Source organism: Ascaphus truei, chromosome 5 (genome assembly GCF_040206685.1).
Source record: "Ascaphus truei isolate aAscTru1 chromosome 5, aAscTru1.hap1, whole genome shotgun sequence".
NCBI classification, from domain to species: Eukaryota; Metazoa; Chordata; class Amphibia; order Anura; family Ascaphidae; genus Ascaphus; species Ascaphus truei.
In genome coordinates this window covers 169,664,510-169,952,867 of record NC_134487.1, presented here as the reverse complement: position 1 = coordinate 169,952,867, position 288,358 = coordinate 169,664,510, and the positions used below count along the sequence as shown (strand labels likewise).

The window sequence follows — 288,358 nt, the reverse complement described above, 5'->3', positions numbered from 1 at the left end:
TTTATGTCAGTTGTGGATAACATTTTTCCAATAAATACATTTTATAAACTCTTGTGTTCTTGTCGGGCGAGTTGATCCCTGGTGTGATAGTCCTGGTCTCCCGTGACAGTGATTAACACAGAAACTCAATGTAGCAAAACGTGTTTGAAAAGACGGTTAATCTTTTCACAAAGGTACAATTTAATTAGAGCCCAAAGACAGGACTTATTACATTTTACATTTAATATAACAGAAACTACACAGTACTTACAGAAAAGGAATGGTATGAAAATATACAATTACACTATATGGTCTTTCCTGTTTAAGTTCCTGTGTATACAATAAATGTGTATGCACAATAAATTTATATATGAGCGTATGTGTGTATATATATATATATATATATATATATATATATATATGTATATATATATATATATATATATATATATACACACACAGTGGTCGACAAATCACCAAAAAATCTACTCGCCGAACAAAAAAATCTACTCGCCACCTAGTACCACACGTGTGCTGCTTGTGCCAATAGGAGCTCGCCACGATGTTAAATCTATTCGCCCGGGGCGAGCAAATGTATAGGTTTGTCGAACACTGTATGTATATATATATATATATATATATATATATATATATATATATATATATATATATATATATATATATACAGGTAAACCCCGTTATAACGCGGTCCTCGGGGTCCACCCCGAGACCACCGCGTTAGTAACGGGGTCGCGCAAAAACAAAATGGCCACCGCAAAAAAAATTAGTTAGAACAGTGTTTCCCAAAGGCCTGAGTTCCTTTCCCCCCCGGCCAAAACCGCCACCCCCCCGGCAGCATCGGCGCATCATCACCCTCCCCCCCCCCCCCGCAGCACCCTTCACCACGCGGGGCAGGAGATGGGAGCGGGGATGTCCCTCGGGTTCCCGCTTACCTCTGATCCCCCCCACGTGCCCGGTGCTCCCGCTGCCTGCATGGAGGTGGTAGCGGGGGGTTTCTTCTCCCCACCGCTGTCCCCGGCGCTCCCGCTGCCTGCACGGGAGGAGGGGGGGAGCGGGTGGTGGGGCTGGTCGCTGCCTTTCTTCTGTTCTGACCCCCCCCCCGTCTGTGTAGAGTGAGAGAGTGTGTGTGTGTATGTATATATGGGAGAGAAACTGTGTGTTTGTACATGGGTGTGTGTGTGTGTGTGTGTGTATATGGGGGGGGGGTGTATATGGGTGTGTGTGTGTATATGTATGTGTATATATGTGTGTGTGTGTGTATATATGGGTGTGGGTGTGTGTGTGTGTGTATATATGGATGTGTGTGTGTGTGTGTGTATATGGATGTGTGTGTGTGTGTGTGTGTGTATATGGATGTGTGTGTGTTTGTGTATATGGATGTGTGTGTGTATATGGATGTGTGTGTGTGTGTGTATATGGATGTGTGTGTGTGTGTAAATGGATGTGTGTGTGTGTGTGTGTGTATAGGTGTGTGTGTGTGTGTGTGTGTGTATATAGATGTGTGTGTGTGTATGTGTATATGTGTGTGTGTATATATATATGTGTGTGTATATGGATGTGTGTGTGTATATGGATGTGTGTGTGTGTGTGTGTGTGTATATGGATGTGTGTGTGTATATGGATGTGTATGTGTGTGTGTGTGTGTATATGGATGTGTGTGTGTATATGGATGCGTATGTGAGTGAGAGTGTGTGAGCAGTGAGAGTGTGTGATGAATTTTATTATCACAGAAAAAAATAAAAATATATAAAACAACACCAACCGCTAAACTCCTAATTAGAAAAGCTGCAAAGTATAAACAAATATATAAACCCAAAATAAACAAATTAAATTAATTTATGATACTCCCGGAAGAAGCCTCGCGGTGAAACGGCCGTCGGAGTCTCTGCACGCAACCGCATCTCCGTTGTGTGTGTATGTGTGTGTATATATATATATATAAATATATATATATATATGTGTGTGTGTATATATATGTGTATGTGTGTGTGTGTATATATGTATATATAAACAATTCTTTGTCTTATTATAGTTAGAAATATAGATATTGATTAACTTGTGATAATTCCTTTGCACTTTCTGATTTTTCTTTAGGAGTTGCTGTTAATAGAGAGACACGTGACAAGATGTCTCCTCACATGATTCCTCTCCTGTTTCTCTCCCTCCTTGGTTTGGTCCTGCCTCGTGCATTTATTATTAACGAGAGGCCCATCATAGGTGAGAAACCAGGCTGCCAGCAACGTCATGGGTTATTAAGATGACAATATTCAGTAGCTTTTTTTTACAGTGTCCTAGATTACATAATGTTATGTCTAATTCATACATGTGGGTGCTGGTTTTGGATTCAAGGCTAAAAGGCATGTTACATTAGAACTGTGTTTGTAGCTCCGTGATCCCAGCTCTGCGCATGCGTGCCCTAACCACTCACTACTCTCCGCGCTCCCCTCCATGGCCTTTCAAGAGGCACTCCAGAGATGGTCTGTCCCGTGCTCTGCGTTTGTACATATACCAGGGGTAGGTTTCCCCTCTGATTTCTTGATTAAGGTTCCAGTTTAACTGAAACATTGAATTATTTAATAAAATCACAAGGCTGTTTGGATATAACATGCGCATGAACTTCTTATTAGCTAACATTTTAGTGAATCTGGGCACATAGCTATCGTTATCTGGTTATTTAGCCTTAGCCTAAACAAGCCTTATTTCAACATCAAACACAGTGCCACCCAGTGGGGAAAGTGTCAGTAAAAAGAACATCAGTTAATGAGATGCAGACAATGGGATGGCCGTGAGAGAACACATATTGTAAAGGGCAGCTCAAAAAGTCCCAATAACAAATAACATTACACTGCAACATAAACAGTCCACAATTACACAGAGTAATCATTCAAGGGTATGAATACATAGTAAACGGTGTCCTGCAATCGGATTGTATTGTATATCTTTATTTATATAGCGCCAAAAGTGTACTCAGCGCTTCACAAAGAATACAGTACAGGGAATTATAATAATATGATAAGTGAAGCAAAATCACACAATAGGAAAGGAAATCCCTGCCCTGAAGAGCCTACAATCTAAGAGGTTTGATGGGGAACTTACAGAGACAGCAGGTGAGGGAATAAGTGCTGTACTGTAGATGGCAGTGCTTGGCCACAATGGGTGGTAGGAGTGACTGTGGGTGTGGGACAGTAATAATGAGTGCAGGCTGTTGGGATGCTTGATTTGTGGGGCGAGTTTTAAGGTGTCAGTATTAAATCAGAAGGTCCACACCATTTACAGGGGAAGAGATGGCAGGGAGGTATGGGTGAGATCAGGTGTGTATGTCTGGGTTTAGGCTTAGGGGAGATCCCCAGCAGCAGGAAGGAGTAGATAGAGGGTGTGAGGATTTGTGAGTGTTTTTTTATTGAGGGGTAAATAAGTTGTTGAGCGAGAGGTGTATAAATAATGGTGGAGTGGGGAAGTTGGAGAGAACAGAGACTTTCACAAAGGAGTGAGGAAAGAGTAAACAGAAAAAGCAATAGGGAGGGCATAGTGAGATGTAGGAGGAGAGACTTTCCAGGTACTGGAGGATAGCAAGAGTACAAAGAATCACAGCTTTTCGAAGTTAAGTTCTCACAGTTGCAAAGTTGTTGTGCAGATTCCAGATCTTCCTCAAATCTTCATCTCCAATTTCAACTCCAAAATGAACTCTGCCACACACTTTAAATGTGACACTTTTGATGTTACACAGGATATGGCTTCACAGCCTAGATTGTCTGTCTTAAATACTCTGCACACATGAATAACAATTAAGGGAGGGGTCTGCCTATCAACTCACATAAACATACCCCAATAGTTAATTCAATCTTAATTTCTCTAGCAATTGTTGGTCATAGAATTCAGCTCAGGTTTGATGTCGTCATAAAATAAATTCCGAGTACCAAGAAAGCCTGCAACGTAGATCCAGGTTATATCCAAGTGTGCTACCCCATGGGCAGGATACAGCACAAAAGGAAAGCCATTGCCGAAAATAGTGACACCTTTTAACCCCAACAAACACACACACTGGATAATATTATAAGCATTTATTTCCAAGGGGAGTGAAGAACAGCAATAAAATGTGCTGGAAGAATTAGATATAACTTGCATACTCCTTTCTCACCCTCTACTCCTTTCCCCCGTCTCTCTCTCCCTCCCTCTCTCTCTCTCTCTCTGCTTTTGTGTTTGTCTCTTTCGGTCTCTTTCTGTCCCCAGGGATCGTAGCCCAGGAGGTAACTGATGAGTCGCTGCTCTCCTTTGGTAAAACCTATATCGCAGACTCGTATGTGAAATTCTTGGAGTCAGCCGGCTGTAGGGTTGTACCGATCCGGTGAGAAGGGTCAGAAGTCACTACCGCAAAAACAATGGCTCATTGAGGACTTGTGAGAACGCTTGTGTGTGTGTGTTTCAAGGTGGGGTGTATTGTGTTAGATCTCAACTAACTTAAGTGAGTGATCATATAGAATTCTATGGGGGGTAACTGATGCATGTTAGATTTAGTATGTGCTGTGCAGGTGTCGTGTACCTGTGCTGCTTTGTGATCATGTGCCTATACAGTACAGTATATACAGTGGTGAAGCCAAGGTAGGGACTAAGGAAGGCCCATAACTAACAAATCCTTCAGCAAGGCAGTAAGACAGGGCACATATTTTGTAAGAACAATTTTTAATGGTGCTCTCTGGCACTTTTAGCTGCTGACCCTCAATACTCTAATCCACACAAATTCACTGGTGCACGCACACTTTAACCCACTGATACAAAGACACACAGACACACACTTTAACCCACTGATACAAAGACACACAGACACACACACACTAACCCACCGATACAAAGACATACCACATTAACCCACCGATACAAAGACACACACATTAACCCACAGATAGGAAGATACACACATTAACCCACTGATACAAAGACACACTCATTAACTCACTGATACAAAGACACACACATGAACCCACAGATAGGAAGACACGCACATTAACCCACTGATGCAAAGACACGTACATGAACCCACTGATACAAAGACACACACATTAACCCACTGATGCAAAGATACAGATACATATGCTCCCATGTTTATATACTGTTGTATCCTGCTGACAGCCTGTATTTATTAATATTTTTTTGCTTACTGTATATGGATTTTACATCCCTTCTCTTCTTGCCACAGTCCAGCAATCACAGGATGTCTCAATCAATTTTGAGACTTTCCTGGACTTGCCTCTGGTTGACAGCCAAGTCGTGGCTGTAAGGCCGCACTTATAGTCCTTGCGACCGCGACATTGCGGTCGCTGAAAAATCAAATGTAATTGACTTCCAGCATTTGCGACCAAGCCATTGCGCCGTCGTGTCGCTCCTACTATAAGTGCACGCGACGGATTCAATACATTTGTTTTGCCGCGACATCGTGTCTCAGGGACTATAAGCGTGGCCTAATTCATCATGGCAGCCAACCGTGGCAGTTCAGCCAGTGACATTAGGATGTCACACATGGCTCCTTTACTTCCTTCTTGCCCCTTGGTAAGTGATCCCGAGTGAAGATGGAGAGAGACTAACCCAATTGTTGGGTGTCTCGCTGGCCCTACTGGCTTCACTAAGTGCCCAACCAGAGGGCACGTAACCTGTGTAGATATATGTTCTGTGTGAGCTCTGTGATTGATTTTTGCACTTATGTCTACATTCCTGTATAACCTGTTCCTTCTTTCAGATTAAATTTGCCTGAAATTGAATATCTAAAGATGTTCAATTCCATCAATGGGTAAGTTGTGGGCTGCTGTTTTGTTAGAGTATCTCACTTCTGTCTCTTTATAATGTCTCAGGGTTTTCTTTTGATTTTGAGGTGTCTAATTTAAGAAATTGAATTCAAATTCTTTCTGATTTGACAAATTTTCTGATTTCAAATAGTTTTTAGTTTTTGAGTGGGAGTATGTGGTTTATTCAATTTCTGTTTGTGTTTTCATGTCTGAGTGTGGGCTGTTTTGGCGTTCATGGTCTCCTTATGATTTTAGGCTGTGAATTTGGGGTGTCACTAATTTTATTTCTCAAAACACCCAGCTCGCCTCTGCTGTGATTCTGTAATGGTGACAGTTTGTTGTCACTGTCTCTCAGCTCAGAGGGTGCAGCTGTTCTGGGGGAGTTTCTCTCTACTTCTAGTTTGTGAAATCAGTGGCTCTAAGATTCGTTGGGTGTCTCTGATTTTGGAGTGCTATTTAATAATGCCTCAGGCTCTCTCTGATGTTGACTGATTTCAGAGCAGCCCTGATTTCAGGGTGATATTTCTGGGTGTCTTTTTGATTTCGTGATCTCTCTTCTCTTCTAGAGTCCTGTTCCCTGGGGGAGATGCTGATATCCAGAAATCCAGCTTTGCCCATACAGCTACAATATTTTACCAGCTGGCTGTTGAGGTGAGGAGAGTGGTGGATGGAAAGTCATTTAATGTGTTGACATATTGCCTTGCATGTTGATGCTTCATCTTCACTCTCTGCCTACCATTCAGATGTCTCTTATGAATACTTTCTTTCTGGCTGTCTCTCCTTTTTCTATTCTTCCCATTCCAATTTCTGCTCATCCGTTACTTTGTTCTTCTGTCTTTCTTTCCCCTCCCCGACGTCCCTTTCCCCATCTCCTCTGCTCCCTTATTCCTCTTCTTATTTCTCAGGCTGCTTCCTCCGGTCGTTATTTCCCAGTCTGGGGGACGTGTTTAGGATTCCAGCTTCTCACCGCCTTCACATCTGGAGAGAATCTTCTAAGCCCGACCCCTGCAAATAACATCTCACTGCCGCTCAACCTGACCGATGGTAAATGGCTTGGGGACCAGTCAAAAGCCTATGTCACCCTGCTGGGGGAGGAACAGACTCCATGAGCCCCACATCCCTTTTCAGTGTCATCCTTTGGTTGGAGGAGCAGATTCTATGCATTATAGACGATCCCTACTATCTGGGCCATTCTGTCTGGTGGGGAGGGACAGACTCCATGGGCCATAAATAAGTCCTTTCTGTCAGTGTGTGGCAAATTTCATTAGCTGTAAGTCCCTTCTGTCTGTATCATTGTCACACTTTGGAGGGAGATACACATGAGTCAAAGGTTTCATTACCACAACGTGTCTCTCTTGTCTGTCATGTCTTAGAGGCCTTTTCTAGCAAGATGTTCAAAAATGCTTCCCAGGAGATGCTGAAGTCTTTGAGCAGAGAGAAAGTGACTGCAAACTTCCACCATTATGGGATCACAGCAGAGGTGAGCTGGTTGGTTGTTGAGACAGCCTTCACATTTGTGTCTTTCTGTCCTATCTGCCTCTTCTCTATCTCTTGGTAATCTCCTGTATTTCTATTAGACCTTTCCAAGTGTCTGACTGTTCTATCTGGCCCAGTCTCCAACTCTCTCCTGTCTGTCTCTATTTCTAACACACTCTTTTCCCTCTCTCTCCATTTAATGTCTCTGGCTGCTCTCTGCTCTTCTTTGATTAATTATCATAGCTATATGTGCCTGAGCTTTTTCACAACGAAGGGTGAAGAGCATGGTGGGGACATTTTGACAGCCCTTTCCTGACTGTCTATGTTCTAATTATGTTTTTTTTATTTGTGGAACGACTGTTCCTGTCTTTGTTTCCTTCCTGGCTGTTAATTTCCTCTGTCCCTCTGCAGGCTCTTAATATTGACTGACTCTTTGTGAATTATTTTTGCTCGCACTGTACTGCCTGAATTTCAGTTTTCTTTCACCCATTTTCCAAGGGCCACTGGCTGCTTTCCCATGGATTCCTCAGCACTAGAGTTTCCATCAGTCGCGCCCCCCTGATTGGGGGCGCTGTAAGCCCATCTCTTTCTCTTATACCCCTCTGCCTTCCTCTTCTCCTCTGTCCTTTCCTCTTCCCCCTTTCTCCCTTCCGGCCCCTCTCTCTTCCTGTGCCCTTCTCCTCATTTTCTGTCCCCCTTTTCCTCTCTTTTCCTGTCCCCCTTTCCTCTCTCTCCCCCTCACCCCCTCCTATGCTTAGGGTTGCCAGGTGTTCGGTATTGAACCGGACTGTTCTGTATTTGGATACACTGTCCAGTAAAAAAATGAGGTACTGTAATACTGGACATGACGCACCTTTCACCATTGAGTCCCGAATTTTTGGAGAAGCCACCTGGCAACCATACCTATGCTCCCCCCCCCCTCCTCTCGACTATGGGGCAAGCAAAGCTTTCTGTGCTTAGCATTTTGTGCACAGAAAGTAATAAACTTTATAGATTATCATTTGATGATATCATCAATACATTTGCTTTACAAAAATCAAGAACATTTTGTAAAGTTTTACATTTCGAAATCATTTTTTTTACTAAGTTTATAATCAAATAATTTTCTGTCATGGAAGTCTGCCCAAGAAATTATTCAAGTAAAAATCTTTAATTTGTATTAATCATTCTTTCTACAATATTTTTAATTTGAAAAAAAATTTGTTATGCATTATCATGGCTTAGGGCAGGGGTGCGTAAACTGGGGGCGTGAGATTCTTCTAGGGGGGGCGTGGCGGTTGCAGATGCCCCACGCTCTTCCCCAAGGCATTTAAATTAAATGCTGGGGGATTCGTGTGAGGCCTCTGCAACTCTCTACTTACCATGATTCAGACGCTTTGTGACGCGTCGCCATGGCAACGCGGCATCAAATGATGCCGCGGGGTCATGTGACGTGACATCACACGCACCAAATGACACCGCGGGTCACATGCCGTGATGTCACATGACCCCGCAGCGCCATTTGACGCAGCTCCAAGACAGAGGGGGGCGCGAGCACCCAGGCAGCCAAGACAGGTGGGCGCAGCAGCAAAATTTTGCGCTCCCTGAGCTTAGTACCTCGCAAAGTCTTTTTATTTATTGGTAGGCTTCAATAAATAACAATATCTATTTTCACATTTAACATAATTGACATTTTAGCATATGCATATTTGACAGAACAATGCAAATTAACCAGATACAGTGAATCACATAATCAGAAGTGTTTAGGTTAAAACGTGTGTTCAAATGGGTGAGGTTTTAAGACGATTCATTTACAAACAGAATTTCTCACGGTTACCAAGTATTGAGCGCAATGGGTTTCCTGGTCCAAGACAAAGGAACTCGTGTAGTACATTGTTCTGTGTAACTGGACTTCAGGGTTCTCTTAATACAGGGGTGCGCAAACTTTTAAGTTCGCCCCCCCCCTGTCTCCGTTCCCCCTTGCCTACACCCCCCCCCTCTTTACCTGCTCTCGGGCTCCACGTGTCATATGACGTCACAACGTCATGTGAAGTGTTGCCATTTGACCCGCGCGGTGCAATTTGACGCTGGGTTGTCATGGCGACGCGTCAGGGAAGAGCAGATAAGTGAAGTTGCAGAGGCCTCGCGCAACCCCAGGCATTTAATTTCCATGCCTGGGGGAAAAGTGCGCGAGCTCTGCAACAGCGTGCCCCCCTTAGAAAATCCCCCCCCCCCCCCCAGTTTGCGCACCGCTGTCTTAATATACTGTATAATAACAGTAATTGTGAGCGGAGTTGCTGCATGACATCTTTTTCTGAAGCAATACTAAGATGAGGCGATTCCCATCTAACACTAGGGGGCCTATTCACTAAACATCGATAAGTGACAACGCTTATTAAGGGCACTATACAAGCGATTTTGCATGTGTAACTGTGATACTGTATGTCAAAATTGCTTGAAAATGGCTTTTTCACAAGCGTTATAACTCTTGTATTGACAAGCTGTGTGATAGCTCAAAAGAGCCTGAAAATCAATTTTTTTCAAAAAAATATAGCTATGTCTCTGGGTCAGACATCATGGTGGGGTTTTCTTGGGTCACAGGGATCATTCCTTGTCGTAGATTACTTAGGAGATACACTAGTTCTTTAGCAAGTGCAAGTTCCTGGGGAGGGGGGAGAAAGTTCCCACAAATCGGCTCTGGCCTGTTCAAAAGGTCAGTCTGCTGCTAACAGGGTCAGCAGCAAAGGCACCTCAGGCAGGACACTCCAGAGAAGGTTACAACCCACTGAATTCATCAGCTGTCCCTGCAGACAAACACCAGGAACAAACAGGCCTGCAGCTCTGCAGCAGAGGCTGCCTTCTATGGTGCCATGAGGTAGGCCAAATGTTTTTTTAATCCTGGACTTTCAGGAAAATTACCAAACCGATCAATAATAGTTTAAGTAGAGCAGGCAGGAGGTACACTCCCTAGCGACACCTTTTAATTTGCACTTTTTATGCTTTTAAACATCAATGTTTGCAGATTATTGTTAGGCTGAATGGGAGCTCCTACAAGTTGCAGCCATCTTGGATCTTTACCTCCCTGTACCCTCGCAAAGTCTTAATCTGATCCTGTCCCACCCTCTCTCACTCACCGTTCCCTCTCTCATTCTTCCCCCCCACCCCCTCTCGCTCTACCCTCCTCCCCACCCCTCTCGCTCTAAACTCTCCCCCACCCCCTCTCGCTCTAACCCCTCACCGCCTCTTGCTATTCCCCCCTTTCTTGCTCTTGCCCCCCCTCTTGCTCTCCCCATTAGCTCTTCCCACCACCCTCGCTCTTCCCACTCCCCCTTGCTCTTCCCACTCCCCCTCGCTCTTCCCACCCCCCTCGCTCTTCCCACCCCCTCGCTCTTCCCACCCCCCTCGCTCTTCCCACCACCCCTCGCTCTTCCCACCACCCCTCGCTCTTCCCACCACCCCTCGCTCTTCCCACTCGCTTTCTCTTCCCTACCTTGCTCCCCCTCTCGCTCCACTCTCCCCCTTTCTCTTTCCCCATACCCCTCCTCGCGTTTCCCCCCTTGATCTTTCACCTCCCCCTTCTCACCCTTCTCTTCTCTTGCGCTTCCCCATCCCCAACCCATCTCACTCTTCCCCCCCTCTCGCTCTTCCCCCTCCCCTCTCTCGCTCTTCCCCCTCCCCTCTCTCGCTCTTCCCCCTACCATCTCTCGCTCTTCCCCCTACCCTCTCTCGCTCTTCCCCCTACCATCTCTCGCTCTTCCCCCTACCATCTCTCGCTCTTCCCCCTCCCCTCTCTCGCTCTTCCCCCTCCCCTCTCTCGCTCTTCCCCCTCCCCTCTCTCGCTCTTCCCCCTACCCTCTCTCGCTCTTCCCACTACCCCCTCTTGCTCTTCCCCCTCTCGCTCTTCCCCCTCCCCCTCTTGTTCCTCCCTCTCTCGCTCTTCCCCCTCCCCTCTCTCGCTCTTCCCCCTCCCCTCTCTCGCTATTCCCCCTCCCCTCTCTCGCTATTCCCCTCCCCTCTCTCGCTATTCCCCTCCCCTCTCTCGCTATTCCCCTCCCCTCTCTCGCTATTCCCCTCCCCTCTCTCGCTCTTCCCCTCCCCTCTCTCGCTCTTCCCCCTCTCACTCTTCCCCTTCCCCTCTCTCGCTCTTCCCCCTCTCCTCTCTCCCTCTTTCCCTCTGGCTCCTCCTCCTCGCCCCTCTCGTTCATCTTTCTTGCCCCTATTGCTCTTCTTTTCCCACTCACTCTTCCTCTTCCTCCCTTTTGCTCTTCCCCCCTCCCCTTCTGGCTCTCCCCCCCATTCACTCTTTCCCACACTTTCGCTCTCCTCCCCCTACCCCCTCTTGCTCTTTCCCCACTCAACAATCTTCCCCTTCCCTTCTCTCTCTTCCCCCTCTTCCCCTTCCCCCTCTCGCTCTACCCCCCTCGCTCTTCTCCCCCTCTTGTTCTTCTCCCACACTAGCTCATTTTCCCCCTTTCGATCTTCTTCCCCCTCTTCCCTTTCGGTCTCCTTTTCCTCCTCCCTTTCGGTCTTCCTCCCCCTCCTCCCTTTCGGTCTCCTTTTCCTCCTCCCTTTCGGTCTTCCTCCCCCTCCTCCCTTTCGGTCTTCCTCCCCCTTAACGGCCCGATGTGGAAGTTGGGCCCAACTTTTGGTCAGGCTGAATTACCATTGGGGCCCCTCCCAGAGCCACAGGGCTGGCACACTTGTCTCGACTCTCCCCCCTGACGATGGCCTGTCTCTTCTTGATGTCTCTCCTCTCTTTTGACGACTTTAAAGGGGCAATCTGCATTCTGCCTTTTCTCTCTTCTGTATGTCTCTCTCACTCTCTCTCAACTGTCTACTTTTTCAGGTTTTCCGAGCCAACAAGAAGCTGTCAGATTTCTACCGTGTCCTCTCCACCAACAGAGACCAGCATGGGGGGGAATTTATATCCACTATGGAAGGTGAAGTGGCTGCAGATAACCAGTAGGGCGGGTGGATGTAAGAGGAATACATATTACACGCTGCTTTCATGAGGGGCTAGCTAATGGTAGACTGCACATAATTTGAAAGAAAGTTCAATCAATATGATTTAATGTGAGGAAAGAACTGTATTTACTGTTTGAAATAACTGGATACAAAATACTTGATAAGCAATGATTCATTCAGCTAATAAGACTTCACAAAATATACAGTATTCTGCCGTGTGCGCGCACACCAGCAAAAATGTGTGACATAGATCCTATACTGTATGACACACAGAATACATATTTCTTACAATATTCCAAGACTTAAAATCAATACAATAATCATGTTAAATCATCCCAAATAATAGACTTCTTGGTTTCCCCTGTGTGCTGCCATGTTCAGTGTTCTGCATCTCTCTGCTGTCCAGCTGTCGCCTCCTGTGATGTCAGTTATGGCTCTGCCTGTGACAGGGACCATTAGATGACAGTGAAGGGGGTGTTTTAAAAAGAGGATTTTAATATGAAGCCATCACTTCAGACTGAGTTTCTTTAGCAGTGATCCCCAGTGCGAGCTGTATTCCTGCTGCTAGATCATTTAATTGCATTGTGTTTTCCTGTCATCTATGGATGGCTCAAGTCCTGTGACATCCCATTGATGTCTATGGCACCTGGAACATTATTTACCATAAATTACAAAAGGACATCACACACGGCAGCCTCCTGCTATACCTTTTTAATAAATTCATAACTTCTATAGGCTTTTTTAGTGTATATATGTTTGTTTTTTAAAAAGGAGTACTGCACATTTTAGGGTGTAGATGTTTAAGAGATCAGACCTGATTGAGGTACAGTGAGGATGTTGCAGTGATTCCAAAGCTGGGCTGCGTTCTATGGCATTTTTTAGGGGACTCCTAACAGTAACTGTATGTCACAGGCCCTGCAAAAATGATTCCCTGTGGATATTAATTTGCAATTAGAGACCACTAAAGTAAAACTTGGAGTTTGTAATGGGGAACATTTTCTTGGACAGTGGTATTTGGAAACTAAAAATAGTGTAGTTTTCACTATAAAATAATTACATTTTGTGCATTATATGTCTCATATTTAGGAGGTCTCCCAAAGAAAATCTTTTGTAATTGGTGCTTCTCTTGGACTAGACATCATTGGAGAATTTGTTAATGCACTGTGGGATTAGGAAACCAAATGAAAATCAATAGGGAATTTAAAGGGGCAAATTATCCGAGTGGGATTCAGGTTCATATAAAACACACAGTTTTGCTGTCCCGTTATAAGATGTGCAAGAAAATAATCTGGTTTTAATAGAATTACATTTTCCAATTGCATGTGGACGACAAAGCTATATGACACCAATATTACTCTGATGGTGTTTATAGTATTTCTCTTCTCCCCTCAGCTCGCAGATATCCCATATATGGTGTGCAGTGGCATCCAGAGGTGAATCGATTCCAATGGCGCAGTGATCTGGCGTACCCACACTCTGTCAGTGCAGTCCGAATATCACAGTATATAGCTGACTTCTTTGTCAATGAAGGTAAAAGGGGCAGCCCTGGAGTGGAAAAAGGTTTTAATCCTAAATCTATTGCAGGGGCCTATTGTGTTTTATTTCTCTCTTTGTCTTTCCCCCATAGCTCTCCTTTGTTTTTGTATTTCTCTCTATCGCTTCCTACCTCTTATTTCCTCACATGCCCATTCCTTCCCATTTTCTTCTTTTGCTCCTACTTTCCATCACTACTACCTTTCTCTGCTGTCTGAGGTTGTTCCCACTTGTCATTGGGATTTCCTATTCCTTATTCTGTATCTCTAAATCAGGTGTCATTTTTGCCATACCCTCAGTGCGTGCCATTGTTTGCACACCCTTGGTGGTCCTTGTGAATTGGAGATGGGAGGACTTTCTAGCAGAGGGTAATGGTGAAACCTAAAAGCATACCATGAAAATAGTGAGATATACAGTAGGAAACTGTGAGGTATGCTGGACATTAGTAGATATGGTATAGTATATACTGTAGGTGATAGTGAGACACAACTCTAATTTGTAGATAATGAGTGTGACGGGAAAGGGTAACCAGGCTTCATAATACAGGTTAAGCCCTCTGATTGCTCCCTGGCAGCTACCTAGCACTATAAGTCAGGGGCAGTGTCCCTGCTTTTCCACTTTCCATGTTCCCTTTACCCCAGACTCATGAAACTTGCCGTGTGTAAGTTTTAGGTGGGGTATTTGGGTAAGAATGCAATTCTTTTTGTTTGCAGGAGTTCGGGGTCCGGAGCTACCTTCATTCTACCCGGCGTGCAGGCACTATTTGCCGGTACGCGAGTAGAATTATGATGGGGCTGTCCAGCGTCCCCCAGACTCCTGAGTTTCGAGCCCCGATATCCCAGTCCTAAGTCCCTTACAGTCATGAGTCTCCCCAATGTCCCCCATCTATATATATTTTTGAAAATCTTGGATGTGAGTGTCTGGTGATCATTTGATTGGTCCGTCGGTCCGTCCGCCCTCCCACGGCTCTCATTTGCCGGTGTGTCTGCCCCTCCCTCTGTCCCGCCCCCCCACGGCTCTCATTGGCCCCCCAGAGCACACTCTCCTGCTCTCTCCTCCCACAGGCCGCTCCCTTCCCACGGCTCTCATCCTTCCCCGACTCTCACCTACCCCCGGCTCTCACCCTCCCCCCGGCTCTCACCCTCCCCCCGCTCTCACCCTCCCCCCGGCTCTCACCCTTCCCCGGCTCTTACCCTTCCCCGGCTCTCACCCTTCCCTGGCTCTCACCTCCCCCCGGCTCTCACTTCCCACAGGCCGCTCCCTTCCCCCAGCTCTCACCCTTCCCTGGCTCTCACCTCCCACAGGCCGCTCCCTCCCCCTAGCTCTCACCCTTCCCCGGCTCTCACCCTCACCCTGGCTCTAACCCTTCCCTGGCTCTCACCTCCCACAGGCCGCTCCCTCCCCCCTAGCTCTCACCCTTCCCCGGCTCTCACCCTCACCCTGGCTCTAACCCTTCCCTGGCTCTCACCCTCCCCTTGGCACACCTCCCCCCGGCTATTTCCCGGCTCTCACCTCCCCCCGGCTCTCACCTCCCACAGGCCACTCCCTTCCCCCGGCTCTCACCCTCCCCCCGGCTCTCACCCTTCCCCGGCGCTCTCCCTCACACATACCGCTCCCACTCCAAATCCCACCCCCATACAGAGCATGCTCTCTGCGGCTCTCACCTCACACAGGCCGCTCCCCCAGCTCCCCATCCCCAAGAGCGCTCCTCCGGCTCTCTCCGCCTCTCCCGTGAAGGGCATGTTCAACTGCGGGGCACAAAACCTCCTCACCGGAGCGTCTCAGCCTCGCCGGCGGTCACGGACACCGCTGAGGAGCCCGAGGTGGAGGAGGAGGGCGGCCGGTACTCGAAGGGAGAGGAGGAGCGTGGTCGGGTGCAAGGTTAGGAAACGCAGGGAATGGGTTCTTTCACGCATCCCTGACTCCCCCCCTGGCCTTTGCCCCCCCTCCCTGCCCTTTGCCCCCCTCCTTGCCTTTTGCCCCCCCTCCTTGCCCTTTGCCCCCCTCCCTGCCCTTTGCCCCCCCTCCCCTTTGCCCCCCCTCCCCTTTGCCCCCCCCATCCCTGCTCTTTGCCACCCCTCCCTGCCCTTTGACCCCCCCAACTCCCGACCCTTTGCCCCCCTTTGCCTGCCCTTTGCCCCCCCGCCCTCCCTGCCCTTTGCCCCCCGCCCTCCCTGCCCTTTGCCCCCCCTGCCCTTTGCCCCCACCCTGCCCTTTGCCCCCCCCCGCCCTTTGCCCCCCTCCCTGCCCTTTGCCCCCCCCTCCCTGTCCTTTGCCCCCCCCTCCCTGTCCTTTGCCCCCCCTGCCCTTTGCCCCCCCCTCCCTGCCCTTTCCCGCCCCCTCTCCCTGCCCTTTCCCGCCCCCTCTCCCTGCCCCTTGCCCCCTCTCCCTGCCCTTTGCCCCCTCTCCCTGCCCTTTGCCCCCCCCTGCCCTTTGCCCCCCCTGCCCTTTGCCCCCCTGCCCTTTGCCCCCCCTGCCCTTTGCCCCCCTCCCTGCCCTTTGCCCCCCTCCCTGCCCTTTGCCCCCCTCCCTGCCCTTTGTCCCCCCTCCCTGCCCTTTGCCCCCCCTCCCTGCCCTTTGCCCCCCCCCTGCACTTTGTCCCTCCTCCCTGCCCTTTGTCCCTCCTCCCTGCCCTTTGCCCCCCATCCCTGCAATTTCCCCCCCTGCCCTTTGCCCCCACACTGCCCTTTGCCCCCCCTGCCCTTTGCCCCCTTTCCCTGCCCTTTGCCCCCCCTCACTGCACTTTGCCCCCCCTCCCTGTCCTTTGCCCCCCTGCCCTTTGCCCCCCCTCCCTGCCCTTTGCCCCCCTCCCTGCCCTTTGCCCCTCTCCCTTCCCTTTGCCCCCCCTGCCCTTTGTCCCTCCTCCCTACTCTTTGTCCCTCCTCCCTGCCCTTTGCCCCCCCCTCCCTGCCCTTCCCCCCATCTCCCTGCCCTTTGCTCCCCCTCCCTGCCCTTTGCCCCTCCCCTCCCTGCCCTTTGCCCCCCCTCCCTGCCCTTTGCCCCCCCTCCTTTGCCCCCCTCCCTGCCCTTTGCCCCCCTCCCTGCCTTTCCCCCCCTCCCTGCCATTTGCCCCCCCTCCCTGCCCTTTGCCCCCCCTCCCTGCCCTTTGCCCCGCCCCTCCCTGCCCTTTGCCCCCACCCCTCCCTGCCCTTTGCCCCTCCCTGCCCTTTGCCCCCCCTGCCCCTCCCTGCCCTTTCCCCCCCCACCACTCCCTGCCCTTTGCCCCCCCCACCCCTCCCTGCCCTTTTTCCCCCCGCCCCTCCCTGCCCTTTGCCCCCCCCCGCCCCTCCCTGCCCTTTGCCCCCCCGCCCCTCCCTGCCCTTTGCCCCCTTGCCCCTCCCTGCCCTTTGCCCCCCGCCCCTCCCTGCCCTTTGCCCCCCCACCCCTCCCTGCCCTTTGCCCCCCCCACCCCTCCCTGCCCTTTGCCAGCCACCCCTCCCTGCCCTTTGCCCCCCCACCCCTCCCTGCCCTTTGCCTCCCCACCCCTCCCTGCCTTTTGCCCCCCCACCCCCTCCCTGCCCTTTGCCCCCCCCACCCCCCTCCCTGCCCTTTGCCCACCCAACCCCCTCCCTGCCCTTTGACCCCCCACCCCCCCTCCCTGCTCCTTTGCCCCCCGTCCCTCCCTGCCCTTTGCCCCCCCGCCCCACTCCCTGCCCTTTTCCGCCCCACCCTGCCCTTTGCCCCCTGCCCCTCCCTGCCCTTTGCCCCCCGCCCCTCCCTGCCCTTTGCCCCCCCACCCCTCCCTGCCCTTTGCCTCCCCCTGCCCCTCCCTGCCCTTTGCCCCCCCTGCCCCTCCCTGCCCTTTGCCCCCCCTGCCCCTCCCTGCCCTTTGCCCCCCACCCCTCCATGGCCTTTGCCCCCCCGCCCCTTCATGCCCTTTGCCACCGCCCTTTCCTGCCCTTTTCCCACCCGCCCCTCCCTGCCCTTTGCCCCCTGCCCCCTCCCTGACCTTTGCCCCCCAGCCCCTCCCTGCCCTTTGCCCCCCGGCCCCTCCCTGCCCTTTGCCCCCCCCACCCCTCCCTGCCCTTTGCCCCCCCCACCCCTCCCTGCCCCTTGTCTCCCCCGCCCCTCCCTGCCCTTTGTCCCCCTCTCCCTGCCCTTTGCCCCACCTCCTTCCCTTTGCCCCCCTCCCTTCCCTTTGCCCCCCTACCCTGCTCTTTGCCCCCCCCCTCCCAGCCCTTTGACCCCCCACTCACGGCCCTTTGCTCCCACTTCCCTGCCCTTTGCCCCCCCCTCCCTGCCCTTTGCCCCCCCCCTCCCTGCCCTTTGCCCCCCCTCCCTGCCCTATGCCCACCCCTCCCTGCCCTTTGGCCCTCTCCCTGCCCTTTGCCCCCCCTCCTGCTCTTTGCCCCCCCTGCCCTTTGCCCCCCTGCCCTTTGCCCCCCCTGCCCTTGCCCCCCTCCCTGCCCTTTGCCCCCCCTCCCTGCCCTTTGCCCCCCTCCCTGCCCTTTGCCCCTCCTCCCTGCCCTTTGCCTCCCTGCCCTTTGCACCCCTGCCCTTTGCCCCCCTGCCCCTCCCTGCCCTTTGCCCCCCTGCCCCTCCCTGCCCTTTGCCCCCCCTGCCCCTCCCTGCCCTTTGCCCCCCCTGCCCCTCCCTGCCCTTTGCCCCCCTGCCCCTCCCTGCCCTTTGCCCCCCGCCCCTCCCTGGCCTTTGCCCCCCCCGCCCCTCCCTGGCTTTTGCCCCCACGCCCCTCCATGCCCTTTGCCCACCGCCCCTCCCTGCCCTTTTCCCACCCGCCCCTCCCCTGCCCTTTGCCCCCTGCCCCTCCCTGACCTTTGCCCCCCCAGCCCCTCCTGCCCTTTGCCCCCCAGCCCCTCCCTGCCCTTTGCCCCCCCACCCCTCCCTGCCCCTTGTCCCCCCCGCCCCTCCCGGCCCTTTGTCCCCCCTCTCCCTGCCCTTTGCCCCCCTCCCTTCCCTTTGCCCCCCCTCCCTTCCCTTTGCCCCCCCTACCCTGCTCTTTGCCCCCCCCCTCCCAGCCCTTTGACCCCCCCTCACGGCCCTTTGCTCCCACTTCCCTGCCCTTTGCCCCCCCTCCTGCCCTTTGCCCCCCTTCCTGCCTTCTTTGCCCCCCCCTCCCTGCCTTTGCCCCCCCTCCCTGCCCTTTGGCCCTCTCCTGCCCTTGCCCCCCCTCCCTGCTCTTTGCCCCCCTGCCCTTTGCCCCCTGCCCTTTGCCCCCCCCTGCCCTTTGCCCCCACTCCTGCCCTTTGCCCCCCCTCCCTGCCCTTTGCCCCTCCTCCCTGCTTTTTGCCTCCCTGCCCTTTGCAACCCCTGCCCTTTGCCCTCCTGCCCTTTGTCCTCCCCTGCCCTTTGTCCCGCCCTTCCCTTTGTCCCTCCTCCCTGCCTTTTGCCCCTCCTCCCTGCCCTTTGCCCCTCCCCTCCCTGCCCTTTGCCCCCCTCCCTGCCTTTGCACCCCTCCCTGCTTTGCCCCCCACCCCTCCCTTGCCCCTTTTGCCCCCTACCCCTCCCTGCCCTTTGCCCCCCCGCCCTCCCTGCCTTTTGCCCCCCGCCCCTCCCTGCCTTTTGCCCCCCGCCCCGTTCTACCTTTTGCGCCCTTTGCCCCCCTGCCCCTCCCTGCCCCTTGCCCCCCTGCCCCCTCCCTGCCCCTCCCTGCACTTTGCCCCCCTGCCACTCCCTGCCCTTTGCCCCCCCTGCCCCCTCCCTGCCCTTTGCCCCCCCCTCCCTGCCCTTTGCCTCCCTGCCCTTTGCCTCCCTGCCCTTTGCACCCCTGCCCTTTGGCCCTTTGCCCCCCCTGCCCTTTGTCCTCCCCTGCACTTTGTCCCGCCCTTCCCTTTGTCCCTCCTCCCTGCCTTTTGCCCCTCCTCCCTGCCCTTTGCCCCTCCCCTCCCTGCCCTTTGCCCCCCCTCCCTGCCTTTGCCCCTCCTCCCTGCCTTTTCCCCCCTCCCTGCCTTTGCCCCCCCTCCCTGCACTTGCTCCCCTTCCCTGCCCTTTGCCCCCCCACCACTCCCTGCCCTTTGCCCCCCCCCACCCCTCCCTGCCTTTGCCCCCCCGCCCCTCCCTGCCTTTTGCCCCCCGCCCCTCCCTGCCTTTTCCCCCCCACCCCTCCCTGCCTTTTGCCCCCCGCCCCTCCCTACCTTTTGCCCCCTCGCCCCTCCCTGCCCTTTGCCCCCCTGCCCCTCCCTGCCTTTTGCCCCCTGCCCCTCCCTGCCCTTTGCCCCCCTGCCCCTCCCTGCCCTTTGCCCCCCATCCCTGCCCTTTGCCTCCCCTCCCTGCCCTTTGCACCCCTGCCCTTTGCCCCCCCTGCCCTTTGTCCTTCCCTGCCCTTTGTCCCGCCTTTCCCTTTGTCCCTCCTCCCTGCCTTTTGCCCTCCTCCCCTCCCCTGCCCTTTGCCCCTCCCTCCCTGCCCTTTGCCCCCCCTCCCTGCCTTTGCCCCCCTCCCTGCCCTTGCTCCCCTCCCTGCCATTTGCCCCCCACCCCTCCCTGCCCTTTGCCCCCCCACCCCTCCCTGCCCTTTGCCCCCCCCGCCCCTCTCTGCCTTTTGCCCCCCGCCCCTCCCTGCCTTTTCCCCCCCACCCCTCCCTGCCTTTTGCCCCCCGCCCCTTCCTACCTTTTGCCCCCCCGCCCCTCCCTGCCCTTTGCCCCCCTGCCCCTCCCTGCCCTTTGCCCCCCTGCCCCTCCCTGCCCTTTGCCCCCTGCCCCTCCCTGCCCTTTGCCCCCCTGCCCCTCCCTGCCCTTTGCCCCCTGCCACTCCCTGTCCTTTGCCCCCCTGCCCCTCCCTGCCCTTTGCCCCCCCTCCCTGCCCTTTGCCTCCCTGCCCTTTGCACCCCTGCCTTTGCCCCCCCTGCCCTTTGTCCTCCCCTGCACTTTGTCCCGCCCTTCCCTTTGTCCCTCCTCCCTGCCTTTTGCCCCTCCTCCCTGCCCTTTGCCCCTCCCCTCCCTGCCCTTTGCCCCCCCTCCCTGCCTTTTCCCCTCCCTGCCTTTGCCCCCCCTCCCTGCCATTGCTCCCTCTCCCTGCCCTTTGCCCCCCCACCACTCCCTGCCCTTTGCCCCCCCCACCCCTCCCTGCCCTTTGCCCCCCCGCCCCTCCCTGCCTTTTGCCCCCGCCCCTCCCTGCCTTTCCCCCCCACCCCTCCCTGCCTTTTGCCCCCCGCCCCTCCCTACCTTTTGCCCCCCGCCCCTCCCTGCCCTTTGCCCCCCTGCCCCTCCCTGCCCTTTGCCCCCCTGCCCCTCCCTGCCCTTTGCCCCCCTGCCCCTCTCTGCCCTTTGCCCCCTGCCCCTCCCTGCCCTTTGCCCCCCTTCCCCTCCGTGCACTTTGCCCCCTTGCCCCTCCCTGCCCTTTGCCCCCTGCCCCTCCCTGCCCTTTGCCCCCTTGCCCCTCCATGCCTTTGCCCCCTTGCCCCTCTCTGCCCTTTGCCCCCTGCCCCTCCCTGCCCTTTGCCCCCCCACCCCCCTCCCTGCCCTTTGCCCCCCCACCCCCCTCCCTGCCCTTTGCCCACTGCCCCTCCCTTCCCTTTGCCCCCCCTACCCTGCCCTTTGCCCCTCCCTGCCCTTTGCCCTCCCTGCCCTTTGCCCCCCCCTTGCCCCTTCCTGCCCTTTCCCCCACCCCCTCCCTGCCCTTTCCTACCCCCACCCCTCCCTGCCCTTTTCCCCCCACCCCTCCCTGCCCTTTTCCCCCCACCCCTCCCTGCCCTTTGCCCCCCCCGCCCCTCCCTGCCCTTTGCCCCCTTGCCCCTCCATGCCCTTTGCCCCCCAGCCCCTCCATGCCCTTTGCCCCCCCACCCCTCCCTGCCCTTTGCCCCCCCACCCCTCCCTGCCCTTTGCCCCCCCACCCCTCCCTGCCCTTTGCCCCCCCACCCCTCCCTTCCTTTTGCCCCCCACCCCTCCCTACCTTTTGCCCCCCGCCCCTCCCTGCCCTTTGCCCCCTGCCCCTCCCTGCCCTTTGCCCCCCTGCCCCTCCCTGCCCTTTGCCCCCTGCCCTTTGCCCCCCTGCTCCTCCCTGCCCTTTGCCCCCCTTCCCCTCCATGCCCTTTGCCCCCTTGCCCCTCCCTGCCCTTTGCCCCCCTGCCCCTCCCTGCCCTTTGCCCCCCTGCCCCTCCCTGCCCTTTGCCCCCCTGCCCCTCCCTGCCCTTTGCCCCCTGCCCCTCCCTGCCCTTTGCCCCCCTGCCCCTCCCTGCCCTTTGCCCCCCTGCCACTCCCTGTCCTTTGCCCCCCTGCCCCTCCCTGCCCTTTGCCCCCCCTCCCTGCCCTTTGCCTCCCTGCCCTTTGCACCCCTGCCCTTTGCCCCCCCTGCCCTTTGTCCTCCCTGCACTTTGTCCCACCCTTCCCTTTGTCCCTCCTCCCTGCCTTTTGCCCCTCCTCCCTGCCCTTTGCCCCTCCCTGCCCTTTGCCCCCCCTCCCTGCCTTTGCCCCCCCTCCCTGCCTTTACCCCCCCTCCCTGCCCTTGCTCCCCCTCCCTGCCCTTTGCCCCCCACCACTCCCTGCCCTTTGCCCCCCCCACCCCTCCCTGCCCTTTGCCCCCCCCACCCCTCCCTGCCTTTTGCCCCCCGCCCCTCCCTGCCTTTTCCCCCCCACCCCTCCCTGCCTTTTGCCCCCCGCCCCTCCCTACCTTTTGCCCCCTGCCCCTCCCTGCCCTTTGCCCCCCTGCCCCTCCCTGCCCTTTGCCCCCCTGCCCCTCCCTGCCCTTTGCCCCCTGCCCCTCCCTGCCCTTTGCCCCCCTTCCCCTCCCTGCCCTTTGCCCCCTTGCCCCTCCATGCCCTTTGCCCCTTGCCCCTCCCTGCCCTTTGCCCCCTGCCCCTCCCTGCCCTTTGCCCCCCCACCCCCCTCCCTGCCCTTTGCCCCCCCACCCCCCTCCCTGCCCTTTGCCCACTGCCCCTCCCTTCCCTTTGCCCCCCCCTCCCTGCCCTTTGCCCCCCCCCTTGCCCCTCCCTGCCCTTTCCCCCACCCCTCCCTGCCCTTTCCCGCCCCCACCCATCCCTGCCCTTTGCCCCCCCACCCCTCCCTACCCTTTTTCCCCCGCCCCTCCCTGCCCTTTGCCCCCCCACCCCTTCTTGCCCTTTGCCCCCCCACCCCTCCCTGCCCTTTGCCTCCCCACCCCTCCCTTCCCTTTGCCCCCCCTACCCTGCCCTTTGACCCTCCCTGCCCTTTGCCCCCCCCCTTGCCTCTCCCTGTCCTTTCCCCAACCCCTCCCTGCCCTTTCCTTCCCCCACCCCTCCCTGCCCTTTCCCCCCCACCCCTCCCTGCCTTTTGCCCCCCCCCCGCCCCTCCCTGCCCTTTGCCCCCTTGCCCCTCCCTGCCCTTTGCCCCCCCAGCCCCTCCATGCCCTTTGCCCCCCCACCCCTCCCTGCCCTTTGCCCCCCCACCCCTCCCTGCCCTTTGCCCCCCCACCCCTCCCTGCCCATTGCCCCCCCACCCCTCCCTGCCCTTTGCCCCCCCACCCCTCCCTACCTTTTGCCCCCCCATCCCTCCCTAACTTTTGCCCCCCCACCCCTCCCTACCTTTTGCCCCCCCATCCCTCCCTAACTTTTGCCCCCCCACCCCTCCCTACCTTTTGCCCCCCCACCCCTCCCTAACTTTTGCCCCCCCACCCCTCCCTACCTTTTGCCCCCCGCCCCTCCCTGCCCTTTGCCCCCCTGCCCCTCCCTGCCCTTTGCCCCCCTGCCCCTCCCTGCCCTTTCCCCCCCACCCCTCCCTGCCTTTTGCCCCCCCGCCCCTCCCTGCCCTTTGCCCCCTTGCCCCTCCCTGCCCTTTGCCCCCCAGCCCCTCCATGCCCTTTGCCCCCCCCACCCCTCCCTGCCCTTTGCCCCCCCACCCCTCCCTGCCCTTTGCCCCCCCACCCCCCTCCCTGCCCTTTGCCCACTGCCCCTCCCTTCCCTTTGCCCCCCCCTCCCTGCCCTTTGCCCCCCCCTTGCCCCTCCCTGCCCTTTCCCCCACCCCTCCCTGCCCTTTCCCGCCCCCACCCATCCCTGCCCTTTGCCCCCCCACCCCTCCCTACCCTTTTTCCCCCGCCCCTCCCTGCCCTTTGCCCCCCCACCCCTTCTTGCCCTTTGCCCCCCCACCCCTCCCTGCCCTTTGCCTCCCCACCCCTCCCTTCCCTTTGCCCCCCCTACCCTGCCCTTTGCCCCTCCCTGCCCTTTGCCCCCCCCTTGCCTCTCCCTGTCCTTTCCCCAACCCCTCCCTGCCCTTTCCTTCCCCCACCCCTCCCTGCCCTTTGCCCCCCCCCCACCCCTCCCTGCCCTTTCCCCCCCACCCCTCCCTGCCTTTTGCCCCCCCCCGCCCCTCCCTGCCCTTTGCCCCCTTGCCCCTCCCTGCCCTTTGCCCCCCCAGCCCCTCCATGCCCTTTGCCCCCCCACCCCTCCCTGCCCTTTGCCCCCCCACCCCTCCCTGCCCTTTGCCCCCCCACCCCTCCCTGCCCATTGCCCCCCCACCCCTCCCTGCCCTTTGCCCCCCCACCCCTCCCTACCTTTTGCCCCCCCATCCCTCCCTAACTTTTGCCCCCCCACCCCTCCCTACCTTTTGCCCCCCCATCCCTCCCTAACTTTTGCCCCCCCACCCCTCCCTACCTTTTGCCCCCCCACCCCTCCCTAACTTTTGCCCCCCCACCCCTCCCTACCTTTTGCCCCCCGCCCCTCCCTGCCCTTTGCCCCCCTGCCCCTCCCTGCCCTTTGCCCCCCTGCCCCTCCCTGCCCTTTCCCCCCCACCCCTCCCTGCCTTTTGCCCCCCCGCCCCTCCCTGCCCTTTGCCCCCTTGCCCCTCCCTGCCCTTTGCCCCCCAGCCCCTCCATGCCCTTTGCCCCCCCCACCCCTCCCTGCCCTTTGCCCCCCCACCCCTCCCTGCCCTTTGCCCCCCCACCCCTCCCTGCCCATTGCCCCCCCACCCCTCCCTGCCCTTTGCCCCCCCACCCCTCCCTACCTTTTGCCCCCCCATCCCTCCCTAACTTTTGCCCCCCCACCCCTCCCTACCTTTTGCCCCCCGCCCCTCCCTGCCCTTTGCCCCCCTGCCCCTACCTGCCCTTTGCCCCCCTGCCCCTCCCTGCCCTTTGCCCCCCTGCCCCTCCCTGCCCTTTGCCCCCCTGCCCCTCCCTGCGCTTTGCCCCCCTGCCCCTCCGTGCCCTTTGCCCCCTTCCCCTCCGTGCCCTTTGCCCCCTTGCCCCTCCCTGCCCTTTGCCCCCTGCCCCTCCCTGCCCTTTGCCCCCCTGCCCCTCCCTGCCCTTTGCCCCCTTGCCTCTCCCTGCCCTTTGCCCCCCTGCCCCTCCCTGCCCTTTGCCCCGCCAATCCCTCCCTGCCTTTTGCCCCTTCACCCCCCTCCCTACCCTTTGCCCCCTGCCCCTCCCTGCCCTTTGCCCCCCACCCCTCCCTGCCCTTTGCCCCTCCCTGCCCTTTGCCCCCCCTTGCCCCTCCCTGCCCTTTGCCCCTCCCTGCCCTTTGCCCCCCCGCCCCTCCCTGCCCTTTGCCCCCCCACTCCTCCCTGCCCTTTGCCCCCCCACCCCTCTGTGCCCTTTGCCCCCCACCCGTCCCTGCCCTTCCCCCCCCCTACCTGCCCTTTGCCCCCCCACCCCCCTACCTGCCCTTTGCCCCCCCACCCCCCTACCTGCCCTTTGCCCCCCCACCCCCCTCCCTGCCCTTTGCCCCCCGCCCCTCCCTGCCCTTTGCCCCCCGCCCCTCCCTGCCCTTTGCCCCCTGCCCCTCCCTGCCCTTTGCCCCCTGCCCCTCCCTGCCCTTTGCCCCCCACCCCTCCCTGCCCTTTGCCCCCCCTGCCCCTCCCTGCCCTTTGCCCCCCTGCCCCTCCCTGCCCTTTGCCCCCCCTGCCCCTCCCTGCCCTTTGCTCCCCCTGCCCCTCCCTGCCCTTTGCCCCCCCGCCCCTCCATGCCCTTTGCCCCCCCCGCCCCTCCCTGGCCTTTGCCCCCCGCCCCTCTATGCCCTTTGCCCCCTGCCCCTCCCTGCCCTTTGCCCCCCCCACCCCTCCCTGCCCTTTGCCCCCCCGCCCCTCCCTGCCCTTTGCCCCCCAGCCCCTTTCTGCCCTTTGCCCCCCGCCCCTCCCTGCCCTTTGCCCCCCCACCCCTCCCTGCCCTTTGTCCCCCCCTCCCTGCCCTTTGCCCCCCTCCCTTCCCTTTGCCCCCCCCTTCCCTGCTCTTTGCCCCCCCCCTCCAGCCCTTTGACCCCCCCCTCACGGCCCTTTGCCCCCACTTCCCTGCCCTCTGCCCCCCCCCTCCCTGCCCTTTTGCCCCCCCCTCCCTGCCCTTTGCCCCCCCACCTCCCTGCCCTTTGCCCCCCTCCCTGCCCTTTGCCCCCCTCCCTGCCCTTTGCCCCCCCTCCCTGCCCTTTGCCCCCCCTCCCTGCTCTTTGCCCCCCCTGCCCTTTGCCCCCCTGCCCTTTGCCCCCCTGCCCTTTGCCCCCCTGCCCTTTGCCCCCCTGCCCTTTGCCCCCCTGCCCTTTGCCCCACCTGCCCTTTGCCCCCCTGCCCTTAGCCACCCTGCCCTTTGCCCCCTCTCCCTGCCCTTTGCCCCCTCCCTGCCCTTTGCCCCCCCTCCCTGCCCTTTTCCCCCCCTCCCTGCCCTTTGCCCCCCCTCCCTGCCCTTTGCCCCCCCTCCCTGCCCTTTGCCTTTCTGCCCTTTGCCCGCCTGCCCTTTGCCCCTCTGCCGTTTGTCCTCCCCTGCCGTTTGTCCCACCCTTCCCTTTGTCCCTCCTCCCTTCCCTTTGCCCCTCCTCCCTGCCCTTTGCCCCTCCCCTCCCTGCCTTTGCCCCCCCTCCCTGCCTTTGCCCCCCCTCCCTGCCCTTGCTCCCCCTCCCTGCCCTTGCTCCCCCTCCCTGCCCTTGCTCCCCCTCCCTGCCCTTTGCCCCCCCCACCCCTCCCAGCCCTTTTCCCCCCCGCCACTCCCTGCCTTTTGCCCCCCCCGCCCCCCCTGCCTTTTCCCCCCCACCCCTCCCTGCCTTTTCCCCCCGCCCCTCCCTACCTTTTCCCCCCCCCGCCCCTGCCTGCCCTTTGCCCCTGCCCCTCCCTGCCCTTTGCCCCCCTGCCCCTCCCTGCCCTTTGCCCCCTTGCCCCTCCCTGCCCTTTGCCCCCTTGCCCCTCCCTGCCCTTTGCCCCCCTGCCCCTCCCTGCCCTTTGCCCCCTGCCCCTCCCTGCCCTTTGCCCCCCCTCCCTGCCCTTTGCCCCCCCTCCCTGCCCTTTGCCCCCCGCCCCTCCCTGCCCTTTGCCCCCCCCACCCCTCCCTCCCCTTTGCCCCCCCCACCCCTCCCTGCCCTTTGCCCCCCGTCCCTCCCTGCCCTTTGCCCCCCCCGCCCCTCCCTGCCCTTTGCCCCCCCGCCCCTCCCTGCCCTTTGCCCCCGCCCCTCCCTGCCCTTTGCCCCCGCCCCTCGCTGCCCTTTGCCCCCGCCCCTCCCTGCCCTTTGCCCCCCCCGCCTCTCCCTGCCCTTTGTCCCCCCCGCCCTGCCCCTTGTCCCCCCCCCCTGCCCTTTGTCCCCCCCCCGCCCCTCCCTGCCCTTTGCCCCGCCCCTCCCTGCCCTTTGCCCCCCCCGCCCCTCCCTGCCCTTTGCCCCCCCCGCCCCTCCCTGCCCTTTGCCCCCCCCGCCCCTCCCTGTCCTTTGCCCCCCCCGCCTCTCCCTTTTCGAGCCTGCTGGGCATGCCTACTCTTACATCAGCTGGGGTCAAGCCCCTCTTTCTATTGGCTGATGGGGAGGAATTCCCATGCTCCGTTTGGCTGCTCCTTCCCCCTACTTTCTGGGCTTAGCCATCTAAGCAAATCCATCTAAGCCAACCAATGAGGTGAGTTGATGAAGCTACAAGCTGGCTTTTCAAAGTTGCTCTGTTCGAAATAACTGAGCGACCGGCTTAGTTTGGAAGCCTGAAAAGTTTGCCTCGCAGAGACTAAGCCCCGTCTTTTGCGCCCAAGTTCTCAGAATCGAACGAAGAGAGGACCAGGAGAAACAGGGGTATATCCCAGTCAGCGTAAACTCATTCAAGCGGGTGCCCTGCACCTAGGAAAGCTTAGATTTTTACCCCTAGTAAGTCTATTTTTAACTGTTCCTTACAACAAAAACAATACAAACCGTAATCTATCAGACTGATTTTGGACATTTTTAGGCGCCGGTTTGTATTGTTTTTGTTCTATTTCCTTTTGACTTTGTTTTGGGTCATTTATTCCTGGCAGCCTTGCCTAGTAAATGCTGGGTATATTTAAGTGTTTATTACTAGTTTGCACTTCATATATATTGTTTAGCTTGTAGCGCTATTTGCACCATTCTTTTTTTCCAGTAACTGTTCCTTGTGTATTTCTTCTTGTTGTACGTGGGTTTACCAAAATAAACGCAATTTGTTTTTACTATCTTGTTCTGCCTAATGAATGATCCCGGTAATCTATAAATGGTGTAAAAAGTACCTGGTCTCCTGTGACAAAGAGAAGTGATACAGTAATGAGATACAGTATGACTGATGTTATATGGGATGGAGAGTTTCTACATGGTTTTACACCTTATAATCTTTCTCTTTCAGCCCGGAGGAGTCAGAATCACTTCCCTAATGCAGAGGAAGAGGAGGCATCTCTGATATATCACTGGACTCCTATATACACCGCTAATATCAGCGGTTATGAGCAAGTTTACTTTTTCTAGACTGTACCAGCCATGGGGAAGGTTCTCTCAATGGGCAGACACTTTCTCTCATTGGAATGGCATTCTCTAAAGTCTAACACACTGAAATCAACAATATTGCACAAAAATATATTTTTTTCTGTTTAATCCCCAATACCTCATACACTAAGGTCAATAAATGTTTGTGTATATGGTAAACACAATACAAATGAAGTTATATATGCAGAAACATGAGTATCTTTTAATAATATTAATTTGTCTAATACTCTTTGAAGAAAAGGGCATTATATTTGATCTTTTGCTACAGTAGTCCAATGTTCATTTAGGCAAAACCAAGGCATTTTGGTTTCTAAGTGTCCTAAGGTTTTAGACTATCATACCAGGTAACTCCCCCTCAACTCACCGTTTTTCTCAACATAACTATCCCTATAACGTTTCACTTAACTCCTCATATTGATCTATATTAGGGATCCTTATAATTCAGCCTGTTGCTCCTTAGAAATGCTTGCCTATAGCTCTCCTATTGCCCCATATAACTCCCCCTATTGCCCCATACAGTATAACCGCTGACTATAACTCCACCTTTTGCTCCCAATAGCGTGTTTCCTATTACTCCGCCCTCCCCAAGCACGCCTATTTCTTCCTATAATGTTATTACTTCTTTTTCTGATAAGTGGTAGAGGTATAAAACTTTCTTAACTGTCAATGCATTCTCTCTGCATAGATTCAGCACCATGCGTGTGAGGGCTTTTAAAATACATTTGTGAAGTAGTCATGTTCCGTTATGAATTTAGTTCTAACCAGGGTTTTTTGTTTGTTTTTTGTAACTCCTATTTTATTGATTTTTTTCAACATTCATACAAAAAATGGGGATAAGGGATGTAATGTTTAGTAAGTTGTACAGAAAAGATAGGAGGGGGGAGGGATGTGATCAAAGGATTCCAGGACAGGTTTGGTGAAACGTTTCATGTGGTAATAATATTACAAATCAGGAATAACAAGATTAAACAAGGTCAACCCAAGATTGGAGTAAACTGAGGTTGCGCCTAACAAGACACCAATTCAGTAAGACGACAACCCAGTCAGGGGTCCCAGAGTGATATAAGAGTAAAGTTAGTCAGTCATTCCCAGTGCGTTTCAGGAGTGTCAGAGTAGGACAGATGAGCTGTCCAAGGACTGGACTGCCGAGCCTTGAATGCCATGGTATATCAACTGTAGGAAGGTCTCGTGATTCAGGAATTCATTTGGTTTTACCAGCTTCTACAGTATTATGTCTATGTTGTATAAAATGTCGTCATTACTATTAGGAGTTTTGAGTTGTGCTGAAATTCTACATAGCAGACCTCATGAGTCTGGAATGTGAGAGGAGTTAAGCCAGTTAAATCAGTATGACAAGAGCATCTTTAGAAAGTAGTCATATTGGTAATAAAGATCGGCTTTAGACATTAGGGCATTGTTAATCCTATACTGTAGGTTGGAGAACAGTTACATCAGTTTGTAATGAGGGAGGTTTGTCAGAACAGAGATTGATAGTAAGAGTAGACATCTCACAAGGATGTCTGGAGACAAAAATATAGCAACTGTTCTACCATGAATGCCTAAAAGATAACAGTTTAAGACAAAAATATGTTTTTTGCTCTTTTAATATTAATTACTATGTATAATCTGGCTGATCGTGAGAAAGAGGAGAAACTGCCACATATAGCTGGTTATAGGAAAAAGGGTATAAAGGTTTTGCCTAGACATACAGATGCAGTCAGTTAGATATCTGTACCCAGATGCTTCACACGCACTCTGCTGTCACTCAGTGTGGCAAGAAGTGCGGTGCTGCGGTATGCTGTTCTTGTGCCGTCTGAATTTTGTTTATGGTTAGACAGATGTATTATTTGTGTTGTTGCAGTTCAGTGCGTGTTCAGCAGGTGGCACACTGATTATTTTTGCCTATGGGACTCTGAATGTTACAGTGCAGTTCAATGTCTGAATCAGGTGCCGTACAAGACAGTAGTTAGAGATAAAATGTATGTATGTATCTTTGTTTAATGACCTTGTAATAATGAATGTAATGTCGGCGTTTCACATTTTATTAAAAATCAGTATGTATTTAATGGAATCTTTGTCAGACACTAACTTAATTTCTGTGTGTTGCATGGGACATGATGGCAACTCCTTGCAACAAAAGACCAGCTTGTAGCTATGGATATATTATGTATTCTACAATTGAAGTTGGGACAGGTAAGAGAGCAACTCGATCTGAGTATATTATTGACAAGTACGAATACTACAAAAATTCACCAAACCAGGAAGGAAGGAATTATTCTATAGGACACAACTTAAGTCCCAGCAAGAAGGCAGGTTGTTGGTCGCTGCACCCATCTTTGGTGGGTATGTTCGATCATGGCAATTTTGAAGGATAAAGATATTGATCGGGACCAAGTGATTGAATAATAGACCTTCCTGTGCCGGTCTCACCAATCTCTCACCACTTGGTTATCAGCTCCAGCCTGTCTCAATACCATTACCAGTATGTCCCGACCAACACTGAAAACCAGATCAACCTACACCCCAGCTATCTGCCCCAGCCAGGGTACCAACCTCAACCTGAGTATCTGTCTCCATCTGGCTACCTGTCCCTATATCATTGCCAGCATGGACCAACCAACTCCACCAACGAGATGATCCTGTATCCCAATTACATGATCGACTCGATAATCTATGCACAGCATACCTCTGGCATCAACAGTGGGCCACTGCCACCCAGTTGTCAAGGTTCATAATCAAGGTAAAGGGAACTGTCATTTGCAATGACACGCATATGCGTGCCATAGATATATTTACGCATGCACACATTAGTGTACATTCATGCATGTGCACACATTCACGCATGCGCACTGTACTTACACCAGTTCATTATTGTTTATTCATTATGTACAGTACATTACATTTTTTCACAATGATTTTACATAAATCAAGGTGTCAAATCGACAGCTAGACGATGATGTCGATGGAAGCCTTAAACCATTATTATGAGGACACTTTTATACTATATTTGTTACTTTACTTGTATCCTTTTACTTTTTTACTTTTATACTAGTGGCACATTGGCTATCAAAAAAAGCATTGTAAATGCTATGCAGATTGACTCCATGTAATACATGGGTCTCGGATGTGTTTTAAAAAAATATTTCTATATGTTTGTATTTTAAGTGTGGTGAGCACATAGCGATAGATATATTGTATACAGTGCACTGTTAAACTTTGCAAAAATGCGGTGTAAAATTAAACAATTGATTCAAAAATATATAGATAATCATTCATAAATAATACGAAGCATATATATTATTTAGAACTTCAAAAATCCAGGGAGAATGGGAGAATACAAAAAGAAACACAACTAAGTGCAGGTGCAAGATGACTTTATATTAGGTCTTGGCTCTTATGATATTCCTACTCACGACGTGGCAGGTAATAAAAGTCACGTCACAACCTCATGCAAGCTTGTTTTTTTGAGTCAGGAAGTTGGAACCTTAGTGTGTAGAAGAAAAAGAAAAAGGGGCCATAGTGCAGATCAAAAAATATTTAACTTTATATGTTTAAAAGACAAAAAACGCACTCACATTGTGTGCAGTATAAAACAGCATGTGACAATATTGTGTGTAAAACAATTCATCATAGTCTCACCACCACCGCTACGTCTTGTCTCTTTGGTAGTGCTGGAACAGGGTTACTGCTTTACTGTGTGCTTCCCCAAGATGCTGGCGTCTCCTCCATGCCCTCACGGCTTATCCTGGAGTTTCTGCATGCAATGGGTCTGTTCTGCACTCCTGACGAAGCTCTTTGATAGTGAATCGTGTAGATTGTAATCCCCTGAGACACTCTGCTCTATCTGATTCGTTATTCAGCCAGTGTAGCCGCAACCGGAGGTGACGCGGACAGACCGGAAGTGACGTATCTGAACACAGAGAAGCCTGAAGTACAGACCCATGAAGTACAACTTCATATTTGATATATTATGTATATATATATATATATATATATATATATATATATATATATATATATATCTTAATACATATATAATTGTAGATATCTATGTACTGTGTAAGTACAAACATCGTATTAGATATATTCTTATATAATTTTATTCTGTGTATTAAATCTTGTTCAAATACTTTATAATAAATCTGAGACTACTGTACTGCTGTAAACTTCTGTACACACAACAGTAGGGTGTGAAGTGCGCTGAACATTCAATTAAATATGATAATCCCACCTTTTGTTAGGCAACCTAAAAAATGGAAAAAGGATCTTGTTAACCGTGATACTATCCCCTATGATTTATTTGTAACGGTGTTTCCCCCACCCAATCGCAGTTAGGGGCCATTACAGGGTGTATGGTGCATATACCTGCTGGCAATAGGAGGGCTGAGTCGTCTGCCGATGGTAGTGGGGACACAGGAACAGGCTTCTGGGGTTCATACCCCACATATCTCCTTAGCAGTGCAGCGCCTCCATCTGCCATGGACTCCAGGAACTGAAGGTGATCTCCCACGGTAGAACTTCTTACCTCTCCCCCTAAGAATTACACAAAAACACCTTGTGCTCACCAACTACAAAAGAATAAAATCAACGGTGCATAGGGAAAAGTCGTTAAAAAACACTGATAAGTGTCAAGAAGTTGTCACTAAAAGTCCCTATAACTTGCACTCATTGTAAACAGAATATACATAAAGCACCAGTTAAATAACTAGTACCACTAATATGAAATTAATACAGATCAAATGGGAAATATCCACATAACCCTAACTATGACACAACTAAAACATATACAATTTTATTACATGCTAAAAAATGACGAAATGCATAAAATGACAACTAATAAACCATTAATAAAAAAGTCCCCATGTGAACGAAACGGAAAATATAAGGTAAATAAGAATGCTAGTGTGAACACAAGTGTAAAGCCCTGTCAGAACATGAGGGGCCAGTGTCCATAATATACTAACATCACTAATTAGTTTCACCATAAAACACTGCAGAATAGCAGTATATCACTATAATAATTGGTTCCCAAAAAGGCTCAAAATAAAGCATATCCAAAAGTAACAGTTGATATGTCACTTATACATTAGTAACCACCATAATGATGGTGCAGAGTGGATATAAGGGGTTAATTGTAAAGTGGACTGAACAAATACCCACACAGAGACAGCAGTGAATGAGACTAATGTTAGGAACTAAATCGCCTCTAATAAGGCAGAAAGCATACAACCTGATGTGAAATGCTGCAAAGACACCATTGAGATAAACGTTCTAGGTAGCTCACAGATCTTCAATATGGATCAAAATCAGAGGCTGCAAGTGTTATCCGTCGCGTTCCCACGTGACCGTTACCGCAGTGACGTCACTAATGCCCGACGATCGTTTTGCACGATCAACGCGCTTCTTCTCTGGGGAAGGGGGTGTATACCCCACATATCTCCTTAGCAGTGCAGCGCCTCCATCTGCCATGGACTCCAGGAACTGAAGGTGATCTTCCATGGTAGAACTTATTACCTCTCCCCCCAGTAAGGTCACGCACCAGGCAGGAGGTATATTGCAAAACAGGAACGGGTTTATTACTACACTCTGCAGTAACAGTTACACTGCAGTCTTCTGCCGGATACAGTCTATCAGGTCAGCTATCACTGAAGATGGTCCCTGGACCGTCACTACAGGTCAAGGGCACCCACAGCCATCCTAGATCTTCCCCACCTCTATAGCGTAGGCAGAGGTATGGTCCACACTCACTCTCCCCTGGAGGGAAGAGCACATGGGAAGGCCCCAATCTCAGGCTCCCAGAGTTGTGACCTGCCTTCCTGAGACGGAAGGAACAACTATTAACTTTAGGGCGGTCCTGTTCTTACATACAGCCAGGAGGTGGGCACCCCGTTGTCCCAGCTACAACAGGATGTACCACCCTCTGCTGTCACTCAAGTGCAGTACCAAAGTGGAAAGGGGGAAAACCCCATACCATCTACTGGCAAGGCCTGCTTACACCAGGACTTCCAGGAGGGAAGCAAACTACTAGCCACAGATGGCATGACTACACTCTCCCTCTGGTGGATTCCCAAAGAACCCGCTTGGGTCCTACATTTTCGGGTACCATCGTTAAATGAAACCTGAACAAAAACAAGATAACATTTCACATAATGATTATCACATTCGCTATACATGATAACATTTCAATGAATACAGTACATACAGTTTTATTGGCATGTATCACCCAACGTGTCTGTATGTGCATACAAAAAGTCCCTCCCAACATGGATAAGTCTTTATATAATAGTGCTCAGGTTCTGTGTTTCTTACTAGTGCTCCAGTACTGTCGGGCACTGTTACTGAAAATACCCTCTTATGGTGGTCTGCGCACGGCATGATCCACCTGGCTCAAAGCAAGAGTATAACGATATTTGTGGTAGCATACTTAACACTCACAACCAGGCAATACTTTAGGCATGGATGCTATGGGTCTGGGAGTGTTATGCCAGGACAATTATTTAAAGCATTCCACTGGGCTGTCATCCCCTCTTTCTGCACTATACCAATTCTCGTCGGAGACCTCAGAAACCCAGTTATCTCTAGAACTATCCGACCACACCGAAGAACTATCTGTCTCAGGGGCCAAGGCCGAATCGGCCATGGCAGCGGCCGCTTGTTTAGGGACCAAATGTTAATTCATAGATTGGATAAAGGCAACAGTTCCTTTCACTAGAGCTATAGTGGTACTCACCGGAGCGGCAATTGAAGGCTTCTCATACGAAGATTGGGACAACTCTGGCAGTTTCCCAGGTCTTGGGGATATGGCCTGCAGACAGAATAGAGTTGACTAGGGAAGCAATTAGTTTGGCAATATCTGGGGCAACAAGTCTTTGAAAATTAGATTGCAGTAAGTCAGGTCCACATTGATTGCTAAGTTTTACATTGAGGAGCACTCAATCTAATCTTCAGCTACTTGGACCAATTAAAAATTGTGGTCTGTGTTGGGAGTGGGCGGGGCTCTAGGAGTACTACAGAATGAGGTTCATGTTTTGCTCAAAACAGATACAATACTTACTCTCGTGACGTTCGGACCCAGTTGATTCCGCTTTCCTGGATAAAGGCAGCAGAGTCATTGTGCTTTGAGTCGTTATGCTTGAAGAACCGGTGACCAGATGAGAATTAATCTCTAATGTATGGCAATATAGGGAAGCTAAAGTACTCCTGGAAAATCACTTTATCCATGATTCCTGGACAAAAAAACCAAATGCAACACTGTTATACGGGTAACATTCATACAGTATTGTTACGCTTGTGCTCGCCACAAATTGGGACTGGACCGCGGGGCTGAGGTGGGGTTATATAATCACCGACCTTAGTCCACGCAGACTGATCCGGAGTGCGCAGTTCGTAGTCATACATAGGAGGGTCAGGATTGGAGAAGGCAGAATTGTCGTTATTCAAGCAGGAGTTCGGCAACAAGTAGACAGGAGTTCCCTGCTTCAGCATAGGAGCGTGAGCGCAGGGTTGGCCTCTGCGCGAGGAGCTGCCTCAGCCCATGACGCCGGTTTCAGCAGGGGGAGACAGCAGGGTGGCCGAAGTACAGTCCAAAGCAGGCCTCTGCGTGGAGAATAGCAGAAGGCCTCAGGAAACGACTGGTACCAGGAACCAGTGCTGGCAAACCAAGGCTTCAGCACAGGAGTCAGGAACAGGCCTCTGCGTGGAGAATAGCAGCAGGCCTCAGGATACACGGGATCACAGGCCTCCACGTGGAGAGTAGTAGCAGGCCTCAGGATACTCAGGAAACATAGGCCTTTGCATGGAGATTAGCAGCAGGCCTCAGGATACTCAGGCCTTTGCATGGAGAGTAGCAGCAGGCCTCAGGAACTACTAACGAGAATTAGAGAGGTTAGTACACAAGGAGACGAGCCTGGCGGCTTGTGGCAGAGACAGGAAAGTCCAGAGAAGGATTATGCTCGGCTCTGATTCAGTGCCAAAGCCCAGCATATAAAGAGCAGAGATCCAATCACAGGGGGAGGATGTGTGAGCATTCCTCCAATGATCGAGCACAGGCAGAAGCTGCAATGAGAGGCAGCACATGTGCCATTGATTGCCAGAGGAAGCCTTTGTAACTGCAGAGGTCTGCAAGGCTATAATCAATGCCAGGAGCGGATTCCTTACAAGTATATATTTACTTTCCTGGTTAACACTGTTATACTGTACGGAGAAAGGGCAACACTAATATACTGTACATTTACTGTTCTGTCTAATTACTACAGTATTTACAGCACTGTTATACATGAAAAATTCAGATACCTTAGATCCCAGACCTCTGGATGGTACTGCCTTCAAGCCTTGTGCCCAATTCAGATCTTGGGGATGCAATCAACCTCAAGAGGGGCTGGAGGCCTGTCTCTCTCTCCCAGCTGGGAGAGACTCAGAGCTCCACTCCACTACCCCATGAGGGGGAGAGTTGGACTAACTATAATTTGGATTGCCTCCTCCTTAGTGCAGAAGGGGAGAGGACCTGGGCTGCACTGGATTGGTAAATCGCAGACCACGCCTCATCCCCACTCCTGACACTCAAGGAGGTTGCATGAATGGGGGTAAACCCACAGGATAGCCTGACACTGCCTGTAGCTACTAGCACTTATGTGATAGGAGGCCGAAAGTATAGTCTGGACCAGCCATGGCTACATATATGTAGATATATTTATATACACACACACACAACACAAACAAATAGTAGCGGTGACCTGACGTGTCCAAGTGATACTTGTGGGATGTACAAATTGTAAACAAATGTATATGTGTGTGACCAAGTGATATGATGAGTAATTAAACTCAATGTGTGATGTCAAAAACAAACAATAAAAATAATGATCAAACCAATCACTTGAGAAAGTCACCAAGCGTGACGAAACACGTTGGGACATCGTAATGCAATTACGTGGAGATGCACAGCGCGGAGACGATTAGCCAGGAAGTGCAGGGAAGTGTCGAATAGTTGCCCTGTTCCATCTGTGTTCCGATGCTGGTTGAGCAGGATCATCATTGATTACCATCGGCGATACCAGGGAGGTGTGAGAGCCCCGTGGAGCTGCCCTGTTCACCGGATATATCGGAGCCTATCAGGAGCCCTGCTGAGTCCTGTAATCTCACAGATGAGTACTTCATGCTAACCCATCATCCATCTCCGATGGACCTACACTAGATGTGTCTTCCTGCGGTTTGATGTCAAACACAGAAATGACTGTGTTTTTACCTATTATGTGAGTGCAGGTCCTTGTGACTACTTTCTGTTTTAATAATAAATCTTCTATGCAGTATTATGCTATGGAGCTGGCAATTCTTTTCTTTTCTGTTTTGTGTATGTATGTGTGTGTATGTATGTATGTATATATATTATTGGCTGAAGGTGTGGCTCAATGGCAATGTCACTGCCTTGAAGTGAATTAACGGGTTAAAATACCAGTGTTTGCTCTCCCGGGATCTTTGGCATACCACAACCTATACCTACTGTATGTTGGGTACAAAAAACAACTCTGTACCACGTGCATACATTGGCAGTACTATATAAGAAACATATATTATTTAGATATGCATAAAATGTTTAGTGCTATATAAATAAAGATGAAGCATCACTGTGTACCATATTTTTTTTGTATTATGTTTTATTTACAGTAGGTCTACAAACAAGGAAATGCAATAGATACATCAGGAGCTTTGAAATGTCATCCTTCTCAGTCAGAGAGTGTTTAGTAGCAAACTTTTTGATGTGCTTATCGATGACAAAATGTGAATCATGAATACATCTGAAAAGTTCAGTGTTCTCTTTGAGAACAGCAAACAAGTTGGTAGCACCTGATTTCATGAATACACTTCACATGCAGATGTAGCGAGACTTGATGTTCTCAATGTCACAGCACACTGCATGAACTATGTCCAGACAGCAGGGTCGGCTTGGAAATTTGCGTGACTCAGTGCGTGGTGCTTTTGCTGGGCCTTTTACTTTGTCCGGTGTGGCAGCTCCTAACCAACTCGGCGCCACGCGATGTTGCCATGCAGCGTCATGCTGTCATGGCAACGCAACGCCATGTGACGTCATGATGTCATTTAACGTTGCGGTTCCATGATAACGGGACGCTGTTGGAAGAGATGCCGCTGCACAAGCTAAGAGACACAGAGGCCCCATCAAGCTGGCACCTGCCCAACAGAACGGTTATGCCGGTGTACACTGAGAATGCGTGTGCAACACATATGAGTGAAATATCTGCAACTCTCATAAATGACCACCAGATGGTGCATTGTAATCCTTTTTAGTTTATTTGGTGTATAGACAGTACTGTACAGTATATACAACACTGTAGATTTAAATAGTACTGTATATAGGTAACAGTATATATTAATACACAAAAAGGTCAGATGCTGAAAGGTATTGGTATTGACATAAAAACAAATAGTTATAGCAAGGGATATTGCACTAGAGTGGAATATTCTGTTCTTTTTCATTATCACTGCATTTAAATCCTGTGGAACACTATGATATTCGACTTTATTAATAGGTAACATAAAGCTGGCTATATCTATAATATTGAATAAATCCCTACATACTTATCAGTCGATGACTTCATAAATATATATGTTCATAATATATGATAATTCAACAGCTATAACACCTTGCTGAAGCTTGTTTGATGTTCTTTGTAAGTATTTTATCTAAAAAAACTGCTTCTACTGTAGCTATGGCTCCCTCAGTGACGTGTGAGTAGACAAATGGAACATGCTGGGAAAAGTTGAAATGTAAACCTGTTAGAAGAACAAGAACATTAATATGTGCAATAAACTATGTACATGCAAAACGTGAACTGCACACCACAAACCCATAAACAAAGCATAATAAAAAAAAAGTTGCATTCAAAATATAGGCAATCATTGGAAAGAAAAAATAACGAGGCGGGAGTAGATATGTTAGGTTACACTTATAATGGTAATAATTTGGATGTTCGAGTTCCCCTTGGTGCAAATGGTTGCAATGTCTGAATGAGGAAATTCGAATCCATGTGGTTGAAGTCAGATTTTCATCCGGCTAGTTCCTTACATATAATACAGTGGCAGCCCGCCTTTATCCTAATGCGGCCGTAGCGGTGTAACTCTGATAACCACGGGCAGATGCAGTATTTTTTTTCCCCCGGAATAGGTTCTGGTATTTTAGCGCTCGTAATATTAGCATTTTATTAGCGCTGTCTGCAATACTGCAATACCGTCTAAAAACTCAGGGGGCGTTCGCGAGCTGTTGTCTTCAAAGTCTTATACTTTAGCAGTTCAACCTACAGTACGTCAGTACACTGTCTGCGTGTGCGCGCGCAGTAATTGTAAATTTGCATATTTATACATGCATGTGCAGTGCTGTATGTCTCATTTGAACATTGTTGAAACGCATAGGCGTGTACTGTAACAGTATCACATTTCGGCATATACAGTGCTCTCCCCTCGCTCGCCCCCGCACACAGGCTAATTTACTGCACTGCAGTATTTCAACTTCTTCTCTTATCTACAGTACAGTACACCTCTCCCACACCATTTCTTTGAATGTGTGTCTTTCTGGTTTCAATCACATTCCTGCTTGCCAGCTGATGATTACTGCGTATGCGTCTATAACTTCATTACTGCTTGCTTGCAAAGTTCAATAGTGAGTGACCAAAAAAATATATATTTTTTTTTCTCGTCATTTTTTATTTTTATTTTCTCCACAAGCCTGCCTAAACCATCTTGATATTACGATATTCAATTTGTGCTGTAGCTTTTGACTGCGACACTGTGCGTTTGACTGCACATGGTTGATTTGTGTGTTTTTTATGTATTTGGGGGTGTGGTGATCAAATTATTATGATGACCTGCCTGTTGAAAATATGTAATGTCTTGGAACTACAATACAGCTAATCCTTCATGCAGCTTTAGCCCCCTCCCCCCCGCAGACACACACAGGGCTCACTCAAGGATTACAACCTCTTATCGACACCTCTCCAGAACCATTCCGTTTCTAAAGCTTGTCATGGTGCTTTTAATCGTCCCTAGCCGAGCATCACCTCTCTGCGCCTGCGTGTAATCCTCTTTGGGAAGGGAGCTATATAGCTGATGATTACTGTGCATGCGTCTATAACTTCACCACTGCTTGCTTGCGAAGTTCGAGTGAGTGACCAAAATAAAACCTCTTATCGAAACCTCTCCAGAACCATTCTGTTTCTAAAGCTTGTCATTGTGCTTTTCAACCTCTCTCACACCATTCGTTAATTTTCCTATTGTTGGCTTTCCCTTATGTTAATCTGATTATGTAACCAATTATTAAAAAGGTAACCAATTATTACAACTGTATGTCTTGAAGAATCCCCCCCCCCCCCCCACACACACACACATTCACAGTGAATTTAAAGTTCAAAGAAATAAAATCTTAATGTAATTAAATATGTATTTTATTTTATCAGGAAAGAAAAATACAAATAATCATTGAGAGAGTGGAGGGATGAAAATTGAGGGCCGGTGGATAATCATGAATAATGCACATTGATAATAATAAAAACAGTAATACAATTTTTCCGTCTTTATCTTCTTCCTCATTCTGTGTAGTTCATTGAGAGAGGGGAGGTTTTGTGTAAATCATGACTGCCGTTTAGATACACTTAACTGTACACACAGTTCACAAACTTTACACATGATACCCCCCCTCTCCCCAGTCCATCCTTTTTTTTCTGAAAAGACAAGAAAAGAAAAAATTAGTGCAGTTATGTGCATACTGTATTATGGCATTGTGTACTGTATAGCTACTCCATATTGGACTACAGTATGCAGATAGTACTGTCTAAACTAGTCTATACTGTGGTAGGACGCCATCATGTTTAATGTGTTTGCGCATGTGCGGAGGCTTGCGCGTAAGCAGAGCAGTCGCGGAGGCTTGCGCGTAAGCAGAGCAGTCGCGGCGGCCATGTTGAGGTTGGCGCGGGAGTTCGCGCCTGTGCAGTGCAATGCACAGAGGTTGGCAAGCATAGAGGTGGCCATTACACAGTGCGCACGCGGCCCCAATGTTAAAGAGAGCCACCAAGGACTACAATTCCCAGCAGCCTCTGGGGACTGCACTTTCCCCCTGGTCACAGGCAGCCAGACAGCCAATAAGGCTGACAGATTTGCATGCTGCAAAGGTGCAACAATGTTGTGTGAAGACAGGGATTGTCAGGAGCTGGGACACAGAGAGGGGAGGGTGTGTTTGTGCAGGGAGGAAAGTAGCCTCATGCACTAGGCCAGAAGTCTCCCTTTAGGCCCCAGCTAGGCCCTACTCACCTCAGCTTGTGGTTACTACAGGGACTCCCCTTAAACTAGGAACAGGGTCCTGTAGAACCTAGACAACTGAGGGTCCAGCAAGGAAACGTAACTATCCTGGCAATTGTTGTGAAGGTGAATTGCTGTGAAGGTGAATTGCGTGAAGGTATAACATCCTCTGCGTTAGCAAGGATAAGAGACATTATAAAGGTGGATCACTCCATGCGGGAGCCACCCACCGTTGAGGCGGAGGCATCTTGGATCATCTCCTAGAGCAAGGGATTCCAAGTAAAGGTCATCTGCACACCTGGTAGCAGGAGCACCGGGCAGGTATTATCCAAGTCACCAAGTGCTCCACCTATACACTTCATCTTAGTGGGCAGCGCTGTCCCACACGTGGGTGGGGTTGTGGGACTCTTGGGACTTTGGGTACAAGGACTTTGGGAATACTGTGTGGGGTTAAGGCCCTGCGAGGTGTGTGGATAGTTGTGTTTAGTAGTGTTACAGGGTGACACTGAAGTTATGTACTGTTGATGTCATATTGTTGATGCATGTGTATTGTGGTTTATCTGCCCATATAGTAAACCTGTGTTATATATACCTTGGTGTATGTGGTTCATATATGTGGGTCCTGTGTAGGGGCATTCTACACACCTAGAATCCTGCACAGGTGGAGGCGCTGTAATTAGAAGATCGTTCCAGAGGATTCACCCCAGGCTCTCACTAGCGGAGGCTCAGACCTTCTGTGAGCCTGACAGGTATACTGCACCACACCTGGTAACATATAGGTTCCCCTTACATACGCCATTTATGCGATTGGTGGGGGGGAATACACGTTACACATATAATAGTATATCACATAGAGCTAGTTTAAACCTACTGTAGTGTTATACTGTACATAGATGTCACGGGAGACCAGGTATTTACACCTTTTTACCGGGATCATTCCCCGAGCAAAACTAAGTTAGTAAAACAAATTGTCATTTTTTTCCATTTAAACAGACGTACACACAATGGATTACAAAATACAGAAGAAAAACACACTTACTGGGGGTCTGAGCTACAAATCTAGACTTTCCTAGGTGAGATAAGAGGTAAAACAAAGTCTTTATGTTGACCGGGACTTGTCCCAAAATGTCTTGGAACTAAAATCGGTTCCTGACGCCACCACTGTATCTGCTCCGGAGCTGCCAAATCCCTTGACCAGGATATAGTACCAAACGTCCTGGTACTCTTTTTGGCTTGCAATCCCAGCCACAACCGCTAGGTTCTATTTTCAGAACTTGGCCCCGAAAAGTGGGACTTAGAAAATTTCTCGCCTTGAAATTTCTGAAGCCGGCTGGTATTTCACTCAGAGCATTTTTTTGTGATTTAGAATTTGCTTCTGCTGTCTTGACGCTTAGAATCTGAGTGAATCTATTGACCAGATTGGCTCTCGGAAACATGGACCTGGAAGTCCCCAGCTCTTAATACCGTACACAAGCACAAGTACTATTAAACATTATGAAACCAAATATTTTTTCTCATATTTTTTAAGTCCCAAGGTAGAATTAAAAAATGCTTAGGTTCATTCTCAGGGCTGTATCTCCTTTCCTTTGGAAACTGGACTTATGTTTCATAAAAACCCTTACAATGTTATATACTGTTGGAGTACCTCTCCAGAACCTCTATACTGGTTCTGGGTAACCGGGCATTGAACTGGGGATCCCTCTATTACTGGGGGGACCCTGGTACCGTTCTGGGAATACCATAAACACATATGACCCCGCTTACCTTTCTGGTCCGTGCTGAAGCAGGGAGTCCTATTGGTGAGTCGCGCAAGCGTTTTCAAGGGGAGATTTTGCCAGTGCATCCGCGTTGATGTCACGTGTGTGCCCCCTAGTATTGTGTTTTAATGTTTATTGTGGGTAGTTGCTGTGGGCGAAGGTGGAATTTTTCCCGTGGTGGGTGTTTATGCCTATTGGGTTGGTAGCAGGAAGTTTTGTCACGGTGGACCAGTACTTTTAACACTTTTACCTTCCGGGATCAATTAGCTAGGCAGAACAAGGTAGTGGAATAAAATGAGGTTTATTCTGGTGAGACAAGCAGACATACAAATACAGGCATACCCCGGTTTAAGGACATTCACTTTAAGTACACTCGCGAGTAAGGACATATCACCCAATAGGCAAACGGCAGCTCGCGCATGCGCCTGTCAGCACGTCCTGAACAGCAATACCGGCTCCCTGCCTGTACCGAAGCTGTGCGCAAGTGGGGAGACTATAGAGCCTGTTACAAATGTGTTATTTACATCAGTTATACACATATATGACGATTGCAGTACAGTACATGCATCAATAAGTGGAAAAAAGGGAGTGCTTCCCTTTAAGTACATTTTCGCTTTACATACATGCTCCGGTCCCATTGCGTACGTTAATGCGGGGTATGCCTGTAATACTCAAAAACGTAATTTTTTTTATCTGTGATAAGCTCGCTTTTTCAGAGCCACGATGAGATTCTTAAGGTTACTAGAATACCGTGATCTTATCGGAATGGCGCTATTTAGATTTTTGAATCTTGGTGTGTTTGGCCAGGAGAGAGACCGCTCAGGAAAATGCACTCCCTGTACGAGTTTGGCAAGTCATCGAAGCTTTCTGAATAGCAAATCTGCCAAATCATCCGGGAAGTGCCAATAAAGCTTGATGAGTTAGTTATCGAAGCTACAAGAATAGGCCCCAAAGACTGACGCCAATGATTAAATGAGCATTTATTTTTATTTCTCCAACTACAGTAAGATACCATGCAACCAGCTTGCTATCAAGACACCCACTTATGTTACACCAGAATCCTCTTGAAACAATTCTCAGGGCCTCTCTCATGGCAAGTCAACATTCTGAATTTACCTGATCTAGGGGATCGTCATGAAGGGATACAGAAAAGTGTGCTATTACTTTAGACGCCAGTTTAGATTAAGATTATTAATGAATCTCACATTTCTAGCTGTGGCACAGCTAAATGCATTTCATCCGATTTCTTTGGTAACGTGTCAAAATTGTGGAGTGCGGGTGCAAACATTTCACATTATCTACGTTTCTGTAGGAAGATCACAAATGTTTGGATTAAATCATTAAGGTATTTAAACAGTCCACTGAGACTTAAACTCTACAAATGCTATTTGGGTATATTTGGGAACATGGGAGGTAGAGGCGCCTGACTTGCCATTATTGGTGGGGGTGATACCATTGGCAACATGAAAACTAATTTTTAAAGTGGCTGAGTTTATCCCCTCCAGTTGGAGTCTCTGCTGTTTTACTTGATGAACAATGAAAGATGTGATTCGGAAAGAATTTTAGGATACCTTGCCGTCTGACACCTTTAGAAAATGACTCCCCCCTTCAAATACTCTGAATGGGTCTCCATTGTTTTACTGAAAGTTACCTGGTACAAAAATAAAATCCTGTATATACCCCATACTGTATGTTGAATTATAAACGTGTCTGCCAAAGAAGATCCACATTCCTCTGATTTCTTTTCTCCCCTCCTCCCTTCTTTCCGTTCCCCAACTTCTCCTTTATGGTTTTGGAGTAAATACTTTTGTTTCTTTTGTATGTTGAATAACAATGGTAAAATCTGTGCACCATTCAAAGGACAAAGCGAGATCTAGAAATGCAAGTTTCATTAATACCGATTCAAACTCAGAATTAGTATTTGTTTTTTATTGGGACTCATTTTTTATATACGGGATTTGGCTTTGTACATGTATTTGATTGTAAAACTGAATGCATGCAGGCAAAAAAAGAAATATGTATATGTAACGGGTATACCGCCCCCCCCCCAACCGCAGATTCTACTGTGTGGGTGCAGGAACATATATTGTTACTCGGTGTGGTGCATACCTGTTGGCTCACAGGAGGGCTGAGCTTCCGCCACGGGGAAACCTGGGGCAATTACACTAGGGATAATACTTACAATAACGAACGATGCAGCGCCTCCACCTGCGATGGCTCCCACCAGAGGGGGAGTGGTTCCTCGCAGGACAATCTCAATAAACACATACACAGTGATTATACTAACGAATACTTTACTAACATGTAATACCATACACATGCATAACATAACCTGTGTCCCTCTCTAGAGGAGACACCTACTGCATCACGCAGGACGCTTCCCCAACACTAAGTGAGCCCACCCAGTGTCCAGAGAAACCCCACCCAATGTCCCGCACTCTTGCAGAGAGTCAATGGGTGACTGCACAGTCACAGTTAAACTAAGGGCCCGGTGGTGCACATATGATTGTAGATAATACCTGCCGAGCACTCCGATGCTCGGGTCAGCAATACTTCGCAAAGGATCAGTCGGGCGATGCCTCCTTCTGATCCTCCTTGCACGTGGACCGCTCGAGCGGTCCCACTCCGTAACAGTCTCTGTGGACCCCAACGTGGGTCCAACCGCTTCACGGAACAGCAACCTTCACTGTGTCCCTACATTCCTAAGGGGCACGTGCTACACTATAGGCCGTCCCTATAGTGCAGCAACCTGTGGTGGCTTGGGAGACTCCTATGGGCCTAAAGGGGTAAGGACCTGTCCCACTCCCCTAACTACCCACGTCCCTACAGCCTCACTAATGCTGACAGCCAACGTGCTGTCAACTAGGTGCCTGCCTGCCAGACCTCAAAGCACTGACCGCTGTGACTCTGACAAGGCAGCACTCTAAACTAAGGGCAGCATCCCTATCTTGGGCCTCCCTCAGCAATTATCCCACTACTAACTGACTTGAGTGACAGGGTCCCTCTCACTAGAGCAGTCCCTGGCAACACTCTCTCTCTCTGAGAGTCTAAGCTACCTCAGTCCCAGGGGGTGCTGGCCTAGTACAGCGAGTCCTGAACTCCTGTACCCTACCTCCTTCCTTGGGCTGCTCCAGTCTCTCACTTCCCTGACTCCTCTGACTGCCAGCTACCGTGTTCTGCCTGTCAGCCCGCCAGATGTATCTATTTTCCTCAGGCTCCCTAAGCCCTATTGGCTCCCTGGGGTCACATGGGGCATACAGAGGCTCATGGGATATGTAGTCCCGGCTCAGAGCCTTCCCTGGTTGGCTAGGGGTTCCCGGGCTTTTCCTACCCAGCCCTGCGCTTGCGCAAGCTTTCCCGGGCTCTCTGTACCTTCCCTGAACTGTCCCTACTCTCGCGCGAGCTATCCCTGTCTCTGGGGCTTTCCTTGCGCCTATGCGTCCACTGCGCATGCGCGAGATGGTCCTCAATGGCGACGCCCTGCTCGCCGGCCACCGGGACCTCAGAGACGCGATCGCGGCCCTAGCAACGGCCCGATCGTGTCCCCGGCAACCAGCCGCAGGCAGGAGAACCCGCGCTGCTCCCGGCTCCAGCCCCCACCCTTGGAAGTAGCCGTCGGGGTTTTCGGCACCCGCGATCGAGTCCACCAAGGGGAGGGGGGTCTCCAGGAGCCACGGGAGCTCCAGGCTATATTCTCCCCCTGGTGGGACTCCAACGTCCTCGCTTGGATGGCAGACATAATTATGCACAAACATTACATAACGAAAATGCAGTACACAGAACATACAACTCAGGTTACAGGACAGATTACACACTATACCCGAGGCTAGCTGAGACCATTCGTGGGGTGCCCCTAACAGATCATGTGGGGGTACCTCACTTTTGCGCCCGTGAAACTCCCCCAGAAAAATTTCCTGAAGAGCACACCGGAGGGCAACAGTCACTGGTTCCTCGCTACTTCCTCCCCCTGGTGGATGGAGTAGCACAATGTCCTTTACACAGGCCTTTACCCGGTCATCCGCAGTTTGGATGCGGTAGACCAGGAGGCCAGGACCTTTCCCACGGTCCACTACCTGGTGGGTGGAGCGTTCCTCTTTGGGCTCCAAGGAGAAAATTTTTACTGTACAGTCCTTGTCCCTATGGACCGGTGAGGTTTCCACTGAGAAGCGAAAACTGAACAATGTCTCTGTCATCAAAGTCTCGGGTTCACCCGGCAGGGGGTAAAGGGTTGATACCTTACCACTGCGGTGATTCCCGGTGGCCAACAGGTCCTCGGGGACGCTGTCAGTTCCCACCTTGGATGTATCAGGACCTGTCCACAACACTTCTGGGACAGTCCCCTCACTGGCTCGGAACTCGGGAGCGTTGGATCCCAGTCCTGGGACCATTTGGGTTGGAGCGCACGGGCTCACACTCTGCTCAGGAGCCGTGACTCTGGCCCTTTTCGCGGCCACCTCCATCGGAGCCTGTGGGGAGCAAGGGGGTTCCTTACCACTCGGCTGGCTGACGATGGGCTTCTCTTCTTCCGGAATGATCGGCGGTAGACACTGATCCACTCTCACCACTGGACAGCTACCTTCTAATGAGGACACCTCCGCCAGGACGCAATGCAGAGGGGAACCCTTTGCCCGGGCGACCAGACTTAAGGAGCCATCGTGCTCCGCGGTCACCTGGAGGCTCACCCCCGATACCCCTGGGGCAGTCGACTCACCCTTGTCGTCGGTTGGTACTGGTCCTTTGTCTAGGACCGATGGTACTAGTGTAGTAGGTCGGACTGGCCAGGGTAGGGCCCACGGGCCCACAGTAGGGTCCGCAACATCGGGGTACATTTCCTCTAGGGCACACGGGCCCACAGCAGGCTCTACATCCGCCGAGATAGTGTGTTTGTTGGTTTCACTATAGTGGTCCGCCGGCAGGCGCATCACCACAAGTGCTAGGTCACTGGATTCACTAGAAGAAGGTGGGGGTATACACACCTTACCCTGTGATTCCTCTGTATCATCGCTGGGGTGGTTCGCCGGTAGGCGCATCGCCACCGATGGGACTTCAACCTCGTCCCGCTCAGGAACCGGACAAGTTTCTACAACTTCATATTTCTCTATCTCTGCCACTAGCCTCCTCCAGGAAAGGGGGTCACCCCGCATCCTGACCGCCACAGGATGGTCAGGTATTGCTCCTCTCAGGAATTGGTCACAACAGTACACCTCCACATCGGTGGCCTTAATACAATCCCTTCTTCGCATCTCCTGTAAAACTACTAAAATCCGCATGAGGAACTCGGATGGTTCCTCTCCGTCTGTCTGACAAAGACCGTAGTAACACTTCATTAATTGTCCCTTGTCTGGTGTAAAATCACAGTGCTTGCTCCCCCTGGTGGAATCTGAAGGAGGGGCACTTTCTACACGGGAGTGGGTCTGACTCTGCACTGACTCACTCGCATTGCAGGGGCGGGGCTTAGGGTTTCCCGCCAGTCCCGGACAGGTTGTTGCAATATTTTCCTGTGCCGGCGTGCAGTCAGCGGCACGTGCACTCTCCTGTCTTGGCAGCTCAGGGTACACTATAGGACAGTCTGAACCGACCGAATCTTCCAACCACAAGCTGGACGGACCCAGGCCTTCAGTTATTTCTTGCCCGCAACTCACTAGCACGGAACAATACTTCCCGTCCTCTAAGTGTAAATCTACCACTGCTATGGGGGCAGCCCCCCGGAGATGAGGGTTTTGCCCCAGAGCCACTCGTATCTCTAGGGACCGAACGTCTATAGGGACACGGCACACCGCAAGCGTGTGGAGCGGTGGCACTGCCAACTTCATGGCCCAGTCGCAGACCTCGTGTCCGGACTTCACAACCATGATGACAAAAATAGGACTTGAACAGTTTGGAAAAAAAACACAGGGCACCCCAGGTCTAAGTCTCTCAGCAGCGCCTCCAAATGTAACGGGTATATCCCCCCCCCCAACCGCAGATTCTACTGTGTGGGTGCAGGAACATATATTGTTACTCGGTGTGGTGCATACCTGTTGGCTCACAGGAGGGCTGAGCTTCCGCCACGGGGAAACCTGGGGCAATTACACTAGGGATAATACTTACAATAACGAACGATGCAGCGCCTCCACCTGCGATGGCTCCCACCAGAGGGGGAGTGGTTCCTCGCAGGACAATCTCAATAAACACATACACAGTGATTATACTAACGAATACTTTACTAACATGTAATACCATACACATGCATAACATAACCTGTGTCCCTCTCTAGAGGAGACACCTACTGCGTCACGCAGGACGCTTCCCCAACACTAAGTGAGCCCACCCAGTGTCCAGAGAAACCCCACCCAATGTCCCGCACTCTTGCAGAGAGTCAATGGGTGACTGCGCAGTCACAGTTAAACTAAGGGCCCGGTGGTGCACATATGATTGTAGATAATACCTGCCGAGCACTCCGATGCTCGGGTCAGCAATACTTCGCAAAGGATCAGTCGGGCGATGCCTCCTTCTGATCCTCCTTGCACGTGGACCGCTCGAGCGGTCCCACTCCGTAACAGTCTCTGTGGACCCCAACGTGGGTCCAACCGCTTCACGGAACAGCAACCTTCACTGTGTCCCTACCTTCCTAAGGGGCACGTGCTACACTATAGGCCGTCCCTATAGTGCAGCAACCTATGGTAGCTTTGGAGACTCCTATGGGCCTAAAGGGGTAAGGACCTGTCCCACTCCCCTAACTACCCATGTCCCTACAGCCTCACTAATGCTGACGTGCTGTCAACTAGGTGCCTGCCTGCCAGACCTCACAGCACTGACTGCTGTGACTCTGACAAGGCAGCACTCTAAACTAAGGGCAGCGTCCCTATCTTGGGCCTCCCTCAGCAATTATCCCACTACTAACTGACTTGAGTGACAGGGTCCCTCTCACTAGAGCAGTCCCTGGCAACACTCTCTCTCTCTGAGAGTCTAAGCTACCTCAGTCCCAGGGGGTGCTGGCCTAGTACAGCGAGTCCTGAACTCCTGTACCCTACCTCCTTCCTTGGGCTGCTCCGGTCTCTCACTTCCCTGACTCCTCTGACTGCCAGCTACCGTGTTCTGCCTGTCAGCCCGCCAGATGTATCTATTTTCCTCAGGCTCCCTAAGCCCTATTGGCTCCCTGGGGTCACATGGGGCATACAGAGGCTCATGGGATATGTAGTCCCGGCTCAGAGCCTTCCCTGGTAGGCTAGGGGTTCGCGGGCTTTTCCTACCCAGCCCTGTGCTTGCGCAAGCTTTCCCGGGCTCTCTGTACCTTCCCTGAACTGTCCCTACTCTCGCGCGAGCTATCCCTGTCTCTGGGGCTTTCCTTGCGCCTATGCGTCCACTGCACATGCGCGAGACGGTCCTCAATGGCGGCGCCCTGCTCGCCGGCCGCCGGGACCTCAGAGACGCGATCGCGGCCTTAGTAACGGCCCGATTGCGTCCCCGGCAACCGGCCGCAGGCAGGAGAAGCCGCGCTGCTCCCGGCTCCAGCCCCCACCCTTGGAAGTAGCCGTCGGGTTTTCGGCACCCGCGATCGAGTCCACCAAGGGGAGGGGGGTCTCCAGGAGCCACGGGAGCTCCAGGCTATATATATATATTTTTAAAACATGTAACTGTCCTTAGTACACTTTGGTCCTAGGAGAGAATGACCCCTTAAACGTGTTATTGCCATTAGAATTCTCTGGTCCTAAGAGGGAATGATTCCTTAAACACGTTATTGCCATTAGCACACTGTAGTCACAAGAGAGAATGACCCTTTAAATGTGTTATTGTTGCCATTAGCACACTATGGTCCCAAGAGAGACAGACCCTTTAAAGAGATAGTTTAACATACACAGGACAAAATGATTTTTATAAAACGTAATTAAATGTTAAGGTTTATAAACATAAAAGTAAAAATAACACAGTTTCTAAACTTCAGCCGACTTTAATTTCTAGTTAATATTTTTTCATGTTTTGTTGGGCACATGGAAAGCAGGACACAAAAATCCCTGGTGATGTCACAACTCCTCAGACTCCTTTCTGAGCAATATTTGTAGTCGGTGGTTTTTGGAAAACAATGACCTTATATCTGTGCTTTGCATTGTGTGGCAGACTAATCTGGCCATCAAAAGGTTAACAATTAACAGTGGAATAGAAATTTACAGTGACATTTCTGAACCCAGCAGGTTATCTGGGCCCTGCCATTATAATCAAGACTGCAAATATAAAGGTAAGGAAATGAAATACACTGTTTACACTATCATCAGTTTTTAATCAGTCTAAAATATTCCTTGTGTCTCTGTATGTGTATGTGTATACACCAGTTAGATTGTAACCTTGGGACAGGAACTCTTATCCTGCAAATTTTTTTGTATTATACACGAACAGTACTAGTAGTGTTTCCCCTGTGTTATGTCTTGTATGTAGCCCCCTCTTACCTCCGGGCTGCATCAGGAGGACTGCTGCTAGGCTGTGGAGGTGGCTAGTGCAGGGAGCAGGCGAGCGGGTCGCCGATGTTCCGGCAAGGGTGTCGCCATTTTGTTTTGTGCCACGCATGCGCAGTACCAGTTCGCGCATGTGCAGTAGGCTTGTCAGTGTGGTGGCCATCTTGCTTCACCCTGCGCATGCGCAGCAGGCTACCAGCGGCGGCCATTACACCCAAGTGTTCCGCAGGGGAACTAAAAGTCCCAGCAGCCTCAGGGGCTGCACAACACATGGCCCACAGCAGCCAATAGGGCTCCCGGAATCCCCCTGCCACAGACTGATACATTTGGCACGCTCAGCGGGACCACGCCAGTCAGAGAAGGGAGACAGACAGAAAGGTAGGGTCTCAGGAGCCAGTGGCTCTGAGACTAGGCCTAGTTTGCCCCCCTTATGCCCCAGATAGGCCCACTCCTGTGTATCTTGTGGCTGCATCAGGGAAGGCCCCTTAGATAGGGATGCTTCCCCAATTTGCTGTCTAGTGTCAAGGACACAGTGAAGACATCACGCGGTGATCACAGCCTGTGGTCTGGGACCAGACCATCTCAGTTGCAAGGGACTCTGGTGATATTATCCACGTCGGAATTCACCCCACGCTGAGGCAGACACTATCGTGGATGACAACAACGTTGGATTAGACGGATCCCTTTGTTCATCGGCATTACCCGGGTGCTAGAGCCCATGACAGGAACACAACTAAGTACACCAACACATCACGGGATAGCGATATCTCCTACGCCTTTGGGTGGGCCCTAACATTGGGAGAAACGGACATCAGGGTATTGGAACCAAGCACCCTATGTACTTTAGGGGACACTCATTGGTGGTACGGGGTTGGGCCTATCATACTGTGTGGTACAGGGCACCATTATAATGTGTTCAGTAAAGGTTTTTGTTATATACATGACTCTGTGTATTATTGTTATTGTTCCTGTATGGGGCCTATCCCACCACGTTGGGATCCCTTGCAGGTGGAGGTGCTGCACACAGACGAACCTGATATCACCCCAGGCTCCCAGTTGCGGAGGCTCAGGCCTCCTGGTTGCCATACAGTTAATAGCAGTACCGGTAGTTGCTTCCCAGGTACAGGGGAACAGGCTTCATTTGGAGGCACTGCTGAGATTTCAGACCTGGGGTGCCCAATCAAAATTTAAGTCAGAACCAAAAGGGGAAAATGTCCCTGCCATCAAGACATAGTATTCACAAGTGGGCCCTACGACGCCAAGCGTTGCCCAGCCACGTGGTCGCCATCAGCCAGGTTCCGGTATCCCTACCTTTATCTGACCGGCATGCCACCTTGAGGCAGAAACCAGGATTCACTAAAGCAAAAATGATAGATAACAAATGGGATGCATCCCATCTGTGGAGTACAGTGTTAATTGACTGCCAAGAGAATGTCCCCATGGAATATGCTCCCCAATTTCTACTGCTCCCAGAAGCTCCACCAAGGGGAAGCCCGCTCATATACCCTGCGACAGAGTCACTGTCCTTATGGACTAAAGAGCTAGCAGAGTGGATAGGTTCCAGTATGCAGGATGTTAAGTTTCTCTCTGTGAGATTGCTGCACCTGCAGCTAATTAAGCGGGTAGGACTCCTGAGAGACTGAAGGTTTAAAATGCAGGAAGTATCCTGCACAAAGGGAGTTAGCTTTTCCTCATTTCCCCAGCTGGGATCCCAACCCTGGATAAAAGATTGCTATGAGCTGGACACAGCCTGCTCCCCGGAACTGGCGTTCCTGAAGGATTGAAGTAGCGACACAAAGACCCTGGGATAGGAATCCCCTATAAACAGATAAGCCATAAATAACACTCTGCAATGTTAAAAGTCTGTTTGCTGCTGCGATTTAGACAAGAGACTTTGTTATTGTACTTTGTTTGTGGAGCACTTGTTTTGTGGGCGGATAGCCAGATTAGCTGGCTGCTGGGTAGATAGGGAAACAAACTCAACTTCTTCAGCCCTAACAGGAACAGGAATTTATTTCACGTTTTATTTTGCCTTAAAGGGACAGTACCCTGATGGTTATTTGGCCGGTGGATAATAAAACCACTATAGTTAAAGTTTCATACCATGTCTAGTATCTTACTGACCCTGCCGCGAGGCCGTCCTGCCACAGGTGGTGTCAGAAGTGGGATGCTACGCCTCTGGGGTCAGTAGATGAAGATGTGTTAAGTTCATGAACCCAAGCGGAAAACCAGAGTGCCAGCAGGGATCCAGGCTTTGTTGACCAGAGGATTTTGCCTGGCAACAGTGGTAAACTCAAAGCTCCACACAGCAGAGAAGCCTGCACAAAGAAGGGCAAAAAACTTCCTGGGAGCAGCAGGAATTCCACGCCTGAAGCTGGAGAAATAAGAGACGCGGACCAGCATGTCAGATAAGAGTTTAAATATTGTTCCCTTGTGTTATAGTGCTATTTAATATTGTGTCATATGTTTTAAATCTGGAAACCTGTTTATTTCGCAAGCTGCCGTTAGATAGGGCTGAAGTAGTGAGTTAGTTTACCTATACAGAATAGGGGTTTATTTTATGATTTTACGTTTTGCCTTAAAGGGGCAGTAGCCCCAATGTTTAGTTGTCTTTTGGTTAATAAACCAATCCAGTTAAGAGCAACCCTCTGTCTTAGCGTCTTACTGCCCTCACCTACAGGCCACTCCATCACACCCTGGTACTATATGAATACCCTACGGTGGAAAGGGAAGTAGATATCATACCTCTTGCATTAGCCTCACGTCCTAAGAGGGCGACTAGACCGCCATTAGACTGATCTATGACTTACCGGGAGTTTTGACTGAGGTCCAGTGGAGTCTTGCCCTACAAGAATTTGATATTTACATCCAACACAAGAAAGGCAGCGAGCATGGAAATGTGGATGGACTTTCATGCCAGGACAGTCCAGGTGAACTAACTGCCTCAAGAGGGGTTAGACTAGTTAAACCTCCGGATGGGGCACTTGCAACAAAGCCTTCATCTTGATGGGGAGGTGTGACGGTGAGGGGGTAACCAGGCTCAATAATAAAGGTTAAGCCCACTTGGTTACCCCTGATCCGTGTTTTGGGGTCCTAGAGTGTCAGCTCTTGGACCTGGCTGTCGCATGTGCATTACTGTGACTGTGTGTAAACTATGCGACAAAGAATGTGTGTGTGAATGTTTGTGTTTTTGCCTTTCCAGGAGGCAAGCAGAGATTGCTGGGATAGCAGTTTCAGGGTGGGTTTTGCGGAGAAAGTCTTTTCAGATTGTAGCTACTGTATGTAGTGGGGTCCCCGAGTTACGGGGTACCCCAACGATGTACCCAAGAATCAGGTGCGATTCTCAGATACATTGAAGCCTGGTGCTCCGGTCAAAATCCTACACTGGAAACGTTCTTGCGACTCACCGCCAGGAGTCCCTGCTTCAGCCCAGACCAGAAAGGTAAAAAGGGCATAGGGGATCAAGGTAGCCCCAGACCAGTAGTGGGGTCCCTAGTATAAGGGGGAATGCCCCATTCATGCCCAAGTCACCCTGACCCGGGTATAGGGGTCCAGGGGGTGCTCAAGCTATGTGATAAAGCTGTGAGGGTTTTATTTGTGTGCCAACTGTAAAGTCAGGTTTCTACAGTGTGGCAGGGATAAGGCTAGTAAGAGTAGAGGGTATATCTCATTATTCTATCCCTGACACCAGAAAGGGGGATTTAGACATTTTTAGCACCAGATACAGTGTAAAGGTATATTTTATTAAAGGATTGCATTTAATAGGTATATATGCTTGTAACTTGTATATGAACTGTGGGATTTCCAAGTCCCGGGTTCCTAGAGACCAGTTGGCCACCAGGCTTGGTGCCACTGTGTCTGCTCAGGTCCCAGACTTGAAAGTCTCAGGGATGCCAGGTGTTAGAACAGACGGGGTACTGGAGTTACACTCCAGTACCTACTTCCTGGCATAACAAAGGGCTATCCTGCCACCATTTGCCAATCCCCAGACTTTGAGGAGCCTGGCACAGAACCCTGGCATAGGGTTCAATATGCCAAGAGGCAGAGGTGCCAGGTTGGCGCATCCCCCTTAGCAGAATTGAAATCGGTGCCCGCCCGGCTTCAGAATAGCAGCAAATCAGTGATAGGCTGGCAGAGAAATTCCCACGCGCTGATTGGCTGTAGTGTTTTGTGAATGGGACTCCAAAACCTATAAGAAACCTAGCAGCCAATCAGGACCTCAGATTCTAAGCACCAAACCACAGCGGCAAATTCAAGATCCCAAAAAGATGCTCTGAGAGAAATAGACGCAAGCCGGCTTCAGAGATTTCAAGGCGAGAAATTTTGTAAGTGCCGCTTTTCAGGGGTCAAGTTCTGAAAACGGAACGTAATGGTCGCGGCTGGAACTGTATGCCGAATTGAGTTCAAGGACTTTTGTGAGTACCTCCCTGTCATTGGAAAGGGGTCATACAGACTTCCTTTTGTAGCCATTTGGACTTGGAACGTTTAGTTCCTTAGCCAAGATCCCCAGCAAGTGTGTTTTATATTGCATATTGTGATCCATTGTGTGTATGTCTTTTCCTGGAATAAATTAAAAAAAATTTACCGACTTGTTTTGCTCAATCATATGATCCTGGTAAAAAAACTGTAAATTGCCTGGTCTCCCGTGACAGTCACTGCTCAAACCCTTCATACAGGACCCTCAGTCTCCAGCTTCAGTGTCCCCCGCCTTAACCCCTCTTGGTTGCGGGACAACAGGAGTTCGAAGTACAAACCGTCTTGGACTCCACCCTCACCCGTGGCAAAATCCAGTACCTGGTTCATTTGAGGGGCTTTGGCCCCGAAGAGTGTTCTTGGGTCTTTAAGGACCAACTTCATGCCTCTAGGCTTGTTTGGGCCTTTCATCAAAGGTTGCCCTCCAAACCATCCCTGGGACGCCTGGAGGTCGCCCCTGAAGGGGGTGTACTGTGAGGATCGGCCTTCGGCCCCGCCTCTGTGATGCAACCCGTGACGAGACGGGTGACGTGCGCTGTGCTACCAAGCTGGGGGACACCACATGGACCACGCTCAGGCTCCGCCCCGTGACATCACGGGTGATGCGCACCGCACGCAAGCTTCGCGCAGGCGCCACTTTGCCATGGGTACACGAGGGGTTAATTTCATCTCCACTTATTCTTCACCTGCACTTCACCCCGCCCCTGCCTATCAGTGGACTGAATATGTCTAAGGGACGGGTTTCATTCATTACCCTGCAGCTGTCTGCTATCCTACCATTGGCTGCCTGTTCCTTACAGGTCAGTCATCCCCACCTCAGCCTCGCGGTCCGGTCCTGTTTGTGGTGAGCATCCATTACATACATATATTGAATATTTTTCTTACCTTTAGAAGCATTGGCCCTCCGAATCCCAGTGAATCTGCCAGCTCTCGTACCGCGACGTCATCAAAGTCAATCCAACCTTGAAGATCCGGAAAAGGTAACAAAATTCTTCTTTCTTTTATCTTCAATCACCATCTTCTTTCTTCATCTGTCATTAATTCTTTATTTTCTGTAATCTTCTACCTTCATCTGTCAATCCAAAAACCACATGTTAGATCCCAACCAATGTTGTCTGATCGGCTTCTTAAGGTAAAATGAGACGTCAAGGCCTTATATATGGCTTGTGTCGTGACATTTTATAGTGAGATGATACAGCGTCCAATCAGATTGGAGCTGTACCATGTGCCAACCTCCTTTTTTTTTTTTTTTGGTAAAGGATGTGACATCATCTCCAAGGGAGGTATGTCACATCCTTCAAACCACATGGCTATATCAAATGGTATTAGAGCCAATGGGATTGAAGACAATCCCATTGGTTACTGTACCATGTGATAGGTTACATTAGTTCAAAAGGATGTGACGTCATCCTTTAAAGTGATGTATCTATTTCCCAGAGCAGGATCATGTCCATTTACCTTTTGCCAAACCATCAAAGAAGCTTTGGTAACTAATTCTCCTTTCCTCATGCTCACACTTTCTACAGTGTCAATATGAGCATTAAACGGCTTTCTGAACTTACTTTCTCTTATCAGAAACTTTTATTTATTTTGGTGACATGTTTCCATTTGCCCTTCAAATTAATGTCTTTTTTAGTCCCGTTTGGAAGTGTCAATTTGATTATCCAACAACCTCCTGACAGGGCTTTACACGTAATAGAGGATTTACATATTTTTCTGACTTTTCCTTGAAACAATGGTGATTTTAGTCGCTGCCCACTATTCTCTGGGACTCTCCCTCCTGTCCCACCTGCTGTTCCTAGGTGCCAATTATCCCAAAGAACAAGCACCAATGTCATCATTAATCCTCAATGTCATTAAACATATGAGCAAGAGGACAGTAAAGAGTAGTGATGAACTTGTAAGGCTGGCCACATTGTAATCACATCATTCCAGGAGAAAAAGAATATCAGCACTTTTTGATCTTAGTAAATGTATAGATAAATGTATAGATTTTATGTGTGAGAAGTATATAGGAAGTTTGACACTCTGTATAAAGTGTGCACAGACTTGTCTTCCACTCAAAGTTTTCAAGTGCTTAACCCTTTGGGTGCCCTGAGACATAGCTACTATGTCCTGCAGTCTGGCGATCCAGAGGCTCCATGATGTAGTAGATACATAAAAACAAACCCGCTTGTATTTCTAGGGGAGATTGCGTCCAGACACCATCTACAGGGCAGAGGAACAGAAGGAGAACTCCTTTCCTTTTCCGTCATCAGTGATGGAACGATTACATCACAGCTTCAGATACAGTAAGTCATCGTGTGTGCCAGAGTGGCCATGGCACTCTGGAACTGCGGCCTTTCTAGCAGATAAATGGTTAAGCAGGCAGAGCAGGGGGATCAGATGTTTCCTGGCATGTTACTGGCAACAGTCATAACTGTGTCCATTCTTAAATATGGACGTTTTAAGTGTAGTTTAGGGAATTGTACAGGGATAAGGATTCTCCACATTTACACTTGTAGAATCTTGTATACTGTATATGTGTATATTCTGGACTTGCTTTTTTCTCTGTACTTCACAGGCGAGGAAGATCTGTCTGTTCATCAAACAATTCCCTATGTTTTTAACTTGTAATGTTCCCTTGTTAAGATGAGAGGTGAGAAATATCTGTTTCTCCATTCAACAATGACTAAAACCATGTTTTTAACTTGTAATGCTCCCATGGTACATTGTGAGAGGTAAATAATAACAATATCAGGGATGTGCAAATTAAGCTAGTCTAATATTTTTCTGACCATCTGACATAATAGTCATACATTTGGATACAACTAAAGTGGAAGCAATATTCAGTAGGGGCAGTATACGACAACTACTATATAATCAATATACAGATGTACTGTAACAGCCGTCATTGTAAAACCAGGCATACAGTAGTGTAAGAGTAAGGCTTTGGACATGGTCAGGCAGATGGCGCTAAGCTGCGCTGAGGCAGCGGACTTACCCCCGGCACCCTTTATGAGGGCGGCTTTAGGAGACGCTTCCGCAGGTGTGCAGAGGCAGAGGAGACAGATCAATTTAAGTTTTGGCGCCGAGGGGAGCGGAGGGCCGGTCACGTGAGCGGTTCGCCCAATGAGGACAAACCAGCTCCATGACATCACAGGCCCGCTCCCAGGCATTCCCCTGTACGGCGCGCGCCACAAGGCCAGGGAAAGCACCTGCTTTCCCTCAGCCTCCGCGCGTTTCCGCACGGCTGCAGTCTGTATGGACTCAGCCTTAGGCTCGAGTATCAGTTGGGCTATGGTTTTACACCGTATAGATATATATAGCCCTATATATGACAATGAAGCCAGCTACAGTACATCTATAAACGTTTTACAATTATGACCTTACCCTCTGTGTTACCAAGGCTTAAATACGTATGAGCCATTTTAAATTAAAAACATTTTCTATCATCATGTTATAGAGGGACCCCTTTTAGGTTTACAAATCATTCCATATTGGGGATACTCTGCTACTAGTGAATTTCTAAGGTGCATATTCATTGTCTCCTCTGTTGCCACAATCTGTTCTACTGTAGGATTTCAGCAATCATTCCATTTCACTATGCTCAGCAGTTTTTCCATGGCAAACAACTAGGAAAAAAATAAGTGTATGTATTTAGGAATTAAACCTTTTAAGCTAACAAAAATGTCCAAACCCTTTAGCGTCTACAAAGCAAAAGTTACATTATTTATTTCCGTATGTTTCACTATATTAGGCTTACAGGGAGAACAGTTTGCACATCTATACGTTGAGTACATTAAATGTGTTCAGGGATTTATGAAGGTCAGAGTTGTTTGGTACAGTAAATACTCCTTAAATATTTCATGTGAAAAGCTTTACCGCTGAAAGAAGTAAAAGTTATTTTGGGATAAAAAAAAGCTCTTGAGCAAAAGCAACCCCAGTCCACAATTTTGTTTACAATTTAACACTGTACATGTGTATTTATATTTATTACTCAAGGAAGAAAACACCATACAGATGCAGTAATTCACACAGAGTGTATTAACAGATCATATGTTGTCATTGTATTATCGAATGTTCTGGTAGGAAGTGGAACAGTAAATTTGGATTACAGTGATACATTAATTTAATCAATGTCCCTTCTCATTCTTTTGGGGATTAGCTACTGTAATTTCAGAATGATTGACATTCTCATGCACATCTTATTATAGCAGGTATATTATATATTAAAATGCTTCTCCTCTTACAAAATAATATTTATACAATAGTGCTAGACTGTGGTGACTTCATAGAGCTTATGGTTACTTTCTAAGGGGACATCCACTAAAGCAGGGGTACGCAGACTGTGGGGGAGTAACATTTTCTGGGGGAGGAGGCATGGCGCTTACAGAGGCCACGCGCCATTCCCCAAAGCATTTCAATGAAATGACGGGGGAGTGTGCGAGGTCTCTGTATTTCACTTATGTTCGGCAGCTTCTGGCGACATGTCGCAAATGATGCTGTGTGGGTCACAAGACGTTGCATTGCCATGGAAACGCAACATCACATGATGTCGTGATGTCAGAAAAGGTTGGGGTTGTGGGGTGGGGTGAGGCGCGAGCAGGGGGAGAGCAGGCAGAGGGGTGCAGACAAAAAAGTTTGTGCACCCTTTTACTAAACAGAGGACGCTATAGCACATGTTAAGTCTTTTCTCGGTAATTGTACTTACTATGTTCAGTACAGATAATGCCATTTAGTGAATAACTTATTTCTGTAAGTCTTGTATTGTTTTTGTACCACAACCTTAACATATAGCGGTAAACCAGTGCAAACTGTGGCACCGCTGTATAGATAGAGGTACTTTTAATTTGGGAGGGAAATATTACTTCTCTTAATATTTTTATTGAGCACTTAAATAAAAATGATGTTAATATTAATTTTACAATGTATAAGAAGAAGCAAAACACTATCCCCTGGCTGAAATTCTCTTGTGCAGGTGACTCTATTATAATTCCTTTTTGGTGCATTTTGTGCCTCCTCACAAATTTTCCTGTTCAACACCCCTAGGCTTTCTAACCTTTCTTTAATTTTCAATTCTTACTGTACTACATTATTTACCCTTGGGATTTGTTCTTCCCACATGCCTTTGACAAATCCAGGATTCCTCTTGGTTGTCTTCTATAAAGTAACTCAAAAGGGGAAAACAATGTGGAAGACTGGGGAACTTCCCGAATGGCAAAGGGAAGAGGTGGAAGCAGTTCATCCCAATGCCGTGTCTCATTGGATATAAACTTCCTTATTAAACCGTTAGACTAGTCCATCTGTTTGAGAATGATAAACCGAGGTTCGTACCAACTTAAATTTTTACAGGCCACAGACCTTTATGAGCATGGACATAAAATTTGTTCCCTGGTCTGTTAAAATGTTGGTAGGAAACCCCACTCGGGAGAAGATCTTAATTAGTTTGGTCGCTACAACCTTAGCAGATGTCGTTCTCAATGGAATAGCTTCTTGGGGTACCTTGTAGCATAATCTACTATAACGAGTATCTACTGGTACCCTGCAGTAATTTTTTCCAGGGGACCCACAATGTCCACACCTATCCTTTCGAAAGGCGTCTCTACCATTGGGATAGGCACCAAAGGAACTTTGGTGTTCCCCTTTGAGGCAACCATCTGGCACTCAGGACACGAATCACAGAAGTCCCTTCCCGCTCCATAAATTCCTGGCCATTAGAATCGTGCCATGAGGCAGGTTCAGGTTTTCTCCCTTCCCAGTTGACCTGAACAAGGAAGAGTATGAGCTAAATGCAATACTGGGTATGTACATATAAAAATACACCCCCACCCCACCAATACATATATAAATACACCCCCACCCACTATAATGTGAATAAAAATAAAATGTAAGCAGCTTCATTACCTTAGCAGCTATTTGCTAATGTTATGATTTTTTCTTGGTAGAGGGGTGTTTGATACTAGTGTGTGGGAGCAGGGGTCTTCTGATCTGAACAAAGTTGATTTCAGCCTCAGAGACCACCTACTTCCCGAGATAAAGGCCCCGTTATGCGGTGCCGGTATCTCCTGTAATGTTAAAATCCCACAGTCACGTGACCCACAGGATTTTAACATGGTACGGGTGCCGGCACCCAATAACGGGGCCTGTAACTCGGGAAGTAGGCGGTCCCCGGACCTGAAATCAATGCGGTTCAGCTCCGGAGACCCCCTACTACAATACTGTAGTATTAAAATTAAATACCCCCCTCTCTACCTGTTAGAGGCACACAGGTAGAGTGACAGATTCAGCCTATCTCTTACTGTGAGTCTCTTACAGACAGGTACAACCCGGTAGGATTAACACAGCAGGGACCCCTGCTGTGTTAATCCGATGCGCCATTAAGTCTGCAGCAGACCATCTCGGCTGGCTGGATAGTGTTTTGTTTTTAATGGGCAAATGAGCTATTACCCAGATCTGGATAATAGTAATTTTGTCCGTTGCTGTATGTGTTGGAGGGGTGGGGGGTGTTTGAGGTTTGTAGGTAGAGGGGGTGCCCATTCATTCCCATTGGGGTTATCTTTGCTCCCATTGAGGGCATAGGTAACCACACTAGCAATGAATGGGTGTATTGGCTAGTATCGTGTTTTAATGTTTATTGTGGGTAGCAGGGGTGGGTGAAGGGGATATTTGGCCCATGGTGGGTGTTTATGCCTACCGTTTGGGTAGCTGGAGGGTTTAACCCCTTCATTACCATTGCAGTAGTAACCTCTAAGATAATGAAGGGATTAACTCCTTCCGCTTCTCTCTCGCAAGACCTAAACACCCACCATGGACAAAATACCACCTATCCCCCCCCCAACCCATTCTGTCCACCCCCACCCATCCTGTCCCCCCCACCCAACCTGTCCTGCCACCCTCACTTCCATAGCCAAAACGGTACTTCTTCAGGGAAAAAGCGCTAACGAAACACGTTGGAATATACCACTCATCAACCTAACTGTATTTTATTATGGTTTATGGTAGTATCCTGTGAGTTTACATCCATTTGAGCACTTCTTCCTCATTGACGTTGGTACGGTGACGTCATCATCATCCTCCGACGGCACGCATTGCGGCGCCACGAGCTAGACGTCAGACGCTGTCCCACGAGGTTGAGATTGCTGCTGCTGCTACTCCTTGCTACACTGAGCACTGGACATTATCATTTGGACTCTGGGGAGTCATCAATTCTGGGCATTTTCTCCAGCTAATCGGTGGTCTTATACTCTATCTGGCCACAGACCTATGATGTGGATAAAGACACCCGTTATCTCCCTTCCTGTGCGGTCCTAATCCAGTGTCCACGAGTGGTAACAGCTACATTGTAGCATTCTGTGCCATTTAATATTGATCTGATGTACAGTACGCAGAACCTTGAATCTTTTATTTTATAAACATTGTGTGTTACATTTTTCACGATGAGCGTTGTGCGCTGTTCTTTGTTTTTTTGTTTCTAGAAACCCAGGGTTCTGGGCTACCCTATTTACAGCAGCAGACGCTCTCATACATACTGATTGGTAAAGTGTATCAGTACTTTCACTTCTATGTCACTCACATGGGCATTTGGTGGTAGTTTATAGTCACTTTTTATTCACAATTGCTAGTTCATTTTAGTTGCGCACTTGTCCTGTATTGCTAATATGTTAAACGGATGGTTTCACCCCCCCCTCCTCACCTCCTTCCCCCCCATCCCTCCCCCCTCCCCCCACCCCTCCTTCCCACCCCCCTCCCCCTCCCCCTCTTTCCCACCCTTCCCCCTCCTCTTCCCTCCCCCTCTTCCCCTCCCCCTCTTCCCCTCCCCTCCACTTAATGGCTATATTGTATTTTGTTTTTATATTCAATGCCGGAAATCCTCTCTGACCCACTGCTAGACGTGACATTAGTCCGAAACAAAACTGTGTACGCCCACCAATAGGGCGAGAGACCCAACATGCTCACAAATGTATACTTCCCCAATTGAACTTGACACCTCCCCTTTCCCCCCACGCCCCCTTGCCCCTCTGTCCCCCTCCCCCGCTTCCCCCCATCACTTGAACCTAAGGAAAAGTATAAAATATATGTATTTTCGGGTCCACGCTCCCTACACTCGCATACCTATGCCATCGGATTCACCCCCTATGGGCCTTAAGCCCCAAATTCCGGCTATTAACTCCGGCTGTATTCTTTTGAGATCTCACGTAGTCCTCCTCCTACTTTCACTCTATCTGCTGATACTGTCCCAGCAGACCATTCCCCCTGTCCCTACCCCCCCTCCACCCACACACACCCCAGCTTGCCGGCTCAAAATCCAATATCAGAACTAACATCTCTGCCCTAGCAACAAGCTTGGGCAAGATCCTTAGGGTAGTTTATCAAGACCTCCCAAGTGGGAACGGAGAGGTCCCGAGACTGTTCACAAAACACAGCCCACATAGCTAGTCAAGCCCCAATTAAATGTATATCTTTGAATGTGAAGGGCCTAAATAATAATAGGAAGAGAAGGTTGGCTCTTCAGGAGCTGAAAAGATCTAAAGGAGACGTTATATTTCTCCAGGAGACGCACTTCGCAACCCATGAACCACCCAAATTATTTAGCAAAGTATTTCCAGTGGGTTTCTTCTCGTCATTTAGTAGTAAAAAGCGAGGAGTAGCTATTCCAATCCGACAAGGAACCCCATTCAATCATGTTAAAACAATTACAGATCCAGAGGGTAGATTTTTTGTGGTATATGGCTCTCTCTAAGGCTCAACGATCGCTCTGATTAACTTATACGCGCCAAACGAAAACCAACCTGATTTCTTAAAAACAGTCCTATACAGGGTTGACCCCGCTTATCTGTCCACATTGATAATGGGAGGAGATCTAAACATGGCTTTAATCCCCACCGAAGATAAATCACTCTTTTCGAACCGCCTAAACACGACAACTTCCCAAAAAACTGGGAAACAATTCAGAGCAATTATCAAGAATTACTCTTTAATGGACATTTGGAGAACCCAACATCAGGGCCAGAGAGACTACACTTTTTACTCCGCACCGCACCAGACCTACTCCAGCATAGATTACTTCTTGGCTACCAAAAATATCCTGGAGACCTCTTTAAACCCGGACATAGGCCCGATCACCTGGTCGGACCATGTCCCCATTACGCTATCCCTATCTGTCCCATTTGTAAAGTCAAACTCCTTCAATTGGAAATTAAACGACTACCTGCTAAATCACCCAGAAATAGAGAGAGAGTACTCACAGAGTACTTCACCCTTAACACAGCTTTGGCCACATCACTGGCGGTACTATGGGAGGCCCATCAGGGGTACTTTTATCTCTATTGCATCCCACAGGAAAAAAAACAAGATAAAACTACTTAAAGACTTGACAGACAAAATTATACAGCTGGAGCAACAACACAAAACTAATCCTTCTAGGCAAATTTATAAAAACTTGACCGCAGCCAGAAACGAATTAAAACAGATACAATTGGAAGATGTAGAAAAAGCTCTTAAGTGGACAACCAGAAATGCTACGATAATGGCAATAAGGCTGACAGACTTTGGCTAGTAAGCTAAGAGGTTTACAGAAAAGATCTCAAATAACGGCGATCAGGAATAAGTCTGGTGAGATAATATACAATGATAAAAAAATTGCGGAGGAATTTAATACATTTTATACTAACCTATACAATCTCAATCCACAAGAGGAAAACCATACGTCCCCAAAATCTAAACTAACCACGGAGTACCTGTCAAACAGCCAACTACCCTCAATGACGGAGGAGGTAAACTTAATACTCAACACAAAAAGAGTTGGCGGACGCAATAAAGACGCTAAACGTAGCAAAGGCCCCTGGCCCTGACGGCTTCTCCAATGCCTACTATAAAAGGTTTCTCCCGACCCTGTCTACTCACCTGTTACATTTATTCTTTAAATGGAAGGCAACCCAATTCCAACATCAATTTCTCTAGCTAGCCTTGCTATTATTCACAAAGAAGGTAGAGACCCGATGCAGTGTGGGAGTTACCGCCCAATCTCCCTCTTAAACAACAACCTTAAACTATATAGCAAAATCTTGGCGAATAGATTGAATCCGATTTTGCCTAGATTAATAAATACTGACCAAGTGGGTTCGTCTCTGGTAGACAAGCCTCGGACAACACCAGCAAGAAAAGAAATATAGTCGACCATGTCCACCTCACAGGCACCAAGGCGGTTCTGTTAAGCTTAGACGCAGAGAAGGCGTTTGATAGAATCGATTGGCTGTTTCTCGATAAAACCATGCAGAAATTTGGCTTTAAAGACTCATTCCTAGAGGGGGTTCGAGCACACTACCGCAACCCCTCTGCGGTGGTCAAACTACCGGGCGGAACCGCAAAGAAATTTGAAATAAAAAATGGCACAAGACAGGGTTGTCCCTTGTCCCCCCTCCTCTTTGCTCTGACAGACAATCAAACCCCTAGCGTCCAAAATACGAGACAATGTAAATATCCAGGGCACACTAATTGGTGAAACAAATTACAAGATCTCATTATTCGCCGACGATATTATTCTAACATTAACACATCCCCAGACCTCCCTTTCCAATCTCCATAAAGAACTGTTAGATTTCGGCAAAATATCAGGCTATAAAGTTAACAACGATAAATCAGAGGCCCTAAACTTAACAGAGCCAGAGGTAAAGCTACTAAAAATGTTCTGTTTTGCACTGACCATTAAAGAACTCTTTTAATACTCACCCCTGCCTGGAGTTACCCTTATTTTGGCGATCCACGAGCTGGTATGCTGCCAACAAATGCTGCTGTGCTCCTCTACACCTCTGCTGTCTAAAAATGAATTTCAACTATAGGTGGAGTTCCTCATACATTAAATATTTGTGAGTAAATGTATCGAGGGACTACCATTCACTATATCAACATAACTACCCAGCCCTCATCGAGAAAATTAAAAAGTATCTGGATAAGTGATACCAGATCTCATGGACGGGGAGAATGATCTCAGTTAAGATGAATATACTCCCCAGATTATTATATTTCTTCCAGACTCTCCCAGTTCATGCCCCTGGCTCTGTGCTGAAAAACATCCAAAACAGAATGTTTCATTTTATTTGGCAGGGCAAGAAACCCAGAGTCGCTAGATCAGTACTTCTGTCATCCATGATGAGGGGCAGCCTGGGAGTTCCAGATATCACAAAATATTACCGAGCAGCCCAATTAAGACAGGTAGTAATGTGGAACGCGGGCCCGGACCTACATTGCTGGTTAAAAATTGAGTCCCAGTACTCTAAAACACCTTCTCTGCCAGCTTGTCTATGGTGTTTGGACAGAGGGGATATGGTGACACACAAATTCGACCTGGGTGCGATGAAACCCACCTGGGACGTATGGTTGAAAACTAAGAATAAATTTAAGCTATCTTCAACCGGGTCACAGCTCACCCCAATTTTCAACAATCCAAAGTTTCCCCCGGGCTGTGAATCCAGACAATTTGATCAATTTAAATTGAAGGGAATCAGAGCGGTCGCTGACCTACTGAGCAATGGAAGACTCCTAAGCTTTCACGATCTACGATCCAAATTTGAAGTAAGAGAACTAGATACATTTAAATATCTACAAATTCGGCACTTTGTACAAAAAATGTCCCCAAAGCTAGAATTTCCCCCTCTCACATACTTCGAGAAGCTGTGTCAGGTCGACACACACCAAAAGGTTTAATAACAAAAATATATGCAGGGATGGAGAACTCAGCGAGCCCCCCGGCACATGACTATATGCTCAAATGGGCTGCAGAATTGGATATTGCTATCGATAGAGAGAATTGGGACGATATCTGGGGCGCGGCATCAGTAACTTCCATATGTACCACAACGAAAGAAAACATCTACAAGATTCTGTATCGCTGGTATCTTACCCCGGTGAAACTTAAACAAATCTACCCTTTGGCATCTGACCTATGTTAGTGAGGCTGTGGACAAACAGGGGACGTCCCATATCTAGTGGACATGTCCAGAAATTCAGAAATATTGGAATACTGTACAAACTCTAATAAAAGAGGTCACAGACCTCACAATACCCATTGATCCCCTGACCTACTTACTGGGCAGGCCGATGGAGGAAATCGACCGCCCAGTATGGAAATTAATCTCCTTCATTCTCACAGAGGCGAGGTGCGCAGTAGCGTCCTCCACCAAACAGAATATAAAGAATAAACAACGTTATGCTTATGGAGAGGGTAACTGCCTTTCTTAAGCGATCTACAGAAAGCTTCTATAAAATCTGGGAGCCCTGGCTGACCCCCTAACCATGATCAAAACCCAACCAACTCCGATATACTTATTAAAAGATGATCTTGAATCTGGATCGAGGAGCTCCGGTGAATGGGGGTGGGGTGGTTTTCTCTTTTCCCCTCCCCCCTCTTCTTTCCCCCTCTCTCCCCCTTCTTCTCTTTTTCTAGCTATCTGATTTCCAGACAATTAAGTATCTTGAGGTCGCGCCTTCTATGGCAATGTTACATCTTAAAAAAAAACAAAAAACATTGTATTAGGCTGTAACTGCATTGATATGTCTGTAAACCCAACAAAGCCTAATAAAAAAAGTTAAAAAAAAAAAAAAAAAAGTACCATACTCTAGCACCAGAGCCATCATTGTGAGTACTGTTGGATGCGAGAATACATTATGTGCTTTAGTTCATATTCATACATTGCCTCAGGTGCCTGACTAAACCCCATTTCAAGCCATCCCATTGGCAATCATCATGCTGCATTATATTGTTTATGAGGGTATGACCAGCTGAGCACCATCCCCCTTTTCTGGACTTTACCCTACTGTCCTAGAGGAGACCTGCACTTTGAATAAATTGTTTGACTATGTTGTGTTGGCTGCACAAGCTGGATTCTTCTCACCTGAAACTGGTTCCCTGCACTTTGGAATTGGTCAATGTAACCCCTCCATGTGTGTATATTGCCCGAGTACTCCATGTTGTTAAAGATAAATTTAAAGATACATTTAGACTCAAAGTCTGCCATGAATAGGTCGACACATGTTTGCGCCATGTTTGTTCCCATCACCGTTCCCTGTACTTGTTCATAGTAAATTCTATTATATCAAAAATAGTTTTAGTCAATATGGTTTTAAGAAGTACCAGTCTAAACTCAATCAGGGGGCTTATCTGTAAGGCTTTCTTGGTAGCTGTCTGACCATCTGCATAAATATTAATAATATTTCCTGCATATTCATCTCCAACTAACTTCTTCATTTGTCTCTGTATGTTATACACAGGGTCAAACGCAAGTAATCAATAATGCTGTCTAATTTGTTGCATAATTTCTGCATGGTAATCTGTTTTCTTAAGACTCACGATGACATCACCATTATCTGCTGGCTTTATAATTATGTTTGTATATTTCTCTAACTTAGAGAATGCCCTATTTTTTTTGTCTAGACTCTAGACATATTTGTATGTTTGTTATGCGTATTATCCCAGTTTAACATGTCTATCTCCCTGGATACTACTGTTGTAAAAGTTTGCATTGTAGGGTGTTAAATGGGTAGACTAAATGTGCTTTTGTTCCTAAAACATTATAATGTCCGTCAGTCAATGTAATAGAGTATATGTTCCCCGCCGTTTGTCCTTCAGTTTGCTCCTTTTTGTGACCCTGGGTCCTTGGTGAATCTTTTGTCTGGATTTCTTCTTCCTACTGGTATATCCGCATGTTCGCCTAAAAAAAGAAGGGCAGGGCGCTCCTTGTCGCTAGGTCAATTTCAAATGATGAGGATGCTGTATCAAGATGTGATGAAGCAGAAATGAATTTACAGCAGGGGTCCTGGTATATTGCTGTTGGTTTGCCTTCTAGTTATAAACCCTATCAAATTTACTGTCCAATGTATCTCTACGAAACTTCTTAATTTTGAATAACTCAAGCTCCTTCTTATGATTAGTAATCAATACAGTCAATTAATCAAACCGTTCACTCCTTTTGTCCAGGTCCAATTTTAATTCAAATTCTCCTTTCAGTTTAGTGATATCCTTTTTAATATCCCCTATATCCTTTTCTGACTCTCCACTGTAAGGAGCATTAGGTTCAGTGTGTCTTTATTTAGTATTTGAAACCAATTTTCACAGTGACGTTTTTTGTTTTTACAGAGTGTACTGTAGGTCTTAAATTAACTCTTAATCCACGTGGTACAGTATACGATTAATTTGTATATACTGTACTCCAAGATTGTGGCCTGGTGCAGTTGGTAATTCGTTTCTTTCTTAGTTCGTTCTTCTAGTCTGTGTGCCAGTGTCCGGTAATCGTCTCCATGTAGAAAATTAGATGTAGTGGCAGATGTGGATGATTGTACAAGTTTACCAAGTTCTTGCTGTGTATAGACAAATAACCAACGCTGCTCTTTTTGTGATAGTATTACCAATGTCATGAAATAACATAATGGGTGCTCACTAAAAAAATCTGATACTGTATTCAATAGCAAATAGTATAGAAAAAGTGGCCCCGCGTTACTCACAAGTTTCTTGATGAGATATTCTCTCTCTCTGTTCCCTCTCCGTTAATCCCGGCGTCTCAATGCTGGATCGAGAAGTGTACATATTATGACAATTTTGAAGGAAAAATGTAAAAAGCTTACTCTGTTTGTCTAATTCACACATCATTTTGTTTAAGAAGACATGCAATTGGTTAATATAAACCCTATTGGATATGTAAGAAAAGACTGGTTTTGATTCAAGAAGGTTATCATAAAAAACGATGGCATTTCCGTAATTATCGTTGATGTTCACAAACTTTTTCTCGCCACTGTACATTGATATTCCATGTTATTATAGTGAATTAAAATAGTACTGTACATATACAGTACTATGTTGGAAGTTCGCATCAGTATACATCAATTTTTAAAAAAAAATCCCAGGGCAAATCATTAGGGAGATCTTCTTGCAAAGCTGTAAATTATTTAACGCCACGATACTAATGTGCAAGAAACGGGCAATTTGCTACCTGAATGTAAAGTACAGTTTGTAATCCTTAAAAGAATATAATGGATAAAACATGCCCAATCTGGTTTTAATGGTGCTGTTTCCTCAATTAACCAATTTCAAATCATGACAGATGAACAAAAGCATCCAAGCTGCCTATACTGTTAAGACTTCTAATAGCTTCTCAATAAAACATATTTACAAAAATACACACGTTAAATGGCGTGCAGCAATCTACACAAATAACTGAACAGCAGCATAATATAGTCATTTTCAAGCCCCGCATCATTCAGACTGACATAATCTGGGCACAAGGCGGATAATAATTCAAAAGATCTCAAGAAAGAGCAGCTTCCAAACTATAATAAACAAACATCTTCTAGCCTGTACATTTTCATACTACTTACTGTAGCAAGAAACCAGTATAAAATGGTGGTCTGCAGCTATTGTAATTAAACACCCTATAATAAATGCCATCTAAAATCAGGGCATGTACAGGTATGATAAAGCCCCATCAGCTTTGTGCACATTTTCGAGCAAGGAAGGAGGCAAATAAAAATAGCTGTGAAAAGTAATTGGTGATTCAGGTTGGTGTGTTGAGACAGCGTCAGTGACCTGCTTGCTGATTGTGAATGCTGGAAATCAATCTTCCTGCTGTTTGAAGACGACATGCTACCTGCCTAGCACAAGCACAGGACATGCCAGTCTTCTCACGATCTCCCTTTAGCATACAGGCTCAAGCTGTAATGTACACTGTGAAATGTTTCTTGGCAACCTGTGAGGGGGACATCATGATGTTCTAATCTACAGTATGTGGATAGTTCAGCAGTCTTGGGCTTCATGAATTAAACATCTTTTACCCTAGGAGGTTTGTACAAAGAAACCCAGTGATATTTCATTGGCAGAGGCAGTGACTAAATTGCAGGTTGGTTTGAAGACTGTCTGCTACGGCCCAAGACCTCACTGACAAATACACCCAGTGGGAAACATCAAAAGTAACGTAAGTGCTAAATTATATTACTCTTATTTTCTACTTGTAATACATGACTTTGTTTTTTTTTTTTTTTGCGAAAAAGTGTGATATCTATTTCTTTCTGTTTGGATAAAGAAAACCAGTTGCTACATTGTCATATTTCAATCATATGCTAAAAAAATGTATCCCTGTAAGTATGTTTTTCGATATGCAGAATGGATTTAGCAATTTAAAGATGTACTGTTAACCCTTGTTGGGGAGTTGACTCCACAATGTGTAGCATTCTATTAAATGTTTGTTTTTTCATTAATAGTGCCTAAAATATCAATTTAAAAGGTATAACTTACGTTAGATGCAGAATAATACATGTGAAAGTATACATCTGCACAAGAATGGCACGCACCAAAATATTTGTAATATTTTTGAGTAACTGCAAATGTGCCAAAGTAATTAAGGCCACATTTGCATAAACATAAATATAATGCTTGTCAAGTCTCAACACAAAATGATGGCAAATACACTCAAAAGCGTGTCTGCCACCTGCTGGAATAGTTTATGTTCACTGGCTTGCAATAGTTTAACTATGACATTTATGAATGAACACAAGCTGTCATCATACTATTTGTGGAGCATAATTAATGTGCTCTTTCAGTTCACTTGCCCTGCGACATTGCTATTCACACATGCTTACCAAAAGAATTGCATGCAATCATTTTTATATACAGGACTATTTATACTGTCAAGGAGCATCATTTAGATTGTAAGCGTTGTCAGAAGCCAAGAACACATTTAAGATTATATTGCTATAGATCACGGTGTTTGACTTTGTACAAAGCATTATTTAGAACATTTCCGTTATAAGCAATAAATGTGTGTTTGAGATGGATGCAAGTAATGGAAGTACTGTATATGAAGTTAAATATGATCTTTTTAAGAATAAAATATGAACTACTGTACAAGAGATGGATCAATTATTTATTTGATGAGTATTAAAATAATTGGGTAAATGATATCTGCTTTTGTATTCAATCTTAAGCAAATATGTTTTACAATCATAATGCTCCCTAAACACATCACTTCAACATAAACAGTGGTGGGAAAAATAAAACTGTATTGCACTTTATTGTCATCATGGGAGCAGTTCATTATACACTAAATTGTATTGCCGAACTAGAGGTTAAATGCATGTCTTTAAGTGCGCTTGAAAAAATTGCTGTCTTGAGAGTGATTACAAAATAGTATCTAAATAGTAATCAGCCCATAATGCTGTCAGCTGGAAACAGATGCCCTTCATTTACAGTGTACATGTATTTATGGCATGTCTCATACTGAATGTTTAGAAGCATATAGAACTGCATTGTCAGTGCTGCTGTAAATAATTATCCTATTGTTGTAATATATATGCTAATATATATTCACACACATACACCGTATTTCTTTGATTCTAAGAGGCACCATTGATTTAATAAAAATATTTGGGAGAAAAAGAAACACTACATTAAATGTAATTTACTACATACAATGTAAACAGACCTTTCTGGGAGTTATGCCCTGTTAAACTTGACAGGCAATTTTGATGAACTTTTACACGTTTTTACGCGTACCGAAAAATTCTAATTAAGTACATACCATGTACATCTGTACACCAAGTGCAATCCTTTTCTGCCCCCCCAAATGTTTTTTTTAAATTGTTATATGAATGATTTACCTTTTCATATTTTAAACATTAAGGGCCTCATGCAGAGAGCAGCGCTAACAAGGAAAGCGGCATGTTTTGGCGAATTCTGCCTTGAGAAAGGCAGATAATGGCAAGTTTTAAAAAAAGCGCCAATTTTTTTTTTTTTTCTTGAAACTCGCCACGCGGCTGGAGAGATCCTAATCTCTCCAGTGTTTAAAACGGCTGTATGCAGAGAGCCGCGAACGCCATTTAGTGGCTGTTCGCGCCAAAAAAATGGCGCGATTTTCAACATTTTTCCTCTCCACCATGAAGCTGGAGCTCCGCGGCCGGTGGAGAAAAAAAACCAAAAAAAAAACGATTTCTTTCCCACTAGTTTCAACAGCGCTCATAGCGCTGGTTGAAACTCTCCATATGCAGAAAGGATTGTAAATGCAGTTTTATGCCCTTTCTGCATATGGAGAAAAAAACTCTCCAATAAAGCTAAATTTTATTCCCCTCTCCAATTCTAAATAGCGCTGCTCTCTGCATGAGGCCCTAAATGTTTCATCCAACAGAGCTTTTTTTTACAAACATGGCCATAAAAGTAGCTGATTTTTTTTTTTAAACTTGTATTTTATTGTTTTTTTTTTACACAAGTTATTTTTGGGATGGGAGGGATAGGGTACAAAAGAAAAATAGGAGGGGGGATGGGGCTAGGGGTACATTTCCATCTTTGCTTTATTTTCCAGTACAACCAAATATACTTTGTGGCTGATTTTTAACAAAAGTATTCTCTTTGATTTTATTTGTAATTGTTTAAAGTTACTAGAAACTACTATCTCTTTCTCTCTCTCTCTCTCTCTCTCTCTCTCTCTCTCTCTCTCTCTCTCTCTCTCTCTCTCTCTCTCTCTCTCTCTCTCTCCCCCCCTCTCTCTCTCTCCCCCCCTCTCTCTCTCCCCCTCTCTCTCTCTCCCCCTCTCTCTCTCTCTCTCCCCCTCTCTCTCTCTCTCCCCTCTCTCTGTCTCCCCCTCTCTCTCTCTCCCCCTCTCTCTCTCTCCCCCTCCCCCCCTCCCTAAGGATTCCTAGAGATCCAATATACCGGCACAGCACAAGAGATAATCACAAAAAGTGGTTTACTGGGTCCAAAATGCACACACATGCCTGATATTTCAGTCCCTAGGGGGACCTTCTTCAGGGGTAACATGCCTGCTGGGAGTCACACACGTGCCACACACTTAAATACCCTAAAGGAAGTATGAATTCACAGTGAGCAGAAAAGGGGTGAGGAAAGTGTTGCTAAGCAACAACTAGGGAGTGGCTACGTACATACACAAGGTAAGTGTAAAACAGGTATAGCCAGAGGACTGAGCATAGGCAGATGCAGCATATAGAAATGGACAAATAAATAACATTATAAGCATACACTATTTTATCCAAGTCCCCCATGGCTACTAATTCTCTGGCCCCTCCAGCACTGTAAGTTCCAGTAAAGAGTGGGCAGTGTTGGGGGTAAATCCTGCAGGGCCGGCTTATGTCATTATATGTATGTTAGCTAATACAGTTCAGGATTAGCTTGGTATTACAGGGGTTTATGTTTGATATTTTTGATGTTTGAGGTTTGATCATCAATTGTAACAGAATTTAAAATCTAATTACCTATTTGGTATGTTTCTGTGAGCTGAATTCTCCTATCATCCTATCATCAATTGCAACAGAATTTAAAATTGAATTAACTATTTGGTATGTTTGTGAGTTGATTAGGCAAACCCCTCACTTAATTGTTAGTCAAATGCATTTGATCAGAGTATTTAAGACAGTTTATCTTGGTTGTGAGACATATGGCCGTGTACCATATTAGGGGGCCTATGCAGAGAGCAGCGAATTTTAAAAATGGCGAATTTATTAAAAAGTAGCTTTTTTGGAGAGTTTTATTCTCCATATGCAGAAAAGTGCGAATTCTGCTATGTTTAACATGGATGCGTGTGGCGAGTTTAAATTGGCGAGATGCGCGCTTCAGAAACGTGTAAAAACAAATTCGCGCCTTTTTTTTCCCTTTGCAATGGCCGCGAGCGGCAGCTTCTTGCCAATTTTTTCTGGCGAGGCAAAAAGGAGACAATCGCGCCATTTTATTGGCGCGAACAGCCGCTAGATGCCGTTCGCGCCTCTCTGCATTAGGATATTTTTAAAACTGGCGAGATTGAGGTTCTCGCCAGCCGCGAGGCGAGTTTTACAAATAGAAAAGAAAAATTGGCGCGTTTTTCAGAAATCGCCATTTTCTGCTGTTTTCTGCGCGATTTTCTCCAAAAAATGGCGAATTTCGAAATAGCGCTGCTCTCTGCATAGGCCCCTAAGTGTCACATTTACAGTGTCTGTAGAGTTAATTTTGGAGTTGAAATTGGAGGTGAAGATTAGAGGAAGATCTGGACTGCACAGCAACAACTTTGCAACTGTGAGAACTTGACTTGCTAAATGCTGTGATTATTTGTTCTCTTCCTATCCTCCAGTACCTTGTAAGCCTCTCCTCCTGCATCTCACTATGCCCTCCCTATTGCTTTTTCTGTTTTCTGTTTCCTCACTCCATTTAATAATACTGTAGAGTGCAAGTTTAATATATGCGTAAATATTTTATAGTGTTCCTATATTATGATTATGATGCCTCTTAGACTTATAAGTTAAGTCTTTTCCAGCAAAAAAAAATCAAAAACATTTCAGAAGTGGTTGTGTAAATAAAATGCGATCAGCTTCCCAGCTTAAGGTTATTTACTCAGTGCCCAGTATTCTAATAAAGGCTGTCCACTGTAATTTCTCTTCTGCCAATGTATTAATGTATTCTATTGGATTTTTAGTATGTATGGTTTTAATTAATTTGTAATTGTACACATTAAGTATGGGGCATATGATCTAGACAAATGTGGTGCAATTATGGGGCAAATAATCTGCATCCCATGAAAATCACCAATTACACCACCTGTGCCATCATAATCCTAGTTCAGTGTTTTTCAACCGGGATTCCGCTGGCATCCCTAAAGGGTTCCAAAAATAACAGATCTTTTCTTCAGCTTATACAGTATAAAGTAACGCAATATAAGTCCTGAGCAGGGCTTTGCCCCTTTTGTTCAAAGTCCAGAGAAGCAATTCAGCATTAGCAAAAATGTCACAGAAAAACAGACCTTAAATCAAGCTGTTCTCCCTCCAGAGTATCTCCATGGTTCAGACAGATCCAGGCATAAGAGAGAAGCCTGGGGTTTTAAGCCCCTAAATGAGGCTGCTGGGACGTGGCTAATTAACCTAGCCTTTTCCCACCTGAGTTTAACCAGGTCACTGCTGGACTGCAGACCTGCACATAGGTCTGCCAGGCATAGGGCTTGTGTCTTACATTCACCATGTCACATTTCTCCCCTGTTAGTATGCTGTTGGAGCCATGCACGGCTGAAGCCCGACCACCAAACCCTTCTTTAGAGAAGAAAACCGTATTTGCGTTTAGCTTCCTTGGCCTGTGCTGAATCTCAAACAAGAAGGGTTGGAGGACTATATACCACCTGGTAAACCTAGCATTGGAGTCTTTCATTGAATTTAGCCACTTTAGTGGAGCATGATCCGTCACCAGAGTAAAATGGACTCCCGCCAGATAATGCCACAAGGCCTCAATTGCCTACTTTACTACAAGGCACTCCTTCTCAATCACAGAGTAGTTTTTTCCCTCAGGAACAACTTCCTACTCAGAAAAAGGATTGGATGTTCTACCCCTCAAACTGTTGTGACAGCACTGCCCCATGCCCTATCTCTGATGCATCTGTCTGCATGATAAAAGGCCTATTAAAATATGTGCTTCAAAGGATACCACCCTCTGCTAGATACCTTTTTACCTCCTCAAAGACTCTCTGGCACTCCCTAGACCATACCACTTGTGTAGGGGCACACTTTTTTGTGAGGTCTGTTAGTGGGGCTGCAACGTCTGAGTAATTGGGGATAAACCGCCCATTAAGCCCAACAGAGAGTTACCGGAGTCTTTGTTTGGGTGTTTGGAACTTCTTTCAGGGCAGCTACCTTATCGGCCAGTGGCCTTACTTTTCCACCTCCCAATGCATAACCTAGGTATCTCGTTTCGGCTTTACCCAAGACACATTTCTTAGGGTTGGCTGTAAGCCCTTCCTCTCTTAGAGACCCGAGGACAACTTTCAGCCTGTTTAGATGGGCCCGCCAGTGTTTACTGTAGATGACAATGTCATCTCTATAGGCTGCGGCATAATCCGTATGAGGTCTCAGCACCTTATCCATGAGTCTCTGGAACGTGGCTGAGACCCCATGCAGACCAAATGGCATTGTCACAAATTGGTATAAACCAATCGGCTGGCTAAGGCGGGTTTGCACTTGTACAGTACTCCTCCTCTAAAATGTATTTGCCAGTATCCTTTTGTGAGGTCAAGAGTGGAAATATAATCTGCCGTACCAATGGCATCAATTAATTCCTCCACCCTTGGCATCAGATACACATCATACCTGGATACCGCATTTACCTTTCGGAGGTCCACACAAAACCTTACCTTCCCATCTGGTTTAGGGACCATGACTATTAAACTACACCATTCACTGCATGATTCGTCAATCACAACCAAATGTATAATTTCTTGTACCTCCTTCCCTACCAGAGCCTTATAGCTTTCAGGCAACCTGTAAGGATGAGAGTGTATTTTTTCACCAGGTGCTGTCTCTATTACATGCAAAACTAAATTTGTTTGCCCTGGTAATTCTGAAAAACATCCCTGAATTGTTTAAATACCTCTAACAAGTCCCCTTTCTGTACAGAGGTTAACTGGCTTCAAACAGGGATTTGATCATCACCAAAGGTGTTCTCCTGTGGGGGCTGAGGACCCAGATCCATTTCCTCTTCCACCAGGTGAATGAACAAAGAACTCTGCACCTTCCTGGACCCTGGTTGAGAGATTTTATAATCCACAGCACCGTGCGCAGAGTATTTAAAATGGGCCCTGGATTTTGCCAGGAGTTTGCTCTCACAACTGGATAATAGTAACATCACCTGGTCCCCAGGTTGAAATACCCTCATGTGAGCATTTTGATTATAATGTCTCTCCTGACTGTCTTTGGCTGATCTAAGATTCTCACTAGAAATGGTCGACCACATCTAGGTGCTTCCTAAGGTCCAATACATATTGAAGGGTATTCTTAGAAAGTGATCGCTGTTCCTTCCAGGACTCTTTTAGGTCTAGGATACCCCGAGGTTGTTGGCCATACAGGAGTTCAAATAGAGATAATCCCGTGGAGGCCTGGGGAATTTCCCGCACTGCAAACAGCAAAAAGGGGAGACGTTCATCCCAAGCTCTCTTTTCAGAGTCTACAAACTTTCTTAACATACTTTTTAGAGTTCGGTTAAACCTTTCCACCAATCCGTCAGTCTGTGGATGGTAGACCGATGCCTGAACTGATTTGACTTCTAGTAACTTTAAGACATCCTGCATCAGTATAGTCATATAATTCGTCCCTGGTCTGTCAACATAACCTGGGGAAGTCCGACCCGTGAGAACAGCTCCAGCAATTTGTTGACAACCTGCTTAGCAGTTGCTGTCCTCTGGGGGAACGCCTCAGGATACCTTGTTGCATTGTCGACTATGACCAGAATAAACCTGTGTCCCTTGGCAGAGAGCTCTAGAGATCCTACCAAGTCCACCCCAATCCTCTCAAAGGGAACTGAGACCAAGGGGGGCTGGTTTTTGCCCCTTCTGGCTGGTTCACTGGCATTAAGGACATGCCACATCTAATTTAGCAATATCATTATGCATCCCTGGCTAATAGAACTGGGACAAAATATGGTCCATTGTTTTGTCTCTACCGATGTGACCACCACAAGGAATAGTATGAGCTAGGGTGAAGACAAGTTTAACAAACACCTTGGGAACCAAGATTTGTCTGGTGACCTCCCATGTTTGTGTATGCTTGTTCACCCTATATAAAATATAATTTAAAAATTTAAAATGCGGGAGCACCATCACCCCTTGTGCATTCAAAACCTTGTCATCGATTTTTACCACCTTCTCTTATTGTCTGGCAAGGACTGGTTCTTCCCTCTGGCAAAAATCAGGAAGACACAAGTCTAGTAAATCTCCGGGCTCTATCTCTCCCTCTTTCTGGCCATCCCCAGTCATTACCTTTGACTTATGCCTATTAGTATGCCACCTTGAGTCCCTGATATCGGTAAACAGTCCTGTTTGTCACATCGTCTTTGCTTGCGAGCATTTAGAACCCAGTGTCTACTGGGGAATAGATCAGCAGAGAAGGGAAACAGTTTACCGGGCTTCTCCTGTATCAGAAGAGGAGGCTCCTCCTGGGAGGGAACCAGCAAACTAGAGAAAAAGGGCCAGTCCCGGTTGAGCAAAATGGGGGAAGGGAGAGAAGGAGCAACTCTTACTTCTAGCCTGTCCTCCAGACCCTTTACATGTAGCAGGAAGTTGGCTGTTGGGTACCATTTTATATCCCCTGTCACGGGAGACCAGGTACTTTTTACACCATTTATAGATTACCGGGATCATTCATTAGGCAGAACAAGATAGTAAAAACAAGATAGTAAAAACAAATTGTGTTTATTTTGGTAAACCCACGTACAACAAGAAGAAATAGTTAAAAATACGCATACTGGGGTGTGGGGGGGGGGGGGGGGGGGGGGGAAATCTAGGCTTTCCTTGGTGCAGGGTGCCCGCTTGGATGAGCTTACCCTGGCCGGAATATACCCCGGTTCTCCTGTCCTCTTTTCGCTTTCAATCCTTAGCCACGACCTCTCCGTTCGATTTTGAGAACTTGGGCGCAAAAGACAGGACTTAGTCTCTGCGAGGCAACCTTTCAGGCTTCCAAATGAAGCCGGTCGCTCTGTTATTTATAACAGAGCAACTTTGAAAAACCTGCTGTAGCTTCATCGACTCACCTCATTGGTTGGCTGAGATGGACTTTGTGACAGGGTGAATGAACGCCACCAGCCCTATGCCTGGCAGACCTATGTATAGGTCTGCAGTGCAGCAGTGTCACGGTTGTGCTCGCCACAAACCAGGGTCGGACTGCGAGGCTGAGGTGGGGTAGTAAAAGCACCGACCTTAGACCGCGCAGGCTGATCCGGATTGCGCAGTTCGTAGTCATAGGTAGCAGAATCAGGATAGGAGAAGACAGCATCGTCGTTGTACAAGCCAGGGTCAGGACAGGAGACATCAGGATAAACTTTGTCCAAGCAAGAGTTCGGCAACAGGTAGTCAGGAAGGCCCCGCTTCAGCTTAGGATCGCGGGGTTGGCTTCTGCGCGTGCGGCGACCATGGCCCATGGTACTGGTCTCAGGAGGTGGTAGGCAGACCAGAGTAGCACACCGCCTAGCTGCACGGGTGAACCAGTGCACAGCACAAGAGTCCTGAGCGGGCTGGGGAATCCTCCATTACAGCGCAGGAACCAGGACACGGCCTCTCTATATTAGGGAAAGAGTAGGCCCCAGGAACCAGGAAGCTGAAGATGCAGGGGAATCCTCCGTTGCAGCACAGGAGAAGGAAGCTGAAGACGTAGGGGATACCTTTGCTTCAGTGCAGGAAAGCAGGAAGCTGAAGACGTAGGGGATACCTTTGCTTCAGCGCAGGAAAGCAGGAAGCTGAAGACGTAGGGGATACCTTTGCTTCAGCACAGGAGAACAAGCGGAAGCTTGTGGCAGAACAGGTGACATCCAGTAAGGACTATGCTTGGCAGGGAGCATTGTGGGAACACAGTACTTAAAGGCCAGCGGGCCAATCCCCGGCGGGGGGTGTGAAGGTACTGCTCCAATGAGTAAATGCAAATCTAGGTTGCAGTGATAGGCTGCACAGCTGTAGTAGATACCAGAGGGAGTGTGTGGCAGTATTGCTTTGGTGAGAAAATCCAGGCTGCAGTAAATAACAGGAGAAATGTTCCAGGACTGCACAGGTCTGCAAGGTGAGGCAAACCGTAAACCGCGGAGCGGATTCCTTACAAGCAGTGACCAGGTTAATATTCAGCTGGGAAGCTCTTGTCAGTTAGTCTGGTCACAGCTGCCTCATCAAAGAGCTTTAAAAACCCCAGGCTGCACACACACATGCAGTCTGTCTGATCCAGTGAGAGATACTAAATTGCGGAGGGAGAACTACTGCTAAGGTCTGTCTTCACTATACTATTTTGATGAACTGTTTGCTGTACTGTTATGCTGGAACCTAAACAGCCCTTGTTGGGAAAAGGGCCAAAACCCGCTCAGGACTTATTTTCTGTTTCATATGCTGAAAAGAAGCTGTTTTGTTTTTGTGGGCCATACTGTATTTTAAGGCTCAATAAATAAGCCTTTGCAAGAAACCCATGTGTGGTTGCATGTACCCTGCAACAGACTTGCTCCCTCTCTTGGTCATCACCTTACATACACTCCACTGGGCTATCCCCAGAACAGAGGGGGAAGAAGCAGCCAATCGGAGCGTGGGAATTCCTCCCCGTCAGCCAATAGAAAGAGGGGCTCGATCCCGGCTGACAACAGAGGAGTAGGCGTGCCCAGGCTCAAAAAGCTGGGTGCGCGGGAAATATGATTTTAGCCAAAAGGAGAGCAGACTCTATGGCTGCATCCTCCTTGGCTAACTCATTGCCACCTGCAGGGCCGGCTCAACCAAGCCTGGAAACTACAAAAGGTGCCCCCGCAGGATGCTGTTTGTAGCCGGACAGGGCCATTCGCCCTTTCCTCGCTCACCAAACGTTTTCACACCTCTGGACATCTTCTCCCCTTTGAACAACTGACCCTATGTAGACTTGCTGGCACTGTAACAGGTAGCCCGGGCAAGCTGAATAGAGCCTTATAAAAATGCATCAAACCTAGTAAAATATACTTTAATACATGCGGGATATTGGGAGGCTCATGAATGTAAGGGATCTAGGACTGGGATATCGGGGATTGAAACTCTGGAGTCTGGGGGATGCTGGATAGCCCTGGTGTGATTCTACTTGCGTACCGGCAAATAGTGCCTGCACGTTGGGTAGAATGAAGGTACTACCGGTAGCTCCGGACCCCGAGCTCCTGCAAACAAAAGAATTGCATTTTTACCCAAATATCCCACCTAAAACTTACACACAGCAAGTTTCATGTGTCTGGGATAAAGGGAACATGGAAAGTGGAAAAGCAGAGGTCACTTTAATGTTACATATACACAGTGTTCGACAATGCTATACATTTACACGCCCGGGGCGAGTGGATTTAACCTCCGGGCGAGTAAATATTGGCCCAAGCAGCACACGTGTTTGTTTTTTTAAATTTCCCAGTTCGCGCTGCTTTTTTCCCGCGCTCGCGCTGGAGAAAAAAAAAAAAAAGCCGGAGGCGGGTTCATGTTGTTGGGGGAGATTACCCCACCTCCGGCTCTCTGAGCAGTGCCTTTGCTCTTCCCCCGCCTTTCAGGAATACTTCCCTACTCAGCGCTTTCACCCCTCCCCCTTCCGGCAGCCAGCCCCTTCCGTGCCTCTGTCTGCCACAGGCCCCTGCAGGGCCATTTGTTGCCCCCCTGCCTCCCATCGGGCCATCCCCCCCCTCCCATCGGGCCATCTGCCACCCCCCCCACCCCAATCTCTCCCGGCCTCCGTGACCCCCCCTCACCACAATCTCTCCCAGCCTCCGTGACCCCCCCTCACCACAATCTTTCCCGGCCTCCGTGACCCCCCCTCACCACAATCTCTCCCGGCCTCCGTGACCCCCCCCCTCACCACAATCTCTCCCAGCCTCCGTGATCCCTCCTCACCACAATCTCTCCCGGCCCCCGTGACCCCCTTCACCACAATCTCTCCTGGCCTCTGTTACCCCCCCTCACCACAATCTCCCCCCGACACCCCAAATCTCCCCACTCACTCCCGATCTCGCGTGGCAGCTCCGCCAGGTCGGTGACCCGGAAGGTCTCCTCCACCGACAGCCACTGAGCTGAGGCTGCCGCCATCCCCATGTCCCGGTGTGTCTGACACCTGGTGACCCGCAGCAACAGCCGCCGAGGGCGACACCCGGCCTGTCCCCGCCTCTTCTCCCTATCTCCGTGGGATATGGTGCTCTCCGGGGGAGACGTGCACTACGGGTTTCCCGGTGCGGCAGGGCCCCCGCCGCTTCCTCGGGTGTCACGGAGACCACAGCGATCCCAAGGTGTGTAGGTGGGGAGGTGGGGAAGGGGGAGAGAGAATGTGTGTGTGTGTGCATGGGAGTGTGAGTGTGTGTGTGTGTGTGTGCATGGGAGTGTGTGGGTGTGTGTAAGTGTGTGTGTGTGTGTGTGTGTGCATGGGAGTGTGTGTGTGTACATGGGAGAGTATGTGTTTGTGTGTGTGTGTAGGGGGGGAGAGAGAGAGTGTGTGTGTGTGTGTGTGTGTGCATGGGAGTGTGTGTGTGTGTGTGTGTGTGTGTGTAGGATACCAGAAGTGTCCCATCACCCCCCCAATGACCCCCCAAAATCACCCCCCCCTCAATCACCCCCCAATCACCCCCCCCAATCACCCCCCCAATCACCCCAATCACTCCACCCCAATCACCCCACGCCCCAATCACCCCCCCATCACCCTAATAACCCCACCCCCAATCACCCAACCCAATCACCCCACCCCCCAATCATCCCAATCACACCCCCATCACCCCAATAACCCCACCCCCCAATCACCCAACCCAATCACCCCACCCCCCAATCACCCCATCACCCCGTCACCCCACCCAGTCACCCCGTCACCCCACCCAGTCACCCCGTCACCCCACCCAATCACCCCGTCACCCCACCCAATCACCCCGTCACCCCAGCCAATCACCCCGTCACCCCACCCAATCACCCCATCACCCCACACAATCACCCCTTCACCCCACCCAATCAAGCCCTCTGTCTCTCTTGCCCTCTGTCTCTCTCGCCCTCTGTCTCTCTCGCCCCCTCTCTCTCTCTCGCCCCCTCTCTCTCTCTCGCCCCCTCTCTCTCGCCCCGTCTCTCTCTCACCCCCCTCTCTCTCTTACCCCCTCTCTCTCTCACCCAGTCACCCCACCCAATCACCCCGTCACCCCACGCAATCACCCCGTCACCACACCCAATCACCCCGTCACCCCACGCAATCACCCCGTCACCACACCCAATCACCCCGTCACCCCACCCAATCACCCCGTCACCCCACCCAATCACCCCGTCACCCCACCCAATCACACCGTCACCCCACCCAGTCACCCCATCACCCCACCCAATCACCCCGTCACCCCACCCAATCAAGCCCTCTGACTCTCTCGCCCTCTGTCTCTCTAACCCTCTGCGCCCTCTGTCTCTCTCGCCCTCTGTCTCTCTCGCCCTCTGTCTCTCTCGCCCTAAGTCTCTCTCGTCCCCTTTCTCTCTCTCGCCCCCTCTCTCTCTCTCGCCCCCTCTCTCTCTCGCCCCCTCTCTCTCTATCTCTCGCCCCCTCTCTCTCTCTCTCTCTCGCCCCCTCTCTCTCTCTCGCCCCCTCTCTCGCCCCCTCTCTCTCGCCCTCTCTCTCTCTCACGCCCCCTCTTTCTCTCGCCCCCTCTCTCTCTCTCGCCCCCTCTCTCTCAACCCCCCTCTCTCTCTCCCCCCTCTCTCTCTCTCGCCCCCTCTCTCTCTCTCGCCCCCTCTCTCTCTCTCACCCCCTCTCTCTCTCACCCCCTCTCTCTCTCACCCCCTCTCTCTCTCGCTCCCTCTCTCTCTCGCCCCCTCGATCTCTCTCGCCCCCTCGATCTCTCTCGCCCCCTCTCTCTCTCTCACCCCCTCTCTCTCTCACCCCCTCTCTCTCTCTCACCCCCTCTCTCTCTCTCACCCCCTCTCTCTCTCTCACCCCCTCTCTCTCACCCCCTCTCTCTCTCACCCCCTATCTCTCTCACCCCCCTCTCTCTCTCTCTCACCCCCTCTCTCTCTCTCACCCCTCTCTCTCTCACGCCCTCTCTCTCTCACCCTCCTCTCTCTCTCGCCCCCCTCTCTCTCTCACCCCCCTCTCTCTCTCACCCCCCTCTCTCTCACCCCGCCTCTCTCTCTCACCCCCTCCCTCTCTCTCGCCCCCTCTCTCTCTCTCACCCCCTCTCTCTCTCTCTCACCCCCTCTCTCACCCCGTCACCCCACCCAATCACCCCGTCACCCCACCCAATCCCCCCATCACCCCACCCAATCTTTGGATCTGGATATCTTACTTACCCTATATATCTTAACTGCCCTATACTACACCGAAATAACCTATACTGCTTTCTTCCAGATCTGACTCAAGCTTCACACGGAAGACATCAGAACCCCCCCTAACCCAGAAGACAGGTAAGGAACACCTCCCCTCCAATGTATAACATTGCGGGAATGAGGGTACCTGGACATTGAGGGACTGCGGATCAGGTAAGATCCCAGGCGGGATTGCTGCTTTAGATATTGTGAAGCGGGGATGTCCAGACACTGGTTAAGGGGTTCAGGAAACTAGTCATTCACACCTGGCTTTTATGTCTAGATCTGACATTTACACACACACACACACACACACACACACACACACACACACACACACACACACACACACACACACACACACACACACACACACACACACACACACACACACACACACACACACACACACACACACACACACACACACACGTAACAAGGACTAATTGTAGTATAATGTAATACAATAAATACATTTATGTCAAAAACGAATGTTGTTCTGACTAGGAATTTATTAAATGTATTTTATTTTAAAGCCGGGTTGGGGGTGGGGTTAGGGGCGGGACTAGGTGGCGAGTAGATTTTTGGGTGATTTGTCGAACACTGCATATACATATACCTGGCCCCAGGCTTATAGTGCTGAGTAGCTGCCAGGGACCCACAATACCCAGGGGCAACCAGATGGCTTAACCTTTATTATGAAGCCTGGTTACCCTTGTCCGTCACATCCCTGTGTACACATAGTGTGCTCCATGCGGAGTCATAGGAAAGCACTTTAGGTGGTAAAGTTTCTTGAAATCAAGGATTACACAAAAAGAAATGTGCTTAACAGTGCTAATCCCTATACAGTACAATAAAACAATATATACAGTAACACAATCAAATGAATAAATGCAAGAAAATAACAGGACAGCCAGGAAAAAACTGGTAGAACCAGTACCAGAGGCATAACAGAAAAAACAAATACAGACCAGCGCCCACAATGATAATGTAATGTCCACTGAGTCCAAGATAAAAGGTCCAATCAGTCGTTATATATGATGAGGCTCCACTCAGTGGGTCCGTGACATGCGGAAAGATACAGTACGAAAGAAAAAATCAGTGTGTATTGCAAACACAAATTACATAAAACAATACTGACTAACAACAAACAATATGAAACATGGAACACAGAAGCTGATGACATAAAACTAATTTATTAAAACAAAGAAGCCTGTTGTAGCGGATCATCAGGAGTTAAAACCCAAAACCCTACTTACAACAGGACTGGATATTAAGCGTGTTGAACACCAAACAGTGGCAAATCTTCTGGATGGAGCGAGTCCTCTGTGAATACTTTTATAAGCAGGAGATGGTCACACACTCTTTCGCTGTCAATAAAAGTCTCAACGGTGGTGAGGGTTTACCCCTGAGGAAGTGACGTTATCACGAAATGTGTAGGGTCAGAAGTCACGGCGCCTTGGAGGAAGTCGGAATTGCGTTACGTGTTAGATTTACCTCACAGCAGACGTGGACTGTACGAGAGCGGTCTCTGCATGTTGCTGCACCACCGTTGAGACTTTTATTAACAGCGGAAAGAGTGTGTGACCATCTCCTGCTTATAAAAGTATTCACAGAGGACTCGCTCCGTCCAGAAGATTTGCCACTGTTTGGTGTTCAATGCGCTTAATATCCAGTTCTGTTGTAAGTAGGGTTTTGGGTTTTAACCCCTGATGATCCGCTACAATAGGCTTCTTTGTTTTATTAAATTAGTTTTATGTCATCAGCTTCTGTGTTCCATGTTTCATGTTGTTAGTTAGTATTGTTTTATGTTATTTGTGTTTGCAATACACACTATGATTTTTTTCTTTTGTATCTTTCCGTATGTCACGGACCCACTGAGTGGAGTCCCATCACACATCACGATTGATTAGAGCTTTTATCTTGGACTCAGTGGACATTACATTATCATTGTTGGCGCTGGTCTGTATTTGTTTTTTCTTGAAATCAAGGCTTTTCCCAGAGCCAAAATCCACAAAGGCCTGGATGGGTTTACCCCCAATAAGGACTGGAGGTTGCCTTGGCTTGCAGCTTAATCTGGGAAAGGTTGAGGAAAAGGTCGTGCTGAAGGAACAATCCACCTGTGGGCATTCCATATGATGGTAGCCTTGTTCCCCACAGGTAGAACATGGTGAGGGCTCTCTCACCAGAGGTTGACGCGGATACCGCTCCGCTGGATCAGATACTGGAGACCAGGAGTCGGGTGGGTCCTGCATGCAACATCTTCTGAAGTTCCTCTCTTTTGGTGATGAGCCGGTATCTGGAAGTAAATGAGGGTCTCGGCGGGGACCGGAGTCCAGACCTCTCCATTGCTGGAACGACTGCTCCTTCTGTACGACTTGGCTGTCACGAGTAGATGGGTTGTAGCTTGCCCGCTGGTCCATTTTTCCTCCATGGGTCAGACAGACCCAGGCATACTGCACCGACACACTTTATTCGAGCAAATACCCGGTATGTACCTGGCAGATACCTGGAATGCGCCGCTCCTAACCTCTGACAAGCCCCGTTGCATTTGCCTTCCCAGCCTGGGTTCATGCCTGGCTGATGGGCGGCTGATCTGTTAAATGATAATGATTAGGATTTAATAGGCTGCAATGCTTCGCGTGTCTACCAGATGGCATAAATTCATGAATTGTAATGCAGTTTATATATATATACTGTGCAGTATTGCAGCCAGGGGGAATAAAATGCTTCAATCCCTGCTTGGAAAATAACTCAATGCACTCGGGCAGAAAACAGTCACAAACCTCAATACACCCGGGTATACCCGAATTCGTGGGACTAGCCAAGCTCGAATAAAGTGTGTCGCCAGTGTAAGTGAGAAGCCTGGGCTTTTTAAACCCCTGCAGCTGGGACCTGGCTAATTAACCTAGCCTTTTCCCAGCTGAGTTTAACCAGGTCACCGCTGGACTGCAGAGCTACACATTGGTCTGCCAGGCATAGGGCTGGTGTCTTACATTCACCCTGTCACAGGTTCCTTAGAATTAATGTTCTAAAAAGTAATAACTGTGGAGCCTAAAACAGTATGTAAGAGAAAATTAAAATGGGAGCTACTCCCCAAAAATGTATGTACTATATGATATCCACAGATTACATTTTACAAAGTGTCAGTGAGTGTTGCTAGCCAGTAAGTGCTCAGTTTTACCTATTGCACGATATCTAGATTCTAGGAAATCGCCAATTATAGTTCAGTCCCTTTTTTATGCAGTTGATCATATTTTAGTGCAGGAAGTGTGATGCAGAGTGATAGTAACCTTTGCACTTAATCAAAGTGTATGTCTATATGAAGAAGGACATGTTATTTGGAAAGGAATGTGCTTTGAATGAAAATATTCTTAAGCTTTTTGCATGTAAAACCTCCTGTCAAATGAAATAATGAACAATGTATCCAATGCCCGATGTTAAAATGTACTATACAGTATATTTCATTAACTGTTTAGGTAAGAAATATGGTGATAATAGTGGCGAGTGTGCATGATATACTAATCATCAATAAATAAAACCTAAAAATATAGTATAGTATAGCAAAAAGCAATTTAAGCATTAGCAACACCTTGATAATTAACAACAGGTAATTTTTTCTTCTATGGCCACTTAGTTTATTGTATAGTACATAACATTTGTGAAAAGTGACATTCATAGAGGCAATGGACATTTAAAACATTTATGTAATGATTGGAATGGTGTACCAGAATTCTAGCATTTTTATCAATACCATATAACGTGTTTTTCTAAACGTTATAAATATAAATCCAGATAAGGTAACCATATTATATTTTACCTAGGATATATTGTAGTCCCAACTCCCAGTGTGAAGCAGATTTACCCGGAAATAATTCTATATTCCATGCAAGGCTGCGCTTATAGTGACAGCGACAGCGACGCGACGTAGCTTTAAAACAAATGTATTGAAGCCGTCACGTGCGCTTATAGTAAGCGCGCCGCAACGGATTGGTCGTGGTCGCTGGAAGTCAAGTCAATTTGGTTTTTCCAGCGACCGCAGTGTGACATCACCATCGCCGTCACGTCGCTGCCTAATAGAGCTTATACTATTTACATAGTTACATAGTAGATGTGGTTGTAAAAAAGACATACAGATGTAGCTGGACTTACCAATCGCTTGGCGTGAGCTTGCGGTTCTGTGACTGCACCGAATACAGCTTGGAAAAATTAATGCAACCGGAGGTCCCATGCCCCCACAGAGCCGTCGTGACATCCACCTCCCCCAAAGCCTTGGTTTTTCAGTGTTTCACCCGCAGCCAGAGAAACTATAATGCCGTCTACATCTGTATGTCCATAAAGTTCAACCTATGTTACATTTAGATGACTTTATCCTATATTTGTATTTACATTTATTTTTATCCAGAGGCAGGCAACCAAAAAAACCCCAGTTGAAATACCATCAAATGCTGTCTCATCATGGGAAAATAAATTCCTTGGTGACTCCGAATAATGGCAATCAGATTTCTCCCTGGATCAACATCCTTCCTGTAAGGAATTGGAGAACACATCCCCTGCGACGTGTTCCCTCCTTACCTCCTGCTGCACAGCATCTCGCTGCAAGCGGTCAGAGAGCACGTTCCTTACGGCGCACTTCCTCCTTGCCTCAGTACCGGATCCCACCTCATTCGTGAACAGAACCGAAACATTATAAAATTCAATAAATCGATATATATTACTCTATAACATAAATAAAGCAGTCAGCACTCTAATGTAAAGCAAAAGGCAGTTGCTAGTCCCATAGGAATCCACAAATCATAACAATATAAGTTGTTTTTAATATGTTATATATATGATTATATATATATATATATGTTCTGTAGAAATTATAATAATGTATTGTTTTAATTTATGGTAAACAGGAGACATGTATCGGCCGCTAATGATGTGTGAACAACTTGATCCTCTGTGCCCACTCCGATTAATATATATTAAAAAAGTAGAAAATACTGTATTACAATGAGTCACTTTGAATTACATTTACAATGCTTTGCGGTTACAATGTTTTAAAAACACCCATAGTATAAAAGTATGATAATGTATACTATATTTCTAATGTGCCCACTCTCATTAAAATATTTAAAAAAGTAGAAAACATTACACCAAGTCACTTTGCTTATACTTCCTATACTTGCAGAAATGAAAGCTTCACATGAGGGAAAGGCTGAGAAATCAGATGGGACCTTGGCAACTATTTTGCTGGGGGCAGGGTTGTTTGCTACAATAGAAACAGGGAGTGACGGATGGGGGACTGCTTTGTCTATGCATGCAGTCGATAGTGTGTGCAAGTTGTGTCAGTACTGTGGTCAAATCCCATATCACTAATGTCAGCACTGAATACATGTAAATATTACACAAGAAACAGCCTATTGCATTTACAATCTTTTGCAGTTACAATGTTTTTTTTATTGAAACTCCCATAGTATAAAAGTATAATAATGTATATGTCTCTATGTGCCAACTAAAATGTACAATGCTTTGCAGTTACAATGTTTTTATTTCAGTTTATATTTTTTAAATATACAGTATGCGTGTAATTGAATATAGGCTCGTGTATTTGCATGGAACACATATGCAGGTAATTTGGGAATGACCGTTCTATTGTCTACTGTTCTACTGTATGGCAACTTGCTCTACATTTACCTTGATTATCCATGGGAAGAGGATAGGGTGGCAGCTACCCATTATATAAGTTGTATGAGTTGAAGAAAGAGCTGAGCTGTGTACAGTTGTTCAACTCGATCATGTAGTTGGTATGTAGGTTCATCTCATTTTTGAAGTTGGTTTTGTCCATACTAGTAATGGTATTGGTATTGGGGCAGGTACTCGAGTGGAGGCAGATTGGAGTGATCGGTTCGGAAAGGTCTTTTCAATCTCTTTCTCCTTCGAAAGTTGCCATAATTGAACATACCCATACATGACATGTGCAGTGTCCAGTACCTGCCCTTTTTGCTGTGGCGCACTATTCTAATAAAGCAATCATTAATGCTTAAATTGGGTCTAGTACGATTCTCCCAGCCTTTGTTTTTTCATAGAATGGGTACTTCATAGTTATATACTCATAGATTGTTTGAGGAGGTACCCGGGCGCTATCTCTATGTAGTTTATCTGATGTGCAGAAGTATAAAAAGAGTGGTGTAATACTGCCTGTAAATGGTTTTCGAGTGGTATCCTCTCGTGACTCGGAACCCCAGCAGGATCTATCCAGGACCCTTATAGGTAATGAATACAAAAAGGATGGGGGAGCACAATGGTTGGAAACAGGCAGTGTTAGAGAACTGGTGATTGCTCTTTAAGGTGAAGCGGTTATATCTTGAGCGGATGTGTTAGCTCAGGTGTCTAATCTCTAATTGGAAGGATAGGCACACATGGGTGTACGTGTGTTGGTGTGAAGGTGAAATGAAATAAAGATATATAAAACTTACACGGCCTTGTGTAAGCCCTGTCACATCAAGGTTTCTTTGGGAGTCCCGTGTGCTTCTGATGAGGCTTTTCTTCTTGCGATGCGGGTTCTTCTTCTTGATGTAGCGGCCACTTACTTCGTTAATTCACAGTGCCACTCCAGGGGGATTTCCTCTCGTATAAATAGAAAGGAGGATAGGGTTAACACATATAATTATATATATACGTCAATGTGGGGGGGGGGGATGGTGTGTTTTGTGAACCACCAAGAAGATAGTATACTATATATTATAGTTTAGCACTCACACGGACTAGTGTGAGTGTAATCCTATCTTGGTATCTTGTACACTTCTAGGTGTTGCCCAATCAAAATATTCATCATCTGATATTTTGATTGGGCAACACCTAGAAGTGTACAAGATACCAAGATAGGATTACACTCACACTAGTCCGTGTGAGTGCTAAACTATAATATATAGTATACTATCTTCTTGGTGGTTCACAAAACACACCATCCCCCCCCCCCCACATTGACGTATATATATAATTATATGTGTTAACCCTATCCTCCTTTCTATTTATACGAGAGGAAATCCCCCTGGAGTGGCACTGTGAATTAACGAAGTAAGTGGCCGCTACATCAAGAAGAAGAACCCGCATCGCAAGAAGAAAAGCCTCATCAGAAGCACACGGGACTCCCAAAGAAACCTTGATGTGACAGGGCTTACACAAGGCCGTGTAAGTTTTATATATCTTTATTTCATTTCACCTTCACACCAACACACGTACACCCATGTGTGCCTATCCTTCCAATTAGAGATTAGACACCTGAGCTAACACATCCGCTCAAGATATAACCGCTTCACCTTAAAGAGCAATCACCAGTTCTCTAACACTGCCTGTTTCCAACCATTGTGCTCCCCCATCCTTTTTGTATTCATATACTCATAGATGTCAGATAAAGTTGACTTCTTATCTTCACTGTCTTGAATGGCACAATATATCATACTGTATATGCATAATTGCAGGCCGGTTTAGAAAGTGGCATGTTCCATGCCCAGTACAATCGGACCAAGATACATTTTGTTAATGCATAGTGATTTGAGTAAAGTGTGATAGATAAGTAAAATACCATTACACAAAGAAAGGCAGTGTTTAAAATGGGACATGTCTACATAGTATCTTGTGTTTAGATCCTTGTAAGGTTACAACTGTACAGCACTGTAGCATTCAAGGGCACAGATACTTGTGGCTAGCGGGTTTCATAGGGAAAGACATTCAGTGCGCAACGTGCCGGCCATGTAATGAACTAAAATAACATAAATAACCACACAAATAATTATTCCGCTTGATCATAGCAGTACCCGTGTGGAAAAGAATGTGTTCACGCAAGTGTCACGCAGATGTCATACCTCGCTGAGCCCACGATGGCAGTAAGTCTTGCTACATCTGTACATACATGTCTCTTGATGAGACAACTTCAACCTTGATTAAACCCATGATGCTTAGTTGATTGAAGAATAGTCCTCATTGAATATTTATTTAAAAAATCTTTATCTTTTTGTCATATCTTCAAATTCATAATGAACGTCCATCCTCGTGCATCATCCCTTCACTGTTGACTGAAGTGGCCCATATATAGGGACTGTTGCTGTTGCATAAAACAAAGTAGGCATCCATGGGGTAAATCAACAAATCAGACTGGTTGATTTACCACATCTTCATCGGTTTTACTGATAACATGTGGTCAAAACTGATTACCAAAAAATGTGTAAATGGTTTGAAAATGTGATAAAACTATTTTTTTACTCCTAGGAGTGGAATCACCAACTCTAAAAAACATGCATCGAAGGCACACAACAGTTCGGGATAAAGGAAGAAGGCAGGCTATTCGAGGACCAGCTTACATGTTTAATGAGAAAGGCACTAGTTTAACTGCTGAGGAGGAACGATTTTTAGATTCAGCAGAATATGGCAACATTCCAGTGGTTCGCAAAATGTTGGAAGAATCTAAGACCTTAAACTACAACTGTGTTGACTATATGGGACAAAATTCCTTGCAGCTTGCAGTTGGGAATGAACATTTAGAAGTGACTGAGCTACTTCTAAAAAAAGACAACCTGGCTCGCGTTGGTGATGCATTATTGTTAGCTATTAGTAAGGGATATGTAAGGATTGTGGAAGCTATTTTAAACCACCCTGCATTTGCACAAGAGCAACGTCTAACACATAGGCCTCACAAGAAAGAACTTCGGAATGATGATTTTTACGCCTACGATGAAGATGGAACTCGATTTTCACATGATATAACACCTATAATTCTTGCAGCACATTGTCAAGAGTATGAAATTGTTCACATTCTTCTTTTAAAAGGGGCAAAAATAGATAAGCCTCATGACTATTTCTGCAAATGCCAGCAATGTGTAGAGAAGCAGAAGGAGGATTCGTTTAGCCACTCTAGATCAAGGATGAATGCTTACAAGGCATTAGCAAGTGCAGCTTATTTATCTCTCTGCAGTGAGGATCCTGTCCTAATTGCTTTAGAATTAAGCAACGAACTGGCAAGATTAGCTAACATTGAGACAGAATTCAAGGTAAATAATATCACTTTAATATTATTGCTATGGTATTTACAAACATCTGAATCTTCGGTACTAGTAAGATTTGATTATTTTTTGCTACTTTTTCATTGTTTATTGTTTGTACTGTACTATATTTTGTTATGAACATGTGCAATATATGTTTTGTATATCTTTCTTCCATCGCAGCTAAAATATGCTGCATTAAGACAGACAAATTCAATGAAGTACAGGAAAAAGCAAACAAATATTAAGTAAAGTTAAGGCCCAGATCCACAAAGCTCTTGTTATGTGACTTAATGTAGCGTTATTGAAAGTTTATTTAGTTGGTAGAGTGCAATAAATATGCCCGATTGGAAAAGGGATATAGATACAGTATGAGATATTAAGAAATATATGAGAAATTAGATACTATCCTTCTTTGGTATCTTCTCTTCTGTGGCTCTCTCGTACTGTAGTTCACTCAAAGAAAGAAAAAGCAAGACATAGCCTTATAGGCAAGACGTAACATGTAGCCTAACATCTATAGTGGGGAAGCTTCTTGAAGGTTTAGTACGGGATAATGTTCAGGAAAACAAAATTATTAATAATAGTCGGCATGGATTTATGAAGGATAGATCATGCCAAACTAACCTTATTTGTTTCTTTGAGGAGGTAAGTAGGAATTTAGACCAGGGTAATGCAGTTGATGTGGTCTACTTAGACTTTGCAAATCTTTTGATACAGTTCCAAAGAAGGTTAGTGTACAAAATAAAGCAAATTGGACTCAGTAATAATATATGCACTTGGATTGAAAACTGGTTGAAGGATAGACAACAGAGGGTTGTCGTAAATTGAACCTTTTCAGGTTGGGCTAAAGTTGTGAATGGAGTACCTCAGGGATCGGTACTGAAACCACTGCTTTTTAAGTTGTTTATTATTGACCTTGAGGTTAGCATAGAGATCAAAGTCTCCATATTTGTTGATGACATAAAATTGTGTAAGGTAGTAGAATCTTTCTACCTCCTAATAGAGGTAAATGATAATTTTAATCCTAATAGAGGTATATTAGTATTTTGTCTGATAGTGTTAGGACTTGCGAACGGGTGTCTGCCTTGTCGTGGCTCGCAAGCTTACTACGCTTTGGCCAAAGGGTTAAACTAAATTACCCTTTTTCAAGAGAATATATAAGTATTTTACTGTGTATTTCTGTCATGTTGGATGTAGCATTGGGCTTCTCTGTCGTCTGTTGTATACATATGCCACGCTCAATAGCACTCCATTTTGACACTTAAATACATACAGTACATATATTTTGTGGGGGCTCAGGGGTTCCCAAAAAGAGCTTGCTGGGGTTTTGTGATCTGTTAACCTATTCTCAACTGTTTCAGCTGTTGGGGGTTGGTGGCTCCTCCTTCCCAGGTTTTAAGCCCGTCCCTCCCCACTTCCCAAGTTAGAAGGTCCTTTCATTCTGCAGGATCTAGATCCAATGTGGTCTTTCTCCCTCCTAATAGAGGTAAATGAGAATTTTTAATCCTAATAGAGGTATATTAGTATTTTATCTGGTAGTGTTAGGACTTGCGAACGGTTGTCTGCCTTATCGTGGCTTGCAAGCTTACAACGCTTTAGCCAAAGGGTTAAACTAAATGACCCTTTTTCAAGAGAATATAGAAGTATTTTACTGTGTATTTCTGTCATGTTGGATGTAGCATTGGGCTTCTCTGTCGTCTGTTGTTCACCTGCCTCTAAGCCTGCTGGGAGTTGTAGTTCCCTGTGAGGCTTTTCCCTATGAGGACCGCGTGGGCTGCTAGCTAACGGCTGCCTATGCCTCACTTTCTGCGCCTGCGCTACCTGTAATGGCCGCCGCAATGCCTCTCTGCGCCTGCGCAAACTATGAGGCCCTCTGTGCCGTGCGCGCTCTTCCGCTCCTACTTGTGCTAAGATGGTCACCGCGCTATCTGCGCATGCGCGACCCTCCCCAATGTGGCGGCGCCAACCAACATGGCGGCGCCTGCCAGTGGAGGTGCTCCGGAGCCTCCCGCCACCTCCAAGATGGCGCTCAATGTCGCCCGCACATGCGCATGCCTTCGCATGCCTTCGCGCATGCGTGAGCACCAGGACCCCGACGGCGCTGGCCAAGATGGCGGCGACCAACCGGGAGAAGTCGCCGTTCCCTTCCCCTACTGCCCCAGAGGTAAGGCAGGGGGCAAGGGAAGATCAGGGGAACCGGGGGTGACCCCCTTACAAATATTATATCACTTTATTTTTGGTGTCCACTATCAGTGTTTAGCGCCTGTTTTTGCACATCACTCTGTCACAAGGTAGTAGAATCAGAGCAGGATGTAATTTCTCTCCCGAAGGACTTGGATAGACTAGAAACATTGGCAGGTAAATGGCAGATGAGGTTTAATACAGATAATGTAAGGTTATGTATTTGGGAAACAAGAATAAACAGGCAACTTACAAATTAAATGGTGATAAAGTAGGAGAATCCTTGAAGAAGAAGTATTTAGGAGTGCTTGTAGACAGCAGGCTTAGCAATAGTGCCCAAAGTCATGCAGTAGCTGCAAAGGCAAACAAGATCTTATCATGCATTAAACGGGAAATGGATGGAAGGGAACTAAACATAATTATGCCCCTTTACAAAGCGTACAGTTTTGGGCACCACTCCATAAAAAAGACATTATGTAACTAGAAAAAATACAAAGAGCCATCAAATTAATAAAGGGAATAACCTGATTTATGAGGAGAGGCTAGCTAAATTAGATTTGTTTACGTTAGAAAAGAGGCATCTTAGAGGGGATATGATTAGAATATACAAATATATTATGTGATTTAGAGACATGTGCAGAGGTACAACCAGGGAGGCAGATTTGGTAAAAATAAACCATGACTTTTATTCAGCCTGTAGCTTTAAACAATACATTTTAAATAAGCACATGAATAAATAAACATCCTTATTAAGGGCTTACTCACTTACCCAGTCCTTATGTGCAGGGCGGGGAGTATAAGCCTATTTCCAACCTATGGCTCCAAAGTCCAAAGAGGTACCTGTAAGTGGGAGGCTGTTTCTGTCAGTCTCTGTGCTGTGTTAGTTGGGGGGCCATCCTCGGGCAGGTTCTAGTGTCCGCTGTGTCCTGAATGTTGAGGGATTGGTTTCAGGGTGTCTTGCTGGCAGCACAGTCCTTCTGTGCTCAAGACAATGATTATGTGAGTCTCTTGCTGGCAACACAGTCCCCCTGTGATCAAGAGAACTCCCCTGCAGTTCAAGCAAGGAGGCTTTTCTACCTGTCTGATGAGCCAGGTGGAGACTGGTTAATTGTCTGTAGCTGAAATTAACCAGCTCCCTACTGGATTCCTCAGATAAATACAGGCTTTCTATTGAAACCCTTTTAGACAGGGGTTCTGCTTTCAGCAGCAATAAAGGAAAGTATTATTTACAGTAAGGGCAGTTAAAATGTGGTATTCATTACCCATGGAGACTGTGATGGCAGATATTGTACAACAGATATATTAAAAAAAAAAAGATTGAACATCTTTTTAGAAAGGAAAGGTATTCAAGGATATACCAAATAAATAAACATGGGAAGGATGTTGATCCAGGGAGTAATCTGATTACCAATATTTGGAGTCTTCAAGGAATTTCTTTCCCCTTATGAGATATGATTAGATTATATTTTACTGGGGATTTTTTTTTTACTTCCTCTGGATCAATATACTGTAAATACAAATATAGGATAAGTACACATTAGGTTGAACTTGATGGACATACTGTATGTCTTTTTTCAACCTCATCCACAATGTACGTGTAACTATGTAACGTGCAATATATTCTACAATGGAAACATGTGGCAATCCCACTCACATTTTCTGCAAACAATATGGGCATGCAGTACAAGTGGTCCTGCTGTGCACATGCACTACATGCCTGTATTATTGTCAGGAAATGTGAGTGGCATTACCACGGTTCCATTTTAGAATATATTGCACTTTACATGCTACACTTGATCCTGCCTTTCCTTTCTTTGAGTGAGCTACGCGAGAGCCAGAGAAGAGAAGGTAGCAAGGAGGAATAATATCTCATTGATGCAGAGTTCATTCTGACCCCTTTTCCAATCTGGCATAGTGATTGCACTTTACCAACTAAAGAAACTTTCAATTACCTAAGTAGACTGAACACACCGTCCTTGTGAAGGTTGTAGATGCAATATTGATATTGATCTATTTTCACCTATGTTTTTTATATTGCACTTATTTATTATTTTACACGTTTACACTGTCACTGGGAGCGCCTAATTTTTGTTTTATATTAATGGGGCGTTAACCTAATTTAACGTCACGTTAAGACTAACAGTGTATTTTCAAACATACCATTAAACCATATTTCCTCCAATAAAGAGCATCGTATTAACTATAACAGATATTGGTGACAATGAGATACAAGATGATATGCAAATGAGGCATCATCATAATGTTACCTAGCCACTAAAGTCTGTTAAGGTTAATGCAGGAACTTGATGAGACTTAAACTTGATGTTACTCCTATCCAGGCAATGTAATAGGGCGTTTGCAGTGTAGGCATGGTTTTAAAGAGGCACGCCTGGTGACCCTTTTTTTGTGTTTAAATTATTGTTTTTTTAATAGGATTGAAGGGGGTCTCCGAAGCTGAACCACATTTATTTCAACTCTGGGGACCCCTTTCTTCCCTAGATAATTACCTCTGTAGGTGCTGCTGGTAGGATCCCTGGCTGCGTTCGCAATATGGCGGTTTAAATGTCCCGCATCCTGCAGGATAATAGGAAGCCGCAACGTTCAAGGAGTTTAGAGGCAAAAGGCAGGAGGGAGACAGGCCGATAATTAGAAAGACAGGTAGGGTCAAGCTTGCTGTTTTTGAGTAATGGTATAACTGTTACATGTTTGAAGGAAGAGGGAAAGGTACCAGAGTAGAGGGGGGAGTTAAAAATGTCTGTGAGCATTGGAATTATAGTAGGAGCAAGAGGTTTTAGGAGATGGGAGGGAATGGGGTCAAGAGGGCAGGTGGTAGAGGGAAGAGAGGAGATCAGCAACAACACATCCTCCTCTGAGACAGCGGAAAAAGTCAAGGAACGCAGGAGGAGAGTTAGGAAGAGGTGTAGGATGGGAGAGGAAGAAACAGAGGGGATGTTCTGATGTATTATTTCCACCTTTTCTTTGAAATAGTCAGCAAAGTCCTGAGGTGAGATGAAGGAACAAGAACAGGCAGCAGAGGGTGGTCTGAGTATGGAGTCAAAGACAGAAACGAGTCGGTGTGGGTTAGACTTGTGAGTGTTGATTAGTGAAGAAAAGTAGGGTTGTTTAGCTTGAGAGAGGACATAGTTGAAACATAATAGCATGCATTTGTAGTGAAGGAAGTCTGTGAGGGTGTGAGATTTCTTCCAGAGGTGTTCAGAGGAACGAGTGTAGGAATGCAGCATGCACGTGTGGGAATTTAGCCAGGGTCTGGGGTAAAAAGAGCGAGAATGGCACAGAGAAAGCAGTTTTTATTACTATATTATTATTGAATAATAATATAGTTATGGATTTACTATTGTTATTTAGGGGGTAAAAATCCCCCATAGTAAACTGGAGGTCAACAAATGTAGTGATTGGAAGTCATCAATAATATCTTTGTTGTTAAAAAATTAAATGTTGTAGCCATATGTACTATAATGTAACTACCCTATATTACCATGTTCCATTTTTAGTACCATTTTTAGCCATCGGCACGCTCCTGCCTTACCTCCTTCTGCCCTCCGCGCTCCCCGCTTCCGACGGCACATCCTCAGGACCCGCGCTTCCTCCCCGCAACGCTATGCATGGGCGCGTGCCTTGCTCCCTGCCAGGGACACTGGCGGAGGGTCCCACCTCTGGTTTGCGCTCACACACCATCGGCGCACGCACGTGACGTGTACCAATGCACACAAGCTTTGCGTCAACAGGTATAATCTCATAGCTTACACCTGTCTCCTGCACCTCTACCTATCCCTGCTCCGACTGAGGATGCACCTCCATTCCTCCCGTTCTTCAATTGGTCCTCACTTCCTTATATGCTCAGCTCTGCCACTGGCACATCGGCTGAGCATAGTTCATGTTACGTTGCAGTTTTCCACTACTGTGCCTCCACAGCCTTGCCGGACCTTGTTTGTGTACCGACCCGGCTTGTTCCTTGGACTCCGCACCTCCGTACTCCTGACCCTGGCTACTCCTGACCATCCGCTTCTCTCCTACCCTGACCTCGGCATTCGGACATCGACAACTCTCCACACTCCAACCCTGACCACGGCTAATAGTACCTCCAACGATCCGAACCTCTCCTACCCTGACCCCGGCAAGTATAACATCGACCCGTAACTCTCCAACCCCGACCCGGCTACCTCGACCTACACCCCAGACACGCCCTCGTGGCTGTGGGTGGTGTTTATGCCCATTCCCACTTCAGCTCTGGGGTCCCGCCTTGTTTGTGGTGAGCACAGCGTGACACCTACTTCATCTACCGTATCAGTGAGACGAAATTAGATTTCACTTTCACACTCTCCAAAGTGATGAGTTTTCATTTTCCTTCTACCTGGATGGTAGCTGTGGGAGTCAGAAAAGAGCTATACAATTCTGAAGGAGTTTCGTAAAAAGATTGTAACAGCCCTTTCAGTCATGAAATGTGGTTCTTTCCTTTGTGGTGGGCACAATTATAGAACTATTCATATGGTTGGGTGACCTTAAAAATGTAATTTTCTTTGGGAAAAAATACTTATTTATTGGAAAAAATGTATTAATATTAATTATATTTTAAGCATATCTAAATACATTCGCCCTGTCTACTGTAAAAAAAGTGAAGAAATGAAATTCTTCTTTTTAGTAGTACAGTACTTGTTCTATTATTCATTTTTAAATTCAGTCTACTTCATTAGCCATGGGAATTAATTAGCAAAACTTCCTCAAAACCAAGAGAGAAAAAAATAACCCTTTTCTTCCTTTGGGAGAATTAGTAAATTCGATTACTCATGGAATATCTATAAACCTGTTTCAGCTTTTTATTTTGTGTTATATATTAATATGTATTTTGAAAGATACTTAATAATGTATGCCCTGCCCTAAACTAAAAATTACAAGCAGCGTCCTATTGCAAAAATTGTGTTTTTTTTTTTTTTTTAAATCCCGGAAGATAATGAAAAATACAAATATGATTAATGAGAAAAATCTTATTTCAATAGTGTTTATGTTCAATCCTTTGAAGATATTCAATGCACTGTAAATGTTAAGCATATGGAGTAACAGATACAGTATTATGGAGGGAATTGTTTTTAATGCAGAGAGAGATCCTCAGAGATAAAAGAACAAAATGCAAGCAACCACAAGCAATATCCCCTGTATGCTGAGCTACCCAAGCGCTGATCAGCTCTCACTCTAAACTCTAGTAATCTACAAGTCTATGGACCGTATTGAGCATAGCCCCCCAAAACATTGACAGAAACTCAGCAACGCCCTCTTCATTCAGTTCAATAAATCACAGCGTATTCAGTGATATTATTGAATGCGTATTCAAAAATAAGGTAATTAGCATGTAAATTAGTAAAAATTGCTATACTACTAAGCTCTTGCTATTCAGCCAGCTCTGAACATCTGCGATAAGACAATGTGCAGCCCTCTGCTTCACCAATTATTTTTTTATCCTAGTCTAGGCCAATTCAGCTATTTATATCACAGCTGCGGTACAGATAATCAAAATCTCCCAGGTGAAAAACAAAATGTATTCATTGAATACACACACATGCACACAAAATACTTACTGCTTCACTGTTTTTGAAGAAGCACAATGCATGTGTAGCCCCTCTTTATTTCCCTAGATATATATGTGTATGTAGAAACTTGGACGGAGGCCTGAGTTAACCTCCCATGGGTAATTTCCCATGTGTATGTATGAGATTAATCAGCCGGCTAGGAGCATAGCTGAGATCAGACAACGCAGAGCGACACATACTGTATACTTTGAATAAGAATACTTTATGTATGCAAGACACAATAAACACATTCAGGGCCCTCAAAGTAGGAGGATCCTGGATAACACTTAGCACAATATGTAATGAGAGAGTCATGCGCAATTGTCCCACATTGTCTCTTACTCAGTTGGTGCCGGCACATCATTGGATCTTGTGTGGAATATACTCGTGTTTACTGGTACAGGCATGTTACTTCACAAAGATGGTTGTTAGCTGTGTTATGATGCAAAAGTACACTGCAGGGTAGTAAAAGTGCCACGGATGTGGATCCACACGGCCTACTCACTGCTTCGGGAGCCTCCAGTGACCTGGGTCTCGTTTACACAGACGATGTACTGTCTGCAATGTTCCAGCTACCTCAGGATACTCCCTCTTTCTTGCACTCCGCAACTCTCCTCCCTCATCACGTACTTCTCCAAGCCTATATCTCTTGTCACTCAGTTGTGATGTCATACTCTCAATGTCCTATGATCAGTTCTTTCAGTGTCTCACAGCCATTGGCCAGAGGAGGACTTGTTCTCTCGCCAAAACCCAAACCTTTTGATGAGTTTTGGCAAAAAACAAATACAAAATCTAGACACATGAGAAGATATAGAACCAAAACATGGACAAAATCTAGTGCACATCCCTAATGGCTACCCACTGAATGGTCAAAGAAAGGACAGCACTCAATCCCATAGCAAGTATTTCACTCGCATATACAGTAAGTAGTAATCCAAATTAGCATCAAATAGCACACATGGCTTTGGTATTGAAAGAGCTCTACCTTTATTTAATAAAGGAACATACCACACAGCAAGCGAATTTTCAGGCCCATACACAGTCTTTCATCAGGTAAGTGTGACAGACAATACCCTCCCTGCTCCATCACCAGATCCTCTCGGAGTGATGTCATCAGACCGAAAGTGCTCGCCATGTCTGACTGCTAAAGAAGCCCCCAAGCACAGAGAGAGAGGGGAGAGAGGGAGAGAGCCCCTCCTGCATCTGCAGTATATTAAACATGCCACTATCCTTATCTATCCTAGGGTGGATGTCCCTTTTAATGTTTGTGGGGATTCTTTAGGTAGAAGAAAGTTTGTTTATACATTTGCTTGCCATTCTCTACACATCTATTTTCTGTATTTTTTATTTCATACTTAAACAAATCTTGATCCCCTTTGTTTTTATATGAATTTCATTTTTACATACAGTTAATGTCAATGAAGTAGATATTATCTGTTTTAGACTAATGTATATTTTATACAGAGCTTACATTTTTCAAAATCTTTATATTTTTTTCCAATATAATATCCAAAATATATTTGCCCTATTAAATGAGTATTTCAAAGTGTATGGAAAAATACCTTTGGGAAAATGGTTTACATTAATATTCAAATTCAAACCTTTTGGAAAGCATTTATTATGTAAAAAAAAGCTCTTGGAGCATCCCTTGATATATTTCACAATAGGCGTATTTTATATGTAAGCTATCTCATATTTAATCCTTCATTCAATACAGTAAATCCATGAATATTTATAAATCTTAATAAATACAATGATTTAGCAAAATGAATATGGCATGGCGATATACCAATATAGCCCGTGGTTCAGAGGGAGCATTGTTATCCAGGTAGCCCCAAAAATGAGAAAAGGACAAATATACAGGCATACCCCACATTAACGTACGCAATGGGACCGGAGCATGTATGTAAAGCGAAAATGTACTTAAAGTGAAGCACTGCCTTTTTCCCACTTATCGATGCATGTATTGTACTGCAATCGTCATATACGTGCATAACTGATGTAAATAACGCATTTGTAACAGGCTCTATAGTCTCCCCGCTTGCGCACACCTTCGGTACAGCTAGGGAGCCGGTATAGCTGTTCAGGACGTGCTTACTGGCGCATGCGTGAGCTGCCGTTTGCCTATTGAGCGAGATGTACTTACTCGCGAGTGTACTTAAAGTGAGTGTACTTAAACCGGGGTATGCCTGTAGTGTACTTCTGTATGGTAATCTCAGTAGAGTTAAAATCTTGGCTCGTATAAAATGCTTACTCACAAGAAGGTCAATATGTATGAGCAAAGAGATAATAATCAGATGACTAAATCAGGATATGATGTTCCAGGGATGTAATACAGATGGCGGATCTTAGGGAATCATAAAGGAAAAGACCGATTGCGCAGACCAACACAATTTAATCTAAAATCAATAAAACAATATCATATGTACTATGGGCAACCACAAACTGAGTGTGAGTGGGGCCTATCTGTGACCTAAAGGGGATAATCTGCCTAATCTAGGTGCCGCTGACACCCAGAACCTACTTACCCCTTCTCTGTCCTGGCTCCAACTGACACTAACTGTCTCCAACCGCTTCCAAGCGCGCCAAAAGTCCCAATCTCCCCTCAGGAGATCCTAGCAGCTCTATTGGCTAACACTGCCAACATGACCTCAGCTCCTGGAGCATTTTGGGGAGTGTAGTTCCCCTGCAGAGCAATATAGGCGATGGCTGCCGTGGTTCCATCATCACTGCGCATGCACAACTTCCTTGGCGCCGTGGTCCACCAGGTGGTCTCCGCGGGTCACCGTGGGCCACAATGGGGTCTCCACGGGTAGGCCCGCGGCTGTCTGGGGGGCCCCGGGTCAGACCCACAGGTGTCTGAGGGGCCTCGGGTGGTTCCGACGGGGGTCTGGGGGCCCACGGGTGGTCCCTACAGGTCTGTGGTACACCCAACAGACGTGGGGCTACCGGTTCTTCCCCGCAGGTATCCCCCGTGGACACCTCCAGCCTGGTACCCGTGGAAAGCCCGAGGAGACCTCAGGTGGTCTCCAGAGGTCCCCCATAGACCAAAAGGAACCAAACCTGTATGTTAAAAAAATAAACCTGACCTATACATTAAATACACCAATCCCCCCCTCCCCCCCAACACATACAGTACAATAATGTGCAAAATAACTATTATCCAGATAGGGATAATAGATTATTTGCCCATTATTAAACACATTAACTAGCATAATAAAATAAATAAAGTTCTACTAACCTCACCAATATGAAGCCCCCTCGACAGCAAATTCAGTGTCCTCCGTTGCCAACAAAATACATAGCCAATACATTGCAATTACATTCTGATATCAATTAACCCCTTAATCACCTTATCAGATAATAATCGCAAAGGTAATTAAGGGGTTAAGCCACCCTGGCCCGATACCCATCCTTCACCCATTCATTTGTACAGTGGCATCATCATGCAACTATATATATATATATATATATATATATATATATATATATATATATATACATACACATATATACACATATATATTATATATAAATATACATATACATATACATATACATATATATTATATATTATATATATATATATATATATAATATATAATATATATGTATATGTATATGTATATGTATATATATATATATATATAATATATATGTATATGTGTATATATGTGTGTGTATATATATATATATATATATATATATATATATATATATATATATAGTTGCATGATGATGCCATATATATATATATATTATATACACATGATTAACCAATATACAAAGAAATGTTTAAGGGTTAACAAAAACCTGCACCAATAAAAATACCAGTTCTCCAAATCAATACATCACCTTGCATATGAAAAGTACAATGTTATATAGCCACAGTTACACAAAATCCTATTTCATAATAAAATAATTCTTATCTTCCAATCAATATCATCAAATGACAATGAAAACATTGAATTTACATTGCATACATGATGCATAAAATCTGTGCACCATGTACACTCTACCAATCAATGTTAACAATAAAATATTCCAAACAAAATACAATTAAATCCAAACAAGTATACTTTTTAAACCAAGCAAGTCAACAGAAATAAATGACCATAAATTAATCAAATCCCAAAACAATTAAAATACCATACAAATCAATTACACAATTAACTATTTTAATCGTTCACCAAAACCATTCACAAAAAAAAAGTTACCATCAGACAAAATATAAGTACCAAAAATAATCCACTATTAAAAACCCAAGCCTCACCCTGACCTAAAGTACTGCAAACAACACCAAAATTTACATCTATCTAATTAAACATTACATTACACACACATTTAAGCATAGCAAAATACATTTTAATTAGTGTAAAACAAGCATTTCCAAAAATAATAATTTCTTACCCTGTATGTATATATAGATCGAGACATACATGCATACATACATACATACAGTGGCAAGAAATTATATTGCCCCAAAAAATACAATCACATAAAAAAAATAAAGAAAACCTGCAAAAGTTACAACAATAACATTTTTGGGGTTTACTTACCATTAGTTGACCCACTCCCCGACTCCCGTCGATCGGCTTACTCTCGAACCAATCCACCCACAGGAACCCATAAAATAAAAAACCATAAAATAAAAAACTATAAAATAATAAACCATAACAATCCAGGGGTCTGTGTCTTCTATTTGTAATCCATTTAGTCTGTGGGGTCTTCATCTGTATTCTTCTTCCGCTCTCTTCCGGGGTCTTCTTCTCTTCTTCGGTCACGCCCTGACCTTTTTTCTTCTGTAGGAGGTCCTTCCTCCTCGGCGTCTCCCTTCAAAATGAGACGACATAGGCTTTTATAGGCCTATGACGTCACATTTTGCTCAAATGGTTCCCTCGGCCCTGATTGGGCCGTGAAAACCATGTGATTTGGCCGAAAATTAATAAAAAATGATGACATCATTTAAATGCAATAATGACAGCCAATCAGAATGGCTGTGATTCAATTGCCTTTAAAACAACGTCATCAAAAGAAAGATGGCTGCCCTCACATGTTATGGTAGCCAATCAGAGCGTGGGAACTACATCCCTACTCTGGCTCTAGTAGACCATGTGACAGAAGCTTTGGGGAGAACGGATGTGACGTAACACCCGCCGGCCTGTTGTATGGGTTTTGCGCATGCAAAAATGTAAACAAAGAAATTTTTCAAAGACCAGCTTTTATATCACCTGCCTTTAGCTGGCGAGCTTTTTTGAATGCAACTTTCGCGTACAATGTAGCTTAGTGAATCCCGAGAAGGGCAAGATTGAACGCAAACAGGTTATCGTACGAGCAAAGTTGGACTTTGAAAAATTTCCAGGAAAAAGTCAGTTTAAGAACGCAAAGTGCCTGTTTGCGTAGCTTCGTGAATCATGTTCGCGGAACATCACGTTCTAAGAGCACTTTGCGCTCTTAAAACGACTTATCAGAGCTTAGTGCATAGCCCCCATAGTACTGTATATTGCATACTAGTCAAAATGTTGAGGTCACATGTGAGGTCCGTTATACAGATGAGACAAAACCAAATGAAAGTTCAATGTATTTTGAAAAAAGAATATAAGTATATGGTTTACCAGGAGGCACAGCAAAACAACGCAGAAATCCTTGTTTGGAAATTATATTAAAAAAAAAATTGAAAACCTCCTTTAGCAACTATCATTGGTATTGAAGAAGTTAGTTCTCTCTTGTAGTTTCCTAATAGTTCTATATAATCTTAGGCTCCTTTAAATATTTCATCTATATCCCCTTACATGAACATTACACATCAAAGCATTGAGGACTTAATATATTGCACCATTTTTATAAATGAAAAACATGACCTTTCAAACCAATGTTTGTATCTAGAGGAGATGCAACAAGCCTAGTTTGATGCTGATTAGAATTGTGCCTGTTTTGCTGTAGTGCCTCCGGGATTATTTTGCAAGCTCATATGGACGTCTGCAAGAGCTACAATACAGTTGTGAAAGCTGTAAAAATGTTACAAAAAACATTTTAGTTATCAAATGAGTTTATTCAGAGTGCACACAGTGGAGACAGCTTCAAAACAAAAAGCTCTCCCTGAGACAATACGTATGAGATACATTTATACCCTAAGAACTAAAGCTCCACCCCTTTATGGGGGGGGCTTGCGCGTCACTAAATATTACATCATTTTGTAATACATAACAATACTAAAACTGATGTAAGTTTGTAATACATAACAAAAATTAAATGATACATACATTCTTTAAGGGGTTGAATGTGAGAAATGATTTCTATCTCTGAGTCCACCAGACACTCGAATGCTGAGAAGTCGGTTCTAATTCTGATCTCACTTCTCAAGACTTTACCTGGCACTTAAATGTGAGAAGTCTTCTCTAATTCTAATCTCACTCCTCAAGGCTGTATGCCCCTGTGACGGGGAGGAAAGGGTTAATATCTGATTTGCTATGCATTACTGTTGTTGCCCTGTCCCCGCCATTTTTAAAGTGAAACTTCCTTAGTGGCACCTCATTCGTGATGGGGCAAAAAAGAATTGTGGAGACATGAAACGGATGTGACGTCAGTGCTGGCAGTTGAGGCCGGGCTGTGTTCTGGCTCAGCCCGACCCCAACACTGACATTACACCCGCTCCACAAATCAGATGCGGCGGCTGCGGCGGCGATGCTCCTAATCACCCCCCCCCCCCCCCCGAGCCCCACACCCCCCACACACCGTGACATATGCGGCGGCGATAGCCGCTGCTCCTAACGGCCGCTGCCATGCCGCGCAGCCTCTCTCCTCCCTACCTCCGCTTTCCTGCGTCCCGCTGACTGAGCGCCGCCGGGGTCGGAGGAGGAGAGGAGCCCAGGGATCATGGAGGGTAACCGCCGCCGCAGCTCCTAACGAGCTCTGCTCCCCCCACCTGCTGACATGCGGCGGCAGCCCTCAAAATTTAATTGCCGCCACTCCCTGCTGACCTCCCCCGGCCGAGGCATGGAACGGGGGGGGGAGGGGGGTAGAGTGAGCTGCGTTCCCCACAGCACCATCAGAAGGGGATCGCTGCAGCGCTCCCCTCGAAGCCAGCTCCCGCTGACGATGACGCGCTGCCCCCCTTCCCCGCCGACACTGCCTCTGCCCACGCAGCACTTCCGGAGGGGGGGGGGCCTTTATTAAGGTATCTGCCCGCTGCCCGGTGCGGCCGCGTCTCGCCGGGGGGTGGGGGGGAGGAGAGACTCAGGCAGAGCCGCCGCGGGTCCGCAGCTCTGCCTGTCTGTGAGGGGAGTAGGCGTCTCAGGCAGAGCCGCCGCGGGTCTGCAGCTCTGCCTGTCTGTGAGGGGGGGGGGGGGAGGAGAGTCTCAGGCAGAGCCGCCGCGGGTCCGCAGCTCTGCCTGTCTGTGAGGGGGGGGGGTGTGAGGGGAGGAGGAGAGACTCAGGCAGAGCCGCCGCGGGTCTGCGGGTCTGCAGCTCTGCCTGTCTGTAAGGGGGTGTGAGGGGAGGAGGAGAGTCTCAGGCAGAGCCGCCGTGGGTCCTCAGCTCTGCCTGCCTTTGAGGGGGGGGGGAGTCAGGAGAGAGGGGGCAGGACACAGAAAGAGAGACACACATACAGTGACAGACACACACACATACATATATACACACACACACACACACACACTGACTGACACACATACACACACACTGACTGACACACATGCACACACACTGACACATACACACACACTGACTGACACACACACACACACACTGACTGACACATACACACACACACTGACTGTGAATAGGTTAGGGGGATGTGTGAGGTGCAGGGGGGCTGCGCATACGTCACACGGTCACACGCACGCACACGGTCACACACACACGCACATGGTCACGCACACACGCACAGTCAGTCGCTCACACAGTCAGTCGCGCACACAGTCAGTCGCTCACACAGTCAGTCGCGCACACAGTCAGTCGCGCGCACACGCACTGTCACGTGCACCGTGCACTGTCACGTGCACCGTGCACTGTCACGCGCACACGCACTGTCACGCGCACAGTCACACACAGTCACACAGTAACACGCACAGTCACACGCACAGTCACACAGTCACACAGTCACACAGTCACACGCACACACACACAGTCACACGCACACACACACAGTCACGCACACACACACACACACACACACGAGGAATTCACGCTTAGTGCAAATACAAGGGATGTGTACGCATGTTCTAAGTCAAATTTATTTGCGTTTTGTCAATGAAATTGTATTTTGATTTTTAATTAAAACATCACCAATACAAATACAATTTCTGTGACAAAAGTCAAAGAAGTTTCACTTACTATGCGCGTGCACAGCACACACAGCTTTTTTTCCCCCCCATTTGCAGGCCATTCCCTGTCTGCGAGGGTAAAAGACAAGATGCATTGCTTGCCATACCCTCTAAACGACACATGATGACAGATCTTAAATGTAAGGCAGGAGGTATTTTTTTGCAAGTCCAAGCAGGAATTACCTGGACATCCAGCTGGGATATGGGTGAATGAGCTGGGGCTATTTTTATGACCAAGCCTCAAAGGGCTGTAGTTATTTTTATGACGGAGCCTCAAAAGGCTCTCACATTTTAAGAGTCCCCCTGTCTAAAAGAGTGTCAATTATGAAAAGACCCAGAGACCCATAATGTGTCCAATACTGGCATACTGATGCACAGCAGATGTCAGGCTAGTGACACCTCTGAGTCAGAAACCAGACACAGTGGCCCCAAGTTATGGGTGTAGCCTAGGTATGCTAAGTGGCATGGGCGTCAACCTGACCCATGCGCCCTGCTCACCGGACAGCCCTTTTGACCGGTCTTATGAACTGTGGGTAGCTTAGCTATTCGTGGGTTTTTTTGTTCCCACGAGGGGATAGGATCCACATGTTAAAGATAGCTTTGGGCAGTCTATAACTGTGGCCCCCCAAGTATCCCCAGTGTGATTCCTGAATTTTAATCCATGATGTAAAGATGCAAGACTTTGTTCCAGCACAGCAGCAACCAGTCCAGGAGTGAAGGGGTTAATAACTAGATAACCACAGGACTTTAAAAACCAAGGCTGCATTTCTTGCGCTTGCAAGCAGAGGACAATTTCTTTTGTTTCAAAGGACAATTTCTTTCATTCCCTTATTCCAGTAAGTGTTGTTTTCAAGTGTATTCTGCAGATGTCGTGTGTTTATCTATTAAGGAAATAAATCACAATTTATTTTGCAACTTGTTCTGTTCAATCAAGTACCCAGAAATATAAATGTGTTGATAACAGTTGGTGTCATCGTGACAGCCCCCTCCCTCCTTCTGCAGCTGGGCTGGCCAGAGCTGGTAAACACTGAGAGCGAAACATCTTTTAACCCACTATAACTTTCATGCAGCTTTCATACAGACAGAAGACAAAATAGATGACACAAACACAGCACATTACAACATAAATGACAGACAAGGACTAGAACAATAACAAGATGGCTGACAAAAGTAGTCAAACAAAATGGCTGCTTTGGCCCTAATGCTGTTTACGTCAGACCCCCTACTGTCTTAACTTTGTTAGTCCCTCCTCTGATTCTTTAAAACATTGCTTTTTGAGAATTATTGGCATGATGTTAGTCCAGAAACACGTAGGGAGGCACAGATTGTATTTTGGGGTGCTCCATCATTTGATAATGCTTGAGGGTATAGGACAGTGCAAGAGGGTGCCTGCCAAATGTAGTCATAGTCCCGTATGGCATTGCGGCCAAATTATTTTTCAGAGTTAGAACACTGTACTTGGCATCTTCTTTCTTCAAGGGACTGCTGTAAATTGGATCTGCAAACAATGGCATCATGTCTGCAGAGGTGGTAGCACATTTGTGGATCATACCTTTGACAAACGTGACACAAACATAGATGACAACTAGTATCACAAGCACACACATACCGCATTAAAAGAATTTGCTCCCAGTGATCCTACCAATCCACCAAGCCCCAAAGGGTCCCAGTCTGTGTCACCTATCTTTCTGTCTTTCTTGAATTTCTTCTATTTTGTCTAACTGATGCTGTAGCTTGCCACTATGATCTTGGATGAAAACACAACATTGTTCTTTATTTAGGGCACATTTCCCTCCTTTTGATGCTAAAATGTAATCTAAAGCCATTTTGTTTTGTAAGGCCATAAGCCTGATCTGAACCTTTTCTTGGTTAGTGATGCAATGGCTGTAGTGGCGTGACTGAGGACATCATCTAACACATCTGTTAATGTATTAAGCATGTCATATAGTAAGACAAAAGTGAGGAGTACACAATGATTGTACTCTAAAAGAAAATTCACTTAAATGCACACTACCAATATTAAAATATAACTCTTAATACTATATACTTAAAACATATATTACCGAAAAACTGGTTTAATAAGCAACTAAAATGAATTAAATAATGTAACGTGTGCCCCAAAAAACACCTCTCATGTATGGATACTCCAGTATATAATTCCAACTGAAGTCTTAGAGGCTAGAAAAGGTGCAATCAGGGAAATTGTCCCTGACGAAGCTCCGTAATAAGAGGGAAACGTGCGTCGGGCGCGTGATTATGTCATCAACCCCCGTTATGCGGCTGTTTTAATACAGTGTTTGTCAGCCTACTTCCTAGCCTAGCCATATATATATATATATATAAAAACAGTGTAACAGTGAGGGAATGGTTCTTCAGACCTATTGTTACTAATACCTGGATTCACCACCTATCTATGGGTATTCAGTGTTCCACCCCTGCTGCTAACTTTGTTAATTCATCACTTATTGGGCTAGTTAGTTAAATGGTGGGCTTTTTTGCTCACCATGGCTGTTTGCACCTTTTCTAGCCTCTAAGACTTCAGTTGGAATTATATACTGGAGTATCTATACATGAGGTCTTTTTTGGTGCACACGTTACAATATTTAATTCATTTTTATTGCTTATTACACCAGTTTTTCGGTAATACAGCTAAACCCCGTTATAACGCGGTCCTCGGGGTCCACCCCGAGACCACCGCGTTACTAACGGGGTCGCGCTAATTTAAAAAAAAAAAATGGCCGCCGCATCAGTGCATATAGTATTTACCCCGCGGTCCCGGCTTCCCCCTGTCACCGCGTGACAGGAGATGGGAGGGGGGATGCCCCTCCAGCTTCCGCTTCCCCTGTCACCGCGTGACAGGAGATGGGAGGGGGGATTCCCCTCCGGTCCGGCTCCCCCTGCCACCGCGTGACAGGAGATGGGAGGGGGGATTCCCCTCCGGTCCGGCTCCCCCTGCCACCGCGTGACAGGAGATGGGAGGGGGGATTCCCCTCCGGTCCGGCTCCCCTTGCCACCGCGTGACAGGAGATGGGAGGGGGGATTCCCCTCCGGTCCGGCTCCCCCTGCCACCGCATGACAGGAGATGGGAGGGGGGATTCCCCTCCGGTTCCGGCTTCCCCTGCCACCGCGGTACAGGAGATGGGAGGGGGGATGCCCCTCCGGTCCGGCTCCCCCTGCCACCGCGTGACAGGAGATGGGAGGGGGGATTCCCCTCCGGTTCCGGCTTCCCCTGCCACCGCGGTACAGAAGATGGGAGGGGGGATTCCCCTCCGGTTCCGGCTTCCCCTGCCACTGCGGTACAGGAGATGGGAGGGGGGATGCCCCTCCGGCTTCCGCTTCCCCTGTCACCGCGTGACAGGAGATGGGAGGGGGGATTCCGCTCCGGTCCGGCTCCCCCCGCCACAGCACAGGGCCCTCGCGCCGCAATACAGGGCCCCCTGGCCCTGCCGTAGCGCATGGTCATCCTGCCCTCCCCCCGCCCATGCCCCCCCATGCTGCACCGGGCCATCCCACCAGCCCCCGCAGCATCGGGGGCCTCCGCAGCAGCCATCATCCCCCTCCACCGCAGCACCACCCCCACCCTGCAGCCACATGCCTCAAAAATCATCCCCAAGGTAAGTAAGGCTGATTTATGTATAAGTGTAGTGTGTGTGTGTGTGTGTGTGTGTGTGTGTGTGTGTGTGTGTGTGAGTGTGAGCAGTGTGTGTGCAGTGTGCAGTGTGAGCAATGAGCAGTGTGTCAGTGTGTGCAGTGTGAGCAATGAGCAGTGTGTGTGTAGTGTGCAGTGTGTGTGCAGTGTGAGGTGTGTGCAGTGTGAGCAATGAGCAGTGTGTGTGCAGTGTGCAGTGTGTGTCAGTGTGAGCAGTGTGTGTGCAGTGTGAGCAATGAGCAGTGTGTGTGTAGTGTGTCAGTGTGTGCAGTGTGAGCAATGAGCAGTGTGTGTGAGTGTGCAGTGTGTCAGTGTGTGCAATGAGCAGTGTGTGTGCAGTGAGTGTGTTTTTTTTAAAAAACGGGAGCCATGGGAAAACCGCGTTATAACCGAATCGCGGTATAGCGAGGCGCGTTATAACGGGGTTTAGCTGTATATGTTTTAAGTATATAGTATTAAAAGTTATATTTTAATATTGGTATTGTGAATTTTCTTTTGGAGTACAATCATTGTGTACTCCTCACCTTTTTCTGATTCCCTTCAGTTCACAGTTGCACCTACTTTCATTTACAATTACCGATTGCAAGTTACTATTTTTTCATATCACAATTAGTATGGTTTAGTTGATTACTCCCTACCCTTTCTCTTTTGTTGTCATATAGTAACCCAACTCCTACATTTGGAAATAAACTAGCCCAAAATTGTTCTTTCCATAAACTACAGTACTTTTCAGCCCTGAAATATTTGGTGTTTTTCTCTTGTTTCTGGTTGTTGGAGGCACTTGATCCATAAACAATTGGTGTTGCTAGTGTGTAAAAATGGAAATATACACAAATTATACACAAATTTTAAAAACCTTATTTTATGCAAGTGACCTTTCTTCTGCTAGCTAAAGAAAATGGCATCTATACCATCATATATTTTGAGAATTAGCACAACATTCTATTATCGAGAATTGAGGGGAGTTGGTATCTGTGGAAGTGAATGCATGATCATCACCCCTGCATGCATCATATACATCATTCACTCAGAAAATCAGAACAAAAAATGCATGTGATGGTCAAAATGGATGACTTATGATCCTTTCCTTGTGGCTGACAAACGCCCCTAGGTGACCCCCTCCTCTCGGTGGGGGTGCAACACACTTCTGGATCAAAGTTTTGCTGCACATGATACATACATAGAGAGTGATGAGTACTGCCAAAACACAACAAGAGTTTGTCTGGCAAAATAGGTGACCCAGAATTCGTAGAGATATTCTTTATAAATCCAAATCAGAAGGAGGCTTAGCTCTCCCGAACTTACAAAACTACTATAGAGCCGCACAGTTAGGGCAACTCATTAGCTGGCATTCAAACCCAACCGAGAGGAGGTGGGTCGAGATACAGTAGAGGACCTAATTTGTTCCCCATGTAAAATAAAAAATCTCCTCTGGCTCAACAAAAAGTCTAGACCACCTGAGACCTACAAGAACCCGGTGATATCCTTTGCCTGTAATCTCTGGGACTCCCTCAAAACCAAGTTCCAACTAACCGATTCCCCTTCCCTTATGCAACCACTATTCTCGGACCCCTCCCTTCCTTTTTACTCAGGAAACCTGCACTCCCATACCTGGATTCAAAAAGGACCCACAAGAGTCAAGGATATCCTCACCAAAGGGAAAGTCCCCCCATTCGCTTCGCTACAAACAAACCACGATATCCCCTCCTCTGAATTCTTCAGATTTCTCCAGGTTAGGCACTATATCCAATCTGTCTACAAGCCAGGTCGAACCCATGCTTTGACTTTGTTTGAGGACTGGTGTCTACACCAACCCCACGCAAAGGGCACTATCTCTAGAATATATCACAGTTTATCCTCTACCAAGAACAACCAAACCCCCGATAACTATATGGTATCCTGGGAAAAGGATCTTAACGTCTGTATAGATCTCGATACCTGGACAGACATCTGGGAAGCTGCTTCCAAAAACTCATCATGCATTGTAATTAAGGAGAATATTTACAAGTTAATATTCAGATGGTACATGACTCCTGCCAGGTTGCACTCTTTTCTCCCAGGCGTTTCCCCTCTGTGCTGGCGCGGTTGTGGGGAATATACTGCACATATTCTGGTCATGCCCCCAAATCCAACAAACATGGATGGAAGTGTTCACCTTAATACACAAGATTCTAGAAATCTCTTTCCCACACGACCCAGTATATATATTACTAGGAAAACCAATTGCTAATATCTCCAAAAAAAAAGCTAGAGTAATATCCCAAATTTTAAACGCTACACGGTGTACAATTGCCAAAAATTGGGAACAACCTGCCCCCCCATCCTTAAATCAAATAAACAACAACATTTGGCATATAGTCTATATGGAAAAACTCCCAGCCTATCTGAACGGCTCCACCTCGCAATTCTCTGATATTTGGGCTCCTTGGTTCCGTCATGCAGGTATATCCCCATATATAGACTAGAATACTTTGAACAGAGTGATACATGTGGTATTTAAATTGTCGAATACAGTGCGATTTTGGTACAAATGCTACCCCTTCCCCCCTCCCCCGTTCTCCCTCCTCTCTATTGTTCCACAACCAGTTTATTTGTATTACTGTATCCCCTTTTCCATTTGTGTAGTATGTTATGTTTACCTCATTTTGTATGTTTGAAAATGCTCAATAAAAACTTAAGTAATAATAAAAAAAAAAGCCACACTTCCAGGGAACCAACGGACTTTGTGATGTTTGTGGGTGAGATGCTTTGTGTAGTGTTATCTTGACCATGGTGATAGATATCTGCGATGTATAAGGAACACTGGCAGATGAGTATTGCTGACAGGCTCCGCAGAGCATTCCCATGACAATCTTGTCATCTCTCTGTGGGTTATACATTCGCAGACCCAATGGTGCATACATCTTAAAATTCTAATTTAAAAACACTAAAAGAATAAAAATATTGAGTCCTTGATAAAAATGAAATGTTCTGATAAGACTGGGCCTCAGCCTGGTGTCTTATTTTCCTCGTGGGTTAATGGTCAGGGTGTTTATTTTTACCTTTCAAAACGTTAACTTGATGCGGCTGTGCTTTAGGTGACTTTGGTCTTTGGTAGAGCTGGAATGTGTTTTACGTGAGTCACGTGGATCCAAGAAGAAATCTCTGACACTTTAATTGCTGTATTAGTGGTGAGAAGTATTTTAAATGGTCTTTTCATCTGGGATGAAGAGCGTGCTTGCGTAGGAAATCCTTGACTATTAACCCCGTCTCGAGTAGGTGCACTTTTAACTTTGTCCTATGCCTAGCGAGACTCAAAAAATCTATTAGTTGCATACAATACTTATTAATTGTTTTATTACCAATAGATGGTCATTAATTTGTTCCTTTGGTCTACTGATAGGTATAAATCATCCCATAAGTGTCTCATTGGGAGATAATTTATACCTAGGAATAAATTCTTGTATCAATGTGTTTACTACTGTCTTAACATCCACATATAGACAGAGGTATCCCCTATTAACGCTCCTTACATTTAAAACTAAGCCGCTAATGTGGACTTGGCTTTGCTACAATCTAAGTTCCTAAGACTTGGTGCCTCAGCCATTGCTAAACCAATTGCTTCAATAATCAACTCTATCCTTTCTGCATGCCATATTCCTAAAACCTGGAAAACTGCTAGAGCTGTCCCAATCTTCAAAAGTGGGGACAAAAACACTGTCTCAAACTACAGGCAAATCTCTCTTCTCCCAATACACGCTTGCTCTCATTCATGCCTCACTATCATCTACGCCAATGCAAATGGTATCAACCTTTTCACTTAATACTAACTAACCTTAAAACTTGCCCCACAAATCAAGCATCCCAATAGCCTGCACCCATGCTATTATCCCACACCCAGTCACTCCTACCACCCATTGTGGCCAAGCACTGCCATCTACAGCACTTATTCCCTCACCTGCTATCTCTGTAAATTTCCCTCAAACCTTAGATTGTAAGCTCTTCAGGGCAGGGATTTCCTTTCCTATTGTCTGATTTTGCTGCACTTACTATTCTATTATAATTCCCTCTACTGTATTCTTTGTGAAGTGCTGAGAACATTTTTGACGCTATATATAAATAAAGTCATACACTACAATACTATCCAAAGTCATGGACAAAGAATGTGTTCACACTTCTGTAACTATTCTGCTAAAAATGTGAAATGCCTTGTATATAATGTATACCCTGCTCACTTATGTAACTGCATTTGCAACTATGTATCACCTGTCCTTTAACTCTATGCCCAGGACACACCCAAAAATGAGAGGTGACTCCCAATGCACAACTTCCTGGCAAACATTCTACAAATAAATAAATAAATTAGCAACTAGGATGTTGTTTGCGTAATCAGCAGAAATAGAATGATATATTATACAGTGATTTTAACAATAACTACTGCTTATAATAAAATGGGACACCTATGGAAAAAATAAATGGTTAAAAGTTATAAAATACATCACATAGTCAGTTGATAGTCAAATGCTTTTGTATAGGACTTCACACTAATTTCTTGTAATATAATCTCTTTGCACAGTGCCGAGCACACGGCCAGTTTTTTTTAAAAGACACTCAGCATTATTCATTTGACTAAAAAATAATTTCAGAGCTTGTTTATCTCGGGCAATTAGCCAGCCCGGGCGTTGTGCCACGTTGGTTCTAGGCGTTTCGCCAAATAACCTTGAGATAAGCAGACCTAGAAGATAACAAAACAGCTTCTCCGTCTTCTAAATATTAATTACTGGATTGGAACTTCAGCTTAAAGTTAAAAATGGAGCTTACTCCACAGCCCTAAAATGAAAAAATGTTATGGCCTCTCAAAAATAAAAACGGGACATTTATACATATGAGGTTAGATTGCTTTTGAACACACAATATATAATTTAAACAATACGTGTGAGCTTTTACCAGCATATTTTTTTAAAATATTTCCAACATATCCTAATCCTACAGAAATGCAATTTACGTGTTTTTACTGGTTTACACACATAGAAACCACAATATAGACACACAAAGAACAGAGACACAAACGTCTCTCATACACAGCCAATCAACATCACAAAAATAACAAACAAATAAAAGAAAAACATTTCTCACCTACTGTATTTACAAACCAATTTCATCCTGCAACTAAATTAATAAAAGTTTCTTTCTCTTTATTTATTCTCATAAATAACCTGCTTTTTAAACTAATTTTTATGCTCCGGAGCTTTTGAGTTAACTTTTGAATCTTTTGCACATTCCTCAAGCTGCATAAAGGGGGGTGCAGTCTGTGCTACTGTTATTCTGATTCTCTTTCTAGTTGACTTTTGATGGGAAATAGAAAAGCAAAGGGTGCGCAGATCTGTATAGCACAATAACAATAAAGCTTTTTAACAAAGCTTGCTTCTGTTGTGAAATGATATATGAATATATAAACAAATGAATGAATATATGAATGTATGCAAATATACTCACACGGGCCTGTGTGAGTGAAAGCCTTTCGGGGCTAAAACTCTGTAGGTAATCCTCACTTGAAGTCCTCGTCTTCCCCTCCACTGTAGGCAGACTAGCAGGTCCTCAGAGTGTTAATGTCCCCCAAATTGGAAATAAGGAATTAAAATAGATATCAGTATGGATACTTATAAAGAAGGTATTAAGTGTTCTCTTCAAGGGAAATAGGTAAAAAAAAAAGCTATAATTAATACTCACACGGGCATGTGTGAGTCACAACCATAAGGGTTCCAGCTACAACTGGGACGTATATGTCCCCAAATGGCTCCAAAGATCCCACAAAAATTGGTCCACCAAAATTAAAAGAGTAATTTAATAGTACATAGATAAAAATACAAGTGATACAAACGCAAAAATGAATGAAGTCAGTGGGGGTGCTCTCATCCATTTTGATTCCTCCTCTTCGGTCTTTGCAGCGCTTCCGAGTATGGGAAATCAAGATGGCATCTGAAACGTCATAGACGCAACCCCTCACTAGTTGACATTTGAACAGAAGGAAAAATAATATTTTCTGGTTTTAAAAAATGTATTCATCTGGCCAGTACGAACAAACCTTTTACATTTTTACCACTTACAGGGCTACTTTATCATATGTCCACTCTTTTTCGTTCTCTTCTTCTATTCTCTCTCTTAGGGCTGCTCTGCAATTACTGGCAAAATGTCCTGCCTTTTTACAATTATAACACTTTCTGTCCCTTCCAAACAATATACACAGTCTCTAATTGCATCCCAATTTCTGCATATAAACCTTTCATAAAAATAACCCTCAATACCTACTTCCTCAACACCATCATATGCCTTGATTATCTATCGGCAAATTCACTTGCTATTCCTTTCCTATTCACTTTCTATTTCACTTGTTATTATATTAACTTCTGTCCTCGCAATGGTTAAAATAAATGCAGCGGGACCCTCCTGTCCCTCAACAGAATTCTTTTGGCCCATATTAATGTAAGGTATGTTTCCCTGTGGGATTCAAAAACACACGAGGCTGCACTCCCTTAACTTCTCAATCCCACAGAAAAAGACCCCTCTTTCATTTAAACATCTGCGCAAATTGTTGATAATAGTACAAACAGTGTCATTCACTGGCCAACAAAATATATTTATATTGTCTCTTTTCATTCTCTGTATTCATTCTTTATTATTTTTGTCTGCAGACACACAATCTTTTGAGAATTTTTGGTTTCCATTATTCCCCCTTTACACTAATCAAATTTAATTGATAATGTACAATTTAGCGTTACAATAATCAAATTTAATTGATACACTGGCGACACACTTTATTCGAGCTCGGCTAGTCCCACGAATTCGGGTATACCCGGGTGTATTGAGGTTTGTGACTGTTTTCTGCCCGAGTGCATTGGGTTATTTTCCAGGCAGGGATTGAAGCATTTTATTCCAGCTGACTGCAATACTGCACAGTATATATATATATACTGCATTACAATTCATGAATTTATGCCATCTGGTAGACACGCGAAGCATTGCAGCCTATTAAATCCTAATCATTATCATTTAACAGATCAGCCGCCCATCAGCCAGGCATGAACCCAGGCTGGGAAGGCAAATGCAACGGGGCTTGTAAGAGGTGAGGAGCGGCGCATTCCAGGTATCTGCCAGGTACATACTGGGTATTTGCTCGAATAAAGTGTGTCGGTGCAGTAATGTACAATTCTCCTTATACAATAATCAGCGCAAGCTGATTACGTACAACTCTTTTGGCATGTTATTGATCTGAATAGTGTAAATATGCAATTAAGGACCTGTTACGAGACTGTTCCCCAATCATATATTCTCATCATAACTATACCAAAGAAAACACTTGAATTACTTCAGCGGGTCCAACCCAGTCCTGATAAACCGTATACTTTTATAACATGGATTCAGAGAGATACAGATAAAACCTTCTAAACATATATCCATGAATAAACTCATTTGGTATGTTATTGACAAGATAGAGCAAATATACAATCAGGGACCCGTCCTGCTCAGACAACAAAAAATATATCACAACCAAGGACGGTCTGAAAACAATCACTTAAGCATACTAACACCCCCTCTTCACCAAAACACCAAAGCTTTTGACAGGACTCTCACTTTAGCCCCTAACAACTCTTAACAACTCTTACACTTTAAAATGGATGCAGGAACAGAGAATAATAAACTCACTTGATACTGCAGGTATTCTGTGAAGACACCCATTAAGACCTAGCTCTCTACACATCACTCAAACTATTTAATCATGCATTTTCATAATAGGCAGCCATTACCTTGATTCATATGAGCGCTCAGGTTTGAGTGACCGAGGAGTGGCCTGTCCAGGTGCTCTGCATCCGAGACATTGGAAACCATCCTCTGCTACTATCTGTGAAAGCTGTAAAAATGTTACAAAAAACATTTTAGTTATCAAATGAGTTTATTCAGAGTTGAATAATGCTCCTGTATGTACTGTATAATTAGCAGATCGACAAGGCTGCTGCTTAGTTTGTTATAATGGTGGAATGTTTTTTTTTTTTTTTAACTGTTTAAATAAGGATGCGTTTGAGGATGCAGGAGAAAAAAAGGGAAAAACCAATTGAAAAAAACAGTAAAGCACATCTAGTTTATTTATATTTACTATAGAAAAACAACATCTTTTCCGCAGTCGTCTACATCAATGAATCAGACGTCGCCAATATTCATGAAACATATATTTATTGAACAGCCAAAGACATACAATGAAATGGACAGCACAACTTTATGGGGTATCCCCTTCATCAGGTCCCCACTAGTAGTGATGTGTACTTGAGCCTGTGGTTTTTTTGGGGGGGGGGGCGAGGGGGGTTGGTTCTAAAATTATTGTGTTTTGTATTGTGCGGAAAATATGAATTTGATGAAAACAATAATATATAGTATACTGTAGTATACTATAGACTAGTGCACTATAGTTCATACAGTACATAGCAAATATAGTGCATCTTAAATGTTTAACCCTTTAGGCACTGTATATATTTCACTCACCCCATACCTTTGGTTGCAGTATCTAGTTCCTCTTCTCTCTATGCAGTGGAAGAAATACATAAGACAGTATAGTATTCGTAGTGTAGGACCTGCTGAAATGCTTCTACTGTGACATGGTTGTAGGCTTAAAATATTTTGGCCAAAGTATGGAACTTAGTTACCCATATTTATAATGAAAGGATGTAGAAAAAATACATTGTAATGTACTGAATAATATATCTTATTGGATGTAGCAATTGGACCCTTTTTGTCTCTTGTTTGAGATATATATATATATATATATATAGACCATACGATACCGGTTGAAGCACGACATCAAGGAACAGCACACAGGTAAGTTGATCACAAGTTCTTTGTATTGAAAAAGAGACACAAAAACCAACGTTTCGGTCCCCCAGTGGGACTTTTCTCAAGGTGGTGCTTTTTGTGTTTAACTCCACATATCACGGGACGTTATCCACGGAGCCACAAAGTCGATCCAGGTGTACAGGATTTGATTACCTTACAAGGAACATAACACCCTACCAGTACATCTGGACATTCGTTGGACTTTTATCTTTCAAGGCGCCGGTCTGTATCTGTTTTCAGTGTCTCCCAGCAGTAAATGGGGGCAAAACTGTAGCAAAAACAGAAACTGCACCCAATTTGCAAAGCAAAAAATCCTATTAGACAAGTTTTTCTTTGATAAATATAGTACAATGTTTTTACCCATTTTTGTGCCTCAGTTTTGCAGCTAGTAGACTTTGATATATTATATTTAATTACATTTGAATATCAGCTTCTATGAAGAGATGTGGCAGAGAACAAATAATCAGAAACCTTTCTTTGTTTCTACATAACAGAATGATTACAGGAAGTTATCTATGCAATGCAAGGATTTTGTTGTGGGTGTATTGGATCTCTGCAGGGATACAGAGGAAGTAGATGCCATCTTGAATGGGGATATGAGCTTACAACTCTGGACTGATCATCACAGACCGTGCCTAAACAGGATTAAACTTGCCATTAGATATGAGGTCAAGAAGGTAATGTTTTAATGATCTTTTTTTAATCAATGAATGACAGTTCCTAAATGTTAAGATGTTAAATAAGACCTTGGTGATTTGGCATTACAATTCACAAAACATACTGCAGCTCTGTCCCATGTCCTATTTGAATTTTAACACATGAGGTGAACAGAAATGACAGGTGTGTCAGATATAAACGTTTATTCATGCAACCTATTTTATCTTGTGCTTTTACAGTACCTTGTAATAGCCATTGTCTCTCTGGCAATTATGTCACCACTCAAACCACTAAACAGGAAAGTAATTTGTAGCGGGAAAAATGTGGCAAATCTCAGTATTCAATAAGATTTCTCACTAAGGTAACATTGTGACAAATACAATCTTATTAGCTTACTTAATGGTGTGAAAAGACATGTGATCCTTGTGAGGCTAAATTATTATGTTTTACACTTTTTTGCATATCATTTTGAGAAGACACAACAGCATATAAACTGATATTTTACTAATAAACGTTGTCAATACTTTTGGGGGAGACGGAGAGATACACTGGGCCCAGGAGTGTGAAGCAGATTAATGTTTGTTTGTTTGTTTATTTGTTCATTCACATAGCAATGTATGAGTTAGTTGTCATTGCATTATACAGTGTAGTTACTTTTGCTTTTTTAATCTCATTATCGGCTTCAAAGTATATACTGTAGTGGTCGTCATTGGATTTTTGTGTTTGTTACGGTTTGTCAGTTTGTTAAGTAATATTTACAGTTTGTGTGTGCGTTTTGTGTGAGTGAGATGGAGCAGGAGGAGATAAGGGAGAATGTGTATGAGAAGGGTGGAAGTGTCATTGGAGGATTGGCAGTGTCACTAGGAGGATTGGGAGTGTTGCTGAGTGGAGTTGGAGTGGTAGTGAAGCAGTAAAGGTCTGCAGTGAATATTAAAGGTTGGGGGGGACTAGGAGGTCCCATGCAGAACAGTTGAGAAAAGTAGATTACTCCAGCAGGAGGAAGTGAAGGAGTCAGTCAGATCTCGAGAGGAGAAAGAGAAATCACACAAACTGACCAGTCAAGTCAGACATTGAGGCTCCACCAGCTGATGAACCTACTTTAAGGAAGTGGGTATCGGATTTATGAAATGTCAGTTTTTTGAGTGTATTGGGCATGGTTATTGACTGAATACAAGAAGTTACAGTACAGTATATGAAACCCTGGCAGCAAGAACAAGAAGTGCAGAGAGAAACAGATATTCGGAAGAGAAATAAACCATTTTGGCGTTTTTAGACACATGGTGAATTTGTTGAAAAGATTTGCAGATTTGAAACAGAAATGAAAAGAAAACTAGATCTACATTGCAAACACGTAGAGGGTACTGGAGGGGAGCCACCTACGTTATTAAAGCTGGCAGCGAAGAATAGGCTTCAGAAAATACTGGTGCAGGTGGTGATCTGCACACTGGAGCTGTGGAATCAGAAGATGAAACAGGTTAGTTAAACAGAAACAGAACAGTAGGACCATCTTTCTTATCACCTTTGCTGACCCAGTGATCAGCAATTCAGTGCTGTGCTCTATGTAGCTGAAACACCAGGCAGCAAAGGGGATAGATAATCATTCACAATACATACTGTATAAATAACTTGTCCCATTCTATATAAAGTATAGGCAATTCATTTGTTTTAACAGGCCACTTGTGGCGCATATTTACTAAGAGCTATTCCATGAAATACCTTCAAGTGTCGAAAGACTCATTATGGCCCATTAATTTGAATGGCCTGTAAATGTCATCTAGCTTACATGGTGAATAACACTGCCTAGTAAATAAGGCTATACAAATATGAAAAATGTATGTTTTTTTTTAATTCTTCAGTAGGGGAAGAAAACATAAGGTGTAACCAACACAGTATGCAAAATAAAAAATAGCAGAAACAGGTAGTTCCTGCAAAAGATAAAACAGAGGTCTACTTACAGTTTGTTTAACATCATTTTCAGTATATTTCAAGAGAGAGTTCTCCTCTCTTCCTCAGGTCAGCAATACTGATTTACAAAGATTCCATGAGCTTAACACAGATGTAAAAAAAGAAAAACAAGATAGCCAACTAAGGCAGATGAAGTAGAGCAGGAATACACAGACAATGACAGTGAGACACAGGACTATACTTCAGTAGTGGGCAAGGGGGAAGGGTTGGGTGGGGAGAGAGGGGTTCATTGTTAAATTCACAGAGAGGCAAGGAGAAACATTACAAAAAAATTATGGAAGTGGGTTAAAAAAAACCTCCATATTAGCATTAAGTCCTTGTGTATTTGTGTCCAAGTGTATTATCTTTTTGAGTTCACATTATTCTGTTCCTGAATGCTTTTAAATATTCCATTGAGGATTTTGATGTTTAAATAATGTATGGAAGGATCTGGCTGTGAGAAGTGGAGTCCCACTGGAGTGCAGTATCTGCCTTCTTCATGGTGTGTTACTTGGTATCTGTGTAGGTGCATCCTTGGTCACATTTGCTGCATTCAATCATACAGTACAGTATATAACACACACTCCTTTATGTGCAGCAACATTTTCCTTTGACATTGAATGCTCTATGTTTGTGACTGGTTGTGGGATCTTGGCATATACTGTAGGTTTGCAAAGTTTGCAGTGTGTGTTGTTGCATGGTCTTGTGCCATTCTCGGCACCCCTGAGTTTGTTATGAAGTTTTCTATTGACTAACTTCTGTCTGAGATTAGGCGGTTGCCGGAATGAAGGACGGGAGGTTTGGGGTAGGCAGTATTTTAATGTTTCATGCTCTGACAGCATAGGTGGCAGATCCGTTTTATTATTTTTCACATCCCCTCTAGAGCAGGGTTATATGTAGCCACTATTGGTACTGTATTGTATGCGGTTGTTTTTTTCTTCTTCCATTAGAGCAGATGTTCTTGTGGGGCTTTCAGTGCAGTTGTGATTGTTGTGGCAATAGTCTTTCACTTGTATACTTTCTGTCTGGATGATTCAGTCAGGCCTGTGAGGTGTCTGTTTCTATCGTTGGTGTCAGAGCATATGCAGTGATATCTGATAGCCTGGCTGTGTATGATGGCTCATTTTGTATAAGTGGGATGGATGCTGGAGTTATGGAGGTAACTACTTTTGTCTGTGGTTTTATTGTATACAGACGTGTGTACTTTGCTATTCTTCAGTGTTACTCTGGTATCTAGAAAGTTCACTAGGTTTACCCAAATAATCTATTTTGAGTTTAATTGATGGGTGGAAGGAATTCAAGGACTCATACATTTTTTTGAGATTTTCTTTGCCCTTTTTCCATATTGTAAACAGATCATCAATGTATCTGTAATATTTGCAAGGTTTGTGGAGGCATGTGGTTCGGAATCTCTGTTATGGCCAATCTTGAACAGAGATTCTTAACCACATGCCTCTACAAACCTTACAATCAAGATACATTATCAATAAACCTTGTGCAATTCTTGCAAGTTTCACGCAGCTGCATTTTCCTATACCTTGATAAGATATTTTGATTATCTTCTTCAGACTAAGCCAATTCTACATTAAAACATTAACCTACTGTATCCCTTGTTGGATCATATTACTAAGTCTCTCTCTTATAGTGGCCTCTTACAGGGGTTTTACAGTCCAAAGTCCAATAGGAGCCATTTCATCATGATCAAATGAGACATATTAGCTCATCAGGAGAGATAGGATGGCCCTGGGAAATAATTTTAGGCAAAACAATTCTGTACTGAGTCAACTGCAGTCCGAGTTCTACAACCGGATAATGCAGTACTGAATCGAATGGTATCAACTCAACAGGAGGCAGACCAACAGAATATAGCACGGCTTGAATTATTGAGCTGTGTAATGGGATTAGTAAAGGAATCACAGTTATAAGGTTACACACCAGTATGACACCACCAATATGGACAACCACATTGTGTAGACCTATAACAATACCTCAAGCTACACCCCAATTGAGCCCACATCCATCTTCCCATTGCAGTGGGCCAGTCACTCTGTGAGATTGTCTACAAAGATGTTAAGAAATAACTCCACCATCAAACTAGACCAGTAGAAGGTGTAACAGTCCAAATACAGTCCTTGGGATGATGAATGATGATGATTCTCACCTCAGCAGTGCATATGTGGAAAAAGAAAAAGAAGAAGAAACAGATAATGGTGCAGTAAATCAACACAGGGGGGGGGGATTGCACAGATACTAACAATAAAACAAACAAGACATACAAACATGAAACACTAGCACAGCCTAAATATTAATAAAAAGCATATTTATTTATGTGAAAAGTGCGTAAACCGCATCCGGAGGGGTAAAATTACAACCCTACTCACAAAATGCTGGAAGGGTACAGGCAACGATCTGATGCGTGCAGCTGGGCTCTCAAGATGGCGACCGGAGCACTTGGGCTGGCGTCTACACGTGACTGAGATGCCAGGCAGATGACTCAGATGACGAGGCCTCTGGGCGGACGTGACGTCACTTCCGTTGTAATTTCTCCACCGGCTCACAGGACTCCAGTCCTCCAGTCCTCCTCAGCAGTCGCAATGTCGCCGCACCTCGGTTTAAAGCACTTATTGGAGACTGCAGATTTCTCCTTTGGAACTGCAGACTTCACCACACTGGAACACTCTAAAAACTTGAAACTTCCTGACGCGTTTCGTACGCATGCGCGTACTTCTTCAAGTACCTTCAAGGGATCCTTGAAGAAGTACGCGCATGCGTACGAAACGCGTCGGGAAGTTTCAAGTTTTTAGAGTGTTCCAGTGTGGTGAAGTCTGCAGTTCCAAAGGAGAAATCTGCAGTCTCCAATAAGTGCTTTAAACCGAGGTGCGGCGACATTGCGACTGCTGAGGAGGACTGGAGGACTGGAGTCCTGTGAGCCGGTGGAGAAATTACAACGGAAGTGACGTCACGTCCGCCCAGAGGCCTCGTCATCTGAGTCATCTGCCTGGCATCTCAGTCACGTGTAGACGCCAGCCCAAGTGCTCCGGTCGCCATCTTGAGAGCCCAGCTGCACGCATCAGATCGTTGCCTGTACCCTTCCAGCATTTTGTGAGTAGGGTTGTAATTTTACCCCTCCGGATGCGGTTTACGCACTTTTCACATAAATAAATATGCTTTTTATTAATATTTAGGCCGTGCTAGTGTTTCATGTTTGTATGTCTTGTTTGTTTTATTGTTAGTATCTGTGCAATCCCCCCCCCCCCCTGTGTTGATTTACTGCACCATTATCTGTTTCTTCTTCTTTTTCTTTTTCCACATATGCACTGCTGAGGTGAGAATCATCACCATTCATCATCCCAAGGACTGTATTTGGACTGTTACACCTTCTACTGGTCTGGTATTTACCCCTCTTTGGCGCCAGTTAACCCCCTTTTTTTCATTTGTTTCCCTGACTGGTTGTACCACCAGTCATTCACCTGGCTGCCTGAACATTCATTTGATTTTATTAAATATTATTAGCGCTGTTTCGCACCTATTCTTTTTTTCTGTGTCCACCATCAAACTGCTCCTCAAAGAAAAAATTAAATATATTAACATAAAAATAATTTATAAAATGAAGAACCTCAGTATTATAGGATACCTTTTTTATGTGACTAACTGGACGACTTTTATTTATTTCTTGATTTCTTCATAATCACATTAACTACTGTACAATACCTTAATTTCTGGAACAGTTAAACATATGCACACATTAGGACTTACTACTTCTTAAGTGAAGTAATGCCTAATTTTATTTTGCTAAATACGAAGGTGGAAATATTCTTGTTATAGAATAAAAACATTTATTTCAAATAAATGTAGCACCTTTTCCCCCACCATAAGTGAGATCATATAGCTACCGGTGTATTCTGGTGCCGTGCATACCTATTTGGTAGAACAGAAGGCCCTGAGAACTCCACGATGGTATGGGGAGGCGTTATGGGGAGGCATCAGGACAGGCTCTCAGTGATGATCCTTATAGCGCTGTGCCTCCAGCCGGTGAGGATCCATGTGCAGCCAGGATGTCCCTACTGGCAACTCAGGTAGTGGCCCAGTCAAGTAGCCACAACAGATGGATTGAACTGAGTCTTTATTAGCAGCATACATGTAGTAATGACAGGCACTATTCCCTGAAGTAGTACACACAGGGCTTGAGGCCCTGCAGGCGTCTTCTCAGCTCCTTTAACCACTGATGGGATTAGGGGTAAGTGCTTCCACTCCACAGGGGGAGGGAAGAGAGCCCTGACTTCTGAGAGATTGTCAGCTTATGTACCCAGGTGAGGGTCTTGCAACCCTTCCCCATAACAAGGCAGGTCTGATACTGACAGGCATCACATAATGGGCATGTGACCCAGCCAGTAACCTCCCCAAGGATGACACTCTCTGGTTGTTGTTAGGCCAGCCCCTGGATACGGCAATAGTGTATCCAGGCTGCAACAACAAGCTAGGCCTCCATGATAGAGCTTCTCCCCCACAGTGCCTGTGTCTAAGGAGAAAAGATGATAGCCAGGGGACTAGGCTGCATAAATAATACACAATTATATATTATTTATGAATATTCATTATAAATTCAGTAATATTAGCCAAAAAAAATGAAAAATGTTCATACATTCAAAACTGAATACTACTGCACCTAAGAAATATATAGTATTTACATCACGTTATACAGACAGAGATATCAGTTAATGACAAACTTGCACAGGAAGAGGCACTAGCTCAAGGAGAAACAGGAGGAGGGCGATATCAGCTGGAGAAGAGAACTAGGGAGAAACATTACATGGAAAGATATGCAAAGCATATTATAGTGGTAACTATACTATACTATACATGTGTAGATATAAACTTTCAAACGTACTGTACCTGGAATCATATAAAGCTCCATATTAATCACAATTATTATATTGGTGTGACTATTGAGTACATATCGAACATTGTATAACATTACACAGTCATATATGAAAGAATAAGGAATTGTAAATCACATTGATTTTAACATATTGAAAAGGAAACTATTCAGTATAATAATAGTAAGGGGGTCTGTAGCAGGGCTGTAGGCAGAGGAGGGGAGGATGAGCATGTGCTCCGGCACCAGCAGCTGAATTGGAGAAGTTGTCAGTGCCGGCCGGGCCTCGCCGCATTATGGCATGGTGGTTACACCACTGCGGGGGTGCCACGATGAATAGGTGGGCCCTTTGCATATGCCACATGTGCCCCTCTTTAATCTGTATACTAGACACTATGATACTCTACATAACTGCCTTTTAAAAAGAGACAGTATATAAGTTGGCTCTTGTACCTACATTTTTGGGGGATATGTCGGAAAGTATCCTGGCTGCAAAACCAGAGCAAACTTAATATTTGCACCAATTTAAATCAGGTTCCCAGCTGCAAAATTAAGGCAAATCTACAGCAATAATTGCACCACACTGCATGTATCATATAGAAAAAAATCCAGCATTTTCTAAGCATTTATTTTCCTTTGATTATGAGAAAAATTGTGCCCTAGATTTGCACTGATTTTTCAATGAGCAATAAACGATTTTTTGAGCGGTAAGTGTGTATTTGTGATCTATATTTTTCTCATATTTGTGTCAGGTACTGTAGGCCAAGCTCAGCCTCAGTCTAACAAACAGAGGAGGCCTGACCACTCTCCTGTTCCTCCTCTTTCTGCTTGTTCCTATATATCTTCTTGTGTCAGTCCCTCTCCCTCTGTAGTTGTCTGTCTTTCTGCACCTCTGTCTTTCTCTTAGCTTTTTTATTTGCCACCACCACACTGTCAGAACATCCATGTTGAGGAAAAGAAGAAGATTGTGTTTGCTGGGATCTATATAGGGAGCAAGTGAGGCAATCTCGCTATTGAGATGTACGAAAAGTTTACCTACATTCACAAACCAGGCAGAAAACTGGTTTATGAGCCAAAGCAAATAGGGCAATAAGTCATTGTACAAATAAAAAATAAACACACAATGAATTTTTGTTGAAAACAATGGTTTTGATAATTTTCTTAGCAATTTACAGAAACGCTGGATTTTGCTTCAAAATTTCTCACACAAACTCAGTGCAATCATAAAACCAAATACAAATTTTGATCGATCTCCTGGGTACACGGATACCAAATATGTATAGGTTTACACACCCTAAAACGTGCATGGATATTTTGTATTTTCCCACATTAATATCTTTCTAGGAATTACCTTTGCACTACCATGGGTAGGTGTTACCAATTGGGCCAATGAAATATTCACATTGTTGCAATAACATTTTTAGACTGTAATTTCTTTGTCAGTGTTATGGTGTACAGTAAAAATAATAATAATTGGTGTTTGTCCCATGTCCGTATCTGGTCATGAGACTTCAATAATACAGTAATTGGTGTGCAAAAAAGAAATAATAATGTTTCAAACTTGGCAATGCAGTATGTAATATGGTTTTAGTACTTTTGTCTGGATGAGCCACATTACACATCATAATGATATTTTTTCTACTATTAGTTTAACATTTAATATTATTAATTAATTTCCTTTTTGATTAGTTAATGTTTTGAAATAAAAAATGTTGGTGTTTCCGTTAGGTACTGTAGATTTTTACGCGCCACCATTTTCTCATGTAATTACAATACATAAACAGTAATATATGGAGTCACAACTGATATTTTCTGAAAGTAGAGGAATCCTGGGATTGGTCACTTTAAAGTGTGATACACATGCTATGTTAATTGTCCCTATGATAGATTAAATGAAAATGTTGTGTGATGCTCCTACGCCAGGCATTTTGATGCCTTCCACCAAGCATAATTTTATTATAAAAAGTATGGGGTGCCTTTTATTGACACTACCAAAAAACTACCAAAGTCAATATAAGGCTCATTCCACATTTGTGGAAATAAAAATGTGCCTGTGGGATGAAATAAATAAATTGCACATGCCAATGAATATGCTATACGGTATGTGTTATATGGGGTTGATTTCCACAAGAATATAAAGAAGTTGGCACTCAAGTGGTCTTTGTAGAAAAGTATCAAAAAGGTTTATTAATGGTAGATATACTATCACTAAATCTTTTTGATACTTTCTACAAAGACCACTTAAGTGCCAATTTCTTTATTCTCTTGGACTGTCAGTTCGATCCACTTTGCGGCGGAACCACCTTTGCTGTGCACCGGTGGCAAGTATCATGTTTACGTGAGTGCACCACGCTACTGAGTTGATTTCCACAAGACACTTCAGGAACAATTTTACTCCCGCGTGTACAAGTATCCATGATTGATGGGGACTCTGCTCTCTATCAATTAACAGTGCCAATATATTCATTGCATCTTGGAGCCCTTGTAATTGTGATACCCACGAATGCCAAAGAGGTAAAATAAATCTAATGTTAAACTTAACCCAACTGCAATAACAGAAGAAAAGAAATAAGTGTAACTTATTGACTGATGGTTATATATCCTCGCAGAAGAGAGACAGGCCAGATGGTGCCATCTCATACTATACTGTATTCCTATCTATAGTACATATTAGTATATAGAAATATTTTTTTATAACAAATATATATAATTAAATAAGTCAACAGATAAGGGTGTTGTATCTTAATCCAACTGGAACTAAATGACTGGTAAATTAACAATATACTGAATGAGTTCAGATGGTGGTCCCCATGCTTCGAATAATAGAAAATTGAATATATGTATATATGTCTATGTTATAACTAGGCATCCACACAGATACAAATGTTATAATAGTTATTGCTTTACGCAACTGTAACTGATTTGCTGTTATGTACACTGAAGAGACAGGTCAGAAATTATTATTACCCAGTCTCAGTTACTGTACACAACCCAAATGGAACTTGTTTGGACTGAAACTGATGGACTGAGAGTCAGATGGTGGGGGACTTTTCTCTGCCTAATGAGAAGACAAGTCCAGTCATTAATTACATTGAATCTATATAATTAGATTATAAATTAAATAATATTTAATTTTTATTAATATGTATCGCACCCTGTCTCTCTGTATTTTATACTTAATAGGGGAAATACCACAAGATCCAAGCTAAGTAGGCAACCGTTTTGCCTCATTTGTGGCTCAGACGCGTGGATCTGAGCATCAGAAAAAATGATGTTTGGATCCAAGAAGTTCAGTGGGGGGAAAGAATCCAAACTCGCTCATGTTTTCTTTCATGGGACTGTGTATTATAGAATGCCGCAGGTGCTATGCACTTTCAGTCTCCCGTTCCTGCACAAAGCTGCTTCATGCTGTGACTTCCTGATTACATTACTGAGATCTTCCTGTACCAACAGTCTCAATTAGAAGCTAGGCACGTAGACATGCTAATTTGCCATTTCTACCCAATCCCTTTTTCATTTTAGCATAATTGTTTTTTAATTGGAATTATGTCATAGGGTGATGCTTTCAGTAAGAGTACAGTAATTAATCCCCAAAAATACACACGGAAGCTGTTCAAACCGCTGCGATACTTGTAACTATTTTAGTACATGCATTGCATCATTGCATTAATAAAGAACTATTATTTATTAATAAGTATGTATTATTTGTTTTGCAGTTTGTTGCTCATCCCAACTGTCAACAACAATTGCTCACAATGTGGTATGAAAATCTCTCAGGCCTACGTCAGCAATCTATGGCTGTGAAATTCGTGGCTGTTCTCGGAGTGTCTTTTGGGCTTCCGTTCCTAGCTGCTGCCTATTGGATTGCTCCATGCAGCAAGGTACAAATGTCTATATTTACAGTACATTTATTTATACTTGGTGCTTGAAATGACCTATTACATTGTTTTTCTGATATTTTCAATTGTTGAATCGGGGAAGATGTGATACACACAAAAGATTTACAAACGAATGAAAAAAAAAAAATAGATGAAAGGCTGTGAATGGCGGAAAGTATAAAGTTGTGTGCGTACATAGGTAAAACAGTAAGACATATTTGATCAAATGTTTTGAATTAGATAACTTTGGCCTTTCTCTTATCCAACATAATATATGTAGAGCAGCATGCAAGTATGTCAAGGTCTGTACTAAAGAGAGCAGAGCTCTACAGAAAGAAGATGAAGGTCAATGGTGTTGCAATGTCATATGCTTGTACAACATTTGCATGGTGTTAGTCTCTGTTATTCTACTTCTCCAAGGATTGTATGTTCACCTTCACTACTTCTTCCAGGAAAACGGCCACAGCCACTGATATTTAACAGTCCTTCCTTGGCACAGTTTCACCTAACAGGTTAAACTACAGGAAAAGGAACATACATTTACTCAGTTCTTTACTGCAAATAATGCTTTTATTCTGATTCTGCAGGGCATGTACTGTAGATGGATCCTTTATGACAGGATACAGGTCTCTTCTATCTTTCCTTCGGCTCTCCCCTGCGGCTCTTGCTTATCGTTGCTGGATCTTGTGTTGTACTATATGTGAGTGTCTGTGTGTGCAACTGTCTACCTTGTGATAGCTATACAGTACTTTGAAAACCAATGCATAATAAACATTTGGTGTCCCTTCTTTCTGCGACAACCAAAGATTTAGCATTTTATTGCCTTGTTCCTACAAAAGCCAAATATACATCCACCGGTATAAATGCAAGATAAACTATATTGTGAATTTACTGTGTGTAGATGGTTTTCTTGGGCGTAGTGGGTCTGTCCAGAGGTAAAACAGTAAGACATATTTGATCAAATGTTTTGAATTAGATAACTTTGGCCTTTCTCTTATCCAACATAATATATGTAGAGCAGCATGCAAGTATGTCAAGGTCTGTACTAAAGAGAGCAGAGCTCTACAGAAAGAAGATGAAGGTCAATGGTGTTGCAATGTCATATGCTTGTACAACATTTGCATGGTGTTAGTCTCTGTTATTCTACTTCTCCAAGGATTGTATGTTCACCTTCACTACTTCTTCCAGGAAAACGGCCACAGCCACTGATATTTAACAGTCCTTCCTTGGCACAGTTTCACCTAACAGGTTAAACTACAGGAAAAGGAACATACATTTACTCAGTTCTTTACTGCAAATAATGCTTTTATTCTGATTCTGCAGGGCATGTACTGTAGATGGATCCTTTATGACAGGATACAGGTCTCTTCTATCTTTCCTTCGGCTCTCCCCTGCGGCTCTTGCTTATCGTTGCTGGATCTTGTGTTGTACTATATGTGAGTGTCTGTGTGTGCGACTGTCTACCTTGTGATAGCTATACAGTACTTTAAAAACCAATGCATAATAAACATTTGGTGTCCCTTCTTTCTGCGACAACCAAAGATTTAGCATTTTATTGCCTTGTTCCTACAAAAGCCAAATATACATCCACCGGTATAAATGCAAGATAAACTATATTGTGAATTTACTGTGTGTAGATGGTTTTCTTGGGCGCAGTGGGTCTGTCCAGAGGTTATATGTAAAAAAAAGAGAAGGAACAGAGGGAAACACAAATACTGTAGTGTAATAAATTCAAAAAATTGGAATTCTTCTTGTAGTTCTATAATTATTGAACTCACACTTTGCTCCTCTTGTGTTTTATGCTCATCTCATGGGTCTTTATATCCTGTCAGCTGTCTATAAGGTCACTCCTTTAACCTCTCCAGGTCTGGATTTCGCTGGAAAAGAAACATAGGATAACATATCGCGCTGTCTGTCTGGTCCACAGCTTATTGGTGTAATTAATATAGATTTATACTCACATTTATGTGGTTATTAATGAGCACAATTTTATGTTCTATTCTGCTCTCCTATTAATATAATTAGTAATTTATAATCATGGTGCAGTAGAGGTAAATAGCATATTTTAACAAATTGATCAAGAAGATCAAGAAAAGACTCTCCAAAGATGCCCTCTATGATGATGAAGTACTGATATATGACTTAATCAGCCAGCTACGTTCTCTCTAAAGTAGGGTCCGTTATAAAATCACAAAATAATAACATTTTATTACATCAAAAAAAAATGACGTGACATTGTGAAAAAATATATAAAACTTAAAATCCCCGTAACGGAACTCACACTTTGCTCCTCTTGTGTTTTATGCTCATCTAATGGGTCTTTATATCCTGTCAGCTGTCACTCCTTTAACCTCTCTAGGTCTGGATTTCGCTGGAAAAGAAACATAGGATAACATATCGCGCTGTCTGTCTAGTCCACAGATTATTGATGTAATCAATATAGATTTATACTCACATTTATGTGGTTATTAATGAGCATAAAGGTAATGTTGATTAACCCTCTGAAGAGAGTATTTCTCATGTGAGCTCACAGTTGAGGATTAAACATGAGGACTTTATTTATAAAATATAAATAAAACAAAAAAAGGTAAAATAGGAACAAAAATAGAGAAACACAAAAAAGATCTGGTTGGTAATGTGTTAATGACTTATAATAAACCACTATCAGCCTTATGCCTGGTCAGGAACACAGTTCACAGCTGACAACCATCTGAACTATTGAACAGCTGGGAGTTGCTGTCAGTGTGTGTAGAGTGTCTACAGACTGTCTGAGTGATGATGTCACCAGCACCACCTGGTGAGTCCAGTTCCACTCCTGCCTCTAATACCTGACACACCATACGCGTTTTGTAACTGGCAATCCCCTGAGGAAGTAACTCACCAGTTACAATAAGTGTAGGGTGTGTCAAGTCAGGTAGTAGAGGCTGGGGTGAAATTGGACTCACCCGGTGGTGCTGGTGACATCATCCCTCAGAGACAGTCTGGAGCCAAGCTCTCACATTGAAGTGTAGAGACACGTACAGCAACTCCCAGCTGTTCAGAAATTCAGCTGGACTGTTTATAATCAATTGTTTGGTAGCACCATCATTTAATGAGGGTACTGTATAGTGTGTAGCGCTCTTTTGGGGCAGTCAATGAGAGATTTTATGGCGGGAGAGGGCTTTAGATACAAAGGGGGTAGAGAGAAGACATCCTTGAGCAGATGCAAGAGTTGGGATGGTGCATAGTGAGAAATTAGGGCTGAGATGTAAGGAGGGACAGAAGAGTGTAAAGCTTTAAAAGTGAGGAGGAGTATTGATTGCGAGATTTGGTAGGAAGCTAGGAGAGTGATTTAAGCAGGGGAGACGCTGAGACAGATAAAGGAAAAAGTAGAGTGATTCAGGCAGCAGCGTTTAGGATAGATTGTTGGGGGGAACAGGTGAGATTGTGTATTTTTGTCACATTGGATGTTGCTCTGGACTTCTTTGTTTCTTGTTGGAGACAGGTGAGAGGCAGGATGGCCAGACAGCAGAAGGTTACAGTAATCGAGACGGGAGAGAATGAGGGCCTGCGTCAGAGTTTTAGCAGTCGAGCAACAGAGGAACGGGCGTATCTTTGTTATATTGTGGAGGAAAAAGCGACAGGTTTTAGAAACATTTTGAATGTAAGATTAGAATGTGAGAGACGAGTCGAGTGCGACCCCTAGGCAGCGTGCATGGGCTACTGAGGGAATGATAGGTACTTCCAACAGTAATGTGGAAGGAGGTAGTTGGGCAAGGTTTGGGAAGATGTATGAGGAGCTCTGTTTTTGCCATGTTAAGTTTAAGTCGGTGGAGGGTCATCCAGGATGATATCGCAGAGAGACATTCAGAAACTTTGGTCTGTACAGCAGGTGTAAGGTCTGGGGTTGAAAAGTAAATTTGTGTGTCATCAGCATAGAGGTGATATTTAAACCCAAGTGATGTGATTAGGTCACCGAGAGAAAGTGTGTACAGAAAAAGAGGAGAGGTCTCAGGACAGAGCCCTGGGGTACCCCAACAGAGAGATCTATGGTGGAGGAGGAGGTGTTAGCAGAAGAGACACTGAAAGTACGATGGGAGCGGTAGGAGGAGATCCAGGATAGAGCTTTGTTACTTATACCAAGAGTCTGGAGAATGTGAAGGAGAAGAGGGTGGTCCACAGAATCAACTGCTGCAGAGAGTTCGGGTAATATGAGCAGAGTGTAATTATACAATAAAAATAACAGTTGATCAAAAAACAACAAATAATCAGTGTAAATAAAGGAGTTCCACAATATCGTACATTGCTCTTAGAGGTAAAAAGATAAGGCTTGAAAATGTAATGGTAATCCAACAAAGCAAACTTACAATACCGGCCAAATTCACTAAGATTTTTGTATTCATAAATGGGATACAATAATTGTGTCTCTGTTACTGATTTATTTATACCTGAAAATTACATTAACTAAGGAATTGAATAATGCTAACTAAAATAAGGTGTGGATGTTAATTGAAACAATGGATGTATTGTGTATTATGCTTTGTTTTTGAAATCAATAAAATGTTGTTTAAAAAAAAAAAAATCAGGATTAACCATCACTAGCAATACTATTGTGGGTGTGAGAGATATCACACAACCACAGTATCATAGTGTGATGTAAAAAGATTTCTAACAAAACCCTATAGCAGAATTTTTTTTATCCCCTTTAGGCACCAAAGTCGTTAACATACAATTTATAGGCCCAGTTGCACTAAACTCTGCTAGGATATTTATCCTGATGTTAACCTACAGTAAACTAACATCAGGTTATTTGTAAGGCCTATCCACTAAAGAGAACAACCTACTCTGACGCTAACCAGTGCTACTACTTGAAATAACGTATTGCTGTTCAGGTTATCGCAGGGATCCCAAATGCTCAATACCATCTTAAGGCATGGGCTAACTGGGCTGTAGCCCAGGGCCACAGACATTTCAAGGGCCCCCAACCTTTTAGAAGCTGAACAAATACCATGGCCCAAAATTTTATTTTAAATTAGTTATTCTAACCAAACGCAGCGAACGGTACTTTATTAATATTGTTTTTAATTGTTTTTTTATGGTTTGATTACATTTTTTAAATCAAAGATAATGTTACTACATTTTTTTATGGAATAGGATTCAGTAAGTAATGGTTCTTATTTTGCCCCGGTTTTGCAGCCTGGGCTCTTTCATAGGGTGCTTAGCTTCCATTGAGGGTTTTAGGAATATTACAATTGGTATTCAAAGTGAAAGTTCTGACAGGAAAAAATACATGAGATTATTGGTCAGTCTATAAATAATTTTTGGATGAGTACAGTTATCAGCCTAACCTTCTGGTATTAAATGTAAGAGAAACTAATTAGAACCAATGTGGCTACATAAACAGGTAGAGGATGAAAATAAATGGAATTGGCAGACATTTAAATTGTTGAAGTCAGAAGAATTTTCAGACAATGAGTGTATCAAAAGTTGTAGAAAAGCAATCAGACTTGCAACAATTTAATAGGATAACATGATTGTAATGGAAATGAAGATAAATCCTAAGAAATTATTCAAGTATATTAATAGCAAAGAGATTACAAATAGAATATTAGACCCTTTCAGTGTGAGATGGGCAGGCAAATTATTGGTGATATGGAGAAAGCAGAAGTACAGTATTAAACATATTGTGTGTGCACACTACAAGTAGGTGGTCTGGAATAGAGGAAAGGCCAGAGGGTGAAAAAGATGGAAAAACCCATGTAGAGGCATGGGTCAGGGCAGAAAGTAGGCAGGTAGAGTTGACAGGCAGGCACGGGTCATGGCAGGCAGCAGACCAGAATAGTGTTCAGGCATGCACAGGTCAAGGTAGGCAGCAGGCAGGTAGAGTGGTCAAGCAAACTAGTTGATCCAGTAAACGACAGAAGGAAAAGACTGGCCTCGCAGGGCGACTTCCAGGTGCCCCAGGACCTGGCTTATAGGCACTAAGAAAGTTCCTTATGAGGCACAGGGCATGGCCATTTTCTACAGAATGCCAGGACCACCCCACAGGACTGTACCCCTTCCAGTCCACCAGGTACTGCAGGACACCTACATGTCTGCAGTTATCCAGAACCTGTTTCATAACATACTCTTCTTGTCCGTGGACCTATAATGGGTCGAGGGGATTGAATTTAGTAGATGTCTATAGAAGGTCAGACAGATTCCTGCTGGCTGTAGGTCAAATACTGTACATATTACCTGCTCTCCTCCCTTTGTGAAGTGTGCAGCTGGTAAACTGAGTTTACCTTGACTCGGTTGGCAGGCTTGAATCATGTTTCGATCAAAATATGTTTCGATCAAATAACTCCTTTGTCACACAGACTTACGTTCTAAATGTAAAAATGTCACTAGTATATTTCAGCCCAATTGGTAGGGCCGTATGTCAAAGCAGGTAATTACAGGCTGAAATTGTATTGTATGTCTTTATTTATATAGCGCCAAAAGTGTACTCAGCGCTTCCCAAAGAATACAGTACAGGGAATTATAATTATACAATAAGTGCAGCAAAATCAGACAATAGGAAAGGAAATCCCTGCCCCGAAGAGCTTACAATCTAAGGGTTTTAATGGGAAATTTACAGAGACAGCAGGCGAAGGAGTAAGTGCTGTAGATGGCAGTGCTTGGTCACAATGGGTGGTAGGAGTGACTGAGTGTGGGACATTAGCCATGAGGGCAGGCTATTGGGATGCTTGATTTGTGAGGTAAAATTTAAAGAAGGTCAGTGTTAAATGAAAAGGTTACCACCATTTACAAGGGAAGATGTGGCAGGGAGGCATGAGTGAGATCAGGTGTGTATGTCTGGCTTCAGGCTTAGGGAAGATCCCCAGCAGCAGGAAGGAGTAGATAGAGGGTGTGAATAGAGGATTTGTGTGGGTGTTTTATATTGAGGGGTAAATAAGTTATTGGGAGAGATGTTTATAAATAATGGTGCAGTGGGGAGTTGAGATGTTGTAGAGAACAGAAATGCTCACAAAGGAGTGAGGAAACAGTAATCAGAAAAAGAAATAGGGAGGGCATAGTGAGATGCAGGAGGAGAGAGTTCCAACGTACTGGAGGATAAAAGTGTACAAATAAATCACAGATGTTAAAAGTTAATGTCTCACAGTGGCAAGTTGTAATGCAGAGTCCAGATCTTCCTCCAATCTTCACCTCCAATTTCACCTCCAAAATTAACTCTTGTAGACACTTTTGATGTACACTTATGATGTGACGCTTTTGATGTTACACAGCCTTATGGCTAAACAGCCATGCTACAGTGACTTAAGTACCCTATGCACATGCATTTGACTAACACTTAAGGGAGGGGTTTGTCTAATCAACTCAGACTTACAAAATGGTTATATAGATCATCATTTCTCTCTCAATTGTTAGGAATCAGCTCACAAACATACACCAAAAGCCAATTAAATCTTAATTTCTCTGGTTGGTAGAATGCAGCTCAATGACACATACCCCAAAAGCCAATTAAATCTTAATTTCTCTGGTTGATAGAATGCAGCTCAATGACACATATCCCAAAAAACAAATAAATCTTAATTTCTCTGGTTGGTAGAATGCAGCTCAATGACACATACCCCATAGCCAATTAAATCTTAATTTCTCTGGTTGGTAGAATGCAGCTCAATGACACATAGCCCAAAAGCCAATTAAATCTCAATTTCTCTAGTTGGTAGAATGCAGCTCAATGACACATACCCAAAAGCCAATTAAATCTTAATTTGAAATTATGAAATAGCATCTAGGTTGGAAGATAAGAAATTTGAATAGATAATCTGGATTTGAAGAACTCTTTCAGATATACTGTAGCTTGATTGATGAACTGAGATAAATGAAGGTTATGTGATATGTTGCTGTGAGCTAATACTGGATTGCTTAGAGACAGTGCTTGAATGTTCTGAGAGATAATTAGGAGACATTAAGCAATAGGTTGGAAAGGTGTTGTCCATAGAATAATAGTTTGATTTGTTAAATTGGCCTGCTAACAAGTATATCCTGATGATAGGTGGAAGCATGGCTGGTTAGCTTGAGCAGATTTGAGGAAAGAATAACTAGTTGAAGGCAAAAGAAGCTCAGAGATAACAGCTTGATAGGTGGGATAGATGTTTCTTAGTTATTTTGGATTGGAAGTGCTTAATTGACTGTACTAAATTAAACTGAGGTGGGGCATCTTGGAGAACAAGGAGCGTTCTTGTACTTACAGCTGCGGCCGCCTTTATCCTAATGCGGCCGGATCCGCGGCGCTCTGCTAACCGCGGCCAGATGCGGTATATTTTCTGTTTTTCCGTAGCGCTTTCCGGTATGTTAGCGCTCGGATTTTAGTGCTGTCCGCTATACTGCAATACCGTCTAAAAACACAAGTGGGCGTTCGCGAGCTTTTGTCTTAAAAGTCTAATAAGTCTAATGCATGTCTAATGCATTATGTCTGTGTGCACGCGCAGTATTTGTAAAATGGAGGATTTACAGTATACAGTATTACAAAAATATAGCGTTGCGTCTTCTTCGAATATAAAATTATCACATTTCTCTACAGTACTGTATGTACTGTATTACAGTATTTTGTAATCAGTACTTTTACTTGTATTTGTTTTCATACTCTTTTTACAGTATATTATGCATCTACCGTACAGTACAGTACTGTATGTCTCATTTGAATATTGTTGAAACGCATAGGCGTGTTACAGTATCATATTTCGCCGCATACACCGCTCTCCCTCTCGCCCCCACACACACAAGGCTAAAGTACTATTTCAACTTCTTATCTACAGTTCAGTACACCTCTCCCAGCCAGATGGCTTTCTGGCTTCAATCATCCCGAACCTGTCATCCCATTCCTGCGTGTATAACGTACAGAGCCTGGTGTCACATTTCAGCGCCTGCGTGTAATCCTCTTGGGGAAGGGACCTAGTTGATGATTAATGCGCATGCGTGTATAACTTCACAATCATGTGGAAGTTCCAGTCTGGAAAAAAAAAATACTTCTTTTTTTTTTTATGTTTCGTTTCCAGACATGTGTGACTGCATAAAAATTCTTGTTATTCTGATATTCTATCGGTACTGTAGCTTTTTAATGTGACACTGGTCATTCACATTATTTATATAATTTTTATTGATTTGGAGGTCTGGGGATCAAAACATTATGGTGGCCTGTTGAAAATATGTTTTTGAACTACAGTACAGTACTACTAATCCTTCATAAAGCTTTACCCCCCTACCCCCTGCAGACACACAAGGCTCAAGGATTTCAACTTCTTATCGACACCTCTCGAAAACCATTCATTTTCAAAAGCTTGGATTTGTGCTTTTAATCGTCCCGAGCTGAGCGTCACATCTCTGCGTCTGCGTGTAATCCTCTTTGGGAAGGGACCTAGTTGATGATTAATGCGCATGTGTGTATAACTTCACAATCATTTTCAAATGCTTGGCTAATCTCTTATGCTAATGTTGCAGGGTACATGCAACCACACGTGGGTTTTCTTGATAAGGCTTATTTATTGAGCCTTAAAAATTACAGCACACAAAAACAATACAGCTTCTTGTCAGCATACAAAAACAAAATAGCTTCTCTTCAGCATAGAAAAACAAGACAGCTTCTTTTCAGCATGCAGGACACAGACAGTTCATCAAAGATGTACTTTGAAAAACAGACCTTGTAGCAGTAATCTTCCTTCAGCATTTCACTCCTGTCTCCTGACCAGCTAGCCTGCATGTGTGTACAGCCTGGGGGTTTTAAAACACCTTGATGAGGTAGCTGGGCTCAGACTAATTAACTCAGCTGAAAGTTAACCTCCTCACTGCCGCACTACAGATAAGTCTGCCAGGCATATGGCTGGTGACGTTTATTTACCCTGTCACACTAATCCATTATGATGACCCCCCCACCGAACACTTTGAGGCTTTGTTTACGGTAACACATGCGCACTTGTGATAAACCCTTCTCGAATTGAATATGTTAATCTGATTATGTAACCAATGAATAAAAATGTAAGCCTTCTTGAAGAATCCCCCCACACACACATTCACAGTGAATTTAAAGTTCAAAGAAAAAAAATGTGAATGTAATGAAATATTTATTTTATTTTATCAGGAATAAAAAATACAAATAATCATTTTCAGTGTTTATCTTCTTTGTACACGTACAGTAATGTACTGTAGTTCTTCTGTCAGTTGAAATTTGATGGCCGGTGCATAATCATGGATGAATGAAAAATACAAATAATCTTGAATAATGCCCATTTATAATAATAAAAACAGTAATACAAATTTTTAGTCTTTATCTTGTTCGTCATGGCCACATTGCATTCTGTAGTTCATTGAGAGAGGGGGAGGGGGGGGTTGTGTAAATCATGACTGTAGATACATTATACACACAGTTCACACAATTTACACATGATACCCCCCTCCCCCACCCGTCCTTTTGTAGTGCAGCCAGCTGTCTCTGAAAAGGAAGGAACAAATTAGTGCAGTTAAGTGCATATAATTGCATTTTGTACAATAAAACTACTCCATATTGGACTACTGTTTGCAGTTACTACTGTCAAACTACTGTATACTGGAACTAATGTACTGTAAAATAGTTTGTAACAAGATTTGTAGTGCAGCCAGCTCTCTCTAAAAATTAGTGCAGTAAAGTGCATGCTGTATACTGTAAAACAATCTGTGCCATACTTACCTGTATCATGCTGTACTTGGTGTGCCTGTACTTACCATAATACAATACAGTACTATACTACCTTCCTGATGCTTGCCCATTAAGCTCTATCACAATGGGCAACACAGTCGCAATATGATCGATATATTTATTACAGCGTTCCACGATGAGCACATCATTCCAAAAACTCATTATGCCATTCGCCAACTCATCCTTTTTTGAGGGTTTCACCACTTTTCGGATATGGTCCTTCAGCTGATGCCAGACCATTTCGATATGATTAAAGTCTGGCGATCTGTCATTGGAGGGGAAAAAAAGCAGAATTAGTTAAAGAGATACACAGTAAACAGTGTGAAAAAAATGAGACACGGTTACCGCACTTACTCCGCTGGCGTCTTCACTCAGTTGATACCGTTGGCAAGAATATGCGCAGTTGACGCGGTGTGCTTCGGATCGTTGTCCTGGTAGAAACAGTGACCATCTGGGAATTCACGTGTGATGTATTCCACAATCTCAGGCACTTTTTGCTCTTGGAAAAAAGCTTTATTCATGATTCCTGTAACAAGAAAAGTGCTCAAAATAATGCACACTACAGTAGTACAGTACAGTGCTTAAGGCTATAGCATGTGACTTTGTGTATTATTATACTGTACCATCAAAGATGACGATGAATCCTGGTCCACGCCTAGAGATGGCACCCCACACATGCATCTTCACTGTGTGTTTTGGACGCGGCCTCATAGATATGCGTCCTTTTTTGTGGAATGCAAAGGTGGCATATCTCTCCAGAGATACAGTAGACTCGTCAATAAAGATGCAATCCTGAAAAGTTTCGCCACTGTCGATCCATGCCTGTGCCTGGACCACTCTCTTTATCTTGACGTCCCTTATCATAGGGTACGCTCTGTAATGACGAGGAATAATTTTATAGGTACAGTACAGTTCATTAACCACACTTTTGACCTCCTGTACTGTCCAGTACTCACCTCACACGTCCATATTTCCATCCAATTCTGCGTCTCATCTTCTTAATGCTGGTCTCTGATACGGTTAGATTGTGATTTTTCTGCAGAGTGTCTTTGGCCCTTAAGGCACTCTTCTCATCATTCTCTTCACTTATTCTGTCAACCAAAACAGTTGTCTCCCTACAGTTTAAATGAAAAACAACAATACGTTACAGTAGGCCACAAGTACAGGTACATTTATGCTCAGGCCAAATATAGATATTACTTTAATAGAATAGTTATACTGTCTAAATATACAGCGATAACAATAAAAATAGATAGATACTGTACAGAATAGAGTTATATAAATATACAGCAAAAAAATAGATAGATACTGTATAGAATAGAGTTATATAAATATACAGCGATAACAATAATAATTGATAGATAAAGTACAGTACAGTACTTACGCGGTAGTTACCGTTGGTGTCCTCTTTACTTTTTTGGTCTTACCGTGGGCATGATAGTTCACGGTTGCTGCTGGCACAACGAGGCCAGAAGTACTTTGCCAGCGTTGAATATCTGCAATTCATTGTCCTCTCGTGTACATCTCCTTTATTCTCATGCTAAGATTCTTAGAATTCTTTTTAACAGGCATCGCTGCATGTCGAAAGAAATACAAGCACAAGAATGTATATTCGATGTTTAGTCGATGTGCATTCAATGTGCAGTTAATCCACAAAATGGATTGTGTATTTATACTTTAATGACTCACATTAGAGTATGCCCACTTTTAACACCTGCACCTCGTCGCCATGCATAAAAGGTGACACACATTGCATAGCCTCCCACTCGATGGTCTGTATCTGAACTTGCCCTTGTCCAGATACTGCATTGTGCCATCTGCTTCCATGGATCAACCCCGATTCTACGGACGCAGGAACACACTCGAACACAAACGCATTATCGGTATTTGTATTATTATTACAGTAGAACACACATACACATGCACTGTAATACATGTACAGAATAAATGCATACTTTTTATTTTTGGGGTTTATTATACAGTACAGTATGTAAAAAAGTATGTAAAAAAGCTCAGTTAGTCTATCCTAATCAATAAAAATGGCACTGATTCAGATTCGTGAAGGGTGAAAATCATCAAGATGCGCAAATCATGTGGAAAATAAAGAAAGACAATAAACTTATGGTGCAGTATTGTGTGAACTTTGTGTGATAAATGGCTGTGGTTAGGTGCTCAGAATACTCACAAACGTGAGAAGTACGCAGACATGTAAAGGTATCTTTAACCCATGGGATGAGGCCAATTGGTAGGATAGGAACCGCACTGCTAATCAGGTATACTGTAGCTCTCTGGTACACTTGCGGCCCCTTAGAAATGAAATGAACCGGACATAGTGCAGACTGTACATAGAATATTTATAAAAACAAGCAAAATCCAATCAACTCACATGGTGATGGAAAGAAACAAACGTGTAGATCACAAAGTGGAACTCTGCAAGACCGGGAGAGTGGTATCTCTGCTTTTCCTCTGTTCAGCTATGCGTGTCATGGATGCGTCTCACCGAGGACCGGAAGTGACGTCATCCTCTCTCAGAGGCTCCGGTTTCGTCTCAGGGCATCACTCTACGCGTTTCACCTTGTAGGTTTCTTCAGGAGTGATTTTCCATAGTGTGTGAGCAACTTATATACTCTAATCTCTACTCTCATAGGTGGGGAGTGAATTGGATAATGGAGCACATTTAATTGAGATGGCCAAATGCTGCTGATATAGACAATTAATATATCTAGGTAAAGGCAATCAGTATCTCTAAATAGATGCAAGTAATACAGGTTAAAACATTTAATATATGAGTACTTGATTAAAAACATGTTTATACATAAGGTAAAAAATGGCATTAAATAGCCATTGGTGGATAGCCTAAGCTATAGGCAAAGTTAAATCTGTTGCATCTGACATATGCACAGACCCAAAAATCCTAAGGATATGAAGACTTTTATTACTATCCCTAAAAAGGCTAAAATAAATAAAATACATAAAATATATTGACGCAAATTAAGTAGAAGGAACAAAATCTAATGGAAAGAACAAAGATGAAACATAATTAATGGATGAGACAAAAACCATAATAGTAATGATGTTTATATATGTTATAAAAATGGTTTAAGATCAAAATCCAAATTTAAACCTGAGGGTGCCAATGTATTTAGCTCAAACATCCAAAATGATTCCCTTTTAAGAAGGGCTGTATTCCTATTACCACCTCTCCAATGGGGCATAACTTGCTCAATCGCTTTGAATGTTAACCCTTTAGGGTCTGAGTTGTGCATCAATAAAAAGTGATTAGAAACACTGTGTGTTGTTACTTTTCTTTTGATATTGCTAATGTGTTCTAATATTCTAGTTCTAAGGGGGCGGATAGTTTTACCAATATACTGTAACCCACATGTGCATTCAATAAGATAAATGACAAAATTTGATCTACAATTCAAATGTTGTTGAATGTTATATTTTTTATGTGTCACATGTGATTGAAAACTATTAATATCCTTAGAGCTGAATTTACATGAAGTGCACATTCTACAGGTATAAAATCCCTTAGGGTGATCTAGCCAACCGGAGCGAGTATGTACAGGACCCTTTCTAAGGGCACTGGGGGCTACAATGCTTTTAATATTGGGAGCTTTTTTATACACCATTTTAACTCTTTCAGGTAAGTGTTGCCCTAGAATAGGGTCATTTTTTAAAACAGATCAATGGGAATTCAGAATGTTGTTAATCTTATGTGCATCCCTATTGTACTGCGTGATGAATGGTCCATGTATCACATCACTTGGTGCATTTTTGGCTGCGGGGATAAGCATGGTTTCCCTTGGTTTATTTGTTGCCCTAAACCAAGCTTTTTTGACTACATCATCCTTGTATTTTCTCTCAGCAAACTTCCTGGTCAATACCATAGATTGTTCTTTGAATATTGTATTGTCAGAACAATTTCTTTTAATTCTACGGTATTGTCCGTAGGGTATGTTTGCAATCCACTTGTTTAGATGACAGCTGGATTGCAAAATATAATTATTTGCATCAACTTCTTTAAAGAAGTTTTTTGTTTTGATGCTATTACCCTCCAGATATATGGTAAGATCCAAGAAGTTTATACTAGAGGAACTTATGGAAGAAGTGAATTTAAGATTCAATTCATTATTGTTGAGGTACAGGAGGAATAGATCTAAGTCCTCTGATGCACCCTTCCATATAAAGATGATGTCATCTATATAGCGCCGCCATGTGACCAGATTTGCGTCCAGACCTATCCAAGACCATATGTAGTGATCTTCCCACATGGCCATCAACAGATTGGCATAGCTGGGCGCAAATTTGGTCCCCATGGCGGTCCCACACAGCTGCAAATAGAACTCTTCACAAAACCAGAAAAAGTTTTTCTTCAGGACAAATTCAATACAAGTTATCAAAAAATCATCTGTTGTATCCTTTAAATAGGATTTTTGCTTCTTAACAATATTCTGTAAAAAGCTATCCAATTAAGAAGCAAAAATCCTATTTAAAGGATACAACAGATGTAATTCTGGCTCTTAGAGATATCCAATGGCAAGAACACTACCTATTGGTCACAACTGATGTTACAGCACTATATACATCAATTAGACACAAAGATGGATGTAGAGCTGTTAAGTATTTCCTAGAACAGGAAGGTACCATTCCAAAAGTTCAAATTGATTTTTTGATAACTTGTATTGAATTTGTCCTGAAGAAAAACTTTTTCTGGTTTTGTGAAGAGTTCTATTTGCAGCTGTGTGGGACCGCCATGGGGACCAAATTTGCGCCCAGCTATGCCAATCCAGCTGTCATCAAAACAAGTGGATTGCAAACATACCCTACGGACAATACCGTAGAATTAAAAGAAATTGTTCTGACAATACAATATTCAAAGAACAATCTATGGTATTGACCAGGAAGTTTGCTGAGAGAAAATACAAGGATGATGTAGTCAAAAAAGCTTGGTTTAGGGCAACAAATACACCAAGGGAAACAATGCTTATCCCCGCAGCCAAAAATGCACCAAGTGATGTGATACATGTACCATTCATCACGCAGTACAATAGGGATGCACATAAGATTAACAACATTCTGAATTCCCATTGGTCTGTTTTAAAAAATGACCCTATTCTAGGGCAACACTTACCTGAAAGAGTTAAAATGGTGTATAAAAAAGCTCCCAATATTAAAAGCATTGTAGCCCCCAGTGCCCTTAGAAAGGGTCCTGTACATACTCGCTCCGGTTGGCTAGATCCCCCTAAGGGATTTTATACCTGTAGAATGTGCACTTCATGTAAATTCAGCTCTAAGGATATTAATAGTTTTCAATCACATGTGACACATAAAAAATATAACATTCAACAACATTTGAATTGTAGATCAAATTTTGTCATTTATCTTATTGAATGCACATGTGGGTTACAGTATATTGGTAAAACTATCCGCCCCCTTAGAACTAGAATATTAGAACACATTAGCAATATCAAAAGAAAAGTAACAACACACAGTGTTTCTAATCACTTTTTATTGATGCACAACTCAGACCCTAAAGGGTTAACATTCAAAGCGATTGAGCAAGTTATGCCCCATTGGAGAGGTGGTAATAGGAATACAGCCCTTCTTAAAAGGGAATCATTTTGGATGTTTGAGCTAAATACATTGGCACCCTCAGGTTTAAATTTGGATTTTGATCTTAAACCATTTTATAACATATACAAACATCATTACTATTATGGTTTTTGTCTCATCCATTAATTATGTTTCATCTTTGTTCTTTCCATTAGATTTTGTTCCTTCTACTTAATTTGCGTCAATATATTTTATGTATTTTATTTATTTTAGCCTTTTTAGGGATAGTAATAAAACTCTACATATCCTTAGGATTTTTGGTCTGTGCATATGTCAGATGCAACAGATTTAACTTTGCCTATAGCTTAGGCTATCCACCAATGGCTATTTAATGCCATTTTTTACCTTATGTATAAACATGTTTTTAATCAAGTACTCATATATTAAATGTTTTAACCTGTATTACTTGCATCTATTTAGAGATACTGATTGCCTTTACCTAGATATATTAATTGTCTATATCAGCAGCATTTGGCCATCTCAATTAAATGTGCTCCATTATCCAATTCACTCCCCACCTATGAGAGTAGAGATTAGAGTATATAAGTTGCTCACACACTATGGAAAATCACTCCTGAAGAAACCTACAAGGTGAAACGCGTAGAGTGATGCCCTGAGACGAAACCGGAGCCTCTGAGAGCGGATGACGTCACTTCCGGTCCTCGGTGAGACGCATCCGTGACACGCATAGCTGAACAGAGGAAAAGCAGAGATACCACTCTCCCGGTCTTGCAGAGATCCACTTTGTGATCTACACGCTTGTTTCTTTCCATCACCATGTGAGTTGATTGGATTTTGCTTGTTTTTATAAATATTCTATGTACAGTCTGCACTATGTCCGGTTCATTTCATTTCTAAGGGGCCGCAAGTGTACCAGAGCGCTACAGTATACCTGATTAGCAGTGCGGTTCCTATCCTACCAATTGGCCTCATCCCATGGGTTAAAGATACCTTTACATGTCTGCGTACTTCTCACGTTTGTGAGTATTCTGAGCACCTAACCACAGCCATTTATCACACAAAGTTCACACAATACTGCACCATAAGTTTGTTGTCTTTCTTTATTTTCCACATGATTTGCGCTTCTTGATGATTTTCACCCTTCACTTGCCTACGAGGATTGAAAGAGCAGTCCTGCATCAAGTCACAGCAGCATTGAATACACGTGGTTGTATAAGTATCACTGTTTATTTTCTTATCTATTATAACACTGTGGGTTTAGTTGATGTTGATTTAAACCAATTACACTGAGCGCCACATTTTGATAAGTTTATACACAAACTGATTCAGATTCAGCAGTGTGCAAGCATCGTTACAAAAGCGATATTATCCATCGAAATCCCTCCATTTGTCGTTCTCAGCCCGATGACAAAGTTTCTTTTCTGAGGAAGAAAAATAAAAGTATTAATGTAATGCTTAGTTCAAACTAGTCAGTCCCCTAAAGAAGTTCCCATAGTCAGTCCCCGCAGTCCCCTCGGTCAGTCCCAACAATTATCTTCTCGGGGGGCGTCTCTTGTTCACATACAGTACACGCATGCGCCTAGATGTGATGAGACGCATACTGTATGCGTTTCAACAAGGTTCCAAAGCGCATGTGCCTAACTGGAGAAGCTGCGCAGCCAATGATATTGCTGGACTACATTTTGGCGAATTGTGACTACAAGAACTAAATAACCATAAGCAAAGCGATTGATTACAGGAGAATCGCTTTTCTGTGCATTGATATTGATATGGTAAAAAAATAATTACATACGGCAGCTGTACCCACCATAGACTTTGCCATTCGGTTGGCGCCGTGCCACTGCCAGACCCGTAGTCTTGATTATACATGTAGTTGACAGGTGACAGCGGGCCTGCTACACCTGTAGTTGACAGCTGATGAAGCTGGAAATCGCTTTGGTACATGCAAGCTTGCTGGTACCTGTACGTGAAAACCTGCTCAGGCTGCAGGTATCCAGGCGGGGGCTGATAGCAAGGGTTGCCGGTCAGCAGGTTTTCACAGATGGTCGGACCATTATTGGAAGCCGGTGCTGGCGCTGGCGCATTGCTTGCCTGGGACTGACAATTCTGAGTTGGTTTTACCATGATCTTTCGCCTTTTGAACTCTCCATGATCAAAGATACTGGAAAATTCAGGGGCAACACACCAATACCCTCCTCCTGTAACTCCGGGTGCAGGAGCAATATGAAAAAAACGTGGATCGATACATAACTTTTTCCTTATCGCACGCTTTCACCCCAGAGCATCTGGTGAAAATTTGTAAAAGTCATAATTTTCTATACAATATTGATAAATTTGACCAACTGTGGCCATCTAATCATCTGCTGAACTAATTGCTGACCATATTAAATAAGCATACGTTATGTTGGCTTCTGGAACACGGACTGCAGTGTACTGATCTCTAGACCTCTCTGACAATGGAATAGAACACCAGACACTTTGCATTTAGTTTTTAATATGAAACGCCTAAATAGATACAATGTTGTACAACTTCTTCAGTACCAAGGTCAATTCACAAAGGACCACTGTGGTATTTTTTAAACACCTGCAAGTCGACACATTACTGAAGCGCATACGCATTACAATTCATGAATATCTGCCACCTGGCGGATACGCGAAGAATTGCAACCAATTAAATCCGAAACATTCTCATTAAACAGATCAAGCGCGGGTGACGCCGGCATGATTGCAACATGAATACGGCACAAACGCCGCACGAACGTGGCGAAGCGCGTGGCATTCGGCAAAAGTCACCGGAAAATATCGGTGAAGTGTTAGAATAAAAGGGACCGCGGCTGTATGTTTTATATACATATTATTAATAATATCATTAGAATGTATTTATTGCACTATATTTTATATTATTTCTATAGTAAATACTTAATGCACATTTTTAAATTTTTTATTTTATTAAGAAAATATGTGGGAATGTTTTTTTTTTATCTTGCACCTCTATTAATAAACATGAAAACTATAGTATGTACTGTACCACACTGCACACAGCACAAATGTAAATATGGGAGTAATACCTACTGTATGATAATATTTACAATTAAGGCTCAGAGGCTTAGCTTAGCGTAGCTCTGAATTTGTCATTGTCAAATCACAGGTTTTGGTATGTCCAGAACTCACGGTATGAAATGTGTGAAAAAATGGTATTCTCTATTGTAAATCACATTTTCTACACTTCGTGTATAAAAAGTGACAAACAACCAATTTTGGGCTTCTTTACAAGCAAAATGACCTGGAGGTGTGATTTCCCACCATAGTCTGAAATGGGGGTTTGAGGAGGACTTCCTGACCTAATAGCATTTCCAGATGTATACAGGCATACCCCGGTTTAAGATCACTCACTTTAAGTACACTCGCGAGTAAGGACATATCGCCCAATAGGCAAACGGCAGCTCGCGCATGCGCCTGTCAGCACGTCCTGAACAGCAATACCAGCTCCCTACCTGTACTAAAGCTTTGCGCAAGTGGAAAGACTATAGACCCTGTTACAAATGCATTATTTACATTAGTTATGCACGTATATGACAATTGCAGTACAGTACATGCATCGATAAGTGGGAAAAAGATAGTGCTTCACTTTAAGTACATTTTCGCTTTACATACATGCTCCGGCCCTGTTGTGTACGTTAATGCGGGGTATGCCTGAATACTGTATGTCTTTTCAAACCTCCCTCCAAATAAATTAGGGAGAGATGACGATGGTGAAAAATGGAAATATCTGAGGTTCTATGGGAGATATGCTAATGTCTATACAAAGTATATTTAAATGTCACACATCCTAAAATATATCCTAAAGACCAATCAGTTGAAAGATGTACCAGTGTCAGACTCAAAAGGATTAAAACCCACAACACTGCCATTCAGGACAGCAGCTCTAGCATTGAACTAACAGATCCTCGGAAAATTCCCCTCTCACATATGTCTCAGGTGTGGTCATTTTTTGTATAAGGAATATTGAACTGGCAAACAGAAAGTGGAAATGGTCTACTTTTTTAGCAACAATAATACTTTCTGCCCTTTTATTCTTTCTTTTTTATATATTTAAAGCATATGACGATGTATAATTCTACATTTTTACATAAGCTGACAATTGTTTGGTGCTCCTGATTTAATTCTGTAACAATCCTGATTGTATGCCAAACATAATGGCTGCATTTCAGTTTAAATTAATCCTTCAGTCAGTGTAACTCAGCAGCTACAATGTATCCTTACATTACTAAGGTAACTTTGACTGTTGTTACAGATCAAACTGCTGGGAAAATTAGCAAAGAATTATCACAAATAGGAAAGTGTAACAAAGATCTTGTACTGCTTGGGAGGTGGGATAAACCTGCTATAGAAATCAAGGGATGCTTTAAAACCGATTAAAATGGCATTAAGAGTTGAATTTTAAAAAGTTACTTAATACTACAGAATTGATTGATGTTAAAGGAAGTTAGGGCTAGGGGACTACAGGTGTGAGTAGTAGAGCTCAAAAGTATGCTGTGATAGCCACAATTCCCAGCATTCTGGGTTCTAATCCTGTTGGGTCTGATACTGGTACATTGGTTTCTCCTTCTTCACGACCACGATGCAAAAACCCTATTTCAGGCCCTGGAGGGAAATTGCAATTCCTACCTCACCACCCCTTAAGTGGTCTAAAAAAAATGAGTATTTCAGCTGCAATTTGCATTGTGGAGCTACGTGAATAGCAGTTGTTGGGAAAAAACTTGGGTTACGCTCGATGTAACTTCTTTATACACGATTATTGATCACACTTTGGGCACGAGAGCAATCAGTCACTTTCTTAATCACTCTAACTTAAATTTGGCACAAAACACCTTTCTATTGGATTCGGTTATGTTTTTGTTACAGCACAATTATTTTATGGTCGATTCACAATTTTATTTACAGTCACAAGGCACAGCTATGGGCACGTCATTTGCACCTTCATACGCAAACCTTTATATGGGATTTTGGGAGTCCACTCATATCTTTGGTGACACTAACCCTTTTAGAGAAAATATTATTTTCTATCGTCGCTTTCATTGACGATTTATTATTTATTTGGAATGGGGACACCGACACTTTACACGCTTTCTTTGAATATCTTGAGGCGAATACGTACAATTTGAAATTTACACATTCATATAGTGACTCACAGATTGATTATTTAGACCTACATTTGTACATTGATATTGGCCAAAAAATACAGACCAACATCTACAGGAAGACAAACTCCAAAAATTCCCTGCTCAGATCAAATAGTGCCCATCCAAGATCACTTATAAAGGGCATACCAAAAGGACAATTTCTGAGACTAAGAAGATTGTGCTCCACAAAAGAATCCTTTTTGGTACAAGCCGAGGATCTGAAGCAAAGATTCAGGGATCGTGGTTATGTAGAGAGGGATCTGGAGTGTGCATTTAATCATGCCCTACAAACAGATCGGGAGTACCTTTTAAAAAAGAGAAACCCCAAAAAAACATTACATAATAATGTAAACAACCAGTGCCCACTCTTCATAACCACCTTCTCCAAACAAGCAGAACAGATTAGGTTCATTTTACAAAAACATTGGGGAATTCGAAAATTAGATGCAGATTTGGATTCCTATACCATGCAAAAACCCAGAATGGTTTTCAAAAAAGCCAAAACCATCGGCAATTATGTATCCCCTAGTCTGTTTGGCTCTAAGGTTAAAAATACTAAACATCTACCTAAGGGATTCTTTAAATGTGGCCAATGCAATCTCTGTAGGTATGCTGAACCATTAAAATCAGTAAGAGACATTCACACTGGTCATGTTCACCGAGTAGAGTAATTTATGACATGCAATACTAACTTTGTAATTTACATACTGAAATGTGCATGTGGTAGTGGCTACTGTATATAGGCAGGACCATTAGGGCACTGAAAGTCAGAATTACAGAGCACATCCGCAGTATCAAGAACCGTGATGAACGCTTTCCTTTAGCGCGCCATTTTAACATATGTCCCTCAGGATCTATTAAAACACTCACGTACAGCGCCATTGAGAACATCTCTATACATCCTAGAGGAGGACACAGGGAGGCATCATTGAACCGCAGGGAGATGTTCTGGATTTATGCCCTTGGGACACTGGCACCCAGGGGCATGAATCAAGATTGGGAGCTTAAACACTTTCTTAACTGATTCAAATCAATTAGTGAGCCCAATCTTTTGTTTGACTTGCCTTATGTTTGGTCCAAAAAATTCCACAAAATCCAATAAGCTTTTGTATAATTAAATTAAGTTATCATTTATTGTTAAAGACAACTGATAATATAAAACCCAGTATCCACTGTTTTTCCATTCAATATATATGATTAGCTTGCGTTTGAGACCTGTTGTATTGTTCGCACACTAGATAATAATTGTCTCAATTAATACCCCTATATTGTGCAGTGCACAATGTCTACAGACAAGTGCAATACATGTTTCCTTATATATTATAACAGGTAAAAATGTATTAGTACATACGTTAATTGTTCTCATGAATATTAATTGAACATGTTTATATGGAAATATTGTAGAATAACTTTTGTCCTCTACCTATACAGTAGAGGCAACTCTTATTCGAACAAAAACCAGTGGCAATTCCCCAAAAAACCCAGGAAACACCCAGGTACATTCTGAATACATGCCTTAAACTTTCCTTAAACTAGCCCCAGCATTTCTGCATTGATTAATGGCCTATCAGATTAACAGCGGGGGTCCCTGGCAGTCCCATTCAAACTGAATTGGACTGCCAGGGATCCCTGCTGTGTTAATCCTACGGGTCGTTAGTCAATGCAGAAATGCCTTAAACGTGCCTCAAACTAGCCCAGAACATACCCAGCACATACCCAGCACATACCCAGAATGTAACCCGGCTAGTTTACGGCAAATGTTAGAATAAACGTTGCCTCTACTGTACATGTCACCTCCATTTCAGGTTTTAGATTCGCTACACAATGTTTAATTGTCTTTGTATGTCATAAATGTTTTTTTGTTTTCAATTTAACGTTTTATCATGTCAATTTTATCTTCTTTCTTCATCCCCATATGTCTTTTTGTCGTCTTCCCCCCCCCCTCCGCCCTTCCCCCCTTGTCAGCTCGCACAGCAATGCATAGCAATGTATTATACATTGGGATAGATGGCTCAATGTTATTGTTTGGGAACATTACTTAGCAACGACGCTGGCTGTATCAGCTGAGGGGTCTGCGCGCTGATGCTAGACGCGCGTCATTCCCCTCCTCTAGATACATACCCACGGCAGCGAGCTATCCCATTCGCTGGGAGTAGCAGCCAATCAGGTTGTACTTCGGCGATTTTCGCGCCAAAATCGGGCAGCGTGATGACGCAGGGGGGCGGGCCAAGCTCTTTAAGACTGTTGGGATCAATGGCGCGAATCAGCTCTATGACTAAGGACTATACCAGTCCGAAACGCGTCAGAGTGTGTGTCCCCTATACCATGTTGTATTAATAAATATATTTTTAACCCACACCTTGCTGGTCCCCTACTCTACTTGGCTGTGCACCGCGGGAATCCTTGGATTTCAACTTCCACTTTGAATCTTGGCCTGCTTTTCACAGCTAGGGCTGCTCTGGTTGCTCTTATAAAGGCCTAATAAGTCACCTGACAGAATTTATTTCAGCCCAACCACCTTAATTAGCACATGTGAGGCATATTAACACAGATGGTTTTTTCAACAGGGTCTTGTCATGCCTAAGTGTTAGTGTAAGTTAATTTAATTAAGACTAGACTAAAAACTACAAATACACATAGCACAGGATTGCTTGCAGACAGACATGCAGAGTTGGCCAGGTGTCGCCGGAGATGCGGGTGGACCTGGCATAGGTACAGGAAGCCGCCCGGGGGAATGGTTGTGGGCTAAGGGAGCTCCGGAGCTCCACGGCACAGATGGTGGCCATCTTGAATCCTTGTGCATGCACAGAAGACGTGTTGCGCATGCAGAGTTGGCCGGGTGTCGCCGGAGATGCGGGTGGATCCGGCATAGGTACAGGAAGCCACCGGGGGGAATTGTTGTGGGCTATGGGAGCTCCGGAGCTCCACGGCACAGATGGGGGCCATCTGGAATCCTTGTGCATGCACAGAAGACGTGTTGCGCATGCGCAGTGAAGGGCTGTTGCGGCGGCCATTAGTGAAGGGGTCCACATGGGACTACGAATCCCAGCATGCTCCAGGGCATGCATCACGTGGGGGTACACAGCCATTATGGCTGCCGGAATCACAGAGAGCTGAAAAGGATACATTTGGCGTGCTTAGGTACACGCGCCAGTCGGAGAAAGGGAGCGGAAGGAGCAGGTAGTGTCCGGTTGCCAGTGGCTTCTGGACTAGAAAGAAAAAGTTGCATGGTGCTCTAAACAAAAATCACAGCAAACAATAATGGTTACATTGAATGTACAGCAGATTACCCCTCCAGAGAAAGCAAAAAATAATGCTAGGATATTAGATTACACCCATGTACCTGTTGGATGTGTAACTGGAAAATAAAGTCCCACATGCAATGAGGTAAGGACAGTATACACCTGCCGGTGTCCAGCGTTGATGTAGATGAACAGGAGCAGAGAGAAAAAAAAACGAAGCACTGGTTCCACTGAAGTAAAAGTTAACACAGAGGTGCGTTCCCACAATAAAAGTATAATGGATCAAAAGCAAAAAACAGAACACCTACGCGTTTCGGGCTTGTGGCCCTTTATCAAGGTGAATCACCTTGATAAAGGGCCACAAGCCCGAAACGCGTAGGTGTTCTGTTTTTGTGCTTTTGATCCATTAAACTTTTATTGTGGGAACGCACCTCTGTGTTAACTTTTACTTCAGTGGAACCAGTGCTTCGTTTTTTTCTCTCTCTGCTTCTGGACTAGGCCTAGAGTTGCCACGCAGGTCCCAGTTAGGCCCTGACCATTGGCAGTTTGTGGTTGCTGCTGGGAAGGCCCCTAGATAGGGACACTTCCCCAATAGCACCCAGCATTGTTAGCACATTGGTGATGGACACCCCGTGGTGTGCACGGCCTGCGGTCTGTGATCAGACCACAGGCACCTTACCATAGACATTAAGGAATACACTCCAGCTGGAACCCCCTCAAGAGGCGGATGCCTTTGTGAGAGGATCGGACGGACCCGCATCATGGGCTCACTCTGCGGTCCAACAGAACAACCCTCTACAGTTTGACCTCGTCTGACCTTAGACCAGGACAACAATGGCCACATACACAGTGGGTAGTGCTACTCCACCCACTTTGGGTGGACTTGGCTCTGTGGACAGCAGGTGGTTATGTGCCCAGGGCACCTCAGTACTTTGGGGGATCTCACCGTGGTGTATATATTGTGTGGGTACTGCATGTGGGGCCTTGTGTGATTATTGTGTTATAGTGTTATATGTGTCAGTAATTCTTGTTGTTTATACCTGTGTGCCTTTATTTACAGACGGTATTGTTCCTGCGAGGGGTTATCCTACAGCGCTAGGATGCCTCTCAGGTGGAGGCGCTGTGTACCAAAGAACGCGATCACCCCAGGCTCCCAGTGGCGGAGGATCAGGCCTTCTGTACGCCAGACAGATACCCAGCACATGTAGTTTCCTTAGTCATGGGGATAGGGGAATACATTTGGAGGCACTGCTGAGATTCAGACCTGGGGTGCCCGAGAGAGAGTAGAGCAAATTATTGAAACCATGTTTATGCCATTCAAGCAAGAGGTCCGCAACTGGGCCTTGGAGCTCCACGAATTCCCCCACCACGTGGTCGCAGTGGGAGACATTCCCACCAACACGCCCCAGAGTGACGTCTGTGACCATATAAGACAACTCCCCGGTCTAGCCAAAGCACAGCTCATAGGCCAAAAATACGACCCCACTTACTGTTGGAGTGTCATAATAATGGCCGCGGGCCATGAAATATGTGAAGACGATGCTCCACGGGCCCTGTATCTCCTGTAAGTCCTGCCCACAGCTTGCCCATTGGTATACTCTGGTCTAGCAACTCCAATGGCCACGTCCACCCCGGGACCCTCAGCTGAGGTACCCTGTCAAGTGGAATCTTCAAGCCCCTCCTACACCCCGTGGAGGAATAAAGTCCGAGTTCATCCATCCACTAAGACTTACCCATACCCAGGGTAAACTTCAGTCTGGGAGCCACACTAGAGGTGCCTCGCAGAGCTGAGACCCCACACCCTTCGTATACCACCAGCAGGTATGGAACTAGTCCAAAGCAAGCTCCTTGCCAACAGCCAGAATACCACAGTCGCTTGTCAACTGTTGCACTACCCCAACTGGTGGAAGCACTGACGTAATCTTCACAGTCCCAGAATTACCGCAAACTCAAAGCCTTTTCTGTGATATCAACTACTGTCGGGGAAGAAGACTTTGGTGCATGGTAGGAACACGCCATGCACATGCTCAATGAATGGTCCTGCTCAGAAGCAGTGAAGAGGCAGCGAATTGTCGAGTGTGTGTGGCCCCCTGCCACCCAACTTGTGCGAATGTACCAGGAGACCAAAGGAGATGTCACCGCTCAAGAGTTAGTCAAACTACTCACCCAGTCCTATACTGCCGAGGATAAACTCTTGGCCCAGTTCTGTGCGCTCCGCCAGATGGAGGGAGAAGAGCTTTCCACGTTTACCCGACGGTTGGGGATCTCTCTCCGAGAAGATTATTCCTGTCGCTGCAGTAAACAAATACCGGTTCAAGCAGCTCATGAAAGGGTCTCTACCCTCACACCCTATAGCCTTCATGAGGTGAGGCGCCCCTCGGTCTGCGTCACCCCCCAGCTACATGGAGTTGATGAACCACATAAGAAAGCAGAAGATGCAGTTACACTTTCACACTCCCAAGACATCTCGGGAATCGTCTAAAGCGGAGACCAAAGTGAACTCTTCCAAGAAGCCCAGTGGAAAAGAGAATCCTGAGGACCACACCCCCAGAATCTTCCATGACAGACCCCGTCGTGCCTAGGAGATCGGCTCCTAATCCTGGCTTCAATGCCATCCGTGATAACCGCTGCTAGAGCTGTCACCGAGATGGTCACTTCGCTAAGGACTGCCCAAAGCCATAGACACCCTCCCCTGGGGCCATGGCCTTTACATTGCAGATGATAGAAACCCCCTCCACGTCATTGGAGAGCGCCCTGGCACCCAGCACAGAAGCACCCCAACCAGAAGTCTACACTCGAGTAGGGCCGGCAGCGATTATACGAGTCCTAGTGGAAGGGATATACTCCTCTGCTTTGCTGGATACTGGTTCCCAGGTGACCAGGCCATTCTACAACCAGCATCTGCAACATCTGCCTATGCAGTTGTCGGAGAAGATGAAACTATGGGGTCCTGTGACAGGGGACTTATCCCTGTTCAGTAATGTGCCTTTAATCTAGCAGTGTGGTAGTTAATTACTAAACACCACCTGCTGATTGCTTACAAAAGCCTGCCTTTGAGAAAGGAAGTGTCTCTCTCCTTAGCTCTGACTGAGAGCTGACTTTCGGAGCTGACCGGTCTTGAGCTCTGCACAGCATAGCTGATTTCAAGACACAGGGAAAACTACTACACCTGAAGCTGAACCAGGAAGTGAGAAGATTTTCCCTCCAAGAAACAGATAAGACTTTTATTCTTAAGAGACTGCTTATATCTGCTTATTTTCATGCTATATGTTTTGGGGTTGCGAGACATGCTTAACTAATGGAGATGTGAACTAATTGCATAGGATTTCACTAGAAATACTCCCAAGTGAATGGAAGCTTTGTTCCCCCCCCCCCTGTGTTTGGATAATTTCCTGATGAAAAGGTACAGGCACAATAAAGCCTATTATAATTTCACCTTATAAAAGCCTCCAATTGTGTACCTCTGTGAACATCCGTCTACAGGTCCTAGTAGCGAAGACTACCCCAACGACAGTGTTATCCAAATGTGGTTGAACATCCTACAGCTGAACACAAACAAGACTCACTCCATGAAGGTGGAGGCTCTGATATGTCCCGAACCCCAGGAACATCCAAGTTCCCAAATCATATTGCGGACCAACACAGATTTGGTACGGGCACTGTACAACTGTACAGCCTACAAGAGGCTGGCGAACTACCCCTATCCTCTCTACGGATCCTTTCAGTACTCAAAGAATACTGCTACAGGATCTCGGCCCAGGAAGGATTCGATCAGTTCTTTTTTTCCCCCAAATATTTTATTAGGCAGGTATACATCAAAACGAGTACAACGTATCAACATTGGCCTAATACAAAAACTTTTTACTATATAAGAGATAGTATAGAAAAGAGCTTCCCCATTGGGGTGAGGCCTGAAAAAAAAGCGAAAGAAGGGGTGGGGGGGAGGAGAGGGAGAGAGGGGGGTGGTGTAAGAGGGGCAGTCCACCCCATCCTCCTCCCTGCTGACAGAAGTCAGAGACTATTGCTCTGGGTATCTAATTAATTTTCTCTTTCAGAAGGGGAGATCTGTGGTTTTTAACTATTGTATGAGCCATGGTTCCCATGTTTTATAGAAACCTGTTGTGGCTCGTTTGAGGAAAGCAGTCAGCTTTTCCATGAGCATTACCTCATTAATCCTTTTTTTTACCCTTTGTTTGGAGGGAGTGGAGACCTTCTTCCAGGAGACCGCGACCACACATTTCGCCGCTGTGAGAATGAAGGAGATTAATTTCCTCACTGGTCGGTCAATTTCCTCCATTGGCCTGCCCAGTAGGTAGGTCAGTGGATCAATAGGTATTGTGAGGTCCGTGACCTCTTTTATTAGGGTTTGTACAGTAAGCCAATATTTCTCAATTTCAGGACATGTCCACCATATGTGGGCCATATCCCCCTTTTGTCCACAGCCTCTCCAGCAGAGATCAGAGGCCATAGGGTAGATTTGTTTCAACCTCACTGGGGTAAGATACCCGTAAAATAAGATTTTATAAATATTTTCCCTCGTTGTGGTACATATGGAAGTTCCTGAGGCTGCCTCCCAAATATCTTCCCAATCCTCTCTGTCATATCAATATTGAGATCCGCTGCCCATTTGAGCATATAGTCATGAGCTGGACGATCCGCTGATATCTCTATTTCAGCGTAGATTTTGGATATTAGACCTTTTTGATGCGCGCCATTCTGGCACAGCATCTCAAATTTAGTGAGAGGGGGAAATTCTAACTTAGGGGAAATCTTTTGAGTAAAGTGCCTAATTTGGAGTTATTTGAACATGTCCAATTCTGGAATTTCATATTTAGTTCGTATTTCTTGAAAACTCAGGAACTTCCTGTTGTTCAACAGGTCGGTGATCGCCCCTATTCCCTTTGATCTGAGTTGATCGAAATGTCTAGACTCGCATCCCGGGGGGAATTTAGGATTATTAACGATTGGCGTGAGCTGTGAGCTGGTGGAAGTGAGCCTAAATTTCTCTGGATTTTAACCAGACATCCCAGGTATGTCTCATCGCTCCTAGTTTAAATTTATATGCTTGCATGTCTCCCCTATCCATATTCCAAAGGCAAGCTGGCAGAGAAGGCATTTGGCGTAGTGGGACTCTATGGGCCTCATGCAGTAAGCGACGAATATGTGAAATCGGCAAGCTTACCGATTAGTCATGTTATTGGCGATTTTCCCTCTCCGTATGCAGTAAGTGCCGAATACATTCAAAATCAAGCCGAAAACAAATCCGCCCACTCTCACGATGATTTGCCGATCACACACAGGTGTATTGGCGTGCGTGGAGGGGTGCTGTTACGTTCGCCAATCAAAAATCTTGCTGAATCAGGCGAAGCAAGCATGTATTGGATAGCGCGCCATATTTAAAGGCAACGTGTAATGTTAATCATTCTCTGTGTTGTTGGGAGTGAGAGAGAGAGAGACGCACAGAGCTGGGCGATTTAATATTTGCATATTGACTGAGAGACTTGTTGTGTATTGTGAGAGCTTTGTCCTTTGTTGTTTTGTTTACATCTTTGTCTTGTTTTATATGTGGAAGTGTTTCGTGTGATTGGCTGTACATTTGTTTACTGTTTTTTGTGAGTGCTGTAAGTATGCCCGCAAAGCGTGGGAAGAGTGATGCTGGTGGGAGTGGTAGTGCTACTCATGCGAGTACGCGTCAGAGTGAACGTACTGTTCAGGGGAGTGATGTTGCTAGGAGTGCGAGTTCTGTTGCTGGGAGTGCTGTTGCTGCAAGTGGTGTTGCTGGGACTGAGTGGTGTTGCTAGGAGTGTGAGTGCTGTTGCTGGGAGTGGGAGTGCTGTTGCTAGGAGTGGGAGTGCTGGTGCTGGGAGTGGGAGTGCTGCTGGTGGCTCAGTTGCTGATGGTGTGTCTGGTGGTGGCGTGCTTGCTGGTGGGCAGCTTTTGGAGGCTCTTCCATTGGAAGAAGGAGAGTCCAGTCAGCACCAGGCAAGGTCTTAGCCTAAACGTGCTCGGAAGAGACGTGTGGAGAAGCCACGTAATCCTCGCTTCAATGTCCAAGAAAATAGGGCTCTTGTCACTGGGATTCTGGAGCACTATGACAGTCTCTATGGACATTTAGTAGGTAAGTGTACCTTTCCATTTATTCTTCAAATACATGTGATCCTAGGTCATGTGAGTTTTGTTCATATGCAAATATGGGTACACAATATCTTTCTATGTTAATTAGTGGGGAAACACATCTTTTTATCATGCGTTACAAGGACAACAAAACTCAGGCGTACAATTTGCGATAACTGCATACAATATGAATGCAACCTTGCTTACATGTATAGGTTTATTAGTGAATGCTCATGTGCTTCACATATTACACCTAAAACAGCATGTTTGCTTTCTCTTGGAACAGCTAGCAGTGTAGGAAACTGGTGGTTGTATTATTATTAATTAACGTCATATATTTTGTATGTTTTTCAAGCGCGGACAAGTTCAACAAGCAAAAAAGAAATGTGGGACACAATAGTAATTGGTGTCAATGCGTGTGGGAATCGTGTCAGGGACAAGCGGAATTGTCGCAAGAGATTTGACGATATTAGGTCGAAATTAAAAAGGAAAATACAAGACCAACGCGTGCATGCTACTGGCACTGGAGGTGGCCCGCCACCACAGCGTCTGATATTAACTCCATTGGAGGAGCTGCTTCGGGGAAAATTACTTCCCGTCGTCGTGGAGGGTTTGGCCGGTGACAGGGACATCGGAATTTATCCCTCACAATTTCCACCAGGTGAGAAATATTACTGTACTAGGCGTGTCCTTGCTTACAGTTATTTTAAACATTTCCGCAGCTTTTTATAGTGTCTTCCCAATATAAGCATACCTACATCTATATATGTATATGTCTGTTTCTCTCTCTATATATATATATATCTCAAAATAGACATATATGTTGTAGTCCTACTAAAAGCAGTAACTAATATACCACGTTGCATTGCGTGCTCATTTGAATGTGAATTCCCACAATGCTTTGCTGCAGTGGAAGCAATTTATGGTGGGCGAAGATGGGGAACAACAGGGTAGCACACATGTGTAACACATGCTAATGAGAAATTATTACTAGCTACTGTTACAGAACATAAATATGTATAATATTCATGTGTATATTATTTATTTAACTCCTACAAACACAACATTACTGCCTATTCTAATCATGCATGGAATATATTGCATGCAACGGCCTACAAACATCACTAGCACAAACAAATGTCTACTTGTTTATTAAAAGGTCCATTTTTGCTTTATGTCATATACAGACAGCATAATGAGGCACACGTAGAATATGTTATGTCATTGTGTTCATAACTTGCACACTTCAGACGACTATTTTGCTCCTCTACCATTGTGTTAAAGCAGCTGCAATGAATATGTCATCACAGCATACACGTCAACAGAGGGGGTGGGGTTCAGCACACACCCAAATTACAGGGTCATCTTACGGTCAACTTAGTTCACACCATTTTCACCTGTTTGAAGTAATTGAAAGGTCTGGCTGATTAGGGTTTTTGGGGAAGGGAATACCGTTCTTACAACCTGACTAGCAAAACTGAAGGTAATCACACTCATTTGAAAGCTTAACTATAGGTACTAAATCCCCCAACAAGTCATTACTTATCAAACCGTACGTCACACATTCGTTCACTCATATCTATAGTTCAACTGATATCAACAACACATTATCACACACTGCATGTGTTGTGTTGTTGAGTGACAGACACATTCAGGTGTGCCAGTTTCTATTAATGTACCACACATATCCTCTACCAAAAACAAATCTTTTTGCTATATGACCACCTTCATGATAACCATTGTGAATGTTCATCTCATGATACTTATGTACATTATGATACTGATATGACGACACAACATATGATTTGTATCTACAAATTTCATCAATTTATCCTAACGCATTACTGCAGAAACATAGTATGTTGTATGTTAGGGAACTCAAAAGTTCTAAGTACACAGGCATGTACATTGTTATTACAACTCTTTATGTTCACTTTCTCACACACTTTTGGTTAATGAACTGATGCTGTTACTCATAAATACCGAACATACAATAACTGTTTGTTCAATATTTACACATGTAAATGTACAACTGATGTTATTGTTATATATAGTTGCCTCTGGAGGACATGGGTCACCTGAGACGGAACAAGTGTCTTCACCTGGGTCATGCAGCTCAACACACCTAGTAGGTGGGTGTATGAGGTGGTGGCCATATAATATGTGCACTTCTACATGTTATGTTGTCATGTTCATTATTTGTTTTGCACATGTTATTTAAATAGGATTACTTAGTGTCAGTGAAAATTAAGTTTAAGACAACATGTATTGTGTTTGTGATGTTAAGTATCATGTAGGAGTTGTGAGTTTAGAACAACTTTTCATTCATTCTTATTTCATACTGAGTCCAAACATTATTCGTAAGTCAAGGTAGTTTTTAGTGGGACGTTATAAAACATGTTAGTTGTTACTTATGACACAGTATAATTACATAGTAAAACAGCAGAGATTAACATGCCATTTCATAATGTGTACATTTATTTTTAGAACATGATGATGAAGATGATGATGATGAAGATGAAGATGATGAAGATGCCACCATAGACACAGAAAACCAACCAAGTGACCATGAAGAGGTTCCCATTGAAACAGTTGCACACCAATTCGTCCATCAAGTAACACATACGATGCAATTGTAGCTTCTGAGGGAAAAATTGTGGAAGCTGAAAATCGTCGCCATTCTGATCTGATGACAGTGCTCGAAAGGATGATTTCACTGCAGGAACAAACGATATCACAATTGGCACATCTCCACAGAGTCTTCATTGAAGTGCCTAAACAGATGCAAAAAATAAACACTTCATTAGAAGCAATGGTTGTGCAGCAAACACAAGCTAATTACTTGAGAATGACTACTGTACCCAATTTCAACTTTAACACCTCACAGGCAGGATCTTTACATGCTGGTAATTTTTCACCACATGCATCTGATCTTCATTCCCCAGGTCCGAATGTTACTGGTCAAGTAGCAGACATTTCTGTGCAGGTTCCTGACGACATCCTACCGCTGCCATCTGTAGAAAATCAGGAGCTGACACCTACAAAGGAGGCGACAAAAACAAAACAGCACAAGCAGTTACTACTGACCAGGAAAGATGAAACGGACCAACCATGTGTTGTGCACGGTGTACCAACTTGCTCACATGTGTCACTGCCCACAAGCCCTGTCGGTGAACAGTCACTGCCCAAAAGCCCTGTCGGTGAGTCACTGCCCACAAGCCCTGTCGGTGAACAGTCACTGCCCAAAAGCCCTGTCGGTGAACAGTCACTGCCCACAAGCCTTGTAGGTGAGTCACTGGCCACAAGCCCTGTCGGTGAACAGTCACTGCCCAAAAGCCCTGTCAGTGAAAAGTCACTGCCCAAAAGCCCTGTCCGTGAACAGTCACTGCCCACAAGCCCTGTAGGTGAGTCACTGGCCACAAGCCCTGCTCGTGAAGTGCCAGAGGCCACTCAAAGTGGCTCTGTTGTGGCTAAAGTTGTTGCAAAACGAAAAAGGAAAATACAAGAGACAACAAGCAGGCCTGTTACTCGCTCTCAAAAGGAAAAAAAAAAAATGTTATAATTCACTAAATATGTCTTTGGCCTTGTTTTGTTGACTTCAGATTATCTAATTAATATTGTATGTATGCTGAAGACCATGTTGTTTCCAAACTTTCAAGTATGTTCTTGTACACGTGAAGTTTTGGAAATGTTAACAGTCCTAATTAATGAATAGTGTTATTAATATTGATGTATTAATCATCTGTTCAGTAATGGTCCACCAGGAGCCAGTTGCTATGTTTAGAGAAGCTGCCATTTACTTACCTGCAAAACATTGTATTTGGGTGTGTTACTTGATGTAATCATTGCATGTGCATATTATTCACATGCAATTAAAAACACACATCTATTTAACTGCAAACATCTTTCTTGTCCGTGTACAGCAGGATTACGTGTAAAATATTACTTACCTTCACCTTGCTTGGCCATTGTAATGTTGTCCTTTAATCATTTATGTGTACTTGTTTCAAGAACATCTGTGAATGTATACTAATATATATGTAGTATGTATGGATATATGTACACACACAGTGTGTGTGTATATATATATATATATATATATATATATATATATATATATATATATATATATATATATATATATATATATGATTTGTACTATCTAAACTGGTATAGATGTATTTTCTGAAAACATACATTTCATGCTTCCTTGTGAAAACACAGTATTTTAATAATACAGGCCTAATGTTTGTGAAATATAGTAACTGTGAGCCTATAACAGTATTGGCCTAAAAAAAATGTTTATTACTTAATTCACTCATGTTTATCACCATTTAAATAGGTTTCATACAAGGCCTACTTACTGCCATCAATATGTTGTGTGTACTCCTGCATTATCTATATATTATTGGTTTTAACACTACAGGCCTTCAAAATTAAAAAAAAACCTTGTTTGATGGTAAATCACATTTACCAGACAGGTCAATGCAATAGGCCATAAAAGTTTAAGCCTCTATTATGTTAACCTTTAAATACATCACACCAATATAAAAATCCCTTTTTACATATAAGCCCTTAAAAGTTGTAATATACACACACACACATTTAAAGTTTGGTTTTACAGACATATTGTAATATATATATATATATATATATATATATATATATATATATATATATATATATATATATATATATATATATACACACATACACACATACACACATACACACACACTACAATATACATATACTACAATATACATATACACATTATATATATATATATTTACAGTTGCTATATATATATATATATATATATATATATATATATATATATATATTTATGAGAGAGATATATATATCTACATATACACACGTACTTAAACTCTGATGCAGACAGGGAGTTAACCAGAATTTCAAAAAACCACAGAAATTTATGAGGAAAAAAAACATTGACTTTTGCAGGTGCGTGTGTATTTCATTATATGGCTGTGTAAGCACTACACTACCGACACACTTTATTGAAGTGTGGTCGGTACCGCAAGCCGGGAAATCTCCCGGCTTGCTAGTGGCCGCCCCTCGGCGTGCCGCGCGTCATAGACGCGCGGTCACGCGTCATCGGGAGCGTGCGCCCCCTGCACGCGTGTCCAGGGGCTCCCCGAGGGAGCCCTGGTGTCCCGCGATCGCGGGACAGCGGCAGGGGGTTCCGGGGGACCCGGCGGACCCGGCAGCGGTAGGGAGAGCACCCCGATCGGAGGGCGCTCTTCCGCTGCTTCGGCGCGCGCCCGTCACACTCGGGCGCGCGCCAGGCTACTGCTGCGGCACAGAACGGGCAAATGCTCGAATAAACTGTGCCGCAGCAGTATTTTCATACAGTGGTCAATGTTATTTTTCCTCAACCCACAATGTTTCTTAATTAAAAGTTTACCAATGTTTTGAGAAATAAGATAACATTTGCTACATGTTGGTCAGACAAATGGCTATCACAAACCACAAATGTGAAAGCAATTATTTCTACACATCCAATTGGTGCTTCAAACAAGGAGTACAAGTAGAAACTTTTTCTGACCTTGAAAAGGAAAGACAACAAATAGTTAGCATTTGAACCGTTTCATTCTTATGAGCAAAGAACAGAGAACTGCAGTCATCTTTTCTGTTAATCTGCAATGGCTGATGAATTATTAAAAAATATGCATCCGCACAGAGGATACAAATTCATGATTGCAGAAGCGATATTGTCAACTTCGGGACACAAAGCCAACGCTGGACAAATCTATGATTTGATTAGAACCAAGTATCCTTATTACCAAGTACCTGGGCATGCGGCAAATTTTAAATCCTCAGTAAGATTCACTTTATCAACTAATGACTGTTTTGAACGTGTGCAGGATAAGCTACAAGACAGGTATGGTTTTTGGAAGATTGCTAAGGAGAAATATTTCACCGTGGAAGAGGGCACACATATTGTGCTAAATGGCATATTTATTCCTAATGCCAATAGCAATGGATCCGCTACTAATGTTCCGTGTGAATCGATACCTGCTGCAATATCTGCACCCTCCATTCCTGAAACACACATTCTACAAGAACATAACTTCTATGATTATGTACCAAGCGTTTCAGCTGAAAATGCATTGGAATGGGTACCCGAAGAAATGAACCTACCTCCGGACCAATTGTTTGAAGAAAGCAGTGGCGATTCCTATGAGCGCTTCATGGAGGAGATGTGTGTCATACAGGATTCAGCGTTTTGGTCAAGCGTGGATGCAAATGCCTTGGTTTTCTGGAGCGACCAGTTGCAGGCAGACGAAGTGTTACTTCTACAAGAATGGTAAATATAACAATCGTTATGCGTTGACTCAGCGTTTAATTTTTTTTTTTTTTTTTCTAACCAGAATTTTGACTTTAAATGCGTGGATACAGCGTAACATTGCAGACTGCATAGCAATCTTAAACACATTCTTTCCTATTACAATATATTAGAACCTGAAAGAGTAGTACACATTGCTGACGGAATAAATATACGTACTTTCCTATCCCTTTAAACATATTAGCAACATGTTACCATAACTCTAACACACACCTGTTTTGTTATCATGCAACATCTACAAAAGAAAAAACCGGGTCGACCACGTATGACGTGGGACCCTTGTCATGTGCCAAGGCGTCCTTAAAAAGGATTACGGATGTAAGTCCCGCCCCCAAGCGACGTGCGCGCGTCAAAGCCTATTGGCTGTGTTGTGTTGTTATAGTTACGGTAACTGCACTGTGTCATGCGTGCGGCTCAGTGTTTGTGGGCGTACACTGGGCGTTAGCCGAATGTTAATTGAGTGGGAGGAGTGTTTGCGTGCGCTTCACGCTGGCTTAACATGACGTCACACGTATTGCATTTGCGCATTGTGTTATCGGCCGTGCTTTCTGTCCACACACGTCTGTTTAAAAAGAATACAGATGTACTCGTTTAGAACGAATGTAGTTTCGCCTTCATTGTATTTGAAATAAATATTTTATGGTTAATGGTATTTTCAACAAGTATTGAACGTCCAACTTACGCATTGTTTTGCGCATGCGCTAACAGTTAGTTGACCCAAGCGTGAAGTGCGTGTGCACACTAAGATGTGCGCGCACATTTTTCAGTATACAGGCAACGTTAACTTCATATACATAGTTATGCCTGCTACTAATTTAATGAACGATTACATAATGATGTACACTTGTACTTCTAACATATAAGTGACTGACGTGTGTATCTACACAATCATATAGAGCTGTGTAACGCGTTGTCACGGATACATATATAGTAAGGTGCCATCTTTGACCATCATGTGTTTGCTGTATTTCAGAGATGTCGGGGAAGATACAATCGGATCAATGTATGATTTCAGAAGAGTCTACCTTTATATGAGATGATTGTGAGGAGGAGCCACCGACTACTATACTACATATGGAACTAATTTTATATTGCTTGCAGCGCTTATTAACAAACAATTAAAAATGTGATACCCTTATGCCTATATAGCATAAGCACTTAATTAACATAATGATGTTGCAAAAGAGTGCCTCATGATTTTTTCTTGAGTGTTCTTTAATTACAACTAACATTTTATGGCATGGTGTGTTTTATATATAACAACCATTCCCACTCTGCTAACACATTTGTGTATTCTATTGTGTAATGGAACGTATGACTGTCGAAACTATGTAACAATAATAATAATAATAATATGAGCATGTTCATGTATAGCGCTGCTAGTTGTACGCAGCGCTTTACAGACACATTTTTCAGGCTCAGGTCCCTGGCCCGTGGAGCTTACAATTTATTTTTTGCCGCCTGAGGCACAGGGAGATAAAGTGACTTGCCCAAGGTCACAAGGAGCCGACACCGGGAATTGAATCAGACTCCCCTGCTTCAAACTCTCAGTGCCAGTGTGTGTCTTTACTCACTGAGCCACTCCTTCTCCCAATGTAAAGGACACTTACAACCAACTAGCCATTTCTTGTTAAAAATCTCTTGTTACATGGGTATGTTGATAAAATGGTTTGGGACTGTAGCAAATAATGTTATTGCCTAGATGTTGTGGTCCCCTACAATGCATGATGTTCTGAATATTACATCAACATCATGTAATGAAGTACGTTTCTGTGTATATTTCATTTACCTAACTAACTATAGTTTACTGTGTTTATTAAACGTTCTAAAAATAAATAGTACAGTCAATATGATGATATAAGCTACCATAATAAACCTGCTGTTATCATTTGTCGATGTTATACATGGATCCTACACAAATTGATACAGACACAAACAGTTGTCTTAAAAAGTGTGCCTATGCTAATGTGCACGTGATTGACGTTTATATTTTGAGAATACTTGATAATTATCATCATGATAATGATGAAGTGACGTGAATGACATTCCAAATATATTACCAACATTGTCATAGTGGGAAATTAGAAATGCAAAATTACAGTAACATTTGCGACAAAATTGTGGTTTTGTTTACACTTTGACACTTGTTACATGTAGGTCACATCCACACACGTGTGACTTATACATACACATGTCACAAATTTAAATTAATGTTGACTATTAATTTCTAGCATTAATAATCACCTACATTGCTAAATATAAGATGTAGTACGCATTGTTGTGATTACAGGCATTCATGCATGGAGTGTTATGATCAGTCTATTTCATCCGTGATGAATGAGCTCCCGTAAGTAAACAAATAAGTACAGTTATCCCCTTGTCTCCAAACAGCTCTATATTACATTAATGGAATTTATAAGGGAACATACATAAAATGTGATGAAATGGGAGTAATCATTTTCTAATACAATGCACATGAAACCTCAATAGTAGCTAAATGCATGTACATGATACAGAAAGTACATGTATGTTACATTTTTATTTAAACCAATATGTTGGGTTTTTACTTCAAATAATTATAGGAAGATTGAGGTAGGCACATCTTATGACAGATGTCAGCAAATATACATACCATGATCAGTCATACTGGAGATATACCTATAATCAGTGGTCGACAAATCACCAAAAAATCTACTCGCCGAACAAAAAAATCTACTCGCCACCTAGTACCAAACGTGTGCTGCTTGGGCCAATAGGAGCTCGCCACGATGTTAAATCCACTCGCCCGGGGCGAGCAAATGTATAGGTTTGTCGAACACTGCCTATAATGCAATGGAACAATATATAAATTGCAAACATTGACATGCCATCTTCAGTACCGTAAGCAACACAGCAAAGTGTGTATTTGGTGTTAAATGTGCAACACCATGTATATTTAATGACATTCAAAATGTAAAGCAGCCTGGTGTACACATCATATGGATGTACATGTTACACTGCAACAATAACATTGTATGTAAGCATACTACAAGAATGAATGACTATGGCCATACTATGTGTATTGTGTTTGCCTAAGGAACAACACAATGCTAAAATATTACTGCTTTGTTACCCCAGTTGTATTCACATACACACAACTAATGTACAATTGAAGAGGGATTATATAACCTGTGCAACAATAACATACCGGTGCCACATCCCTTTGTGCACACAGCAGAGAAAAGAAAGGTGTGCAACCCATATTCATCTGTGTCCTAACAGAAGGTTATATCAAAAAACATTATTGTTAATATAACATAATTAAACTATAAAAGTAGTACTAGGAACATATATGTTTTTACTTACAAGAAAAAAAGGAATTGATGAGATTCTGGCGTGTCTGGCCACCACTGGCTGTTTGTTCATTTTCTGCAGCTACATGGGTGGGATGCTCGTCTACCAAAGGCTCAGCTAGGTCTGATTGTACATTGTGCCTGAGTGCAACATTGTGCAAAATGCAACAGGCAAGGATAATATCAGACACTTTTTGAGGCTTGTATAGAAGAGCCCCACCAGTTCTGTCCAGACACCTAAATCTGGTCTTGAGTAGGCCAAATGTCCTCTCTATAACAGATCTTGTAGATATATGGGCTGCATTGTACCTCTCCTCTGCTTCAGTTTGAGGGTTTAGCACCGGAGTCAAGAGCCACGGCCTAATTCCGTATCCTGAGTCACCTATAATGAATGGAGCACACATAAGCTTACATTAGTGATCAAATTCTACAATGACAACATTCCTAAAGAAAAATGTGTTTTGTGTTACAACATCTAAATCTGTACTCACCCAGCAGCCAACCATGTTCAAAATGTCCCTCTTCGAACGCATGGAAGACTGAAGAGTTCCTCAGGATAGAGGAATCGTGACTGGAACCAGGGAATTTGGGTACCACATGCATTATCCTCATCGTGGCATCACATATCACCTGTACATTGAGTGAATGGTAGTGCTTACGATTGCGGTACACATGCTCACTCTGACTAGGTGCAATCAAAGCAACATGTGTGCAATCGATTGCACCCAGCACACATGGTATCCCTGCTATGTTATAAAAGCCATTCCTGACTTCCAGCCACTCTGTCGCCTCTGTAGGAAAATGAATATAATTCCTAGCGCGTCTATTGAGTGCATAGAGAAACTGGGTAAAGGCCCGCGAGAATGTAGATTGCGAGACCCCGCCCACTATGCCCACAGTTGTCTGGAATGACGCGGAAGCAAGATAATGTAATGAGCACAGCATTTTAACAAGCCCAGGGACTGCACGACCTCTGGCTGTCAAAAAATCTAAATCTCCCCTTATCTCCTCATAAAGAGATAAGATTGCTGCTGAACTCAAACGATAGCAACTTACTATCTCCTCCTCACTCATCCCATCTAACAGGGTTCTCTCCCTGTACACACGCGGACGAGGCACAACTTGTCTCCTCTGTCTTCTCCTCTGATCTCCTGTCCCTCTACCTCTCCCTCGGCCTGTCCCTCTCCCTGTCCCTGTCGTATCCGCGTGCCTGTCCCTGTCACTGTCCCTCGGTCTGTCCCTCCCTTGCCCTATATCATTCTCTTGATCAGCAAGCATGTCATGAAAAAGAATGTTCCTCCGTCTCCTAAACAATCGCAACATTTTGAAATGAGTAGCTGTGAATGAGCAGGTAATGGGCGTCCTTTAAATAGGTATGTGATGATGTCAGGTGACATAGTAAAATGCAAGGTGTTACATTAACATAATAAAGTACTTCTGTGCCAAGCTGTGTGCAGTTGATCTTAGAAGTATTTGTTGTGTGTATTCTGCAGGGAATGATGATATTTGACAATGATGTCACGTGAAGCTTTGTACAAACATTGCTTGAAAATAAATAGTTTAATGTGCAATGCATGTAACACTTCTGAACGCAACAGTCAGTCATGTAATTAGACAAAAAGGCTGAGATTGACGTGGGAAAAGTTTGCTGTAACATGTGTAATTAGCCATGTTATTGTCACATGTTGACAACAATGAATTGTCGTGTGCATATGCATGCATTTCTGTAATGAGGATAGTTGCTATAGAATGAGTTTGCAAGGTGTCACAATGATGAATTACTGTAGATGTGTGTAGAAGTTAGGTTGAAGAGCTTGTAATGCAACGTTTACAATGTAAACATGCAATGTGATTGAGTGTCCAATAAGTGACGTCATGAAAATAGGGAGGACCCAAACTAGATGTAAACATGAGAAGAAAGATGTACATGAACGTTTAAAGATGCGTCACACATTACAAGCATTGTGTAATGTAAAGGAACATGAATATACGGTGTATGTGTGACATGTGTGACATGTGTAACATCATGTAAATAATTGTCGCTCAGTTCAGTAAAATGTGTGATATGATGTGAGGTTCTCCTTTAAGAGTTAAGTATAGGATTTTCCCTTGACACATCATCACATGATGAGTAATGTGACACGCAAATGATGAAAACATGTAAAAGTACAATGTTATGCAAATAATACACGTCAGCTGTGACACAATGCAGGGAATGCCCCCCACACTGTAATGCAAATCACGTTTGTATTGTGAGCAATGAAACGTAAACAGTACTATACTGTTATACGTCCCCGCTCCATTAACTCCATTGATGTACAGAAGAGTTTTTTTTTCTAAGTGCCGTTCCGGCAGCCTTAGCGATCGTTCTCCCCTCCAACCTGCCAACTTTAGTTGGCGGGAGAAATTGGCCATAACATCTCAATTTCGTAGTGCCGATCAGCCCCGATAAGCTGATTTTGGTACTTGAATCCAGCCGATTTAAAAAAGTGGCGATCAGTGGCGAAAACAGGCTTATCGGCAGCCGACTGGCCATAACAAAATTATCGGCTACGAAAGCTGCCGAAATCAAGCACTTATCGGCGCTTACTGAATCTCAAACCCAATTTTGGCTATAAAATGCCGAAAAAATCCTTATCAACGCTTACTGCATGAGGCCCTATGTCTACCCAGCAATGTTGACCCATATCAACATTCCAGACCACTGCTTGTCTTAATGGGCAGCTTGATAATATTTGGATATGTCTGGGACTCCTAGGCCTCCTCTCTCTCTTGATGACATCCGTACTGATCTAGCAACCCTAGGATGCTAGCCCTTCCAAATAAAATTGAACAGCCTGTTCTGGATGTTTTTCAGTTCAGAACCAGGGACATGGATCGGAATTGTTTGGAAAAAATATAAGTGTCTTGGGAGTATATTCATTTTGACCGAGATCATTCTCCCGATCCACGAGATCTGGTACCCTTCCCATTTATCCAGATCCTTTTTAATTTTCCCAAAGAGGGCTGGGTAATTGTGTTGATAGAGTGAGTGGTAGTTCCTTGATACATTTACTCCCAAATATTTAATGTATGCGAAACTCCATTTATAATTGAAATTTAACTTGAGCAACTTTACCTCTGATTCTGATAAATTTAGATTTAGAGCTTCGGATTTGTCGTTGTTAATTTTGTAGCCTGATATTTTGCCGAATTCCAACAATTCTTTTTGTAGATTGGGGAGGGAAGTTTGTGGGCGAGCTAAGGTCAGAATGATATCGTTGGCGAATAAAGATATTTTATAATTTGTTTTCCCGATTACTATGCCCTGGATGTTTATATTTTCTCGTGTTTTGGCTGCTAGGGTTTCAATAGTCAAAGCGAAGAGCAGAGGGGACAGGGGGCACCCCTGTCTTGTTCCATTTGTAATATTAAATCTCCCTGCATTTCCTCCCGGGAGTCTAACCTTAGCTGATGGATTGCGGTAGAGCATCCGAACTCCCTCCAGAATTTCTTCATAGTGCTATCCAAAAATAACCAGTCAATTCTATCAAACAAAAGAAAAACACAGTACAAGTGCGCAACTATAATGAATAAACAGAGTGAATTGAAATAAAGTGCATTAACCACTTAATACCCACGTGAGTATAAGTAACTAGGTTACCAATAAGGAGTGTCTGCTGCTGTGATAGGGTGGTCCACGACCAAGAATCTAGACAAAACAAAACACAAAACAGTGCACAACGCTCATGGTGAAGTAAGAATGAACCATTTATATTAAAAATTAATTCAATATATCAGATAAAGGTAAAACAGGCATGTAACTGTAACTATGACAGTTGTTACCACTCAGGTATCAGGACACAGGAGAAGGCTGCAGCGGATCACCCAATGTCAGGAATCTGCAGTCATATCAGGCTGTGCTTTCATCTGCTGGGCTCTTTAGAAGCTGAGGGTTCCTTTTAGGCTTCCACGTAATCCAGGTAGATAAGTCCCAAGCTCCGTTTAGGAGTAGCTGGTAGAGGGACAGTCTCACCGATCAGGGTCAGCTCTGCCTCCCATGCCAGCTTCACTTAATCAGCAAAGTGATAGAATACTAAGGGTACTAGGAGATCAATAAAAGTATAATTCCAACTAGTTTCGTAGCAACTATAAAGGCCACTTCATCAGGGAACGATTGGCCTTTATAGTTGCTACGTAACTAGTTGGAATTATACTTTTATTGATCTACTAGTACCCTTAGTATTCTATCACTTTGCTGGTTAAGTGAAGCTGGTGTGGGAGGCAGAGCTGACCCTGATCGGTGAGACTGTCCCTCTACCAGCTACTCCTAAACGGAGCTTGGGACTTATCTACCTGGATTACGTGGAAGCCTAAAGGGGGAACCCTCCACTTCTAAACAGCCCAGCAGTTGAAAGCACAGCCTGATATGACTACAGATTCCTGACATTGGGTGATCCGCTGCAGCCTTCTCCTGTGTCCTGATACCTGACTGGTAACAACTGTCATATTTACAGTTACATGCCTGTTTTACCTTTATCTGATGTACGCAGAACCTTGAATTACTTTTTAATATAAATTGTTCATTCTTACTTCACCATGAGCGTTGTGCGCTGTTTTGTGTTTAATTCTATCAAACGCTTCTCTGTGTCTAAGTTTAATAAAACTGTCTTGGTATCTATGAGGTGGACATGATCGACTATGTTTATTATCTTGCGGGTGTTGTCCGAGGCCTGTCTACCAGCCACGAACCCCACCTGGTCGATATTTATTAATTTGGGTAATATGGGGTTCAATCTCTTTGCCAGAATCTTACTGTATAATTTGAGGTCGTTGTTCAAAAGAGAGATTATTCGGTAACTGCCACACTGCATTGGGTCTCTTCCATCTTTGTGGATAATAGCTAGGTTCGCGAGTGACATTGATCGTGGGATCATGTTCCCTTCCATAAAAGAATTAAACAGATTTAACAAATGTGTGGATAAAACTGGCAGGAATCTCTTGTAGCAGACATTGATGAAACCGTCGGGACCGGGTGTTTTGGAAATCTTTAATGAAGCTACAGCCTCAGCCAATTCCTCCCTTGTTATTTTGGCATTAAGTAGGAAGTTATCTTATTCTGTTAGTGATTGGAGATGGCAGCTGTCTAAATATTTAGCTATTGAAGCTGATAAAATAGGTTCTGGAATTCCTTTCTGTGCCCTTAGGTTATACAATTTGTTCTAAAATGTAGTAAATTCTTCCGAAATTTTCCTTTCTTTATACAATATCTCTCCAGACCTATTCTTGATCGCTGTGATTTGAGATCTCTTCTGGAACCCTCTTAGCTTACTAGCCAGGGGTCTTTCGGCCTTATTTCCCTTATCGTAGTATCTTTGGTTAGTCCAGCTGAGGGCTTTTTCTACATCCTCCAGCTGGACTTGTTTTAATTCAGTTCTGGCAGCGTTCAAAGTTTTATAAATTCTCTTTGAAGGGTTAGTTTTGTGCTGTTGCTCTAATTTTATAATTTTGTCTGTTAAATCTTTGAGTAGTTTCAATTTGGCTTTCTTCCTGTGGGATGCGATGGAGATAAAGTTACCCCTGATTGTGGCCTTATGGCTTCCCACAGTGCCGCCGGAGATGTACCCGACCCTAGGTTAAGCGTAAAATAGTTTGTGAGTGCTCTTTTGATCTCTCTTTCTATTTCAGGGTGGTTTAATAATGAATCATTTAGTCTCCAACTATACGAATTTGTTTTCACAAAAGGGACAGAGAGGGTTACTATAATGGGTGCGTGACCCGACCATGTAATTGGACCGATATCTGTCTTTGAGGAGGCCTCTAGTATGTTTCTGAAACCCAGAATATACTGTAATCTATACGAGAATAGGTCTGGGGAGGGGCAGAGTAGAAAGTGAAGTCCCTTTGGCCCTGATGTTGGGATCTCCAAATGTCTACCAGGGAGAAATCCTTGATTATCTCTCTAAATTTTTTCCGTTTTCTCAGATAGGGTTGAGTGTGGTTGGCCCAGAATAAGGGATTTGTCTTCCTTGGGGTTTAGAAGCATATTTAGATCACCTCCTATTATTAGTGAAGACAAATATATCGGGTCGACTCTTTCAAGGACTGTTTTTAGAAAATCTGTCTGATTTTCATTGGGCGCATATAGATTGATCAGGGCGATCATCGAACCCGCGAGCGTGCCGTATACCACTAGAAATCTACCCTCTGGATCCACTAGTATTTTTGCAAGATTGAAAGGGGTTCCTTATCGAATTAAAATAGCGACTCCCCGCTTTTTACTACTAAATGATGAGTAGAGTAGGGAAAAGGGAAGGGGGAGGGGAAGGGATGGGGGGGAGGTGGAAGGGGGAAGGGAGGGGGGCGAGGGTGAAGGGAGGGGAGAGGGGGAGGGGGGAGGATGGAAGGGGAAGGGGGAAGAGGTAAATGGCGAAGGGCAATAAACATAGCATTGCAATTCTAAACAGCCACAGTAACTTTTGTAACATGCAAATTGAACGATTGGATCCAGAGAGCAAACTTAATTCTATATGGCGCTTTCCCTGAACATTTTCAGCTGCAGGGTCATCTTGGGAGAACCGGGCTTAAACAATCGGGGACGTATCGCAAAGGGTCTCCACCAAATCTGTAGTGAGTGGTGTATGGCCGGAAATGCCCGTACCCCTTGGCTTGGGGACTCGTAGGGCATTGTGGAGCTCCCGGCTCTCTTTTACTGCGGTATAAGGAGCTTGGGTTTGGTGACTGCAGGGTCTCCATAGTCCTTTTATGGGGCAGCTGAGACAGTGAGGTTTGCAGTGCACCACAGCAGGGGCGGGAGGGGGTAAGGAATGAAAGACATGGGTTGCGGGCACTAGGTATGTAGCTCTCTCTGCTGTGGTGCGATGGACGGATGGATTCCCAACCCCTCCCCCCCACAAATGAAACACCCCACAAACCGCTCGTAGAGACTGTCGTTCATCAGCAGGGCATGTTCCTCCGATGCTCCATCCAGAGGGGTCTGCCATGGAGGGCTCAAACCTCCGGTGCCACGCCAAAACCAACCAGCCCAGCTTCCCCCCCTCCAAAATCGCCAGACAGGTAAGCGGCATGAGCAACCTCTCAGACTTAACTCCCTCCACTGTGGGTGGTCACACTCCTCGGCGGGGACACTTCTCAGGGTCGCAGCGTGGTGTAGATCAGCAGGGTTCTCTTCAGGGGGACTCCTGTCTGCGCGGATTAGGATTTTCACTGCTGGATCTTGGCGGTATTTTTCCATAACAGTTCATCAAGGAGAAAGAGTTCGGCATCAGCCAATTGGGTGGGGACAGACAGTGTGATCTTGATCACTTGTGTTTGGCTTGTTGGAGCGCAGCGATTCTCTCCGAAGCTTTAGCGGGGCCACTGTCAGACTCTTCATCTCGTGCAGCTGGCAGGGTCTATATCCAGGTAGGTGGGTGTGTTAGGCCCAGTGCTCTCGCAAACGGGGCCATGTCTTCGGGGCTTCTCAGCTTAGAAACTTTCCTCCTTTTTTTGCAGTCAACTTAAAGGGGAATCCCCACCGGTATTTTACTCAGTTGTCGCGGAGAAGGGAAGTCAGCGGTTTCATCTCCCGTCGGTGATTTATTGTTATCCGCGATAAGTCCTTAAACAGCTGGAGAGTTTCCTCTTGGAAAATCAGGGGCTCTCTCTCACGGCAGGCCGCAATTATCCGTTCCTTCGTGGAGTAGCTGTGTAGGCGGACTATGACGTCTCGCCTCCGTCTGGGGTCATCCGATTTTGGTCACATGGCTCGATGAGCCCGGTCGATCTCGAGGTCTCTTTCGTCTATCTCCCCGCAGATAAAGGTAAATAATTCTTGCAGGTACTGTCGGAAGTGACCAGGTAGAACCGCTTCAGGGACATTACGGACACACAGGTTTTGCCGTCTGTCCCGGTTCTCCTGGTCCTCCTGGCCTTCTTTTAAGTACATGATTTCATCTTCCAAGCGGGCAATTTCTTTCTCCGCTTCCATCTGTCTGGTCTCCCCAGCCCCTCCTCCACCGCTACCGTCCTTTCCGTCAGCTCCGCGATCTCTTGTTTAAAATCGGTCACTGCCTCCTTGAGATACGCTTGCCAGGAAGCATGCAGCTTTGTGTGTATTGAGGCTAGCAGCTCCTCCATGTAGGACCGCGTTATGGACTCTTCTGCTCTCCGATTATCTTTTGTCTGCACCTTCCTGCTCGGTAAGGTCGCAGGACCTTGTTTTTAGCGCCATCTTCGCTCGCGCCCGACTCCTCCGAGTTTTTCTGGGATGGCGAGAAAAATTTAGACACTACTTGATTTCCTGCTTTTTTCCCTTTATTTGCTGATGCCGCCATCACCTGCTGCCTTGGTAGCCCAAAAGATTTGAAAAATTTTGAGGGGAAAAGTGCTGTTTTTACACTATTAGACGGGCGGGTCCGGAGAGCTCTTTCCCTACCCGACCATACTCGATGACGTCACCGGAAACCCCCTTCGATCAGTTCTTTAATCTCGAGTAGGGGTTGACCGAGATTCCACCATGGGGAGTGAAGCACATGGCCACGGTACAGAACTACCCGGGACGTGATGAAGCCAACTGGTATTTCTCCCTGGAGACCACACCTGAGGATGATGCCAAGAAAGGGTTCAGGGTTAAATTAAGAAATGGAAGACGGACATTCCTGATTGCTTCGAAGTGGCGATACAGAATATTTTGCCTCATCCCATCCGGTTTGACATTGGTCAAGCACAGGGCCGGTGATGCCCGTGGAAACTCTGTCTCATGTGAACACCGCTACCGTGCGAGATGCCCCTGCTGGGTTTCCATTCGACTTCAGGGAATCAACCCTATCTGCAGAATGGAAGGAACGGCTGAGTGTCAAATTGGAGGAGCGCAGGAAGGGGTTCTCCACCAGCGAGATGTATGTGGGCTGCAGCAAGAGCCCCAGCACACGATCCGGCTCAATGACACCATTCTGGAAGCGTTCCAGACACATCACTCACAGAGATGTGGAGGATGCGAGAGACGTCCTGAAGGCGATGGAGACATCCGGCATCGTAACGGAGTCCCGTAGCCTATAAGCCTCTCCCATCGTGGTAGTATGCAAAAAGAATGGGTCCGTCCGCTATGCATGGACTATCGCACCCCCAACAGCTGCACGGTACCCGATCAGTACACTCTGTTGCGGATAGAAGAGATCCTCAGTGCTCTGGCCGGAAGTCAGTGGTTTAGCATGCTGGACCTGAGGTCTGGGTACTACCAGGTATCCATGAGCTCTGAAGACCAGGAGAAGACAGTGTTTGTCTGCCCTCTACGGTTCAGTTCACCCAAATGCCCCAAGACATTTGCGGTGCTCCAGCGACATTTCAGTGGTTGATGGAAAAGACCATCGGGGATATGAACCCCTGGGAATGCCTCGTCTATCTTGACGACATCACCATGTTCGGCAAGAGTCTCGAAGAGCACGAGGAACACCTCTAAAGGTCTTAGATAGACTGGGTAATGAACGCCTGAAGTTTTCACTAGGCAAATGCCGGTTCTGCTACACATCAATCGCCTACGTGAGTCACATACTGTCCACAGATTGAGTGGCTACCGACCCCGCTAAAGTCGAAGCCGTAGTGAACAGGCCCAGACCAGACAATGTGATGGAGCTGCAGTCCTTCCTCAGTTTCTGCAGATACTACCGCCACTTCGTAGAAGGCTACTCCAGCAAAGCAAAGATCCTCAATAATCTCCTGAAAATATACCCAGAGGAACCTTGGCAGAAGGCCGCATCCCCACGAACACCCTTCAGAGACAAGTGGAAGTCCATCTGCGAAAAGGCGTTTACTGGCCTCAAGAGAAGTCTTATGGAAGCACTGGTATTGGCCTACGCCAATACCGAGAAGCCGTATATCCTCCATGTAGATGCCAGCTTCAACAGACTGGGAGCTGTACTGCACCAAAAGTATCCTTCTGGCCTCCGCCCAGTGGCGTATGTGAGCCAAAGCTTACCGCCAAGCAAGTAAAACTATTCGGTTTACAAACTGGAGTTCCTCGCACTCAAGTGGGCGGTAGTCGACAAGCTCCACGACTACTTGTACGGAGTCTCATTCGAGGTACGAGCCAAACTTTTTCTTTTGGAGTCTAAATGCTAATATTCTACATTGGCATCATTGTCCTTGATGTGGGTATAACCACACAGTGGATAATTTGTATGTATTCAGCGTTTTCAACTGCTTTTTATATTACTGATTGACACAATATCCCCTGTTTGCTGTGCACTCAGTGGAACGGAGGCAAACGACGCTTCTTGATTGCCTAGGCAACCATCCCCTACTTAAGGAAAGGTATTTGTCGAGAGGCGGGGCTACCTTGAAAAAGAGTCAATGTATGACAGGAAACGTGCATCGATGCGCAGTATGTTGTGCACGGTGATGACGCTATACTAGTGCGGTCTTCAGAATTAGGGATTAGCATGTAGTCCCAGGCGGGAAAATTTTACAAAACTAGCACGGTAGAGATATAAAGTGATACACAAGTGGGATACGAACGGCCACCGCTTATAACGATACCAACTACGCTATATCCACACGGTGTGTTTCATGTTAGAAACCACCACAGTGTGGCAGACAGTTTAAATCCATATGTTTATGTGCTGATTAAGCATTATAATGATTATCATAGCACTTCTGTTCGCTACCTCCGGACCAGCCTGTCCATCTATTAAAGATAGACTTATGTTCATAGCCACGCAATATGCACAGTCGGTGTGTTTCACAATAGAAACTGCCAGAGTGTGGTGTATGTTGAAGTCCATAATTAAGGACAGTTCAAGCGTTAATATGGCTAATAGACTGAATAGGGGTGCACGACATATTGCATAAGTGTATAGCTGTTTGCACTATGTTTGCAACATATATTTGATACATCCTGTCACAACGCTTCATAGAGTATCTATGTTTGCTATAGCGTGTGGTCTGTGTGAGGTATCTCGGCAAAGACACAAAGATCAACACGTGTGCGATACAAACAGCCAGTAGTTACAACTATACTAACCACGCTATATTCACACATGGTGTGTTTCATGATAGAAAACATCACAGTGTGGCAGACGGGGTTCTGCTTTGTTAACGCTTAGTTACTGACAATATGATTGTAACATATATCTGATACACTACTCTCAATGTTCTATACAGTATTTTTGCTGCTAGAGTATCTGGTCTGTGTGAGGTATCTACAATACCAACAATCACTAACGTTATGTTTCATGCTGGAAACCAACTGTCACGCCTGTATGCCCGCAGACCAAGCTAGACCCCAGTACTGAGGTGGGAACCGTATGATACCACACACCCACAGCAGTGGGAGCAAGCCCGGAGTGTGGTATAGCGTTGCTGGGCCTGTTGGAAGAGTTGTTAGTGTTTACTTGCAACGCTTGGGAATGTCCGTGAGAATAGTCGTGTCCATTTGCCAATGTTCGGGGATCCAAAGGGTAGAGTCGTCAGAGGGCAAGCCAGGTCCTAGGAAGCCAGAGGTCAGTGGAGTCGTATGTGTAGCAAGGTTCAAAGGGATACCAGAGAGCAGAGTAGTCCAGGGTAAGCAGGGGTCAAAGCCAGGGAAATCCAAAGTAACACAGGAGCAGGTAATCAAAGGAGCACAGAGGGAGCACAGCATAGGACAGGTACACACAGGGAAACAGGAACTATGCAGAGCGAGGAAGAGGTGGACAGACAGGGATTATAAAAGAAGGTGCACCAATGACAGAGAGGGGAGGGGTAGAGAGAGAAGTGGGAGAAGCCAGAGATAGGTCAGGAGGAGAAGAAGAGGAGACAGAAGGGGCAGTCAGGGGAATGGCCTGTACAGCTTGGGAGGCGGAGACAGGGGAAACCTGATAAGAAGAGTCTGTGCGCGCGCCCCCTGTAAGCTGGGGATGCGCGCACACAGGTTGCAACACAGGCGCGGACCGTACGGAGCAGGGGAAGACCGCAGGAGGAGGACGGAGCCAAGAGGGGAACGCGCGCGAGGCCTGTGCCCGTGCGATGGCCAGCAGAGGCAGAGAGGAGCATGCACGCGCGTCCTCCGTGGGCTGAGGGGGGGCAAGCACCGGACGCATCACCAGGCGTGTGGAACGCCGCGCCGTGGGCACCACGCGAGGAGGAGGCAACGGGACGGATGGCACCACAGGGGAAGGTAAAGGAGCTACCGCGGGGAAGAGGGAGCGGGACCTGCGGGGAACACGCTGCGGCAAGGGGAGAGAGGTAGAAAATGAAAGAGAGGAGTGGGAAGGAGTAGAAAGGGTAACATGAGCTGGGAGAGAGGGACAAGGAGAGGAAGGAATCTCCTGAGTCGTCACACCAACATATTGTGGCCAGATTCTGAGTTATATACGTACCTTTGCCCTATTGAGGAGGACCAGCTAATTCCTCCTTGTATTGTATCCTATCCGTACGAGATGTCTGTTTACAACTTACATCTTTGTTTATAACTATGCTATGCCACACCTTATAGTGTCAGTTCCTTCCCTTTAGACATTATTAACTGCCATAATCACTAGACCTCACATTACCCCTACCATTGGGTGGTGGGGAGCAACTACATATGCTATTAATCAATTCAGAGTTTTTAAATAGGTTATTAAGTTTACCTGTGATCAGTGATTCTGCTACGATATATGCCAACTACATTAGTAGTTAGGTATATGAGAGCGCTGACTATATATACACGTTCGTGATAGGCGCTATTATTACAATACTCCTTATCATATCCTGGCAATTCTTTTGCATGTTGTGGGTGTATATTCAGACTCTGAGAATGCACACCATAATTATATGATAAGATCTTTGGTGTTGGCATACAGAGACATACTCAGCTTGGTACACGTGTACCTCATTCTCCATTTTCATCCTCCTCTTTTCCGGTATCTGACTAAAGTGTAGTTACTTGATCCCCACTATAGGTGTCGATCTATACTTTTTCGTGGTTTGGTAACATCTAATACCTATTATTAATCTAAGTGTTGTTATTGTTGTGATAGTTTTGTGTGTCACATTATTTTACTATATACCAAATAAAGGTTATATTTTAATTTATTCATTATTCAAGAGTTGAGTGCTAGATAACGGGGGCCTTTTTCTGTTCTTGTCTTCTCTTAGACCAGTGGTCTTGTGTATTCACTAGCCCCAGGCACCTCTCATCACTTACATAGACTGTATTGGAGGCGCTGTGTGTCAAAGAACGTGATCACCATAGGCTCCCAGTGGCGGAGGATCGGGCCTCCTGTATGCCAGACATGTACCCAGCACGCGTAGATCCTTGGTCACGGGGAAAGAGGGCTACATTAAGAAAAAGAAAAGGAGTACTGTGGTGCAGCTACTTGCTGGCAAGAGAGGAATCAACAAGGGATAAAAAAAAAGAGGCCTGCAGGTTTTTTAAACACTGCCTTTTTTCCTCCCTTAGCAAAAATTGAGCTAATTAGTTCTTAAATTGAGAGCTCCTCTTTGAACTTATATCCCCAGGCACTACCTCCTCCCCTGATATAAAGACATAATATCATGCCTAAGGGGAGGAGGGATAGTAGGGCACAGGGGCCGCATCAGGGCCCCTGACCCCCAAACTAGGCTGTATGTACTAGGCTGGATGCACTAGCCTGAGTGCAGCCTAGTACATCCAATGCAATTGCCGCACCACACCCACCTTCTGCTGGTAGGTTAACCCCTGAAGCCCCTGCTATATCATGTGCGCAGGTGGTAGCTGCAGGCACTGGCCCCAGCAACAACAATGCTGGGGCCCCACCTAGGCTAAACAGGAAGCATGGGGTGAGGAGCCCTATATCACCTAGCCAGGTCATTGAGGCTTATGTGAGGGCTTTGGCTGAAGTATTTGTCCACCTGAAATGTTAATCAACTTACTGTACATGTTTTTATTCAAACCTTAGCGCACCATGACACATTTTTGTGATACGTTGGCAATTTTTTTTGCGTAACTTAAAATGCAACACATTTAACAGATTGCAATATGTTAACAAATACAATAATGCATGCTAATGTACATCTGTAGCTCTACTTCCTGAACTTTATATCAGAGAGGATGGGAGTGCAGGAGCAACAACTCTGCAATAAACCACAGGTTCATAGTTTCAGGGAGTGAACGAGGCAGAAGAACGGGATTGGAGGCTTTTTTTTGCTGTGGGGAAGCAAAGTCTTAGGGACCTTCTCTGATGTGAAGATGATTTCCCAGGAAATGGCAGAAACCCCCTAGAGCCTGCCTTGCTGCATAGTATGCTTACCTTCAGAGATGTATGAATGCCGCTGAAATTGTTTTAGACTTTGGCATGTTTGTGAACATTATTGCAAATGTATACAATCCAATGAAGAAGAGTAAAAGCAAAGAGAGATAGGGAGGAAGGTACATCTTAAAGAAACAATCCATGCAATAATCAAAGGTATGTTTTTTTTTTTTTTTTAAATAAATCAGTTCTCTAGTATTAGATAATACTTATTAAAAAAAAAAATGTTATTCAACTCTTAGTGCAATTTTTAATGAGTACATACAGTAGACCCCTCTGAACTTATCACGTTAATGAAAAGTTCCCATATCCTCTAAAGATCTAGTGTAATGTGTTTCACAACATACTGCAAAATATCTACTAAGCGCTTCATATTGTGTGCTACTATGAATTTGTTGATGTACTGTAGTATGTAGTAGAATTAATTATTTGATTTCTTAAATGCAATACATATTAACTAATGCTGGCTAGATTCGCAAGTTCAAAATCCGAGCTATGTGGATTCAACATTTGATTTGAATTCCGTGTCAAGCAGTTTGAGAACTGGATGTGCAAACCAAATTCTGAGCGGAACTTCAGAATGAATTCAAACAAAACCCAAGAAAGATTCATACTTGGATTTGTTTCTTAGTTTTTTTTCTCCCCTTCATATTTTACAAATCAAAAACTAAAACCAAAACAATAACATGAAAAAAAGAACCAAGAGCAACTCAAAATATTTTTACAAGCAAAACACCAGTGAGAGAGCCCATTCTTAATTAAAAAAAAAAAAGGACATTTGATTAACTCAGCACACCTTCTGAAGTCTTACTAGAATACAGTAGAAGCTAAGCCCAAAAGTGAGCACTGGCATTGCCAGCAACGAAACAGCCCTAACTGCATCTTACCCAGAACCGCAGAAAATTTTCTTGACATGGCTCCAGGGAAGATGAATTACATAGGCTACATCTGTAGAAGAAATGTGTGAGTTTTATGTTTAAAATACATTTGGTGGACAGTTCTTCAGAGAATCTCTCCTAGTCTTATTTCAGAAAGATAGTGACAGTAATGAGCTGTGGAGAAAATGAAATGTAGAGCAGAATTAAAATGACCTTTTGTCTCTTTCTTTCCCAGGTAGGACAGATTTTAAGAAGCCCTTTTATGAAGTTTGTGGCACATGCAGTTTCTTTTACAATCTTCCTCGGACTTTTAGTTCTGAATGCCTCTGATCGTTTTGAAGGAATCAAAAATCTTCCCAATGAGACCTTTACAGATTATCCCAAGCAGGTTTTTAGAGTTAAGACAACCGAGTTCACATGGACAGAAATGCTAATCATGAAGTGGATTTTAGGTAAGCAATAACGGCATAATATACCTAGTACCTTTTCTTATTTTTATTGTAGAAACATTTTTCCGATTAAAGCAAAACGGCAAAAGAAAAAGGAAATAAAAAAGGGATATGTGTACGTTTAGTATGTGAACATTTTGAAAACTGATTACATGTAAGTATATATATATATGTGACAGGGTAAATAAAAGCCACCAGCTATATGCCTGGAAAACCTATGTCCTCAGGACAATTAGTTGGAACCCAGCTGCCTAATCAAGGTGTTTTAAAACCCCAGGCTGTAGACACATGGAAGCTGGCTGTTGAGGAGAGAGGAGTAAGCTGCTGAAGAGATTACTGATACAAGGTCTGATTAGCAAAGTAGTTGAATTGTGTACTGTCTGTCCCCTGCATAGAAAAGGGTAGCTGCCTTATATATAGACTGTCTGCTAAAGAGAAACTGTTTTGTTTGGTTTGCTGAAGAAAAAGCCATTTTCTTTTGTTTGCTGATGAAAAGCTATTTTTGTTTTTGTGTGCTGTATATCTTTTAAGGCTAAATAAATAAGCCTTGTCAAGAAACCCGCGTGTGTAGTTGCATGTACCCTGCAACAAGGAGGCTAAGGGGGCTATTCACTAAGCCCCAATGCAGGCCATTATATCACTATCCTGCCATAACTGCCATTGAAATAATGGGCAAGTACCTTGGGATTGGAGGATGATAACCCACATTGGCACTTAGTGAATCCCGGCATAAATCCACATTCAGTATAGTCTTAAAGTGATATATTTACACAATTTTTGACATAATGGTCCAGATGCATCAAGCTCTGGAAAGGCAAAAATGGGGTAAAATCATCAAAAAAGCAGTGTTTTTATAGTCAATACATCAACATTGCACAGCTGAAAATGCATTTTTTATCGTGTCCTTTAAAAATATTGTGTAATGGGTGGACCCCCCTTGTCTGACCCACCCAATCTCACATTAGCCCGTGTGGTCTAACCGGTCCCCATTACGTGATCGTGTATGGTGGTGCACCTGCAAGTAACAGGACCCCTGAGTCTCCCGCTTGATGGTATTAGGGGATGTCATCAGGACAGGTAGTTGAGGTAGTGGGTGCGAGTCCTACTTACATCATGTGCAGCGCCTCCACCTCATCAGGATCTATGCTTCCGCAGGGAGATGGTCCTGGTGAGGAACTCCTTCTCGGTGGTGACTGCCACTGTTGAGTAATCTCACACAGTGGGGGTTTCTTTGAACAGGGCATCTTTATTTGCATGGTATGGGCAAGCTGCCCCTCACAGATAGCAACTCAGCCGCTCATCTCTGTGCAGCACTCCATTAGGAAGGTCCCTTCTCCCTAATAGATCTGCTTTCCACCTTTACTCTCAAAGAGATTCCCCAGCTTCTCTGGCTCCTCTCCTGAGCTGCTTTGTCTCACTCAGCTCCTCTAACTCTGCCCAATGTGCTGTGTATGCTCACTGACTCACAGCTAGCATGAGACACTGCAACACTGTTGCAGACCTTCACGTGCCTCTCACTGAACAGAGGCAGCACAACAACAGGAAACTGAACTTCTAACTTTAGGCAGTGCTGTGTCTTATATCACCCCCCAGAGAACAAACCTGCTCTGTACCACTAAGTGTGGGCACATTGCATGTTGTCACTTCCTTTGGGGATATATGACACCTCACCAGGGTTTGAGGGCAAACCTCCATTGATTGTTGCTGGCAATCCTGCATACTTACCAGGTTTACTGCCAGCATGAGAAAGAGATATGTACACCAATCTTACACATGGCTACAATTGTATCCGTTACAAAATAGTCATAATATCGCATTTTTAGGTATTATCATGCCATACTGTACATCAGGGGTGCGCATACTGGCGGGCGAGAGATTCTCTGTGGGCGGTGCGGGGTTTACAGAGTCCCCACGCGCTTCCCGAAGGCATTTAAATTAAATGCCGGGAGAGCGGCAAAGGCCTCTGTAAACTTCATTTACCTTGGCTTAGATTACTTCTGGCAATGCGTCGTGAAATGATGCCATGATACCGCATTGCCATGGCAATGTGATGTCAGAATGCCAGAGCGAAGGAAAGGAGGGGGGGCGCATGGAAGGGGGAGAGCTGGCAGGGGGGCTACTGGATGCGGAGGGGGGCTAGTGGATGCGGAGGGAGGCTAGTGGATGCAGAGGGGGGCTAGTGGATGCGGAGGGAGGCTAGTGGATGCGGAGGGGGGTTAGTGGATGCTGAGGGGGGGAAGTGGATATGGAGGGGGTCTAGTGGATGCGGAGGGAGGCTAGTGGATGTGGAAGGGGGTTAGTGGATGCTGAGGGGGGGAAGTGGATATGGAGGGGGTCTAGTGGATGCGGAGGGAAGCTAGTGGATGCGGAGGGAGGCTATGGATGTGGAGGGAGGCTATGGATGCGGAAGGGGGCAGTGGATGTGGAGGGAGGCTTGTGGATGTGGAGGGGGGCTAGTGGATGCGGAAGGGGGTTAGTGGATGCTGAGGGGGGGAAGTGGATATGGAGGGGGTCTAGTGGATGCGGAGGGAGGCTAGTGGATGCGGAGGGGGGCTGGTGGATGTGGAAGGGGGTTAGTGGATGCTGAGGGGGGGAAGTGGATATGGAGGGAGTCTAGTGAATGCGGAGGGAGGCTTGTGGATGCGGAAGGGGGGCAGTGGCTGCGGAAGGGGGGCAGTGGCTGCGGAAGGGGGGCAGTGGATGCGGAAGGGGGGCAGTGGATGCGGAAGGGGGGCAGTGGCTGCGGAAGGGGGGCAGTGGATGTGGTGGGGGCTAGTGGATGTGGAGGGGGCTTGTGGATGTGGAGGGGGGCTAGTGGATGCAGAAGGGGGGCAGTGGATGCAGAGGGTGGCTAGTGGATGCGGGGGGGCTATGGATGTGGATGGGGGTTAGTGGATGCGGAGGGAGGCTAGTGGATGCGGAGGGAGGCTAGTGGATGCGGAGGGAGGCTAGTGGATGCGGAGGGGGGGCAGTGGATGCGGAAGGGGGGCAGTGGATGTGGAAGGGGGCAGTGGATGCGGTGGGGGGGTTAGTGGATGCAGAGGGGGGCTAGTGGATGCAGAGGGGGGCTAGTGGATGCGGAGGGGGCAGTGGAGGCGGAGGGAGGGCAGTGGATGTGGAGGGGGGAAGTGGCACCGCCAACATCCCCCCCGCTCAAACTACTGCCAGCGGTAACCGGGGGAGCGCCGGGAGAGAACCGCATAGAACCTCTATGGATGTGGAGGGAGGCTATGGATGCGGAAGGGGTCAGTGGATGCGGAGGGAGGCTTGTGGATGCGGAAGGGGGGCAGTGGCTGCGGAAGGGGGGCAGTGGCTGCGGAAGGGGGGCAGTGGATGCGGAAGGGGGGCAGTGGATGCGGAAGGGGGGCAGTGGCTGCGGAAGAGGGGCAGTGGATGTGGTGGGGGCTAGTGGATGTGGAGGGGGCTTGTGGATGTGGAGGGGGGCTAGTGGATGCAGAAGGGGGGCAGTGGATGCAGAGGGTGGCTAGTGGATGCGGGGGGGCTATGGATGTGGATGGGGGTTAGTGGATGCGGAGGGAGGCTAGTGGATGCGGAGGGAGGCTAGTGGATGCGGAGGGGGGGCAGTGGATGCGGAAGGGGGGCAGTGGATGTGGAAGGGGGCAGTGGATGCGGTGGGGGGGTTAGTGGATGCAGAGGGGGGCTAGTGGATGCAGAGGGGGGCTAGTGGATGCGGAGGGGGCAGTGGAGGCGGAGGGAGGGCAGTGGATGTGGAGGGGGGAAGTGGCACCGCCAACATCCCCCCCGCTCAAACTACTGCCAGCGGTAACCGGGGGAGCGCCGGGAGAGAACCGCACCTGCCTGACCCACCTCCCCGATCGAGGAGGGAAGAGCACGAGGAGAGCGGGAAGTCCCGCGCACCAACCGCCGGACTCGCTCCACCCCCTGTTTCCATCTGCAAACATACCAGGGCCCTGCCTCCCTGCGCACCTACCTCCCCCCGCACGCACCTACCTCCCACCCCTCTCCCGCGTGCCTACATCCCGCCCCTCCCCCATGCGCGCCTACCTTCCCCCCCAGGCCTGGCCGTGGTGATCAGGGAGCACCAAAGCACCTGACTGAACCCCACTGGGGGCTCGGCCGCAACCGGCAGCAGAGACTGGCCATAGAGCAGGGTCTGGCCGGGCTCCCCCAGCCAGCGGGCCCGGGACACCAACCCCGGCAGACCCCCCCTATTGGCGGGCCTGGTCAGTGTGTCAGTGTGTTCTGCTCTTTTGTATGTATGTGTCTTACTCTGTTCTGTTGTGTGTGTCTTGCTCTGTTCTGTTGTGTGTGTGTGTGTGTGTGTTCTGTTGTGTGCATGTTTTCTGTGGCTGCCCTGTGTGTATACTGTATGTACTGTCGTGTGTGTGTGTCAGGGGAAGAGACAATGACAGAAAGGGTGTGGGGGGATGACAGAGAGAGAACAGGCGTGAATGACAGTGAGGGGGGAGAATGACAGACAGGACAGGAGTGAATCACTGTGGGGGGGGGGGGGGGGGGAGAATGACAGACAGAGGACAGGAGTGAATGACAGTGAGAGGGGGGGTCTTTTATATGTATTGAGGTGAGTGGGGGGTCTTGTTATATGTATTGGGGAGAGTGGGGGTCTTGTTATATTTGTTGGGGGAGTGGGGGTCTTGTTATATGTGTTGGGGGAGTGGGGGTCTTGTTAAATGTATTGGGGGAGTGGGGGTCTTTTTATATGTATTGGGGGAGTGGGGGTCTTTTTATATGTATTGGGGAGTGGGGGTCTTTTTAGATGTATTGGGGTAGTGGGGCTTCTTTATATGTCTTGGGACATTTTTATATGCTTTGGAGGGGTTTTATATGCATTGGGCCTTTTTATATATGCCTTGTTTTTTTTTATATGTATTGTTTTTTTTATATGTATTGGCGGTCTTTTTTAGATGAATTGGGGAGGTGAGTTTTTTGTATGTATTTGGGGGGTTTGTATATATTTGGGGAGGTGGTGGGGTTGTATATATTTGAGGGTTGCGTATTGTTTGTATGAATTTTGGGGTGGGAAGTTTTTTGCAGTGGGAGTGGTTTTTTTTGGTATATATTTTGTTGGGGGGGTATTATGTGGGGGGGGGAATTGAGTGAGAGAGGTATAATTGACAGAAGGGGAGAGTAGAGAGGGTGGGAGTGAGGAAAAGAGGGAGTAGGGGAGAGAAATAGATGTGAGGCAGGGGGTGCAGGGATTGAGGGAGAGTGGGGTAATTGATGGAGGGGGGAGTGTGAGAGGTGAGATGGAGAAGAGAGAACTACATGGGAAAAGGGAGGGAAATAGAGGGGGCGTGCAATGTGTAAAATGGGGCTCGCAACAATGCAATTTAAGTAAAAGCTTCACCCTAAATAAAAAAATTACATGGTAGGTGTGCTATGGATGGGGGAGCGGGAGGGGGATTCCCTGCTCCTTGCATTTGTCCTTGGCCCCAAGATTTCTGTTGGTGGCCCTGGTGTGGGTGGGGGGCAGAGAATGACAGAGGGGGGTGAATGGCAGAGAGAGGGGGGTGAATGGCAGAGAGAGGGGGGAAGTAAATGACAGAGAGGGGGGGGGTGAATGACAGAGAGGGGGGAGTGAATAACAGAGAGAGGGGGGAAGAGAATGACAGGGAGAGAGGGGAAGATAACGAGAGAGATAGGGAGGAGACAATGACAAATAGAGAGACGAGGGGAAGAGAATGACAGAATCTATTAGGTATAACATTTACATTTTTCAGTTAAATAAAATTGAAAAAAATCTTAAAGCTAATATTGTGTGTGTGTGTGTGTGTATGTGTGTGTGTGGCAGGGGGGGGGGGACTGTTAGAAGGGGGGGTACACCCTAGCACCGGCCCTAATAGGAGCTATATCATTAAAATAAAATCAATAATATCACATTTGCTTTATGGCAATTTTGTGGTACTGTAAATGCAATGATGAAATATTAAGTATAATTTGTAGCTATGACTGAGCTAAGGTTTCTCCGCTATCCAGGCCAGATGCTTCATTTTTGTTTTTTTTTACTTTGGTGATTCCTCCTCTTTTAGCCAGATGTTAGCTACTGTTAAGGCTTGAGTTGCCTTTTTCTTTGCCAGCGCCTTATTCTTGGTATTGCACTGTGCATAGTTATGCATAATTAATGGACCTATTGTTTTTCGTCCAATTCTTCAGAGGCCGATTTAATATATTTTTAACCATTTTAGGATTCAGCTTGCATTTAATTGCATCTGTTTTTTATTATCAGTTTTGCAATGTTTTATGTTTTGCAGGAATGATCTGGTCAGAATGTAAGGAGATTTGGGAAGAAGGACCCCGGGAATATGTTTTGCAGCTCTGGAACATTTTGGATTTTGGAATGCTATCAATATTTGTGGCATCATTCACTGCAAGATTCATGGCCTTTCTAAAAGCCAATGAAGCCCAGCAGTATGTAAATCAATATGTGCAGGATAATGACCTAAACAATGTCAAGCTACCACCTGAAGTTGCTTATTTCACATATGGTAAGACTTCTTCCACTTTTAAATGTTTTAATTTTCTTATGTTTATGTATTACAGCAGTGAGCTACTACTTTTTCTTTATATAAATGAAATTTTTCTAATTAGGTTATGTAACCCTTGTTCCCCCCCCAGACTCATCTGTGGTGTCTAGGGTGCGTGAGGGCAGATTACATGCATAGTGGTGGTGCATACCTGCGTGGAACAGGAGGGCCTGAGCTTCCCGCTGTGTTATGGGGGGAGACAGGACCAGGCTTCTGGGGTATTGGCCTCCATGGTATCTTAGTGGTGGTGCAGCGCCTCCATCTTCTATAGCTCCCAGGGATATGGGAGAGGACCCGTATAGAAGAACCACCCTGGTCCAGGGGTGAATGCTCCAAATCACACAGTCTTTGTAAAAGCCACAGGGTCTTTATTGTACTCACAGCTTATTAGAGCAGCACACAGCAGCAATAGTACACAGCAAAACACTTCCTTCACAGTGTACAGGATCTGTCTCCTTCTCCTCTCCTTCCCTCCAAATAGTTCTCCTCAGGATGGTCTGAAGGGGGGGGGGGGTCTTTGCTCCCTGCCTCCACCCTCAGCCCAGGGCGCTCAGGGTGGGGCTAGCTCTTCCCTCACCCCCTAGGCAGGGTGAGGGGCACTGGTCCACCTATAACTCACTAGGCCCTACTCCTCTGGAACCTATGATCTAGCTCACACAGTCTGACTGTCCAGTCAGACACTTCAACACCAACAGACTGAGAGCACACAGGAACTGCAACTAAGTTTGGTCAGCCCCGCCCCTCATGACATCAACAGAACCTCCCCTCTGCATCAGACCTACAGCAGAGTCAGGAAGGGCTTACAAGGGGGGGAAACCCACGATTACTACTGGGGCCTGTCAATAACAGGACTTACGACAGTAGTAGGAAGATGTTATAGCCCATGCTGTTTACAGGGGGCTACAGATAGTTCATTGATTTATCTGGCCCATAAATAGCAAAAGAGAGGAAGATATAAAGCAAAGAAGAGTTCCATTGTAGAATGAAACTATATATATACTGTTATATATATATATATATATATATATATATATATATACAGTATATATATATATATATATATATATATATATATATACTGTATATATATATATATATATATATATATATATATATATATATATATATATATATATATATATATATATATATATATATATATATATACAGTGTTCGACAAATCACCAATCTACTCGCCCCCAACCAAAAAATCTACTCGCCACCTAGTCTCCGCCCCCAACCCCGCCCCTAGTCCCACCCTCAACCCTAGTCCCGCCCCCCAACCCTAGTCCCGCCCCCCAACCCGCCTTAAAATAAAATATATAAATAAAATACATTTAATAAATTCCTAGTCAGAACAACATTTGTGTGTGTGTGTGTGTGTGTGTGTGTGTGTAAATGTCGGATCTAGAAATAAAAGCCAGGTGTGAATGACTAGTTTCCTGAATCCCTTAACCAGTGTCTGGACGTCCCTGATTCACAATATCTAAAGCAGCAATCCCGCTTGGGATCTTACCTGATCCGTAGTCCCTCAATGTCCAGGTACCCTCATTCCTGCAATGTTACACATTGGAGGGGATGTTTTCCCTACCTCTCTTCTGGGTTAGGGGGGGGGGGGGGTGTCCGATGTCAGTATAGGTTATTTCGGTGAAGTATAGGGCAAGTAAGATATATAGGGTAAATAAGAGATCCAGAGTGTGGGAGAGAGAGAGAGAGAGAGTGGGGGAGAGAGAGAGAGAGAGAGTGGGGGAGAGAGAGAGATAGTGTGGGAGAGAGCGAGAGTGTGGGGGAGAGAGAGAGAGAGAGAGAGAAAGTGGGGGAGAGAGAGAGAGAGAGTGGGGGAGAGAGAGAGAGAGAGAGAGAGTGGGGGAGAGAGAGAGAGAGTGTGGGGGAGAGAGAGAGTGTAGGGGGGAGACAGAGGGGAGAAACGGTGGGTGATACACAGAGTGGGGGGGGGGGTGACTGTCCAGGTACCCTCATTCCTGCAATGTTATACATTGGAGGGGATGTGTTCCCTACCTCTCTTCTGGGTTAGGGGGGGTTCCGATGTCTTCCGTGTGAAGCTTGAGTCAGATCTGGAAGAAAGCAGTATAGGTTATTTCGGTGAAGTATAGGGCAAGTAAGATATATAGGATAAATAAGAGATCCAGAGAGTGGGGGAGAGAGAGAGATAGTGGGGAGAGAGAGAGAGTGGGGGAAGAGAGAGAGAGAGAGGGGAGAGAGAGAGAGGGGGGGGGAGAGAGAGAGTGGGGGGAGAGAGAGTGTGTGGGAGATCTGGAAGAAAGCAGTATAGGTTATTTCGGTGAAGTATAGGGCAAGTAAGATATATAGGGTAAATAAGAGATCCAGAGTGTGGGAGAGAGAGAGAGATAGTGGGGGAGAGAGATAGAGATAGTGGGGGAGAGAGAGAGAGATAGTGGGGGAGATAGAGAGGGAGATAGTGTGGGAGAGACGAGTGTGGGAGAGAGAGAGACAGAGAAAGTGTGGGGGAGAGAGAGTGTGGGGGAGAGAGAGTGGGGAAGAGAGAGAGTGGGGGAGAGAAAGAGTGGGGGAGAGAGAGAGAGATAGTGGGAGAGAGAGAGAGAGAGTGGGGGAGAGAGAGAGTGTGGGGGAGAGAGAGAGAGTGTGGGGGAGAGAGAGAGAGTGTGGGAGAGAGAGAGAGTGTGGGGAGAGAGAGAGTGTGGGGGAGAGAGAGTGTGGGGGAGAGAGAGAGTGTGGGGGAGAGAGAGAGTGTAGGGGGGAGACAGAGGGGAGAAACGGTGGGTGATACACAGAGTGGGGGGGGTGACTGACTGGCGGGGGGTGACTGACTGGCGGGGGGGTGACTGACTGGGGGGGTTGACTGACTGGGGGGGTGACTGACTGGGGGGGGGGACTGACTGACTGGGGGGGGGTGACTGACTGGGCGGGGTGGCTGACTGGGGGGTGACTGACTGGGGGGGGAGGGTGACTGACAGGGGGGGTGACTGACTGGGGGGGTGACTGACTGGGGGGGGTGACTGACGGGGGGGGTGACTGACTGGGGGGGGGTGACTGACTGGCGGGGGGGGGACTGACTGGTGGGGGGGTGACTGACTGGGGGGGTTGACTGACTGGGGGGGGTGACTGACTGGGGGGGGGAGTGACTGACTGGGGGGGGGTGGCTGACTGGGGGGGGGGTGGCTGACTGGGGGGTGACTGACTGGGGGGGGAGGGTGACTGACTGGGGAGGGGGTGGTTGACTGGGGGGTGACTGACTGGGGGGGGAGGGTGACTGACTGGGGGGAGGAGGGTGACTGACTGGGGGGGTGACTTACTGGGGGGGTGACTGACTGTCACACACATACACATACTCCCATACACACATACACATTCATTCACACACACACACACACACTCTCCCACACACACAGGGGAGGAAAGGCCGCGACCAGCACGACGCTCCTCCCCCACCCACCCGCGCCCATCTCCCGCTCATGGGGGGGGGGGGCAGGCCGACATCCCCTCCCAATCAGCAGGGTGGGTGGGAGGCACGTGCCGAGGTATCCCCCAGTGGGCGCCCCAGGGGACAGTCAGCACCGCCATGGCCGCCACTGCCCGACATCCCCCCCTCCTCATGCGGCGGCTGCGCCGTCATGAAGCTAGCTGGCGCATGGGAGGCGAGGGGTGAGGGCCGAGGCCCCCCCCCCCGCACACCAACCAGGCTGCAGCAGCGGGGACCTCCCGCTCCGGGCAGCGATCGGTGGATCGAGGGGAAGGGGACAGGAGCAGGAAAAGGGTACAGGAGCAGGGGAAGGGGACAGGAGCCGGGGACAGGAACAGGGGACAGGAGGAGGGGAAGGGGACAGGAGCAGGGGACGGGGGGACAGGAGCAGGGGACAGGAGGGGAAGGGGACAGGAGCAAGGGACAGGAGAGCTGCCGCGGTGGGGAGTAGGGAGCCATGTGGGGACCAGGGGGATCGCAGGGAAGGAGCAGAGGGGTCGCAGCATGGCGAGTACTTACCCTCCAACAGATGTCCGGGCAGAAAGAATGGCTGCTCGTTGGGGGCGAGCTCATATAGAGCCTGGCCGCGCGCCCACAAAGCCTGGGAGCGCGCGCCAATCAGCTGTCAGGTAGGGGGGAGTTTTTTTTTTCAGCGCGAGCAGGGGAAATTTAAAAAAAAAAACACATGTGCTGCTTGGTCCAATATTTACTCGCCCGGGGGTTAAATCTACACGCCCCGGGCGTGTAAATGTATAGGGTTGTCGAACACTGTATATATATATATATATATATATATATATATATATATATATATATATATATATATATATACATACAAGCACAGATAACATGACAAGAGACACTGTTTTTAAGTATACCCTTTGCTTGCTTCATTCATTGTAACATCGCCGGAAGAAGAGATCAGTGTATCTCGAAAGCTCACACAAATAAAAGCATTTTGCTAGACACACACACACACACACACACACACACACACACACACACACACACACACACACACACACACACACACACACACACACACACACACACACACACACACACACACACACACACACACACACACACACACACACACACACACTCTCTCTCTCCTTCTGCAATGAAACTGTAAGGAATCCGCTCTGCGGTTTACTGGTTGCCTTACCTTGCAGACCGGTGCAGTCCTGGAACTCTTCACCTGATATTACTGCAGCCTGGATTCACTCACCAAAGCTATACTTCCACACACTCCCTCTGGTATCTACTGCAGCTGTGCAATCTATCACTGCAATCCAGCCTTGTATTCACTTATTGGAGCAGGACCTTCACACCCCTCGCCTGGGATTGGTCCGCTGGCCTTTAAGTACTATGTTCCCCCACAATGCTCCCTGCCGAGCATAGTCCTTACCGGATGTCACTTACTGTTCTGCCACAAGCCCTCGCTTGTTTTCCTATGCTGATACGGAGGTCTCCCCTGCGTCATTCAGCTTCTTTCCTTATGCTGATACGGAGGTTTCCCCTGCGTCCTTCAGCTTCCTGTTCTCCTGTGCTGAAGCGGAGGTTTCGCCCTGCGTTCATCAGCTTCCTGGTTTCCTGGACTGAAGCGGAGGTTTCACCCTGCGTTCATCAGCTTCCTGGTTTCCTGCACTGAAGCGGAGGTTTCCCTGTGTTTCTTCAGCTTCCTGGTTCCTGGGGCCTACTCTTTCCCTAATCTAGAGAGGCCGTGTCCTGGTTCCTGCGCTGAAACGGAGGGTTCCCTAGCCCGCTCAGGACTCTTGCGCTGTAGCACTGGTTTACCCGTGTTGCTAGGCGGTGTGTAAATCTGGTCTGTCTTCCACCTCCTGAGACCAGTACCATGGGCCATGGTCACCGCACGCGCAGAGGCCACCCCCGCGCTCCTAAGCTGAAGAGGGGCTTTCCTGACTACCTGTTGCTGAACTCCTGCTTGGACAATGTTTATTCTGACGTCTCCTGTCCTGACCCTGGCTTGTACAACGACGATGCTGTCTTCTCCTATCCTGATCCTGCTACGTATGACTACGAACTGCGCAATCCGGATCAGCCTGCGCGGTCTAAGGTCGGTGCTTTTACAACCCCACCTTAGCCTCGCGGTCCGACCCTGGTTTGTGGTGAGCACAACCGTGACAGAAACTCTTTCAATTGCTGCACCTGCAAAAAGCTCTCATACTGCTGCGGCCGAGTTTATTCGAGCATTTGCCCGTTCTCGGCCGCAGCAGTAACCTGGCGCGCGCCGGAGGGTGCCGGGCGCGCGCCGAAGCAGCGGAAGAGCGCCCTCCGATCGGGGCGCTCTCCCTCCCGCTGCCGAGTCCGCCGGGTCCCCCGGAACCCCCTTCCGCCGTCCCCCACATCGCGGGACACCTGGGCTCCCTCGGGGAGCCCTGGACGCGCGTGCAGGGGGCACAGGCACCCGATGACGCGTGACCGCGCATCGGTGATGCGCGGCACGCTGAGGGAGTGCAGCTAGCACGCCGGGGCATCCCCCGGCTTGCGGTGCTAGCCGTGCTGCAATAAAGTGTGTCGGTAGTGTAACCCCTCTAATGAGGGAGAGCTGTCTTTAATGGACTGGTCATTCCACCTTTTTACTTGCAGTTATTGCCAAGCACCTGTGAATGACCACACCAGACCTTTTTGTCTTTTGAGATAAGTAAATGTATTTTTTTTTTTACAGGTTTTTCGATGGGATGTGTATTTTTTTCTTTTTTTTCTTTGAACATTGACTGATAATGTATTAATCTGTACCACTTTAGGGTACAGATTAATACATTATTAGGCCAATAATTTGTTTTTAATTTTTTGCTTTGTATTGAGTTTGATTTTTTGTATGTGTGGTTATTATGTGGATGTAATTGTTTGTCATTTTGCTGCCTTATTTTTAATTTTTTTTGCGATTAATTTTTCTTTTTAATTAATGATGTCTTGCGTTGGGTAATGCTTTAAATGGTTATGTTGCCGAGTTTTTTATTAATTAATTTCTTTGTTGGCTACTGTTTCAATTAATTCCTTGTTGTTTTATTAATTATTTGCTTTGATTGGTTAATGGTTGAATTAATTCCTTGTTGTTTAGCTGAGTTGTTTTATTAATTGCTTTGATTGGTTAATGGTTGAATTAATTCATTGTTGTTTAGCTGAGTTGTTTTATTAATTAATTGCTTTGATTGGTTAATGGTTGAATTAATTCATTGTTGTGCTGGATAGTGCTTTTATTAATTGCATTTGTTGGCTAGTGTTTTTATTTATTGAATAGGGATGTTTCAGTGTTTTGAAATGTTTTATTATTGTGTCTTTTGGGCATTCATGTATTTTGATTAGGTGCCCATTGAGTGCTATAGTGGCTTATCAGGCCCATATTATTATATGGGTATGATGCTACTATGCCACTCAATGGTACAGGGTGGGTATAGTGTGTCCGGGGTGGGTGGTTAGACCTCCAGGGTGGGTAGCGGGGCAGGGTGGGTTAACCCCTTAATTAGTTTCGTGTTTTTTAACCGCTAAGGTGATTAAGGGGCTAGGGGACATTAGATTGTATTTTGCTATGTATGCTTTCTGGCTACGGAGGACAGGGGCCTGCTGTAAGGTGACAAGGACGCCCTTCATATTGGCTAGAACGGTTTTATTTACTTGATTTATGCTGGCTAATGTTGTGTTTAATAATGGGCAAATTATATATTATCCATATCTGGATAATAGTTATTTTGCCTATTACTGTACTGTATGTGTTTGGTGGGGGGGGGGGAGGTTGTTGGGGGGGTGAATTGATTTAAACGTAGGCCATGTTTAATTTTTTTCCATACAGGAATGGGCCTGGCAGGCCTACACGGACCCACGGAGACCACCCGAGGACCCACGGGTACCACCTGAGGACCCACAGGGGACACCTGCGGGGAAAAACCAGGGGCCCCACAGCTGTGGGGGCCCGTGGACCCGTAGGGACTAACCCGAGGGCCCCAGACACCCGTGGGAACCACCGAGGGCCTCCAGACACCCGTGGGAACCAACCGAGGGCTCCCAGACACCCATCGGGATGACCTGGGGACCACCACCTTGAGACCCACGAAACCTAGCGGGGTCACCCAAAGGCCCCCAGACACATGTGGGTACCCCCCGGTGTGCACTGTGGGGCATGCGGACACCTGTTGGGACCACCAGGGACCTCCGTCGGCCTGTGGTATTAATCATGGTTTTATGGGGGGGGGCACAGGGGGTGAATGGTGTATTAGATATTGTAATGCTTATTGGGGGTAGTTGGGCTGTTGTGAGTATTTATGTTTTATTGTGGGTAGCGGGGGTGGGTGAAGGGGGTTTTAGCCCCAAGGATGGGTGCTTAGGCCTTGCGGGTGGGTAGCGGGAGGGGTTAACCCCTTCATTACCTTAGCGGTATTAACCACTAATGTGATGAAGGGGTTAACTCCATTCGCAGCCCCTTTGCAAGACCTAAACACCCACCAAGAGCAAAATACCACCTTCACTCACCCCCGCTACCCACAATAAGCATGCACTGATGGTTAACTCCTTCATTGCCTTAGCGGTTAGCCGCTAAGGTTATGAAGTGGGCTGTAAATGCATTTTTTCTGCATTGGATTCATGCTAGGGGTCCCCGGTGCTGGTATTAATGGATATCAGCTCCAGATATTCCGGCATCAATCCGATGCAGAAAAAATGCCTGATTTTTTTCTAAGTCCCGTCTCGCCGCTCATCGGCAGCTTCTCCCACCTTCTTGCCAACTTTTTGTGGGTAGGCGATTTGAAGAGAAATTCTCCATTCTAGAGTGGCGATCAGCTGCGAGGAGCTGATCGGGACTACTTAATACAGGGAGTTGGAAAAGCTGGCGATGAGTGGTGAAAAGTGGCTTATCGCTGAGTGGTCGGCGATTTTTGCTCTTATCGCCAGCTTCTCGGGGCTTACTGAAACGCAATCGGCTTTTTTGGCATTAACGGTCTTATCGCTGCTCACTGCATGAGGCCCCAGGAGAGGGGCAATACTGGATTTGGTAATATCAAACAATGCAGAAGTAATAGCAAATATTCAAGTCCTTGAACATTTGGGTAACAGTGATCATAACATGGTCTCATTTGAAATAAATGATCAAAAAACAGATTAATTATGTTCAACAAAGACCTTTAACTTTAGAAAGGCAATTATTAATCTACAAGTAATACACTGGGATGATGTTTTTGCAGGGAAAAATGTAGAAGATAAATGGGCAGTCTTTAAAACATTTAAAAGCACACTTACCAGTGTATACACTTGGGTAATAAGTATAAAAGAAATAAGTCAAAACCATTGTAGCTAAATAAACAGGTAGGTGAGGAAATGGAAAGAAGAGGAAGGCGTTTAGATTCTTTGTCAGAAGGGACAGAGGCATTGTATCAGAATTATAAGCAACTAGCTGAGAGACCCGGCGTTGCCCGGGATGTAATTTTGGGGGGGCGTACGACAGGGTTAGGCTTCCCCCCCCCCCTTGACAGCTAGGTGGGTGACTGAGTTGACTGAGTGTGTGGGTGACTGGGTGGGTGACACTTGACTGAGTGGGTGGGTGGGTGACTGAGTGGGTGGGTGACTTTGGGTCGGTTTGACTTTGGGTCGGTGGGTGGGTGACTTTGGGTCGGTGGGTGGGTGACTTTGGGTTGGTGGGTGTGTGACTTTGGGTCGGTGGGTGTGTGACTTTGGGTCGGTGGGTGTGTGACTTTGGGTCGGTGGGTGGGTGACTTTGGGTCGGTTTGACTTTGGGTCGGTGGGTGGGTGACTTTGGGTCGGTGGGTGACTTTGGGTCGGTGGTTGGGTGGGTGAGTTGGGTCGGTGGGTGTGTGAGTGGGAGACTGACTGGGTGGGTGAGTGGGAGACTGACTGGGTGGGTGAATAGGTGACTTGGTGGGTGGGTGACTGGGTGGGGGGGTGGGTGGGTGGGTGACTGACTGGGTGGGTGAGTGGGTGACTGACTGGGTGGGTGAGTGGGTGACTGACTGGGTGGGTGAGTGGGTGACTGACTGGGTGGGTGAGTGGGTGACTGACTGGGTGGGTGAGTGGGTGACTGACTGGGTGGGTGAGTGGGTGACTGACTGGGTGGGTGAGTGGGTGACTGACTGGGTGGGTGAGTGGGTGACTGACTGGGTGGGTGAGTGGGTGACTGACTGGGTGGGTGAGTGGGTGACTGACTGGGTGGGTGAGTGGGTGACTGACTGGGTGGGTGAGTGGGTGACTGACTGACTGAATGGGTGGGTGACTGGGTGACTGACTGAATGGGTGACTGGGTGACTGAATGGGTGGGTGACTGGGTGACTGAGTGGGTGGGTGACTGACTGAGTGGGTGACTGAGTGGGTGGGTGACTGAGTGAGTGGGTGGGTGGGTGACTGAGTGGGTGAGTGGGTGGGTGAGTGGGTGACTGACTGAATGGGTGACTGAATGGGTGGGTGACTGGGTGACTGAGTGGGTGGGTGACTGAGTGGGTAGGTGACTGACTGAGTGGGTGACTGAGTGGGTGGGTGACTGAGTGGGTGGGTGACTGAGTGGGTGGGTGACTGAGTGGGTGGGTGGGTGACTGGGTGAAAGTGGGTGACTGGGTGAAAGTGACTGGGTGGGTGTGTGGGTGGGTGACTGAGTGGGTGACTGGGTGGGTGTGTGGGTGACTGAGTGAGTGGGTGGGTGACTAAGTGAGTTTTTGGGTGACTAAGTGAGTGGGTGGGTGGGTTACTGAGTGGGTGGGTGACTGAGTGAGTGACTGAGTGGGTGACTGGGTGGGTGGGTGAAAGTGACTGGGTGGGTGGGTGAGTGTGTGGGTGACTGGGTGACAGTGCGTGGGTGGGAGACGGTGTGTGACTTACCTTGACCCCGTGGCATCTGGCTTGGGCAGGAGGTGAGTTCGGGAAGCTGGGGGGGGGGGGGGTGGCAAGAGTGGCAGGAGTCCCGCGCCGTGCTTCCCCTCTCCGTTAGTGGCGCACGTGATGGGGAGTCCCGCGCCGCTTCCCCTCTCCGTTAGCGGCACACGTGATGGGGAGTCCCGCGCCGCTTCCCCTCTCCGGTAGCGGCGCACATGATGGGGAGTCCCGCGCCGCTTCCCCTCTCCGGTAGCGGCGCACGTGATGGGGAGTCCCGCGCCGCTTCCCCTCTCCGGTAGCGGCGCACGTGAGGGGGAGAGCAGGAGGCCCGGGCCGCGCTTCCCCTCTCCGGTAGCGGCGCACGTGAGGGGGAGAGCAGGAGGCCCGGGCCGCGAGGGGGGAGGAGCCTGGAGTTTGCTGCTGAGCAGCAGGGCCGCGCTTCCTCCGCGGCGCACGGTGAGGGTGATGGTGCGGCTGGGGATGTTGCGGAGCGTGGGGATTTGGGTGAGGTGGGGAGGGGGGAGAGAGTGAGGGGCACCGGGAGAGGAGGGGGGGGGTGTGGAAGGTGAGCTGCGGTCCAACTGACGGGGGAGAGTGTGTGTCCCTGTGTGTGTGTGTCCCTGTGTGTTTGTGTCCCTGTGTGTGTGTCCCTGTGTGTGTGTCCCTGTGTGTGTGTGTCCCTGTGTGTGTGTGTCCCTGTGTGTCCTTTGGCCCGTCACTCCGCCTCAGGCCAATGAGAGGTGTGCGGGGGCGGGCCAAGGGACCAATGAGATTTCCCCTAGGGACACCGGACATCCAGGCAGGCAGGCAGGCATATAGTGCTTTCACTAATATAGTATAAGATATAACAAAAATTGCAAAAGGGCAATTAAATTAATAAAAATGGATAATGAAAAAAGGATTGCAATAGAAAGTAAAAACAACCTTAAAAAGTTTTTGAAGTACCTTAATAACAAAAAAAATGAGGAAAGAAAATACAGGACCCTTTCAGTGTGAGATGGGCAGGCAGATTATTGGACATAAGGGAAAAGCAGAGGTATTAAACTAATTCTTTGCCTCTGTGTTTAACAGGGAAGAATCAATTTCAATAGTAGTGCCAAAGGAGGAAGCCACAACCTCCATTTTAATGAACAATTGGTTTACTGGGGAAGAAGTTCATAGACAGTGTGAAAGGAAAGGTGGTAAAGTTGTGGATGGGAGGTACATAAACCCTGCATTTGCAAATTATACCTATCCCTACTAAGGGTTAAAGGCCAGGGAATATTTTTGCAAAGGAAGCCAGGTGCAGATCACCTGGCCTTAATTAACAGAGTAAGAAAGGGCAGGCTGGATCAGTTCTCCCCTCTTCCCCCTCTCACCAGCTAAGAGAGCTGGATGCTACAGAGAGGCACTGGCCTGCAACAGGCATAAACAACTTTATGATATTTGTTTTATTGTTTGGTAAGTGAGAAGCCACCCAAAGATAGCTAGAGAATTGTTGCCTAGTTAATGCTCAGATACAGCTAGGATTTATTTTGGAGTCTTTTGGTTTGCCTTGATTTTGTCGGCTGGAGTGACAGAAAATAAAGCCTTTAAACCAGATCTGGATTGTCCTGTGACGGTGCTTACCCTAAAAGACAGTGGGTTTTAGACAAGAACCCTGCAGACAAATAAAAGGGTATTTTGTCACAACAGCTTGAAAAAATTTAAGTAAATAAGGCACCTGGCCCCGATGGCATACATCCAAGAGTTCTCAAGGAGTTAAGTTCAGTAATAGCCAAACCATTGCATTTAATATTCAAGGATTCCATTTCAACAGGCTCAGTAACACAAGATTGGCGTAAAGCAAACGTGGTTCCTATATTTAAAAAGGGAGCTAGATCACAACCGGGGACTTACAGATCTGTAAACTTGATGTCAATAGTGGGGAAACTACTTGACGGTTTAGTATGGGATAATATTCAGGAATAACCCATGGATAACAAAATTATTAGTAATAGTCAGCATGGATTTATGAAGGATAGATCATGCCAAACTAACCTTATTTGTTTCTTTGAGGAGGTAAGTAGGAATTTAGACCAGGGTAATGCAGTTGATGTTGTCTACTTAGATTTTGCAAAGGCTTTTGATACGATTCCACACAAGAGGTTGGTGCACAAAATAAAGAAAATTGGACTCAGTAATAATATATGCAACTGGATTGAAAACTGGTTAAAGGACAGACAACAGAGGGTTGTCATAAATGGAACTTTTTCAGGTTGGGCTAAAGTCGTGAGTTGAGTATCTCAGGGATCGGTACTGGACGCCCTGCTTTTTAACTTGTTTATTAATGACCTTGAGGTTGGGATCGAGAGCAAAGTCTCCATCTTTGCTGATGATACTAAATTGTGTAAGGTAATAGACGGAGATTGTGACATCACCACGCTATCCCACGTGACGGAGCGGCATCGTGGACGCTGAGTGAGCCCCTGCAAGCTGCGGTTTGGCGTTCGCATAGCGGGACTGCCTGTTGAGCCATTCCAACGGCTCCAGACTGCTTTGAAGTCTGAGTGGCCGTGACGAGCAGTGAACTCTTACAGGGGAGACCGGTTACTCTAGGGGAACTCCCCCGGAGGCGACATACTGCCGGATGAGGAGCGGTCCCACTGAGCATCCAAATCTGCAGTAAAGCCAGGCTGCTTAAAGGAAACCCTCTTGGGAGAGACGTCCTGCTAGATGAGGAGTGCAGAGAAGTTTCCTGCCCAAAATTACCATAGAGGCTCCTGCAGAGAAAGACAAGCATCAGACCTTCTGTTTACAGCTACGGAGTGGTAACCAGTGTGGTATTCACTAAATGCACATAAATTATCTATTTGATGTATGCAGATTTATCACCCCTTCATAATTATAATATTATATTATTACTTGCTTCACTATTTGGCGTTGTGCGCTGTTTTCTTTTTGTTTCCATTTCTTAAGAGTGTGTGGGGTGCTGAGCCACCCCTAGTGTTTATAGCAGCAGACGCCCATATCAGCTACACGGTTATGTGACCTTATTTTATTTTTCAATCAAGTACTCACTGTGGTATTGGGGTTTAATTTAATATTTATATGGTTTAGTCACTGCACTGTATCCATATATAAGTAATAGTTAGATAGTAGCGCACAGTTTACTTTTGTTTTTTTCACAGAACTGGGAGCCTGAGATTGGGGCATTCCCATGTGCTCTTCCCTCCGGGGGAGAGTGGACCATACCTCTGCTTCTGCTAGGGAGGTGGGGAAGAGCTAGGACAGCTGCGGGTGCCCTTTGCCTGTAGTGGCGGTCCAGGGACCATCATCCGGTGAATACTGAGAGATTGAATTGGGCAGAATCTGCCCTGTTCCTGTTACTACAGAGTATAGTAATAAACCCATTCCTGTTTGCAATATACCTCCTGCCTGGTGCGTGACTTTACTGGGGGGGAGAGGTAATAAGTTCTACCATGGGAGATCACCTTCAGTTCCTGGAGTCCACGGCAGATGGAGGCGCTGCACTGCTAAGGAGATATGTGGGGTATGAACCCCAGAAACCTGTTCTTGTGTCCCCACTACCATCGTCAGATGACTCAGCCCTCCTGTTGCCCGCAGGTATATGCACCATCTCACCACAAACAAGGCGGGACCCCGGTACTGAGGTGGGAATGGGGATAACGCCACCCACAGCCACGGGGCACGTTTGGAGTGCGGATGGTCAGGATTGGAAAGAGAAGAATTGTCAGGTACTTGCTGTGGTCAGAGGTAGGAGCCGGTAGAATGGTCATTGTCCATTTAGCCGTGGTCAGGGGTTGGAGCCAGTAGGAGAGTAGAGGTCCGTTTGCCGTGGTCAGGATTGGAGAGATGCGGAAGGTCAGAGGTAAGCCGGGTCGATAAGCCAGAAGTGCGGAGTCCTAAGAGATCGGGTCGGTACACAGGAGATCAACCTGAAAGCAAGGCAGCAGGGAACAAGGCAGGGCAAGGAACCAGGAAGTGGGAGAACAGCGCTAACTGGGTCTATGCTCAGCCAAAGTGCAAGTGGCATAGTTGAGCATATATGGGAGAGCATGACCAATGAGAGAGGGGCGGAGTGGAAGCGCGGCCTCCGCGGAGGCACGGATAGGCAGAGAGACACAGGAGACAGGTGAGCACAATAAGGAGAGTTGACACGCAGCTTGGGAGCGGTGCACGTTGCGTCACGTGTGCACGTTGCGTCACGTGTGCACGTTGCGTCACGTGTGCACGTTGCGTCACGTGTGCACGCCGCACGACGTTGATGCGCGTCGCAAGCTGGGGATGGAGCCAGACTCCGCATAAGGTCAGCGGCGTTGCCCGAGACATCAGGTAAGGAAGGAGTGCACTGTGGGGGACGCACTCCCCGATTCGTTACACATACACCCTGTAATGGCCCCCATCTGCGATCGGGTGGGGGAAACACCGTTACACAAATTTATTCGGGGACAGTACAAGGAGCTTTCAAAAGAACAATTCATCCCAAGGGCAGTACAAAGGACACAGGGTCACCCCTTTAGGTTGGAGGAAAGGAGATTTCACCAGCAACAAAGGAAATGGTTCTTTATAGTATGGGCTGTTAAAATGTGGAATTAATTACCCATGGGGACTGTGATGACAGATACAATGGATTTGTTCAAAAAAGGTTGGACATCTTTTTGGAAGAGAAAGGTATACAGGGATATACCATATAAGTAAACATGGGATGGATGTTGATCCAGGGATTAATCCGATTCCCAACTCTTGGAGTCAGGAAGGAATTTATATTTCCCCTTATGAGATTTCATTGGATGATATAACACTGGTTTTTTTTGTTTGCCTTCCTCTAGATCAATAAGTAAGTATAGATATAGGATAAGGTATCTGTTGTCTAAATTTAGCATAGGTTGAACTTGATGGACGTATGTCTTTTCTTCAACCTCATCAACTATGTAATTGATTGGCACAGTACCACACTGGTCTGTCACAATGCCAGTCAATTGGCAACCTACAAAAAAAACATGCATCAAATAAAAAAGACATTACTGTACATTTTAATTAATAAAAATGCCAATACAGTACCAACCTAAAAAAAAGCCTGCAAATAAAAACACAAGCACCAAACATAAAATATTTACACTGGAATACAAAAGTTACAGTATGCGAATGCAAATGCCAAACTAAAAACAAAATACAACATTAAATAAAATACAAGCCATCTTTTTCTAACTTTTTGATGTCTTCACTCACCGAAATCCGAATTCAACACCAGCGACAGCAGCTGCAACTCCTGGTCCACGACACAATGCTCCTCAGCAGCCACGGCCCACAGGTAAAATCTTTAATTATTCTCTCTCTCTCTCTCTCTCTCTCTTTCTCTTTCTCTCTCTTTCTCTCTTTTTTCTCTCTTTCTCTTTTCCTCTTTCTCTTTTTCTCTCTCCTGTAGGGAGCCTCTGGACATACGTGTATCCAATATCTGTTGTACCATACTCGAGTTGCCCATCAATTGCTTCTGGTTTAGGAAAGTGGTGGCGGAAGAAAATGTGTTCCTCGGGACAGGCTTCAGGAGTGATACATGGAATGTTGAAGGAATTTTCAAGGAAGGACGAAGCTCCAGTTGAAAGGCAACCTTATTCACTCTTCGGCTGATCTTGTGAGGACCAATTGATCATGGTCCAAATTTGATCAACGGTTGGCATAGCCAAATGTTCAGTGTCTGCCCTGGAGTCACCCGCTGAAAAACCTACAGTACCACTAAGAATTGAAGAGGGAAGGTATGGGGATGGTAACCCAATGCAGTAAAAAATGGAGAACAGCCCAACGAATTGTGTGAACCAATTGTAGAAGCTTTGCCCAATCGTTCTGCTGATCATTAATATAGCATAGATATTGTTTTAGGGATTGATTGGTACACTTTGTTTCACCATTTGACTAGGGATGGTTTGCAGAGGAGAAATGGAGATCGGACCCCAAACTCCTGCAGAATACCTTCCAAAACCTGGCTACAATTTGTAAGCCTCTGTCCGAGATGATTTGCGTTGGCAGATCATGTAAAACAAAACACTTCTTTGGTGCAGATGTCTGCTAGTCCAGATGAGGAGAGAAGCTTCTTTGACAGCCCGAAGTGCGCTACTTTGAGAAACGATCCACAATGACGAGGATTGTTGTCATGCCATTAAATGGGGGAAGCTTCACAATAAGGTCCATGGAGAGGTGTCCACGGACTAGAGAGTATCGTTAGCAACTGCAGAATCCCTTAAAGCAATGTTCAAGGAACCTTGTTCTGGGCACAGACACTATATGCAGAGACATACCCTGTAGTACCGGACACCAGATTTAAACTCTGGCCACCACAAAATCCTTTCAAAGAACTCCAGTGTTTTGTGGACTCCTGGATAACCTACTACTGTACCTTGGATTCAAGTCCCCATCTTTAGACTTCCTTCCTGTAATTTATACAGAGGGATGATGGGACCCTTATCCACTGAGTCCATGTTGTTCCTTGAGTACTGGCAGGATAGGGCATCCGCCTTCACATTCTTTCATCCAGGTCGATTAAAAATAAAATAATTAAAGCGACTTAAAAATAAAAAAGGTGCCCATCTTTCCTGATGAGTGTTACAGTAAGCCTTTGCTTGAGATACTCCACATTTTTGTGGTCAGTTAGAAACACGACTTGTACAGACGTTCCCTCAAGGAGATGCGTTAACTCTTCTATGGCCATCTTCACGATTCAAAGCTCTTGATTTCCCACATCATAGTTGCATTTGACAGTGGAGAATGTCTTAGATGAGAATGAACAAGGATCTAATCGACTCTGTGATAGGACCACACCCGCTCCAATATCAGAGGCGTCAAAGGGACGAAGAGCATTGGGGTGCTTCAGGATGGGCACATAGGAAAAAAGCTTCTTAAACTTCAGAAAAGCTGCTTGTGCTTCTGGAGACAAGTTCACCTGATCACCTGTTTCTTGGTTATAGCCTTGAAGGGTGCGACGGTCTTAGAAAACTCCTGAATGAAGCATCTATACTAATTCGAAAATCCAAGAAACCTCTGGATAGGCTTTAATCATTTGGTCAACAGCCAATCCAGAATGACAGAAACCTTGGCTGGATCCATTTCTAGACCTTGAGCAGAGATGATGTACCCGAGAAAGGAAAGTCTGGATTTCTCAAATACCCGGTACACGTTTTTCGAATTATGCAAATAGCTTGTTTTCCAGTTGTTGCTGAAAGACTATCCTCACCTGCTGACAATGTTGCTCGGTGGTTTTCGAGTAAATGAGGATGTCATCAAGGTAAATGATAATGGAGAAGTCTAGCATGTCTCTGAAAATCTCGTTCACAAAAAACAGGAACACAGCGGGTGCATTGCATAATCTTAAGGGCACCACCTGGTACTCATAATGTCCGTTGTATGTGTTGAAAGCTGTTTTCCACTCATCAACTTGCTTTATTCGTATGGTTGTAAGCTGCTCTTAGGTCAAGTTTAGTGAAAACAGTTGTATCGCATAGATGGTCAAAGAGTTCGGTTATCAGGGTAAGTGGGTATTGGTTTCTGAAGGGTGATCTTGTTAAAACCCCAGTAATTACATGGCCTCAAGGATCCATCCTTCTTTGTCACAATGAAAAAACCTGCACCAGCAGTAGAATTGAACTTCCGTATGAATCCACGCTTTAGATTCTCCTCTATGTATGTCCTCATGGCCTAAGTTTCCAGCTTGGACAGAGGATAGGAGCATCAGCGAGGAGGAGTCGTGCCAGGGAAGAGGTCGATAGTGCAATCAAATGGACCATAAGATGGTAACTCCTCCACCTGTCCTTTATCGAAGACTCAACTGGGATCAGAGTAGCAGGCTGGAAGACCAGTTTTTGGATTGTCATCCTTGGCGCTATATAGGTTCTTTTTGTATCCAGACTGGAAGAAAAATCAATCCTTCTGGCTACAGTAGGCGGGGAGTCCCTCTGGATGACAAGTTGAAAGGCACTTCAAATGGCAAGAGAATCCCCAGGCTAGTATCTGTCCTGAGGTCTAGTCAATCTGGGGACTATGGGCACATAGCCAAAGAAGCCTCAGAACAACATCAATGGCTGGGGAATGGATAATGTCCAGTTAGAGGGATTCGTACTGCAGAACACCAAATGTGGCCTTGAATTCTACCATCTCCTGCGAAATTATTCCAGATCCCAAAGGACTCCCATCAATAGTGGAAATAGCCATGGACAATAACTTCTTCAGGAGTAGAATGCTTGCTCAATTGGCAAATGCCTGATCCACAAACATACCGACAGCTCCTAAAAATACAAAGGCCTCAGTTGAGATGGAGTAGTCCTGCCAACATAGACGGATGGGAATCATCAGACGAACGAAAGGTGGGGAAGTGATGGGGTATATGCCCAATTTATTTGGACAAGTCTATGCCATGTGGCCCTTCTGGCCACAGTAGAGGCACAACCCCATAGTGTGCCAGCGCTGCTTCTCTGGTTCAGTGAGTTGTATACTGCCCAACTGAATGGGCTCCTCCACCTCTCCATCGATTCACTTGCAGGGATCTAGAGAGACAATGCCAAAAAAATGACTGGAGCTTTTAACAGTGCTCTCGCTCCTGGCATATCTCCCTCATTCAGAAATTGAGGGAAATACAAATGGAGATCAGGCATTCTAGATCAGCAGGGTTATCTCTGCAGGTTAGCTTGTCCTTCACCCTAGCGCATGAAATGATGTTAGTAATGAGAACCTCGGTTCCCCAAAAGCTGGCTATACCTAGTTTCCATGAGACCCACAAGTTAACATGTAATGAAGCAGATTATTTTATTTAAAAAAAATTCATATATAAAAGAACAATCATCCGATATACAATTAAGTATATCTAGGCTGGGTTCAAGCTTGACCACAATTCTAACTAATCAAAACAATAAATAAATATAGAAAACCTGAACTAGATCTCAATTCTTAGACAGAAAACCCCACTGGTACCACAGAGCATTAGAAAAAGGGAATGAAAATATAATTCCACTTTTGGGTTATACTGTTCAAGAAGAGATGTGTTCAGCTATAAAGACACTATTTAAAACATAGATTCATGCATTGCTAATACAATGCATAATGCTAAACATGTGAAATATATGTTGCACTTGAAACCCTAAACAGCAAGTGAATTTCCTATTGCTATATTTGAAACAGTGTCCACCCTTCTCTTTTATGAGAAGTTGTTGAAATATCCTTTGAATGGGTTAGCTCTTTGTGAGCTGATGTAGTTCAATATAGTAGGACAGATTTATAAGTCCAATGCAGGATGTAGTTGTTTGGTTATGTACAGTATGTGAAAGTTTTTCAGTTGATACCTTGTGTGAGTTTATGTCACCAGAATGTTATGTACAGTCTCACCCCTCTGGTGTAGTTTTCTTGATGTTTCACAACCACTTTCCCCTCACCTACTTGGTTCTGTACTGTGACTTAAATATACTCACTAATTCTTCAACTGCAGCTGCTTGATGTAATCCTCCTATTAGGTTAGCTGCTACAATAAGAATATTGATTTTTGCAGCTAACTCCCCCCCCCCCTCCACGGGCCAGGATACCAGTGTGGGACTGCACACGCCGGGGCTGAGCACAGACAGAACGCAGATCTAGCAGAGACCACACTATTCAGATGTCCAGACCAGGTAACTGCAAAAATTAATATTCACATTGCAGCAGCTAACCTAATAGGAGTCGACCATTACTGTGGCTGAAAAATGCTTTGTTCCCTCCTCGATTATAATGGGGACCAGGAGGTGTGGATATATATAGAAGGAGCATTATCTTTACCTTGAGAGGCAGAGAAAACAGTTTTGGAAATAGCGTGCAGCTGATTTCTCCTAGGACTCTGGAAAGAGGACCGCCTGAACTTATTCGGGCAATCAGTGAGATAATATCTGGCATTCCCGCAATATAAGCAGATCATCTGAACACTGTCTATTCCTTTCTCCAAGAGAAATAGGTCCTTGCAACGTGTTCAGTTGCATTGGCTCAATCTCAGTTTCCCTGTAGCATCTAGGGGTTTTATCAACTCTAACCCTAGGGTGGTTGGGCACGAACCACTCCAATCTCCTTTCTGTAAGCCTTCGATCACCTGAATGCATAAATAGACAAATTCCTCAAACCCCTATGGAAGCACCACGTGGCAAGTTCGTCTTTAATTTGCTCAGACTCCGGCGGAAGTGATATCTCTGAGCGGCCTCATTCTAGTAATATCAGTAACCCATTTGCGTAACTCAACTGTGTACTTTGCTTCCGTGCGTCTTCCTTTACAAAGGTTTTTCAGAGTTGCCTGAGTGGTAGCACCATGGTTTGGGTCACCAAAAATAAGGCTCATGGCTTCTATGAATCACTCCTTGTCCTTTAGTAATGGACTATTCTGTTCTAACAGGGGAGACCCAAGCAAGTGTCTCATCCTTGAGCAGGGTGATAATTAGTCCAACCTTGGCTTTGTCAGTATTATAGACAGTGAGTTATAGCTGAAACAGAAGTTTGCATTGATTGAGGAAACCCCAGAATTGTTGGGTTTTTTCCCCCTGAATTTTTCTGAAAGGCGTACCCAGGGAGCAGTTTGAACAGACACAGTGGGTTGAGTGGTGAGCCATTAACATAGTTAAGCTTCTGCGGCAACAGCGCAATTTTCCACATGGCCAAGATGAATGAAAACAGGTCCTAGTTGTTCCTGGAAGCCAGACACGATATGCTGCAAGTAAGCAATCTTCTGAGCAATCAGGTCTGTTCTGTCAGGATCCATGATAGGTCCTGTTTATTCTGTCAAGGAGGGATCTATGGCAGAAGTGGGACAGAACAGCTGGGAGCGGGCAAGGATCATCAAGGTCATGAGCAGGGGTCCAGGGCAGGTGTCAATACTTGTAGTCGGGGTCAGAGGCAGGTGGCAGTGTAGCATAGTTAGGTCATAGTCAAAGGTCAGCAGCAATGAGGCAGGAACAGGACTGGGGCAAGGGGGTAGGACTCAGACAAGGGAACAGGACTGGGACAAGGGAACAGAGCAGACAACAGCAGCCCCAGCTGCAGCAGTGAACACAGGAACTAAGCAGGTACTGGAGGAACCAGTATAAATAAGCATTGATAGACAGGAAGTCGAGGAAGTCTGAGAGACAGAAGACAGATGAAGCGTATCCGCATCTGGAAGGTTCTATGAGAACTAGCAAGAGTGGCGGCAGTCCCGGTGCATGTGCATGGGTACTGCAGACCAGGACGCCGGGAAGAGCCTGATACCAGTAGAGGGGCAATACTGGATTTGGTCATATCAAACAATGTAGAAGTAATAACAAATATTCAAGCCCTTGCACATTTAGGATACAGGGATCATACCAGGGTTTCATTTGAAATACATTTTACATGGGTTTAACAAAGACTTACATTTTAGAAAGGCAGATTTTAATACATTTTGCAATAATCTACAAGGAATATATTGGGGTGATTGTTTTTGCAGGGAAAATGTTGAAGATAAATGGGCAGCCTTTAAAACATTGTTAGAAAAGCACACTTATCAGTGTATACCCTTGGGTAATCGATATAAAAGAAACAATTCTAAACCAATGTAGCTAAATAAACAGGTAAAGGGGAAATGGTAAAGAATAGGCAGGCATTTGAATTCTTAAAGTTAGAATGGACGGAGGCATCACATCAGAAGTATAAGGAATGTAACAAAAGTTGCAAATTAGCAAAAAATTAAAAAAGGATTGTAATAGAAAGTATGATCAATTAAGATTTTGCAAAGCCTAACAAGAGGTTAGTGTACTAAATAAATCAATTTGGACTCTGTAAAAAATATTTCCACCTGGATTGAAAACTGGTTGAAGGCTAGACAACAGAGAGTTGTAATAAATTTAACTTTTTCAGGTTGGGCTAAAGTTGTGAGTGGAGTACATTAAGGATCAGTAGTGGGAGCACAAGCCAGGTGAGCTCTATTTTTCGCAAGATTTCAGTTCTACATCTGATACTGCCAGGGCTCCAAGAATGGGAAGCTGGATGCCTTGTCTTGGTTACTGCTTAATCATTGTTCAGATAAAGAGCAGGAAGAAACTATTCTACCAAAAATACATTTTCTGGGCGTCACATTTTCCGTCGATCTCCTTGCACGGATTTAGGGAGCCTACTCAAATGATTCTTTTCTTAACAAATCTCCACCGGAGGCTGAATTATTTCTGTGTGACGGTCTGTGGAACTATAAGTGCTCCAATTAATGCATGACTCCTGACTTGCTGGTCACCCAGGTGTCCTCAAGACACAGAAATTGTTAACCCACTCTTTTTGGTGGCCCAACCTATCACAAAATGTTAAAGATGGTGTCCTCTTCTGTGAGACCTGTGCTAGAAACCAAGACTCCTGGAGCATCCTTTGTGGGTTTGCTGCAGCCTCTTCCGATAACTACTCATCCTTGTGGGTCCATACATTTGGATTTTATTGTTGATCTACCCACATCAAGTGGAAAGGATACCATTCTTGTAGTAGTGGATTGGCTTATGAAAATGTCCCACTTCATTGCTACACAGAACCTCCCTTTAGCTGACCAGATGACCAAATTGATCTTAAATGAGGTGTTCCGTCTTCATGGGGTTCCAAGCGAAATTATATCTGATAGAGGGGTGCAATTCACTTCAAGATTCTGGAGAACCTTCTGTTTTCTTTAGGAATTTATTTAAATTTATCTTCCGGTTATCACCCACAATCTAATGGCCAGACCGGAAGGACAAATCAGACATTGGACCAATACTTACGCTGTTTTGTTTGCCATCTCCAGGATGACTGGGCTGACTTTTTACCTCTAGCGGAGTTCTCTTACAATAACATATCATTCCTCGACATAGCAGAGTCCCTTCTTCTCGAATTTTGGGTTCCATCCAAATTGTATTCCTCGCTTTCTAGCTTCGGGTCCCATTTCGACTCAGAGAAACTAGAGGTCCTGTGAGACGTCCAGTAGACCCTTAAAGAGACACTTTGTGAGTCACGTATGGTACAAGAAAGCAGCAGATCTGCCCCTAAATTTCACATTGATAAGGATAAGGTCTGGTTTTCATCTAGAAACCTGCATTAAATAAAATGTGACGTCACGGGCCTATAAAAGCCTGTGTAGCCTCATTTGACGGCAAGAAGCCGAGGAGGGAGGACCTCCCCCTCCAATAGGATTTCAAGGGTGTGCAGATGGATGAAGAATAATAATAAGAAGTTACAGAAGAAGATACAGAAGAAGAGGAATAAGATAGAAGACCCCGAAAGAGCCAACACTGGATGACAATTTACAGATGAAGAAAAAGAAAGAAGAAAAGAACTTTGGAGTTGTTTTACCTGTGGCCCGTTACTATTTAGGATCCTGGATTGGTTCAGGAGCTTGCGGTAACCTCGGGAATCGGAGGGTGAAGACATCTAAAGGTAAGGAAAAAAACTGAATGTCTGTTATTTTTAATTTACAGGTTTTTTAATTGTATTTTTTTTGGTGATTGCATTTTTTTTCACACATTAATTCCAAATGTATTTATGTATGGCCCTTTAGGGCTATATATACATACATACATACATGCATACATACAGTAAGAAGAAATGGTTGTTTTGGCAAATGCTTGCTTGTATGCATTTTAAATGTATATTGGTTCTTTGTTTTTAAATTTGTATGCTGTTTATATTGCATATTGATGTACAGTTCAGGAAATTGCTAGTTTTTTAAATTGTTTATTTCTGACTTTTGATTGGTGTTTGCTTTTTAATGTTGGATTATTTTTTTACTTTTGATTTTAAATGATGCAGTTTATTTAGATTTTTATTTATTCATGGTTTTGTTTTGGTGTTTTAATTGTTTATTCTGGTCTTTATTTTGGATTTGATTAATTGATTGGTGGTAATTTTGTTCGGTTTACTTCTTTATTTGTTTTTCGTTTGAGATTGTTTTGAATGAATTGGATTTTGTTTGTGATTTTTTTTTAGGTTGACCATTGACTGGCATAGTGTTAACTCGTGTCCATATTATATGATGTGATGTACCCACTGTGCCATTCACAGTGATGTACCCACTGTGCCATTTAATTGTTTGATTGGCATTAGTAATATGTTCATTTGGCAATGTAATGCTGTTTTATTTGTGCCTGTTTTTTTTTATTCCTTCACCATTTCTTGCTATAGTGGTAAATCAGTACCCACTGTATCAATTAATGGGTGAAGGGTGGGGGTAGTATCCTGGGGAGGGTGGTTAGGCCTCCTGGGTTGATAGTGGGAGAGGGTGGGTTAACACTTTAATTACTATTGTGCTAAGGTGATTAAGGGGTTAGGGGACATTAGATTGTATTTTTGATTGTACTGTATTGTTTGTGGCAACGCAGGACATGGATGGTGATGAGGACAAGGACGGCCTTCATCGTGGCAGCCTGGCAGGGGTGAATGCAAGTTTTCTTTATTTTATTTCTGCAGCTTAATGTTTTATTTTAAAATGGCAAATGCACTATTATCCATATCTGGATAATAGTAATTTTGCCCATTACTGGGTATGTGTTATGGGGAGGGAGGTGTATATACAGGCATACCCCGGTTTAAGGACACTCACTTTAAGTACACTCGCGAGTAAGTACATCTCGCTCAATAGGCAAACGGCAGCTCACGCATGCGCCTGTCAGCACGTCCTGAACAGCAATACCGGTTCCCTACCTGTACCGAAGCTGTGCGCAAGCGGGGAGACTATAGAGCCTGTTACAGATGCGTTATTTACATCAGTTATGCACGTATATGACGATTGCAGTACAGTACATGCAACGATAAGTGGGGAAAAGGAAGTGCTTCACTTTAAGTACATTTTCGCTTTACATACATGCTCCGGTCCCATTGCGTACGTTAATGCGGGGTATGCCTGTATTTCCATTTTTTTTAAAGCACAGGAATGGTACTTCAGGCCAGCGGGGACCACCTGAGGGCCCCGGACACCCGCAGGGACCACTCGAGGGCCCCTGACGGCCTATAGTAACATTCCTATACTTAAAAAAAATACAAATAAATGTAATATATGTCTGGGGGCGAGGTATAGGGGGTTGTTGGGGGCACAGGGGATGGGTAGCACATTTTGCAAGGTTTATTGGGGGCAATTGCCACCATTAAAGCTGTGGTTGGGCCTTAATCCCTTCATTGCCTTAGCGGCTAGCCTCTAAGGTAATGAAGCTGCTTTAATGTATTTTTTATTTAATAGTGTGCGGGAGCAGGGGGTCTTCTGAGCTGAACCACTTTGATTTCTAAAGCACGATAGCTGATTTAAAAAAAAAGCAGCCTGTAAGAGCTGCATGGAGACGCTGCGTCTCCATGCACGGCTCTTAAAGGCGATCGTACAGTACACATATACAGGCATACCCCGCTTTAACATACGCAATGGGACCGGAGCATGTATGTAAAGTGAAAATGTACTTAAAGTGAAGCACTACCTTTTTTCCACTTTACAATGCATGTACTGTACTGCAAACATCATATATGTGCATAACTGGTGTAAATAAAGTTTTTTTAACCAAAATAAATACAGTAGGCTTTATTCAAATAAAATTAATGGGAGCAAGCAAGGAGGTGAGAGGCGCGCACGCGGGTCAGTACTGTATAGCAGCTCTCTCCTTTTCGCAGTCTCTCTTGCTCACTCAGTCTCTCTGTCTCTCTCTCTCTCAATCAGTCTCTCTGTCTCTCACTCAGTCTCTCTCTCTCTCACTCAGTCTCTCTGTCTCTCTCTCTCTCACTCAGTCTCTGTCAGTCAGTCTCTCTCTCTCAGTCAGTCACGCACTCAGTCTCACACACATGCACTCAGTCAGTCACACTCAGTCACACACACACACACACACTCAGTCACACACAAGCACTCAGTCACACACACACGCACTCAGTCACACACACACGCACTCAGTCACACACACACGCACTCAGTCACACACACAGTCACTCAGTCACACACTAAGTCACACACTCAGTCACTCAGTCACACACTCACACACTGTCACTCAGTCACACGCTAAGTCACTCAGTCACACACACAGTCACTCAGTCACACACACAGTCACACACTCAGTCACTCAGTCACACACTCAGTCACTCAGTCACACACTCAGTCACTCAGTCACACAGTCACTCAGTCACACACTGTCACTCAGTCACACAGTCACTCAGTCACACACAGTCACTCAGTCACACACAGTTACTCACAGTCACTCAGTCACACACAGTCACTCAGTCACACACATTCACTCAGTCACACACAGTCACTCAGTCACACAGAGTCACACACAGTCACACTCACACACACAGTCACTCAGTCACACACACAGTCACACAGTCACTTAGTCACACACACACACACACACACACACACACACACACACACACACACACACACACACACACACACACACACACACACACACACACACACACACACACACACATTGCAGCAGAAGATCTTCTCCCCCTCACACTGTAGTCTGTAATTCACATCACATGCAAAGCTTCACAGAGCTCTGAGGAGGGAGGAGGGGGGAGAAGGAGGAAGCAGAGTCACGGGCGAACTCACTGGTTTAGCTGCTGCTTTAGGAAGTGTGATTGCAGGGGGAACGGACACAGAGGTGAGGGCAGAGGGAACAGGGAGATCGAGCGCTCCATAATGAAGACAAGCATGAAGGAGGTTGCAGGAGTGTTGAGGTGCGCACGCTGCCCCCTGGTGTCCGTACTCGCGAAGCACGTGTACGTACACAGGGGTAAGGTGCAACAAAAAAAAAATTGTACGTACTTGTGAGTGTATGTAAAGCGGGTGTATGTAAAACGGGGTATGCCTGTACATTTTAATACTAGTGTACATATGCAGTGGGTCTCCTGAGCTGAACCGCATTGGTTTCAGCCGCGGGGACCCCCTACTTCATGAGATACAGGCGCCGTTATGGGGGTGCCAGTACCCCCTGCAGGATTTAAATCCTCCAGTGATGTGGGAGCTTTAAATGCACAGGTGATACCGGCACCCCATAACGGGGCCTGTATCTCATGTACTTGGGGTCCCCGCGGCTGAAACCAATGTGGTTCAGCTCAGGAGACCCCCTGCATATGTATACTAGTATTAAAATGTGTACTGTATGATCGCCTGTAAGAGCCGTGCATGGAGACGCAGCGTCTCCATGCAGCTCTTACAAGCTGCTTTTTTTTCAATCAGCTATCGTGCTTTAGAATTTTAAGCACGATAGCAGGTGGGGGGGGGGGGGGGGGGGAAGCAGCTTGCGCGATCGGGCATGTTTTTGCCCGCACCAACCAAATGCGCTTCACTTCTTAGTGAATCCCGCCTCTGGCTTCATTTTTTATCGTGGGATTACAAATTTGCCAATCCGGCTCAAAAGCTCAGTGCTTAGTGAATCGCCCCCTCTGAAACCTGATACCCTGCACCTGTCTTCTCTTCTTAGCCTGCCTATATAAACCTCCACTTCCTGTCTATCAGTGCCTGTTTATACTGGTTCCTCCAGCACCTGCTAAGTTCCTGTGTTCACTGCTCGTTGCTGCTGCTGCTTCTGCTGCTGTGCTGCTGTTGCCTTATCCGGTTCCTTTGTCCCAGTCCTGCCCCTTTGTCCCAGTCCTGTAATTGTCTTTAAGCACACCCAAAAACCTGTTTCCTTTTGTTGTAATGCTAATCTCATTGCCCCAGTCTATGTCTGGATAGATAAAATCACCCATTATGCAAACAAGACCTAGCCTTCACCGTTTGCAAAAGTATTTTGGTTTTATCTCTGTCACAGATATTTGGTGGTTTATAGCATATCCCTACTAACATTTTCTTTGTACTTTTACCTCCACTGCTAATTTCTATCCACAAGGTCTCTACATTTTCAGAAATCCCTTCATAAACATCTTCCCTTATAATAGGTTTTAAATCCGGTTGCCACATATAAACATACTTCACATCCTCTTCTATTTGCCCGATTATTCCGATAAAGGGAATAACCCTCTAAATGAATTGCCCAGTCTAGAGTTTCATCCCACCATTTTTCAATAATGACTATGATATCATACTGCTCCTCTGTAGCTATTAATTCAAACTCACTCATTTTATCTTTCCGGCTTCTTGCATTAGCAAGAATTTATTTCAGTTTTTGTCCAATCTGTACTACTGTTATCTTATTTGCTCCTGTCTTTCTACTCCAATTGGATTTAGTAATTAAAAGTTTTCTAGTATTATCTGTATTTAATAAGGGGTTCTCCCTGCTTGCGAAACTCTCACTTGCCCCAATTCTACCTCCATGACCCCTAGCTATTTCCCCATCCCCATCTGTTCTATTTAGTTCATTATCCCCCCTCTGTTCTGTCCCTGTATTGTAACTGTATTTAAAGTTACTTTGTCAAGGTCATTATATATCTCTAAGGGATATTTTACCCACTTGGAGTATTTAGGAGTACTGTATACCTCCTCTAAAGGATTGCATTTTCTCTCTCTTCATATTTGTAACGCTCGCGCTACCCACAAAGAAGACAGGACCCCGGCACTGAGGTGGGAAGGTACAAAGCCACGCATCCACAGCAGCAGAAGCGTGCCTGGAAGGCGGATTGTCTAGTATTGCTGGGTCTAGGTTGGAGAGAGAGGGTTAATCGGTATACTTGCAGGTCCTGGGATTGGCAAGAGTAGAATCGTAGAAGTCCGTTAGCCGTGGTCTGGGATTATAGATGGTAGGATAGTCCAGGTCCGTTAGCCATGATCAGGGGTTGGAGAAGTCGCCGTAATCGACGGTAAGCCGAGGTCAATATCGAGAGGGGTTCACTTACAAGCTGGGTCAGTACACAAGAGGTTAATCTGAAAGACAAGACTGGAAAAAGGCAAGGTACAACAGTAGGAAGCAGCGAGGCTACACCGAATTATGCTGAGCACTTACTGAGAGCAGAAACAGGGTATATGTAGGCAGACAGAACCAATGGGATAGGGGGTGGAGCGGAGGCGCGGAGCTGGGATAGGCTGCAGGAGACAAGAAGCACAATAGATGCTGGATACGCAGCTGGGGATCATTGGGGTCAGCACACGGCGCATCCGGGAGGCGGAGCCAAGCTCCGTGATGGACTGAAGAGCTGCGGGTGCGTGCGCGCTCTGTAATCAGAGCAGGTTTGTGCGCATGTGCGCAGAGTGGAGCAGAGTCAGCAGCAGCACTAGGTAAGGAGGGAACACGTCGCAAAGGACGTGTTCCCCGATTCCTTACAGTACCCCCCCATTGACGATTGGCCTAGGGACGATCTCCATAAGGTTTGTGTGGAAACCTGGCATGGAACTGCTGTAACAAACCGAGAGCGTGAATCTGACGAAGTGGTACCCAGGAGTGTTCTTCGGGTCCAAAACCCTTCCAATGCACAAGGAATTGGACACCTCCCCTGGAGTATCGGGAGTCGATTATAGATCGGATCTCGATTTCCTCTTGATGGTGAACAATGACCGGAGGTGTTCTAGGAGAAGTATCAGGAAACAGAGCTGGATGACCGGCTTCAACAAGCACACATGAAAAACTGACGGAATTCGCATAAACCGAGGCAGCTGAAGGCGATATGCCACAGGGTTGACCCTTTCGAGGATGGTGAAGGAACCCAGGAATCTTGGAGCTAGATTCAGAGTGGGTGTCTTCAGTCTAATGTTTTTTGAAGACAGCCATACCTTGTCTCCTGGCCTAAACTTGGGCGCCTCTCGGCGATGACGGTCCGCCTGTCTCTTCTGTCTGAAGACTGCCTCAAGAAGAGACTTTTGTATTTTCTTCCAAGAGTTCTGGAGAAAATTTACCCTGGAATCAGCTGCCGGTACTCCGGAAGGGTTGAAGGAAATAGGGAGGTGGGCAGGATGAAATCCATAATTTACATAGAAGGGCGAGTCTTGGGAGGACTAGTTCCTGAGGGAGTTGTGAGCGAACTCAGCTCATGGGAGTAGATCCACCCAATTGTCTTGTGCGTCGGAGATGAGATATTGCTCAAGAGATTGATTCGTTCTTTCCGTCTGCCCGTTGGTTTGAGGGTGATACCCGGATGAAAAAAGAAGTGAGATCTCTAACCTTTGAGCGAAAGCTGCCAAAATGTTGAAATAAATTGTGATCCCCAGTCGGAAACGATAGAGATTGGAACTTCATGGATACAGAAGATTTCTTTGACATATACAGTAGTGCCTACGATTATTCTAAAAAAAACCTGGGGCAATTTCCAAAAAGACCCAGGTACATGCTGGGTACATGCTGCAACATTTCACACATTTCTGCAGACAGACTAATGGCCCATCGGATTAACAGCGGGGGTCCCTGGCAGACCCATTCAAGCTGAATGGGACTGCCAGGAACCCCTGCTGTGTTAATCCGATGGGCCATTAGCCTCTGCAGAAATGTCACTGAAATGTACCCAGCATGTTACCTGGATAGTTTAGGGCAAGTTTAAGGCAAGCTTTAGAATACTCATTGGCTCGTCTGTATCTGCCAGAGTAGCAGAATTAGGGAGACCCTTGAGGGTTATAAAATGGGCTTGCTTTGAGAACCTGTCTACAATGACAAGGATGGTGTTCATCCCATTGGAGACTGGGAGTTTGACAATGAAGTCCATTGATAGGTTTGTCCAGGGACGATTCGGAATGGATAAAGGGCGAAGCAGACCAGACGGCTTGTTTCGGGTGGATTTGTTTTGGGCACAGGTGGAGCAAGAAGCGATGAAGTCCTTAATGTCTCTCAGCATGTTGGCCACCAAAAGGTGCGTCGGATTAAGTCTGAGGTTCTCCTGGTACCAGGGTGACCGGCTGATTTGGAGGAGTGACATATTCAAGGATTTTGTGGTGGAATCGTGGAGCAGCATAGAAGCAACTGTCCGGCACCTCCATACCCTCGGGAATAAGTGTTTGAGACTCCAAAATCTGGTCCAGCACATCAAAGGAGTTTGCCGAGAGGATATACATAGGGGGAAGAATGCTCTCTGGGACATCTTTGGTCTTATCTTCACTGATGAATTGGCGGGATAAGGCATCATCGGCCTTCAGATTCTTAGTACCGGAAATGTAAGAAATAATATTATTGAACCTTGAGAAAAAGAGAGCCCAGCGGGCCTGATGTGAGCCAAGGTGGTGAGCGCCTTCGATATAAAATACGTTTTTATGGTCCGTGACGATTGAAAATGGGGTTCTCGGTACCCTCCAGGAGATGTCTCCAATTTTGTAGAGCAAGTTTGATGGCTAACAGTTCTCTGTTCCCAACATCGTAATTTTGCTCTGCAGAGGAGAATTTCTTTGAGAAGAACCCACAGGGGTGTAATTTATCATGAGGAGATTGCCTTTGTGAGAGTATGGCTCCTACTCCGATATCCGAGGCGTCTACCTCTAAAGTGAAAGGGCGAGTAGGATCTGGATGACACAAGATGGGGGCGGAAACGAGCGCCCTCTTGAGAGTCTCTAAGGCCTGGCATGCTTCAGGTGGCCAGGAGGAGGGATCCGCGTCCTTCTTAGGGCATGATAGGAGCCACAGTAGCAGAGAAATTACGGATACATTTACGGTAATAATTGTCGAAGCCAAGGAACCGCTGAATCGACTTGAGAGAAGTGGGTTGGGGCCAATCAAGAACGGCTTTATGTTTATCGGATCTATAGTGAACCCTTCATCAGAAATAATGTAGCTCAGAAAGGAGGTGACGTTTGATGAAATATACACTTTTCCATCTTGGAATAGAGATGATTCTTACGAAGGCGAGAGAGTACTAACTTCGTATGCTGGATGTGTTCTGATAAGAACTTAGAAAAAATGAGAATGTCATCGAGGTACACGATAAGAAATGAGTTATGGACATCACGGAAAATCTCATTTACAAACTCCTGGAAAACCGCTGGTGCATTACAAAGTCCAAAAGCGTAACCAAATATTCGTAATGACTGTCGTGTGTATTAAAGGCCATCTTCCATTCATCCCCTTGTCCAATGCGTATGAGGTTGTAAGCCCCACCAAGATCAAGCTTAGAGAAAATGGCTTCTCCACGTCCCTCGGTTGTAGTAGGTTAATCCACTGTACTTGTGGGCAGTCAACATCCTGTTGCCAGTTCTCACAAGCCACAACTCGAGAGGCGGCACTCCAAAACCTCTCAAAGTTTCTGGTTACCACCTTTCCGCGGGTGAAGAGTGGGAAGAGTATCAACTGTGTGGCGTCTCTTAGGCGGCTGTTAGCTGTTGGCAGGGATATCTCAGCTGTCTGTTCGGATTTCAACATGCTCAGCACATTACTAACTTCTATTTAGAGGCAATGAGTGTATACTGTACTACGTAATACTTCACATATATTCTGCATTATTTGGTGCCTCAATATACTGTACAGAAAACATAATTATTATACAAAAAAAAGTTACAAATGATGGCATGGATTATAAAGACATCTAATAAAATCATCATTCTGCAGAACTTTGCATACTGTATACTGTAGGACTCACTATTGGTAATATTTCAATTGTTCCATTTGAACTTATTTTGAACGATTTTTTCACTTTTTATTAAATATTTGTGCTATTGAGCATGTGCTTCTCTTTTTTGTTTTTGTTATCTAGAATTGTTTGGAACTCCAATTCCACGTGAAGCTGCTACGTTTCCAGGTTCCCCTTCCTTTTTAAAAAAAATATATTATTTACACTACCGACACACTTTATTGAAGTGTGGTCGGTACCGCAAGCCGGGAAATCTCCCGGCTTGCTAGTGGCCGCCCCTCGGCGTGCCGCGCGTCATAGACGCGCGGTCACGCGTCATCGGGAGCGTGCGCCCGCTGCACGCGTGTCCAGGGGCTCCCCGAGGGAGCCCTGGTGTCCCGCGATCGCGGGACAGCGGCAGGGGGTTCCGGGGGACCCGGCGGACCCGGCAGCGGTAGGGAGAGCGCCCCGATCGGAGGGCGCTCTTCCGCTGCTTCGGCGTGCGCCCGTCACACTCGGGCGCGCGCCAGGCTACTGCTGCGGCACAGAACGGGCAAATGCTCGAATAAACTGTGCCGCAGCAGTATATTGTTTTCAATTTTTATTCATATTTCACGTTTGTACCATGTATATATTAATTGTTAAGTTTGCACTATAATAAATGGGGGATGGGGGAAGGGAGGTAAGCTTATCTTAAGCCTTGAGAAAGCGTCAGCGTGACGCGAAACGATTGTCGGTGGTGGGCTCCCCTGTGACGTCAGCACACGTGACGGTGCGGCGGCGTCTAGCTCTACCCTGAGGCAGCCTCCCTCGATACTTTTGTGAGGAGATCTGCCGCTGTATTAGTTAGGGTCTCGGTCGGCCTTCCCCACCTGGCAGTATAATGTTCTCTGGTGTTCATGAATACACTATGCCGGGTGGAGCTTCACAGACGCTGTCCCTTTGGAGCTGTGATTGACTGTCCTCATACAGCAGCCACCCAGGCATCATTCCATTCTGATTTTTGTACTACCGAGTGGCTGCAGGACACAATCACTGACTCCATACCGCACACACAGCTCATATAGATTTAGCGACCTGTAATTCACATCTGCACACTTTGAGTGGAGCTGTGACTGATTTACCATATATAGCAGCTACACAATCATTACTTTTGATTGTTACACTACTGGTTAGCTGCAGGGTACTATCACTGACTCCACACTGCACATACAGGTCGCATATACCAAGCGACCTGTTTTAGGCATACTGTATGTACATTACTTGAAAAGTTCCCACACTCTAACCCGTTATACAACATATATGTACGGATTAGACAGCCTTTCTGCCCTAATTTTTGCTGCCCTCATAGAGGAGCCGAGCAGCAGTCCATTACTTATTTATATTCCCTTTCTGCTCTCATCAGACTCTGGCACTCTGACACGTTTATACAGTTATGTCAGTCTGCCTAGTAGGAGACCTTGTGTGAAAACGGCTACATAGTGAGTTCAAGGTTTCCACTCAACAGTCTTATTATCTCAGCTACACAGTAGCCTATTCCTTGGTTACTTTTTGAAGTGAAACTTCTTTAGTGGCACCTGTGATGGGATAAAACTGGATGGATGTGGGGCGAAATGTGAAACGGAAGTGACGTCACGTAATGGACGCCGCTCCGCTCACATGTCCCCTGTCACAGGTGGCTGTGGCTATCGCCGCCGGCGCCGCTCCCAATCGCCGCCGCACCCCTCACCCTCCCACACACCCCACACCCAGTTGCTCATATCCGGCGGCGATAGCCGCCGCTCCTAACTGCCGGTGTTCCGCCGCCCGCTACCATGCCATGCGCAGAAGCGGCTGGCAGCGGCGCCGTTCCCCACCCGCTGCCATGCCGCACGCCACGCATGCGCAGAAGCGGCTGGCAGCGGCGCCGTTCCCCGCCCGCTGCCATGCCGATGGACAGGAGGGAGGCTGGCACCGGCGCCGGCTCCTAACAGCCTGGGAATGGTGGGTTTGAGCGCGCCGCCGGGGGGTGGGGAAGGGGGGAGCTTGAGCGGCCACGCATGCGCAGAAGCGGCTGGCAGCGGTGCCGTTCCCCGCCCGCTGCCATGCCGATGCACAGGAGGAGGGAGGCTGGCACCGGCTCCTAATAGCCTGGGAATGGGGGGGTTTGAGCGTGCCGCCGGGGGGTGGGGAAGGGGGGAGCTTGAGCGTGCCGCCGGGTTGTGGGGAAGGGGGGAGCTTGAGCGTGCCGGAACCCCCCAGACCCCCACACACTGACTGACCCCCCAGACCCCCACAAACACACTGACTGATCCCCTCAGACCCCCACACACACTGACTGATCCCCCCAGACCCCCACACACACTGACTGACCCCCTCAGACCCCCACACACACTGACTGATCCCCCCAGACCCCACACACACACTGACTGATCCCCCCAGACCCCCACACACACTGACTGATCCCCCCAGACCCCCACACACACTGACTGATCCCCTCAGACCCCCACACACACTGACTGATCCCCCCAGACCCCACACACACACTGACTGATCCCCCCAGACCCCCACACACACTGACTGACCCCCTCAGACCCCCACACACACTGACTGATCCCCCCAGACCTCACACACACACTGACTGATCCCCCCAGACCCCACACATTCTGACTGACCCCCCCAGACCCCACACACACTGACTGACCCCCTCAGACCCCCACACACACTGACTGATCCCCCCAGACCCCACACACACACTGACTGATCCCCCCCCAGACCCCCACACACACTGACTGACCCCCCCCAGACCCCACACACACTGACTGATCCCCCCAGACCCCACACACACACTGACTGATCCCCCCAGACCCTCACACACACTGACTGACCCCCCCAGACCCCACACACACTGACTGATCCCCCCAGACCCCACACACACACTGACTGACCCCCCCAGACCCCACACACACTGACTGACCCCCCCAGACCCCCACACACACTGACTGACCCCCTCAGACCCCCACACACACTGACTGACCCCCCAGACCCCCACACACACTGACTGACCCCCCCAGACCCCCACACACACTGAATGACCCCCCCAGACCTCCACACACACTGACTGACCCCCCCCCAGACCTCCACACACACTGACTGACCCCCCCCAGACCTCCACACACACTGACTGACCCCCACCAGACCTCCACACACACTGACTGACCCCCCCAGACCTCCACACACACTGACTGACCCCCCCCCAGATCTCCACACACACTGACTGACCCCCCCCAGACCCCCACACACACTGACTGACCCCCCCAGACCCCCACACACACTGACTGACCCCCCAGATCCCCACACACACAGACTAACCCCCCCCAGACCCCCACACACACTGACTGACCCCCCCCACACACACCCCCCTCCCACACCCCACACACCCACACACACCCACACACACCCCCCCACACACCCACACACCCCCCCCCCCACACACACACACCACACCCCCCCCCACACCCACACCCCCCCACACCCCAAACACACCACCACCCCCCCACACCCCCCCCACACACACACCACCCCCCCCACACACACCCCCCACACACACCCCCCACACATACACCCCCCCACACATACACACACACTGACATACATACACTGACTGACTGACTGACTGACTGACAGACATACACACCTAATAAAGGTTATATTTTTTATATTATATACACTATCACATGAGTGCTTGTTCATAGGGGTTCTTTTTACTTGTCTAGGCAAGTGCATTTGTTCGTTAAGTTTGCACTACACACAATTTTAGTGAACAATAATCATACATTACCAAGAATATCAACATTCAATCAGTTTTATATATATTGATTGACACGCCTCTCACATACTAGTGAGCACTGTAGTGCTGACTACTTATCCACTGCCACGGGAGACTAGAAATTTTAACACATGTATACCTTTCTGGGATCATTCACTAGGTAAAACAAGATAGTTGAATAAAATGAGGTATATTCGGGTAAACTGCATACACACAAATGAAATACAAAATACAGACAGAATACACACTTACTGGGGGCCTGGGGGTGGAAACTAGCCTCAAATAGGTGTAGGGCACCTACTTCAGCCAATATTTACTCGCCCGGGGGTTAAATCCACCCGCCCCGGGCGAGTAAATGTATACAATTGTCGAACACTGTATATATATATATATATATATACCGTTGATGTTTTGATGAATCACTGCTATCACTAATACACTTGAGTTGAAGTATTTCTAGAGTGTTGTCTCTTGATTACCAGAAATCAGAACGGTAACATATGAGTGTGTGTGTATATATATATATATATATATATATATATATATATATATATATATATATATATATATATATATATATATATATATATGTAGAGGTATCAGTACCGTGTTAGCCGAGCTTCAATAATCAAAAAATAAATAGATGATACCGTTCTGTGGCTAACGAAATGCTTTTATTTGTGCGAGCTTTCGAGATACACTGATCTCTTCTTCCGGCGATGTTACAATGAATGAAGCAAGGATAACTAAAAAACAGTGTCTCTTGGAATGTTATCTGAGCTGGTCCTTCCCCCTTTGTGTATGAGATTTATGGCTGGAGGTGTCAAAGGGTAACCGAAAGCAAGTGAAGAAAGAGTGTGTATGTGTATCAGTGTGAATAAAAATGAATGGAGAGCCCACAGTATAAACTGTGCTCTACACAAGGTGTGTGTGGAGTGAGAGGGAATATAAATGGTGTGGGTGGGTGTGGAAATGTGAGAGTTAGTAGCACAACTAAAAGTGTGTGTGGATTGTATGTTGTCCCTTTTGGTGTATAGGGATGGAAAAATAAGGAGTATTAGTATGTGTGAGAGACAGCTGTGTGTGCATACTGTCGCGGCCGAGTTTATTCGAGCATTTGCCCGGTCTCATTCTCTCTCTTTCTCTGTGTGTCTCTTTCTCTGTGTGTCTCTCTTTCTCTCTATGTGGGTGTGCCACTCTCTCTGTGTGTCTGTCTGTCTGTCTCTCTCTCTCTGTCTCTCTCTGTGAAGCGCCGACGTCCAGACACTGGTTAAGGGGTTCAGGAAACTAGTCATTCACATCTGGCTTTTATTTCTAGATCCGACATTGACACACACGACTAATTGTAGTATAATGTAATACAATAAATACATTTATGTCAAAAACTAATGTTGTTCTGACTAGGAATTTATTAAATGTATTTTATTTATATATTTTATTTTAAAGCGGGGTTGGGGGCGGGACTAGGGGCGGAGTTGGGGGTGGGACATGGGGCGGAGTTGGGGGCGGGACTAGGTGGCGAGTAGATTTTTTGGTTGGGCGAGTAGATTTTTGGGTGATTTGTCGAACACTGTATATATATATATAGATATACAGTCATGTGAAAAAGAAACTACACCCTCATTGAATTCCATGGTTTTACATATCAGGACATAATAACAATCATCTGTTCCTTTGCAGGTCTTAAAATTAGGTAAATTTAACCTCTGATGAATAACAACACATGACATATTACACCGTGTCATGATTTATTTAACAAAAATAAAGCCAAAATGGAGAAGCTATGTGTGACAAACTAAGTACACCCTTACTGCTTCCATAGAAATGAAGATACTAAGTAGCATACTGGTGCTTTTAATGAAATGCCCTTGATTAATTGATCATCAGCAAGTGTGACCACCTCTATAAAAGCCGAAGTTTTAGCTGTTTGCTGGTCTAGAGCATTCAGTTATGTGTTAACACAATGCCAAGGAGGAAATACATCAGCAATGATCTTAGAGAAGCAATTGTTTCTGCCCATCAATCTGGGAAGGGTTATAAGGCCATTTCCAAACAATTTAAAGTCCATCATTCTACAGTGAGAAAGATAATTAAAAAGTGGAAAACATTCAAGACAGTTGCCAATCTTCCCAGAAGTGAACGTCCCAGCAAATTCACCCCAAGGTCAGACCGCGCAATGCTCAGAGAAATTGCAAAAAAAAACCAAACAAGAGTTATATCTCAGACTCTACAGGCCTCAGTTAGCATGTTAAATGTTAAAGTTCATGACAGTACAATTAGAGAAAGATTGAACCAGTACGGTTTGTTTGGAAGGGTTGCCAGGAGAAAGCCTCTTCTCTCTAAAAAGAATATGGCAGCACGGCTTAGGTTTGCAAAGTTGCATCTGAACAAACCACAAGACTTCTGGAACAATGTCCTTTGGACAGACGAGACCAAAGTGGAGATGTTTGGCCATAATGCACAGCGCCACATTTGGCGAAAACCAAACACAGCATATCAGCACAAACACCTCATACCAACTGTCAAGCACGGTGGTGGAGGGGTGATGATTTGAGATTGTTTTGCGACCACAGGACCTGGGAACCTTGCAGTCATTGAGTTGACCATGAACTCCTCTGTATACCAAAGTATTCTAGAGTCAAATGTGAGGCCATCTGTCCGACAGCTAAAGCTTGGCCGAATTTGAGTCAAGCAACAGGACAATGATCCCAAGTACACCAGCAAATCTACAACAGAATGGCTGAAAAAGAAAAGAATCAAGGTGTTGCAATGGCCCAGTCAAAGTCCAGACCTCAACCAGATTGAAATGCTGTGGCTGTATCTTAAGAGAGCTGTGCATAAACAAATGCCTGCAAACATCAATGAACTGAAGCAACATTGTAAAGAAGAGTGGGCCAAAATTCCTCCACAACGATGTGAGAGACTGATGAAGTCATACAGAAAACGATGACTTCAAGTTATTGCTGCTAAAGGTGGTTCTAGAAGCTATTGAATCATAAGGTGTACTTAGTTTTTCACACGGCTTCTCAATTTTGGCTTTTTTTGTTGTTAAATAAATCATGACACAGTGTAATATGTCGTGTTGTTGTTCATCTGAGGTTGTATTTACCTAATTTTAAGACCTGCTAAGGAACAGATGATTGTTATTATGTCCTGATATGTAAAACCATAGAATTCAAAGAGGGTGTACTTTCTTTTTCACATGACTGTACGCTGTATATACATATACACTGATACACTAACATTTTACCTTTCTAGAAGGTATTTATACAAAAATAGAAGATCGGAAAAATGTATTCATTACATCCAAACATTACAAATAGTCCTTTTAACTTCGTGATTTTTATGCCATCTGGATTATACTTATGTCAGGGAGCCTTTGTTCTCTTATAAAAATGCATCATTCTTTGTTTTTAGAAAACCAATTCCTATACAGTATTTAGATTTATGACATAATTTTGTAGTTGACTCATCAACACAATGGTATATTTGAAATATTTCATTAGAGAAGATTTTTTTTTTGCATCTACAGTACATGAGCATTACTTGTTAAGAACAAGGAACACCATGTAAAAAGTTATCTGACTATGAAAGATTGTTCTTTCACTAAAGTATTCATTTATATTTCCTATATTTTTGTCATTGTTATAGCAAGAAATAAGTGGCTTCCCTCGGATCCTCAAATCATATCGGAAGGGCTTTATTCGATAGCAGTGGTATTGAGTTTCTCTCGTATTGCTTACATACTACCTGCGAATGAAAGCTTTGGTCCCCTTCAGATTTCTTTGGGAAGAACTGTGAAAGATATCTTCAAATTCATGGTTATCTTTATCATGGTATTTGTTGCCTTCATGATTGGAATGTTCAACCTTTACTCTTATTACCTTGGTGCGAAGTATAATCCAGCGTTTACTACGTAAGTATGAACATCATTTCTGCTTCACAAATTCACATCTGGAGGGGCATGCAGCATATTTACAATTAATTTTTTGCTAATGTTTGTTTTTATAGTCTTACTTTAATTTAGATTTGAAATTCTAAGTGGAAGGACCTATTACTGTTGTGGTGAAGTCCTGGTGCTCCACCATTCAAGAAATAAATTACTGCTAGTGGAAGCATTGCTGGTCAATGTTTTTTTTTTTCTTCATTTGTGTTATCATCCTTATTTACATTGTGTTGATATTTCCTTAAATATTAACTTTCATTGTGCATGTCAGCAGGCTTTTGCTTTGTATTTTTCCAGAAAGTAATGGAGTCCACAAAGTATTTTCAAGTTCATTTGTTGTATGTATGTTTGTGTGTTTGTGTGTTTGTGTGTGTGTGTATATACTGTATATATATATTTTTGATATATTAATTTTGATTAATGACCATATGTGTAGGAGTCAATATGTGCTATATAAATACATAAAATGATAGCAACTTATATAATAACAAAAAATTAAAGAATAAAAATCTCAAAAGATATAATAAAAAAAAACCAATACAGTACAATTGATAGTCCAATCCCAAGCACTGTCCTTCGAGTCTTTGCCGCTGTATCAAGGGATCATCAATCCCTTACTGGTATCTATGAAAAAAACAAACAAAAAAAACGCACTCATAGTGTAGTAGGTATCAAATTTTATATGGACTGGTAAAAAAATATATTGATATAGAGACTGACGCTCAATATAAGTGTTAAAGCTCACAAAAATACTGTAGGCATAAATGTTAGAAGGTTAGTATACATGTTACACCTTGATAAAGTCCCATGGGACGAAACGCGTTGGTGCGTGGGCTGTGTCTCTGTCCCTGTGTAGTCATGGAATAAACTACCCTCAGTTTTAGTCATGGAGTTGTGCCCTTTATTTTTTCTATGAGTATTTTACTTGTGGATTCTCTTAGCAGCAGTGCTCCTTTGCTCTCATCGTTCTTGGTAAAAAATATAAATTGCGCACTCACAAACATCACAGAATTGAAAGCATGATAATAGATTATTATTATATATATATATCTATATATATATAGATATATATCTATATCTATATATATATATATAGTTGCATGATGAAGCCACTGTACAAATGAATGGGTGAAGGGTGGGTATCGGACCAGGGTGGCTTAACCCCTTAATTACCTTTGCGGTTATTATCCGATAAGGTGATTACGGGGTTAATTGATATCAGAGTGTAATTGCAATGTATTGGCTATGTATTTTGTTAGCAACGGAGGAAACGGAATTTGCTGGCGAGGGGGCTTCTTATTGATGAGGACAGTAGAACTTTTTTTATTTTATTATGCTAGTTAATGTGTTTAATAATGGGCAAATAATCTATTATCTCTATCTGGATAATAGTGATTTTGCACATTATTGTACTGTATGTGTTGGGGGGCGGATTGATGTATTTAATGTATAGGACATGTTTCTTTTTTTTACATACAGTGTTGTTTCCTCAGGTCTGTGGGGGACCTATGGAGACCACCTGAGGTCTCCTCGGACTTCTCACGGGTAAACGCCTGCCGGGTCCACGGGGGACACCTGCAGGGAAGATCCGGTGGCCCCACATCTGTGGGGGCACCGCAGACCCGTAGGGACCACCCGAGGGCCCCCAGACGCTGTGGGAACCACCCCAGGCCCCTCAGACACCTGTGCGTCTGACCCGAGGCCCCCCAGACAGCTTCAGGCCTACCCGTGGGGACCCCATTGTGGCCTACGGTGACCCGCGGAGACCACCTGGTGGACCACGGCGCCTGGCGGGGACCACCCGTATGCCTCCAGACCCTGTTTGAAACATGGTGCTGGGCTACTGTGAGGTCTACGGACACCCATCAGGCCCACCGGGGACTCCCGTGGGCCTGGGGTATTAACCCTGTATGTAAAATAATAAATCATGTATTTATGGGGAGGCACATGGGGTGGGTTATGTATTTAATAAATATAATGATGTTTTTTGTGGGGCTGTGTATTGTTTTTATTGTGGGTACTGGGGGTGGGGGAAGGGGATATTGGCCCCAAGGGTATGTGGGTAGGCCCCCCGCCTGGGTATTGGGTGAGGGTGGTTAGGCCTCATGGGGTGGGGTGTAGTGGGGGAGGGTATTTAGGCCTCCCGAGTGGTGGGTGAGGGTGGGTTAACCCTTTAATGACTGTAGCGGTTAATAACCACTATGGTGATTAAGGGGTTAGGGGACATTACATTGGCTGTTTTTATTCTTGTTTATGTTTTGCAGCATCGGAGGGAGCATGGACGGTGATGAAGATGAGGGTGGCCTTCATCGTGCCAGCCGGACATGGGTGAGTGCTATATGTATTTATTGTTCTTTATGTATTTTAAATGGGCAAATTCACTATCATCCATATGTGGATAATATTAATTTTGCACATTACTATACTGTATGTGTTAAGGGTGGTATATTTATGTGTTGTTATTTTTTGGGGGGAGCACAGAATTGGTACTGCAGGCCTGCGGGGAACACCCGAGGGCCACCGCCGGCCTATAGTATCATTGGTGTGCATCCCAAAATTTTTCTATATGTAATGGGGGTATAGGGATTGTTGGGGGCACAGGGGGTGTATGTTGTTTATTGCAATTTTTATTGGGGGCAATTGTCCCCAATAAACATGCTATTATGCCTTAACCCCTTCATTGCCTTAGCGGCTATCCGCTATGGTAATGAAGCAGCTTTAATGTATTTTAATAATATTGTGCGGGAGCAGGGGGTCCTCTGAACTGAACCGCATTTATTTCTGGCTCAGGGACCCCCTGCTTCCCAAGTTACAGGCCCCGGTATGGGGCATCGGTGCCAGTGTCAACGCCATCTTTATAGCGGGCATGTCGCGTATGGGATGCTATAAAGATGGCGGCGACACTGGCACCCGATGACCCATACCGGGGCCTGTAACTCAGAAAGCAGGGGTCCCTGATCCACAAATCAATGCGGTTCAGCTCAGGGGACCCCCTGCTCCCGTACACTATTATTAAAAATACATTAATGCTGCTTCATTACCATAGCAGATAGCCGCAAAAGTAAGGAATGATTGTTTATTTGTGTGTTTTACTCATAGTGTAGATGTGCAGAGGGTCTCCGGAGCTGAACCACTTTGGTTTTAGGTCCGGGGACCCCCTGCTTCCCGAGATACAGGCCACTTTATGGGGTGCCGGTATCCCTCTGCTTTGTTTACTTTCTGCGGTCACGTGATCGGGACATTTAAATGCAGAGGGATACCGGCACCTCATAAAGGGGCACGTGATGACGTCAGACGTCCGCGGCGCGTGACGTACACGGAAGTGTCGGCGATTGGCGTGGCTGTGTCTCGATCACATATAAATAACACTCCAGATGGGTAAGTAGTTATTCACCTTGGTAAAGGACTATTAATAGTCCAAAAATGCGTTGGTGTGGTTTTTGTTTTTGATCCATTAAAATAAGCTATATTTTTTATTATGGGAACGCATCCTTGTACTTTTTTCTGGCTTTGCCAGTATTGGACGTAGTGCTCCGTTTTTCTCTTTCTCTGGTTCGGTAAGCTTCATAGACTTGGGAGAGCGAGTGGAGGGCACACCGCACTTACATAGGGGCGTAGAGCATGGGAAGAGGAGGTCATGGATATGCATGAGGCAGGGAACATGAAAAACATACTAGAACAGACTTAGTACACAAAGGAAAGCAAAAGGCAATACAGTAAAAATAAATGCCTATGTACTGTATAAACTATTCAAGGTAAGTACAGGAAATAGAAAGGAGTATGATGCCAAGCAAGGATCCTAATATAAGCAATCTGTAGACATAAGTGTTTGCAACAGACCTAGAGTACTGTACCATATATATATGGAAAATATGGGTATATATATATATATATATATATATATATATATATATATATATATGGAAAACAAGAAGGAAAGAAGGAAACACAGGCACAGAAAATCGTTAAATGTAATATATAAAATATATAAGAGAGAGCATGGAATTGAAACAATGGCTGGTATCTTGAAGGTGATTTCTGAAATGAATACAAAAGAGACAAAATATAGTGAAGCACGTTTTAGTAATACAAATGCGCAACAGTAGACAGCTACTTACAAAGTAGCCAATAGTTGAGGCATGTAGGACACATTCGTTCCTCTCCTTCCTGCTACACGGTCTGCTTGTCTGACTCTCTCCACGTGGGATGCCGAGATGCAGTCACTGCTCCGCCTGCAGATGATTCCAGTAGTCTATGTGCGCACTTAGTTAATTTATAATATATATACAGCTGCGGCCCCTTTTAACCTCCTACATCCCCGATATTCGGGGATGTTTTCCGTTTCTCACGGAGTTTGCCGCGCGTCAGCTGCGTCCACCAGACAGCGCTAATGGTGCTTAACATTGAAAGCGCCCGCGGCCCCCAAACTGGCGGAAAACATGCCGCATCTGCCCGCGAAAATCGCGGGGAAGCGGCCGCAGGAGGTTAAAGGCGGCCGCCACTGTATATATATATATATATATATATATCTCTATATATATATATATATATATATATATATATATATATATATATAGAGAGAGAGAGAATGAATTTCCCCCCACCCCCTTGGAGAATGTGTGGCTACGGTGTGTGTGGTGCAATACCTGTGGCTCACAGGACTTCTGAGTCTCAGCTACAGGGATCCTGGTACGGTGTTCTTCAGCGCATCCACCTGTAACGGATTCTACTGTGTGGAATTACCCGTTACAGGACCTATATATATAAGCTTGCACAATAAACACACACATGAGTAAACAGAAAATAACCAATTTACTACAGGCCAGGCACGGCCATAACCACCCGCCACGTGTCCCACATTCTGTGTCCCAAGAGTCCCACCCCCAACCTCCAATGTGTGAGACAGCACTGTCCACTAGTATAGGTGTAATGGCAGGTGCACTTAGTGTAGTAGGTACCTGCCGGGTACTCCAACACCGGGGCACATCGACGGATAACAGATAGGAGCCGCCGATCCAGCGATGGAGTCACCTCCGTGTGGGGTGGTATCCGGCTGGAGTGTCCCACACAAAGATAGTCTCTATGATGTAGTGATGGTCTGATCCCAGACCACGGCCGCCAGTGCTGCACAGCGTCGCAGCTGTGTCCCTGATACTGATAAGCTAATGGGGCTCTTTAAGGACCTGTCCCTGTAGCAGCCACAAGCTAACAGGGGAGCTGGGGCCTTGCTGCTGCCTATCAAGGGGTCTCTGGCCTAGTGCAGAGGCCACAGACGCCCTGCATTCTCACTTCTCTGTGTGCCAGCTCCGACTGAAGCGTGAGGTCTGAGCACGCCAAATGTATCAACTGCAGCAGGAGAGCCTTGCAGCCCTATTGGCTGTTCTGTACCCTGTGACTGCAGCCCCTAAGGCTGCTGGGGGTTGTAGTCTTCTGGGGAGCTATTCTCCCATTGGCCGCCTCGCGCGCCTATCCCGTGCATGCACCAAGCTTAGTATAATGGCTACCGGTTATGGAGACTCACTGACCTACATGCACAACCCTATTGCAGATGGCGGCCCCCTGCAGAGAGAGCTGCCGGGAACCTCCGGCGACGCAGTTGCCTGCACAACCTCCCCGACACTGCCGGGATCTGCCCCTGCCTCCACTGCCTAGCGCGCCTGCGCGCCCCGGGACATAAGGGGCTGTCGGGGGGTGGGGGGGGGGTATATACATACAGTATTCTAGAAAAGACAATTATTGCCTGAGTGCATTCAGAATTGATTAGTACTTAAAAAGTGTCAAATCACCAAAGAAAGGGGTTCATATGTGGCACAATATTTAAAAGAAAAATAATGTGTATCAATCATAAAAATGTGCTTATAGTTTACTGCATTAATACAGTAAATAAAGTGAGCAAAAGCTACTGTGTATAAAAATTAAAAGTATACAAATAAGTCCTCCCATGGGGGAAAAGTAAACCGTCATTTAAAGTCATTCTTCTTAAGGGTGCAGTTAACCGGATGCCTTACTTATTTTATTAATGTGTATACTGTACATGTGATACACCTTGTGTTGCCGCAAGAGTGTTAACCCTTAATGTTTTGTTGGTTACCACAATGTATCTTTTTATGTATCCCTTATCTAATAGGTGACTCGGGGAAACATCATTAATATTTTCGCTTCTTTGTTTGTATTAATGATTCAAACTAGTAAAAATGATTGATACACATTTTTATTTTAACTATTGCATTTTATACTTCAGGAAGGAAGAGAACTGGAATGTATTGTTCTTCACATAACACAGGTTTAGGGCCTTATTCTTTATCCAACAAAACAATCTTTAGATATAGAAATGACCTCTTGGCTTTCCTACGTCACTAAATGACTAGGGGATTTCCCCCCCCTCATAAAATGTATGAAAATGTTGGGTTATTTACATGTTTATTTCCTTTGACATGATAGAAATTGACATATGATTCATTCTGATACAGATGATAATGTCATGAGCTCCAGAAACGTCAAGCAAATGTTAATTCATTAAAGAAATATACATATTTTCCCTTACAGATACAGACTTGCCTAGCCAGTAAAAAGGCAAAGGGGATTATGTACCAATATTTTCCGATACAATATTGTAGCTGTGAGAATGAAAGACATCCTGCTCTATCTAAGGCTATGCTTATCGTGCCGGCGACGCGACGGTCAGGTGACCGTCGCTGGAAAATCAAATAGAGATGACCCAGCGTTCGCGACCAATCCGTTGCTCCGTTGCGCCATCGCATCGCGCTTACTGTAAACGCATGCGACGGCGGCAATGCATTTGTCGCCGGCACTGTAAGCACAGCCTAAGTATACAGATTGCCTCTGTCTAAGCCGGTGCTGTGTTTACAGTGTACTTGTAGCTGCAGAACTAGTTTCTAAATTCCAGGTGTGCTGGATTAGTTCTTCAAGCTGATAACTCTACATTATTGCTGAGGCAGAAAGCTCAGGCATGAGAGGTTTATAGATGCACTCCATGGCGCTGATTCAAAAAGCAGTGATAAGGGCTTTTAAGGGACATAAATGCCTTTATAGCGCGATACTGCCTGCTGTGCGATTCACAAAGCAGTGATAACAGTGCTGTATCGCGCTATAATGGCTTTTTATCACCAAAAAACAGTCAGTGATAAAAAAAGTCGTACGATAGGCCAAGAAATGGCAAATACGCAGTTTTTTGTCAATAAGCGCTATTCAGAAAGCAGTGATAACTGATTCGTACTATAAAAGCTCATCATTTCTTTTCACCAACTAAAGGCTGGCGCAAAAGAGATGGAGACATGCATAAAAGCATTTTTTTTTCTTGCACAGCATTAATACAAGAGGCCGGCGGGGGTCTCTGGGTGGTCCACGCAGGTGTCTGTAGGCCTCCAGGTGGTCCCAGCAGTTGTCTGGGACTTTGTACTAAGGACATACCATCCTGCCACCCTGAGACGGAGTGTCTTGGATTCTACACGTGTAGAGGGACCATCCGTCGGGATAGATGACTGCTGGCCCGCTGCTCCCCGAGATCGAGTAAAGAGTGCTGTTCCCGGCTGTCTACTGATGTGGTAAACCCACTAACCCATTGCTCCATTGTGTCTATTTTGATGTACGCAGAACTTATAACCTTCTAGTAAAATTCACTTTTTAAATCATACTTCACTATGTGCATTGTGCGCCTTGTTCTTTTGTCTTTTCTCTAGCTATAGGGGTGTCGAGCCACCCCCAAGAAAGGCTGCAGACCCTCCATTAGTGTCACCTTCAAATTTAAGGTTTACAATATTGTTTTTTTATCACTGTGCACTGTTCACTGTATGTGTCTCACTAGTTAATAGCTGCGCACCATCACCTATTCTTCCATATGATATGAGCATGATTTAACACTATGGCAGTCAATGGTCAACCTAAAAAAAAAAATAACCAGCAACAATATCCAATGCAAGCAAAACAATCACCAAATAAACAACAATAAACAAGTAAACACAATCAAATTACCAGCAATCAATTAAGCAAATACCAAATAAACACCAAAATTAACAATCTAAACACCAAAACAAAACCATCAATAAATAAAATAAAGCTCCAAATAAACACCATTATTCAAAATCAAAAGACCAAAAATAAACCGGAATTAAAAAGCAAACATAAAAAAAAGAAATACATTGAAAACACCACAAAAAATGCCATAATACAAAATCAAAACACAAAATAAATAGCAAAAAAATGTAAAACCAAAGAACCAAAATACATTTAAAATGCATAAAAGCAAGCATTTGCCAAAAAACGCATTGATTGTCACTGTATGTCGCTTTAGATTTGATAGCACATTAGCACTGATACAAAAAACAGGTTGCACGATAGTGCATTTTTTTTATTGGACTTAAAAAATGGCCTTCACTTCTTAGTGAATCCTGCTTTTGTCCCTCTGTTTTAATGCGTGATAAAAAATGTAATAGTCGCACGCAAAAGCACTGATTTTATCACTGCTTTGTGAGTAGGCCCTTCTGTCTCACTGCTGTAATGCCTGAATCCTACGTACCTGACTTCAGTACTGCATCTTTTGTTGTTATGTACTCTAAGTCAGATAACTGAAAGTAAAGACGGTGACTCAATTATTCAGGATAGAGACTTCTGAAGGACTTTGTAGCGATGTTATTGCACCCATTATCTCTATAGTATATGGAGTTTTGTTGTTTCCCTACAGTATATTCTGAAGTGATGAAGTTTTTTATGTGATCCGAGTCTGTGTCCTGCTTAATGTTACCCTGCTAAAACTGTATATAAACCACCAACTCTATGAAAGAAAAATCGTTTTCAAAGTAATATTTTTTTTTAATACATCTGGAACATTGTTTGCCCAAAACTTTTCCAGTTTTGACAAGATGCATATAACTACAAATGTGCTTCAAACTCCAACTCAATATAGCACTGGGGCTCAACTGACTCATTTAATGCATAAGTCCATTTGAAATACTCCAAAGCTCCCATGGATCAATGCTGTCAAAACTCCATTTGTTACTGAATTTTAAATGAATAATAGTACATGCTGAGAACACTCCCCGATGCATTTCATGTGTTCCTCAGGGGGGAAAATGTACAAATAAAACTGTTCCATCTTGTATGATAAGCTCAGGCAGTACATATAGTACTTGACAAGTTTATCATTTTTACTGGTGTTTTTTTGAAAAGCGGCCAAAAAATAAATAAAGAAAAAAAACCCACAAGATCAATGCACCTACAAATTCCCAAAAACCCAACATTTAAATATTATTAACCCGTTGTTATTACTTATATTACAGGCATACCCCGCATTAACGTACGCAATGGGACCGGAGCATGTATGTAAAGCGAAAATGTACTTAAAGTGAAGCACTGCCTTTTCCCACTTATCGATGCATGTACTGTACTGCAATCTTTATATACGTGCATAACTGATGTAAATAACGCATGTGTAACAGGCTCTATAGTCTCCCTGCTTGCGCACAGCTTCGGTACAGGTAGGGAGCCGGTATTGCTGTTCAGTACGTGATGACAGGCGCATGCGTGAACTGCCATTTGCCTATTGGGCGATATGTACTTACTCGCGAGTGTACTTAAAGCGGGGTATGCCTGTACTTAAATAATGCTAAATAAAAGCCTGGAGATCTTTAATTTTTTCTAAAATATATTTGGATTTGGGGTTTCAGGTACTGTACATAATTTGGCCAATGTACGAGTTTACCTTAGTATGGTAATAAGCTTACCTTGGCAGGGTGATGCACTTGTTGCCCTGGGAGGGTGATGAGCTTATTGCCTTGGCAGGGTGATGAACTTGCCTTGGTATGGTGATGAGCTTGTTGCCTTGGCAGGGTGATGAGCTTGTTGCCTTGGCAGGGTGATGAGCTTATTGCCTTGGCAGGGTGATGAGCTTATTGAGTTTATTGCCTTGGCAGGGTGATGAGCTTATTGCCTTAGCAGGGTGATGAGCTTATTGCCTTGGCAGGGTGATCAGCTTGCCTTGGCATTGTGGGCAAGCTCATCATATTTTGGATAAATTGTTAACTAAAACCCTTAGTCAAATGAAATAGTAGTTAAACATATTTGATGGTGTATGTACAACTGTATATAGGGATTTACAACTACTGTATATTCATGAATATTTCAAAAAATTAAAATAACTTGAGATTTAGCAAAGCAAATGTTAAGATATTTGCACATCTGTAATAGTGGCACTAGTCAGCTTAACACTTTTCCAGATTCTGACTCATTTCTAGCAGTCATGTCCTGTATACTGTATGTAGAAGGTTTCACATACATCTGACATTCAGTAATATAGACCCCATGTTGTAGAGATGTAGTTAGACTTGCCTTCTGAGCCACAGTAAAACGAGCACCAGCAGCTGCATGTTGGTAAATCATACAGCCTGCGACTGGCTTCACTGTGACTGGGGTAGTAGCAGTCAGCAATTCCCAGCCACGGGGAACGCAAGTCTGGATCACGTTACTAATGGTGGTGGTGGCTGGTTGATGGAATAGTGGCAATGGTTAGATTAGCTTTGCTTCATACTCATTCTCCCGGTAGGCACATCATCTAATTTTCATGTACAGTAGCAGGTTATACATAAAGCTGACATTCCTTGATATTGGCACTATTTGGTATGTGGAATTTTGCAAATTGTACTAATGTTGGTTGTCAGTGGACACTGGTGTTGGTGAGGGGGGTGCAATTGTTGCACTGGTCATCTTATCTCTGCTTCAGGTTTTCTCTACAGTTCCAGTCAGGTCATGGCATGGAGGTACATGTAGAATGTACATATCACTTTCATGATGATATTAACCCCATATAGCATGGATGTTCACAGATGGTACTGGACTGAAAGCTGTTGGTGGCAGTCGGGGGATTGTGCTGGTGTGGGACACTGGTGGTAATAGTAGCACCAGTCTGTGGTTGTAAGTCTCAGGCTTTCATGTACAAATGTCTCCATAAAACCTGGCTGTGAGTCGCAACAACAATCCTGTACAGATTTATGAATTTTAAACAACTAAAATATTGATGTCATTGATAATGGAGATTGGAAAACAATAATGATGTTGTGTTCCAGTACCACTGGTGGTCAGGCTCTCACTATCATCATTTATTCCCAGTAAAGCCTGGCTGGCTTTCATTTAGTCACATAACAATGTTCTATAGATACGAGTTTCACACATAGAATTGCCAAAGTTTGCAGGAGAAGCAGGGAATGGGTATTGGAGTAAGGAAAGGGGTGTTGGTGGTAGTTGAAACTGATGTGATTCAGTGGTACAGGTAATCAGCACAGCTCAGCCAGTAGCAGCTCCTCAGCATGTTAGGCTAGGTCCACAGTACATGCTGTAGGGTGCGCTATGGCGTGCTCTGCAGGAACAAGACCCGCCACTCAATGGGGCCAGGCCCACTAGCTGCCTTGGCGCGCAATTTGCAGCCGCCTTGCACAACTAGATTTTCTGAAGACAAGAAAATTGTCTTTAGAACTAGCGACAGCATCACCTGGGTCTTTGACAACCAATCATAGGGCAGAGTTCCTAAGCCAATCATAGCGAAGGAAATAGCAGCCAATCAAAGTGCAGAAGAAGATGTTACGTCATGGCCACGCCTCCTCAACGCACGTCCCATTGCAGAGTGGTGAGACCGCAGATTGCGGCTTTTTCACGTGCACGATAGCAAAATGACAATAAAGTGAATATGTCCTTGGGCCTTGAGAAAAAGATTAAACAATTAAGACATACATAAACTAAGCTGACCACTGTAAAAAAAAAAAAAAAAAAAAAAAAAAAAACCTGGATGCTAGTTTGTGGCAATGTTGTATGTGTGCTGGCTAAAATAATGACATGATGCCAACACCACTGCAACAAGCACTGATGATTGGTTGTGGAGATCAGACATTGGTCAATACAATATCCCTGCCAGTCAGATCAGAAGAAGCATCTACTGTATGTAGCCATGGCTGGTTTTCTGGCTACCAGCCTGCCCTCCTTCTGGCAATAAGCCCTGGTAAGAGCAGACCTTCCAGGAGTAATCATGGGTTTTCCTCACCTCTGCTGCTTCAGTGAGTCACAGGGGAGGCGGTGCAACCAGGCCTTGTGTCCAATCAGGGACTCAGGACTGGTTCCTGCTTTTCCTGTACTTAAGGAGCTGCAAACACCAAAGTTATTCAGTGTTGCCTCTACCCTTGAGAGAGACAGGTCTACCCGAATAACTGTGCAGGGCTCAGTACAGTTTGGACTCCCTCCCTTAGGGGAGTGGAGTGGGGGGACTATTCCTCTTACTCCACCAGGGAGTAAGAGAAGAGCAAGGACAGCTGTGGGGCCCTGAACCTGCAGTGATTGTCCAGGGAAACATACCGAGGGTGAAGGCCTGAATAACTGATTGTTGCTGTGTATGCTGGGAAGTCTACAGTGTTTCATTATACCTTCCACCTGAGCCTGCAATCTATCAGCGGAAGGGAAAAGAACTCCCATGCAGGGATTGCTCCCCTCATTCCTGGGGCTTGCAAGAGATGGAGCCGCTCTCATCATGAGTTCGAATTAGTTTATACCCCAGAAGCATGTTCTGACCTCCCCTACCACCATGCGGGAGACTCAGATCTACTGTGAGCCAGCAGGTATGCACCACCACACTCGATGTAGCAGCAGAATCTCCCAGAGAAGGAAGGGGGGGGGGGTAGGTATAGGCTACATGTACATTGCAGGCTCCCTCTCATTCTCATGAAAACAGGTAGCAACAGACATTTGTGTCAAGCAAGTCCACAAAGGCAAGGAATAAAAGCCCACATACAGTACTGTAGTTTTCAAAGAAGATGGCAGGTACAGTATAGTCAAGGCAAAAAAGATTGCTTTTAGGTACTGTAATATAAGCAGACAGAATAAGATAGACATCTACTGTAGTTCCAACGGGTATTCTAAAACAAATCTGGGGCAATCACCAACAAGACCCAGGAACATGCTGGGTACATCCTGGGTACATGCAGGGTACATGCTGCAACATTTCTGCAGACAGACTAATGGCCCATTGGATTAACAGCTGGGGTCCCTGGCAGTCCCATTCAAACTGAATGGGACTGCCAGGGACCACCGCTGTGTTAATCCGATGGGCCATTAGTCTGTGCAGAAATGTCACTGAAATGTTTGCAGCATGTACCCAGCATGTACCTGGATCTTGTTGGTGATAGCCCCAGTTTTAGAATACTCGTCAGCGCACCTGTATATCAGAGACCTTTGTCAGGTTTGTGGGTTCAAATTCCAAACTTTGTAGATCTGGGCATTTGAATAAAACTCTGAATTGAACAATTAGAAAATCAGAAGTTTTTTTCAAATCCCAACTAAATACGAACCAAAACCTAAAAATGGTTTATGTTCAGATTCTCTTTGTAGTTGGAGTAACTTTTTTTTTTAAGTTGGAAAATGTTGAACCACATTTTGAAAAAAAAAAACATTTCTCAATCATTTTGTTTTTTAAAAAAAAAAAATGTTTTTCGCAAATCCAAAACAACATATTTTTAAAACCAGAGCACCAGTGTAAATGGCCACCCTTAATTTTTAGCCATATAACTGAGGAAAACAATAGTGTAGTGATGCAGAAGCAGACAAAGTTACAGTATGAGAGACACGCTAAATAATAATTTTTGCTCAGTATTCACAGGCAAAAGCTACAGGTAAGGGATCACTGTTAGGAAACAAGAATGTGGACACAAGTTCATTTATAAAGGACAAAGTCTTACTGGAACTTTCAAAACAAAAAGTGGACATGTCAATGGGGTTTGATGTATCACGTGTGCTCACCACAAACAGGACTAGACCCCAGGGCTGAGGTGGGGATATATATAACCGCTGCCCTGCAACCACGGGACCAGGTCCAGAATGCGTAGTTAGAGTCATGTAGCTGGGTCAGGGTAGGAGATTTTGGGTATGTCGTGGTACTTGCCGTGGTCCGGGGTTGGAGAGAGAAGAGTATTCGATATCCGTAAGCCGTGGTCAAGGAGAGGAGAGAGCGGGAATCCAATAACAAGCCGAAGTCTAGGGGTACAGAAGAGACAGGTCCGGGAACGAGCAGGGGTCATAACACAGGTCAGGTAAGGCACTAGAAAAAAACAAGACCAAACAGCAGTGAGCCCAGCACATAAACCTAAGTTTATGCTCAGCAATGTGCACAGGAATCAGGAAGGTAAATAAAGGGAGTGAGAACCAATCAGGAAGCTGCAGACAGATTGAGGTCAGACAAAGGCTGAGGGCTGATAGGAGGAGAGGAGATTTGCCGCAGGTGAGAGGCAGCTGATACCCTTCCTGGAATCAGGTGTCGTGCGGCGTGCGCGTGCAAGTGGAGTGCGGCGTGGGGCAAGCGCGTCGCCAGTGAGTGCAGGCGCTGTGGCACTGTGCAGGGAGCGCACCTCCGTGGATGTTTTTGTTGGCTGTCGCGCACAAATGGAAAGGGGTCTGCGTGAACCGCGGGAACCGCCGCATACCGTGTCAGGGGGCGGAGCCTAGCTGCGATCATAACATGATGATACATCAAAGGATATTGAAATAGCTTCTGTGTGTGCTTTGAATTCAACTAAGAGAAACTATTTAACTAGTCACTATTAGCAGGTGTTGTTGCAGAGTAGTATAGTGCCATTGTACAAAACTTGAAGTAGGGAAGATGCAGCGGCGGTTATTCGAAAAAAATCCTGAAATGGATTTGGAGACTTCCCATTGATCTTCACTAGTTTTGCCGGGGCAAACTATATAATGGCCCATCGGATTAACCCAGAAGGGGTCCCTGCTGTATGAGTCCTACCGGTAGGTACTGTCTTTCTGTAATAGATGCGCAGTAAGAGATAGGCTGAATCAGTCACTCTAATTGTGCGCCTCTCACAGGTGATCGCAGCGGTTTTATTTAATTTTAAACATGACAGTAATGTAGCAGGGGGTCTCCGGAGCTGAACCGCATTGATTTCAAGTCCGGGGACCCCCTACTTTTCGAGATACAGGCCCCGTCATGGGGTGCCAGTATCTCCTATGCATGGAAATGTCCCGATCACCTGACGCGAGACATTTCCATGCATAGGAGATACCGGCACATAATAACGGGGTATGTATCTCGGGAAGCAGGGAGTCCCCAGACTTGAAATAAATGCGGTTCTGCTCCGGAGACCCCCTGTTACATTACTGTAATGTTTAAAATTAAATATCTAGTAAGCACCAATACACAACCCACCCCATTCCCCCACATACTGTAAACCAATATTTTTTTTTCTAAACATAGGATTAATACCCCAGGCCAGCAGGGGTACCCACGGGTGACTGGAGGCATCCGGGTGGTCCCTGCTAGGCTCTGTGGCCTCCAGGTGGTCTCCACGGGTCCCAATGGGGTCCAGGGGTAGTTCTCACGTGTGTCTGGGGGTCCCTGGGTCATCCCCATGGGTGACAGGGGGCCCTCAGGTGGTTCCCACGGGGGTTTGGGGGCCATTGGGTGGTTCCCACGGGTGTCTGGAAGCCCTCTGGGGGCCCTCGGGTGGTCCCTGTGGGTCTCCCACAGCTGTGGGGCCCCAGTCCTTCCCCTCAGGTGTCCCCCATGGGTCCTCAGGTGGTACCCCTGGGTGTCTGGGTATCCTCAGGTGGTACCCGTGGGCATCCGGGGGTGCTCAGGTGGTACCCTTGGGCGTCTGGGGGTCCTCAGGTGGTCCCCATGGTTCCCCGCTGGCCTGCGGTACCAATCCTGTATTTAAAAAAACATGGCCTACATTTAAATCAATACACCCCCCTTCCCTCCCCCCCCACCAAATACATATAGTACAGTAATTGGCAATATTAATATTATCCAGATATGGATAATAGATTATTTGCCCATTCTTAAACACAACATTAGCCATGCAGCATAAATAACGTAAATAAAACCGTTATACTTACTCCTGCCAATGTGAAGGGCATCCTCGTCAGCTTACTGCAGGGCCATATCCTCTGTTGCTAGAAAAAAACATCGCAAAATACATTCTAGTGGCCCCTAGCTCCTTAATCACCCTAGCGGTTAATAACCACTAGAGTAATGAAGGGGTTAACCCACCCTAATCCACCCTCCCCCCTACCTGCCCGGGAGGCCTAACCACCCACCCCAGACCCACTATACCCACCCTGTACCCATTGATTTGTTATAGTAGTACATCATACCCATATAATATGGGCATGATAAGCTACTCTACTATAGCAGTCAATGGTCACTCTAATACAAAAGCCTGTATACAAAATACAAAAAAATAAAACCTACACTATACAACAAGCACCTAAACCATCAAATTGTAAAATTATAAGCAATAGGCACCACTAGACAATCAATTGAAGAACTCACACCACTAACCAAACAATACATTCCATATATAAAAGCAGTAGCCAACAAACAATAAATTAATACATCCACTAGGCAACACATAAATTAAACCATTAGCCAACAAATTTCAGTACATCATTAAATACAAATCAAAACAAGCCATCACGACAGTATACTGTAAAAGCAGCAACCAACACATCAATTAATGAATACATCCACTAGGAACACATACATTTAACCATTAGCCAACAAATTACATCATTAAATAAAAACACTAAACAATCTGTTAAAAAATACAAATCAAAACAAGCCCTCACAATTAAACACAATTTAATCAAAACAATAAACATACATAGAAAATATAACAGTCAATAAAAGAAATGCAATTGCCAAAAAATGCATTGGCTATTACTGTATTCATCTGTACCCTAAACAGCCCTCTGAATCCCGGAGAATCAGCAAGCTCTCCTCTGGTGACTTCACAGAACACAATCCAACGCCATCCATGATGAAGATCTGGTCCAGGTAACAAAATTCTTCTTTCATGTGGTATCAGCTTCTTCTTTTTTCATCTGTGACCATTTCTTTCTTTTCTTTATCTTCTTTCTTTATCTTCTTTCTTCATCTGTCAATCCAACCCCATGTTAAATCCACGATGTTGACTCGCTGGCTTCTTGAGCTCAAATGAGCCATCACGGCCTTAAACATTGCCTGTGATGTCACATTTTATTGGCATATGGTTCTCACGCCTGTGATTGGCTGTGGGAATCATGTGCTTTTTGGGGGGGGGGGGGGAGGAAGTGACATCATGTAAAGGAAGTGAAGCCAGTCAATCAGAATGGCTGTACTTACTTTCCCTTTAACATGACGTCACATTGGTCACTACAGCCACATCCTTTCTCCAAAAACTCAGTCACATGGTCAACAACAACGAATCAGGTTGGGGATATAGTTCCCACAATCTGATTGTCTGAAGTACCACGTGAGGGCAGCCGTTTTAGATTTTGTGACATCATGTTGTAGAGCTCCATATTCTGGCATCTACAATGTCCACCAGGAAGGGCCTGAGCATAACACGTTCTTTCTGTGTAGCCTGTGCTTGGCAAAAGCACCTCTGCCCTCATCTGTCTGCAGTATTTCCTGCTTTCAGAGACCATCCCCTACTTCATGAGGACTTCCCAATGCTGAAGCCCCTGTGCTGAAGCTTCTCTGTTCCGGAGGCCGTTCCTGTGCAGAAGCACCTGTGCTGGATCTCCTGCGCAGAAGCTTGTCTCTTCTCGAGGTCTTCACTATTCTGAAGCCTTCCGTGATGCCAACCCCAGCCTGTGACCCCGACCATCACTCCTGTACCTCTTGCCTTGACCCCAGCCTGAATATCGATTACGCTGCTCTCTCAAATCCTGACCCGGCTAAACACGACTATGGAATCCGCAATCCGGACCCGGCTTCGCGCTCCAGATGGGTATTTCAAAATCCCCACCTCAGCCCTGCGGTCCGGTCCGGTTTGTGGCGAGCACGTCCGTTACAGTATGCCAACAGAAAAAATTGAGTCTCCTGACGTCAGGGGCAGTGGAACTCTGAGAAGATGCACATTTCTTTGTCTCATCATGGTCATCACCTTAATATCAGTTTTGTGCTAGGGCCACCACCAGCAGTACTACTTGTGTAGGATGGATCAGATCCCTCCTCAGCAAAACATGAAGGCGTGGATGCTGAACTGGCTTTAGCTTCAGTTTCACAAGAGAGAAGGCTGGCTGAAGAAGGGATTAAGGTACAGGTGGAAAAGATAGATGATGCTAAAGACAAGTACGTGTAGATATTTAGCAAGTTTCTTTTTCATGAAAAGAGGACTAAAATGTTGAGCTGTTTTCTGAAATGTCACAATTTTCACACATTTTTTATTTTGAAAACTGTACAAAAAAACTACAGTAGGTCACATAATCAATGTGACTACACATCAGCATAAAAAAATCTACATATTATTTTGTCAGTTTTTTGCATAATATATTTGCAGAAAAAAGGCAAATTGCGCAGTTTGCGAACGATTGGGAACTGTTCACACGTCTGTAGTCAGTTAGTCTGAGTATGAGCAGCATTCAGTCACCACAATTAGCAGCACGTGTACTCCTCCTAGCAGTAAAGCCAAAAGCAGAATTGATATGCCTATATACTGTAAACACATTTTTAAAGAAGAAGAAACACATACTGTGCATCATAATTGTTCGATTCAGCAGAAACAGCACCAGATGCTGGATAGCAGCATCACATTCTATATTTTATCTTTATCATCAAATGTTCAACACAAATCTGTTGAGTAGGCAGAAGACAAGAAGGTTGATGATAGGCTTCATATTCTAGAAGCAGTCCTGTCCTTTCTGCAGCAGCATCAGGAGCTGTCCCTCAAATTGACTATTCACAAAAGAAGTCAAGAGTTGGCCACTCGAAAGTGCCAGTAAGCATACTGCACCGACACACTTTATTCGAGCAAATACCCAGTATGTACCTGGCAGATACCTGGAATGCGCCGCTCCTCACCTCTGACAAGCCCCGTTGCGTTTGCCTTCCCAGCCTGGGTTCATGCCTGGCTGACGGGCGGCTGATCTGTTAAATGATAATGATTAGGATTTAATAGGCTGCAATGCTTCGCGTGTCTACCAGATGGCATAAATTCATGAATTGTAATGCAGTATATATATATATACTGTGCAGTATTGCAGCCAGCGGGAATAAAATGCTTCAATCCCTGCCTGGAAAATACCTCAATGTACTCGGGCAGAAAACAGTCACAAACCTCAATACACCCGGGTATACCCGAATTCGTGGGACTAGCCGAGCTCGAATAAAGTGTGTCGCCAGTGTAAGAAGCACTATTCGTAATGAAAGAGTTATCAGTCATCCTACTAGTAATAGTAGTAATTCCTATAGCACTTCAAGATCAAGATGAGGCAGAGGGGAAAGGGCTGAGAGTGGTTTTATGGTTCATCATTCTGATAGTAGCAATGTAATTTTTCTCTGAGACATTCTGCCCTATTAAGGGACAGTATAGCATGTGAGAGTCAGCAAACTGTCACAAGTGAGCAAGATGTACAAGGAAGACCAAAGTCACGTGGTGGTAAAAAGACAAATGCCGCCTATGCTCATATACGTGGCATCACAATGCCTCAAGTTTCCACCAGCCACCGTGCTTTGCAGTGTCATACTGGGAATGAAAGAGGGATAGATCGAGTGAACAGGGGTAAATGAGTGATGTGGTGGGAGAGAGTTGGTGAAATGGCAGGTTAGAGAGTGGGTGACATGGGAGGAGGATTCCCTGCTCCTTCCTCACCCCTCCAGCTGACAGCATTGGGAGGAGAAGGAGAAAGTTTATTGTTAAAATATTTTTATTTAAATGTTGCTGACAGAAAGAAGTAAGAGCCAGTGAAGTCTAAATGAATGGGGCAGTTGCCCCCTCTGACATACCTGTAGGAATTCCCCTGTGTTGGGACCCACTGAATGCTGGGGCCCACCAGTAATTTCCCCTGTTTCCTGGTGGGGCAAACTGACGCAGTTGCTATCTAAATGAGTCAGCTCAGCTGGATCCATCATCACATCATAGAATCGGTGAGCTTAGGCTCATTAAAACGAATAAATACCTTATTTCCCAGGACTATGATTTTCCAGGCTCTATGTCACCAGCATATATAGAGGATCCAGATTAAATTACAACACGTGTAGAATTGTTGATTTCACATGTGTTAGTTAAATATGAAATTACAACAGTCTGTGTATGACTCCAGTGGGATCATGTAAAAGTTTAGTTCTTGTTTATATTATTTATGGGCCCAACAAGCTAGCTCTTTCACAGTATTGCCAAATGCCATAAACTGTCCAATACGTACAGTGCTTGGATTGTTTAAGTTCTGTTCAATAGTTTCATTATTGATACAACAGTGAAGGAGGACTAATGAATGAAAAAAGGGAGTATATTCATGTATTAAAAGTACAAACTGATGTGTCTATCAAACAATATTATGTGATCGACTGCATGCCAGGGTCTAGTAGTGGTGGGAAATGAGAGCAGGAGCCTGACCCTTGCAATCTGAGCAGCTGATGACTGAAGTACACTGACCCCTAGTTCCATTGTACCACCAGATTCTAATATCACCAACGGCCCTCTCTTTGCTGCCTGTGCCAAATGGGTACATTTTTTTAATATGAAACTCACATATCTATCGAACAGTGTTAAGTGACTGAGTCTAGCCAGGGTTTAGTAAGAATAAAAGCTAGAGCCTGAGACTTACTGTAGAAGCCGAGCTGGCCTGCAGTTTCATGGACATACAGCTTTTATTTTGTAGTTATTTTGTGCAAAACTCACATCTTTGGAATAGTGTTATGAGCTCGCTGCCTCAGTCCTGAAATAGGGCTAAGAGCCTGATTAATTAATCCAGTGCATCTGGAGCTGAGAAATTATCTCTGAAGCTTCAGGTGCACTGGAAATCCAAACTTGGCTCAGACAGAGGCAGTCTTCATATTAAGAAGGAACAGGGTAGAAACTTTTATGCTTCGTTAATATCGACCTGAAAATACAGGGCTATTTGGAGCGAACAGCTAATTATAAAGAGGTAATCATGAAGAGACAATTATTTAAAAAAATCAATTGAAGGCAGGCATGATAGTTTTGAAACTGAATAGTTCAGTATTCAAAAGCGCGAATCAGCTTCTGAAATAGATGACTAACTTCCACTGCTTCTGCTTTCCAAGTATTGTAGGAATGTGGGCAGTTTTTTCAGGTGTGATTTGCTAATAAAGTCAGTTATGTCTTCACATACTGTAGTGTACGTATTTCCCCTTTAACATGTGTTGCTTCATCTACTGTATGTTCCTGAGATTTATTTAAAGGTTGGATAAAAATAGACTCTTTCTGGGTACTTGTCTCTACACATTGTGAACCATTCTATTTACAGCATGTCTGGCTTATCCATAGTAGATATGGAATACAAATAAAGATATTTTATTATACTCACATTGTTCTCAAAATGTGATGCACAAAATATCATGAGCTCAGACATTTATGCACTTTAATTTGCAAATCCAGAAGACACTCACAGTGTACACAAAGTTGACAGAATATATTAACATTATTTTTGTTTCATTTCAGGGTAGAAGAAAGTTTCAAAACTTTATTCTGGTCAATATTTGGCTTATCTGAAGTGATATCAGTTGTTTTGAAATATGATCACAAATTCATTGAAAATATTGGATATATACTTTATGGAGTGTACAATGTTACCATGGTAGTTGTTCTATTAAATATGTTAATAGCCATGATCAACAATTCATATCAGGAAATTGAGGTAAGAGAAAATCTGTCAAGTGGTTATTTGTTTGATAACTAACATTCAAAACCATTAATATTATAGAACAAGGGTAGCCAACTCCAGTCCTCAAGAACTACCAACAGGTCAGGTTTTCAGGATATTCCTGCTTCAGCAAAGGTGGCTCAATCAGTGGCTCAGTCGAAGAAAAAAAAACTACTATGCTTATTTTATTACACATGTAGCAGATGTTGTTACACCCTTTATCGGAAAAAAAGTGTTACCGTTGGTGTGAGTTTGAACACATTGCCGTCCGATTTGCAGTTTAATTCAACAAAGCGGCGAGTGTCAAAGTCAAATGGTTTTACGAATTCATTACACACGATAAGGAATCCCTAATTCCTCCAACAATATACAGAATTAAACCAATTGTCCACAGAACTCAAACAGTAAAAATCTCATCCCTTTTGTGGTATAGATAAACACAGTAGCAAGCAATTCATTTTTAGACAAATGTTTTGTTTTTTTAAATGTATTTTTTTTTATGTTGCCCATTGATTGCCGCTATGCTTATCTTTGCCCCTTTAAGGGTATACATATGCACAGTGACAAGAAATGCATTTGTTTTTACAGGTAGTCCTCGTTATCCAACGTTTCACTTTACAATGAAAGGCATATCCAACTCTTTACAATGCAACCCTAAGGGCCATTTTTTGACGTGTATTCACCACCACTGAATAACATGGGACTCACTTTACAATGGTTTCACTATCCAAGGCTACTTCAAGAATGGATTCCGTTGGATAACCGAGGACAGCCTATATTTAATTGTAATATATTGTATTTTAGGTGCTGGTTTTGTTTTTGTTTTTTTAGGTTGCCCATTGACGGCCATAGTGGCAAACCATGCCCATATTGTATGGGTATAGTGTACCACTGTTCCAATCAATTGTTTATTGACATTTCTAAAACATTACATTAAAAAAATGTGTTTTATATAGTGGCTGTTTTTTTTTTTTTATCTTGCCCATTTATTGCAATTGTGGCAAACCATGGCCATATTATGTTTGCGCACCTCTGCCTTATAGTATACTTTGATTTATTTTAGTGTTCCTTTACACTGTCACATCAGCATGCTCCTGTATGCTCTGGGTAGTTAAACTGTCACATCAGCATGCTCCTGTATGCTCTGGGTAGTTACACTGTCACATCAGCATGCTCTTGTATGTTCTGGGTAGTTACACTGTCACATCAGCATGCTCCTGTATGCTCTGGGTAGTTACACTGTCACATCAGCATGCTCTGGGTAGTTAAACTGTCACATCAGCATGCTCCTGTATTCTCTTAGTAGTTACACTTGCATCAGTTAGGCTCATTATAGCTAATTATCTGGTGTATAACTTAGACTTATAACTATGCTGTGAGTGTTGTACTACAGATTGTGTACTGATAGCTATCCCCGTGTGTGGATTTTAGGCACTTGATTATGCATTAAGGTTTATACCACTGGATGTGTTGTGCTTTCCACCTGTTATCATTGTACAGCTTTATTTTAGGTGTGTTGCTTATTACATTCTTTTCATTTAGAATACTGGAATTTCTTTGTTTAGGGTGTCTTAGTTACCCCAGTGAGATTGTATAACTCTATGCCCAGGTCATACTTGAAAACGAGAGGTAACTCGCAATGCATTACTTCCTGGTAAAACATTTGATAAATAAATGTGTTACTGTTTGAGTGCTGTGGACAATTGATTAAATACTTTATCTTTTAGGAATTACATGTTCATTCCTGTTATAGACAAATGTAAAAAAAAAAAAAGTCAACTGTGTGCAAATATGATTAAAAGTTTTTTTTTCTACCACATTAGGCAATATTAATAAGTAAAATTAATAATCATACTACTACTAACAACAAAACTGCTCCACGCAGTTTGTATATGGTCTTCTGAGTTACTAAGTAAAAAGTTTACAATGTGGGAAATATAGAAGCACACACACAAAAAGCCTCTGATTGTGTAGGATCTTAATTCATATAATTATACAAGCAATGAACTGCACTCACAAGCCAAGATGTCATCCAAGCACCCAAAAAATGACATGCAGTCCTGAGGTCAATTGAATAAGAACTTTCAACAAGTACAGTAAATACAGTATGACTTAAAAAACATAATCATCAAATTTTATCAACAGGTGCAGCTGCTACAATCATGTCATGTACAGTATACTGTATATTACAATGTATATAATGTTTCATTACACACGTGCGTGCCGTATCATTCCGTATTTTGTTTCACAGGAAGATGCAGATGTAGAATGGAAGTTTGCACGGGCAAAACTTTGGTTATCTTATTTTGATGAAGGAAGGACATTACCGGCTCCTTTCAATTTAGTGCCGAGCCCTAAATCATTTTATTATCTCATGTTGAGAGTCAAGATGTGCCTCGTCAAGTTTTGCAAATCAGAGTCCAGTCACTGTGAGAATGACCTTGAAATTGGCATGCTGAATTCCAGGTTAAGGGTATGCTTTCTTATTTGTCTCAACACTACACTGTACTGTAGCACAATTCCATATTTTTGCTGCAATAGGTAATGGGGCCAACACTAAAAAATTAATAAGCTGCGCTAAAATAGTATACAGTTCTGTACTCAAACTGTTGAAAGAGAAAATGTGTGGATATCAATAACAGAAAAGTACAGTAAAATTTGTAGAAACAGTAAAAATAAAAAAACACCAGAGAAAGTGTTGTAAGTAAAGTAAGTTAACGTGATTAAGTTCGCAGATAGTTTACAATAAGTGGCGATAGGAAGTTACATTTTTTTTATCGTACAGAGTAAAGACGTGTGTCAGTTTCTTAGAAATGTCCATTAGAATCGATTTCTAGCAGAGAAATGTGTCTAAAAGAAAACTACAGTAGATGGTTGGAAGGAAAAAAGAGAAGTAAAAAAACAATATTAAAATTATGTACTGTGACAATTTTTAGTTATCATTTCTTATTTACAGTATGTGTGATTTTGTGCCATTATTTTACATGCAGTACTACTGGATCAGCACATTCACACTTTGTGCAATAAGGTCCTATATGACATGCATTCTTGTATTTTTCAGCATAGCAGAAGACTTACGTTTATGACTTTAATACTAACTCTTTATTAGTTGCACAGTGCAATGGCGTTCATCTTTTATTGATTTATAACTTTAAAAAAATGTGTTATCATTGCAGAAGATTCATCGACCAGCTATTAATCGAAATTCAGAAAGCTTCAAAGTCAGGAATCCTTTTAGTAAGGCTACTAGGTATCAGGTAATTGAAATGACCATTCCATTGTGTTGAACAGAAAGACGACCTTTTTAGACAGTAACTACAATGATCACTCATACACATGTGATTATAGTTTTGCTACTGTACTATTTAATTATGCATTTTTCCGTTTCTGAAGAGTAAAGCATTGATGTGAACCCACATTCACCAATGCAAGGACAATATATAATGTTAAGCCATGCCAAATTCAGCAATACAGTATATCCTAGAGTCCTGATTCAGATGAACAAAATATCATTTGTATTGGATAGTAGCAATGAAGGGCTTCGCCAATAATTCATTATGTTTGATTGAAGTTTGGACAGAACTGATTTAATTTTTTTTTTAACTTATGAATACGATTTCCATCAGGGTTTTAAGGGGTTTGAATCTTATTTGTTTCTATGTATTTTTATTTTATTTTTACTTTTCCAGAAAATTATGAAGCGTCTAATAAAGCGATATGTGTTAAAGGCACAGGCTGATAGAGAGAATGATGAAGTCAATGAAGGTAAAGTACTGTAGCTAACATTAACCATTCCTAAAAGATTTGATGGAAATGATATTGTTATACCGTAGGCTTATGAGGTTACATGTTCCCACTACTAGGAAAACAAACAAAAAAGATGTGCCCCAGCCACAGAAAAGGGTCAGATTAGGAGAGGGGAGTAGAGGGGAAGATAAGGTGTTGACATTTCTGGTTACATTTGAGACAGAGCTATTGCACAACACACTAAATGTAGATGTTTCTAGTAACACAATGGTTTTTAAAGTTTGATAGTGCTGATCGACATATATCCGTGTCTCTTATCAAAGTGGCTGTTGCAATTGGCACAATTTGCTTTTAAAAATGTATCATACATTTTGATAATTTTGATTAAACATTATGCTAAATTGTTTCATAACAAGCAAAATGTATATGACGTGTCTATATTGCTTTAATAAAGGAAAATAGATAAATAGACACTTGTATTTCACATGGTGCACTTTCCATGTTATCAAAACTTGCTCTTGTGAATAAGTACAGTAGCATTTCAAAACCAGCCACTATGGATTTCTGAAGATAGTTTTCAGCATACAGTATGCTCATTGGAGTAGGTTTTTAATAAACTGTGCTGTTAATCCTTTAAATGTTTGATGGGATTTCACAGTTTAAATGTATCAATGTAAGAATGCATCTCACCCTGCATTTACATAGCAGGAGAGATGCAGAGTTGGCTTACGCTGAATCTTTATTTACCTGCAATGCTTCAGGGAAGCTCCATCTGTAATTTGTATTTGTATATAGTATAAATGTTCTTCCAAATGGGAAATAAAAGACAATGTAATGAAATGACAAGTAAACATTTCTTCTTCAGCATCACTGAATTCCAAGAAAAAGAAAGAAATCTATTACATTATTTATCAGTTGTTGAATAATGCAGTGCAATTTAATATTTCTATTTCAACGTGCAATGTGCTAGCCATTATACTCCAGCAGGTCAGTTGCTTCCACAAACATTGCAATATAAAATTATAATGTGTATCTCCAAAGCAGAAAGTCAATACAGTGGATCAGATGTAATGCTCATCACAATGCATTGTGATATGAATTAAATTATGAATACAATCACAGAATGTTCTTATAATAAACATGCTCATAGAGTAAAATGAGTGCAGTTAATTATTTACAGAATGATTTCATAAAGCCCCCAATCCTAATAAAATGACAGAGCACTTGATCATCTCTTGTACTCTGCATGATCCTCCATTTTGCCTACATATAAAGTACAATGACTCTAATGCAATTATGTAGTTTTAATGGTTCTTTGCAAGTTCCAACTTTCCTTTAACGGGTTAGTTCCCCCTGCATGTTTATTATTTTTTAGTGTTGTAAGATATCTTCACAATACTGTACAATAAAGTGTCTGTGTCCATCTTTCTTGTTTTTCTCTACTATTTATTTTTTTAAACTGTGAATTTTATTTCTAAGAAAATGTAAATTAATATCAATGCTAATCCCCCCAACCGCAAAGAACCTTATCCGAGAAGATTAGTGAAGATATTTTGCTCTGGTCAGATCCTTTGTTGTCGGCATAGAAAACGTCTCTCTCTTTTTCCTTGTGGAATGGAGAAAGTGTGAACAAGCAGCATGAGTGGCAATGTGAACATTGCACTGCCGGCTTTTGATCTTTTTAAATAAAGTAAAATCAAAACAGCTCGTAAAAAAATAAAATAAGGTTGATTGTCTGCTTTAAAGGTCATCATATAGAGCACACTTTCAAAATAGATAATGTTGGGGGAACTGCATCTTTAATCAATTTAATCATCTTTAATCAATTATGAACCATAGGTCAGGTAGGTACTGTATTTAGGGCTTCACTAAAACCTCTTATTTTGGAAACCTTACGTTTTCTTCCATTGGAGCAGAGTTTATTTGCTGAGATTGTTTGTTTGTCCAGTAAAGGTCTCAGTGGGTTGCAAATAATGTCTCTGAAGCTTTCAAATATAATGATTATAGATCACAGATGTTATCTATTGTTTAGAATACATTACATATTTGTGATGTTTTCTAATTCTCTCTAAGACTCAATAAATGAAATTAATAATCTAAGCATTATTATGTGTGTGTTATGGTTATTTTTAATCTATTTTATGCATCAATCATACCCATGTCTCCACTTTCCCAAAGATAAGGCTCTCATTAACAACTCATTCCGCAAGAGAATGTGAGAATGTGTCTATCTTTAGTTGGTACTGTATGAGATAGCATATAGCTAACCAAACCCTGACATTTAATGAGAATATATCTCTGGGAACACTGAGGATGACACAACTCAGGAAGGAATTACCAGAGGACAAGGCAGACAGAGTCACAGGGAAATCATGGTCATACACAGTTTATCAGGCAGGGTACTTGAAGTTTTAAAGCAGGCAAAGTCCAGTACAGTTCCATGGTCATACACAATTGAGCATCAAGGTACTTGAGGGTTAGGCAAAGGCAGAGTCCAGAGGAAGTCCAAGATAAAATATAAGGGGAAACAGGCAGAGTACTTAGCTTGAACAGGTAACAGGAATAGACGTGAACTGGTTCCAGAACAAAGTCGTAACAGAGGGAGCAAATAACTTTGTTGACCTATAAATAGGGCTTAGTCAAGAAGTGGGAGGGTCTTGTGTTGCAATGCAAATGGGAGCTGTAGTTCTCTTTGGGCTTAAGCCTGGTGGATAACTGGTTATGTGCAGACGCAGAGTTCTGGCAGTTCTCCCACTACTTGTCGCGGCTCCGGATGGCCTAGGACCAGGCGATGAGGAAAACGTAGGTGGAATTACTTGATTAGTCTGGGTGCGTGAATGGCACTGGCTCATGATCGCTCCTCCAGGCCACAGCCCTTCCAGAAAAAACAGTACAAGTGCGCAACTATAATGAATAAACAATGTGAAGGATAAATTGAGTGAAATATCCACAAAATACCCAAGTAAGTAAGGATAACTGTGTTACAATAAGGAGCGTCTGCTGCTGAAATAGGGGTCGTCCAACACCCTGAATCTAGCCAAAACAAAACACAAAACAGCGCACAACGCTCATAGTGAAGTAAGAATGAACAATTTATCATTTTAAAAGTAATTCAAGGTTCTGCGTACATCAGAAAAAGGTATAACAAGCATTTAACTGTGACTATGACAGTTGTTGCCACTCAAGCATCAGGGCACATGGGGTCCTGATGCCTGAGTGGTAACCCATGTGCCCTGATGCCTGAGTCGTAACAACTGTCATAGTCACAGTTAAATGCTTGTTATACTTTTTTCTGATGTACGCAGAACCTTGAATTACTTCACTATGAGCGTTGTGCGCTGTTTTGTGTTTTGTTTTCACAGCCCTTCCAGTCCACCAAGTAGAACAGACCATATCTTTGTCTCTTGGAGTCACAGATGGCATGAACGTCATATTCTTTTTGCCCTTTTACCATGACAAGGGTGAGCCTAGCGAGAAGGCGAGTAGAGAATGGGTTCAGCCTGGTTTGTTTAAGGAAGGCCACATGGAACACCGGACGCACTCACCAATGGGGAGGTAACTTCAGGCAGATAGCCACCGGGTTGATTATCTTTTCTATCAAGAAGGGTCCCATAAAACGAGCTACCAGTTTGGCTGGGCATTCTTACATGAGTAAGTGTTTGGTAAATAACCATACCGAGTCTCCTACATTAAATGAAAGTGCGGGATTTCGATGTTGGTCTACAAATTTCATTTGATCTTGTTTGGCTTTACTTAGTATCTGTGGAACCTGTTTATGTACACTTTGTCGCTCTGTCACAAGATGTCTAGCGGCTGGTACTGGAGTGGAGAAACAATGACCTGGAAACATTTCTGGATGATAGGTGTATGTGCATGTAAAGGGACTCTTTTTTTTTTTATGGACCGGTGAAAAGAGTTATTAGAGGCAAATTCTGATGTTGCCAAATAGTTTATCCAGTTGGATTGGTGTACATTAGAAAAGCAACATTGATATTGTTTAAGTGTTTGATTCAGTCATTCATTCAGTTGGCCCATTGCTTTGGGGATGATATCCTGATGATAATGAACAATGAATTCCAAGTGTTAAAACCGACAGCCTTCCAAAATGTAGTGGTGAATTGTACTCCTCGATCCGACACAATAGAATCTGATAATCCGTGTAATTGGAGTCAATGAAAATAGGCACAAATTGTTGCACTGTTGTTAGTTACGGTAGTCCAATAAAATGAGCCCACTACCACTGAAATTATCTCCGACATTTTGTTGGGTACCGGTAACAGTAACAGGATCCCTGCAGGAAACGTACAAAGATTCTTGTGACAAGCACAGGTTTCAAAGGATTCCACATATTTATTGATATCTGAATTCAATGTAGGCTACCAAAAATATCGTTGCAGAAGCTTTTGGGTTTTTAAGAAACCTGGATGTCCTGCCGACGGATGGTCGTGACACATTGCATGATTCTCCAGGTACATAAAGACATTGATTGAGATAGTAGAATCCCTTGGAACTTTTTTTCTAAACATGGATCAGGATGAAGAGCTCTTATTAAAGCATTATCAAAGTCCATGGTTTGTATGCCAACCACAAGATGTTGCCCTGGTAGGAGCAGATTTTATTCAGGAATCCCAGTTTCAGGGGTGTCTGTACGAGAGAGTGCATATGCCTTACTGTTTGCAGATACTGGTCACAAGATCAGCTTGAACTAGAATCGGTCATGAATAAGGCCCAGTCCAGGATTGGCACACATCAGAAAGAAATGAAAATAAAATTGAAGATTGAATGGTCGGTTTAAACTTCAATAACCTGACAAGCTCCTTTCAGTAAATTATGCCATTTCTTGAATGCAACTTTAATGGTCAGTAGCTCTTTGTCACATATAGTATAGTTTCTTTCAGCATCCATCAATTTATGTCAATAATATTTATTTATTTGTAAAATGTTTTACCAGGAAGTAATACATTGAGAGTTACCACTCGTTTTCAAGTACATAGTTACACATAAGTGAACAGGGTTATACATTATATACAAGACATTGCATGAACAGTTAAAGATAATATATATTATAGACATATGTATAGAGTTACAGACCAGAGTAAAATGTGAGACCTCTTTAGTTATAGAAAGAAATTAGACTAGTGGTGGCTGTGAGACTCCGGTAGATTGTTCCAGTTTTGGGGTGCACGGTAAGAGAAGGAGGAGTGGAAAGATACTTTGCTGAACCTTGGGACCATGAACAGTCTTTTGAAGTCAGATCTCAGATGATAAGTGGCGCATGTGGTAGGGTTGAGGAGCTTGTTCAGATAGATGGGTGGCTTGCCCAGAAAGTATTTGAAGGCAAGACAGGAAAGATAAACTTTGCGCCTAGACTCAATGATGACCAATCTACTGTAGTTCTTTGAGCATTTTGCAGTGATGTGTGCTGTAGTTGCAAACGGCATATTGAATTGTAGAGGGTTATCAAGTTTGCTAAGGTGGGTTTGGGCCACAAGATAAAATACATTAGTTTGAACATTCCGTTAAGATACTGTAGAACTGCTCATAATGCGAAGCCAGAGTGAGTACTTGGTCACACTGAGGATGAACAAGTACTGGTGGTTGGGTGAATGCCTGTATAAGGCTTTTGAAAGCCTATTTCACTGGCTTTGACCAAGAAAACATTGAGCCCTTTTTTTAGATGCTGAGTCATGGGACGGGTGACTAGGGAGAAGTCCTGAATGAATCGTCAATAGAAATGGGTGAACTCCAATAGTCTCCGTACATCCTTTTATGGATGTACAGGTAGGTGTTGGCCAATCTAAAAAGGCTTGAATCTTATGATTTTCATGGAAATAGAGGAAGCAGAGAGAATGTATACCAAATACTCTATTTTCGTCTTGTAAAATGTACATTTTTTCAGCTTAGCATATAGATGATGGGTTTGTAACCCGAGGAGCACATATTAAACATGGGGGTTATGCTCATATTCTGATTCAGAATAAATTAAGGTGTTAGCTTGGTCGGTTTGAACATATACATCTAACAGATCTCGAAAAATTTCATTGAGAAAATTTTGAAATGTTGCTGGAGCATTACATAGTCTGAAAGGTTCTCTGATGCGGACCAGGTACCTCTGAGATCTAATTTAGTGAATAGTTTTGCAGTATGAACTCTGTCCAATAACTCTGAAAGCAGTGGCAAAGGATAGCGATGTTATGATAGTTATATCATTGAGTGCTCTGTAGTCAATGCAGGGTCGTAATATATCGTCTTTCTTGGATAAAAAAAAATGGTGCTCATGTTCAGAATTTAGAATGGCGGAAAAATCGTTTTTGAAGACCCTTGGTAATATACTGGCACAGAACTGTAGTTCGGGATCTGACAGTGCGTAGACCCATTCAAAGGAGATTTCAGTTTCAGGTAGAAGCTAGATAGGACAATCACATGGACGGTGCAGTGGCAACTTATCTCCTTCACCGGGATCAAATACATTGTGGAATGCGAAATATTGGGTCGTTCAGTATGACAGGTCACTACTTATTGAACTGTTGGACCAGTGTCACGATCCTGAGTACCGGTAACTACCGTCTTTTGGTGATTCCTGCAGGAACAGCACTCGGGTCCATATGTATTTTTTTTTTTTTTTTTGCGATTCAATTGATGGATTATGGCTTTCTATCCGTGGTAGTCCCAGGATCAAAAAAATGTGGAACATCAATCAAATCAAAATGGAGGTCCCCTCATATGCTGAGCAATTTCTATTTGAAGAGGTTTCATTTGATGAGTAAATTTCCCTGTGGTTAAAGATGAACCATCGATGGCTTGTACCTTTTCTGCTCTTTCTTTTTTAATTGTCCAAATACCATAAAACTGTGCAAATCTGTGATCCATGAAGTTGCTGGATACTCTAGAATTCAAAAACGCCTGGCCTGTCAGCAGCAAACCAAGATAGGGTAAGAGGTACAGTAACATGAAAGGTTATGGTTAGACTTTGAGTCTATTGCATTTTCTTGACTCTATAAAAACCTTCCCTTTAAATGCTGAGCTAAATCATTTCCCGTTGATGGGCATGGTTGGCAAGTATTGAGTGAAGGTCCTTTTAAGCCACAATAGAAGCATAATTTGTATTGATGCCATCACCTTCTCTCTGCAGATGTTACAGGGTCCCGAGACATCACAATTTGCATGGATTCAGGTATTTCTTCCCGAGATAACTCCGGGCGTGAAGGTTGCCCAGATGGTTCTGTGCTCGTCCGCTTGTGTTTAGCTCGCTGTTTGGAAATCCTTTGGTATATTTGTAGAGACAGATCATCTATGAGACTGGTTAAAGTTGTAGGAAGCGCAACCCAAGCCAATTCGTCCTTTGACTTATCTTTTAGTCTGTGATGAAATACTATGATTAAACTACTGTCAGTCCAATCAGTAGTGGCTGCAAGATTATGATTCTCTGAAACTTTTTTTATGCCTAACAAAGCATTCACTCTATTTTGTTAGTGTCTTTCCTTCAAAAATACCCCTTAATTCATTTTCAAAGGCTCTATAATTATCAAACAGGGGACTGTTTGTGACTAACAAGGGTGAAGCCCTGAGCATAGCATCTTCTTTAAGGTTCCCAATGATAAAGATGATTCTAGCCCTATCCATTCTGTAGCATAAGTCAAAGGTTTAAATCGAAATTGTATCTGTTATGTAAAAGACATCTGGAACCTTTTTGGGTCCCCGTTGAAGCACTCTGGTTATGGTAGATGCAGGATGGTTTCACTTGGTAGCAGTTGGTTGTTGAAGAGCCTGGAGGTGTGTTTGGGTATTGATGTTCCACAACGCAGTGCACCAACATCTGTAAAGCTAGTATATTGTCTGCTAGTCTTGCAGCAGCTGTTGATCCATTTTTCCTTGAGAGCAAAAAATGGCCTTGCATGGTCGCATGGTACACCAGCCAATCGGATTGGGGGTGCACCATTTGATGCTCAAATGTGACATCATAGGCCATGTATTAGGCCTGTCCCGTCTCATTTGAGCTTAAGAAGCCGACGGGAAACCATCTGCCCCAATGGATAACAAGTAAAGATGAAAAGAATGAAGACAATAATAAAGAACTCACTGGGTAGACATCACTTCTATCAAGATTTGATCACAGACTTCTTCGCATCGGCTGTTGAGGAGCATTGTGTCGAGGGTCAAGAGTTGGTGCTCGTGTAGAACTGGGTGAAGACACCAATGGAAAGAAAAACATTGATTGTATTTTATTTAATTGTGTATTTTTTTAGATTGCCCATTTACTGCCAATGTGTTTATCTGTGCCCCTTTCGAGCCATAGATAAACACAGTGACAAGCAATGCATTTTTTGTGAAATGTTTGTTTTTAATTAATTAATTAATTAATTATGTATTTTTGGTGCTTGGTTTTATTTCATTGTTGTGTATTATTGGTGCTTGTTTTTTTTTTATTGTTGTATATTTTTGGGGCTTTTTTTTTTTTTTAGGTTCCCCATTGACTGCCATAGTGACAAATCATGCCCATATTATATGGGCATGGTGTACCACTGTGTCAATCAATTGGTAGAGAGTGGGGGTAGTTGCCATGGGGAAGGTGGTTAGGCATCTCGGGTGGGTAGTGGGGGGTTAACCCCTTAATTACTATAGTGATTACTAACTACTAAGGTGATTAAGGGGTTAGTGGAAATTAGTTTTGGTTTTTGATTGCACTGTTGCTGCCCACGGAGGACATGGGCACAGTGACAGTGATGAGGATGGCTTTCTTCCTGGCAGGTAACCAGATAAACACCCACCAAGGGCAAAAATATCACCTTTACCCACCCCCACTACCCCCAATAAACAAGGCATTGGTGTTTAAACCCTTCATTACTTTAGTGGTTAGCCGCTAAGGTAATGAAACTGCCTGTAAATGTATTTCTATTACATAGATGGAAGCCGGGGGTTTCTGGAGCTGGTATTTCTAAGTCCTACTCGCAAATCCCATCTCTCCACCCTTGGGGTGGTGAGATAAAATTCGCATGGAGCTTGCTCGGTGAGAGCCTCTATAATCTCATCGGAGGTACTAGAATAGGGTAATTTTTATAAAGAATGCGAGTAGGAGCTGTTTTTCAGCTCCCGCTCGGTGTGTTTGAGCAGGAGCACTACCGCTCGGGGAGATGCACTTCCTGATTGAGTTTGGCATCTCAGCTTCCTGAATAGCAAACTTGCCAAATCGTATGGGAACTGCTCAAAATCCTCGATGAGTTAGTTATCGAAGTTTCTAGACTAGGCCCCTCAGTCTCTCTGGATCTGTTGTTCCATACACAGGTACAACAGATCCAAAGAGACTGAGTGTGGCTGCTTTTCTGAATTTGGAGATTACTGAGGAGGGACACACAAGGGAAGTACTGCATTTATATGCATGGTAATGGGCCAGAAGAAAGGACCGTGGGATCTGAAAGTTGCCCCCTTCTTATAATTATTGCTCTTTTTTGCAATTACCCTCTTTTTCAATCAGCCATTTTTTCACACGTTTTGTACACCTTTTGCATGATATAAAGCAGGCCTGCACAACACGTGGGCCACGGCGGTGGCTGTGTCCCCCCATCTCCCCCCGAGCCCCCTCTCCCTGCCCCCGCGAGCCGAGCCCGCTCTCCCTCCCCCGCAAGCCGAGCCCGCTCTCCCCTTCCTCCCGCGAGCCAAGCCCGCTCTCCCCTTCCTCCCGCAAGCCAAGCCCGCTCTCCCCTTCCTCCCGCGAGCCAAGCCCGCTCTCCCTTCCTTCCGCGAGCCGAGTCCGCTCTCCCCTTCCTCCCGCGAGACGAGCCTGCTCTCAAGTGCGACAGTTTCGGTGCCCGCTGCTTGTGAGCGAGCGCGCGCAGTCCCGCGGCCGCCATGATCGGAGGTGATGTGAGGTGCAGGGGGATATGTGCAGGGGGGGTGATGGGGAAGGGGGGGGTGATGTGCAAGGGAAGGGGGGGTGATGTGCAAGGGGAAGGGGGGGTGATGTGCAAGGGGAAGGGGGGGTGATGTGCAAGGGGAGGGGGGGTGATGTGCAAGGGGAGAGGGGGGTGATGTGCAAGGGGAGGGGGGGGATGTGCAAGGGGAGGGGGGGTGATGTGCAAGGGGAGCGGGGAGGGGTGATGTGCAAGGGGAGCGGGGGGGGGTGATGTGCAAGGGGAGCAGGGGGGTCATGTACAAGGGGAGGGGGGTGATGTGCAAGGGGAGGGGGTTGATGTGCAAGGGGAGGGGGGGTGATGTGCAAGGGGAGGGGGGGTGATGTGCAAGGGGAGGGGTGTGATGTGCAAGGGGAGGAGGGGTGATGTGCAAGGGGAGGGGGGGTGATGTGCAAGGGGAGGGGGTTGATGTGCAAGGGGAGGGGGGGGTGATGTGCAAGGGGAGGGGGGGGTGATGTGCAAGGTGAGGGGTGTGATGTGCAAGGGGAGGGGGGGTGATGTGCAAGGGAAGGGGGGTGATGTGCATGGGAAGGGGGGGTGATGTGCAAGGGGAGGGGAGGTGATGTGCAAGGGGAGGTGGAGTATTTGCAAGGGGAGGGGGGGTGATGTGAAGGGGGAGGGTGATGTGAAGGGGGGGGTGATGTGCGGTGCAGGGGGTTATGTGAGGTGCAGGGGGGTTGATTGAGGTGTGAGGGGTTGATTGGAGGTGCAGAGGGGGGGTGATTGGGGGTGCAGAGGGGGGGTGATTGGAGGTGCAGAGGGGGTCATTGGAGGTGCAGAGGGAGTCATTGGAGGTGCAGAGGGGGGTCATTGGAGGTGCAGAGGGGGTCATTGGAGGTGCAGGGGAGGGTCATTTGAAGTGCAGGGGGGTGATTGGCAGTGCAGGGGGGGAGAATGATGTGAGGTGCACAGGGGGGAGAATGATGTGAGGTGCACGGGGGAGAAGGATGTGAGGTGCAGGGGGGGTGGGATGTGTGTGGTGTGCAGGGGGGTATTGTGTGTTTGATGTGGAGGGGAGTATTATGTGTGTGGGTGAGGGGGAGAGATGGGGGTATGAGAGATAGATGGGGAGTATCGCAAAGGTTGATAGTGAGGGGTTCTGGGGGAGATATGAGGATGATGATGAGGGGTGCTGGGGGAGATATATGAGGATGATGATGATGATGAGAGGTTCTGGAGGAGAGATGATGATGATGATGATGATGATGATGATGATGATGATGATGATGATGATGATGATTTTACCCGTGCGGCCCAAATTTTTTTTCCTTGGAGCAGTTCGGCCCTTCTCTCTTAACGAGTTGTGCAGGCCTGATATAAAGTATTAGGGGATGTGTATCCTATTCACTCATTGCTCCATGGTGCTTTTTTTGTATATATCGCTCTTTTATGTGTGTTAGTGATTTATTGTCACTTTGTATTTCAGTGTAATTGTTCGATACATTTCATAACTTTGACAGTAGTTTTTGACCTTGTATGCGGTTTTCTACTGATATATAAAAATTGAATTATAAACAGTGCTTTGTCAATAGTTTCCTTGTTTGTGTGCAGGTCACATTTATTTAAATACTACTACAAAACTTTATTCATCATAAAACATTGATCTTCAAACATGCAACAGTTATACCATTAGTCAAAAACAGCAAGCTTGACCCTACCTGTCTTTCTAACCATCGACCTGTCTCCCTCCTACCTTTTGCCTCCAAACTCCTTGAACGTCTTCTATTCTCTCGCTTGCTCCATTTTCTCAACACCTATTCTCTCCTAGACCCTCTACAATCTGGCTTCCGCACTGCTCACTCCACGGAAACAGCCCTCACTAAAATAACGGACGACTTCATGCTGCCAAAGACAGAGGTCATTACACTCTGCTCATATTACTCGACCTCTCTGCCGCACTTGACACCGTGGACCACCCTCTTCTCCTTCACATTCTCCATACTCTTGGTATTCGGAACAAAGCTCTATCCTGGATCTTCTCTTACCTCTCCCATCGTACTTTCAGTGTCTTTTCTGCTAACACCTCCTCCTCCTCTATTGATCTCTGTGTGGGGGTACCCGAGGGCTCTGTCCTGGGACCTCTTCTCTTTTCTCTGTACACACTCTCTCTAAGGGACCTAATAACATCTCTTGGGTTTAAATATCACCTCTATGCTGACGACACACAAATTTACTTTTCAACACCTGACCTTACACCTGCTGTACAAATCAAAGTTTCTGAATGTCTCTCTGCTATATCATCCTGGATGGCCCTCCGCCGCCTTAAACTCAACATGGCAAAAACAGAGCTCCTCATACTTCCTCCCAAACCTGGCCCTATTCCCTCCTTCCACATTACTGTTGGAAGTACGATCATTCACCCAGTAGCCCAAGCACGCTGCTTAGGGGTCACACTTCACGCATCTCTCACAATCTCCTCTCACATTCAGAACGTTTCTAAAACCTGTTGCTTTTTCCTCCGCAATATCACTAAGATATGCCCGTTTCTCTGTTGCTCGACTGCTAAAACTCTGACTCAGGCCCTCATTCTCTCCCGTCTTGATTACTGTAACCTCTTGCTGTCCGGCCTTCCTGCCTGTCACCTGTCTCCCCTGCAATCTACCCTAAACGCTGCTGCCAGAATCACTCTACTCTTTCCTAAATCTGTCTCCACGTCTCCCCTCCTGAAATCCCTCTCCTGGCTTCCGATCAAATCCCGTATCACACACTCAATTCTCCTCCTCACTTTTAAAGCTTTACACTCTTCTGCTCCTCCTTACATCTCAGCCCTAATTTCTCGTTATGCACCATCCCGACTCTTGCGTTACTCTCAAGGATGTCTTCTTTCTTTCCCTTTGTATCTAAAGCCCTCTCCCGCCTTAAACCTTTCTCTCTTACTGCCCCGCACCTCTGGAATGCCCTTCCCCTCAATACCCGACTAGCACCCTCTCTATCCACCTTTAAGACCCACCTTAAGACACACTTGCTTAAAGAAGCATATGAATAGCACTGTGGATTATACTGGACACATGATACATATAGCTTGGCCCCCTGCAGACGCACTTACCAAAATTCCCTCCTACTGTCTCTGTACGTTCTCCCTACCTACCAATTAGACTGTAAGCTCCTCGGAGCAGGGACTCCTCTTCCTTAATGTTACTTTTATGTCTGATGCACTTATTCCCATGACCTGTTTATATTATCTGTTTTTTATTTGATTACCACGTGTATTACTACTGTGAAGCGCTATGTACATTAATGGCGCTATATAAATAAAGACATACAATACAATACAGTCTTTTCACTATACTGTAGTCCAATGTGTTGCTACTGTTATTTTCTATTATTACCCAAAGACCATTTTCCCCTATATTGGTGCTATATTGTGGGTAAAGGTGACACAGTCCTTCTTTATGTTACTTTGATGGTCCTATCTTTACAAAAAAATCTATATTGAAATTGGATCGGGGCAGATTTACATAGGACTTTGCTTGTTACTATTACCATTTCAAAATATCATGGAAAGAAATAAATGTATATATTTATGAATATCTAAATCAATAAACCTTTAACAGGACAGTCTCTTCTAGGACAGGGTAAACTAATGGAAGAGGCATGTTTAATGGGTTAGCCATATTTGACTTGACACCAAAAATCTGAATATTGTCATTTTAAATATATTATTGCTTACGATAGCCATAGTAACCAAATGTTTTGAAGCATTTTATGATCTTTACCTAATCTCTTTTCTGATAAATGTTTATTGATATTTTTAAGATGGAGTAATAGGGAAGTCATTGAAGTGTGACTGATTTTAGGTTAGATGCAAGAATTTTGCATGTTATCTCAGACCGTTACAGCAGGAGGTAAGAACTTGGTTGGGAAAAAAAACAGACTAGCAGTGAGAACATAAAGATCTTCAGCAGCTTTTCACACCTTTTCCATATGATACTATATGCAAAATATATCTTGTCCAATTTACATATGCGAAGTACCAGTCTTAAATGCACACTCAAAGTTAGTGGAGGAATTAGAAAACTGAGGATTTCCACAAAGGCAGACATGACCTTTCTGATGATTGTATATACAGTGTAGGGTAAAAACTCAATTTCCTACTTGTTGTCAGAGGAACCTTGTAGAGCTAAGGCAAAAATACAGTTTAAAATATTGAACATTAATTAAGTTCAAAATATTTTAAATATTATCCCATAAAGGTGAGACGTGAGAACTGTTGGTAATTTGGGGAGCATTTTCTTGTGTGTATTGTGGCTGGATGGCCTCATGGCAGGGGTTAGTAAGAGGCCAAACAATGGGTTAGGCTTTAACTCCAGTGGTTTATTCTCTACAATAATAACAGAAGAATAGGCACACTGTCCCTTTAAGGAAAAACACAAATCATGAAATAAAACCCTATTCCCCTTGGGAAACATACTAGGCCACACAGGCCCTAGTTACCTGTCTGGCCAGTTACCAGCCACAAAACATACCCTCATGTTTAGAGACATAATATCAATGAACAATATAAAAGTCCTTATCTATTAGGTGGGGAACACTGTCCCAAGTGAGCCCAGGCAATCCCTCTGTTCACATCAGAGCTCTGCTTCCTCCTTAGGTCAGGAACGTCGGTTCCTGGTAGTAGGGCTATGTCCTGCGTCTTGTTCACGCCCTTGGTGCTCCTGTTTCTTGGGTGTGATTCCCAGATGGTCCCAAGACACTGCTTCCTGGAGACCAGACCAACCAGTTTCCTCCTGGTTGGGGAAAGTCTCTCTCCCTCTGGCTAGGGAAACTAAATCTCTCCTTTAGGCAGCTTCCTTCTTGTCTTTCATGCCCCTGTTTATTCTGTAGTTCTATCTTAATTGCACCTGCAGCTAGCCTCTCCAGGAGGAATTTAACTGCCTGCATACTGGAAAGCACACCTACTGCACTACTCCAAAATACAGAGATAGTATAAGTATATATATATATATATATATATATATATATATATATATATATATATATACTTATACTATCTCTGTATTTTGGAGTATATATATATATATATATATATATATATATATATATATATATATACTTATACTATCTCTGTATTTTGGAGTATATATATATATATATAGATTGTGCTCATCTATTCCAACAGTGGTGATTTCTCACATATTTACTTGCTTGTTTTGGTGACCTAGGTGGTATTGCATTGGCAATCAATATAATTTGCAGTTAATAGTTCACAACATACAGCTCTATATTTTTTGACCGGACGGTCTTTACATACATCTCAGGAGTTCATTTTTTCTCCTGGGTAGCATTATTCTGATCTCATCATACATAGATTCAGGAGTACAGTATTGCCTTTTCATGTCATGTATTTTCTATAGCTGTAGGGATCCTATGGGGATTGTTTTAAATGTTGTATCTTTTTTGTGTAATCCATGTCCTTGAATAAACATTTTCTCTTTATTATCATTTTGCTTGAGTGCTTTTAGTGGGACACTTTTCTCTTTCTCTTTTTCCAGTATTCATATTACTGTCCCCAGCACCGTCATTTAGCTGTTATTCTTTACTTGGTTAGCATTACATGATGGATTTTTGATTGAAGCAATTCAGTGTTATTTTTCAGTTAGTTGCAGGTTCATACCTTTTGTTGTTAATATATATATATATTCTTGATAGCATCACAATTTCCATATTTTGCATTAAAGTTTTCTCTACTTTTAAAACTGGTGAAGGCGTTGTTTATAAAATATATGTATGTATGTATACTGTAGTGTTATGTATTTATAAACACAAACAAATTATTTTCTCCTTCAGGAGAACTTAAGGAAATCAAACAAGACATCTCTAGTCTCCGATATGAACTCCTAGAAGAAAAGTCACAAGCAACTGGAGAATTAGCCGGACTAATACAGAAGCTAAGTGATCAATTTGGAAAGCACCTATAAAATAGAACTCAGGCTGAACAAAGAAAACGGACTTCATTTAAAATAGGAACCATATGAACCAGCATTTTGAAGAAGCAGAAACAAAACCTATAATGAGGATAGAGCTCTCCAACAATACACTAGTATTGGATGTATACTGTCAGTCAGATGTTTATAACCACAGATATACTGTATCACATTTTGGTACTAAAACATAACATTTTGATACTGCAGAATGATACAATCACCACAGGCTCATTCTGAAGCAGATTGTGTCCGCTCTTGATTCCGAATAAACTATACACTTGATTTGGGTAAATCCAAACTCTCTTCAACTCTTTAGTCATTCATAGGCAGAATGTGTTTCATTGAGTAAGAGTCTTTTCAAGGTTGAAATTACTATAAGTGACTAGATTAAAAAATTTTTTAAAGGAGCATTGAAGCAGGAGTTTTTTTTTTTTTTTTACATAGTATTGAAGCAGGGGGTCTCTGTGACTGAACCCCATTCATTTCAGCTCCTGGGGCCTCTCTGTTTCCAAAGATAGTTACTTCTTTTTTTTTTTTAAAGCTCCCGCATCACGTGGACCAATAGGAAGTCGCACTTGATGACATCATGGTTTCCTATTGGCCCGCAGGGTGTGGAACTTTGGAAAGCGGTCATTATGTGATCCCTGCTAGACAAGCTAAGCGGCTACCGGCACCCCTAAGGAAGTATCTCAGGAAGAAGGGGGTCCCTAGAACTGAAATTACTGGGATTTACCTCCGGAGACCACCTCCTTCAACCTCATGTTAAATAAATGTGCCAAAAAATCACCTGCTTGGATTGCCTCTTTAAGATGCAGCTTTTATATAAGCTTTTGGGAGCTCACATGACTTTTTGTGTGCAGAAACAACAGCATGCATGTGGTGGACTCTTATAAGTTATCGAAAGATGTGAAAACTACTGTACATGTACTGTATGACGAACTGTCATGTTAAATGTTATCATTGTCTGTAGAAGAATCTTATAGTATGTTCTCCTGAACTAATGTGTGATACCGTATGTGTTAGTAAAGAAAAGTTAGTGAAAAGATAGCGTGAAATCCTATTTCTGAAGATTTGAAAGTGACCGTATTAATAGTAAACAAGCAAATAAGATAATGCAGTTTGCTTTGGTGAACATACTTATTTTCTGTTTTTGACCTAGGTAATTCAATTGAAAGCAATAATATTAGTTAATTGTTGAGAAATAACAATGTTTTTATTAGTTTTTACATGGTAATTATAAAAGCATCCTTGAATCTTTTTCACGTGACATTTTTATGAGAAAAATATTTTTAGCATCCAATATACAAGATATTAGTTTGTGTTTCTCTAAAGAACAATTATGAGTTTCATGTTGAATATACAAAATGTAATAATGTTTAATTATTCCGGAAAGTCACCTAATGGGCACCTAGAATATAACTGGCGGAATAACCAAGACTGTATTAGGTTTTTAAATTGTATTTCTCTTGAACCAGTCACAACTTGGTGTTTAGGGATTCAAAGTATCATGGAAAAAGAAAATGTATTCTTAGTCCACAGCACCATTTGCTTATTTTCTGTGAGGCTGCCTACATTTTTTTTAAATGTTGTTAATCAAAGTTGTCTATTCTCACTGAACTCCCGAGTTTTTGAAAATCAAGCAAAGAAATGTATCCAGGCAAATATTTTTTTTTTCGTTACCATTTTATAAGTGTTGCTTGACATTTCCCTAACTTTATCTACAGTAGTTACATGTCTCAAATATAAAATGACACACTTTAATAGATTAGTTGTAAAATACTTTGATGCCAAGATAAAAAGAATAATAATCCAATTTAATGTCAACTGTGCTGTTTTGGGCTTCACATTTATGGCTGTAATCAAAATAGTCAGAAACAAAATGGTATGCAGTAGAAAGTATTCTTCCTATTTAAAATATATAAAAACCTTCAAGACGGTTTTTTTTTAAAAATGTATTCAAACTGTACGTGAAGCTGCACCTGTAGTAATATGGAAACAAAAATTCTTCCTTAGGAATTTAAGTGAGGATGTTACATACTGTAGTTACACAATAGATGAGGTTGAAAAAAGACATACAGTATGTCCATCCAGTTAAACCCACTGTATGTTAAATTTAAATGACAGATACTTATCCTAAATTTGTATTTACAGTATGTTTGATCACAGGAAGGCAAACAGAAAACGTTAATGAGTAAATGTCATAGTGCACTTGGTGTACTATTGAGGGAGTTCAGGATTTACTAAAACAAGTTAATAAAGCACTCTATTGCCTTAGCTGGACTTTCTACAAAAATCATGCACGTCCATTTCTTTTACAATTACTAATTTTGGCATGCATTGCAATCATCAATGCCTTCCAATGAAGCAGAAGGATTTTGAGATGCTGGTTGTTTGCAGATGTCCTGTTCATCACAATTAGCAATAAGCAGAACCCACAGGAAGCCATGTATTAGCAGTGAAGAGGAAACAGTGCTACAGTATATGGTTCTGTTTTGTCTGTCGCAAGTGTGTATGCATGTAATAAAACATAACCTACATGGACCAGATGCACTAAGCTCCATTAGACTAATTAACCTAACATTAACCTAAATTAACATAAGGTTAATGGTAACACCTATGCGCTAAAGCAAATAACGTTAACCCAGTGCTACTTCTTAAAAAAACCTCATGGTTATTTTGTTTCTGGCCTTTACTGTATGTGCTAATGATATGGAAAAGAGGTGTACTGTATCTCCCACATGAACACTACAGTATATGCAGTAGAGCTCTAAAGTTATGCTGTGACAGTGGAGCGATCCAGTAGCTGTAGGGTGGCCAGATTTTGAAAATGAAAAACCGGGACACATTTTTTTTTTTTTTTTTACATTAACAGTTTATTTATTGTATTACATTTATACTTTACTACCATTAGTCCTAGTTACGTGTGTGGTGTGTGGTGTGTGGTGTGTGTCGGATGGCCTCACTAATCGAACAAAAAACAACCCCTTAACCATTGTCGGGACGCCCCCTCTTCACAATTTCTAAAGCAGCAATCCCGGCTGGGATCTTACCTGATCCGCAGTCCCTCAAGGTACTATACTGGAGGGGAGGTGTTCCCTACCTGTCTTCTGATGTCTCCCGCGTGCAACTTGAGTCAGATCTGGAAGAAAGCAGGGTAGGTTACTTTGGTGTAGGTATACGGCAGTTAAAATGAGAGGGAGAGGGGGAGAGAGAGAGGGGGAGAGGGACAGAGGGGGAGAGAGAGAGGGGGAGAGAGACGGGGAGAGAGAGAGAGAGGGAGAGACGGGGAGAGAGATGGAGAGACAGAGGGAGAGAGATGGAGAGACAGGGGGAGAGGGAGAGACGGGGAGAGAGAGAGGGGGAGAGAGAGGGGGAGAGAGACGGGGAGAGGGAGAGAGAGAGAGGGAGAGACGGGGAGAGGGGGAGAGACAAGGGGAGAGAGAGAGAGGAGAGAGAGAGAGAGCGAGAGAGACAGGGGGAGAGGGAGAGGGGGAGAGGGAGAGAGACGGGGAGAGAGAGGGAGAGAGACAGGGAGACAGGGAGGGTGAGAGGGTGGTTGACTGACACTTGGGTGGGCCCCCTGACTCACCAGGCCCGGGACGCCAACCTCGACAGACGCCCGTTGCCAGCCCTGTCCCCCATTCTCTCTCTACTCCCCCCCCCATTTTTTCTCCCCCTCCCCCATTCTCTCCCTCTCCCCCCATTCTCTCCCTCTCTTCCCCATTCTCTCCCTCTCCCCCCCATTCTCTCCCTCTCCCCCCCCCCCATTCCCTCTCTGACCTGCACACAGCCACTGATCTACAGACACTCACAGACAGACCAATACACACACTGACCACATACACACACACACACACTCAGACAGACACACTCTCAGTCAGACACACACTCTCAGACAGACACACACTCAGACAGACACACACTCTCAGACGACACACACTCTCAGACAGACACACACACTCACTGACACACACACACACACACACACACACACACACACACACACACACACACACACACACACACACACACACACACACACACACACACACACACACACACACACACACACACACACACACACACACACTCTGACACAGACACAGACACACACACACACACTGACACAGACACACACACTCACTGACACAGACACACACACACTCACTGACACAGACACACACACACACACACTCACTGACACAGACCGACACACACACAGATACACACACACACACACTCAGACACAGACACACCCACACTCAGACACAGATATATACACACACACTGATACACACATACATACACACACACACACACACAGTGGAGCAAGAGATGCAGCGCCGGATGTAAGTGACTGGGGGCGGGAGGGGGGGGGGGGAAAGGCCGGTGATCCGATCAGCCAGCAGTGCATCACCACTACCCGCCCCCGCGCTCATCTCCCACACCAAGGGGACGGGGGAAGGGAGCACCAGGACAGGAGGCAACCCCCTCCACCCCTGGCGGCCGCACCCCCGCACCTACCTACTATCACCCCGGGCGGGCAGCCATGGGGACCCGGGGCAGAAGGGGGGACACTGCGTAGCCACCAATAGAGGAGCGGGAAGATTCTGTGTCACGCGCTCACTAGCAGCAGGTACAGGAAGTGCCGCGAGCGGCTGTGAGCGGGCTCGGGGGAAGGAAGGGGGGGCCAGGTGGGGGGGAAAGCAGGGAAGAGCCAAAGCCCCGCCCCATGCATCCTCCACCAATCCCCAGCGGCCCGACATATTCAAGTAAGAAAAAACCCAACCCCCTGGCATCTGAAAGTACTCACCAGCCGGGCTGCCGCATCCTCGGGTCCTCGGGATCTCCTCCTCACTGCCTCCGCTGCCGGGGGAGGGGCTTAATGCCGGGACGCAGGGGATTGGCCAAGGTAGGAAAATGCCGGGTGGGCGGGACTTTGTACAATGCCGGGCCGCATCCTCCAATCAGCAAGACCCAGTTTCTACACAAGCCCAACCCCTGGCATTAAAAAAAAAATACTTACCAGCCGGGCTGCTGCAGTCTTCACCTCCCCGCCGCCGCAGACTCGCGCACCGGAGCTTACTCGCGCACCGCAGGCGACAATAAAAAAAACAACAGGAACACATTGAGGAAAAAACGGGACATTTCCAGGACACACAGGAAACCGGGACAGCTCTTGATTAACCGGGACTGTCACGGCAAAAGGGGGACGGGTGGTCACCCTAAGTATCTGAGATAGTTCAATGCTAGAGCTTCTGCCCTGAATAGCAAAGGTTCTGGTTTATGATCCGGTTTGGCACTAGTACTGCACCTCCTTCATCACAAAGGACCTTAGTCTTGTCAGTATAGATCTTATGGAAATCTTTTATGAGATGTGAGTCTTTTAAATATACTTTGCATATCTCCCAGGTATCTAAGGTGGGCTCCTTTTTGAGCACAGGCGTCTCTCCATATAATTGGATGAAGATATATATATATATATATATATATATATAGTGCTTTGGACTCTATTAAAATAGGTCAGTTCTCTCTCTCTCTCTCTCACAGCTAATGCCAGGTAAAACAGGCGTAATGCAAGTCATGTTAAGCTAATGCACTGTAATTTTAACTTGTCTATATATATATATATATATGGTTTCCCCTCTGTACCTCCGCTGCAGGGCACAATCACGGGGGGTGCTGTGAGGGAGCATCCGGAGGTTCCGCGGCGGCCCGATAGCACAGGGCGCCGCCATGTTGTAATTGGCATTGCGCAATACTCATGCGCGACCGGAGGCACGGAGAGAGTTCGCGCATGCGCAGTGTAAGCGCGCGAACAGCTGGGTAATAACCAGGAGGCTCTGAAGTGAAACTACAATACCCATGAGCCTCAGCAGAGCCACATGACACCAGGGAAGGAATAGGAGTGAAGGGATTGCTGGCAGGCAGGAAAGGGAAGCGTGGGGGAGAGACCACGCTAGCAGAGGGTGACGGAAGACCAAGGGGAGAGGTTGTGTGTGTGCAGGGGGTCAGTGACTCACCTGCGTAGGCCAAATTTCCCCTCAGGCACCAGTGCAGACCCTGAGTCACCACCAGCTTGTGGTACTGCAGGGAAAGCCCTAGAGAGAGACATCCTATTCCCTTACTGTATTAGCAGGCAGGGACACAGTGTTCTTCCTAAACTGCTGTGTGTTCAGTTGTTTGGGCTCAAGCTGCTGGACATTACCAAACTCGTGAGAGACTACGCTGGATCGGTGGATCCTTTTCGAAGTCTGTTACTGGCTGCTGGAGTAGCCGGAAGGTATTTAATAAGTGCACCAACACCGGTACCTTCAGGCGCTGATCCCTCCTTGGGGGAGGGTTCTTTGGGGACACTGGGTTGAGTGACCAAGGGACATACATTGGACACGGTGTGGGGTACACACGGTGGTGTGAAGTGACATTACTCAATGTGGAGAGTGGCCAGGCCACTGGTGTATAATTACTGAGTATCAGCTATTCATGTACTGTGATTATATGTGTTTTATTCCTAATAGGTGTAAGCAAAGGTTTTGCAATTACTTATTAGTAAAAGGTCATGCCAGCTTTCTATTGCCCACAGCTCGCAGCTCACAGCTTCAGAAGGGTACAGCACTCACACCCGAGTAGTAGGGACCTCACAGAACCACCCTATGCGTTTCGAAAGTCTTGCTTTCTTCCTCAGGGGTAAGCTGTGGGCAATAGAAAGCTGGCGTAGGAATATTCGGCATTTCACCATTGCATTGTATGGTGTGTTTGGTGGGGTCAGACCAGGAAGTATCTGTGTGTGCTGCCCTGGAACTTCTGCCGTGTGTGGATGGTGCTGACTACAGACGGAGGCAGACACCGAGGGCTGGAGGAGCCTGTCCCTGCCCATATGAGACCACTCGTCTGAACCCAGATGTAAGCAGCAGCAGCAGCCATTTATAAGAGGGGATACTCTTTAAATTATCCATTGCCTGAAACCATCTTGTTTTCGGTAAGCAGGTACCCCCACCCGAGTTGGAGAATCTTGCCTGAAACTTATATATGTTTTTATGTGCTATTTTATGTGTATTTAGTGTATTTTATGATATTAATGATATGCCATATTACAGTAAATGCTATTGTAAGTAGTCACCTGTTGTTCTCAGCGTCTGTTAAGTGTTGTATGTTGTTTGTTTATTTGTGTATATGTTATACAGTACTATGCTATGATTTGATATTTTTTTATATTTACATGTTCACCCTTATCACGTGGAGCATCCATTTGGACGGGCAATTTCCGTGGCTCTGGTTGTATATTTCTAATTACCTATCAGAATTGTATTGATAATTACAGTGTTGAGCGCCACAGATATAACTTTTTTCCATTTCCATAACCTGACTGGGGGTCAGGGTTATATCATAGGCTGCCATTGTACTGTGGGATATAGCGCGACTTAGTTGTTTTCTCCATATTGTATGTATGTATGTTTCACTGTGTTCCCTGTCCCTAGCGGCAATCTCATTGGTCCCTTGGCCCACCCGCCCCCGCACACCTCTCATTGGCCTCACACACTCACACCACCCCCTTGGCCCGCCCCCCACACCTCTCATTGGCCTGAGGCGGAGTGACGGGCCAAAGGTCCAAAAAAACCACACACACACACCTCTCTCTCTGTCCTCTCCCCCCCATCACACTCACCTCCCCCACTCCCCGGTGCTCCACTCACCTCCCCGCCTCCGCTCCACTCACCTCCGCTCCACTCACCTCCCTCCCGCTCCACTCCCTCCCGCTCCACTCACCTCCCTCCTGCTCCACTCACCTCCCTCCCGCTCCACTCACCTCCCTCTCCACTCACCTCCCTCCCGCTGCACTCCCTCTCCACTCACCTCCCTCCACCTCCCTCCCACTCCACTCACCTCCCTCCACCTCCCTCCACCTCCCTCCCGCTCCACTCACCTCCCTCCACCTCCCTCCTGCTCCACTCACCTCCCTCTCCACTCACCTCCCTCTCCACTCACCTCCCTCTCGCTCTACTCACCTCCCTCCCACTCAACTCCCTCCCGCTCCACTCACCTCCCGCTCCACTCACCTCCCGCTCCACTCACCTCCCTCCCAGGTGCGGGGACAGGCAGTGGGCAGGGCAGCCTGCCGCTGCCACGCGGCACCTAAGATGGCGGCAGACGGAAGGACCCCCTTCCTCCCTCGCGGACTAAGTAACATGGCGGTGGCCGGAAGGAGAGGTCCCACTCTACTCACCTCCCTCCCGCTCCACTCCCTCCTGCTCCACTCACCTCCCGCTCCACTCACCTCCCGCTCCACTCACCTCCCTCCTGTTCCACTCCCTCCCGCTCCACTCACCTCCCTCCCCGGCGCGGGGACAGGCAGTAGGCAGGGCAGCCTGCCGCTGCCACGTGGCACCTAAGATGGCGGCGGACGGAAGGACCCCCTTCCTCCCTCGCGGACTAAGTAACATGGCGGCGGCCGGATGGATAGGTGACGTGTGTGTGTGTGTGTGTGTGTCACTGTGTGTGTGTCACTGTGTGTGTGTGTGTGTGACACTGTGTGTGACACTTTGTGTGTGTGTGACACTTTGTGTGTGTGTGTTACACTGTGTGTGTGTGGGACACAGTGTGTGTGTGGGACACAGTGTGTGTGCCCCCCCTCCTGTCCACTCTCCTCCCCCTCCTGTCCACTCTCCTCCCCCTCCTGTCCACTGTCACCCCCTCCTGTCCACTGTCACCCCCCTCCTGTCCACTGTCACCACCCTCCTGTCCACTCTCCCCCCCTCCTGTCCACTCTCCTCCCCCTCCTGTCCACTCTCCTCCCCCTCCTGTCCACTGTCACCCCCCTCCTGTCCACTGTCACCCCCCTCCTGTCCACTTTCTCCCCCTCCTGTCCACTCTCCTCCTCCTGTCCACTCTCCTCCCCCTCATGTCCACTGTCCCCCCCTCCTGTCCACTGTCCCCCCATCCTGTCCACTGTCCCCCCCTCCTGTCCAATGTCCCCCCTCCTGTCCACTGTCCCCCCCTCCTGTCCACTGTCCCCCCCTCCTGTCCACTGTCCCCCCCTCCTGTCCACTGTCCCCCCCCCTCCTGTCCACTGTCCCCCCCTCCTGTCCACTGTCACCC

At 45.0% G+C, this 288,358-nt stretch overlaps 2 protein-coding genes across 2 annotated transcripts in view; both read left to right on the top strand.

Moving 5' to 3' along the window:
* LOC142495567 (gamma-glutamyl hydrolase-like) overlaps positions 1–30,383 on the top strand; it is a 41,157-nt gene extending 10,774 nt beyond the window's left edge. The window contains exons 2-10 of the mRNA XM_075601206.1: positions 2,095–2,217; positions 4,231–4,345; positions 5,732–5,782; positions 6,344–6,428; positions 6,683–6,821; positions 7,151–7,257; positions 12,079–12,172; positions 13,590–13,727; positions 28,176–30,383. Coding sequence (XP_075457321.1) covers positions 2,127–2,217; positions 4,231–4,345; positions 5,732–5,782; positions 6,344–6,428; positions 6,683–6,821; positions 7,151–7,257; positions 12,079–12,172; positions 13,590–13,727; positions 28,176–28,294 — 939 coding nt within the window. The 5' untranslated portion in view covers positions 2,095–2,126 and the 3' untranslated portion in view covers positions 28,295–30,383. The remainder of the gene's footprint in view (positions 1–2,094; positions 2,218–4,230; positions 4,346–5,731; positions 5,783–6,343; positions 6,429–6,682; positions 6,822–7,150; positions 7,258–12,078; positions 12,173–13,589; positions 13,728–28,175) is intronic.
* Positions 30,384–94,285: 63,902 nt separating this feature from the next.
* TRPC7 (transient receptor potential cation channel subfamily C member 7) lies at positions 94,286–281,592 on the top strand. The gene is made up of 11 exons (XM_075601205.1): positions 94,286–95,058; positions 124,145–124,327; positions 134,844–135,008; positions 190,867–191,083; positions 197,335–197,568; positions 237,738–238,002; positions 259,482–259,677; positions 261,935–262,156; positions 262,860–262,940; positions 263,373–263,448; positions 279,126–281,592. The coding sequence occupies exons 1-11, from the start codon at positions 94,306–94,308 to the stop codon at positions 279,254–279,256; spliced, it is 2,523 nt and encodes an 840-aa protein (XP_075457320.1). The 5' UTR covers positions 94,286–94,305; the 3' UTR covers positions 279,257–281,592.
* Positions 281,593–288,358: the final 6,766 nt, after the last annotated feature.

What these genes read in the sequence shown, in the direction of transcription:
- TRPC7 (XM_075601205.1), top strand. Translation starts at nt 94,306, where the DNA reads ATGCATCGAAGGCACACAACAGTTCGGGATAAAGGAAGAAGGCAGGCT. An exon ending in AGTTGCTTATTTCACATATG is followed by an intron (nt 197,569 to 237,737) that starts GTAAGACTTCTT and finishes TCATTGTTATAG; the next exon opens with CAAGAAATAAGTGGCTTCCC. An exon ending in TGCTGAATTCCAGGTTAAGG is followed by an intron (nt 262,157 to 262,859) that starts GTATGCTTTCTT and finishes TTATCATTGCAG; the next exon opens with AAGATTCATCGACCAGCTAT.